Source organism: Anolis carolinensis, chromosome 6 (assembly GCF_035594765.1).
Source record: "Anolis carolinensis isolate JA03-04 chromosome 6, rAnoCar3.1.pri, whole genome shotgun sequence".
Taxonomy (NCBI): domain Eukaryota; kingdom Metazoa; phylum Chordata; class Lepidosauria; order Squamata; family Dactyloidae; genus Anolis; species Anolis carolinensis.
In genome coordinates this window covers 76,377,724-76,666,081 of record NC_085846.1, presented here as the reverse complement: position 1 = coordinate 76,666,081, position 288,358 = coordinate 76,377,724, and the positions used below count along the sequence as shown (strand labels likewise).

The 288,358-nt window shown below is 39.0% G+C and overlaps 1 protein-coding gene and 1 pseudogene across 4 annotated transcripts; both read left to right on the top strand.

Annotated features, from left to right (window-relative positions):
• The first annotated feature begins 60,009 nt into the window (after positions 1-60,009).
• LOC100568135 (ubiquitin-conjugating enzyme E2 E2) lies at positions 60,010-223,182 on the top strand. Of its 4 annotated transcripts, none has more exons than XM_062984401.1 (7): positions 60,010-60,449; positions 71,739-71,922; positions 90,315-90,365; positions 206,642-206,774; positions 214,712-214,859; positions 219,952-219,979; positions 222,425-223,182. In XM_062984401.1, the coding sequence occupies exons 2-6, from the start codon at positions 71,747-71,749 to the stop codon at positions 219,966-219,968; spliced, it is 525 nt and encodes a 174-aa protein (XP_062840471.1). In that variant the 5' UTR covers positions 60,010-60,449; positions 71,739-71,746; the 3' UTR covers positions 219,969-219,979; positions 222,425-223,182. The 4 variants fall into 4 exon arrangements, with proteins under 4 accessions (XP_062840471.1, XP_062840469.1, XP_062840468.1 ...); XM_062984399.1 differs by having other exon boundaries at positions 219,949-219,979; XM_062984397.1 differs by lacking the exon at positions 219,952-219,979 and having other exon boundaries at positions 60,020-60,449.
• A 64,333-nt stretch (positions 223,183-287,515) lies between these two features.
• LOC100551764 (ATP-dependent RNA helicase DDX19B-like) lies at positions 287,516-288,057 on the top strand (annotated as a pseudogene).
• Positions 288,058-288,358: the final 301 nt, after the last annotated feature.

Sequence of the window (288,358 nt, the reverse complement as noted above, 5' to 3'; positions counted from 1 at the left end):
ACACTGTGCCATCAGGGGTCCACCTTATACATATAGCCTAAAGGTAAATTTATACAATATTTTAAAAATAATTGTGTTCATGAAACAAAGTTTATTTTGAACCATTAAAAAGTGAGAGGATTAATATCTCAACATCCTATGTGGATAATTTTGAAGGATTGTGAAATTCTGGATAAGGGATGCTCAACCTTTCTTGCCATGATCTCAAGCAATATATATTTGGGTATCAATGACATTACATCAGGAAGCATCCTCCATTAAACTAACTATGGTTTCAGGCGCTTACAATATTGTTGGGCTGTGAGCACACACATTACTACAATTATTTGCTTGAGGACTTGCCCCCCACCTTCAGATCATGAAAAGGATTCTGTCCTGTATCTCCAGTGACCTCTTTATTAATACCCTGCTGTGCTTGAAAACTGGAAATTAATTGAAGTGGTAAGTGATAAATACAGCTAACCATAATGCTCATAATCTACCATATGTAACAATTTGTTATCGAAGCATACCCTAAAAGCTCTGGGCAAATTATTATTTGGCATCAGAGAACTAAAGATACTGATAGTGTTTGTTTTTATTACTTTCTCCTGTCACAATAATATCACCACCAAAAACATATTTCTAATTTTGGAGATAACGTTCCAAGACAAATTAAACAAACAGGGTACCTCAGGATTTTTTTAAAAGTCAGGATTGTAACAGGAAGAAATTATAACTGGGTTGCATTTGTAGAAATAGAACCTTTTATTCAAACAGATTGCACCTACAAAATTAGCAACATGACTTTTTGGATATAGTTTCAGAGAAACTGGGGTGCTCACGATTTTCCTTGTAGAAAGGATATTTGGAGAATCTAGGGCTGTATTAGGCAAAATCAGATGTTGTGCAAACAAAGAAACACAAAGATTGTATTTTCGAAAAAGGATTAAGGCATTGTATAGGCCTTAGAAAGTCATATATTTATATGTTATGTGCCACACAATTACTTTTTAAATCTAGCAGCAGTATATAAGAATATGGTCACTTCTCAATGCTGCAGTAAAAGCTCAAAAATATCACCTTGTGATATAAAATAATTTCAAATATCTATTGACCTTACTTGTCATTATGTGCCTTGTTGATGGGAAGCTTCCCACCGGTGTGGAAATCATCTACCGGACAGATGGCAAGCTATTTAACCTCAGCAGACTGAGGGCCAAAACCAAGGTACCCCAACATCTGCTATAGAACTCCAATATGCCGATGACAACATAGTCTGTGCACACTCAGAAGAAGACCTACAAGCCACTCTAAACACCTTCGCAAAAGCATACGAGAAGCTCGGCTTGTCATTGAACATTGAGAAAACCAAAGTGTTCTTCCAACAGGCACCAGCTAATCCCTCTGCAATGCCAGGAATACAACTTAATGGTGTCACATTAGAAAACGTTGACCATTTCCGCTACCTTGGCAGCCACCTTTCCACAAAAGTCAACATCGATACTGAAATACAACACCGCTTGAGCTCTGCGAGTGCAGCATTTTTCAGAATGAAGCAGAGAGTTTTTGACAATCGGGACATCCGTAGAGATACCAAGGTGCTTATTGTCCTCCCAACCCTGCTCTACGCCTGCAAAACGTGGATGGTCTACAGACATCACACTCAACTCCTGGAGCATTTCCATCAGCGCTGCTTCAGAAAAATCCTACAAATCTCTTGGGAACACAGGCGCACAAATGTCAGTGTGCTTGAGGAGGCAAAGACCACCAGCATTGAAGCGATGCTCCTACGCCATCAACTCCGCTGGACTGGCCACGTTGTCCGAATGCCCGATCACCATCTCCCAAAGCAGCTACTCTACTCCGAACTCAAGAACAGGAAACGTAATGTTGGTGGGCAGGAAAAGAGATTTAAAGATGGGCTTAAAGCCAACCTTAAAAACTATGGAATAGACACTGAGAACTGGGAAGCCCTGTCCCTTAAGCGCTCTAATTGGAGGTCAACTGTGACCAGCAGTGCTGCGGAGTTCGAAGAGACACGAATGGAGGGCTTAAGGGAGAAACGTGCCAAGAGGAAGGCCCGTCAAGCCAACCCTGACCGGGACCGTCTTCCACCTGGAAACCGATGTCCTCACTGCGGGAGAATATGCGGGTCAAGAATAGATCTCTTCAGCCACCTATGGACACACCCCCAAGACAATAGAGATGGAAGACAATCGTCCTCGATCACCTAAGTAAGTACAATGTCCTGCCTCATGTACGGAGGAGGAGTTGTTTAAAGCTACGGACAATGCGGTCGCTGTTGCCCGCTTTTAGTCTAAAACTATTTAGCTGCTTGTGATTTCCTTTATTTCATCACTTTTAATTTATTTATTATGCAATGCTTTTGACACAAAATAAATAAATAAATAAATAAAGTGTATGAGAACATGGGTCTCCACCTATGTTCTCAGGGCTGCCTCTTAACATGCTGCCAGGATGTAACATGCATGGAGCCAGAACAGAGCCCCACCAGAATTAGCCATGTCTCATTTGATGGGCTTCGTCCTAGTTGCGTCTTGGCAGCATCATAGGACGGAGTTTTTCCCTCATGTGATGAGGTCCTTATGGCAATCATATTACAGGTTCTTAATGGCAGAATGGGAGCCCCCAGTGGCGTAGTGGGTTAAAGCCTTGTGACTTGAAGGTTGGGCTGCCAGGTTCGAATCCAACCCAGGGAGAGCGCAGATGAGCTCCCTCTATCAGCTCCAGCTCCACGCAGGGACATGAGAGAAGCCTCCCACAAGGATGGTAAAAACATCAAAACATCCGGGCGTTTCCTGGGCAACGTCCTTGCAGACAGACAATTCTCTCACACCAGAAGCGACTTGCAGTTTTTCAAGTCACTCCTGACACACACAAAAAATGGCAGAATATGTTCAGAGAGGTTTGCCTCCAACTTCCTCTGAAACAGGGAATGTGACTTATCTAAGATCACTCAATAGATTTCTATGGCCAAGCAGGGATTTGAACTCCTATTTTTCCAGTGTCCTAGTCCAACAAATACCTACTCCACATTGGCTTTATACAGATCACAATAGGAACTGCTAAACAACCTATGACATGAATAGTAGTGCTACAAAATATAATGATATGCAATTCAGCACCACAAAAACAATTCTAAGCAAAATAAAAATAAATTAATTTTTTTTAAAAATCATGTTTGGTCTACAGCTCCGACCACCATCCAGCCAGCATAGTCATAATGGTTGATAGCTTCTGAAAGCTGGCGACCATAAAAACCATTTTTTCATGTTCTAATTAAAAGACACAAGTTTTGCTCCCCATGAAAAGCAGAATTCTTGGCTCCAATGACAAATGAGCTATATCAGCATGCTTGGGGATGTTTGCACATATGAGTATTGTGTTAAGCAAAGAGCTACACTAAGACCTGTCAACATGTATCAAGTCTGATAATGAAGCTCCAGACCACTAAATCATATTCTAGTTCTACATTTTGCTCAAAATAAGCACTTACCTTTTCAACAGAGTTCTGGCTCTTATCAGTTTCGCCTTCCAGATTACAAACTGTAGTAAAGTCACATGCTAATGAGATGCCCCACAGATGGCATTTTCAGTCAGTGTTTAAAAGCAAAGGTTAAAATTCTATGTTTTCAACACTTCTTTTCAGAGGAAATGTCATGTGTAGCCAGGATTTCATTCGTTATGCCATTAACACAAGGTCAAAAAGTCACATTGCAGAGTTTGCAGGTGCCATAATTAACTTAAAAAGTCTCAGCTGCTCCCTGACACTGTCTAGGCTTGTCAGTTGATTTACAACCACCACAAATACAATCTCAAAGCAATGAAGTTACAATAGAGCTTCACAATAATGAGTTACAAGGTATTTTGTCACCTTTAGCTAGGCACCTATTTTTCAAAAACAGGGTAATGAGTCAGAAAGGTGCTTCTTTAATGGCTATTTGATCTTGTTATTTGAAAAGGTTTTTTTAAAAAAACCATTTTAGGTGATATTCAGAAAGCTTGTAATGTTGCCATAATTTTTGGGACCCCGGCATTTAGCTAAGAAGAGCCCATTTGGGGTCAGGACAAACAATTTAAGAAACTGTGATCTAGGTAACATAATTTTACGTTGAACCACTGGTATGTATTAGGATGCATCTGATATACCGTATATACTCGAGTATAAGCCGACTCGAATATAAGCGGAGGCACCTAATTTTACCACAAAAAACTGGGATAACTTATTGACTCGAGTATAAGCCGAGGGTGGGAAATGCAGCAGCTATGGGTAAATTTCAAAATAAAAATAGATACCAATAAAATTTCATTAACTGAAGCATCAGTAGGTTAAATATTTTTGAATATTTACCGTATTTTAAGAAAAACAATAAACTAGCTCTATAAGTGGAAAAGTAGGGGCAACAAAAACGATACGGTATCAACAATAACATAATAATAATAATAATAATAATAATAATAATAATAATAATAATAATAATAAACTTCATTTGGATCCCACCCTATCTTCCCATGGGGACTCAGGCCAGCTTCCAACATAGTAACAGGCAAACATTCAATGCTTATATAAACAATGCAAAGCTAGATATAGATCTATAATTATAGACACTAATTTCACATATGCATTTCCCCCTGAAACGTTTGCAAATCCCCTCTGTGTATGTGTGTGTATTCATATCTATCTAGACATGTCTATATATATTTGCGTATTCATTTCCCCCCTGTAATATTTGCAAGCCCTATATATAGGTAGGTAAGATTATATTCATATATATCCAGACATCTCTCTTTATATAGATATTTGCAGAGACTTGAAAACATATGAGGGTAAATTCATATATAAAAATAATGTGTATGTATGGCTACAGATACACAGGTACATGGATCTATATGTATAAAGGATTTGCAAAGACCTGCAAACATATGAGGTGAAATTCATATATAAAATTAATGTATATAGATACACATATAAAGGTACATAGAGATGGCAAACGCTTACAGGGGTTAATGCCTATATATCTGTAGGAGAGTTTAATAAATATTTCAGGGGAAAATGCTTTCATAAGATTAATGAATATATATTTTTCTTCTTCCTGACTTGCAAGGGTGTCTTTCTCTTATCAAAACATTCCCTTGATTAAGAGGGAGGGAGGCTTTGCAAAAGAAAACACACTGATAAGGTAGAAGAAAGAAATAGATCACATATTGCAAGCAATAGCCTGCAGGCTCTGTTGCTGGCCTTGACCCGAGTATAAGGCTTTTTCAGCTCATAAATAAGGGCTGAAAAACTCGGCTTATCTTTGAGTATATACGGTAGTAGATGAATTTGGTTAAATAGTTACAGAGCAGAATCCAGCATTAAAAAAGAGGTGCAATCCCGCAAGCACCAAACACACTGTTGGAAAGTGCTTTAAAGCATGTCCTCTGTGCTGGAGATGAGTGCAGAAGGAAGGTTGTAGGAAGCTATCATGAGGAGCTCGGGACTTAAGCCAATAACTGATTTCAAAGAGAATTGGAACCTGTGTTTTTAAACAATCCTTCTTTATGTGTAAGCCACTGTTTATATATATTTGTGGGCTCAGGATGGTGGTGATGGTTGCTTTTTGAACACTAGATTAAAAGCATAACCTCCTGCTAGTGATGGCTTTGTTGCTCTATCTGCATCCTTCTCAACATTTAATCAAGTATTTCAAGCAGGGCTCGTGGCTCAGCGCCAAGACTGCAAGGAAGTGCAGATGGGAAATGTTCCAAATGTCTGGCGATTCACTTCAGAAAGGCTTGCAGAAGGGAAACTTTCCTAGATCTAAGTGGAAACACCACCCTGGGTGAAATTAAATGAACTTATATCTGAACCGTGCAGATTACTCAGAATTGTTACTGCTGTATCAGCATAGGTTCTTCCACATTCACTGAATCCATGGCACAATCTACACAGGGCTAAACATACAGCTACGTCCGGATTGAAATGCTCACATGAGATTTCCTTTCTTCCAGAGCAGTGACTTTCATTGCAGGAAGATTATTACTTAGCATAAAATTGGCATAGGTTTAATTTGCCTCAAAAACAGGATACAATTATCAATTTTAATCCAACTTTTAAAAAATAATCCAGGTTTTTATTTATTAATAAATAAATGTTATTGATTAGCCCTTAGGCCATATCACTATACCAAACAAACAACAAAGCTGGATACAACTTAATAAAACTCTATGTAGTAAGTTAAATAAGACACTTAAAATCAGTAAATAAATATGATAAAACTAAATATATACAAGGTCTATCCAGAAAGTAGATTACATTTTGGAATTAAAAATGAACAAAGTATAGGAGAAAACATTTACCATATGCAGTTGAATGCCAGATACAAATACCACTTCTCAACATAGTCCCCACTGAAATCTAGGTACTTCTCATAGCGATAAGAGAGTTTGGAAAGTCCTTCCCCACCAAACCTTGCCGTAACTGCACATGTGCATGCACTCAACTTTCTTGTCCTGGATCGCTCTTCTGTTTTTCAAATGCTTGCAAGGAAGGTTATGGTCAGGCCTGTAGCGAGGGGGGGGGGGGTTAGGGGTTCAACCCCCCCCCAATTTTTCAGGTTATAAAAAAACCCTGGTTTACTCATGAATTTTAACTGGTTAACCAAATCCCCATGCTAAATCTATGAGACGCAAAACATTAAGAGTCCCTCCTGGCACTATCTCAAGCAGATATTGACAGGTTTGTAGCAGGGATGGGGTGTGCTAGGGGTTCAACCCCCCCCCTGAAATTTTCAACCCCCCCCCCCCCAAAATTTCTGGGTACAGCCCTGGTTATGGTGACCATTATTTTGGGACAGGAAAGGTGTGCTTCTTGCAAAACCTTAGAAGAGCTATCCAGTACGAACGTGGGGGAAAGTTGAGTGCATGCACATGCGCAGCTGCAGGAAGGGATGCCCGCCTGCTTGAGGACACAAGCCAAGCGGCAAAGTTTGGTGGGGAAGGACTTTCCAAACACTTTTATCGCTATGAGAAGTGCCTAGATTTCAATGGGGACTATGTTGAGAAGTGGTATTTGGGTCTGGCTTTCAACTGCATATGGTAAATGTTTTCTCTTATACTTTGTTCATTTTTAATTCCAAAACATAATCTACTTTCTGGATAGCCCTCGTACCTCATATTTCCTTGTCCCCTCTACAATTTACCCCAGTCAGCCCATTTTATTTATTACTGGGGGAAGTATGAGATACCACAAAGAAATGGGACTGACTTGTGTAGAAGTTGTGAAAATAGAACCATTTTTCTCTTTCTGCATCATTTGCCCACCTATATTTGCAGTTACCTGTCCATGCATTGAAAGGCTTATTCATGTCTGTTGCATCATTCTGGTTAGAAATATTGGAAAGTAATGCCTTATATTGCTTTTGGCAGGAGAGCAGGGAGTGGGCGTATGCTGGAGGAAGAATGAAATCATGAATTTCCTACCTTCCTGCAGATAATACAACTGCTGCTATAACCAAAATTCGGTAGGTATGAAGAGATTGGTCAGGAAATAATTATGAAGAGGTGCATCGGACTGTGGAGCAATGCTGTGTGAAAGTAAGATCTATGAAAGAACATAGTTCTTACCGTTTGAGAATTTAGGTTTCATTTACAACAGCTATTGACAATTTATAGCACAAGTCTATGGGAGAAATTCAAAGTTCTGCATGTTTTGGATGCAGAAGACTATATGAAATGATGTGCATGGTACTTTAGCACCATGAGAATAGCAATGGCACAAATAATTTGATGGATCATATTTGTTCGCAGATGACAACCAGCCAGGAGATGGATATGCTTCAATTGAATATAGAATTGTGTATATGTAGATTCATTTGTTGAGAGACTCAAATCTGTTTAACTTCAGTAGGCTTGCTACATCATGTGCTTTCAGACAAGCCAGCATAGTAGATCCTACCAGGCTCGTACATTACACATGACAAACCCTGGACTAAAATATCATTGCTTGGTCATTGAGCTGATTGCAAGGTGAGTCACCAACTAGTATAGACTAGCATAGACTTGGTTACCATATTGTGAAAACTGGGCTTAAATTCAAACAAACCAGATTAACCTGTTATTATGAAGCAACTAGGAGCTCCGGTGGCGAAGTGTGTTAAAGCGCTGAGCTGCTGAACTTGCAGACCGAAAGGTCCCATGTTCAAATCCTGGGAGCGGAGTGAGTGCCCGCTGTCAGCTCCAGCTTCTGCCAACCTAGCAGTTCGAAAACATACCAATGTGAGTAGATCAATAGGTACCGCTCTGGCGGGAAGGTAACGGCGCTCCATGCAGTCATGCCGGCCACATGACCTTGGAGGTGTCTGCGGACAACGCCGGCTCTTCGGCTTAGAAATAGAGATGAGCACCAACCCCTAGAGTCAGACACGACTGGACTTAATGTCAGGGGAAACCTTTACTTTTACCTATGAAGCAACTAAAATGTTGCAGGTATAGTATAAAGATTGCGAAAGTATTATACGAGGTATGGCACGAAGATTGCTTTAGGCACAAAGATTACAGAAGTAACTGCCAGTAATGCCTGCAATATCACAATCTAATATCATAAAAGGAATGGCCAGGAAGATGAAGATTCACTACATCATCAATGCAGTCCTCAGAAACTTATACTAAGCAGTTCAGATGGAAAGTTTCCCAGTTATGTGTGCATGAACTGTCAGTTTCTAAATTAAGTCACATAATTGTTATGACTAGCATGAACACTCTAGTATAAATGTGATATTTTAAGATTAATCGTTGGATTACTCTGTGTTTATTAGGGTTATTTATTTTCAGTAAATCATTCCCTATAATTAGTGTTTTATAGTCATTCAACCTATTTCTCTTCCATGCGCATGTGCACCCACACATAGACATACATGTTTGTATACAATTTCTGTATATTTGGTGAGTCTGTTGGAACCTTATGGATAAGTGTGAGGCTACAACTTAAATGATGGGAAAATAAGTAATTTAAAGGTTCTTGTGTTCAATCTTCTTATTGCTTTAATCGTGTGTTTTATTAAAGGAATAAATACTCACTAAGGAGTTTTACAAGCCAAAACTGAAAGACAGGAGAATTAAAGCATTAGAGATAGAATTAGATTGCAGTAAAATTGCAACATAAAAACGGGAAGCACAGATAAAATCAAGCAAGCTATTACTTTACCCTAGAATTGCAGCATGAAACCAACAGTCAGATGGATTCATACTGTTGAACGGGATCAAAGCGCAGCCTAACAGGAACATAGCACTGCTTTAGAAGCACAATTCAGGCTATTCCTAATTTTATTTTGGGTTTGAGCTTGGAAAGTTAAACTTATGTCATTGAAAACTGAATAAATTACAAATGACTACTTATTCAGTGAGGTACAGTCAGCCCTCCACATTGACTGGGGCTAGGGACACAGGACCCCCATGCAAATAAAAAATCCGGGCTGTGGCACAGGCTGGTTAGCAGCCAGCTGCTATAAATCACTCTGACCAAGAGGTCATGAGTTCAAGGCCAGCCTGTGTCAGGGTGAGCACCCAAGAATTAAAAATAAAATATAGTCCCTGCTCGTTGCTGACCTAAGCAACCCAAAAGATAGTTGCATCTATCAAGTAGGAAATTTAGGTACCACTTATATGTGGGGAGGCTAATTTACGACACCATAAAAAAATCACCCAGCCGCCATTGGAATGAGGAAGTGCCATCGCAGTGGATGATGAAGCAGCTACTCACCCTGTGGCCGGAATCAAGCATACCCTCAGGAAGATGGAAGATGGAGACGGTTTAAATTGCCTCTGCATCTGTCTCTGTCTCTGTTCTGTGTTATATGGCATTGAATGTTTGCCTTATATGTGTACAATGTGATCTGTCCTGAGTCCCCTTCGAGGTGAGAAGGGCAGAATATAAATACTGTAAATAAATAAATAATAAAATAAAAAATCCACAAAGAAAGAAATTGCTATTTTTTCTAGAAATTTCTAGATATTCCAGCATGACTCTGTGCTCAACGTCCCCCTAAAGGTGACCATATAATTGCATTGGAAAATCTACAGATTTCTAAAGAGCTGTTTTTTCTAGGAATCTCTAGGTCCTCCAGCATGACTGGAGGAGGTTGACCATAAAGTCACCGTGGAGGACCTAGAGATTCCTAGAGGCAATATATTTTAATCAAATCAATCAGTAATCAAATCCACAAAAGTCAAAACCACAAATGTAGAAGGACAACTGTGGATGTGTTTGGAGGGGATGGGAATTCCCTTTAGTCAATTACTATCTCTGTTTTTTCTCTCTGACTCTCTCCACTGGCAAAGTTTCTCTGCTTTATGTTGTAAGCAAATAAGTTTTCGTTCCTGTAAACCTTTAGAGAATTATATCTCATGTCTAATCAGTAACCACTCATACTGTATTGCCTTTATTTTTGGAATGTGATGGCTCTGTTTTAGTGAGCATGCTTTTAATTGATTTTAATTTTTCTGACAATTTGATGAAATTTATGTTTTTATACAATTAGTATTTCTAACTGTATTTGGTTTAATTTTACAGCTTATATGACCAAGGGCTGGATGGATAACTAACTAACTAACTAAATACATAAATAAATAAAATTGTGGGAATACAGTATACATTGGATGAAAATAAAAACCAAAACACTTTAAAATGCAAGTGAGGAACATGTGGTCATTCAGACATAATTAGATCCAACTTCTGTCATCCCAGCCAGCATGGTTGAGAACAATGAGTGTTGTACTGTAAACTCTGCAGAACTACAGACTCCCCACAAAATTCAGCATGTACAATACAAAAAGCCTGTAAGCCTGCATCCTACCCATTCAGGAATCAAGGAGAAGAGATAGTATTTAATAACAACTTGTAATTTTTGGAAGAATATACTAAGGGTTTGAATAAAAATGGGTTGCATTATCTGTTTATTGCAACAAGACTGTTGTATGCTCAAAAATGGAAAATGTAACTATACAACTAATGGGAGTCTTCAATACCCTAGATGTTGGAAATGGTCTTTGGATAATTATTTTAATTTTTTTGCTATGATGGTCAAAAATATAGAAATGTAATTTTATTAGGTATAATTAAGTGAGTGATACTACATTGGCTTGGAGAATGGGACATTAACTTTTACATTTTTGATGGGGTTTGTTGGGCAGTGTGTAGATAATATTTGATTCGGGGTATTTAATGCTAGGTTTTTCTTTTCTGTTTATTGTATTTTGCTATATGTGTTTTTCTGTAGATTGTAATGTTTACTTTTATATTCTAAATAATACATGTCCTATTTTTAAAAAGAATGACAACTTGTCACTCAAATAGGGCACTTTTTTTCTTTTAATTCTAGACATGTTCAAGCTTAGAATTGCACCTATCTGTTCAACCTCATTAAAAATGTTCATCAATACATTAGCCAAGAGAGCCAGTGTGGTATAGTGTTTTGAGAATTGCATTATCTATATACATAAATGAATGATGGCATCATGGCGACCGACAAAACAACAAAACTACAGGCCCCCCAACCTCGAAATTTGACAACACAACCCATCATCCACGCCTCTAGGTTGATACAACAAAAAGAAAAGAAAAATAAAGTCCTAATTACAGGGAGAGGAATAATAGTTTTTATCCAATTGCTGCCAGTTAGAAGGCTAAGTTCCGTCAGGGGAAAACCTTTACCCTTGACCTTAACTACCATCAATTCCTCAATAATTTATTTCCCCATACCACTAGACTTCGCCACAGCAACGCGTGGCCGGGCACAGCTACAAACTCTGTAAATCCTCACTTGGCCATGGAAACCCACCAGATAACCTCAGGCAAGTCACATTCCCTAATCCTCAGAGAAAATCAATTGCAAAGCCCATCTGAACACATCTTACCAGGAAATAGACACGATGGAGTCCTCTAAGGGTTCCCATAAGCCATAAACAATTTGAAGACACACAATATTAACCAAATAATCTTTTCCAGTGGGTACATTCTGCCCACATTCCTGTAAATACAAGTCATCTAAACCACACACAATTGCTTGATCAGCATACCTACAAGTTAGTGACTGTATTGAGTAGGTTGTGGGAATCACCCCGAGGTCTTGCATGTCTAACTTTGCTTTGCATAAGACCACACAGAATCTCTCTCTTTCTCTCCCTCTTATGATTGATGGGTTCCACCCAATCTCTTAAAACATGAGCTAACTCTTTGTCAATATAAAAATAAATTCACAAAGCACATCCATGGGCATTAACAGTGCACAAAAATGCTCACGTTTTGTAAACTCTTTATAGCTTAGTCCACATGTGTCAAACTCAAGGTCCACAGGCCAAATCCAGCCCACCATGTCATATTATGTGAGTCTCCATGTGCTTGACTCCAACTTCTATATTCCTTATCATTACACACCATGATTAGAGCTGATGGGATATAGTAACATCTGGAAGGCCGCAGCATGTTCTGTTTAGTAATGAGAGTGCGGGTTGAATTTAGATACAAGGCTTGTGGATATGATGTCTGACATTAAAATGTCCTGTAACCTTGCTACAACCTCAGAGCCAGAAGTGCAGTTGGGTTGCAATTCCAATTATCCCCAGTCTGCATGGTAGATAATCAAAAGTGATGGGAGTTGTCGTTCAATAACATCTGGGGATCCAAACTGGGTAAAAACTGAAGAGCACTGACCACTACGTAAAAAAAATTAAACTATCTCTTTCCATGGATTCTTCCATCCATAAATTCAGCAGCCCTTTGAAGGCAACCATAAGACTGATGGGCTTGACATCCTACAGAATAACTAAGTTGGAAAAAAGTTAAGATACTGCTTGCTTACAATGTTAAATTCAACATTAACTTTGCCCATAGCATCATTGCTTTTAAATATTGCACACTTCTAGGTTTGTTGAGTCAAATTACATGTGATGTTAATGGCTTGAATATAAATAATTGTGTGCATGTGAGCAACATGCTGTTGGAATATATTTATTTTACTTATATATCCCCCTTTTTCCCAAATGGGAAACCCAAAGCAACAATTGATAGGATTGGGTAAGAAAATTTGAAAACTGATTTCTGTACTATAGTACTGCACCAGTGTTGCGAACCTTGGAAAGTCAGACTTGACCATGGTAGTCCATGTTCTTGTTACATCTCAAATAGACTACTGCAATGCTCTCTATGTGGGACTGCCTTTGAAGACTGTTTGGAAGCTCCAAGTAGTCCAACAAATGGCAGCCAAGTTGCTCACTGGAGCGGCGTACAAGGATCACACAACCCCCTGTTACGTCAGCTCCACTGGCTGCCAATCTGCTACCAAGCACAATTCAAAGTCCTGGCTTTGGCCTATAAAGTTCTAAATGATTCTGACCCAACTTGCCTATCTGAACTGATCTCTCCCTATAAACCTGTTAGGGAATTAAGTTCTGCAGGGGAGGCCCTGCTCTCGGTCCCACCCCCATCGCAAGCGAGACTGGTGGGGATGAGAGACAGGGCCTTCACTGTGGTGGCCCCTTGGATATGGAATTCCCTCCCCAGCAATATCAAAGTGACCCCCTCCCTTCTGGTGTTCAGAAAAAAATTGAAGACCTCTAAACCAGGCATTTGGGTAATACAATATGAAATCAACACCATGTAGCAAGCAAATGATGTCCTCAGAACTGGATAAGGGTTTTAACAGTTTTATGATATCTCTATGTTTTTAATTGTTTATTATACTGATGTATTTTTATGATGTTAAAAGTGCGGCATTGCATCATTGCCTTCTGTGCGCCACTCTGAGTTCCCTGCAAGGGTGAGAAGAGCGAGATATAAATAAAGCTTAATAATAATAATAATAATAACATCTGATGACCCAAAATGCAGACTGTGCAAGGAAGCTGATGAAACCATTGATCATATCCTCAGTTGTTGTAAGAGAATCGCACAGACAGACTAAAAACAGAGGCACAACTATGTGGCCCAAATGATTCATTGGAACTTATGCCTCAAGTACCACCTCCCAGCAGTAAAGAACTGGTGGGATCACAAACCTGCAAAAGTATTGGAAAATGAACACGCAAAGATACTTGGGACTTCCGAATCCAGACTGACAAAGTTCTGGAACACAACACACCAGACATCACAGTTGTGGAAAAGAAAAGGGGTTGGATCATTGATGTTGACATCCCAGGTGACAGTCGCATTGACGAAAAACAACAGGAAAAACTCAGCCGCTATCAGGACCTCAAGATTGAACTTCAAAGACTCTGGCAGAAACCAATACAGGTGGTCCTGGTGGTGATGGGCACATTGGGTGCCGTGCCAAAAGATCTCAGCTGGCATTTGGAAACAATAGGCATTGACAAAATTATGATCTGCCAACTGCAAAAGGCCACCCTACTGGGATCTGCATGCATCATCCGAAAATACATCACACAGTCCTAGACACTTGGGAAGTGTTCAACTTGTGATTTTGTGATACGAAATCCAGCATATCTATCTTGTTTGCTGTGACAGAATAAAATAACAACAACAACAACAACAACAACAACAACAACTGCTAAAAAGACAAATAAATGTGTCTTAAAGTAAATCATGAACAAACTCTCCCTATAAGCCAAAATGACTAAGCTGAGACTGTTGTATGTTGCAATATGAATAGGTTCCTTAGTTGGTAAGCTAAACATAAATAGCCCACTTACCATATTTTTTGCTTTATAGGACGCACCTGATGATAAGACGCAGATCGCCAGGAAGGGAGAATGGGGCGATCTGTGCCGTTCGCACGTGCGGACGGCACAGATTGCCCCATTCTCCCTTCCTGGACGCAGATTGCGTTTATAAGACGCACTGACTTTTTCCCTCTATTTGGGGGGGGGGGGGGGAGTGCGTCTTATAAAGCGAAAAATACGGTATATACAAAAAAGAAAATGAATAAGTTCAGCAGAGAGGTTAAATGTTAAACTTGTTATACTGTTCAAATTCACAGTAATCACAAACAATATGATATAGGTTTTGTACAGTCTCTCTGAAATGGTAATGATGTTGTGTGTTCTTATGAGCTGAACATGAATCAGCCACCCACAACCAGTTTCAGCCTTTCTTCAAGCCTTCTTCTGGTGGTCTGAAATTGTTACATACATCAATATACAGTGTTCCCTCACTACTTCGCGGTTCACTTTTTGCGGATTCACTGTTTTGCGGTTTTTCAATAAACTCTAAAAGACTATTATAAATCATAAAAAATTACAATTTACAGCTAAAGACTTAAAATAGTGTATAACTACTAAAATAATGTATAAATATTAAAATAAATTTTATCTCCCTACTTTGCAGATTTTCATTTATTGCAGGTGGTCCTGGAACCTAACCCCAGAGATAAGTGAGGGAACACTGTACTCTGCAATTGTATACAATGAACATCATATCAACTCATCATAAGAACACACAACGTTGTTACCATTTCAGAGAGATTGTACAAAACCTATATAATATTGCTTGTGATTACTGTGAATTTGAACAGTATAACAAGTTTAACATTTAACCTATCTGCTGAACTTATTCATTTTCTTTTTTGTATATAAGTAGAATATTTGTGTTTAACTTACTGTTGTATGTTGGCCAAATCATGAGAAGGCACGGCTCACTAAGAAAGACAATAATAATACTTAAAATAGAAGGCAGCAGGAAAAAAGGAATATTGCATTCCAAATAGAAAAAAATCAGTCAAGGAAGTTATGAGTCAGAGTCTGCAAGATCTGAGTAGGATTGTCAACAATAGAAGACCATGGATTCACGAGGTCACCAGAAGTCAAAGTCAAAACCAAAAAAAAAATCACCTCTTTGAAGCTGCTATTTTCATTTCAAAGAAAGTTCCCATTGTTACTAAAGAGCTTTCTCTTGAAATGCAAATTGCACAGTCAGGTGTTGATTTGTTTGTTCATCTCTTCCCACAGGAACAGCCCTATCTTTAGACAGAAGCAGTTGCCTCTGGCAACAGATACTAGGCGAAGTAGAAGAGGCAATAGTAGCAGCTCTCTAAATGGAAGATAGGACCCTCTTTTTTGGATGACAGGACAAGGTATTTGGACAGCTTCTCCTGCAGCCTCACAACTCAGATGCTGTGAAAGATGCTCTCCCCTTTCCCCCCAAACACTGACATAAAATTCAACTGAAGGTCTAGATGGTTCTCAAAGCAGAAAGGGAAAAAAACCATATTTTCTCTTCCTACAGGGCGGAAAATGCCTTGGACCCATCCCTCCCTTTCTAAGCTGTTTATTTACATAACAAAAAACTCATGCATGCCAATTAAAGTCACAAGATTAAACATCATGTTTACTTTCATTTTCAATGAAATTCACAAGCAGAAATGTATTAAGCCGCAGCCCTTAGGCTGAAATCAGGTTAAAAGTGTTATTGTTGTTAATGAAAGAGGAAGCTGTCCTTCTCTCCTTTCAAAGGGTTGTGAAAGAACTGTCAGAAGCATGATGTGAAAAGGGATCAAAAAGAATTGTCTCTCATCCAGGAAGTTTTGAGGCTCAGCACCCGAGTTAGGTGGATAGGGGTATCATTTGCAGTTCTGCCAAAGGCAGCAAAACATCTTAAAGATGGTGCAGCGGATTAAACCCTTGTGCTGGCAGGACTGATGACTTGAAGGTTGCATTGCTGACCTGAAGGTTGCCAGTTCGAAACCAACTTGGGGAGAGCTCAGATGAGCTCCCTCTTTCAGCTCCAGCTCCATGCGGGGACATGAGAGAAGCCTCCCACAAGGATGGTAAAAACATCAAAACATCCGGGCGTCCCCTGGGCAACGTCCTTGCAGACAGCCAATTCTCTCACACCAGAAGCAACTTGCAGTTTCTCAAGTCGCTCCTCACACACACACACACACACACACAAATTCTTAAAGATTTCTGTTGCCTGACCTCCAGTTACAAATTAGTCTGCTCTTAATAGCAGCTTCTCTACCTGATCCTTCAATTCTTCTGCTTAAGGCAGGACTGGGCCCTACATACAGAATCATAGAATCATACCAAATAAATATTCAGAAGAGGACTGTTGGTTCCTTTGCATTCTTCCTCTGCTCACAAACTAGTAACAAACCTTACAACGTTGAAAACAGTTCCAGAAAATATAGTCACATTTTCATTTTTATGTGAGTTACGGAGACCATGAATGAATCTATTGTAAGGTTAGTAAAGGTAAAGGTTTCCCCCTGACATTAAGTCTAGTCGTGTCCAACTCTGGGGGTTGGTGCTCATCTCCATTTCTAGACCAAAGAGCCGGCATTGTCCATAGAAACCTCCAAGGTCATGTGGCCGACATGACTGTATGGAGCGCCATTATTTTCCCATCTGAGCGGTACCTATTGATCTACTCACATTTGCATGTTTTCAAACGTCTAGGTTGGCAGAAGCTGGGGCTCCCCGGATTCGAACCACCAACCTTTCGGCCAGCAAGTTCAGCAGCTCAGCAGTTTAATCCATTGCGCCACTGGGGGCTCCTTAAATGAATCTATACTGTAAATTAATGCAGTTTGGCACCACAAAGTCTTTACAAAGTATTTAGCCTATCTGTCCAATAATGCTAGTGCCTCACCAATGTACAAATCCCTACATTCCATAGCATTGAGCCTTGGAAGCTAAAGGGATGTCAAACTTTATTAATTTTACAATGTAGATGCACACCACGAATTCAGGTAACTTGCCTACATTTCACTGAAAGGAGCAAACTGTGAACATTTCTCCACACCATTTACGACAAATGTTTTCATTCCCATTTAAATCCTTGAATGGCTTTCCCGTAATAGGTACTGGATATATTTGTGACTGGGTTAGACTAAACGACAGAGAAGTTCTGTTTTGCAAGAGTCAAAGGTGTATTTATGACCAGTCTGGAGAAACAGGCAAAGGAGTGCTTTTGTGACTGGCTCCCTCCGCTGTAGTTTAGATTTCCTTTTCATGTGTGCCAGCAGCCACAGGGCGTGCCAGGTGATATTTACAGCAGCCAGAGGTAAACCCTAACTTGGCACTCATACATGAGGTTTTCCTGCAGCCAATTTTATTACACCGGAGTGAGAGAAAGAAAAAGGATGAGTAACTGTAAAGGCGTGATAATAAAGTTTGCCAAAGTTCTAAGGTTAAATAACTCTGGAAGAACAAACACAAATAACAAAACACCTTTCATTACCACATTTTAGATGTAATAGAACAGACACATTATTACATCATATTATACAAATGGAATCAAATTCAGTACACTGAAAACGACAGTCCTTATATATATTCATCACAGCTGAGTCGTCATTGTCAATTAATATACTCATTCTTCAAGGAATTTAACTAGGCAATGTATTTCCATTTGCTATATATTTTATTTTACTTTCTAGATGTCCCCTTACATATTCCAATTCTGCCACATTAGGCAAGGAGAATTTCTTGTAATGTATGATTCACAGTTTTGCATGTATATCATTCTTTTCCTTCTGTGACAAGATTTCTATACACAGGAAACCTAGCTCTGGCAAGAATGACTTGTCAAGAATCCTAATAGCTTTATAGTTAAATTGTTCCCCAGAAAATGATTCACTCAGACAACACATTTGGGAGATCTGGAGCCATGGGAATGTCAGTTTTCATAAGCCCCAATTTCTCAAGCCCTGTCAAATCTTGCCAGAAGCTAAGGCATGCTGCTGTTTTGGACTGCAATTCCAAAAAATTCATAGCTAGCACATCCAGCAACTTGGTGGGAGACTAAGAGTGTAATCCAAAAAAGTAGTATTTCTAAACTAGTCTTTTTCATTCAAATTTGGTTTCTCTGAGAGAAGAAACCCAGCTTCCTAACAACCAGATCAAGGTTGGAGATAAGCATTTAACTCATCTCAAGACCAACCAGGAAGTTCTGTTAGGAAGAATCACTATAGATTCTTAAAATAATTTGTAAACAAATACAAGAAACATTAATCATGTAGCTTTACCGCTGCTTTTTCTATCATCACAGCATGCAGAAGTAGTTCAGGACTCTAGCTCAATAAAGCTTAAAGGCAAATATTTCCCTTGACAAAGCTCTATATGTATCTTCACGAAACATACAGCCTTTACTAATATTAGTATCTTCAGCTGGGTTGACTTTTAACCCCCATGAGCCAGCATTACCAGTGGATAATGATATTAAGTGCAATAATATCTTCTGAAGGAACCAGGTTTGCTAATTCAAGATTGTTCAAGGCTCTGATATTTTTGGGCCAAAACTTGCACCTGGTGATGTATTAACAGTTTGCCTGAAGTGCGAACCACAGTTGCTCACAGCTTGTCAGATCAAACATATACAAACATGGAAGACATTTCCCCAAATGATGGAATGAAATAATTGTTTCTTTTACCTTACTGAGAGAATTGAGATGATTGACATTTAATCTCGTCTGTTTGTTTCTAGCCAGGTAGATGTAAGACACAGTAGAGAATGAGCCCTGATAATGATTAGCAGGGAACAAAGAAGCTAGCCACATAAATGTTTTGAAGAGTCTTTGGGCCCTTCCACACAGCTATATAACCCAGAATATCAAGGCAGATAAACCGCAATATCTGCTTGGAACTGCGTTATCTGAGTCCGCACAGACATCTAATCCAGTTCAATGTGGATTTTATACAGCTGTGTGGAAAGGGCCTTTGTAATTTTCAGAACAATTCAGTTAAGTCTTTCAGTTTTTAGCAAGCTGGTTCAAGATTGGGAAAGAAGTATGGCAGGGAATTCACCCTCCCTATTCAACTTGTACGCAGAACACATCATGCGACATGTGGGGCTTGACGAATCCAAGGCTGGAGTTAAAATTGCTGGAAGAAACATTAATAACCTTATGTGTGCAGATGATACCACTCTGATGGCTGAAAGTGATGAGGAGCTGAGGAGCCTTATCACCAAGGTGAAAGAAGAAAGTGCAAAAGCCGGGCTGCAGTTAAACATCAAGAAAACCAAGCTCATGGCAACAAGACTGATTGATAATTGGAAAATAGAGGGAGAAAATGTGGAGGCAGTGACAGACTTTATATTTCTAAGCATGAAGATCAGACTACAGCTAGGAAATCAGAAGACACTTACTTCTTGGGAGGAGAGCAATGGCCAACCTTGATAAAATAGTGAAAAGCAGAGACATCACACTGGCAACGAAGGTCTGCATAGTTAAAGCAATGATATTCTCCATAGTAATCTATGGTTGCGAGAGCTGGCCCATAAGGAAGGTTGAGCGAAGGAAGATAGATGCTTTTGAACTTTGGTGCTGGAGTAAAATCCTGAGAGTGCCTTGGACCGCAAGAAGATCCAACCAGTCCATCCTCCAGGAAATAATGCCCAGCTGCTCACTGGAGGGAATAATATTAGAGGCAAAGATGAAGTATTTTGGCCACATCATGAGAAGACAGGAAAGCTTGGAAAAGATCGTGATGCTGGGAAAAATGGAGGAAAAAAGAAAGAGAGGCCAACCAAGAATGATATGGATGGATGGTATCCTTGAAGTGACTGCCTTGACCTTGAGGGAATTGGGGGCGGTGACAGCCGACAGGGAGCTCTGGCGTGGACTGGTCCATGAGGTCACGAAGAGTCGGAGAAGAAAAAGAAGAAGTCCTACCCAGAGACAATGCCAGATTTGCAACAAATGAGGCTCTGTACTAGTAAAATTATAAGTCCCCTTACTTGAGCCTTGAAGAAGGTAGGCCTGGCAAACCTACGCTGCTTGCTTTGTGGCACACTCCCATAGACTACCAACTCTATGGGTATGTCTGGAATCGCTCTGAAACAGAACGCCTTCAAATTTAGAATGAACCATATAAGCAAAATCCATTATAAAAAAATTTGACAGGAAGATGGCTTCCATTGGCACAGAGGCAGAAACAGACTCACACATCCTCCCATGAGACTATAGATCCTAGTCAGCACTCTCTAGGACCAGTGGGAAACCAGTGTGGAAATTTACAATTGTTCTGTACTGCTTCTTCCTTCTGTCAAATGTACTATAAATAAACCTATGTGTTCACATTTTGGTATGTCAGTGCTTTCTCTGCTGACATTCGCTTTGGCCATTGAGAATAAACCTCTGGTTTTGTCTTCTACCCGTCTGTGTCTGATTTGGCCTTCTGGAATAGCTAAACAACTCAGCCCTCAAACCCACGATTTAGCAGAGCTGAAATCACTCAACACTTCCACCAGATGTTACCACAAAGTTATACTGGCAAATTCCATGTGAGGATATGAGGATACTACCAGCATGATTCCATGATATCTTCCACAGGGTTCCCTATTGTCCACCGTTTCAGGAACATATCCCTTGTAGATATGGGGCTTAAACTGTATGTCAAAATGCATTCTTTTCAAGACCTCTCTTCATTTATAAATGTGAGTTTATTAGCCTATTGGTGGCTCAGTTATCTCTAAGGATAACTCAATAAAGGTGAGGGGAAGACCCAGAACAACTCAGTAAGTCTTGGATAGAACTTCAACACAAGCACTCCATATTACAGTGTCTGGTGCAGGTTTTACTAGTTTCTTCAGCTACCTCCCGTGTTACATAAGCATTGAAATATGTTCTCTCAGATTTTAATGAGATGTGCCTCTTCAGATAAAGACACTCGGACAGAATACCTTCCCAGTTCTAATAATATAACCTGAAAATGTTACAGTTCAATATATTATTCAGTATGCTAAAATGCTATTGATTCATGTGAAATTTACAGCACAATCCCACACGTTTACTGAGAAGTAGGTCCCACTGAGTCCAATAGTGCTTACTCCCTTTATATGTTACTAGCTGTGCCCGGCCACGCGTTGCTGTGGCGAAGTCTGGTGGTATGGGAAATAAAGTATTGAGGAATTGGTGGTAGTTAAGGTCAAGGGTCCCCTGGGCTGAGTGGGTTGCTAGGAGACCAAGTGGGCGGAGCTTAGCCTTCTAACTGGCAGCAACTGGATAAAAACAATTATTCCTCTCCCTCTAATTAGGACTTTATTTTTCTTTTCTTTTTGTTGTATCAACCTAGAGGCATGGATGAGGGGTTGTGCTGTCAATTTTCGAGGTTGTGGGGTGTTTACTTTTGTTGTTTTGTCCGCTGCCGTAATGCCATCACTCTTTTATATATATAGACTAGCTGTGCCCAGCCACGCGTTGCTGTGGCGAAGTATGGTGGTATGGGAAATAAAGTATTGAGGAATTGGTGGAAGTTAAGGTAAAGGGTAAAGATTTTACCTTACATTAAGTCCATTATAAATGGGTTATATAGCTGTGTGGAAAGGCCTTGAGTCTACACTGCCATATAATCCAGTTAAAATCAGATAATCTGTATTTTATAGGCAGTGTGGAAGAGGCCTAAGTGAGGCCTAACTCTGCCTGTCCCCTGGGCTGAGTGGGTTGCTAGGAGACCAAGTGGGTGGAGCTTAGCCTTCTAACTGGCAGCAATTGGATAAAAACAATTCTTCCTCTCCCTCTAATTAAGACTTTATTTTTCTTTTCTTTTTGTTGTATGAACATAGAGGCATGGATGAGGGGTTGTGCTGCCAAGTTTAGTGTTTCTGGGATGTGTTGTTTTGTCCTAGGCCGAAATTTCATTACCCTTTTATATATATAGATGTGCACATGTATTTGTTACCATCAATTATACATTAGCTTGTTACACAGAAGAAAGATCTCTCATAGCTCTAAAAAAAACCCAGCCTCCCTGCTCCCATCTCATTAGAATTGCCTGCAAGCAAAGAATTTGGCCGGCATGTCAAGTTTTATCCCCAGAGGAAATTGGTTTGTGTGCTACATGCCTTTTCTAATACAAAAAATGAAGGATGTTTGAAACACCTGCAGTCCAACTTTTCAAGGCACCTGTAGTAACTCGAAACTATAACAGCTAACCAAACTAATTCCATGCACCTTCTTTCATAACACCAAGATAGAGGCTTTGGGAAAGCATATAAGCCTTGCTGGGCACTTCCATGGGCCAGATGAAAATATCTTATTAGGATAAATTTTTCCCACACACTGGGATTCCCCATCTCTTATGAATACAATTGCATCTTAAAGCACTTCAGAATTATAAGTTCAGTTAAGTTCTGTTTACAAGATGCATTCAGTTGTTCTGACCTGTACCAGGAACAAGGAATCAGTGGGAGCAAGACACACTGCACAACAGAGCATCTGGGACAATTCCAAAGCAAGATCTGAAGTCCACCTGAGGCCACCACCCCCAAATTGGTATAGATTAGCCTTTCCATATCCACCCCTTCACAAAGTGGTAAGCTTGAAAGGGGCAGAGCTTTGGCTTGAAGCCTAATCTTCACATTCCAAGAGCTCTTGCCATTCCACACTGTTGGTACTGACTCTAGGGACTCTGGAATTCTTACAGGATAATGTATTTATCCCAGAACTGGAGCTAAACTCAGGACCTATCTAACCAAACAAAGGCCAGGATTCTACACATTTTTGACTTAACATTAAAATATTCACCAGCGTAGTTATGGTAGATCCCACAGGTGGGCAACTGACTGTACAGTTAGTACAACCATTTAGTAACTCTCTACCCAGTAGACCAGTAAAGTAAGAAATTGCTCTAGGAACAATTAGTTGCACTATGGACCACACTCACTCAACCTCTGAAAAAGTATAAACACTTATATTTACACTAATATAGTGCCTCAACAGGATTCCGGATATAAAACTGATCTGAACTCACTCGTCTCATATCCTTAAATTTTAGGGCCTTTGGTCTTTAAGAGTCACATGTCCTTGAATTACTCATGATTTCTGATGTTTGGCCTAAGTCTCTTCTGCTAGAATTTCAGCTTTGAAACCATTTTTAGACTACTGGATGGTGATGTGGAGGTCTCTCATTCATGGCTTCACCATAACTTGAAGTTGACTTGACAAGTTAATAACAACAGCAATCAAACTAGCTTGTTTATTTTATGCTTGAGTGGAATTCTCTTTGATTTACATTATAATAACCCTGGGAAGTGCAATAAATTTAATAGGTTGAATGCGCAGGTAAATAACAGAAACCTGTGCTGGAATTATGCATTATAGAATCATGGCCCAAACTAATATAAAATATAATAAACATCATTACCTTTTAATTGATTTAAGCAACCCAGGGACTTTAAGGGGAAAATATCTTTTAAATGATAAATAGTTCACTAATTATGTCTGGCTTTAGATTATACAAATCTCATAAAGAGACTGCAATATTTCCCCAGTCTGTAGGAAATCAAAGTGGCCTATGCAACATTTTGCAAAGAAATGATATATTTAAGGTAGAACTAGCAGCCCTACCCAAAGGGATCTGTTAATAATTATGTAAATTCTCTCACATCAGTATGAACATATTTGTGTAAAATATGCCATGCTGCTATGCATATGATAACATTTAATGCAGAACAGTTTAAGCAACATAATAAAATGCTAAAAGCTTAATGAATCTGAACAGTATAATTCAATGACCAAATATAACTGCTTGTATCAATGCAATAATACATTTTCACAACCTGTAAAGAGAGATGTCAGCTTAATTTGTTTATTCTAAGCAGTTGATCACTTGCTTACAATCCTAGCTAACGAGATTTCAAATGGATAGCTACCTGCAGCAATTATTATGATAAGTGGTCAATAATGCAAACACAACACGTCATGAAGCAATGGAAACAGTTAAGGCTGCTTGTTGCTTTCTTGTTCCGACTATCCTTAATTCCTCATTTGGTTCTACAAGATGTGCTCTTTTGCATTTGTTCGGCCTTGTTTGAGACAGACTCGCGTGAGAGCTCCAATCTTGGAGAATGAAACTGTGTTTTAAACAAAGTCATTTTACTAATAGCATATCTTTCCCCAGTTGCACATAGTTGTTATACATGAGAAGCTGCTTGTTTTCAAGTCAGACCACAACTCTACCTAGATCAGTATTGCCTATAGCACAGATTTATAGATTGATAACTGACAAACAGAGGGAGAAAACGTGGAAGCAGTGACAGAATTTGTATTTCTAGGTGCAAAGATTACTGCAGATGCAGACTGCAGCCAGGAAATCAGAAGACACTTACTTCTTGGGAGGAGAGCAATGACCAACCTCGATAAAATAGTGAGGAGTAGAGATATCACACTGGCAACGAAGGTCTGCATAGTTAAAGCAATGGTATTCCCCATAGTAACCTATGGATGCAAGAGCTGGACCATAAAGAAGGCCGAGCGAAGGAAGACAGATGCTTTTGAACTTTGGTGCTGGAGAAAAATTCTGAGAGTGCCTTGGACCGTGAGAAGATAAAACCTGTCCATACTCCAGGAAATAATGCCCGGCTGCTCACTGGAGGGAAGGATATTAGAGGCAAAGCTGAAGTACTTTGGCCACATCATGAGAAGACAAGAAAGCTTAGAGAAGATCATGATGCTGGGGGAAATGGAAGGAAAAGGGAAGAGGGGCCGACCAAGGGCAAGATGGGTGGACGGTATCCTTGAAGTGACTGGCTTGACCTTGAAGGAGCTAGGGGTGGTGACAGCTGACAGGGAGCTCTGGCGTGGGCTAGTCCATGAGGTCACGAAGAGTTGGAAGCGACTGAAAGAATAAACAACAACAACAATAGTACAGGTAGACAACTTTTCAATATGACCAAACTTCTGTTGGCCATATATCCCATTCAACAAGTCTCCCTTTATTTATTGTTTTAATCTTTTAAACAGATGGGATGTGGTGGGAGAAGAAATTTCACCGTGTTTTTCTTAACCATGGATGTTTCAAGTCCAAGAACCTTTTCCCAAACAAATCAGAAGTCACTTCTGATTGTGAAAAACTTCTGATTTACTCTAAACATAATGTGCCAGGGGATGAGAGAAGACTCTAAAGTATTGCATGGGAATTATGACATTTTGAGTAATTTAAAGAAAAAATTAGAGAGTTGCTTTAGGTAAAAGGTAAAGGTTTTCTCCTGACATTAAATCTAGTCTTGTCTGACTCTGGGGGTTGATGCTCATCTCTATTTCTAAGCCGAAGAGCCATCGTTGTCCGTAGACAGACACCTCCAAGGTCATGTGCTGGCATGACTGCATGGAGCGCCACTGGGGGCTCCAGGAGTTGCTTTAAGGGCAGCAAAATACAATTCTTCTATTATTTTCATTCTGCATTATGGAGGCAATTTGGTTTGTTTTTGCCAATGACTACTTCACTGGCTGTTCCTGCTATTGCACAAGATGAAGGCATCCTTGTCTGGCACAGAGTTCACTGCTGAAATTCCATCCCTGTATAACTTAAGAAAGTTTCTTCCTGAAGCTGATACCTGTTGCAGGAGAAAAAAATTCCTATCAGAATCAAATATCAACTTTTGAGAACAATTTTCCCAAGTATCATAATAAGAGAATCAAAGAAGAATGAATTTTCACCTGAGAAAGCTAAATGCCATGCCTAATCAATCTTTCCTATTTGATCCAAAAACAACATTTAAAATCCATGATGTGGTAATATTGGGTCAACCAAAAAATTCAAAGTAGATCATGCTATCGTTCCAAAGTCCACAGACTTCTTCATCACTATGACACAGTTACATTTCCATTATAGAGGTTTCCTATCTATTAGATAGATGTAAATACAGTTCTCAGAAAGGAAGGTCTTTTTAACTTCAAATGAAAAGTCAGATTGCCTCTATCTATTGCTTTTGCTCCCACTCAGCTTACTACTACTTTTCATCTACATACACTTCCTGTAACAGCCAATATGTAGGTGCTTAGGAAGCTTCAAAAGTTTGCATAATGTATTTTGCACTTTTTGGTTGGTCAAAAAAAGATATTGCCACAGGTAGGATTTTTTTATGGCCAACATAGCTATTTCAGAATAATTCCCGCCTTAAATCAGAAACTTTGACCCTTAGGTGGTTTCACCAACAAAGAACCTTTGGATATAGTCACACAATCAAATTGGTACTGTGAAAATTGAACATTAATGCCTTGGATTTTTTTTTAAATGCACAACGGATTCACCACAAACACAAGCCACATTCAACAAACTCAGAAAGTGCCATGGGGTGCCAAAGTATTTGAAAGTGAGTCAACAAAATGAGATGGCAAATATGTCTTGAACTGGAAGGTCTGTGGCATGAAGTAAGAATGGCAGCAACCGTAGTTCACCAAATATGTTCAACCCACATTTCTATTGCATCACCTCAAATTGTGAATTATTCTTCACTAACCAGCTTAGCTGAGGCAAGCAGAACCATTACTTGGCAGGAGTCAACTGTTCAGCTTTCAGCTTCAAAGCAAAAATGCAGCTACTAAGCATTCATTGTGGTTTTATACAGCATTATATGGAGCAGTTTGAAGTTTGCCCTGCATGCAGCTTTTGGACATAATATCTGAGATCAAAAGCAACTCAGCTGAGAATACAACAAACCTCAAATCCACAACAGTGACACCGCTATCAGCAATCCAAACTGCAGAAAATACACCATGCAAGCTTCTGAAGCTTCACTGGTTCCATCAGGCAAAGATATATTAAACCATACATCAGGCATGCTATATTTTCAGCATTCTGGTTGGCTGTGGATTTTGGATTCAGCCAAGACTATATCTGTGAGTATGTGCACCCCAATGAGATTCAGGTTGTTGTTGTAATTCCTGTAGGACTTCCTTTCAGTAAATTATTCAGCACCATTTGAAACTGCTAAATAACCAGCTTGTACAATTCCCAGTGTTTCATTTTGTTCGAAAACAAATGCTAGCTGACAAGCTTGGCTGAAGAAAGTGCTAATGAACTTGCATCTGTTTGGGAGAGGCATAGCAGCAGGAGCAGAGGGCAAAGAAGATAAGGAAGCCCTTAACAAGGGAGGCATCAAGTCATAAAAACATTTATAAAGGACTTCTTTGTTAGCCAGAGTATTGGAGCCTGTTTCTCAAGCTGAGTAAGCTGCTGTTAGGAAGGTTATAATCTGGACATTACAAATGGTTTTAACATAATTCTTCATACAACTAAAGCAACTTTAAAGAACTGGGTTGACATAAGATCTTTTATCTATGTTTTACAAACACCTTATGGGATTGAGTAGTAAATGACTCTGCATCTGCTCATTTAAGAATTGGGGGGGGGGGGGGAATTAAGGATATAGGGCCAGCCCAAAACATGTTGATGCCTCTCCATTAACAGATCTGGTGACTGTACAGTATCCCCATTGCACCTGAGGGCAGTAGGTTTAGAGATCCAAGATAAGCTGTTCAGAACACACTGAACATACTGACATGTTCAGTATTTATTGCCTTAAGCGACTGCTTCATGATAGGGCAAATCCTATCTGGATACCGTCACAGCTTGCATCCTGACCTGTGATGTTTTCACATTGCTGTAAACTAGGGATGAACAACTTTTGTGTTTTTCAATCATCTCTCAGTTCTTCTGATGGTATATTGAAGGTCAAGAGCACCCACCCCAACAGAGCATCTCTCCATGTAAGGAATATACAAAACAATTACAGTACTACACTGTACAGCCTTCTCCATCCTGATGCCCACCAGGAGTTGGTCTGAATACATGCAACAAAACAGAGCCAACTTGAGGTCCTCTATTGTTGTTAGACTACAATTCCCATTATCCCTCATCATTTACTATGCTAGTAAGGACTGGTATGAATTGCAGACCAACAATATCTGGAGGGCCTTGTCTCTGTTTTAAAAATGTAATATTAATCTCTTTCTACATAAGTTTTTTTTAATCAGACTGAAATAGACCGAATAGATTGTTTAAAATACCACATTTAATTAAAATTCAGTGGAGCCATGGGGCCCAATAAAACAATTCCATGGACCTATTATCTTGGGTGGTCTGTTTCATACTACAGAGAGAACTATTAAAATGTTATCGTTCCTTCTGGTGGAAAGTACAAATCCTTTTGGTTCATTTGTTCTGAATTATGTTTTGCTCTGACCTAAAACCCATGAATACTGAGAGTTCTGATAAAGATATTTCAATTCCCGTCACACAGTTTGCTCTTAAAAACAAAACATCTTTATGTAGCCACGGCTTCTCTCTCCTGATGGCATTTAGAGTAATGACCCTGATTTAGCCCATGATATAACTTAAACAACAGGTTGATGTTGTCATTAATTACAAATATCCTGCTTTGTTTCTGGATTTCCTATAATCAAAATATAGTGGAAGTAAGCAGGGTCAATGGGGTAGTTGGAAGAAAGACTATATTCAGAGGAAGGCAAAGGCAGAACACCACAGAGCTTTCCCATAGTGTGAAAACCATGTGAAAGTCACAGGGTTGCCACAAGTCAACAAATGACTTAAAGATAAATACTTTATATCTTTATTGTAGAAATGAAGCAATGTAGTTGGGAAGAGCTCTGCTCTCTAAAACAGTATATTATGCAGCATTGTAGAAACTCCATGAATATTTATTGAAAGAGTATTTTTATTTTCTTAAAAGAAAATTTTTGGAATATTATGATTCTTCTGCAGACTGCAACTTGTAGCATCAGATTGCAACTCCTTGCATTCCCTCCCACTGGCTATACTGGCTAGCATTACTGGGACTTGATGCTTAATGACATCTTGGGTGATATGAAATTCCTATTCCCTATCCTAGAGTTTAAAACCTGCATGGCTTTTTGAGTTAGCCTATGGAAAATATTAAGAACAAAGCACACTGTTAATGCAATAATCAGTCAGGGAACATGAAGCTAAAAATGTGTTGTTATGCTTGTGTATCTTCAAGTCATTTCCAACCTATAGTATTCCTAAAGTGACCCTATCAAAAGATTTACTTGACAAGAGGTGTTCCAAAGAGGCTTGCTATTGCCTTCCTTGAGGTTGAGAGTGTTTAGCTATCACAAGGTTACAAGTAGGTTTCAAGTTACAAGTGGAGGGTGTTTGTTTAAATATTGATTTACTGAAGGGATAGCCTGATTCCCTTGAGTCCCCATAGAGAGGATTCAATTCGTATCCAGGTCTAGTTGAAGGATATTAGCGGAAAAGATCCCTGAAAAAGTGGTTTCTGAAGCCTGGTGCCTTAACCCAGATCTAGCTGAAGAAGATTAAAGGAAAAACGCCAGAAAAAGTGGTTTCCTAAGACTGATGCCCTAAAAATGACAGAAAAAGGAGCCTCGTAGGTTCCCCATTGCTGCCCATGGATCTTTCCGAATCTTTCAGCTGCCGAACAGAAAAACTGATTTTTTCCTGGCCAAATTAGGGGGGCTCCCAAAAAAAATGCATCTGGGGGGGCATCAAATTTGGGACACCGAAAACGGAACGATGTTTAATTGAATTGCACACTCCTAGTGAGAGGAGCATAATGTGATGCGGGCTAATAAAGAAGATTCTACCTTGTACAGGAAACAACTGGAGTAGAGTTCCTTGTAAAACTTTTCTTATGCTTAAGGTCAAGGCTGCTACTAAAATAAAAGCTTGAAAGCTTAACCAGGAGGTCACAGGGGAAAGGGGATGCTAGGTTTGGTTCATTTGCAGCCTTTTTTTTCTTTTCCTGCCATCATTTTCCGACTCAGAGATCAGTATGTCTTTTAGGTTGAGCTCTTGCATTTTGCCAGTCTACTCAGAAGATCGTGATTCCTTTTTTAAAAACAGTTTGTTGTAGTATTCACATAGACTCAGGTGTTTTGGGTTGCTTGTTGGACTAAAATTTCTAGACTTATACATGGGTATATAGGGTATATAGGCCCAGGCTCTGGTGCAGGCTGGAGAGCAAGCCAGCTGCAACCAGCTGCAATGAATCACTCTGACCAGGAGGTCATGAGTTCGAGGCCCGCTCAGAGCCTATGTTTGTCTTGACTTTGTTCCATGTTAAAAGGCATTTTTTTTGGTGAAATATAAATATATATATATATATATATATATATATATATATATATATATATATATACACATACATACATACAAATAGAGACATACAATCTTGATATTCCACATTTACATTACCTGTAGTTCTCCCCGATCCCGCCACCTCCCCATTCTCGCCCATAAACTTATTCTTACATAATGTAAGGGTACAGAAATACTATATATATTTATATCCCCTCTCTCCCTCCCCCCCTCCCCCCTGAGAACAGTTTACTACTCTTTACCGTACTAATTATAGTTGTTCAATCATAAGGATAATCTTATTTAATTCCTTGTATTTGTCTTTCCCCTTTATCCTGGAGATAAGGCCCTTTCATTTTGCCTCCCAGGTCATCTTGGTTTGGCCCAACTTATAGTAGCTTTTCCTTTCGCTAATATAATCTTGAAGTAGATAATCGGCTAAATATTTATACCACGTTTTTATATCCCATTTTTTTTGGTCCTTCCATCCTAGGGCAACTGAGGCTTTGATTGCATCTAACATATGTTTTATTATTTCCTCCCATTCTTTAAGTTCCCCATTGCCTTCTAATTTTTGAACAAAAAATTGTGTTTTATTCCATTCTATTTTCGTCCCCAATAGCTCTTTCATTTCCTTCTTAATTATATTATAGAATCTTTGATTTTTTTTCGCATTCCCACCACATATGGGTATAGGTTCCAATTTTCCCGCAATTATGCCAGCATTGTTTTGGGTGGGTTTCGGTTATATAAGCCAATTGTATAGGAGTTCTGTACCATTTTGTAAGTATCTTCAGTTGCATTTCCTTAATCTTTAAATATTTTATTTTATTAATTGATTTTATCCATTTTTCTATTTCTCTCTCGTTGCAATTCAAATCCTCCTTCCAGATTTCTATCAGGGTGTATTTTGTGTTATATTGTTTTTCCATGATTATTTTATATATGTATCCCATGATTCCTTTCTCCTTCTCTACTTTCCATTTTATTATTTTATCCAAGTCTGATTCTGGAGTCTCCTTATTCTTCCAATCTGTTATCTTTTTAGACAACCCTCCCCATTGTAGCCAATTGCCCTGTCCACATTTGTCTTTTATCTCCTCCCATTGTATAACTGTTCCGTCGGATTTAAGTAGGTCCTCGATCTTTGTTATTCCATGTTGTTCTAAGTTCTTTATCATATTGCGGTATAGCTGGGGTTTTCTATTTTCTAGGGCTCCTATTGGGAGTTTGTCTATTTTATTTATTGGAAGTTTGTTTTGCCATTTTCTCCAACATTCCATTGTTGAGGTCAGTGGGCCTCCTTTTATATTTTTTAGGTCTTTATTGCCGATTTTCCCGATCAAACATGATCCGTATTCCCATCCATTCATTAGTTTCTCTAATCTGACCCATCTTTTGGGCTCGCCAATGTCCAATTCAAGTAACCTGGCCAATTGGCAGGCTTCAAAGTAGTTTTGTAGGCAGGGAGCTCCCCAGCCTCCATTTACTTGTTGCGTAAAGAATACTGTGTTAGCAATTCTATTCTTACTGGCGCCTATTATCCATGTTTTAATCGAATTGTCCCATTTTTTAATTATTTTTGGTGGAATGCTGAAAGGGAGGGTCTGAAATAAGTATAAAAATTTAGGTAATATCATCATTTTGTAAGCCTTCAACCTTGTTGTAATGTTCCAATTCCATTTTTTCCAATCAATAATTTGTTTACTTATTTTTTTCCATAGTGGATTATAATTTATCTGGATTATATTATTTAAATTTTTAGATATGTGAATGCCTAGGTATTTTAACTTCTTTCCCCCCAGTTTCACCCCTAAAGTAGATTGGGCTTCTTTTAATTCCTTCCAGGTCAGATTTTTATGCAAGATTTCTGATTTTTCAATATTAATAACTAGGCCTGAGATCGATTCAAATTTTTTAATTACTTTTTTTACTGCCTTTACTGAGTCATCCATTGTGCCTATCAGGACCATCGCATCGTCTGCATATAAATTAATTTTTATTTCTTCTCTATCTATCCTATACCCTTTAATGCTTTTATCTGATCTAATTAAGTTAGCTAGAGGTTCTATTGCTAGGGCAAAAAGTAGAGGAGAGTGAGGGCAACCTTGTTTGGTTCCACTTTTTATTTCGATAGTTCTGGAATTTGATCCATTTACTATTATTTCAGCTTGATTTTCTTTGTATAATTCTCTAATTACCCCACAGATATTTTTCCCTAAATTACACTCCTCACACAAATTGGCCAAGTAATTGTGATTTATTGTATCAAATGCTTTGTAGACATCTAGTTTTATTAAAAGTAATTTTCTTCTCTCTCTGTTAAAAGGCATTGAATGTTTGCCTATATGTGTAATGTGATCCTCCCTGAGTCCCCTTCGGGGTGAGAAGGGCGGAATATAAATGCTGTAAATAAATAAATAAATAAAGTCACATCCTGTGACAGAGACTGCATATGATATCATGCAGATTTCAATGTGAACATGTCCCTGACTTTTTAATTGAACTGGATTGTCTTTTACATTACAAAGCAGAACAGATCATTTGTTAACAAAACACATGAAAAAAAATATTTGGTGGAGAAAGTACAGTTCAAGTTACCTACAATCGCATTTATTTTTTGTGAGAAGGAGAACAAGCCATGAGTCATGGATTGTCTTTGGCTCATGTTCCTCTCACATAGAGTTTGCTCCCAGCCATGTGATCCAGAATCCTGTCTATTTCACCTCACTGCTTTTCTCAGTGAGTACAGTACAGTCAGCCTTTCAATTCCATGGCTTTTGCATCCTCAGATTCAATCATCCATAGCTTGAAAATATATATATATAAAAACCACCACCACCAAATGCCAAAAGCAAACCTTAATGTTGCCATATGATATAAGGGACACCATTTTGCTACACCATTATACATACAAGGGACTTGAACACCCACACATTTTGATATTTCGGGGGGGGGGGGGGTCCTGGAATAAAACCCAATTGTATCAGCTCCCTGTCACTGGAAAGGTACAGTTCCTTGAGTCCCCTCTGTCTATTTGCTGGAGTCATTTAGTTTCTTAATCAGATTTCCCATACCATCTGAGTCTGGAAAGCAAATCATCTGTGTTCGTTTACTTTCTAGCGCTGGCCTTATCATTAGAGAGAGTGATGTGACTGCATCAAGCAGTAGATTTTCCAGGCCAGAAAAGGACAGCAAATCATCAGTTTTTCAATTTGTCCATATAGTACAGTCGGCTTTCCACATCCACAGATTCAATTACCAAGGCTTCCAAATATTTTTTAAAAATCCAAAAAGCAAACCTTAATGTTGCAATATTATATAAGAAGCACCATTTTACTATGCCATGTATATAATGGGACTTGAGCATGCACAGATTCAGGTATCCATGGAGAGTCCCAGAACCAAACCACAGTAGTTACCTAGAGGCCATTTATATTTCTCTCAGCCTCAGATATGGCGAACGATCTTGGTAAGATTTGTTCAGATGGGCAAACTCCATTTGAACAATTTTGCCAAGAAAACAGTCCCATGATAGGTTTGAATAGGTTTGACACATGTTGGGAAAAACTTGAAAGCACATAACAACAACGGTTATATAGTATTAATAAAAATGGACTATACTGTATCTGAGAACCAGATAAAATAATTTATATATAGAAGCTCAACACTAGAAGGTGACTACCAGATAATGAATGGGCATAGCAAATATGGCTGCAAATCTGTATCAAATCTTTATGGTACTAATAGTTAAGGATAGAAACAAGAAGTTTGAAGTTGATGCAAAGTGAGACATGGATCGAATGCAACATTAACTTGATATTGTGTTATAGCCTATGCATAACTTGATGGATGAACATTGGAAATCACAGTCCAACAATCAAAATTTCCACTCCAATGCTACAGGAACATACATCATTCTTTATCTTGATTCTCTATCCATTTTATACGAGGAGTAGTGGCTTGAGTGTTGAACCAGAATCTGGAGACAATTAGTTAAATGACCTAAAGTTGTTACTAGTAACTTTTGTAGGTTTTCATTTCCATACAGCAGGGTGAAAAGTGGTCAGTGAGATGTATATTTTGAGTAGAGTCTACACTGGACGGGATCAAAGAAACCAGGACTTTCTTCTTTACCCTAAAGTGCTGCTTCCCCTTGAGATATGTGCTTCACAATGGTTGCCTATATAAGAAAGCCAAGTCAGCACGTGTCTAATTTATTTTGTAGTTTATTACAAAAGGCAAGTGGGAAATGTGCACAAACATTTGTATTTTATTAACATCTATTATAAGCTATAACTAAAGATGCAAAAAAGAAGTAAAACAAAGGCTGGTGACTTGTGCTGACTCCTTGTTCTCAAGAGACTGATTTGCTGACAACATTAACACCATCGCTGGCAAGGCAGAACGCTAGTCATTTAGTGCAGTTTTAATGTTCAGCTCAGCTATCTGCTGTTACATGGGGAAAAAGGCTGGCTGAAGAGATGAAGGACTGAGATTTAGCCAACTAAACAAAGATTAGATTTGGTGCATTGCTCAAAAGAAGCCAACCTTTATAGTTCCACATCTGAAGACAATTGAGATTGACAGTGGCATTTGATTAAGGAAACAACTGAAAACGATCAGAGGTGTGAGCTGCACTTTTGTACAACTTTCTGGGCCCTTTCACACTGCACTTTTATACCACTATGATTCCAGTTTTACTTAATATCTTATACAAATATGGATTTAGTACTCTGGTGAGGGGGTGGCTTCTCTGGCTTATATCTCTTCCTAAGCAGCAAATTCTAGGATGTCATGCAGCCATGACAGTTAAAGTGGAATCATAATACTATAACTGTGTCGTGTGAAAGCCCTGATCATCAGCTAGATCTATATATGTAAATATGAAAGTTCAGTTGCAACACATCACTATTACAATGTTTTTAAAAAGTTACTTTTTACATGTCTTCCAACATTTCACAGATGAAAGCTAGAGAGCATATACACTGTAAAATTAATGTAGTTTGGCAGGACTAACTACTCAGTTCAATGCTATGGATTCATGGGAGTCGTATTTATGTTTTCAAAATAGAGAAAAAGCTATTAATGAGGTAGGACACTCAAACTAGGAGATATTGTGGTAGTTTGTTTTTACTTCAATCTACTGGAAAGGCCAAGAGTCAGACCTCTGGTCGTATTTATTTATTTATTTATTTATTTATTTATTTATTTATTAGTGACATTTTACAATTCAGTTTTTCAATTGAAAGTATGGGTTTTTGTGAGTCTTCCAGGCTGTATGTTTCACCCCACATCTATGGCAGGCATACTCAGAGGTTGAGAGCTAAGATACCTCTCAACCTCTGAGGATGCCTGCCATAGATGTGGGCGAACCGTCAGGAGAAAATGCTTCTAGAACATGGCCATACAGACCAGAAGACTCACAACAATGCAGTGATTTCAGCCATGAAAACCTTCAACAATACAATTGAATTTATGTTGAACTTGCTAGCCTGGATTTATTTTCCTTTCCAAATATTAGACTGACCCAAACCCCTGCATAATGAAGTTTTCATGCCATAACAATAACAAACATTCTGTTAGAGCTGTTGCTATTTGTTTCTTCAACAACAAGTCTGTAAATGTTGAAACAGTTTAACCACATCTACAAACAGTACTAGAACAGACAACAAAAATATTCATCAGAAGTACTTATAACAGAAATTAATGTCAAATTTATAGACAGCATCAGACATACATATAAGCATATCCATGGTTAAGACTTTATCATGCAGTTTATAGCAATCAAAATGTTGATACAGGTAATACTGAAGGTCTATACGTGTTTTGAGAAATAACAAGAATACAAGCATCACAATGTTATGAAAATGCTGACGTATATGTTTGTTCCTTAGTATTTGTTTCTATAAATATTTGAACACTAACCTATTTTTGCTAAAGCTACATCTACTTCTGTATTGGGGGGAGGTTAAACCTGGCAAAGAGGCTTTTGGAAAGTGCTACATAAGTGTTCAGTTTCTTGGCTCCTGCTGATGTACGGAAGAAATGCATGCTTTCATTCTTTCTCATTACTATGAAAAAAAGTTCTAAAGCAGCACGTTAAGCAGAAACATTTTACAGGAAAACTTCATGTGTGCTTTTTAAAAATAGAATCTCCTTTGTAGAGATTCCTTTGTTTTCAAACGTTACTATTTCTATATTATGTGATTGATAAAAGGATTTTTGGCAACGAAATCTCAGGGAATGGGAAGCTGCTGAAAAGACAAATGTAGGACAGAAAGCATTAAGGAGCATCATATGTTAGTAGCTTGTCTTGTATTCCCTCTTCTAAATACAGAAGAAGTGTTGTCGGAAGTGTTTCACTCTAGAATATTTGCTTGTTCATAGCTTTTGTTCATTTGCTTATGGAATTGTAAAACACACAATGTACCCTAAATGGTTACATTGAAATAAAAACTGTAATGCCTTGTGGACCATCTCATATTCACGGTTGCGTGGAATAATCCTTTGAGGATGTTTTAAGTATAACATCTCATACTTATATATTAATTACTGATCTAGAAAGGCTGCATGATTTGCTTGGTTTCTATCACTTTCTTGCTGTTAGTACTTTCTAACAAATGGAGTTAGAGGAAGTGAAGGAAAATCAACAAGCAAAACATACAAAATCCTGTCCAAACAAGTTCATATTACAAGCTATTCACATTGAAATCATACTGAAAACAATGGAATAGGATTTGTCACAACACCCTTCAGTTCCATTTAATTCATTGGGATGCAGTCAACACATTTTCTGTATTATTTTTATTTATTTATTTACAATATTTATATTCCACCCTTCTCACCCCGAAGGGGACTCAGGGCGGATCACATTATATACATATAGGGCAAACATTCAATGCCCATATACACATAGAACCGAGACAGAGACAGACACAGAGGCAATTTAACCTTCTCCTAGGGGGATGTTCAATTCTGGCCACAGGGGAGAGCAGCTGCTTCATCATCCACTGTTATGGCACTTCCTCTTTCCAACGTCGTAAATTAGTTAAATTTGCCTCCCCAGTTTATAAGTGGTACCTTATTTCCTACTTGATAGGAATCAAGTAGGCAGCTATCTTTCAGGTTGCTAGGTCAGCAATGAGCAGGGCCTATTTTTTATTTTTTAATTGACGGGTGCTCACCCCACCACGGGCTGGCCTCGAACTCATGACCTCATGGTCAGAGTGATTTATTGCAGCAGGCTGCTCACCAGCCTGCGCCACAGCCCGGCCCAGTGAAGAGGAAAAACAGTTCAAGACCCAGGACAGAGAAAGGTTCCCAGAATTCAATTACAAGATGGAACCCCAGATGTTCCTCTACAATAACATTTTTCTTTCTAATACACATCTCCTATCAAATTCCTGGCCTGAGAGACCCCTATGAAATTCATGGTGTCATCTAAGATGACATGCCACTTGAACGTGAACCGACAGTACCTTTGGAAAATGGGGTAATATGTGCGAAATGTTCAAATGTACGACCTATAAATCTTGTAACTTTATTGTCGGATTTGACAGTAATTTTCTATGGTGGTCTGTGCTTCTACGTTTTCAATAAAGCTTTTCTACCTCAAAAGGGTTCAAAAGGCCTGAAGCTGTCAAGTGGGGTGGCTGCAATTGACCAGCATCCGGTTTTATGTCTTTGACGGTTATAGAATGTGCCTTTGAGCTGACTGCTGGCTAGGTTCTAAACTGTTTTAGAACCCTTCAGTCCAGTCGCCGGAGCAACCCATTCAAACCATCGCCAGCTTCTTCATCTCTCAGATCAGGAGCAAAGTGGAAGGATCTCTGAAAGTCTTCCTGTCTTATCTGGTCTGAGATCAGTCATTGAAAAAGCCTTTCCTTCTCCCTGAAGGGATCACTGAAAGTAGGTTTTATCTTACTAAGTAGTCTTTACTTTCTGCAGGGTCTTTGGGCTGGTTTTTTCCCCTCTTCTTCATTAGAATTGGGAGATACTGCTGTTTAATTTTTGTCGCTTACTTGTGATTTATGCATCTAAACATTGAGGATTCACATTTGGAAAGCTGTAGGGTTGAACATAACAATTTCCATTTGCTCTCCTGCTAAAATGTTATGTACCTGGAAAGAGTAACTAGTTCCTTTCCCACCTGCTGTTATCTAAAAGTCATATCCTTCTTGACTTCCTACTAATGAACCATTGAAACAAAGCAGCCCTCCTGTTTCTCACCAGATTCTGTCTTGAGGGATCTACTAGAACAGTGGTTCTCAACCTGGGGTCCCTAGATGTTTTTGGTATACAACTCCCAGAAATTCCAGCTAGTTTACAAGCCATTAGGATTTCTGGGAATTGAAGGCCAAAAACATCTGGGGACCCCAGGTTGAGAACCACTTTACTAGAAAAAGTTTCCTTTTTCTATTCAAGCTCAGGATCTAATTCCTTATTCTCACTTTAGGGGATATTGCCATAGAACAGGATTTGCATATGCATGATCCTTCCATCCATCTTATTTTCTTGTCTTTTCAGCTAACCTGCATCATAGACAAATAATCAGCAAAGAGTTCCTGGTCGAGGGAAAGAGAGATCCTTTTATCCAAGTGACTGGGCAGAGTCTCCCATTATCAGCCACTGGGACTCTTCCTTGCCCTTGTCGGGTTGTGCTTATGCATTTTGGCCCGAGAAAACCAACAATGGCAAGTCTGGCAGGAAGAAAACATCCCACCTATAAGGTAACGATAACTATCGGATTACGGAAAGTTTATTTCCTTCACCATACTCTTGAAGGCCAATATGTCAACACACACTGTGAAAAATCAAGTAAACCTGACACCCCAACTGGAATTTTAGTGGCTCAGTTCCTGATGGCCTCCTCAGCCATCTTACAGACAGAGACTGTGAGTTAAATATCGTATTGTTTATGGATTTCTCTATCAAAGAAGCAGCAGACCAGAGTCCTCTTTTTTCTTTCCAACATTGGCATCTTTGTCAATCTTGTCTCTGCTTTCAAAACCTTTGTTACCATTTCCTGTATTATTTTGTCCATCTTAGGGAAGGAGGGGAATCAGTTCTCAAAGAGCTTGTGCTGGCCTCCTTGCCTCAAGGACGAATATGTAGGCAGTGTGATGTACATGGGGCTCATCTCAGTGGCATTGCAGCTGATCAGCAAAGTGATCATTGCATGTAACAAAGACCAGAGATTCAACAAGATCCACCCCTTGGCTTCTGTAATGTTGACACAGCTTCTCCCAGAAGGGATTGCCAAAGTGCTCCTCTCTTGTGGTCCTTCCTCAGCACCAGCAACTTCAGTGTGGCTTCTGTGTGGCTTCTGCGGATGGAAGGGATTCCTCAGCAACATCCTTGGAATATGACTCAGCCTCCTGTCTCCACAGTCTCCTGTAACATCACCAATTCCTAATCACTGTCTGTATTCACCAGCCTTCGGCTCACCTTCCAATCCTTTCCTACCTTTCTCCCCCAGTGTCTCCCCGCTCAGCCTCCCCATTCTCAGTTCTCAGTTACTCCCAGTTTAATGCCAGGTTGCTGTCTTTTCTATCTTGTCCACCACAGACTTTTGTCTCTGAAGCAGCTCTCCTTTCCCAGATTCACCGATAAGTCTAGCCCCCATGGATCACTGAAGTGGCCTGTTTGTTGTCTTATCTTTTTTTTGTCGTTTGGTTCTTTTAGAGTTAGGAAAAGAAAATCATTGCTTTGTTTACTACTCTAGAGTAGAAACAGGTAAGAAACCTCCTTAAAACATGCACCTGCCTGCAGCCAAGCGCCTCTCCTCTAGAGTAGAAACAGATAAGAAACCTCCTTAAAGAATGCACCTGCCTGCAGCCAAGCACCTCTCCTCTAGAGTAGAAACAGGTAAGAAACCTCCTTAAAGCATGCACCTGCCTACAGCCGAGCATCTCTCCTCTAGAGTAGAAACAGGTAAGAAGCCTCATTAAAGCATGCACCTGCCTACAGCCAAGCGCCTCTCCTCTAGAGTAGAAACAGGTAAGAAACCTCCTTAAAGCATGCACCTGCCTACAGCCGAGCATCTCTCCTCTAGAGTAGAAACAGGTAAGAAACCTCCTTAAAGCATGCACCTGCCTGCAGCCGAGCATCTCTCCTCTAGAGTAGAAACAGGTAAGAAGCCTCCTTAAATCATGCACCTGCCTACAGCCGAGCATCTCTCCTCTAGAGTAGAAACAGGTAAGAAACCTCCTTAAAGCATGCACCTGCCTGCAGCCGAGCATCTCTCCTCTAGAGTAGAAACAGGTAAGAAGCCTCCTTAAATCATGCACCTGCCTACAGCCGAACATCTCTCCTCTAGAGTAGAAACAGGTAAGAAGCCTCCTTAAAGCATGCACCTGCCTACAGCCGAGCATCTCTCCTTTGGAGTAGAAACAGGTAAGAAGCCTCCTTAAAGCATGCACCTGCCTACAGCCGAGCATCTCTCCTTTGGAGTAGAAACAGGTAAGAAACCTCCTTAAAGCATGCACCTGCCTGCAGCTGAGCATCTCTCCTCTAGAGTAGAAACAGGTAAGAAGCCTCCTTAAAGCATGCACCTGCCTACAGCCAAGCGCCTCTCCTCTAGAGTAGAAACAGGTAAGAAACCTCCTTAAAGCATGCACCTGCCTACAGCCGAACATCTCTCCTCTAGAGTAGAAACAGGTAAGAAGCCTCCTTAAAGCATGCACCTGCCTACAGCCGAGCATCTCTCCTTTGGAGTAGAAACAGGTAAGAAGCCTCCTTAAAGCATGCACCTGCCTACAGCCGAGCATCTCTCCTTTGGAGTAGAAACAGGTAAGAAACCTCCTTAAAGCATGCACCTGCCTGCAGCCGAGCATCCCTCCTCTAGAGTAAAAACAGGTAAGAAGCCTCCTTAAAGCATCTGTGCCTGCCAGCAGCTAAGCACCTCTCTAGAGTAGAAACAAACAGCTTAATGCCTAAAATAACGAGAAGGGGAGCCTGGGAAGCCCCCCCCCCTTAATGGGCCAATAGAAAATGGATATTTTGGCGCACCCAGAGGTGAGAGAAAGCACATGTCCCTGCCTCTCCTGCAGCTGAGCGCCTCTCCTCTAGAGTACAAAAAACAGCTTTAAGGACAAGAAGCTTCCTTAAAGCATTTTCCTGCTTACAGCCAAGCACCTCTCCTCTAGTGTAGAAAAAGGTAAGCAAACAGCTTAAATGCCTAAAATGATGGGAAGGGTAGCCTCGGAAGCCTCCCCCCCCCCCAATAATGGGCCGATAGAAAATGGATCTTTTGGCACTCCCAAAGGTGAGAAAAAGCATGTGCGCCTGCCTCTCCTGCAGCCAAGTGCCTTTCATCTAGAGTATAAAAACAGCTTTAAGAACAAGAAACCTCCTTAAAGCTTGTGCCTGCCTGCAGCCGAGTGCCGCTCCTCTAGAGTAGAAGCTGGTAAGACGTCTCCTTAAAGTACGTACCTGCCTGCAACCAAGCGCCTCTCCTCTAGAGTAGAAACAGATAAAAGGACTCCTTAAAGCGTGTACCTGCCTGCAGCTGAGCATCTCTAGAGTAGAAACAGGTAAGAAACCTCCTTAAAGCATGCACCTGCCTGTAGCCGAGCATCTAGAGTAGAAACAGGTAAGAAGCCTCCTTAAAGCATGCGTGCCTGCCTGCAGCAAAGCGCCTCTCCTCTAGAGTAGAAACAAACAGCTTAATGCCTAAAATGACAAGAAGGGGAGCCTAGGAACCCCCCCCCCCCATAATGGGCCAATAGAAAATGGATCTTTTGGCACCCCCAAAAGTGAGAGAAAGCACATGGCCCTGCCTCTCCTGCAGCTGAGCGCCTCTCCTCTAGTAGTATAAAAACAGCTTTAATAACAAGAAACCTTCTTAAAGTGTGTGCCTGCCTGCAGCTGAGCACCTCTCTGGAGTAGAAACAGGTAAGAAGCCTCCTTAAAGCACGCACCTGCCTGCAACTGAGCGCCTCTCCTTTAGAGCAGAAACAAGTAAGAAGCCTCTTTAAAGCATGTGCACCTGTCTGCAGCTAAGCGCCTCTCCTCTAGAGTAGAAACAGCTTAAATACCTACAATTACAATAAGGGGAGTCTGGGATACCCCCCCCCCATAATGGGCCAACAGAAAATGGATCTTTTGGCACCCCAAAGGTGAGAGGAAACACGTGCATATGCCTCTCCTACAACCGAGCACCTCTCCTCTAGAGTATAAAAACAGCTTTAAGAACAAGAAACCTCCTTAAAGCGTGCGCCTGCCTGCAGCCAAGCGCCTCTCTTCTAGAGTAGAAACAGGTAAGAAGCCTCCTTAAAACACATATCTGCCTGCAACCAAGCACCTCACATCTAGAGTAGAAACAGGTAAAAAGCCTCCTTAAACCAGGCACGCCTGCCTGCAGCCGAGTGCCTCTCTTCTAGAGTATTAAAAACTGCTTTAAGAACAGGAAGCCTCCTTAAAGCGTGCGCCTGCCTGCAGCCGAATGCCTCTCCTCTAGACTAGAAACTGGTAAGAAGCCTCCTTACAGGTGCGCACTTGCCTGCAATCAAGCGCCTCTCCTCTAGAGTGGAAACAAGTAAGAAGCGTCCTTAAAGCACACACCTGCCTGAGCTAAAGTGGAAACTGCCTGAACTAGAGTGGAAACTGCCTGCAGCTAAGCGCTTCTTCTCTAGAGTAGAAACAAGCAAGAAGCCTCCTTGAAGCGCGCACCTGCCTGCAGCCGAGCGTCTCTCCTTTAGAGTAGAAACAGGTAAGAAGCCTCCTTAAAGCACACACCTGCCTGCAGCTGAGCGCCTCTCCTCTAGAGTAGAAACAAACAGCTTAAATGCCTAAAATGACAAGAAGGAGAACCTTGGAAGCCCCCCCCCCCTCAATAATGGGCCGATAGAAAATGGATCTTTTGGCACCCCCAGAGTGAAAACAAATATCTGCCCTCCTGTATTCGAGAGGCTCCCAAAAACGGATCGGGGCCCCCACTGAAAGCCAGGCATATAAACGGCTCACAGTTTGGGACCTGCCTATCTTCGTGACCGCGTCGTCCCCTATGAACCCACCCGATCGCTGAGATCTTCCGGGGAGGCCCTTCTCTCACTTCCACCCTTCTCACAACTGCATTTGGTGGGGACGAGAGAGAGGGCCTTCTCAGCCGTGGCTCCCTGACTCTGGAACTCCTTCCCCAGGGAGTTTAGGTTGGCTCCCTCTCTACCTTCCTTCAGGAAACAACTGAAGACTTGGATGTTTCGGCAGGCCTTTGGAGATACAGTCATTAATTAATCAGCCCCAGAGGGTTTTTAATAATCTATCCTGTATTTATTACGATTTTGCCTTTTATGTGTTTTAAATGCAATTTTTTATCCTGTATTTTTGTTTGAATTGATATATTGTATTACTGTTTTATCTTTTTATAGTGTGATTTGTATTTTGTTGCCTATATTTTATCCTATGTTGTTTGGGTCTCTGCCCCATGTAAGCCGCCCCGAGTCCCTGCGGGGAGATGGTGGCGGGGTATAAATAAAGTTTTATTATTATTATTATTCACCCAGATTGCACAACTCTAGTCATTAGCTTAGTCATGTGACTCTACTAATCTACAAGGTTCCTGAGGCCTAGACACAAGTGACTCTGCATTTGGAACATGTGGCCAGGCCTAAAGGCCTCAGTACTTTAGCATAACTATGCTAACTATGCTAACTAATAACTATGATGGTTATTTCAAAGCTACAACACTCCTTTCATAGATAACAATTGTTACTCTCAAACACATTTTTACAAATACAGCACAGTAGTTCATACATTTTATAAATGTTCAGTTATACATTTAATGAAAACATTTACACTTGTACCTTTCACCAAAATTAACATAACACCGCTGATGTCACAGCCAGCAGGAGGAGATTCCTCTTGCAGGAAAAACGATGGCTGGTGGTTGGACAGTTTAAAAAGACAATCTGTTACAGGGATGTTATTTGGGGAGGCGCAATCCGGGAGGAACATTCTGATGTGGATATGTTGATGAATCTCTGATTAACTCACGTGTCCAGTTCTGTGTGAAATAAAGACGCCAGGTGGTAATTCCGGACAAGGGCTTGGTTGCCCATATATAGAATTAATGAATTCGTGTTTGCCGAGCCTCCTCTTCCATGGGAGCGACAAGCTCTCAGCCTCAAGCTGAATGAACAAACATCCTGAGCCTATCCTGGTGACGAAGAGAAACATCTGTCTGCATGCACACACAAAGGTTTTGAATAAATCCATGTCAGTAAAAGGTGAGCAGATAGCATGATAGGCAAATGCTATGGATGATGGATAATGGGTGTTCTTCTTTATCAAATAAATAAAGGAGCCACAGCATTCTCTCATATCTGTAATTCTTTTAGCTCTGACCCAACAATGCCTACAACTGCTTTGCCCAGCATTTATTTTCTCAAAACTGAGCTGATCAAATGACAGTTGATCATAGACATGCCAGTACCCATAATCCTCCAAATCTACAATCGCTTCCCATGAATCCACCTGTATGTCTTCTGAGGACGTTGCTTGCTGACAGGAAGATCTAGGAAGGCACTCTGTCCACAAACCCCACAGACCTGATTGTAATAATGAACACGATTAGTGTACTAGCATTAATATTCATAGCTACTTGAATTCAAAGAAAACAATAATGTTAAATAATAGTAAGCTACATCTCATAAAGCTGGATATGTTACAATCTTCTGTGTGTGTCTATACTGTATGTTGTTTGTCTGATGGCATTGAATGTTTACCATATATATGTTCATTGTAATCCACCCTGCGTCCCCTTCAGGGTGAGAAGGGCAGAATATAAATACTGTAAATAAATAAATGAATTATTTTAAAGCTTGAGCTGATGCAGTGACTAGTTCAAAGCACTTCTACAGGTGTCCCAAAAGTTGCCATACACAGGGGAAATGGAAAATTATAGCTAGGTATACATTTGTTTACAAAATATTCATTACAAAATTTTACAAAACCCTTCCAGTAACACACACACACACACACACACATATATATGAGCATGTGATATAAAATATACCGTAATATGAGTTTGCTAATTGTTCCTATTTATGGAAACTTTGGGAGATTTTAATTGGAGGCATGTGTTCACACGAATTTAGAAACTGAAGCAACTCACCACATAATTCGAGTTCTTAAAACTAGCAAAAAACATTTGGACTTTTATGTGAGATGGAATACATCAAACATTATCTTATATTATGAGCACAAAATTAAATTGTTTGTTGCTGTGGGAGTAAGAAGCATAAAATCTAAGAGATTTGTTTTGTGTTTGGGGACAATCTTATCAACTAATTACATGTAGCATATACAAAACAATTTACAATGGCAATTAGGATGTAAATCAAACCTTAGTGATTGGAATAGGTGAGAATCTCTCCCTCCAATTGGATTAGATCAATGTGAAGATAGACCACATTCCTTTAGTTTCCCATACAGATGGAAGAGAAAATATGGATCCAGTTTTGGTGTTTCCCTCAATGCACTGACCAATTCTATTTCAATAGCTAGCCATATTTTTGATACATTACTTTCCATTTCCAGCCCAGTTAAGCAGACATAGCTACAATATTCATAGCACTGTGGCATTTTACTTCATCAGAGATGTCACATAGCAAGCCATTTATCTCAGTGCCAATGGGCAAGTAAAACAAAATAATCAAAGCAGGAAAATCATATTGTCAAGTGATCTTTAAAAACAAATTGTATTCAATGCTTCCTCAAAGGAATAATAAACTTCCTGAAGAAAGGAGGAATGCATGTGTCAGTCAAAGATGTATTGTTTAGCCAATTAGATTGTAATAAGCAGCAGCTTGTGATTTAAAAAATTAGAGATAGTACAGAGTTCATACATGGATAAAGTTACTCCTGATAATAGCTTCCCTCAGTGATATTTATCCAAAGCTCTTTCAGTTTGCTCCACTAACAAACATACTTCACAAATCAGTCAAAATTTCTACACAGAATTTCCAGGTTCAGATTCTCAATTCTAGTCGTAAACCAACCATTTCTGTAATAATAAAATAAATGTCTAACTTGTTTTACGCAATGTGGTGAAATGACAATACTACTTCTGAGGTTCGACACTAAATGTATTAAGGCTTTGTTTGTTCACAGGAAGAGGATGTGAAGGCTTGAAGAGTAATAGCTATTTACCGTCTGAGATGCCCAATAGCATAAATATTACATTATAATTTGTAGGTTTATGGAACATTTTAAATTATTTGGCAGTAAAAATTCACAATGCACACCCAAAGCCTCCAAACTGTAAACGTAGTAGGACTATTATTAAATTCAGTTTGTACATTTACCAGGAAAGCCAAATAGATATATTAAGGTTTATTTTACCAAGCAAACAATGTTCCAATTACTTCATTTCTTTCTTTGAAGCCCTAGAAGATTAAGATGAACATAATTGTGAACAATTGCCTTTACGGTGATATTCAATGTGATGAGGAGACTATCTTCAATGACCCATTGTCACTTGGTAATTTGTGCAGGAAATCATTAACTTGATCTTTTGTAATCCTAATCAGCAAGAAGCTTGCAAATCACAGCCTCCCATTTGACACAGTCAGCCATTCATTCATGTATTGTGGTATGTATGTATGTATGTATGTAGGGACCACGTTTCAGCAGCAGACAGGGCTACAAGGCATGCAATAGAGGCAAAGACACAGTATGTGGGTCTAACCAAAGTGGGTGTGGCCATTTGTGATTATTTTCATATCAAGAATATAAAGAACTTACAAGCCATAGTGCCACATCTTTCCTGTTAGCAACCCACAGCTAGATTCCATGCTGTAGCTCTTTTGTCTGTAAAGCACAAGTCAGTTCTGGTAAGATACTTTAAATTATATTTAAATGAATTCAATATTTAAATGTGTTAAATCTCATATTGAATATAACATCAGAAGAAGTTTAAAGGGTGGATAGAGACATACCAACACCATACTGCCAAAAACTGTGGACAAGAAGCTCCCCATCTTTTTTTACCTTAATGTTTTATTTTTAAATTTACACATTCATCAAAAAGACAATGCAGATCTAGAAACATGTATGTATGTGTATATATATATATATACACACACACACACACACACATTAACCAATGCAATATTTCCTAATATCTATACAATAATTATACTTAATTATTCAATTCCCTCCCCCCACCCCTCCCATTATAATAATATATGAATTCCCATCCTTTGGGTTAGAGACAGTCATGTACAGTTCTGTTCATCCTTCCTATTACAGTATTTTTCCATTCTTCCTTCTGACATAACTATTATTTATATATTCCATACAAAAATTATGATAGATTAAATTATGAAGCCTTCTATAAAAACTTTTTTTACAATATTTAGAATTAGTTTCCAGTCCTTGATAAAGTTTTGTATTATTTCTTTGTTCATCATTGCCAATTTATCTATTTCCATTATTTTAGAAACTTTTATAATCCAGTATTTTATTGTCAGGAGGTCTGGCTTCTCCCAATGTTGTACAAATAGGATCCATGCTGCAATTATCATGTAGTGCAGTACTTTGTGATTTAATAACAATAATAAATTTTATTTATTGCCCGTCTCTCCTGATGGCTCGAGGTGGGATCCAAAAAAGTAAAAAAATGTAAACATAAAATATATACAATAACTTACATAGATTAAAAACACAAAAATATTAAAAACTTGCACCAAATACTGACACAGAATTGATATATAGTAGCTATAGAATGTAAAATCAAAACCTATGATTGAAAATTGACTGGGCAGGCCTGCTGGAAAATTACGTTTTAAATTCCGACACCTCATTTAGCTGTCAGATTTCTTCCAACAGGTCATTCAACAGTTGTGGGACAGTCAATGAAAAGGTTCTCTGGATTAAGATCACCAGGCGGGTTCTGGCTGGTTGGAGTAAAGTGTGTCCTAAAGTTCAGATTGTGCAGGAGATGATTCTGTAGGTTAGTGGTTCTCAACCTGTGGGTCCCCAGGTGTTTTGGCTTACAACTCCCAGAAATCCCAGCCAGTTTACCAGCTGTTAGGATTTCTGGGAGTTGAAGGCCAAAACATCTGGGGACCCACAGGTTGAGAACCACTGCTGTAGGTAACTTGGACCCAAACCATGTAGAGCTTTAAAGAACAAAACTAATTGGCAACCAGTGGAGTAATTTTAATATGGGTGTAATATGGTCACTCCTAGATGTTCCTGTAATCAATCTGGCTGACATGTTTTTAACTAATGGAGTTTTCAAATTTGGTACTGAGGTAACCCAATGTATAGCACATGGCAGAAGTTCAACCTTGAGGCTACCAGCATATGCATTACCATCTTTAAATCCTCAAATTCTAGGAAGGGGCTCAGCTGACATATTAGCCAAAGACGGCACTTCTGACTATCACATCTATCTGGCACAACATTTGTAGAGACAGATTCAGGAGCACTCCCATACTGCAAACAGCCTTTCAGGAGGGAGTGTAACCCCGTCCAGAACTGGTTGACACACTCCATTCCAAGGTCAGGACTCTTGATGGCAAGCACCTTTGTCTTCTCTGGATTCAGTTTCAATTTATTTTTTCTCACCCAGCCCATGACCTCTTCCAGGCATTTAGTGATTTTGTTTGTTTATTTGACATTCCCAATGAAAATAATTCAGGCTCTAATTATATTCGATTCTAACATTTTCTATAGTGTGTTTGTACCTTGCCCCAGAATTCCCTTGCTTTTTAACAAGGCCACCACATGGGATCACGCAATAAGTCAAGAGTTCATTTGGAGACAAATAACCAGATGTTGAACTGCAACTCCAAGCAACCTTAATCATTATAGTCAATGGCGAGGAATGCTGGGAATTACAGTTTCAACAATATCTGTAGAGCTCCAGGATTCTGATCTGCAATGCAGACTGTTTTAACCTGTAGCTAGTTTAGATCAGGGTGATAATAGTTTGCAAAATACTGCCGAGATACCATACATAATCCGATTTATTTCTTATTAAACTACTTCCTTTTCTCTGAAGCACATTGTTATCATAGGTTAATATGCCACTAGAACAAACTTTACAGAAAGACAAGACACATATAAGCAATGTGTTTTAACCAGGAGCTTTGATTGTATTGCTTAAGTCAAAAGAAAAGAAATACAAATGAGAACATGTGTTTGTCTAAGGATTTTATGCTCTCCTTGAGCTCAGGGGGTGGAAAATTTTGAAGTGCCATATTGAATTAGGAATTTAGTAGTTGTTAATCTGAAGACAAATTATCCTGGAATCACCTTCCGCAATTATTTTACTTGGCTATAATCTCTTTAAACTAGCACATAAAGACAAGCTTTCATTCCTGACACTAAGCAATGATTTATTTTCTGAGAGCTTTGTGGAAGCCAGAGACAAGTTATTCATTTTCCCATCCGTAATATATTTTGTATTACTTAGGATGTGGCATATTTCTTCAACACTTAAGACGGTTGGTTTCACATTGTTATTTAAAGGTAACACCCCCTCCACATTTGTGATTACATTCAAATGGTACTTAGGTGAAAATGCTTCCTACAAAAGAGAGGAGATGCAACCAAGGATGCTTCAAAAGAAAACTGATAAAGATAAATACAAAGACATTGTATGTTCTCCTGACTTCTGTTTTTTCTGATATTGAACACGTTTGATTAGTGTTGTCAAGAAGTATAATCAAATGGTTCAGTACTTTTAAACAAATAATGAAGTCAAATGCACAAGTTCTTTCTATCCTGGTAAATTATTTAAATCCATTAAAATTTGCTTGGGTATTTTCCCAGTGTAAATGAGACACCAATTACAACAGAAAAAAATTATATAAGGCATCAGTTGTATTTTACACATATAGCCAAAGCTCTTCTCTCACACCTTTACTGGAAGCAATGCCAATTTACATGTAAACTGAATAGAAACCTGCAGTTATTTTGAATTCAGAACAATGAGAGACTTTGGCTCAGTGGTTTAACATATCAGTATTTCATGTCAGTTTTCAGGACTAAAATTAAATCAAGAGAAAGCGAAAACCATTTGAAACAGATGTATTTTAGGGAAGTTAAAAACATATTTCAAGGGTAGGTGAAGGTATTCACTTCAAACATCTTACATGAATTGTGATTCACTATTTTCACATCAAGGATTACCAATAAAGCAACAGTCACACCCCCACTGTCAACTGAAGGTTCTGGCTTCTACATGCTTTATTTACTCTAAAACAGCCACCTGTCCAACAATGTTTTTAAGACCAGGAACACTATTTAGTTAAAGACATACTAAAAATGGTTGTTGTCTTACTATATTATTAACAGTTTTAAATGAATCTCATTGCCTGCAGCATTTGAAATGCCAGATTCTGTATTATAGCATTTTCTTGTGAATGTAGGTTTATTGAGAAGTATGTGCACGAGAGACATTATTTTTTCCATCCTAGATTTACTACTTTTGAGTGCCTTGAGGAGGAATTGATTTTAAGACATGTTAAGTGGGTAGCTCTGAAATGCAGAAGTGGGAACAATGACATAACAATTTAGCATTTATGCAATATTGTTTGACAATTGCAATTCTATAACAAGTCTGTATCACCATACAGGTTGAGAACTCTTATCCAGAATTCCAAAATCTAAAACTGGCCATATTGATGGGCCCCTTTTAGTGAGGGGGTAATTCTCTAGTTCAGCAATTCTCAAACTGTGCTTTGTGGAGCCCTTAGGGCCCTCCACTCCCCTCTGCCTAGGAATCATGTGGCCTATGGACCTCTGCTGCCACCGGTGTAGCCTATGGGGCCTTTCCGCAGCTAGTGTGGTCTATGGGGCCTTCATGCAGCTGGGGAAGCTTGTTGTTGTTGTTTATTCATTCAGTCGCTTCCGACTATTTGTGACCTCAAGGACCAGCCCACACCAGAGCTCCCTGTCAGCCATTGCCACCCCCCACTCCTTCAAGGTCAAGTCAGTCACTTCAGGAATAGCATCCATGCATGGGGCAGCCTAGGAGTTATTATTATTTCAAAGGCGGGATGGTCATTTGTTGAGGATGCTTTGACTGTTCTTTTCCTGCATGGCAGACGGGGGTTGGACTGAAGGCCCCTGGGGTGTTCCACTGAAATATTGTTAAGTTTATGTTGGTTAAAATTGTTCTTAATTTAAATATTGTGTTGTTCTTTCTTTCTGACTAAAAACAAGACATGTGCAATGTGCATAGGAATTACCTTTTTTTTCAATTAGTTCACACAAACATTCTCCATCTATCTGCCACTGGCCCAGCCCATCTGTCAAATTTTAAAATGCAATGCGGCCCGTTTCTTGGGGCTCCACAATAAACTTTTCCTTCAAAAAGGGTTCAGAGAGGGAGGTACAGGGCATATTGCTGCTTAGCAGTGTGCCTCGCGCTTCCCTAGAGGCCCAGGCGCTGGGCAAGGGGAGAGGTTTTCTCCCTTTACCCGGCACTTGGACCCGGGGAGGCGCAAGGCATGTTGCTGCTTAGCGGCATGCCTCGCGCTTCCCTAGGGGCCAGGATGCTGGGCGAAGGGGGGGGCTTCTCCCTTCGCCCGGTGCTTGGACCCGGGGGGGGGGAGGCGCGAGGCATGCCGCTGCTTAGCGATGTGCCTTGCAATTCCCTAAAGGCCCAGGTGCCGGGCGAGGGGAGAGGTTTTCTCCTTTCACCTGGCGTTTGGACCCAGGGAAGCAGGCCACGATCGCGGGCCACTTCCTCCTGCCTCCCCCTCTCCTCTCGTGAGAAGGAGCTTCACACGGGAGAAGAGGGAAGCACCTCGCCTCTTCCTCCTCCTGCGCCAAGGAGCTCCTTCTCACAAGGGAAAAGGGGGGCCGGAGGAGGCGGCCCACAATCGCTGCTGCAGCAGTGCTTGTGGCCTGCTTCCCTGGGTCGAGCCCTCACCCCTTGGGAGGCAGCCCATGAGCGCTGCTAGGCAGCGGCGCTTGTGGGATCCTTCCAAGGGGTGGAGGCTCCTTTGGGAGGGGGAGGAGAGGGGGAGGGGGGCTGCCGGCCCCTTAGATAATCCAGCGGATCGGTTTACCGGAACTCGGTTTACCGAGGTTTTTACTGTATATACATTCTTTTTTTTCTCTTTTGCTCTTCTATTTTCTCCTCTTTCTATTTCATTCATCTTTTCTATCACGATATTGTGCCCACACTTTCACTGTATTCTATTGTCAATATTTTAATTAAAATGATATTTAAAAAGGGCTCAGCTGCTTTAAACGTTTGAGAACTCCTGCTCTATTTGAAAGCCTATCCAGAACCTAAAGATATGGAAAGATAAGCATTTAGAGCAGGAGTCTTGGCTTTATCGCAGCGCTCTCTGGACCATCCTCCAAAAAATCGGGTGCCCTGACAAATTTGTGAACATCCTGCGGCTCCTCCATGATGACATGATGGCAACAGTCTAGGACAGCAACGGCTCCCAAAGTGACCCATTTAAGGTGGAATCAGGTGACAAGCAGGGATGTGTTATTGCCCCTACCTTATTTTCCATCTTCATCGCTATGATACTTCACCTTGTTGATGGGAAGCTTCCCACCGGAGTGGAAATCATCTATCGGACAGATGGCGAGCTATTTAACCTCAGCAGACTGAGAGCCAAAACCAAGGTCACCACAACATCTGATATAGAACTCCAATATGCTGATGACAACGTAGTCTGTGCGCATTCAGAAGAAGACCTACAAGCCACTCTAAACACCTTCGCAGAAGCATATGAGAAGCTCGGCCTCTCACTGAACATCGAGAAAACCAAAGTGCTCTTCCAACAGGCACCAGCTAATCCCTCTGCAAAGCCAGGAATACAGCTTAACGGTGTAACATTAGAAAATGTTGACCATTTCCGCTACCTTGGCAGCCATCTCTCCACAAAAGCCAACATCGACACTGAAATACAACACCGCCTGAGCTCTGCGAGTGCAGCATTTTTCCGTATGAAGCAGAGAGTGTTTGATGACCGGGACGTCCGTAGAGATACCAAGGTGCTTGTTTATAAAGCCATTGTCCTCCCAACCCTGCTCTACGCCTGCGAAACGTGGACTGTCTACAGACGTCACACCAAACTCCTGGAGCGTTCCCAGCAGCGTTGCCTCAGGAAAATCCTGCAAATCTCTTGGGAAGACAGGCGGACAAATGTCAGCGTGCTTGAGGAAGCAAAGACCACCAGCATTGAAGCGATGCTCCTACGCCATCAACTCCGCTGGACTGGCCACGTTGTTCGAATGCCCGATCACCGTCTCCCAAAGCAGCTCCTCTACTCCGAACTCAAGAATGGGAAACGGAATGTTGGTGGGCAGGAAAAGAGATTTAAAGATGGGCTCAAAGCCAACCTTAAAAACTGTGGCATAGACACTGAGAACTGGGAAGCCCTGGCCCTTGAGCGCTCCAATTGGAGGTCAGCTGTAACCAGCAGTGCTGCGGAGTTCGAAGAGGCACGAACGGAGGGCTTAAGGGAGAAACGTGCCAAGAGGAAGGAGCGTCAAGCTAACCCCGACTGGGACCGCCTTCTACCTGGAAACCGATGTCCTCACTGCGGGAGAATATGCGGGTCAAGAATAGGTCTCTTCAGCCACCTAAGAACCCACCCCCAAGATACCAAGGATGGAAGACTATCATCCTCGAACTACGAGGGATCGCCTAAGTAAGTAAGTAAGTACTTGGCTTTACTGACCTATAGTTAAAATGGATAGCACAAAGAGCAGGTGCAAAGGCTACTATCATATACGTCTATTTAAATAAGTCACTATTTCTAAACTTGGATCTAGACATATAAACAAGCATGAATACATTTTATTCAGTTCCTTTTGTCCCTGTTGATGCATTTTCTCTTATTTTGCAAAGTAAGTGTTGTGAACTTATCATATCCATCATTTCAGTATTAAATACACTAAATAAATACAAGTTGTCTATCTTAATGGAAAGATTACTACCTAAAATGTAGGTAGTAATCTTTCCATTACAATAGACTGTTTGCATTTATTTAGTTGAGATTTGACTTGATGTATAATGTGCATTGGCAGAGGGCATGCATGTGAACACAAAGTTCACGTAATGATCACTGATATCAAAGGATGCTCTAATTTTCAGTAAAGTCTGATAAATATATTTTGATTTTACAATAATGTATGACATGACTGATTGTTGGACATTCTGAATGAAAACACACAATTATATGTATTGATTTGGAGTTTCTTTTTCAGGCTTTCCTAAACTCAGTACATGTTAAGAGCAGAAGTGTTTTAGATTTTGGAAAGTGTGCATTTGCACATTGACACAAAATAAAATATCTTAGAGATTGGACTGAAATGTAAACAAAAAATCATTTATATTGCATATACACCTATACACATAGTCTAAAGGGAATAGTATACACATTATGTAATATTATGCATGACACCAACTTTGAACTATTAGAAACTAAAGGTGCTGCTAAACGGCACACACGTGGACAATTTTGGAATTGGTATTTTGGAATTCCAGGTAAGGGATGGTTCTCTGCTTTAAGTAGTAGTTTTTGTGTTCTTGCTCCCCATTAGTGTTACTTTATGACAACATATCCACAACCTTTTGATAACATTCAGATACTGTTTGTTCACATGTGAAACAGTTTTCACATGGGAAAATCTGGAAGGTATGTTATAATGAGAGTAAGCATGTTACAGTGCTTTGAGTATTGGACACTGGAAGACTAGGGTTTGAATCCCCATTTGTCCAGGGAAACCAGTGTCTTTGAGTAGGGCACACTCTTTCAACCACAGAGAAAGGCAAGGGTAAACCCCCTCTGAACAAATTCTGCCAATAAAACCTTTTTATAAGTTTGCCTTCGTGTCACTGTAAGTCTGAAATGATCTGAAGGCATTGCAATACTACTGACAATATTATATTGATAAATTCTGCTGCACATTCTACCTGATCTAGAAATCCATGCAACTTAGGAAAGAGAGTTATGATTCAAGCATTTAAATATGTCTTTGCTGAGAATTTGATTATAGGTTTGTTTCTTCTCAACATAACATAAAATGGAAAGCTTCCTGTTCGCAATTTAGAGTAAATCTTTTTTATCCTCAATAAATGATACATACTTAAAAAAAAAATACTGATATACTGTGTATGCCTATGTATAAGTCTAGAAATTTTAGGAAAAAAATAATCCCAAAAATAGGATTTGACTTATTCACTGGCCAATGTGAGTACTGTATCTTAATTCTTATACAAATGAACTATACCCTTTTCTGAGTAAAGTGGCAAAAAGTGAGAGCCAAGTCTTTCTAGGAGAACTTAAAGGAAGAACCTAAATATATCATCTGTTCTTACTGTGAACTTTAAGACACTGTGACTTTTCATAAGGTCATAGAGAAGTTTAAAGAATATGCGACTCTTTAAACATAGATTTAATTCTCACAGGTTTTATTCAATAGATATTTATCTCAACCCTAGATTCTGACAGATGCTTATGTTTTTTCTTTACTTCTAAAACACATGCTTGTTGCAGTTTGGAAGTAAAAACCCAGATGTTTCAGACATGATGCTTTATTTTCAGATAATTCCTAGGCAAAACATACTACAGTAGAGTCTCACTTATCCAAGCTAAACGGGCCAGCAGAAGCTTGGATAAGCGAATATCTTGGATAATAAGGACGGATTAAGGCAAAGCCTATTAAATATCAAATTAGGCTATGATTTTACAAATTAAGCACCAAAACATCATGTTTTACAACAAATTGGACAGAAAAAGCAGCTCAATGTGCAGTAATGTTATGTTGTAATTACTGTATTTACGAATTTAGCACCAAAATATCATAATATATTGAAAACATTGACTACAAAAATGGCTTGGATAATCCAGAAACTTGGATAAGCGAGGCTTGGATAAGTGAGACTCTACTGTATTTGATTTTGATTGTCACATTTGCGTACAATTTTTGGAATAGCTGCAAAGTCTCACTTCCAATTCTACTTGTTCACAGTAGAAAATTCTTCATATGCATTCTAAACCATGATGAACTTTTCTTCCCTTTTCACTCCACTCCCATCATATTATCAGTTTAATCAGAATGGAGACTACTGAGAACATCTTCACATGACAGGAGATAAAACATCCACACCGATTGATAGGATGGAGCAAATTAGAAGTATATATGAAGATACTGTCTCTGTTCTGCCCAATTAATCTTTTATTCCATACTGCTTCTTCTCTCCCCCCCCCCCCCCCCCGTTTCCCAAGATCAGCTCTTGTACCAATGAATATCCAAGCAGAAGGTACATACATACTAGTTTCCTGATAAAGAATGGGATTTTGCTAGATGACTAGGGTATGCATTGTGACACAAAGAAATATAACTTTCTGCGCTTCAAACAGCAAACTACAGAAAACAGTTGCTGTTCCAATCAGGACAAAAATAGGTCAGTGAATCAAATTTGCAAGAAATAGCTGCCACTTCCTCCAATTGTTAATCTGCCACTCCATTATGAGACATTCAAAGATAAGGAGTGGCTCTATGATACTTGTACCAAACTGTGTAGGTGATGAAGTAGAGCAAGCACACTCACTTTACCTCTCTCTCTTCCAGTATAAGGAGGTTTGGGGCTAGCTTGCTTGCTTAGAGCCAAGACAGAGCCTACACAATGTAGCTGGATACAATCCCTACTTCTCAGACAGGACTCAAAAAGAAAGTGGAAATCTATTATTGTCTAAAAGTCTAAAACATTGTTCTGATTTGAATCAATATGAAACAATCAGGGCCAGCTAACACCTCCCAACAAAGGATTATCCCAGGCAGGAAGCAGATAGGCTTTGAAGCTACAAGGCCATTCAATGCTAACCAAGGTGGCCCATTGCAACATTCACGCTTGCCTCAAACAGATAAGAGTTCTATGTGTTTTCAAAGGCTTCCATGGCCGGAATCACTGGGCTGCTGTGAGTTTTTCAGGCTGTATGGCCATGTTCCAGAAGCATTCTTTCCTGACGTTTCACCCACATCTATGGCAGGCATCTTCAGAGGTTGTGAGGTCTGTTAGAAACTAGGCAAGGGAAGTTTATATATCTGTGGAAGGTCCAGGTTGGGAGAAAGAACTCTTGTCTGTTCGAGGCAAGTGTGAATGTTGCAATTGGCCACCTTGATTAGCATTAAAAAGCCTTGCTGCTTCAAGGCCTGGCTGATTTCTGTCTGAGGGAATCCTTTGTCAGGACATGTTAGCTGGCCCTGATTGTTTCAAGAGTTCTTTCTCCCACCCTGGACTTTCCACAGATATATAAACCCCACTTACCTAGTTCCCAACAGACCTCACAACATCTGAGAGTTGGGCAAAACATCAGGAGAGAATGGTTCTGGAACATGGCCATACAGCCCGGAAAACTCACAGTAACCCACAGTCCACTCAGGTCCCTTCCACACAGTGGAATAAAATCCCATATTTTCTGCTTTGAACTGGGCACCCTTCCACACAGTCATATAACCCAGAATATCAAGGCAGAAAATCCCACAATATCTGCTTTGAACTGGGTTATCTGAGTCCACACTGCTATATATTCCAGTTCAAAGCATAAAATGTGGGATTTCCTTCAGGCGTGTGGAAGGGGCCTAAAATATACGGCAGTGTGGACTCAGAGCCCTTCCACGCAGCCATGTAATCCTGAATATCGAGGCAGGAAATTCCACAATCTCTGCTTTGAACCGGAATATATGGCAGTGTCCTCTTTAATTCCCTCTCAGGGTCCTTCCACACAACCATATAACCCAGAACATCAAGACAAAAAAAATCTCACAATATCTGTTTTGAACTGGGTTATCTGAGGGCCCTTCCAGACAGCCATATAACCCAGAATATCAAGGCAGGAAATCCCACAGTATCTGCTTTGAACTGGGTTATCTGAGTCAACACTGCCATATATTCCAGTTCAAATATATGAGGGATGTTCTGCCTTGATATTCTGGGTATGTGGAAGGGCCCTGAGTTCACATTGCAATGTATTCCAGTTCAAAGTACAGTAGAGTCTCAGTTATCCAACATAAACGGGCCGGCAGAACATTGGATAAGTGAATATGTTGGATAATAAGGAGGGATTAGGGAAAAGCCTATTACACATCAAATTAGGTTATTTTACAAATTAAGCACCAAAACATCATGTTATACCACAAATTTGACAGAAAAAGTAGTTCAATACACAGCAATGTTATGTAGTACTTACTGTATTTACGAATTTAGCATCAAAATATCATGATGTATGGAAAACATTGACTACAAAAATGCGTTGGATAATCCAGAACGCTGGATATGTGAGCGTTGGATAAGCAAGACTCTACTGTAGATATTGTGGGATTTTCTGCCTTGATATTCTGGGTTATATGACTGTGTAGAAGGATCCTAAAACTGCATGGTCATATATATATACAGTAGAGTTTCGCTTATCCAACGTAAACGGGCCGGTAGAATGTTGGATGAGCGAATATGTTGGATAATAAGGAGGGATTAAGGAAAACCTATTCAACATCAAATTGGGTTATGATTTTACAAATTAAGCACCAAAACATCATGTTATACCAAATTTGACAGAAAAGGTAGTTCAATACACAGTAATGCTATGTAGAAATTACTGTATTTACAAACTTGGCACCAAAATATCATGATGTATTGAAAACATTTACTACAAAAATGCGTTGGATAATCCAGAACGTTGGATAAGGGAGACTCTACTGTATTCCAGTTCAAAGCAGATACAGTAGAGTCTCACTTATCCAACATAAACGGGCTGGCAGAATGTTGGATAAGCGAATATGTTGGATAATAAGGAGGGATTAAGGAAAAGCCTTATTAAACATCAAATTAGGTTATGATTTTACAAATTAAGCACCAAAACATCATGTTATACCACAAATTTGACAGAAAAAGTAGTTCAATACACAGCAATGCTATGTAGTACTTACTGTATTTACAAATTTAGCACCAACATATCACGATGTATTGAAAACATTGACTACAAAAATGCGTTGGATAATCCAGAACGTTGGATAAGTGAGACTCTACTGTATTCCAGTTCAAGGCAGATAATTTGGGATTTTATTCAGCTGTGTGAAAGGGCCTCAGTCCCGCCTCCCTAATCGAACGTGACTCCGCCCACAAACGCTAGCCCCGCCTCTTTCCCCTCACACACAAACCTCAGCCTGCTTCTAACTCTCGAGCGTGGCTCCACCCCCTTTCCCCCCTCCTCACACACACCTCAGCCTCCCTCCTTTTAACTCCCTCCCTGGCGGCGGCACGCGGCCTGGCTTCCCTGCGGGCCACGCGCAGGCGCGCTCTCGCGGTCTCCGCGCCCCCGCCTCTTCCTCCTCCTCCTCAGCTCGAGCCTCTCGGAACTCTTTGGCTTAATTGGCCCAGTCGGGAGCGCGCTGCCTCTCCGCGCGGCGGGTTTACTTTTTCTTCAGGCGGCGGCGGTGGAAGAGAAGAAGGGGGAGGAAGGAAGGCAGGAGAAGAAGCAGCTGGAGAAGAAGTCGCCGTCGAGGGAGGGAGGAAGAGGGGGTGGGCGCACATGCCTCAGTGACCGGCCTTCGGAGAGGAGCTGCTCCCTCCCCCGCCTTCGCCGCCCGAAGGACTGACACGAAGCTGGAGAGCGCCCGCCCGCCTCCCTCCCTCCCTCCCTCTCTCTCTCCCACAGGTAACAGCGCCCTCGCTTCCCATCCCTCGCAACCAACCCCCTCATGAAAGTGTCCCCCTATTTTTAAAACCTAACCGTCCTCCCAATCCCCCCTCCCCCCGCCTGCTTTATTGCCCACGAGGTAAAATCCCCTCATCACGCCCCCCCCCCCCCCCAAATCTCATTCACTTGGTGGGCGTCCTTTAAAGAAAACCCAACCCTAAAGCCCCTCAGTCTCTAGTTAATCCTCTCTACTATTCATCTATTTAGCCTGAATTTCAGTACTGGTCGAATAGTTCCCTGAAGCCCCCCTTCTTCTTCCCCACCCCCCTCCTTTTTGTCTTAACCATTCGATTTCTCCCACAGACGACATCAATTCCTAGACTACATTTGCCTCTAATCGCCAATTGCCCTCCGCAAGGCCCCCATTCTATACAGTCCTAGGCCTTCTGTACACACTGAAGTGTGTATTTTTTATTTTAAAAATCCAGATTAGTGTTTGCTTTGAACATAGAAATGCGCCTATGTCTGGGAAAGACAATCTCATATTATGTATTAAATGTAATATCCATATTTATTTACACCCGCCTTTCAAGGCGGCATTACATGTAGGTAACTATTCAATTTTTTATTTATTTATCGTGTCAGAGCGATCAAGGATATAGTTGTAATGTATTTAAAAACACAAAACAAAGTTTTAAAAAACTTGGCATTATACTAAATGTCCTTTGACCAGTAGTTGGCCACTTGGAGTGCCTCTGGTGTTGCTGTAAGAAGGCAACACCATTGTGCATGTGGCAGGGCTCAGACTGCATTGTAATAGGTGGGCAGTGGTTTGCTCTTCACAATCGCATGGTTGTACTTTATTTAAAAACACAAAGTTTAAAAAACTTGGCATTATACTAAATGTCCTTTGACCAGTAGCTGACCACTTGGAGTTCCTCTGGTATTGCTATAAGAAGGCCCTCCATTGTGCATGTGCAGAGCCCAGACTGCATTGTAATAGGAGGTCTGTGGTTTGCTCTTCTCCACACTCGCATGTCGTGGACTCCACTTTGTGGCCCCATTTCTTAAGGTTGACTCTGCATCTCGTGGTGCCAGAGCGCAGTCTGTTCAGCACCTTCCAAGTTGCCCAGTCTTCTGAGTGCCAGGAGGGAGTCTTTCATTTGGTATCAGCCATGGCTCGAGGTTCCAGGTTTTAGCCTGCCGCTTTTGGACCCTCGTTTATTGAGATGTTCCTGCAAGTATCTCTCTAGATCTTAGAAAACTACTTTTTGATTTAAGGCATTAGCGTGCTGGCTGCTATCTGAACAGAGGATGTCACTGCCTTGGTCCTTTCATTGTTGGCTGCTACTTTCCGGTGGATGTCAGGTGGTGCAATATTGACTAAACAATATAATTTCTCCAGTGGTGTGAGGTGTAGACATCCTGTGATAATGTGGCATGTCTCATTAAGAGCCACATCCACTGTTTTAATGTGGTGAGATGTGTTCTGTACTGGGCATGCGTATTCGGCAGCAGAGTAGCAAAGCACAAGATCGGATGTCTTCACTGTCTTGTTGTGATCCCAAGGTTGTGCCAGTCAGCTTTCGTATGATATCATTTATAACGCCCACTTTTTGCTTGATAGTCAATATATAATGCAACTTGCAGCATTATATAATAATAATAACTTTATTTTTATACCCTGCCACCATCTCCCCGAAGGGACTCGGCGTGGCTTACATATGGGATAGAAATTCCAACATACATAAAAGCAACTATCCATTAAAACAAAACCACCAGTAAAATAAAATAAGATTACACTGATTCCAACTGCTGTCATGAACCCCATTTTGCCCCCTTTTTATACTCACCAGTTAGGGACATTCCCAGGCCTTCTGTACATGCAAAAGTGTGTGTGTACACTTTTTACCCACATTAGTATTTGCTTTGAACACAGGGCAAAGACATAGAAATGCAATGGCTCCACTGTCTGGAAAATGCGACCCTTTACAGGCAGTCCCCAAGATTGGTTCTGTAGGTTCTTAAGTTGAATTTGTTTGTAAGTGGGAACAGGTACTTTTATAAGTGTAGCTCCAGCAAATATATATACAGTATGTGCTTTGGATACCATAGAGAAGGGTTAACAGCCCTGTGGTGTTTTTTTCTGTCTATGGCCCCCGTTAGATTCTGTTCTGTCCCTATAATCATTGGATTTTGAAAAAAAAAATGCTTGTTGTGGAAACAAGGATTGGTGATGAAGCTTCAGTGGATAATTCTTCCAGGAGTGGATTTCCCTTCCTAGATTTCTCTCACTTCTTGTTGTCTCTTCCCCGTTCTTAACTATGAGTCATTTTAAGTTGAACATTTGTAACTTGGGGACTAGCTGTATTAAGTATTCCAATCCCAGCTTTCCCTCATTGAAGTAGGATTTCCTTCCCCCTGTGTTTGGACAATGCTGCGGAGAGCTGTTAAAATTTCCTATGCCTTTTAAAAATAGTTTTTGCGACAGGATCATAGCTCTTTCTTTCTCCAAAGGATAGGATTGCAGCCAATTTTGCGATAGTCCCATTTATTCAGATAGGACTCTTTCCATTCTGGGTCGTCAATGTCACAGATGCAAGGCAATAGGACCACTTCTGAACTCACTATTCATTCCCGAAGTTCTTAATTCTTTAAACCTGTGCTGCTCAAAGCTGTGCCCATGGACTGCTGCCAGTTCACGAGCCATCAGCTGCTGGTCCCTGGAGAGTTTCCAGGAAAGGGAAAAAAAGCAGTTGTTGACAATGGGCACAAATATGGTACTGGGCTTAGCACACTGGGGTTTAAAATTGCTGGTCCCCACATCAGACAGATTAAGAAGCACGGCTCTAAACCAAATTTTTGTCCACATAGTTGCCTTTAGTCCATTAACTTCCCAGCCACCAAAATGACCTGAAATAATTTATTCTTATACACAGTTGTTCTCCTCACTGAATATATTACCTAAAGTGATATCTTCTGAAATAGATGCATTTCTGAACAGAAAGCACTTCTTCCCTGAATCTGAAGTAGTTTGGTACACTGCAGTTTGATGCCACTTTAGTTGCCTTGACTCAATGCTGTGGGAACTTCATATTTACAGTTTGATGAGACACCAGCACTCTTTGGCAGTAAAGTCCTTGTAAAACTACAACTCCCATGGTTCCATAGTACTAAACCATGTCAATTAAAACAGTGTCCAACTGCATCTGTTGTACAATGTAGATCAGAGTTGTCAAACTCATTTTCACAGAGGGCCAGATCAGCCTTATGGATGCCTTCAAAGGGCAGTTTGTAATTGTAAAACCGTATAAATGTAACTATGTTGCCTTGGCATTGAATGCCTCATGAGCTACATAGAATGAGGTGGTGGACTAGATTTGGCCCGCAGGCATGTTTGAGGCCTGTGGTGTAGATGAACCATGAGTCTCATGTTGATTCTTTTCAGTATAGCAAATGTGGGGTTGGGAAAGTGTGGCTCTCCATATGTAGTTGGTCTCCGTCTCTTGGAATTCTTTACTATTAGCTATACTGGCTAAGTTGCTTTGAGTTGTGCTAGAGCAACATCTGGAGGCTGTGGTTTTCCCACCCTTTCAAAATTTCCATCATTCAGTGGAGGAAAAGAGCCTTTATTAGACTAACAGCACATTCCTCTAAATAGCTGCTCAACGGAAAGTTGCAGATACATGGCAAAATTATCCAGTATTTTGTAGCCTTGGGACTACTTTTCAAGTGACCAGTTTTTCTGTCCGAATATAATTTCCTCAGAATTACATGACAAGTTCACTTAAGTGAGACAATATGTGCAAACACGTGACAGAAACAGTTCTCCCATACAGGATTTTCATGCCATCCCATGTGGGAAAATTGGCCACTCATTTATTGTGGTTGACAAATGTATATTAGACTCACATAACTGTTTACATAGAAGTGATATTAATGGAAGAAATTCATCTTGTGGAAATTCATCAGTGTTTGATTCTCACTTCCTTAGGGAATCCCAGATGATAAACCACCAGTAGCCAAAACCACTAAGATCCGCATTATGTCTGAGTTATTCATACAGTTTCATTGCAAGTTACTCTCCTTATATATCTTTTCATAATAACAAGCAGATTTCCTGTAACTTCTTCATTGTAACATACCACCATTCCCTTGAGCTGTTGTATTATTCCCATTTTTCCTGTTTCTGTTGTTTGTCCTACTGGTTTTATTGTTAAAACATATTTCTTTTAGAATAATGCCTACATCTGACGACAGTAGCACACACAGCAGGGAACCACTCAATCTATTTATGAAGACTGTTGCTCTGAATATACCAAAGGTTTTGGTGCTGTCACTGCCTTGCTTGCATTTATCTTCTTTGTCCTTTTACATGCCAGTAATCCCTTCAATGTGTCCATGTGCACACAGTAAATCCACTTTTACCTCCCTAGTCAGTGAGAGAAGTTCTTTATTGAGAAATAATACCAGTTCCTCTCTTTTATGATTGCTCAGAGTTCTGAAATAGGAGAAGATGACAACTTCCCATTTTTCTCCTATTGAAAACTCATATAAATTGGATATGTGGGAGAGCAGGCCATAGGCTTTTGAGCAATAGTATCTCATGTTGGGGAATTTGTGACTTGACATTTCCCTCAATCCCAGTTCCCTTCTGGACTGCTCTTAATATGCATCCCATATCAGCTTGAAGCCTTCCTTTCAATTTTACTTTCTTCCTGTCTTTCACTGTCTACTTCTCCCTAGTTTCATTTTCTCTCCTGCTAGTTTCATCCCTTTCAATACCTCGTTTCTTTTGCTCTTGCCTTTCCAAGGGAAGTGCCTAAGAAGACATTACGTTTTTTTAAAGTGACCATTTTAACCTCCTGCCATTTTCTGTTCTGCATAATTATGTCTGTGACATGTGGCTTCCCACCCCTCTGGGGAAATAGAAAAATAAGCGACTTGTATATACGCTGTGTCTGCATCAGTCCAGAACAGCTGCTTCTCTCCTCCACCCCCATCACAAGCTCTGGCCTAGTTGGTTATAAACAACCCCCCCCCCCCCCCCCAATGGCTTGATCCTTTCACCATGATTGGTTTCTAATGAAGGTGATGATGATAATAATAAAAAAATTACCTGTCTCTCGAGGCATGAAGTGGCGTACAACATCGTTAAAATATGTAGATAAACACATAAAATCATTAAAACACATATATTATAAGGAATAGACCTAAGATTAAAACACTTTAAAATTATTCATACCAACAATATATATATATATTTAAACCCATAGCTTAAAACTGACAAGATGGGCCTGCTGGAAGAGATGGGTCTTTTATTCTGTTTTAAATTCTGACAGTGGGGAAGTGCTTGCTGCTACTCTTTGTAGATCAGAAAAATGTTCAATGTATATTTGTTTATATGAAATTAACATTTGCTTTTAAAACACATCATTTATGTCTATTCCAGTTGCTTGTTACTGGAGTTCTGCTTATTCTTTCGGAAGTAGTGGAAGAGCAAAGAAGGAAAAAATTGAGTTTGTGCTGTGGTTCTATGTATTTGTATTTAAAATTTGTAGAGAGCCCAGATACTTTTGTGGCCACATTCTGCTTCATTATCTTGTGTTCTTGGAAAGACTTTAACCTCTTTGACCCTTCTGTGGTCCCATCTTTTTCTTTTAGCAGACACATAAAAGCCTTTTTCAGATGTGGAATAATTTAATAGAAAACGGATTTAGACAGTGTCCCTTAAAACACACATTTATTGCACCGTGACATAACCTTGAGGCAACTTGATTGTGTGTGGTATTAATAACTGCAATAAAACATTTTGCTACAGTCTTTCACTCCTCTGTTGATTTAAGTTTGTTTGTTGTTTTATTTATTCTCTCTTGGCATAGAAAAGGTTGAACTTCACAGGGTAAAGATGTTTTTATCCCAGTTATAGTTTGCTGTAAACTTCTTCAAATAAAAAGTGACTTGAATGTTAGTTTACTGCTTATTGAGTGTAGAACAGAATCCTCTGTGTTTGTGTGTGTGTCTGGGGACAGGTAGGAAGAAATAGACATCAAATGGCAGATTTAAACATATATTTATTGTCATGATCTGACAAAATAATAGTATCTTTTGCAGGTCTGTTCTTACCTATTTATCTGATTAAATTAACCTGAGCTTCTGAAACAAAATACAGATGTTTATGAAAGTAGTGATGTTTATAGTTGCAACAATGAAGTGTAAGTATGCTTGAGATTTTCTTAGTGTTACTTTGAAGTGCCTTATTAGAAGAAAAATATGTGCATACTTTAGTCTCATTTTTCGGCCACCTTGTATGCCATTATTATTATTATTATTATTATTATTATTATTATTATTATTATTATTATTATTATTATTGCAAAGAGGTAGAATATAAATTAAGCTATATTTCAAATTATGTTATTTATCAATAGTTTAAAAAAAGGAATAGCTAAAGTGGGAACAGAAAACTGTAACATGATTTAGGTGTCTCCCTGCCTTTGGCTTGTCACCTGATTGAAGAATGCTAGTTGGTCAAATCTGTATATATGTTATATGAGGAAACAAAAATTCAGAATGAAAAAAATCTATACTTTGACTCACATAGTACCTTAAAAGCATTCTTTTTTATTCTTATGCAGATTGGAATAATTTAATGTTTTCTTCCATAAATGGTACAATGACATATGTTGGAAAATAATATTTAATTAAAAATCTTTTGCAGTGGATCTAGTTCTTTACCTGTCAACTAAACATTTCCTTGTCTCTTTATTTTGAGAAAAAAAACCCTATTACTCAAATTTACCCTTTGTAAGCCCTTAAAGATTTTGAGTTTAAAAAGTTAGTACTGTTTATTGTTCTTCAGCAAATGGTTAAAAGTTTTGTTTGACCTCTGTCCCCAACTTTTAATCATTTTTATCCTATTGTCCTAAATTCTAAATCTATTTAGGCTATTCAGCACAAAAGCTAGAGTAACTTGAACATATCTCATGTCATTTCAGGGAAGAACAACTAGCTAGGCCTTAATTGAACAATTTGATCCTTGCAAGGCAGCAATCTGATAAAACAACCCAGTTGTAGTCACCCACTTCATGATCTGGAAATCCCATTGGTGCCTTGAACTATGCTTACCCTGAGAATAGTGCTGACGGCTATGCTGTTGATGGGTTATAGTTAAAGAAATTGCATCAAAGGAAACCAGCCCATAGGAGCAGGATTATAGTATTTTACATTGTCTGTTTGATTGTTTGATTTCCTACCCTTCTCTTTATTCATCCGAATTCCCAGTATAGTTAACAGCTAAACACACATAAATACCACAACAATTCATATACAGTGGACCCTCTACTTAAGAGCATCCCAACTTAAGAGCAGTTTGAGTTAAGAGTCAGAAGGAGCATTAGCGCCAATGGTACAGGGCTTTAGGGCTCTTGTCCGCTTTGGGAGATTTGAGGAACCTTGGGTTAGTTGATTTTGTCTGGTTTTTATTCCTGGTACGTTTGGCTTCCTGAAAGGAGAGAGAGCAAGAGAAGGAGGGAGGCTGGAATGAGTACAATATGAAGAAAATGATGCTTCTGCTTCTTCCCTTTGTGTTTTATGCTTCCTTACCACAACTTTGTGCTTCTACCATTTTAAAATTGATCTTTCCTTTATTATTGTTCCACATGAATGTGCATTTTTACATTATTTCTTATTTATAAAGTGCTAGCTTTGCCCGGCCACGCATTGCTGTGGCTTATGGGCATGCTTTGTTGGGCAGGTGGAATAGCAGTTAATAGCCTTGCAGCCTCTAAGCCTGGCCGTTCTTCTTATGGGAATCCTTGTATTGACCCTGTTTTTTCCCTGTCTGGAATGTGCCTATTTTCAGAGTGTTGTTCTGTATTCAGTGTCCTGGTTTTAGAGTGTTGTAATAGTGGGAACGAGGTTTTGTTGATTTTCAATGGATTTCGATAGGTAGGAACCAGACAGGGAAGTATGGGTTGTATACCTGTGGAATACAGTTTGTCCAGTGTGGGATGAAGAACTCTTATCTGTTGGAGGGAAGATTTTATGTTGGAATGAGTCACCAAGATTAGCATGTAAAGGCCTTGTAGCTTCAAAGTGTGGCCGTTTCCTGCCTGGGGGAATTCTGTTTTGGAAAGTGTTAGCTGGCCCTGAATGTTTCCTCTCTTGAATGTCCATTTTCAGAATGTTGTAAGTAGCCCCCTTGATTAGTATGTAATGTCCTTGTTGTGAAAGAGTAGGGGTTTGAGCCTTTGTGCTGGACCCTCCAGGTGTTTTGGACTTCAACTCCCATAATCCTAAGTAGCTGGTTTGCAATTGTGGGAGTTGGTCCAAAGCTCCAGGAGACCCGAAGTTGGACCATCCCTGCTATATATGTAATCCTAATCCCATTAGTAATATTATGGAAGGATCAGGATGTCCTGGTTTGAGAGCCCCGTCTTTGGAAGTAGTGTGAACTACAACTCCCAGTACTGGGCACGCCGCTTACCAGTTCCTGGCTGAGCAGCAGGGGCTCCTTCTCCTCCTCTGTCTCCACCTCCTGATTTGGCTGCCGTTACAGTTGGCCAATGGGGCCCGCGCTTTTCTGACATCCAAAGCGCCACTGGGTGGGAAGCCCTCTGCCCGTAGTCCTTGTTGGGATGGCGACACACTGAGGATGAGCGCCGTAGCCTTCCTTCAGCAGGGAGAAGGCCTGCAGCCGATGGGAAGAACGGTTCTGAGGTGCTGCCTGTCGGAGCATGCCTGACAAGGAAGTGAGGTCAAGCAAAACCGGCAGTTGTTCTTCCTTCCAGGCTCTTCCGTTTTCCCTCCCTCTGCCTGCCAGCCCGCCCTCTCTTGTCTGTTCCCCCCATCTCTTGATGGACTTGCTTCTCTGTGTTTCCTCCTGTCCGGAGCCATGGAGGCGAGGACATTAACGGTTTTAATGGTTCCCTTGGGGTTCAGGCAGTGTTGCGTCAGCCTTGGTGTGACGTCTTTGTTTCTTGGGGGCGGGGGGGGGGGGGGCTGGTTGGCACATGCGCACATTGAATTTTCCTGTCTTTTGGGATTTTGAGGGACTTGCAGTTTGTTTTTGTTTGTTTTTCGTTTTGCTATCTAAACACAGCGGGGAGGATGATGTCTTTTGTTGCCAAGTTTCATGGTTTTGGGTTGTCTAGTTTCGCTGTTTTAATTAAAGTAGAAATGGTCAGAAGCTTTTTATAGATATAGATATTTTCTTATTTAAAAACACATAACAAAAATTGGGGGAGATGTCGGGGGGCTGGAATGGATTAATTCCATTTCAATGGTAAATTCACTTTGATAAGAGCATTTTAAGAGCATACTCACGGAACAAATTAAACTCTTCACTCAAGGTATTGCTGTGATAACATTGAAACAATAAAACACCTTAAAGTATTTGTAATAGATAGTATTGACTTGCTATGAAGGAATAAATGGTAGCTCCATTCCAAAAGATGATTTTTTAAAATTGTATTTAGGGTATTTCTATCCTTTTCCCTAGGCAAGTTCTGGCACTTGCAATGTAAAAATTGGCGTTTTCCAAAAGGCTCAATAAAATACTTTTTCCAACCACTTTTCTCTCCTCCCCTTCCTGAGAGACTAAAGGATTACTGAATTATTGTATTCGTGGATTGTTTTGCTTTTATTTGTTTATCACCTCAGGGACCATTGTGGGGTGACGGGTGATACAAAATTCTAGATAGTTATTAAAAGCCAGTCCTGGCTACACTTAGATGTTCAACTAAATTTATTTATTATTTTTATTTACAGTATTTATATTCCGCCTTTCTCACAATGTACATGTACATGGCAAACATTCAGTGCCATATGAACATAGAGACAGAGACACAGAGGCAATTTACCCTTTTCCAGCTTCCTGAGGGTATGCTCGATTCCAGGCACAGGGGGAGCAGCTTCTTCATCATCCACTGTGACACCGAGTCCTTGGATACTTCCTCATTCCAAACGCTGCTGGGTGATTTTTTATGGTGTCGTAAATTAGTTAAATTCGCCTCCCCACAAAAGTGGTACCTGAATTTCCTACTTGATAGATGCAACTATCTTTCGGGTTGCTTAGGTCAACAACGAGCAGAGCTATTTTTTATTTTAATGATCAGGTTCTCACTCCACCACGGGCTAGCCTCAAACTCATGACCTCTTGGTCATAGTGATTTATTGCAGCTGGCTACTAACTAGCCTGCGCCACAGCCCAGCCCAGGTTAGAAGAGAACTACCACTTTAGATCCTGTTCATACAACTTTTCACAAGGAACATGAGAAGTATGTTAGTTTTCATAATTATACATCTTCAGTTGCTTCAGAAATTCTTGCATAATTGGTACTTTAATTGTTTGTGCTTGTTGTACAATGCCTTGAAACTTTTTTTAAAAAAAGAAAAATTCTGTCCCAAGCACTCTCAAGACAGATTTCTAATAAAAGCACCTTTATGAATTTATAGAATATCTACTTTCTTCAAGAAACTATACACAGCCCAAAATCTAATGATTTTGTTCCCATCCCAAGCTATTCTCTTTAGCCTCCCAGCTGAGAGGCTAAGGAGAAAGGGACTCAAAGGCTGGGAAAGCTACACCCTTCCTCTGGTTTGTGCTGGTAAGGATGATTGTGATCTGTAGGGGATAAAGTCTGAAAGATCTCTGTTGGCATAGGGTTTAGATTTGCTAGGACTTCTAATCTCTGCAGGGATGGAGGACCCATTAAAATAGTATGCCCTGATACTAAGTGAGATCGATACATGTTTGCCATGGAAACAATGAAATTCTGGGATCCCTTATACCTGGAGTGATTTCTAATGTCAAATTAATATGATAAAATTAATATTTGAGAATCTTGAATTAATTTTGTTTTATTTGTCATTATTGGAGTCTTTTGTCCACTACTTCGATACACATTTTATATTTGAAGGTATTGAAATCCAAAGAAAAGTGACTACTAATATCTGACTACTAATATTAGTTCTGCTTCTCAAGGAATTAAGACTGGAGACAATGAATAACAATTAGTGGGTTGCTCAGATGTATACTAATAAATACCTTAATACTTGAGGATATGTTTGTGGCTTAGCAATATACTGAGACTTCAGAAAATAGTTGGATACCTAAAAGAGTATTAAGGAAACGTGTCCCCTAGGAATTCATACTACAAAGTATGTTTATAGCATTATCTTGATAACATTTTGATAACGTGTTGTTATAATTCAGCATGTTATAATTCAATAGTTAAGAGGTATAAACTCTCAATACCAAACCAACATTGCAATCAATTTTTATGTTTGTTCATTTCTATTTAGAACTTAAGATGTCCACTGAAGGGCAAAGAGTTGATGATAGTCCAAGCACTAGTGGAGGCAGCTCTGATGGAGATCAGCGAGAAGGTGTTCAACAAGATCAAGAAAGAGAACAGGTTCAGCCTAAGAAGAAGGAAGGCAAAATCTCTAGCAAAACAGCTGCTAAACTTTCAACTAGTGCAAAAAGGTACTTCTTTTGCATTCATTTTTAGTCTTTTTCTGTTTAATAACTACGATAATTAGTAATCAGTTTGGCTTCTTTAATGTATCCGTATTCAAGTTTGGCATGTTTCATTAGCACAATCATAGTAGCAATAGTATGGTTGACTGGCTGGTACCAACTTTTATATGGCTGTAGTAGTACCTTGTGTAATAAATAGTTGACATTCTTTATTGCTTTTAAAATTGAGGTAGTTTTGTAGCCTGTGCGTGTGCATGCGCATAAGAGAGAAAGAGAGAGAGACTGATGTTCAGACTTGTCAGTGTAACTTACAGTTAATTAGCCATAAACATTTCAGAGACTTCAGTAATTCAGCATGATAGAAGACTACAGTAATGCCTATTGCTGTAAAATATGGTGTTTTCTTTTCCCCAGCTGGTTAGGTAAAATGTCAGAGTGACTGAAAATGCATTTTTGTTTCATAGTGTTAAACAGCAGACTTCTTTAGTACTTTTGGCTTTCTCACCCCCAAGAGAAAAGGTAGATTTGGAGAACAGCTACTTAAAAGATCTTAGGCTGTTGCATTAGTCACTTCAAGATAATGATTGGTGCGCGTATAGTCTGCACAGATGGAGCATGCATTGATAGTTTTCCCCTAAGCACATGGCAGCCTACATCTGAATATAAACATTGAAATTCTATTTCTAGGAAAATCAAACCAATCATGGATTTTTTAAAAAAACATTTTAGAACATAGTCCTATATATATTTCTTATACAAATTTCAGACCAACTACCACGAAATCACCACTATTATAATGAATTACTAAGTGTACTAACTATATAGACACATGTGTCTGTACAGTTAGAACACTTAGTAATTCATTATAATTCCTTGTATAATTACTCCACCATGTTCTTGAATTATTTTCCCTCTTTATGGCAATACCAGCATGAACAAACTTCATCGAGTTTAGACTGCTCTGATACATTATTTTGGCTGAAAGGTGCAGTATAAGTGCTCTAAATAAATGAATAAATAATACCTGTGAGTGTAATCCAGCAATTTTATAGTTCTAATTGCTGATTGTATCATTTTGGCTAGGTCTTGAAATCTCCAAAGGAAGAAACAAGGTGTATCGGACAGATACACGTGAAATAAATCTGATCTAGTCTTAATAAATCTTGGTCAGATAAGATAGGACAGATTGAGTCAATTCACAGCAGGGAAAGTCAGGGCGGGTTTGGATATTGTAGCAAAGAATTTTAGTTAATGTATCTAGGGGCTTCAGAAAGTTGGTGGGGTTGGTCATTCAGTGCAACCATATCTGCTGTATGTTGAGGGATTTTTTAAAGGACCTTTTGCTGTTTCTCATGTTCCTGTATGGTTGAAATCCTATTAAAGACTGAAATTTTTAAAGTCTGAGGTTAATGGGCTGTATATTAAGACAGAAGGTATAGAAAAAAGTGATGATTATAGTGATTTCTGAAATTGAACCAAGAAGTTGCTTGGTCTCAGAAGACAGTGATATCTGTACAGTTTTACTAGGAGTTGTATACATTAGCTTCTATATATTAGCCAATTTACAGTGTGAAATTGCCAGTGAACTTAAAATATATCAGTGCGTATCCTTTTTTGTAAGACATTTCATTTAAGACTAATCCTATGTGTGCATATGTGGAGTTTTGTTGGAAGTGGGACATGGAAGTGGGAATTCTGCGAAACCATGCATAGATTTCTAACTGCCTTCAGTTGCAATAACTTAATCAAATGTATTTTTTGTTTTGCATAGCTTCCTTGTGGATTTTGTGGTGGTTGGTTACTGTTAATGTTGTAAAGTTGTTAGTCTGTCAAAGACTTAGAATCCGTACGGCAGACCTATTGTTCACTATAGGTTACATACACTTCCACCCATGCACCTGATCTTATTATATTTTTCTTGTGAAACAGGTTTTGCAGGTTGTTTAACAGGTCTTACAGACACATGTAAGACCTGTTTAACTAGGCGACCGGTGTAAGCTGTGTGTGTGTGTGGGGGGGGGGGGGGTATTTTTGTGAATCATAAATAGCAGCAGCTTTTTCCATCTACCTCTTCTAGAAAAATTGTATGCAGTCTAATTTCAGTGGGTGGTGTGTTTTTCTTTTGTCTTTAAATACTGCATACTGAAAAATGTTTTTGTCTTTAGTGGTCTTTAGTAATGCTAATGCCTTTATGAATGTGCTAGAATTTATATGCTAACTAGAACATACATTTCATTCAGAATATGTCTTTCATAATGAAGTAGTATAGGTATATTGATGCAGTAGAGAAAACCAAACAGCTGGTGGTTATATTAGCTTTGTTCAAGATGCATTAGTTTGTGCCCTAAGCAGACAGGATTTGAAAGCAAAAGCAATTCTAAAGCTAATTCTTATTCCTGAGGTTCAGGCACAGTTATAGACTATTTTAAACTGAAATTGGAAGGCATTCCTAAAAATGCATTCAAGCATGTTAAGGTGATATATAGATTTTTAGTTGCAAAATTGTACATTCAGATTAAGTGTAAAGTTATAGAAAATGATTTTTCTTCTTGATTCAGTTAGTTTTGCTTCCATGCTATATTGCTTCGCCTGTTAATTTTAGTATGGCATGATGTCTCTTGGATAACTTCTTTAAGTCTGGACAAAACTCCAAAATAGGTTCAACATTCCACTGGCATGGAAGGATTCATCATTATTGCTGCCTATTGATCAATTTCGTTTGATGTTAAGAGTTTTCTCATTCATCTTTACTTTATAAGAATTCATTAGATTCAGTGTGACCCAGAACATGTCATCCCTTATGCTTCATAGAACAGAACAGAATTGCTTTGTCATTGTGCTTTTTCACAACAAAATCACATGCCTTCCCCCCGCATACACCATAAAACAACACACCCATCCCTCCACACCCCAACCACCACCACACAGCCCCCAATGCCACATCAGTGTGAAACCACGGAGTTCAACATAGCCACAGCTCTAATATAAAAGCTTTCCTTCAGTCTGTTTGTCCTTGTCACCTTGTACCGTCTGACAGATGGCAATACAGTGTTCCCTCACTTATTCCAGGACCACCCACAATAAGTGAAAATCCGCAAAGTAGGGACACTATATTTATTTTAATTATACATTATTTTAGTAGTTACTAGCTGTGCCCGGCCACGCGTTGCTGTGGCGAAGTATGGTGGTATGGGAAATAAAGTATTGAGAAATTGGTGGTAGTTAAGGTAAAGGGTAAAGGTTTTCCCCTGATATGAAGTCCAGTCGTGTCTGACTCTGGGGGTGGTGGTCATGTCCATTTCTAAGCCGAAGAGCCAGTGTTGTCCGTAGACTCCTCCAAGGTCATGTGGGATGACTGCATAGAGCGGCGTTACCTTCCAGCCGGAGCAGTACCTATTCATCTACTCACATTTGCATGTTTTCGAACTTCTGTGTTGGCAGAAGCTGAGGCTAACAGTAAGGGCTCACTCCACTCCCCCAATTCAAACCTGCGACCTTTCGGTCCACAAGTTCAGTAGCTCAGTGCTTTAACACGCTGCGCCATCAGGGGATATTATTTCCTAAAGCTTGTGAATATACAATATTTCTGTTTGTTCTTTTTTTTTTGGCTGTTTGAGGCAGACAATTGAATGCTGCAATTAGGCAAAATGATTAGTATGTAATGGCCTTGCAGCTTTAAAGCCTGGCTGCTTCCTCCCTGAGGGAATTTTTTGTTGGGAGGTGTTAGCTGGCCCTGATTGTTTCCTGTCTGGAATTCCCTTTTTTTCTTAGAGTGGTGTTCTTTGCAATATTTTATGTGCTTCTACTGTCTGTGTAGATGAAGAAATACCCATATGCAGTGGTTGAGCACAAACAGTTAAAAAAAAGGCTGTGGCCCTCAGAAAACAGAGGATTTGCCAAACTTTGGTGATGGGAATACTTTGTTGGGAGGTGTTAGCTGGCCCTGATTGTTTCCTGTGTGGAATTCCCCTGTTTTCAGAGTGTTGTTCTTTATTTAGTGTTCTGATTTTAGAGATTGTATTGTTCTGTTTTATTACACCACAGTAATTTTTATATATTCTGATTTTAGTGTTTTTCAATACTTGGAGCCAGATTGTGTTCATTTTCATGGTTCACAGCAACACAATAATAATAGTAATGATAGTAATGATAGTAATAATAATGATTTTGGTAATACACACTGCTTCACTCCCTTCTCAGCTTCCTTTCTGGAAGAATCCTTTCTTGGGAGGTGTTAGCTGGCCCTAATTGTTTCCTTTGTGGAATTCCCAATTTCCCTGTTTCAGAGTGTTGCTCTTTATTTACTGTCCTGGTTTTAGAGATTATATTGTTCTGTATTATTGTACCACAGTAATTATTTCATATTACAGTAGAATCTCACATATCCAACATTCGCTTATCCAATGTTCTGGATTATCCAACGCAGCGGGTCTTTTAGTAGTCAGTATTTTTGTAGTCAATGTTTTAAATTCATTGTGATATTTTGGTGCTAAATTTGTAAATGCAGTAGTTACTACATAACATTACTGCGCATTGAACTACTTTTTCTGTCAAATTTGTTGTATAACATGATGTTTTGGTGCTTAATTTGTATAATGATTACCTAATTTGATGTCTAATCGGCTTTTCCTGAATCCAACATATTCACTTATCCAACGTTTTGCCGGCCTGTTTATATTGGATAAGTGAGACTACTGTATATTTATAATCTTATATTATCTGCTTAGAACTGGATTATATGAGGCCCCTTCTACACAGCTGTATAAAATGCACACTGAAGTGGATTATATGGCAGTGTGGATTCAAGATAATCCAGTTCAAAACAGATACTGTGGTTTATCTGCCTTGGCATTCTGGGTTATATAGCTGTGTGGAAGGGCCTTGAGTCTACACTGCCATATAATCCAGTTCAAATCAGATAATCTGTATTTTATAGGCAGTGTGGAAGAGGCCTGATTGAAGAGGGCCTGGGGCTGAGTGGGTTGCTAGGAGACCTAGTGGGCGGAGCTTAGCCTTCTAACTGGCAGCAGACCCAGTGGAAGGAGCTTAGCCTTCTAACTGGCAGCAATTGGATAAAAACAATTATTCCTCTCCCTCTAATTAAGACTTTATTTTTATTTTTGTTGTCGGAACCTAGGGGCAACGATGGTGGGTTGTGTTACCAAGTTTCGAGGTTCTGGGATGTGTGGTTTTGTTGCTTACTTCACAGACTCCAGTTTTTTACTCTTTTATATATATGGATACACTATTTTAAGTCTTTACCAACCGATCGTGTTTTCCTCCTGTTGCCACTTGGGCTCCTTTTCTCTCCCTTTGGCTTCTCCTTCCTCCCTTCCTTAGGCTGTAAATTGTAATTTTTTATGATTTATAATAGTCTTTTAGAGTTTATTGAAAAACTACGAAACTGCGAATCCGCAAAAAGTGAACAGCAAAGTAGTGAGGGAACACTGTAATTCAAAAAAATAATATGCCGGGTGAGATGGATCCCCAAGAATGCTCTGAGCTTTCTTGAGTTAGCGGAAATTGTAGTTTTTCCAAAGAGGAGAGAGAGCAACCAATGATTCTCTGTGCAGAAGTGGTTACTCTTTGAAGCGCCTTCCTATCTGCCACTGTGCAGCTACCAAACCATGTGCAGATGCAGTAAGTTAAGACACTCTCTATAGCACAGTGGTAGAAAGTCACCAGTATTTTTTTTTCTGTTGGTGGTTCCTTAGGAGTCTCAGGTAGTGCAGTCTCTGCTGGGCCCTCTTCCAACACTGCCATATGGGTGCCCCAGGTCAGATCCTCCTTCACAGTGACACCCAGGGACTTAAAACAGGCCACCCTCTTCACTTGTAGGCATTTATGACCAGTGGCTGGATTTCTGGTCTGTTCTTCCTATAATTGATTGTTTCTTGGGTTCAGATAGCTAATCATTCATATTTCTTTCCATTTTATGCTCTCCATGGTACATGGCAAATGTACGGTATATTTTATCCACATTCCATTTAGATACCATAATGCCAAGGTAACATTAGTCCTGACATCTGAAAAATGTGCTGCATGAGGAAAAGTATTGAATTGTGCGTCTAATGTGCATAAAGACTCACTTTAGTTACAAATAAGTGTGTTTTGTTTTAGCAACCAGCAAGCAAGCATAGTTATTCATTAAATACCTTATGGGGCCCCATATCCAAGAGGGATATGTTCCAAGACACACAATTCCATGTGTACTTGAAACTATGGGTAATAGTGAACCCAAGGGCCCTTCAAGACAGGCCCTGTATCCCAGAATCTAATTCCAGGTTATCTGCATTAAACTGGATTATATGAATCCGTACTGACAGATAAACAAAAAACCTGGGATCAGATCCTGGGATATAGGGCCTCTGAACACTTTGACTATACTTGAGCTGGCGGCATGGGATAGAATTATCTAAATATTTCTGTTGTTCTGACTACCATTGAAACCTTTCCACACTGAATGTTTTCTCTGTATTAGAAAAAATGGGAGGAAAGGAATGGAAGATCATTTATGTATACACAGTGCAGTGAGGATCTCCACCCTCCTGTCTTCTAGGTGAGAATAAGATTTCCCATAACAAAGTTTTGGAACAAACAACTTGTTGCAAGGATTTGTCATAATGCTGAACTTTGCTTGCTTCTAATGCATGGCACTATGCAGAACACTCCTTTTCACATTTCATTATGCTGAGAAGGACCACACAAGCTAGGAAGATAACTATTGTGTTTACATCTGTCTGGAAGGCTTCCCATAAGCATTGGATTGAAACCTTTGTGAACACAATTCTAGATCAAGTGGCCCTGTGGTCTGGTTCTAAGTCAGTTTGTGAAAGCCTTACTTTTACTAGAAGAAAAATCAGTTTTCACTTTTTGTTTATTATACTTTTAAACCAGCCAGTCACCAGAATGCTTCAACTGTTGTACGGTTTCATTGATACAAAACAATGAGATGTCTTGTGAAATATACCGTGATTTGTACTTTTATGAAATTACTTTGATTTATATGTCTCTTTTCTTCCTAAGCGAGACCAAAATATTTTAGTATGTTATAGTAAGACCCCCTTATCCATGTGGGAAACATTTCAATACAAACACATACACCATGCATGCTTGAAACCATAGAGGGTGAGGGAACCAAGCTATTCCCAACTTTCCTCTCATCACTTCCTTAATATACATGCAGTCTGACAAAACTGAGAGGTTAACTTGTGGTCCAAACATATGATAGAATTGCACTGGAGGGCCAAGAGATGCCCAGAGATACTTCCAATAGTTGTACGTGCGGGTAACTGAAACTATGGAAAACCTGTGGATAAGAGCTCTTACTGTATATGGATCTTACTGTATATTGCTCACAAGCTGCACCTTATCCTGTCTGATCTTGGAAGCTAAGCAAGGTCAGTACTGGTTTGTAATTGGATGAGAGATTTATGATTGCTAGGCACTGTAGGCTATTTTTCAAATGAAGGAGCTGGCAAAACCACTCCTGAGTATTCCTTGCCTAAAAAGCCCAATGAAATTAATGAAGTCACTATAAGTCAACAGGTGATTTGAAGGCACACTCAAACACTCTGTATATGGCAGTGTAATTTTAATACTTTCAGGCAATAGAATATTACTAGCTGTGCCCTGCCACGCGTTGCTGTGGCTTATGGGAATGCTTTGTTGGACAGGTGGAATAGCAGTTAATAGCCTTGCAGCCTCAAAGCCTGACTGTTTTCTTCTTATGGAAATCCTTGTTTGGTGAGCTGGAATACAAAGGAACAGGCTTGCTGCTTGGAAGGCTGGGTACTTGCATGTAGGGGAATGGTTTTTTGGGCTGCTAGAATTGCAATGAATAGCGTCACTACTTCAATGCCTGGTTGCTTGCTACCTAGAGAATCTTTGGTTGATCAGCTTCGATAGTACAGAGTAGTATTGCTGCTTCAAAGTGTGGCCGCCTTCTACCAAGGTTAATCTTTTGTTGATCTGGTTGAATTGCACTAAATAGCCTTGCAGCTTCAATGCCTGGCTTTTATACCTAGGGGAATCCTAGTTTGACGAGCTGGAATAGCACCCTCAATCAAATAGCTGCTTTGAAGCCTGACTACTTCCTTTGTAGAGGAATCCTTGTTTGGCCATCTTGAATTGCACTGAATAGTCTTGCAGCTTAAAAGCCTGGCCGCTTTCTACATAGGGCATCCTTGCTAGGCCAGGTTGAATGGGACGGAGTAACCTCGTGGCTTCAAAGCCAGGAGGTTTTCTACCTAGGGGAAATCTTGGTTGGCCAGGTTGAATAGCACTGAATAGCCTTGCTGCTTGCAAGCCTGGCCACTTTCTACCTTGTGGAATCCTTGGTTGGCCAGGTTGAATAGCAGTGAGTAGTCTCGGTGCAGCAAGTATGAATGCTGCAATTAGTCACCTTGATTAGCATTTAATGGCCTTGCAGCTTCAAAGTTTGGCTGCTTCCTTCCTGTGGGAATCCTTTGTTGGGAGGTGTTAGCTTTCCTTTCTGGAAATTTCAATTTCCTTGTTTTCAGAGTGTTGCTTTATATTTACTGTCCCAATTTCAGAGATTATATTGTTCTGTATTATTATACCACAGTAATTATTATATATTATATTTATAATATAATATCATCTGCTTAGAAGTGGATTATATGAGCCCCTTTCTACACAGCTGTATAAAATCTACACTGAACTGGATTATATGACAATGTGGGCTCAAGATAATTCAGTTCAAAGCAGATAATGTGGATTATGTGCCTTGGCATTCTGGGTTATATAGCTGTGTGGAAGGACCTTGCGTCTACACTGCCATACAATCCAGTTCAAATCAGATAATCTGTATTTTATAGGCAGTGGAGATGAGGCCTAAGTGAACTTTGCCTGTCCCCTGGGTGAGGGGGTTGCTAGGAAACAAAGGGGGTGGGGCCTCAAGGCAGCGGGGCCTACCTTTCTGACTGGCAGTCAGGGGTAAAATGGCTCTTCTTTATCCTCTTTAATTTGGACTATTTTTCTAGGTGTTTTAATTGAAAGACATAGATTGGATGACTATGTCTTTTGTGGCCAAATTTGGTGTGATTTGGTTCAGTGTTGTTTTTTTTGTTTAGTCCATGAGAAAAACACACATTACATTTTTATATACAGTGTTCCCTCACTACTTCGCGGTTCACTTTTCGCGGATTCACTGTTTCATGGTTTTTCAATAAACTCTAAAAGACTATTATAAATCATAAAAAAATTACAATTTACAACCTGAGGAAGGAGAAGCCAAAGGGAGAGAAAAGGAGCCCAAGTGGCAACAGGAGGAGAAGGAGGCGATTTATCAACACACACTTGATTGATAAAAACTTAAAATAGTGTATGACTACTAAAGTAATGTATAAATATTAAAATAAATACAGTGTCCTTACTTAGTGGATTTTCACTTATTGTGGGTGGTCCTGGAACCTAACTCCCGAGATAAGCAAGGGAACACTGTATATAGATTTAGAAGTCAATTGCTATAAGAATTGGTATATGGAAGGGGGTGATTAAAAGAGCTAGAACCGGAGCCTTTCAACTGTAAGGAGGCCTGGAGTTTCAGTATATGTTGCATTTCAGCCCTCTGCAGAATTCCTGACAATAGTGTCACCCATCAACTAAAGCTCTGTCGTCATTCCAGCAGTATCCAAACTGCAATGCTTAACTTGTCATCATTGGGAATAATGGGAATTACGTTGTGGCACTGTAGTGTATTAACTGCACAGTTTCTGGTGATTGCTATTGAGGCAAAGGACAGATTCAGCCCATTTTGAATTTAGGTGGCATGGTTTACTTTATGTCAAGCCTACTGGATCTTTTTAGATTGTAAGTCCCATTAGACCTTGTGACCATAGCCAGTTGGTGGAAATGGTGGGATGCAGTCTGAAAATCTGGTGGTTCATAAATTGCTTATAAGCTGCACCATATTGAGGCAAACTTGGATTTGTTGCTGTGTTTGTTTTCAGTAGGGAGTTTTCAGCAACATACTTGACACATTTTAACTGTACACTTGAGCATCTCAGGACTATGCCTGAAGGTATTATCTTCTAAAATGTTATTTATGGGTGTTATGGAGAGTTTTAATCAGCATTGTAACCCAATCTTGGGATCTGTTTCTTGCTCACATCACTTTGTGCTAGAAAATGTAGATGTTGCTCTTGTACAAATGAATATGTATACAGGTAATTTGTCACAATTCATTTACTAATGATAAATATTCCCACATACTTATCTTTATGCCCTGGGGTTCTTCCCCCTCCAATATATTTTGTGCTGTTGCATTGTGAGATTGGGAGCTAGTTGACACAGCTTTTTGGAGGTTAATATTTTGGTATGCATTGTTCAAGTTATACACATAACAGTTAACAAGAAATCTTACTGCATTCCTGCTTCATTGCATTTATCTTTATATGGGCAGTAGACTCTCAGTTAACCAGAATTCAAGCAACTGGAACTCTCAAGCAACTGGCAAAAATAAAAAAGATTATGGTTTTTTATTATAAAAAAACTGTTTTTATGATACAGTAAATGGTATCAAAAAAGGAGCCCCGGTGGTGAAGTGTGTTAAAGCATTGAGCTGCTGAACTTGCAGACCGAAAGGTCCCAGGTTCAAACCCGGGAAGCGGAGTGAACGCCTGCTGTTAGCTCCAGTTTCTGCCAACCTAGCAGTTTGAAAAGATGCAAATGTGAGTATATCAATAGGTACCGCCACATGACCTTGGAGGTGTCTACGGACAACGCCGGCTCATGACTGGACTTAACATCAGGGGAAACCTTTACCTTTACCTTAAAATGGTACAACTGTGTTACATTATGTTTGTCTTTATTTGCTTTTAAATATTGTATTTCATTATTAATATCAAGTCACTACAGGGTTTATGGTTTGGCATAGTATGGGGAATAGCATCAGTTAGGTCTATTTTTAGTAGTAATTCTTGAGCAACCTAAAACAACATTCACCCAGCCTCTCCCAATCCCCAAGAATGCTGGTTAACTGAGAATCTACTTTACCTGGGTTAGTATAAATCACTTTATCTACATACAGATACATGTTTTACATTGTTTGTTAAGTCATGTAACAAGACTTGTTCATAAGGACCTTTTCACATTAACACAGGCAAAATATATAATTCCTTCAAGGTGTCGGACATGAGGGACGGGACTGGCAGTGGGGGTGCCTTCCATGTTCTCATGGGGGCCATTGTGACCTCCCATTCCTTTGCATTGTCCACTTCTGTTCTAGAATTAAAAACTGAACGATGCACTGTTTTTGTTTATTTATACATTTATTTTATTAACTTTAAATACATGTTTCATGGTGGTTTATCTAAATTTTCTGCAACCGAATTTAATCATTATAAAACAGGTGTGCACCTGCATATCTATATATATAAAATGATAAAGTTGTTTGCGCAGTGACTATAACAACAAAACTAAACATCCCAGAAATACGAAATTTGGCAACACAATGCAAAAGGCTTGCCTCCAGGTTACAACAACACAACCACACCACAAAACCACAATCCAGACCCACAAAACTCACAACAACGCATCATGCGATAACAACACAACTAAACGCCCCAGAAATACAAAACTTGGCAACACAATGCAAAAGCCTTGCCTCCCAGTTGTAACAACACAACCACACCACAAAACCACACAGGACCCACAAAACTCACAACAACGCATCGTGACTATAACAACACAACTAAATACCCCAGAAATACGAAACTTGGCAACACAACGCAAAACCCTTCCCTCCAGGTTGTAACAACACAACCACACCATAAAACCACAATCCAGACCCATAAAACTCACAACAATGCATTGTGACTATAACAACACAACTAAACGCCCCAGATATACGAAACTTGGCACACAACTAAATGCCCCAGAAATATAAAACTTGACAACACAACGCAAAAGCCTTGCCTTCCGGTTGTAACAACACAACCACACCACAAAACCACAATCCAGACCCACAAAACTCACAACAATGCATCGTGACTATAACAACACAACTAAACTCCCCAGAAATACGAAACTTGGCACACAACTAAATGCCCCAGAAATACAAAACTTGACAACACAACACAAAAGCCTTTTCTCCCAGTTGTAACAACACAACTACACCACAAAACCACAATCCGGACCCACAAAACTCACAACAACGCATCGTGAATATAACACAACTAAACACCCCAGAAATACAAAATTTGACAACACAATGCAAAAGCCTTGCCTCCCAGTTGTAAGAAAACAACCACAACACAAAACCACAATCCAGACCCACAAAACTCACAACAACGCATCATGACTATAACAACACAACTAAACACCCCAGAAATACAAAACTAGCCAAAACAATGCAACAGCCTTGCCTCCCAGTTGTAACAACACAACCACACCACAAAACCACACAGGACCCACAAAACTCACAACAACGCATCATGACTATAACAACACAACTAAACGCCCCAGAAATACGAAACTTGCCAACACAACACAAAAGCATTCCCTCCCGATTGTAACAACACAACCACACCACAAAACCACAATCCGGACCCACAAAACTCACAACAGTGCATCATGACTATAACAACACAACTAAACGCCCCAGAAATACAAAACTTGGCACACAACTAAACGCCCCAGAAATACAAAACTTGGCAACACAACACAAAAGCCTTGCCTCTCAGTTGTAACGACACAACCACACCACAAAACCACAATCCGGACCCACAAAACTCACAACAACGCATTGTGACTATAACAAATACAAAATTTGACAACACAACTCATCCACCTCCCCAATACCTACATTCATACTTGGCCTCCAAAAAAACAATTACAATAATAACAATGACAACAACAACAACAACAAGAATCAACACCATCACAGGCAAGAAACAGCCAGGCACTGAGGCTGAGAGGCCAGTCAGTGCTACACTGGGCCTCCAAAAAACAATACAGTAACATCTAACTTATCCAACCTTCATGACCACTACAACAACAACAATAATAAACACCTACACAGGCAAAACAAAAAAAGACTATTGTACCACAATAAAAATATAAACCGCACTCAGCAGAATCAGACATTACAACTAACAACAAACCAAAGACAACAGGGATCTCAAGCAATTATCAATCAACACAAAAATTGAAGAAGGTAACAGACTTCAAATACTGTACTGCTACTAATGTGAATATAAAGAAGGTGGAGGTCACAGCATAAATACAACCGAATGTAGACTGACCAACACCACCAGACTAAACCACAGCAACGCGTGGCCGGGCACAGCTAGTTTACATACTATAAAACTACAGACCATAGTTAAAGCAAACCAAAATCAGAACTGAAAGATTTTTATATGCTTTTGAGAATGTAACCAGCTCTTCTTAGTGCCCAGCAAACCTGAAGTGGTACCTAAAGTATCTGTAATGTAGGCCACATATTACTTGTTATGCATGAAAAAATATGCAGAAGCTAGAGAGAAAACATAAGCAGTAATTGTTAAAATTATCGTTTTGGGACCCCAGAAGAACTGTAAAGGCTGACATTTTGTCGAGAATGCACATTCAAAAATGTGAACTGAATGCAACTACTTCCAAGGGGATATTTGTGTTTGTACCATCATGAGCAAAATCACGTTGATTATACAAATATACTGGGCCAGATAACCTGGAAATGATAAATACCAAATAGAAAATTGTTAATGTGCAGCATAAGAACTTTTCTTGTTTCTGGTATAAATTAGAAAATATCTTTTGTACAGTTTCCATTTTTTAGTTTCTTTTTAATTTATATTTTTCTATTTAAAACTAGTGTAAATTAGGTTCTTGCTAAGTGTTTAGGGGCCCCTGGTGGCACAGTGTGTTAAAGCATTGAGCTGCTGAACTTACGGACCAAAAGGTCCCAGGTTCAAATCCCGGGAGCGGAATGAGCACCCGCTGTTAGCTCCAGTTTCTGCCAACCTAGCAGTTGGAAAACATGCAAATGTGAGTAGATCAATAGGTACCGTTCCGGCAGGAAAGTAACAGCGTTCCATGCAGTCATGCCGGCCACATGACCTTGGAAGTGTCTATGGACAATGCTGGCTCTTCGGCTTAGAAATGGAGATGAGCACCAACCCCCAGAGTCGAACACGACTGGACTTAACGTCAGGGGAAACCTTTACCTTTTAAGTGTTTAGTCAAACTTAAGTTCACCTTGGAGCCCTCTGGTGGCGCAGCGGGTTAAACTGCTGATCTGCTGAACTTGCTGATCAAAAGGTCAGCGGTGAGCTCCAAGGAGTGGGGTGAGCTCTCACTGTTAGCCGCAGCTTCTGCCAACCTAGCAGTTTGAAAACATGCAAATGTGAGTAGGTACCTGGGGTTTTGTTTTTGTCTTTTTGTTAGTTCAGGAAGATGTGCATTCAACATATATGGATGTTTCCTGATTTAAGAAGACTGTCATGGGCCCGGTATCTGTATCATTCGATTAATTTGTATTACCGTCCATTCGGATGTCACGAAATGGTACACCCCTTTCTGGCATGGGAAAAAAACGTGAAAAGAAAAGGAAAGTAGGAACAAAACATTTGGTCACCTGCTTTTCGGACCACTGGGTCCTGCCTGTCGAAGAGTGCCATCTGCCTCGCCTGCTGCCTGCCTTGCCTTACCTTGCCCACCACTGCTCTGCAGACTGAGGGGAAAGCACCTCATGGGGAACGTATCTTAAGCCCTATCTCTAACCTCACTTCTCTTCTGCAGATGGAGAGGTCAGATTCTCAGAATTAGTGGAATCTTAAGTAACTCTGATGCTTTTAATCCAAGTCGTAATGAAGGATATATGTACAAACCATGCCATGTTTTAAAGAAGATTTTATCCTTAACATCTGTGGCAATTTCCATCCCCCTGGCCCTAAAACTGAGGAGGAAAGAAGCCTGGGAAGGATGCCCATGTTGGCCAGTGGTCCGAAAATTTTTATTCTTCATACACAGAACAAAAAAGCTCATTTGGAAAGGCACCTGTTTTTGGGAGAGGTCCTTGAAAATAAAAATGGGGCCTTATGAATGAAACAAACCAAAACGGATAGCAATTCTATACCAATGCTCAAGACTACTGTCTATGCTCAAAAAGGGTGGTCTGTTGACCTTTTTAAAAATATTAAAGCAAATGCTATGAAATTAACTATAATGTGTTAATGCAATTTTATATTTACATCAGGAAATAATTTTTGTGCCCCGGGCTGTTTTTAGGCATTTTGTACTTTACAATTTTATGTAAATATATATTCTTCTTTGCTAAAGAGTAGGCTTGAACAACAACAACAAAAAGCCTTGCATGGTAGTGTCTTCCCACGCTTTCTTCCATAGCAGAAAGATGAGTAAAAGAGACAAGTTGAAAAAACACCTGAAATATATGCTGAGGCAGTTCTTATCTCTATTTTTTCTAATATTGTTCTTCTTCTTTTTTGTCTGCTTGTGATTTGTCTATCACAGGAATGGTACCATGCGTCAGATTTTATTTGTAGGAAAACGGCACAGTGACATTTTAATACTCTAGAGGGATTTCTATACACACAGCTGAAGACATTAAGCGTTCTGGTTTCAAATGGAAAAGCAAAATGCACATTGTCTTAAACGTTTAAAAATAAAAAGTAGCATTTAAAAATCTTTGTGATGAAAGAAACAGTCAATAAAATTACCATCAATATGATTAAACAATGTAAAGTCAATCTTGCATTTTCTTATTTTGATTATTTTCACGTTACAGTGGTGGCCGTTGTGTCAAGGTCTGTCTTAGTATGAATCTCTTTCTATCAGTCCTGTCAGATATTATTTTTTAATTATGGTTTTTATTTATTATATGATTTTAATATGTATTGGTATTATGATGTTATGAGTTGCGCTATTTGTTGTTGTTGTTGTTGTTTTTGCCTTGATCCTTAGGGAGAGGCAGGTTAGAAATACAATAGTAACTTATTATTATTATTATTATTATTATTATTATTATTATTATTATTATTATATCAAGAAATGCCAACCCATTGTCCAGTTGAGCATAATTTCTGTTTTAGCAAGTAACCATTTGACTTTGCTGCCATTAAATGGAAAGAATTATTCTATCCCCTTTTACTCATAGTGGTTGATGTCTGTATTATTACTTCATTTGCTTGGTTATTTATGTCTTGTTATATGCAATGTTTTAAATCTTTTTATTTGACTGTTGTATCTTTGTTCTTAATTTTTGCCATGTGTTTTAACTGTTTATACTTTGTCTCTGTTTTGGGCTGTGCCCCCATGTTAGCCGCCCTGAGTCCCTCCGGGGAGATGGTGGCGGGATAGAAAAATAAAATATTATTATTATTATTATTATTATTATTATTATTGCTATCGTGACTGTAGGCATAGGACACAAGCATCATAGACCTTGAAGCCTAAGGAGAATGCTTACGACTTCTTCACACGTGCCACCAGAATTGCCATGGAACTTGCCGATTCCAGAGGTGCACGTGCAGGGGCATGGGGAACTCATCGCCCCGTGCCCCAAATTGCCCAACTCACCTGTGTTCTCTTCTTATGGTGGGGGGGGGACATCTGCCACCTGGCTTCCCCTGTTGATCCACAGCAACATGGGAAGCTTCCTGTGTTGTTGTGGCAGCGGCATGCTCCAATTTGCCTTCTTTAAGACAGTCCCCCACTGGAAGTTGCAGTACATTGTATAATGGGAGCTTGCAGACTCTGTCTTAAAGGAGAAGGCAAACTGGCATGTGCTGTTGATTTTGCCCCCATGTGATGATGCCATTGATGATGTTACATAGTGGGCTTTAGTAACTTCATTCTAATTTTATTATTTACATTTACATCAAGTCTTTCCTCAAATTTGTTCAAGGCAGTGCACATGGATTTCTTCTCTGCTAATTTATTCTCACAGCTGTTTTGCAAGATATTCCAGGATGTGAGATAAATTGCCCATTGTTCACCCAGTGAGCTTTATAGCTCAATGAGGACCTGAATCTGGATTCCTAATTTATAATACAATAAAATAATTGCTCCAAAAACATTCATCCTATACTTTCATGCAAAACCTGCCCATGTTCATTTTGTTAGCTTCATAAAAGAGAGATAGATACAGCCTGTCTGATTCTCTACCCACACCCTCCTTTAAAAAAAATCTTTTTTAGACTATATATGCTGCAGCCTCGAAGTCAGTCTACTGCAAAGCCAGATGGAAGCCAGGCTGCTACAAATTAGGTTCCTGCAAATCCAGACTCTCTGGAGGGAGTTCTGTTCTCTTCCCATCCTTTTTGTTAAAGTGCTTAGCAAGGGTTCTGGGGGTCACACTTGGTCTATCTCCTCTTCATTATCTTCCCATGCCCTCTACTCCTGCCCTTCTTCCCTTCTAAAGCAGAGTAAAAGCTGCAGAAATCTCATCTTCCCAAGCTTCTACTTACAGTTGCAGCACTCTCACAATAGCCTTTTCCAACATCCAGCTTCAGTTACTTGACTGAAGATCAAGAAGTGGTACCCCTGGCGAACACTTCAGGAGGGGCCCAGCAACCTTGGGACTTTTTCTCTCAATGAGCCATGGTTACGGTTTTGTTAGTTTGTTTCTTTGGTTCATTTTTTCAGGGTAACAAGCCAGAGCTTCAGATGCTTCTAAGGATTCAATATGATGAGAAACAAACAGTGGAGGATAGTTGTGTGGTTTGGTTAACTGCTTTTGGTATAAGTGAAAGCAAGACGGTGATGTGAACTGCACATTATTTATCCATGCGGAGCCAGATTCCTAAAGATCCTTCGTTTATTGTGTGACATGAATTGGATCGTCCTGTTTGATGCACTTTAATTGGTTGATGTCTTGGTTTTATCATTGTGCTTTAAAATGTTTAAATTACAGTTTAAAGTTAAATGTGCTCATTGATATGTCAGAAAATAGGTATCAGATTGAAAACTTCCTTTTGGTTCCAGTTCCATTTAATTCAGGTAGATCTGCTCCTACATATTCAATACACCACCATATTTTTTTCCCTGTAACTTTATCTCATGTTTCCAAAAGTAGCTGACTTCTTAAAGATGATGGGGACCAAAGCTAAATAGGGTGTTTGCACTGTTGACATTTATGATTTAATATACTATCATGCAATATGGATAGATGGCTTTTTGAACTTAGCAGAGGTTTAAATTTTGTTTTGATTCTGTGTTAGTGTTTTCTAAAATGAGAATTGCAACGGGATCATAGCCATTACTCACGGAGTAATACTAACTTTTTAACTCATAATATTTCTTTTACAGATGTAAAATTACTTGTTATTTCTTGGAATTAACTGTCTCTTTTATAAAATGGGAAGGAAACCTTTTAATAAGTTTGTTGTTTTAACTTCTGTTTCTTTTCTCTCAAGAATTCAGAAAGAACTTGCAGAAATTACATTAGACCCTCCTCCAAACTGTAGGTGAGTTTTTATTGGATTTTATTTATTTGAGTTTCATGAGGTAAATCTCTTCTTTGGTATCATTTGTTAGCGCATTGGCTTAAATAGCTGTTGGAACTATTTATTCATAGCTTTTCAGGTGGGTAATGTTTCTGATTATTAATTTGGGGGAAAATTACAATAAATTTAAAATACCACTATGAAATTGGCCCAGATCAATACTTTTTCGTTTATAATGTTTTGCTGAGACTCTGTGCTGATATGTTTTGCTGGTAAGTGTTATGCAAATAGCTGTTTTCAGCGAAATATAACATCACATATGTTTAGGTTGGCTTTTTTTTTTGTTCTTTTGAAAGCATAATAGATTCATTGTCTAAAATGTTCAGTTTTTTAAAAGATGATGTTTTGTCATTTACTTTTATTTTTTGATGAAATAATGTGAGCCTTTGAAGTCTGTTGAGTTGAATTTTGGCTAGTCTTATGTCATACCGGAATGATTATCTGTCCCAAACCTTTTGTCCACATGTCATAATTTCAGTCTTGGAGTTTGACCACAGTTGTACATCACTGTTTCCTGAAATTAACTTTATCTCTAACCTTAGAAGAAAAAGTTATGTTAAAACTCAAAAATGTTGTCAAATTTAGATCACCAGATACTTTTCACTTGATTGTGATTAAGCTGATGAATATTTTTGAATTTTGCCTTTGTTAGAGATTGCTTATTTTTTATTTGAACTAATACAATTAGATACAATATTACATTTCTGCTTTTTCGAAGTAGTTGTAATTGAGATTGTTTCAAGATAAAATATATTCATGTCAGTACCTTTTTGTTATATTTCGTAAATTAAGCCTTTGCAAATACATATCAAAGGAGTTTATATAGCAGATCTTCACTGAGGTGTTGCTGATAAATGCCTGTTAGTTGATTGTTTTACTGAACTTCTACAGAAACTGTAATTTTAAAATATTTTTAATTGGGATGGGGTTTGAAAAGAAGCTGGAGCTTCTGAATTAAAGATTTTGTTTTATGTTTTTGAGGGACTGTGTACCTTGCAAAAAGCCTATGCTTTCTTATTAGAATTGTGATTGAATACACTTATTGGAGTGGCATGACAGTGTTAGCCCCACTAATTTGTTTCGTATGTATCTGCTGAATCTGCTGTTTTGCTTTACCACTCACTTTAAATCTTGAGATTTTTTAAAACCTGTTTGTTTCTAAAACTACAAGTCATTTTTGTAAAACAACATGGACTCCCTTCATATAGCCAGGGTAGAAATATTTTATCTAGTCAAATTCCTAGTTTTGGATATGCTAGTTATCCTTATTAGTTTATTAACTAATAGGTTGGTTCCCTATTTGAAAATTGGAAAGTGTTTCCTTTTACAGTATGTATGTGTGTGTGTGTGTACACACAAACATATATTTGGGGATGTGGGTCCTTCATAAAGACAGAGACTTGGGCATCCTGTATTTTATGACTATGGACAGTGTTACTTTTACAGCAAATGCATGGCTAAGTTAATTGATATTTATCTTGTATACCAGGCATGGGCAAACGTCGGCCCTCCAGGTGTTTTGGGCTTCAACCCCCACAATGCCTAACAGCCTATCCATGTAGGAGTCTAGAAATGTTAGGCAAAAAAACAACCCAAAAATCTGGGTTGACTTATTCATGGGACAATATAAATACTGTATCTTAACTCTTAACAAAATAGAGTGACAGAAGATGAACGCTTAGTATATCCTAGGAGAACCTAAAAGAAATAGTAATCCCCTCTATTCTCTCCACCATAGAACCTCTTCTGACCTGTTGGAATACTTGGGCAGGGAAATGGCAGTGGCAGTCAGGGATGGACGGCCACTTGAGATGACATTGGTGCTTTTCCCTCTCCATGGAGAGGGCCGCTTCCACGCTGCCCCTATATCCCAGAATCTGATCCCAGATTTGAACTGGATTATATGAGTCTACACTGCCAGATAATCTGGGATAAAATAGATAATCTGATATCAGATTCTGGGATATCGGGGCAGTGTGGAAGCGGCCCGAGTCATATCAAAATCTATAATTTTGCCCCCTGCCCTCAAGACTGACATATATGAATATGTATGGGTGGCAAAACACAAACTTCTCAATTGCTTCTATCAGCCCTGTATGCCATGAATTTTAGCTGTCCCTTATTGCTATTTTGGAAACATGGCAAAACTAGTTGTATAAAAGTACTTATATCTATCAGCTCAATGCAGTTCTCAAATATTCACTGAATTCCATGAGCTATTACTTAAAGGAAATACCAGAGAAAATAGATATTTAATAAACTAAAAGCAATAAAAAACTAATAATAGCACATAAAATACTGATATTTCCATCCAATCTTACACTTGTAAATCTCTCTTAGACCCTTACAGGAGCAATAGAATTCTAGAAGATGTTTTCAAACATTGGCCTCAATTCATCCAGTCAGAAATCTCTACAGAAATTGCTGGCTAAAATGTGGCTTTGAAAAGTATTATGATGGAGAGGGCTAGCTTGTCCAATTTCTTTGGTCACATTGTTTCTTTACCAGCCATGTTTATTGGGTGAACTACATTCAATTCTCTCACACCAAGTCTCTCCTGACCAAAAAAAAAAATCCTCTTGGTGTGAGAAAATGAGCCTGCACTCTGATTTTTTAAAAATTGAGGTGAAAGAAATAACTTGCACCTTTGGCTCCACTTCTTCCTTTCCACTCGTAGAACTGGACAATACAGAAGCTCTGTGTGTGGCTATTTTTTCCTTCGTAATTCTTGGATATTTGATGCAAAATAAATACAGTAGAGTCTCGCTCATCCAACATTTTGTATTCAACACAGTCTGCTTCCCACCTGGATCCACAGCTGTTTCTCTAGGCAGCAGCGTGCAGCAGGCCAACATGCCCAATAACAACACAAGTGCAGCCATGCTCCCAAACAAGTAGCAGACTTGTAAAACATCATGTTTTGGTACTTAATTTGTAAAATCATAACATAATAGGCTTTTCCTTAATCCCTCCTTATTATCCAACATTCTGATGGCCTGTTTATGTTGGATAAGCGAGACTTTACTGTAGAGGCAATAAACTTGTACCTGTAGGTATTTGGTTCAGAAACTAGATTAGACTGCTAGAGTAAGCATAATATTCATGAAGGCTGTTGGTATAATATTTTCATTTATGTATCTAAGCCCACCTCCAACATTGGCGAACCCTCAATAAAGAACAAAAACTGGTCAGATCATAGCTTCTCTGCTCCAAAGATGCCCTTTCACTTTCTGTAGCTGTCTCCTTGTGTGTGTGTGTGTGTGTTGTTGTTGTTGTTGTTGTTGTTGTTTATCAAATTGTGCATCCATGAACACCTGGGCCATTGTCATCAGAGCTTGATTGCTTCTGTTTTTCTTATTTAGCATATTTAATTTGTGGAAGAGATGATCAGATACTGTAATTCTATGACCCTATAGTTATCTCTCTCTCTCTTCATTATACATTCCTAAAAACAAATCATGGCAACAGAATATCCTTTTTTCATCTTCCATTTATATATTTTCAATGCTAGGATTTATTGACTGTAAAGATTAGATTAATGAAATTCCCCCCCACCATTTTAAAAAAATAATCGCTTAAATTTTTTTAGAGTTATGTATGCGTGAAATAATTACTGAGAGAAAAAATTCACAGAAAACATATTTGGCTTATTGGCCTAAACCTTTTGCAGAATCATTTGTAAGAATTCAGATCATTAGTTGTGTGCACTATTGTTAATAACAGGAGCTTTAGAAATAGTAATGTAGTCATAGGTGTACAAGGGAATGCCATTCAGATATAGAAAACCTATATAGAGCATGTGGAAGTAGTGGGAAAATGCACATAAAAACTGTTTACATTTCATTTTGGTCAGTTCGCTGGTTATGTTTGATTTGGACATTATAGTAACAGGCATTTTATTTTCAAAAGGGATATGCTACAAGTGCTACATGTTCTTTAACTACAGGAGTTTAATATGCTGCAGAAATTAGTGTCTTATCACAACATAATATGTGTGACTTTACTTATTTCAGAAGAATGTTGAATATCTTCAAAGCCTGCTAACCCAATGCTATGCCAATTATAAAATTCTATGTTAGTGTTAATGAAGTATTCTAAAAAAAATCATGTGTTTCTGTTAATTTCCATACTGTCTGTTTCTCTCATTTTGACATATGATATTTTTTTATTTGAAAATTCAAAATTAGTATGCTTGGCTGTTGAGGAAGAGACACACGTTTGCATGACTTGTGGATCATGAGCATCATATTTAAGATAATACGACTTTCCTTGTGTATGGAAAAAGAATTTCATATGCAAATAGACTAATTACATTTGCATCTTTTTGTCAAAATAGCCAGTGGCTACCACATTTGGCATTTCTCTTTATTTTATGTTGTCATTTTACTTATTTTCCTGCAGTGAATTCATATGTTTTTAAATAGTTTCCAAATGTTGTTCCTTATTTTTTCCCAAAGAACATGGCATACATTATGATGGTTTTAGTTATATTTTAACTTACAATGTTTTGTCAAAGCCTAAGAATGATAATAGCTGAAGAGTGGATTGTTTTCATTTCCACTTAGTTGTAAAGCTGCTTTGATATGAAGTGGCATCAAAAGTCTTTTATAATTCTTCCATTATTAAAAACAAGACATAAATAATCCTCTGAGCAGACACTGTGCTAATCTAAATTCAGTATATAAACAATAGAAATTCCTCACCATAATTTTAAAAGTAAAATAATTGTTCTGTAGATGAAAATGTTTAGAAACCACTATCTAAAGACAAATAATTAAGAAATATTGTAATTAATTAACTTTAAAGTATCTCTGCCATTATTTTTATGATGTGGCTCCTTCTAAGTTTCTCAGAAACCTTTTAGGGTAAACACCCAAATATCATTTCGTTCTCATGACATGCAGCGCTGGTATTATATACCACTGAAATAGTGGGCTTGTTTTCTTATATAAGTCTAGTGGATTCTGTTCTTCCTTCTTTAAAAAAAAGTACTTGGTTATATCTTTATATGAATAGTGTAAGCTAATATATCTCTGTTAAATTTTTACCTTTGAAAGCATATTTTTTCAAAACGTTTTGTTTGCTATACAGGTTTACTTTACTTTGGGATTAGCTTTAAGCTTTCTTTTCTTAATATAAAGATTTGTGAATTTAGGTGAGTAAGTTTGAATTTAACTATTGATCTAAAAGCCTGTATTTCTAATTTGGCACCTTTTACTCATTAAAGTGGCCATCATGTCTGTTGATTGTCAGGCTAAGAAATGTGTAGTCAGAAATGTGTAGAAATGTGCATTTCATAATACAGCTAAATTGAGTTCAGATCCCTATCACTTGTGTTTTCATGGGAATAATATACACTCATGACATTTAGCTTGGCAACTGTGGGATATTCAAGATAGGACAGGACTTTTGAATAGGATCCTGAATTTGGAAAGGGGAAAAGATTTTTAAACCTGAGAACTGCAAATAACTTTACCCTTCAGTTAACTGAAACCCTTTCTAGTATTCTAAAAAGAAAAATATACAGTCCAAAATGCACGTTGTAATGATGACTTTATTTAACCAATAAAATGCAAAATACACCTTCCTAGCGTTTACATCAGGGAAAGATGGTAAATCGGGGAAATCGCGTGACTGTGTTAAGGTCACAGGTTGAGATGTTTCCTTAAGCTAGTTCAAGGTGGCTTTGAGGAAAGACTTTACCCTTCTTGGAAACCAAAGGCAGTAGCAGAAATGCAGAAAATCTGCTTTTCCATTGGTAGTAATAACTTTTGGACGAGTCTTCATCCTTGGTGAACCACAATCTATTTTATACATAGTATAGATTGAGTGGTCATCTGGAGATAAATTTAGGTGATGTAATAGATAAGGCATGGGAATAAGAGGTAAATTCAAATGGCTTTATTTTATATTCGGAGGTTAAAATCTTAGAACAAGCTGGAACCATTTTCTTCCTTCTAGGAAAAGACTAACATATTCAGCTGTTTGGAAGGGTGAAAAAGGAAAGCTAGTCTTATAAATGCCTAATTTTAAATACTTTTTTGTAACTCAGCTCTTTTTTTATTAAAAAGCTTCATTATATACTGTCTACAGGGATTTAAAGGATATCCTTTTAAGAGAACTATATCTTTGCTTAATTTCTAGATCTACTGTTGTGTTGCTAAATGTTTAAATTGAGTTGTTCTTGTTTCATTATAGCAGTTCACTGTGTAATGTCTGAGTTTTAAAGTCCATATGTAGATTGTTACAACTTCAACATGCCTAAAGCGTTATTGTATCCCAGATTATAATACTTTTATTAATAACGCTTTCTAATTATGAATAGTTTATCCAGATTACTAGGGGATTTTAAAGAGTGCTAACAGTATGAAAGAAATTAGAGACAAGTCTTTTTCCTTGTGTGTCCATCTATGTGAAATACTTCATATTTATTTTAATTAAACATTTGTGGTTTTGCAACTTTATTTAGGCATCTAATTAACTGCAGCTTTGAATTATATCAAAGCATATGCCAAAGATTTCTTAATTAAGCTATCTATATGAAACTATCTTTGTTTTCAACTTATTTGACAGTTAGTTTACCACTTTTTTGTTCATACCTTCTTTTTACATATTTCTGTAGAGTGTTTGAGTTCATTTTTGTTTTAGAAATATGGAATTGGATTGAGTAGGCATTAAAATATTTGCTCATTGTTTGACAAAAAGTCACTCTGTATTAATTTAATGAAAGCTGTGTGGCACTGTGTATTTTTATACCATCAAAAAAGTTGTTATAAGATGTCCAAAAAAATGTCCAAAGTTTCTTGATATGGCCTTCGTAAAAATATAATAGGGATAAGTGGAGAAACAGGTGTCACGAAGTGTTCGGTCAAATGTTTACTTGGGACAAAAGTGCTATTGAATGGCCTGTGGTACCTGTAATGGGTACTATGATTGTAGATCTTGCAGATGAATAATTAATATGTTGTCTTATTTCTTAATCTCTTAATATTTACCTCTTGAAAAAAAATCAACTTTATCTTTCAAATGAAAATGGATGGATGCAGCTCCTTGGGCTCTTGCCTCGGGCCCCAGCCCTCCCAGTCATACGTGGCTGCTCAGAGCTCTCCCAAAAGTCCAGTGTAGCCACATATGAAACCCCCCCTTCTGCACGCCTGGTTTAGTGCAATTAATTTTTAATCTTAATCTTTAAGATGTACCCTTCTGTATGCCAGATTGGAATTTTTCTATGAAGTAGAATAAAATTTTCTAAGGCTACAAAAAGCACTACAGTGTTCCTTCTCTACTTAGCGGTTCCCTTTTCGCTCCCTCGCTGTTTTGCGGTTTTTTAATAAACACTAAAATAATAGTATAAATCATAAATAAAATCTATCTATATATATAAAAGAGTGATGGCATCAGGGCAGTGGACAAAACAACAAAAGTACAGGCCCCGCAACCTCGAAATTTGACAACACAACCCATCATCCATGCCTCCAGGTTGATACAACAAAAAGAAAAGAAAAATAAAGTCCTAATTAGAGGGAGAGCAATAATTTTTTTTATCCAATTGCTGCCAGTTTAGAGGGCTAATCTCTGCCCACTTGGTTGCCTAGCAACCAGCCAAGGGACAGCCAGGCTTCAGTTCGGGGACAGGCTGATTTAGGCCTCACTTAGGCTTCTTCCACAGATTATCTGATTTTAACTGGATTATATGGCAGTGTAGACTCAAGGCCCTTCTACACAGCTCTATAACCCATTTATAATCTTACATTATCTGCTTTGCACTGGATTATCTTGACTCCACACTGCCATATAATCCACTTCAGTGTGCATTTTATCCAGCTGTGAAGAAGGGGCCTCAGATAATCCAGTTCTAAGCAGATAGTAGAAGATTATCAATATACAGTAGAGTCTCACTTATCCAACATAAACAGGCCGGCAGGATAAGTGAATATGTTGGATAATAAGAAGGGATTCAGGAAAAGCCGATTAAACATCAAATTAGGTAATCGTTTTACAAATTAAGCACCAAAACATCATGTTATACAACAAATTTGACAGAAAAAGTAGTTCCATGCGCAGTAATGCTATGTAGTAATTACAGTAGAGTCTCACTTATCCAACACTCGCTTATCCAATGTTCTGGATTATCCAATGCATTTTTGTAGTCAATGTTTTCAATATATTGTGATATTTTGGTGCTAAATTCATAAATACAGTAATTACTACATAGCATTACTGTGTATTGAACTACTTTTTCTGCCAAATTTGTTGTCTAAGATGATATTTTGGTGCTTCATTTGTAAAATCATAACCTAATTTGATGTTTAATAGGCTTATCCTTAATGCCTCCTTATTATCCAACATATTCGCTTATCCAATATTCTGCCAGCCTGTTTATGTTGGATAAGTGAGACTCTACTGTACTGTATTTACAAATTTACCACTACAATATCACAATGACTTTAAAACACTGACTACAAAAACATTGATTGTGAAAAGGCAGACTGCGTTGATAATCCAGAACATTATATAAGTGAATGTTGGATAAGTGAGATTCTACTTTAATATGAAATAATTACTGGGATAGAATAATGCAGAACAATATAATCTCTAAAACCAGGACAGTAAATAAACAGGGGAATTCCACACAGGAAACAATCAGGGCCAGCTAACACCTCCCAACAAAGTATTCCCATCATCAAAGTCTGGCAAATCCTCTGTTTTCTCAGGGCCACAGACAGTAGACGCACATAAAATATCGCAAACAACACCACTCTGAAAACAAGGGAATTCCAGACAGGAAAGAATCAGGGCCAGCTAACACCTCCGAACAAAAAATTCACTCAGGGAGGAAGCAGCCAGGCTTTAAAGCTGCAAGGCCATTACATCCTAATCATTTTTCCTAATTGCAGCATTCATACTTGCCTCCAACAAACAAAAAAAACCAATCAGAAATATTGTATATTCACAACCTTTAGGAAATAATATCCCCTGATGGCACAGCGTGTTAAAGCGCTGAGCTGCTGAACTTCTGGACCGAAAGGCTGCAGGTTTGAATTGGGGGAGCGGAGAGAGCCCCCACTGTTAGCCCCAGCTTCTGCCAACCCAGAAGTTCAAAAACATGCAAATGTGAGTGCATCAATAGGTACTGCTCTGGCGGGAAGGTAACGCCGCTCTATGCAGTCATCCCACATGACCTTGGAGGAGTCTACGGACAACGCCGGCTCTTCGGCTTAGAAATGGAGATGAGCACCAACACTCTGAGTCAGACATGACTGGACTTAATGTCAGGGGAAAACGTTTACCCTTGACCTTAACTACCACCAGTTCCTCAATACTTTATTTCCCATACCACCATATTTTGCCACAGCAACGCGTGGCTGGGCACAGCTAGTATATATATATAAATGTAATATGGCAATTTATTATGGATTAAACAGCAAATCTACTGAACCCAATCACACCAAATTTGGCCACAAAAGTCATAGTCATCCAAGGTATGTTTTTCAATCAAAAAAGTCTAGAAAAATGAAGTCCAAATTAGAGGACAAGGAAGAGCCATTGTCATGCCACCAGAAGTCTCTCACCTGCTGCCCTGTCCCTTTAAGGTTCTAAGGGGGCGGAGCTTAGCTTCAGCTCCTGCCAGCTTCAAAATGGCAGTAATTTTTGTCAGTTAGGATTTGCCAGTTAGTGTAGCCCTGGAAGGAAGCATAGGAAGCTAGAAGGAGCACAGAAATTCAAGTCATGTCGGATCTGTTATTAACTGAAATCATGTCTGAATTGTATTATTTCAAGTTGCATCAGAATTTTATTCAAATTAGATTAAAAAGCCATATAAGACAGTGATACATACAGTCATGTCAACATTGTATTAAAGTTAGTGCAAAGATATGTAGAATCCAGTCATGTCAGGACTTTATACTGTTTGGCAATAACCATCCAGAACTGAATAGACTTCAAAGATTTCCTTTCCTCACAGAGACTTTTTATTTCCCAAATACAGTCTCCAATCTGTCCTTTGTGCTATGGTGCCTTCCAGTTCATTTAGTTAAGCCCCCACACTGCCTATAAAATACAGATTTTCTGATTTGAACTGGATTATATGGCAGTGTAGACTCAAGGCTTTTCCAAACAGCTATATAACCCCGAATACCAAGGCACATAATCCACAGTATCGCCTTTGAACTGTATTATCTTGAGTCCACACTGCCATATAATCCAGTTCAGTGTGGATTTTATATAGTTGTGTAGAAGGGGGCTCATATAATGTAGTTCTAAGCAGATAATACAAGATTATAAATGTAATATATAAAATTACTGTGGTGTAATAAAACAGAACATTTAAAAACTCTAAAATATGTGCGGTCAAGATCCAAAAATAACATAAAAAACGGCTCTGTACTTGAGTAAGACAATACGATTGAGATCCACATATGTGGGGCTGATAGGGGTAAACTGTAGGGGTGACAATGACATATGATGTACACACCCCGTTTTATTATATTTATTTATTGTATGGTTACAAGTATTTTATTTAATATTTTGTATAGAATGTAACCAGGTCTTTTCGAGCCTGGTTGTTTGGCTTGGTACTTTGATATGGCCTAAGGGCTAATCAATAAAATGTTCTTCTAAAATCAGGACAGTAAATAAAGAACAACACTCAGAAGACAGGGGAATTACAGCCAGGAAACAATCAGTACCAGCTAACATCTCTCAACAATGGATTCCCCCAGGCAGGAAGCATGCAGGCTTTGAAGCTGCAAGGCCATTAAATGCTAATCAAGGTGGCTAATTGCAGCATTCATACTTGCCACACCGAGACTATTAATTGCCATTCAACCTGGGCAACCAAGGATTCCACAAGGTAGAAATCGGCCAGGCTGCAAGATTATTCAGTGCAATTCAAGCTGGCCAAACAATGATTCCCCTACAAAGCAAGTAGCCAGGCTTCAAAGCAGCTCTTTGATTGAGGGTGCTATTCCAGCTTGCCAAACAAGAATTCCCCTAGCTATAACACAGCCAAGCATTGAAGCTGCAAGGCTATTCAGTGCAATTCAACCAGACCAACAAAGGATTAACCTTGGTAGAAGACGGCCAGGCTTTGAAGCAGCGATACTACTCTGTACTATTGAATCTGACCAACCAAATATTCCCCTAGGTAGCAAGCAACCAGGCTTTGAAGTAGTGAGGCTATTCATTGCAATTCTAGCCGCCCTAAAAACCATTCCCCTAGAACACAAGTACCCAGCCTTCCAAGCAACAAGCCTATTCTGTTGCATTCCAGCTCAACAAACAAGGATTCCCAAAAGAAGAAAACTGCCAGGCTTTGAGGCTGCAAGGCTATTAACTGCTATTCCACCTGGCCAAAAAATGATTCCCATAAGCTGCAGCAACATGTGGCTGTGCACAGCTAGTACAGTAGAATCTCATCCAATCCTAAGGAAGGAAGAAGGAGAAACCAAAGGGACAGAAAAGGAGGCTGAAGCAGCTTTGTTTTCGCCTCACAAGGCATGTGCGTGCTTGAGAGGCGAGGAGGGGACAGAGATGCTATTTGCCAATGACATTGTAAACTACACAAATATAGCATCCCTACTTTGTGGATTTTCACTTTTCGCGGGTGGTCCTGGAATGTAACCCCCGCGATAAGTGAGGGAACACTGTACTCTGTTCTTCTGTATGGGAATAAAGTCTACATGGAAAGGGAGAAGGCAAAAAATGTATAACGTATACAGTCATATATAGTCTAAAAATTTAGTCAAAAATCAACCAAAAAAAAACTGGTCATCCTATTTGTGGGTACCACATATTTACTTTTTTTTAAAAAAAAAAGATGCCATCCCTTTCTGTGAATAGAGTGATGAAAGGCAAGAGTTTCATCTGTCCCAGGAGAACCTAAAAGAAATACTGAACCATTTTGTTCTCTCCACCATGACATACCTTTGGCCTTTTGAATGCCTGACCAGGACAATGATAGTAGTCAAGGGTGACTGGCTCCTTCCCATCTCTGCAGAATTACCCTCAACATATGCATGGGTTCTATCAAAATCCATGATTTTGGCTCCAAAATGGTCCCCTGACTTATTCAGATATTGACTTACCATGTACATGGTATGTAATGTAGTTTACAGTTAATTGAAAATTGCATTCATAATTACTTATATTTTGAGTGATAATTACTTATATTCAGAATTTCAGTTGTAAAAGTTCAAATTGCCCAAAGCTGATGGAAAATTCAGCCTCAGTTGCATGATGCAATTAAGATGCATGCAGGTGGGAGCCACAAATGTATGCATCGAAGCCACGTAGCTGAGGGGGGAAAGTAATAGCAGCTGAGGGGGGGAAAGAAGGGGCCCGAGGCTGTTAGGAATTGTGGGAGTTGAAGTCCAAAATACCTGCAGGCCCAAAGTTTGCCCAAGCCTGGTCTAAGTTGTACATTTATTGAAAAACGTGTATGTCATTGAGGACCGATGTATTTTTTTCTAAAATGAGGCTTGCCTTACAGTTGGATACTGGGATAAATTCTTGCTAAGTTTCTATACAAACAGCCAAGACAGATATATTTGAATTATATACCTTTGGCAGGGCTTTCTTAATTATTGTTTTATTTTTGTACAATGTTATATACATTGATCGTGCTATAGCTATAACCAAAAAAAGGTGAGGAGGAGGGAGAGAGTGTCATGTTTGTATATTTTGCACATCCTGTCAATTTAAGTCCAGGTTGTTACTTTGGAACACTAAGTCTGGGGTGTTTAAATGGAAATTGGAGAGTATAAATGCATCACAAGTAACTTGTTTATACAGCTCAGTACTACCACGGTACTAGAATAGAAAGTAGGTAACCATAGGTGCTACATACCCTCTACAGACTAATCCAGACTAATATGGCTATGTCTTTGAATTCTAGGTAGGCCTATAGTATTTTTATGAATTTTTTATGGTTTAATTCATAATCCCTTACAAATGGATATTAAATGTATAATTCTATCTTCAGTATTTTAAGAACAATAACAATGTAGAATTTATAATAGTGGGCTATTACAACAGATCTGTGGCGGAAAATTTCCACAAATTACCAATTTTGAATTTCTGGCTTGTTTCTGGGTGTTTTTTTTTTGTTTGTTTTCATTAAAAATATGAAACACTACGTTTGTTCAATAATAGCTACAGTCTAGCAAAAAATAATTTGAAAATAAAAGAATGTGTGTACAGCATTTCTTTCTTCATTCCTTTGAGCAGTTTCCTCACCATTGCTACATCAAGTTGTCTAGATTGAATCTGCTGAACCGCCCCCACTCCACCCCTTTGTATCTCTCCTTGACTTTTTAAGTAATTATAGCCATAAATCAGATGCCCTAAGGATTATTCATGATTATGTGGCAAGGTGATAATTCCAGGGGGCGGAAAAGAAAACAGCCTGTGTTGTCTTCCAGGTGTATCTGTTTACGGTGAAAGGGAATGGAGCTGTCATATAATGGTCTCAATCCTGACTCTCCCTCCATGTGACATGGCAAGCTATCTATGACCAATGTGTGCTCTTTATAACTGAGTTGATCTGTTGTATAGCATGTGTATAGAAAACTTTTCAAATGATTATATTTGTATTTTACCATTTTTCTGGTTTATTCTGTGCTGTTTGTTCAAGGAATTGTGGTTTATTAGGATGGTTATCTATATTTGAAGGAGAAAAGCATCTTGATTCAAGAATGGTCAACAGAATCTTGATTAGGCTTACTCAGTTTATATAGTCCTTTCTATGTTGGCAGTTCCTGGTGTGTGTGATGAATGTGTGTGTGTGTGTGTTTTTTTAAAGCATAGCTTTCCTTAATTAACTTATTAATTGAATAGCACACCATATGACCTTAACAGCATTCTGTGCTAGAGGGGTCTAGCTGCAACAGGAGTCCCAAGAGGATGTTTGTTTGATTCATTACCATGCAGCATCATTTCTGTCTAAAAGAAGAAAGCAGCATATGCTGTACCGTGTGAAAGGGCATTTCAGTTGGCTGCTGTTAACAAGGGAGGAAAGTATCTGCTTTTGTGATGATCAAACGGGGCTATAGACATGTACATGACTCATAAGCACGTTTATATGTAGAAATGCACACATTATTTATGAATATAGCAGTAAGGAAATGTGTATATTGCCAAGCACTGGTTAGTATTTGACTAATGTGTCTGAATTATAATTATCCTTTGTATGAATAGAATGTTGAATTGGCAGACAACAGTTTCAATTTTCAATGAAAATTTTCTTTCATACCAGTTCGCATGGTCTTTTCTTCTCCCAGACGAAGACTGTCATCAAACTTAACATAGTATTACTATTATTAGTTCAGTTACTTTGAACCTTTAAGCTGCTTCGTATCTGATTAATTCCCACATGTATTTAGTCCCATTGTCATCAGAAGCTGTATGCATATAATGCAGTTCACATCTTGTTTTGTACAGAAAAAATTGGATCTTGAATGGGGTTTGTTGACAAAAGACAAGTTGACTCTCACACACACATCCCCACACAAAATTTAACATAGCAAATGCAACATCCAAGTGCAGGTTACTGCAATAACCAAATGCATAAAATGAAAGCATGTCCAGCAATCAAAAGTGTGACATTTTTCATGACAGCAAAACTCTATACCCACTGGTCACTTTTCAGGGTAAAGCAGTAAGTTAAGAAATGCTTCTAATTGTCTCAGCTGCTCTATTAAAAAGTGATTTATGTAGCATAGTATTATAATCCAGAAATTAATCCTATGATATCCTGGACTTCCCTCAACACCAATGCTTTCTGGATGTTGAGCCACAGCCACTGTAATGGCCATGCTAGCTGGTGGGGACACAGCTCTTGAATTTTGCTAGCACATATATTCAGAAGAATCGAGGTTTATAAGTAAACCTCATTCAGGAAAGATAAATCATTATTGTTTAACCCAAGGGTGGGAATCATAGAATAATAGAATTGGAAGAGACCACATGTGCCATCTAGTCCAGTCTCCTGCCATGTAGGAAAAGCACAAATAAAGTACACCTGACCAATGGCTATCCAGCCTCTGAATCATTGAACTGCTCTTCCCAGCATTCCAAATCAATTGCTTATCCTTTTCCGATATATGACACATTTTAGAACTAAATCTAATTTTCTAGTTAGAAATGTAGATTCATTCTAGTTTACTTGAATCTTATGTTACTATTTTAAATAAAACCATATCTTATGATAGTGTTCTATTTTCAGTTCATTTCCTAATAACTACTGGCATTTCAGGCACAATTTTTGACTGTGATTCAGATTAAAAAGAAAAACTCGCATCTACCTGTGTGTGATTTAACTAATTCAGTTCTCCTGTATGTGAATGTTAACATGTAGTCTAGTTGATGTGTGTTTACAAGCTAACAATGGTCATTAGTGGCTGAGCACCCAAGCTAAATAAACCATGACAGTTTAATAAATAATTGCCTTGATAAGCTCATCATTAATTATCCAACAACACATTTAAATTGAGCTTTTGCTAATATTTACTTGAATTACCCAAATGATTTCAATAGCTGTCCTGGATAGTTAATCCCATCAATATACATGAAAATATCCCCCCCCCCACCCCCGGCTCATCACATGTGTTCCTGGTGATTTTAAAGTCATTTCAGGGTACAGGATTTTGACTTGTGATGGATGGTATTACATTCACTTAAACATGGATGCTGTTATAACTCACCGTCTGGAGTCAGACAATTGAGATGGGGAAGAATCCGATGTCCAGGAATGCACATCTGCTGGTAATAATTATCTTTGGGGATAACGAATCTGGGGAGATAGAGGCTGAGACAATGGGGGACCCTACTCTTCAACAGGAGGTAACAAACATAGAGGATGATGAAAACATGTCACCACTCACCACCCTTTTCTGAATAACAATGAGATAAAGATTATGTTAATCACAGATTATGTTAAAAAAGAGACAATCTGGTATTTTGAAGACACCTATCTATAAATCTCTTAACATCTCTGCAAGTGTTGTGTTTTCTTCAACTTGAACTGGCTACACTTTGATGCCTCTGTTTACTCCTTACTGGTTTCTTGTATCTGGAATGCTGACTTATTATAACAGCTTCTGTACCAGCAGATGTCTAGTCTTTTGTTTCACCTTACATATTGTTGGATAACCCGTGAGTGACCTGGACTGAATTAACGCTCTTGCATTCTAGCCATCTGATTCCTAGGATACTTGCTGACTGGAAATGAACAGATTTTGTTTATGGCCATGACCGCAACTGCACAATTAATTGTGCCAGCTGTGTTCATTCCTGGAGATGTCTGATCTGAATGTGGCAACACATGCTTTAGGTACATTTTTATTTTTTCAATTGAACTTTCTGTGAGGCTTCTGAACCCCAGAGTATTTGTTACAACAGCATCATAGACTAGCTCTCTGTTACTGGGTACAACAGACCCTGTGATTTCACAATTTAAATTGCTTGGATTTCAGGATATCCAAGTGAGATGTTTCTCTCCCTTCCATCACCATCATAGGACATAAGGGCGGGGTTACTCTTTGATTATTCTGACATCATGGAATTCTTTTTGAAGGGACACAATGCTAGCACTCCTGTTGGATTTTATTTTTATGGGATTTTTTATTTTATCAGGCTTTTGGCAACTGACTGCCTGCTAGAGAAGTACATACTATACTTTTATTTTTAGATGTATTTTAAACTAGTTTTTTATTTGATTGTTTATAAAAGATAAGTTGAAATATTGTTTTAATATTACAGTGAAAAGCATAGTTAAGTTTTATCATTTTTAAAAGTAATGTTGTGGACTAACTGAGTTACAGCTCTAGGGCATGGCGGGGATCTGAAATGAGAAAATACTAGATGACTTTCTTAACTTTATATCAAGTGCATCATTTTGCTTAGATACTATTCAGAATTGATGGTGCCTTGGTTACCTTCTAGTCTCAGTGCACAGTGTCATGTTATATAAAGCTATTCAGTTATGTTTTGTGGTATTTGAATTTAGTGAAATTGTGGAGGAGCCTGAATCATTTGCTGGGCCGAGTAATGAGACAGAACAGTAGATGGTCTGGGAATCTGATGCTCAATACTGAGAGGGTTATACACCTGAAGAAGTAACCTTAACCTTTCTTCGATCAGCATCGCTTGAAATCATCAGTGATGTAACATCTAGGTTTAATTACTGCCATTGAAAAAATCTTCAGAAGCTTCAAATTGTTCAGAATTCAACTGCCAGGATTTAGACTGAATCAGGATTGGAGAAAGTGAAGTTTATAGGCTACTTGCACCCTAAAGTCCCCCTTTCTTTTTGTACCCTCCCAAATGCAGAAACTTCCCACCTCTGAAAGGTTAACTGGAAATAAACCAGACCACCACAAAACCCCAGGCAAAGGCAATAATTTGTTGTAATCTATATCTCACAGCCTCTTAACACCCTAACCTCTGAAATCCTGAAGAAATTGGCTAAAGAATGTTTTACTTCAGTTCACTTCTGGATCATACGAAAGAAATACATAGGATGGCATCAGGATTAAATTTATATCCTGCAGGAATTACCTGCTTCTGGCTTTAAAATAACCATGTCCGATAGGCAAATTCTGAATCAATTTATTTTTCTAATATCTATTTAAATTCTGAATCTATTTATTTTTCTAATTGTATTTGTGTTGCCTTCGACAACACAAATACAAAGTGTTGATTATTATATCTATAATTTGCAGCCCAAATATCTGCAGAAATTTCCTATGCATTCAAGTTTTCAGATAAAGCCTTTCTCTGTATATCTTCCTGGAGAGGAATGTACTACAGATGTGGAAAAAGAGGTATTTTTTCTATGGATTAATCCCTAATTTGGAATTGCCTCTGAAGGGAGATGGGATGGCTACTCAGTGTTATAATATTGGAGCCCCACTATTTGGCCAGACATTTTACAAATAATTTTTAGGAAAATTAAGTAGAAATAAATGCATGATTGAGAACCAGCATATGTAGTGATTTGAGTATTGAACTGTAACTGGAGACCCCGCTTAATCATTTAAATTCACTTGATAATCATCAGCAAATCACAATCTCTTATCCTTGGAGGTTGGCAAAAGCAGATACTCTGTGAAAAATCTTACAATGCAAACCCCATGATAGGTTTACCTTAAGGTCACCATAAATCAGAAATGATTTGAAAGTACACAATAAATTTACCATCTATTGATCTCAGGTTCATTGTTTTTATGCTTACGTTATTTTTTTTTAAAAAAATATGTCCTGCCTGGAACTGCCTTTAACAGTGAAAGAATGGATTTAGAAAATCCATTTATTTTGGAAAACTGTTCAGTACAAAGATTCTGACTTACAGACACTTAACTTTCTCTGATAGTAAAATGAACATGTCTAGAATTAATGGGATTACTCTAGTTAGCTGCTTTTCATATTTTAGAATTGTAAGGCCTGTTAATTTTTGAAGTACTCTATGGACACTTTATTTGTCTGTGGTGTCAGGAAAGTAATAGTGCTTTGCACTTAATGAATGCCTCAGAGCTATGATTTCGACAATGAAACATATTGTTTCTTCTTTCCAAAATATTTCAATGTAATCAGACATAGTGGCATTCTTGCACCTGCTAATGCCTCAGAGGGTTTCCCCTGTCGTTCCAAAAATATAATGCTGCGGGATTCTTTCTTAGCTTTGAGAATTGTTAATTTATTTTAATGCATTAGTCACTACACTTAGCATGCTGCTGATCTTGTTTTGTGTGCCAACTAAAACTTTTTACTTATTCTCATGATGGTGTCTTATGTATCTGTCTTACTCTTATCTCATTTTGCCCACTAAATGGGTTCTTTCATTTACAATACCTCTGACATAAAACAAATGAATTATGTAGCTTATTTCAAGGTTGAATACAGTTAATTTAATTTTGGATAATTGAATAAATGTGGAGGTGGTAAATATTATGTGACATTTGCAAGATTTAAATGAATACAGCTAACCCATAAAATAACATAATACTAATAAATGATTAATTTATTATGTGGAATTGGCTGTCCCTGTCACATGATGAATAAAAGTGCTAGTATATTTATTTTCAGAGATACTTGTGACATGCATCATTTCACGACACAGTTATTCATTTTTACTAGCAAACCAGAGGTAAACCAGCCCCTTATAAGAGATACGAACATATATAAATTGTAATGACAAAATGTATGGTGACACAACATATCTAATAAAAACTTTTCATTTATATCTTTAACATATGATTTATTGCTTATTTCACATAAATTTAGATGTTTCCCGTTACATTTGCAGAACACACCTGCACACTGCAGCCAACACACTAATGTATTATGACACACAGTTTGGAAAGTTCTTCTCTAAGGTGCCAAAAACGTGCTGTACAGTGTCTCTGGAGTTTGGTAAAAACACAGTTTTGGGTCGTGGCCAATATTTGCAAATAAAAATTGGTATTGCGGCTAAAGATAAGTGATACAATTTTACTTGTCTGCTGACTGTTAAATTCTCTTGTATGCATTTGGAAGGTGAATTTTGTCCCAATAATCCTGGAAAAGGGCCAAATTGTTATTACTAAACTTACTCTATCACAATTGATAATGCATTTGCCCTAATAATAATGACTTGGCCCCTGTCCATTTTATATTCATTTGTTATATCTCAGAAATAGGCTAGATTTTCAAATAGAGCACACAGAGAGCATAAATGTATACATACATTTCTCTTGTCCTAATGAGCACCACTAATGTTTAATTTTAGGAGACATTTGAACTTAAATGCTGTAAAGGAAACAGTGCTTTTATGTATAAAAATAAATATGAATGATTGTATTATACAGGCATAATGAACAAAATCTGGTGTTTCCTTACAAGGTGCTTTGTGCAAATAACCAGGACTGTAAAGAACAAATAATAACTGCTTTGAAAGCTTGCTTTGACAATTTGTTGTGTAAGATATCCATTTTAGTTATGCATATTTAATTATGATCCACATCCCAACAATTATAGTCTGCTGACTTTGGAATTTCATGACATGTTTTTTGTATACAAGGTAATATTTTAGTGCCATTAAATCTATGTCTGTATGTTTCTTTGAAGTGTTCCTAGTGAGAACAAGTTGAAAGTATAAGGAAAGCTAAATCTGAGGAGTTAGATAGCTGTGATAGCCAAGGAGTGTTAAATATGCAGCAATAGAACTAAATCTGTTGTTAATGTTAGACTGAAAGGAGTAAGATTTCCAGATGTCGCATTTTCCTTCTCTTCTAAATGCTGAATTTGGAGAAAATATTCAAAGCAGATGTTCTTTGTATGTTGTGTCCATACGAAAAAATGAATTATGTCCCATTTCTGTGAACTGTTATACTTGAAAATGCGTCATTTATACTAATGTATAAATGTAGAAATTTTAGTTTAAAAATCCATCCCAAAAAACCTGAGTTGGCTTATCCATGGGTTAATGCCAGTATTATATCTCAGTACTTTTGGGTGGAGGTGGGGGTGGAAGCATTGTCTTCTCTGAGTAGAATAGCAAAAGACAAGAGCATAATATGTCCTGGAAGAACCTTAAATAAGCACCAATCAACCCTATTATCTATGGCATTACTTTTGGTCTTTTAAATGCCAGGAAAATGGTGATGGTATTGGAGGGCAGATTTTCCCGGTATGATGGCATTGCTGCTTTCAGTTCTCTATGGAATAATCCTCAACGGAGCATATGAAATATAATTTTGGCTCTAAAACTTGCCCTCAATTTTGCATACTCCTGTGCCTTTTTGGTTAGTCCTAATAAATATATTTATTATGAGATTACATGTGTTTTCTCTTTGACCAAGTTGGGAATTGTGTAGCCCTGCAGCTGCCATTGAACTTCAGCTCCCAGCAGCACTTTCAAAAGACAGTCGGTCATGTTGGAATTCAATACCTGAGAGGGACATTTGATTTCTTGCTCTGTTGTCATAACACAACTACTTTGTTTTTATACTTCTTTCCCCAGGAAATGCCATTTGAACCTCAGATAGATATAGGTAAAGCCTTTTAAGCTTCCAGAATTTTAAAGATAACACTGCAGCACTATTATTGATATTTTCAGTTGTAATGTTATCTCAGTAGCTATTAATCTTAAATGCTATATTATCTTCTTCATGAAAAGTAGATATAATGATCAGCTCTTCATAAGCAATCTAGACCTTGTGAAACAACTTTTTATAGTCCAGCAAAAAGCTGGACATCTTATAGTATATTCATTTCAATATAAGCTTTGCTCCCACATAGTTTATAAGCTGGTCAAAAATTATCAGGGTTCCCATTATTAATCTTTAAATAGCTGCTTCAGTGACTCTTTATTTGGTGGTGTAATTGATGTTAGATGTTGTAATAAATCTGTAGTTCTTTGGGTCTCCAAGAATGTGTAGCAGGACTGGTATGGTAGATTAAATTGCTTTAAGAAATGATTAGGAAAAATGGATAATCTACTGTTAAATGTCTTGTCAGCCTATTAGGTCCACCATGATGCTTTAAAAAAATCTTAATTACTTCTTCAATGTGCAGAAGAAAAACCTCTCACAAATATAAAAGTATCAGTTTTAGAGTGAAATATATTTAAGAGATTCTGCTTATAATACAAGATAAAAATTAAGTTCTGTATTTAAAAACTTTAAGTAGCTTGTAACTAACTTTAATGGTTATTTAAAAAATTTTTAAAATCGTTTTTATGAGAGGAAAACATTACACGAATAATAATGAAAAGGGCAAAGGAGACTAATCTATACTTCGGATATCAGTATCGGTCTAAGTACATGGAAATACCTTGAAAGCAGGAAATCTCATTTGATTTTTTACACTAGGCGGGGCAACCCTAGTTACCTATATGGATGTGGAGCTTTCAAAGAATACCAGGAGCTATAGATTGCATTCCCGAGGAAAGCAACAACAAACCACTTCCAAGTATTTCTTGGCTGAGAAAATCCTGTAAAATTCATGGGGTTGCCATGAGTGAACAAGTAACTTGAAGATATGTGCGTTACACAGATATTACCAGTGTATTGTGTGTTTTCTCCAAAACCTGTCCTTTCCTGCATGTTATGTGCACTTCTTTGACTACTTGTAGGAACCCGGAGGGCCAAAGAAGTGACAAAGATGTATTTTAAAAGCACTTTATGGTGAGGAAAAAATGTACTTTTCTTGTGCTGGTCTGTTGGTGGGTTTTCTTGGCTGTCAGCAGAGGATGTGGATATCTCCTGGGATGAATTTTTAGTTTCTTTGTATGCCAAATCATTGTAATGCTGAGATGTTGCAAAAAATAAAAAGGACAGGTTATAAGCACTGCTTATTGGCACCTCTTCTGCTGACACTTTGCATTTGCCTCTGGTGATCCTGTCTTCTGCTCCCTCCGAGCCTCATTGAAGTAGCTCTCATGAAATGCCCTTTCTTAAATAGTTTGTTGCACAATGTCCTTTTAATGCATATTTCTTTATAATTTTCAAACAAAGCTTTAATTTAAAGGTTCTAACGTCACTGAAGTTGTCTTGCAGCTCATTCCCCTTATATGCATCAAAATGAATATATTATTAAAGGTTTCCTGGAGCACGTCTTTGGCCACTTTAATGGGATCTGTCTTGTGTTAAGGAATGCCAGATACATTCTCAGTTGCTAAGATCATTCTGGAGTTTCCAGCCTGATAACTCTTAGACAGGTGCAGTCAGGATAAGGCGCTCAGATGTATACTGCTTCAGAACCTGGAGGTTCCATTTAGCTACAGCTGGATGATACTCAGTGATGGACCTCTCTTCTGTGGATGTGTTTAATCTGATTTATAATACCATCTGAAGTTTGCTCACATTGTGGCAGAGTTCCAAGGCAACAGAAATGGACTGAGTTTCTTCAGACAGCTTGTAGAGAATGAAGAATGCTTTCCTTCGTTGAAGCTGCTTTGCAATCAGAGTAGAAATAAGGTAGTTGGCTTCTTACAGGTAATAGAAGCACTAACCTTTTCCCAATCAGCCTTGCTTTCAGTGGAGATATTGCGGTTAAAGGATGGTTTTAATCTAGCTACATTGCAATGCTTTCTTCTCCTCTTTGCCTTTCTTCTCCTATTATAATGTTACAGCATTCTGGGCTAGGTGCCAGCAGGGATGCTACAGGAGCCCAAGACAGAATTTAGCCTACATTTGCCTGCAGTAGAGCTGCTGAGATGGATAAAGCAAGGCCTGAGTAGGAAACGAGAGACACTGCTTTCCCAATGTCTCCATATGTGAAGCATGCAGTGTGCTCAAGACATACGATGTATCACTGTATGTCTTACCCACCAGCATAATTGCCAGCCTTGCTGCTGACCAATTTTGTTTACATTGAAAGCTGAACTTTTCTGGGAATCACAGTACAACAAATCCTGTTTCAGTGCTGCATTAGAATTGCTGATTTTTAAAACTTCTCAAAGAACCTATGAGGCTTTTACAACACTTCTCCTTTTCTAGTCAGAGACCTTAGTTTCTTCAGGCTCTGCACTGCTTTGCAATCTGTCCCTAATAGCTGCAGATATGTTTCCTTCTGTTCTTCCTGTCCCACACAGGAAATAGAAAGCATGGATGCAGTCTTGTTTTATCTACTACTCCCCCCCCCCCAAAAAAAAATGAATGGATGGATGGATGGATGAAGTATAATGTCTTACCATAGGCACTGGACGGCCATCGTATGCAATGTGTACATATAAGCAATCATAGGGGTACTACAAGTATTACAACATGGTTCCTAAAGTAATTCTCTCCATTCTTTGAGAGAAACATACCATGTGAAAATAGAACTGAGTGAAAAACACAGACCCTATTCTCAGAGTGGTATGCGTTTTTATCTTTTTAAACTTGCTTTTACTAGATTTGCCTATGGAACATGTGTACACTCGTTGGGACTAACAATTTGATTGTGATCACCTGTTGAACATTAAGGTGACGCTTCATCTAAATTTCACGGATCTAGTGGGCATACTGCAGTTGGAGCTACAAACTGACTTGGGTATGGCTTTCTCCCACTAGAACAGAGTTTCTGAAACTATGTTCCTCCAGATGTTTTTGGACTTCAGCTCCCACATTTCCTAACAGCTGGCTGGGATTTCTGGGAGCTGGAGTCCAAAACACCTGGAGGAGCACAGTTTGAGAAACTGCACCAGAAACCCACAAATTGAGCACTGCAGACTACACTGGATTGCTATTGTTTTTGAAAAGGGACTGCCAGGAAATTTTCTGTATTAACCTCCTTTTAAAAAACCAAACCTCTAATTCCCTCTGGCATTTCACTGGCGGTCTCTAGATCACACTTACTTCCTAAAATACCTGAAGGAAGCTGCCATAATCCTATCTCATGCCAGTGTCATTCCAAAAAGCATGGGGATCTTCAGAGTGCTGGTGACGTGATTCTGTAAAACAGGAGGTGAGAGATTTTTTTAAAAGATCACATGACTTGCTCGTCTTTTAATTTTGTTTTAAAGATGTGCCCAAAATAACTAAATGTTACACTACTTCAATTTGGCGTATTTCTTCTACTATCTACTCCTCCCCCAGTATATTTGATAGAAACTGATACATGACTATGATTTTTAGAGAACCAGTATCTGTACTACAACTGTGTATCAGACACAATGTCTCTTCACTATTATGAAAATCAAATGTTTGTTACACATATTACAAGAAATTTGATTTTTTTTTGCTTTTCCTGCATAATGCTAATGAAAAAAAAAGAATATAACGATCTACTACACAAAATGTATACTTTAAAAAAACACTTTATTTCATTTCTTGTGAACTATTTGCCCTGCCCTTCAAAAATATTTTTCCCAGAGTGGCTTACAAATAATAACGGTGATGGCATTAATGTTGTTTTTATAAAGAGTGCCTATTTCATGCATGTAGGAATGAAAATGCCTTCATTCCCTATCTAATGACATTCCTTTTAAAATTTTGTCTGAAATGTTTTCTGCAGGTTTATTTCTGTTAGTTACACCTGCTTTTCTAGATTTACTTAATACATTAGTATTCTTCCTTTCAAAATCTACCTTACTAGATTCTAACTGTCTAGCCACCCTGTAAGACCAGTTAGGGTGAAAAATGGGGACATGTGATATTTGTGGCATTTTAATTAACACTTATTGTTTGATAATTCAAAACATAGGACCAATTCAGCCTGTGTCCACCATGTATGTTTTTTAGTTTTTTATAACATAGCTTGAGGGATGGGGAAAAGGCAAGATATTGTAATAAAAAAAACAGATGTCTCCTGTGTATTTTAAAGCTAAGCAAGAATTTTCAACTAGGACTCCCACATCAAAAATCAACACTGATACTGCAGTGATTTTGTTTTTCAAGGCAATATATGGTGCCTAGTAAAACATTTTCTCTTAATACTAATCAAAGCTTCTAGGTAGTACTGTTGCCATCCCCAAATTGTGGTGAATTGAGCTCAGTTATGTTACAGATTCAAGGGTTCAATAAGTCAGCATTTAAATAAGTAAAGGTAAAGGTTTCCCCTGAGTCCAGTCGTGTCCGATTCTGGGGGTTGGTGCTCATCTCCATTTCTAAGCCGAAGAGCCGGCGTTGTCCATAGACACCTTCAAGGTCATGTGGCCAGCATGACTGCATGGAGCGCTGTTACCTTTCCACCGGAGCAGTAGCTATGGATCTTCTCACATTTGCATGTTTTCGAACTGCTAGGTTGGCAGAAGCTGGAGCTAACAGCAGGCGCTCACTCCACTCCCCGGATTCAAATCTGCGACCTTTCGGTCTGCAAATTCAGCAGCTCAGCACTTTAACACACTGCGCCACCGGGGCTCCATTTAAATAAGTATGCAATACCAAAAGTCTATGCGTTGCCAGATTTGTGCTTCAGATCAAATTACTATTTTTAAGAACTTTACATTGAACAAAACCCATTCAACATATAAATAATAATGGATTTATCAGAAAAGTGTACTGAAAATGGTTTTAACATACATGTCTGACTTTCTTTTTATATGTAATGACATTTCTAGGGAGAAAGTCACTAATATCATATTGGCTCATTCTTTTTCGGTAAAACATAGGTTGTTTACACAAGAAAGATGCTTCCTCAATTGTCCATTGTTTTGGCTGACATTCCTGGGACACCCAACTCATAATGTGAAAAGAAAATAGCATTGAAAAAGAATACTGTAAACATAACATAATTCTGCTTGGTTTAAATATCAGAGATATTTGGAGACTTTAAGTCTATTCGGTATTACTTGTAGCAAGTTCAGGAGTGTTCTCTAACTCATTATAGAAAGGATTTTCTCTGTTAATTACGCTACTTTTAATAATTATTATTGTTATGTATATTCAACAATTTTAGATTTAACATGTTAGTCAAAGGTCATGACAAATTATTTGTATAATATAAGGGTAATAGTGGGAAGTATCAAGGTCCAGCCCTTGGAATTATTTTGGCAAATGTGTTTTCAAAACTACTTTTACTGAGAATAATATAAATGGTGGAAGAAAATTATTTTAAACAATAAATGGGCAAAGTGGAGGAGGAGAATTCCCACCCACACTTTTCCAATGGAGTACCACATATGTTTACTGGGAAACTAAGTCTGGCTGGATTCCATGGCACTTGCTTATGAGTAAGTATGCAGCAAAAGAGTGTTTTCCCAGAAAGTGTTCTAGCAAGGATTTAAAGAAAAACTTAAGTGTTTATACTCAAAGTAGCTTAAATAATAATAATAAAAAAGACAGCACTTGTCTTAAAATCTGTGCAAACTATCTTACAGTATTTTTTGTCTTGCTCAAAGAAACGACTCAGTAAGGAACTTAGCTAGAGAACAAGACTTAGTGCCAAAATTCTTCCCTGATGTTGCCAGACAGATGTGTTTGTGTACAAATATATTGATTTGAGAACTGTATACATAGAAAAGGATAGCAGAAAATAGTATTCAGTGAATCATTGTTATTCTTTGAAAGATTATGTATTGCATTTTTTTCATATTCAAGTATCATACACTGAATTGTGATTTTAGTGGAGTGAATTTGCCATGTTTTCTTACAAACAAAAAGCACAGTGAAAGGGATCCTACAATTCCTGTAGCTATCAGGCAAGTTCACTAGTTTATAACATGCTAATAATTGATAAATTGAATGTATATTTATATGTATAATTATGTAGGTTTTTAATGCAGGCTCATAATCTAATGTATTTTTAATGTAAATGGATTTTTAAACATGATGTAGATTGTGTTGATGTATGTGCTTTATACTGTAAGCCGCCCTGAGTCCCCTGATGGGTGAGAAGGGCGGGGTAGAAATGATGTTATAAATAAATAAATAAATAATTTTATATTCAAATTTTGATTTTAGTTGAGGAGAAACTAAAACTGATCTTGGTTTGCAATTTTTAACTTATGTAAGAAAATTACCCATTACAGTTGAACTGAAAACATTGGCTACAGATACATTTAAGTTGCAAACATACACTGAAGTGGACAAAACCTATGGAGCTGCCAGCAGGTGCTCAGGATAGATTTTGTCCTAATTTCACCACAGTGAAGTAGAAATTTCTTCTTATTGCTATAGAACTCAAGGATGCATAATGATGAAATCTGTCAAATTGAAAAATGTACAGCCAACAAACCCAGTATAGTCCCAAGACCTTTCATACACACCATATAGTTAATTGTTGGGATTTAGCCTTGCTGGGCTATTTTAGGTCCTTGCAATCCTTCCACCCCCCCCCCCCCAATCCAACACTTCATTTCCTGCTGGGGGAAAAACACTTCTAAAATTGCCCAGAGGGGCAAAATAAAGTGAAATACTCCCCATAAATCACTAAGGGGCTGTTGTGGGCTTTTTGGAGTGGGGAGGGTTGGAGGCCAGAGAAATGTGCCTGGAGAGAGTTTACTTGCATTCATATAAACCATGGTACACAAAAGAAGCTTATTACTGTAGTTAGCGTTATAGTAGAAGCTAGAGATCCTAAAGAACTTTGTGTCCTTAACATTTTAAGTGAACTACTGTAATTTGCACTTCCTGAAGTAACTTTAGTTTGAAACTATTATTATCTTATGGGTGGCAGGATTTTTCAGTTCTTGACTAAAAATTGCATGCAAAATAGATGTCAGGGAAAGTTGCATACAAATACTTTTATTTAATGGAAATCTGGATACAAAAACATATGTAAAGGAAAGACGCATAAAAATTGTAGATGCTAAATAAAATTGCTTGTGAGATGGCACAAGATAATTTGGCTGTAGGATGCAATTGTCTTGTTAATAGTGTACATGTGAAATGGACACAGATAAGATATAAATTCATTTTTGTGTTTTTGTTGAAAACAATAAAAATATATCTCTGTTCCAGTGCTGTCCTTTACTCTTTACAGAAATTATTCCTTTATTCTTTTAACAATTTTAATTGTTTTAAAACACCTCTAAATCATCTTTTGGCGCTGTATGAGCCATCTGAATTTCATGCCAAAAGAAACTGATTTGGTTTGTTAAGTCTCTGCTCAGCTCCTAGAAATTTGATCTCCCTGGAAGGAAAGGGAACCGATTACAATAACCCTACATGGAGACTAATATTACATTGGATCAAACCTCTCATAACGACAGTGGACAAAAAGTTGGTCTTTCTGAGGCATTGTTAGTGAGAAAATGGCAGGATTCTTCTTTCTAAGGCAGAAGAGTAGGGCATGGACAACAACTCTCCCCAGTTCTAGCCAGCATATAGTTGACAAAGATTTATAAGAATTGTAGTCCAATAATATTGGAAGGGCCACAGGGTGACCACAACTGATTTCATGTTTAATAAATTGGACTCCTAGTGTGGAATCTGTATCAAATCAGGGGAAAAAACTGGTTCCCTCACTGTACCTAGTGTCTGCTTTTATGAATTTGCTGGAGTGTACTTAAGAAAAATGCAAACACAGCTCAATTTGTTCAAATGAGTATGCTGCTAAATATAGAAAGCATAAACTGACAAGATTTAAGGTACCTTTACTTGAATTACATGGCTTATTAGACAGCTACAGTCTTAGATCATGGTAGATAACTGTACCGCATTCAGGTATGTAGCACTAAGGCTTTATTATAAAACAGTTTCATATCTGGAAATGTCAAGTAAAGTATATACTTCTCTGAAAGGTAAAAACTCTTTTTTTAAATTCATAACTTTTAGTTTCTTTTACAATTTTTCTTTTACAATTTTTCTAGGCAAATAATCTAAGATGAAATGTCCATCTATTTCAACAACAATTAAGAAAGATATTCTAGTAAATGTCATATACTGCATGATATCGTTCAGAAAATAATGTTTCCATTCTATTGACTGACTGAATTATTTTATCAGTGTTTCCTGATTTTATTGTGCTATGTATTCTTGTTTTGCCCTTTTTGTTTCTTTTACATTTTAAGTTCTTGTTATATATTTTTAGCCAAAAGTTGTTTAATATGTTTTAACTGTATATTTAAGTGTTTAATTTTTTTGATTGTATATGGCATTGAATGTTTGCCTTTTGTTTTTGGAAGCCACCCTGAGTCCCTTTGGGTAGAGAGGGCAGGTTAAAAATAAATATGATGATGATGATTAATATTATTATTATTTATATCTCAATATATATATATGATCATCTAATCTATCATTGACTCTTAGTCCCCTGGCTTATTATGGAACCAAAATGCATTCTTTGAGTTAAGTGGTACTAGAATTAAGGCATAATGCTTAATGCATTTAATGTTGACATGTAATGTTCTTCAGATAATTGTCTAATCCCATATTTTTTTACTCAGCACTCAAATGTCAGTATAACAGTATAATAGAGAAGATACTGACCTTTTCCTTGTTAGAAGGGGACAAGAAGCTCATGGGCTCGTGGGAATATCTTACACAAACTGTCTCCTAATGGATAGGTGTTCAGATAAAACTAAACTCCCTAAAACAGTGCCACATATTTAGAATATTTGATCCGGAAAGTTGACTTGTTTTCATTTTTTTCTCCTTCCCCTTTGACCTTCTGCTTTATTTTCTTTTAGTTATAATTGGTGAAGGTTTGGTTGACATGGAGTCTAGGGGTTTTATGGGTTTTGTGCTTATGTATAATCTAATCATAACACATTGTAATTAACCAAATAAAGTGTTAGAGACAGAGGACAGAGGCCCCTTCTACACTGCCATATAATACAGATTATCCTATCAGATAATGTGGATAATCTGCTTTAAACTGGATTGTATGAGTCTAGACTGCCATATGATCCAGTTCAAAGCAGATAATCTGAATTTTATATGGCAGTGTAGAAGGCCCTGAGGGTATGAAAAGAGGTGATACACATCTCTACATAACTTCATTATTATCATCTTACATTATGGCTTTATTAAGGTTGTGTATAGGCATTGCTATCACTAGGACCCAGAATATTTGCTAATTCTGAAAACCGAAGTACCATAAAATACTGTAATTATTTTGCTTCATAGATACAGGCCCCTATTGAGGACCATCAGTTTTGGGGTTTTCTATGGGCCTTGCTTGCCTGTATATTGGGAACAATCTAACTAATGTTGAATGAAGTGATAGATCTGCATCAGTGTCTTTGTTGGTAACTGAATTCCATGAATTTCTGGTAATATATTCTTGTAACTGGATGAATTTTGATGTCCTTGGAACATATATAAGGGTAGATTTTTAAAAACTCTCTTTCAAGTTTATAATTATATTCCTTGACCGTTTATATTGGTTGCACTTCTCCTGGCTACTTGAATCGGCTCAGGGCTCCCTTCATCCCAGATTGACCTCAAACGAACTTGTAGCACTTTATCTATGTTTTGAATTCACAACTTATAATGTGCACTTTGCTGATCTACTATTACAGCCTCACTGTTTTTAGTTCTATGTTTTTAAATAAGTGTTTTTAATTTTTGGTTAATGTGTAAATGCTACTACTGGTGCATGTTATTATTTCTTGATGTATTGTACACTGTTACTGTTTTGTATTTGATATTTCTGTGAGATGCCCCGAGTCCCCTTCGGGGGAGATGGAGGCTGGATACAAATAAACAACTACTACTACTACTACTTCTTCTTCTTCTTCTTCTTCTTCTTCTTCTTATTATTATTATTATTATTATTATTACTGTATTATTATTAATGTCTTCCCCTTTTGCTTCTAGAAGGGTTCTTCATTATCATGCCTTTAATTTCCTGCCGTATTTTATATATCCATCCCCTTTCATTTTTGTAAAGTTGTGATTTTGGGAGGAGCAAAGGAGATAGTATAAAAGTGCATGACCCAGACAAGACAAAGTCTACTTATGAAAAATGTGTGCTGTTCGTTTTCCATTGAGCGTAATGTAATTTGTTCCCATGTCACATTCAAGGGCTGAAATCCCAGGAAATAATTTACACAAACCACAAACTAGTTTGCTGCTGGCAGTGCTACAGTGAAAGAATCTTTATGAGAAGCACTTAAACAGCTACTCTGAAGTATAACCATGATGTTGGCCATGCGTAAAGATGATTACATTTATTTTTGTCTTCTATGGTAGGGACTGAAACAGTAAATATTTATTACTAGCTTATAACCTTCTGTTTAAAATACTCATGAAGAGAACTAAGAAATTATTTTACTGTGAACTGGTGTACTTGCCTGAACAGTACATTACCAAATAAGATAACGTTTTGTTTGAAAGAACACAGTGAAGTGATTTTGCCTGTTTCTATATTCCTCCCCTATCGCTGAGCCATTGATCACAAGCTTTCTTCAAACCATTTGAAATAAAATTTAATCTAGGATGAAACTATTTTAACAGCATCTAACACTGTCAGGAAAAGGACTGCATTGGCCAATCATAATATTAGGTATTATAATACTGCCTGTTTGACAGTAAGCCTCTTTTTCTCACTCTTCTAAATCTGTTAAACTAGATTTATTCCAGTGTGCTTTAAAGGTAGTCTCTTTCAATTTAGATCTTATGATTGCAGTCTTTGGCTGTGATCCCAAGAAGCGATACATTTGTGCAGGAACGAATGGCATACACAGCTGGAACTTCACTTTCTTCTTCTGTTGCAGCAGTTTTCACTGTCAAAACAGACAAGTTGTTTTTGAGCAGAATAGCACTTTGTTTCTTTTGCGGTGAAAAACAGCTGTGACAGAAACATCAAATGAAAGCCTAACTGCATGTGTGAGTCTTACTTGTGTATACAGAGTCTATTTGGATCACAATCTTTTGTGAGGCCATCTGCAAAGATTCAGAAGTATATTGAAGGAAAAAGTGATTAACTCCTCTGGTGGACCTTATTAACTGTACCAGACAGGTGAAAATGACCTTTCTCTAAGGAGAATAATTTCCTTTCCACTTTCCCTGTTGTTCTGTCAGTGAAAGTAGATTTTATCCTAGCAGTTTCGTCTTTAACTACTTAAGTAGCTATACCAACCTCTAAAGATTTACTTCTTTTGATTCTTCGCATGTTGGAAACATGCTATATATAAATACCAGATAACTAGATGTTATTATGAAACCAGGCCATCTGCATTACTCAATAAAGGTTCAAGCCACCCGACAGACCCAATGTGGAAGTCATCTGAGTCAAGAAGGTCAAAACAAGCACTGAGAATTAATCTTCCCACTAACCCACTGTCTTTAAAAGAAATGCAAAGACTCAATGCTTTTCTGGGGGCTAGAAAAATAGGGAATTGAATCTACCTTTAGGTTACCTGTCTCTGCCCACTCTTGTGCCAGTGATTTGCAGTTTCCTATGTTTTAAATACTGGTATATGTTGTATATCTCCTCCATAAGAATGTAGCCTTAAAACTGGGGCACGCTATAGTAAGTGAATTGAGTAAAGGTTATCATTCTTAACCCTTTAATAGGAGGTGTTTTTATCTTTTTTTTAAATTGAAGTTCTCCAACCCAGCATTATTTTTGGCACATAAGTATAAAACCCTTAATATAATTGTTGCCCAGGAATAGCAGGAATCTAGTATGCCCAATAACTAGACTTGATGAGTGATCTGAGAAGTCATTGTCAGGTTGGGAAAGGCTGTCCTAAAGCACTGAATCCCTTAATTCAACCACTTCAGTTAAATATGTATCTGATCACCATCTCTCTTTACTATCCACTTCACCAGCTCACTCTTTAAATACTTTGTTAAATATTAAATACTAGCTTGGGAACCCGGTGATGCCCGGGTTATTTGATAAAGGCATTATATGTCTTTGATTGTTAGGTATTCTCAGTTTGGAGTGGGTGAACTACAATTCCCAGAATTGTGGGTCAATCCTCCCCAAACCCTGCCAGTATTCAAACTTGGCCATTTTGGATCTGTGTACCAAGTGTGATCCAGATCTGTCATTGGCTGGTCATCGCCTGGCTGCGGTGCTCTCTAGATGGGGGCGAACTTCTACAACTCCCAGATTCCAGGGGCAATTGTCCCAAAACATCTGTCAGTATCCACAGCAGGCTATGTTGAGTCTGTGTGCCAAGTTTGATCCAGATCCGTCGTTGGCTGGGTTCAGTGCTCTTTGGATGCATGTGAACTACAACTCCCAAAATCAAGGCCCATTCCCATAAACCCCTGCAGTATGTTCAGTTGGTCATGAGGCTTCTCTTTGCAAAGTTTGGTCCCGGTCCATTGCCGGTGGGGGTCACTGTTTCTCTGGATGCAGGTGAACTATAACTCCCTTTCCCCCAAACTTGTCCAATATGCTCTTTTTGTTATGGGGGCTCTGTGTTCCAAGTTTGGTCCTGGTCCATCATCGGAGGGGCTCGGAGTGCTCATTCATTGCAGGTGAACTATAAATCACAGTACCTACTACTCCCAAATGTCCAGGCCAATTCCCCTCAAAACCCACCAATATTCAAATCTGGGCATATCAGATATGCATGGCAAGTTTGGCCCAGAGCCATCATTGTTTGGGTTCATAGCATTCTGGGTGTAGGTGAATTACAACTCCTCTACATTCTCCAGTAGAAGTCACAGTGCTCTGACTTGATGCAGGATGAACTACAACTTCCACCATGTGGAGTCAATCCCTCAAACTCCTCCAGGAAGTGTAGTTGTGCTGTGTTTGTTCTGCAGACAGATTTGAAAGGGAAGGGCAGTAGGCGGGGTCATGCAAATTTCACACTAATGGCAAGAAGCTGCATCATGACAAGAGAGTTAGAAATGTTTAGTGTTTCTTTTAGATCTCCCAGGATAGATTAAGCTTCTGCCATTTGCTGCTTTATTCAGAGAAAATGATGGTTCCTTTTTATATGGGTTAAGTAGGCCCCTACCCTCCTCTCCTTCCGGAAGAGCCTAAAAACCTGGCTCTTCCAAAAGGCCTTCGATGATTAATTATTTTAGGTTCGAACTATCTGCCCACTCAACAATAGGATACTTTGCCATTGTTTAGCTGTGAAACTACCTCTCCCATTTTGAAATATTCTGCACTTTGGCCCAGATCCGTGTTTTAGTCTCCTGTTTTTAACATTTTATTCTGTATGTTGATTTTATGACTGTTTTATTTATGCTGTTGTTTTATTTATTTATTTATTTATTTATTTATTTACAGCATTTATATTCCGCCCTTCTCACCCCGAAGGGGACTCAGGGCAGATCACATTACACATATAGGCAAACATTCAATGCCTTTTAACATAGAACAAAGACAAGACAAACATGGCTCCGAGCGGGCCTCGAACTCATGACCTCCTGGTCAGAGTGATCATTGCAGTGATTCATTGCAGCTGCTCTCCAGCCTGCGCCACATCCCGATATTTATTGTTGGATATTTGTTCATTGTTTTATTGCTGTTTGTGTCAGGCAAGGCCCCACGTAAGCCTCTCCGAGTCCCTCCGGGGAGATGGGGCGGGGTATAAAAATAAAGTTGTTGTTGTTGTTATTATTATTATTATTATTATTATTATTATTATTATTATTATTATTATTAAGTATAGTAATCACATTGACCATGAATATGTTTGCCCTGTTTGAGCAAGCTGGGTTTTTTTAACTAAAATTTCTTGACATACATAAGTACATAGAGTATCTGCAGATATTTCGTTGTTTACGTACTAGCTCTCTAGAATCGATACTTCACTTGTAGAAGATAATCCAGACAATGCTGCCAAGTTCTGAGTGTTTTCTATGTTAGTATCTTGCTTTTTCAAGACCTTTTTGTGGTGATCTTTTGACTCATAAGCATTACAGTGATAGCCTGTTCATTGTGCACTGGTAAATACTATTTATGCACTGTGTAGGAAATTGCAGAAGGTGGCATGGTTTACGGGGAAAATTGCTGGCCCTGTTATATCCAGTAATTGTCGTTACTGAGGCCTATTATGAGTTTACTTTAAGAAAGAAAGTTTTTCACTTTGGTTTTGCACTGAAATATGAATGAATATACATTATGAAATAAAAGTATACTAATTTATACTAATTGAACAGTCACATGATCAGATTACGCTGGTGGATAAAATAATGGTAGTAAAGAGAAAAATAAAGGATTGCTTGCAGTTGAGTTGGAACAGGACACGACAAAGGATGGGCAAACTTCAGCCCTCCAGGTGTTTTGGACTTCAACAACCAGAAATCCCAGCCGTCTTACAGGCTGTTAGGAATTGTGGGTGTTGAAATCCAAAACATCTGGATGGCCAAAGTTTGCCCATGCCTGTTCTATACTGTCAAATTAATGCAATTTGACAACACTTTAACTCGGTGCTGTAGAATCATGGAATTTTAATCTTTAATCTTTTCTGCCAAATACATAGTTCTAGGGCTTCATTGAACTGCAAATCCCAGGATTCCATAGCATTGAGCCATGGTACATTATAATTCTTCAATGTAAATGTACGATCGTTTAAACCTAGAGGGTAGATTTCAATAAAGTAGCAGTTGGAACAAGCATTAACCAATCTAAATCATATAAAATAAGAGAGCTTTCTAGTTTGGAGGCTTTCTGGAAACTGCATTCTGCTTACATTTGAATAAAATGACTTGCGGACTTGTGTGTGGGAACAGAATTGGGGATTATGTATAACTCTAGTTAGAATTCTAGCTCTGTTCCACCAATATACAAGGTTGTTAAATTGAAAAGAAAGCACCATGTTTTAAAAGAAAAAAAATTATTCAGCATTCTTTAATGAAACATTATTCAGCTGTTGGAACTCAATATAGCCAGCTGGTTTGGTGACTTTATGACATTAAGTAACTTGTTCCTTCTCTGTTTATGTGGCCCTGCAAAATCTTTAATCAACAGGAGAAATAAATCACTAGATACATCTGAACCTATTGGAAGGTTCCTGCGAAAGCAGATTTTGCCTGATCTGTTTAGTAGCTGTAGCTCTTGGGGAAATGTCATCTGTAACTGGGAGCAGCTGGTTAATTTTAGATCTGCCTTGGAGGAGATTGCCACTGATTCTCTTTTATAATTCATTACGGTAATATCTTAAAGGCACCAGATCCTATCTGATCTTGGGAACTAAGCAGGGTCGCCTGCGGTTAGTACTTGGATTTCATCTCCTCCTATGAGCCAGTGCGGACCTTGAGATCTTCCGGGGAGGCTCTTCTCGCGCTCCCACCACCGTCTCAAGTGCGGCTGGTGGGGACGAGGGAACGAGCCTTCTCGGCAGTGGCCCCCCGGCTCTGGAATGCATTGCCAAAAGAGATCAGGCAATCCCCTACATTATCCAATTTCCGTAAGGAACTGAAGACCTGGTGGTGTCGGCAGGTTTTTGAGTAATTATATTGGACTACCGCCGACTTCTGAGCCTGAATATATTGCATAAGATTTCCCTTTATGGTTCCCGTCCCCTTGATCTGGTCATGTAAGTGTGATTTATTGTTATAATTGTATTATTTTACTTTGTTTAATAATGTGTATTATGTTGTTATGTAATGTTTGTGTTGCTTTTATGACTGTAACCCGCCCTGAGTCCCATCCAGGAGATAGGGCGGTATATAAATAAAGTTTTATTATTATTATTATTATTATTATTATTATTATTATTATTATTATTATTATTATTATTCATGTCTAAGAAAACCCTATGCCAGTGGTTCTCAATCTGGGGTCCCCATATGCTTTTGGCCTACAACTCCCTGGCCTACAACTCCCAGAAATTCCAGCCAGTTTACCAGCTGTTAGGATTTCTGGGAGTTGAAGGCTAAAAACATCTGGGGACCCCAGGATGAGAACCTCTGCCCTATTCAATCGAGTCAACAGGCAACTTGAAAGCACACACAGAGAGTATATAGTACATGGCAACTATAAAATAGACCTTGTTCCCTGTCTGTTAACTTGACAATTAGTATCCTTGTGTCATAGACTATAAAACATTTTTAAAGTTAAAATGTTAATGCTCAGCATCAGCTTTACATGCATGCATTTGCCCAAGCCTGTTTGCTGTTTCCTCATATCTTCCTGTTTTATAGGAGTCATGGGAGGTGAGCTGCAAGTACATGCATATATTTAAGTCCCCAAATCCAAACATATGTACACCAGTGCAAAAATAGATGTTTTAGTAGTGTGTGAATGTTCTTATGTATTCTGCTTTTAAAACATTTTTGTTGCTTGGTCTTAATCTGATAACTCTTATACTGTATATGTCAGTGAGAAGTGAAACAGTATGCATTTAAGAATCTTTTCCCACTTCTAGAAACAAGAGCCAAGGGTTACTGCCTGAAGCAAATTACTCTTGTTCTATGAGGTGGGAGTTCAAAATGCTGGGAGCCAGTATTGGTGTCTTTGTAGCTTCTGAAAACTTCAAAGCTATATCCTTCAGTGTTATTACGTAAATGCCAAGATGTGCATATAGACATTATTTCAAATTAAAAGCAAAGCAAACAGTTGCATACTTGTGCTGTGAAATTCCTGCATGACTTGTTCAATGCAGTATCTTGCTGAAGTCACTTAGCTAAGCAGCATCAGTTATAGTTTTCTGAACTGCCAATAGCCTGTGAACTGTGGCTGTAGTGTATTATATGAATTACTATACATGAGGTATAGAAAAATTTCTATTTCTATACCTCATACTATACATGAGGTATAGAAATTTTCAGTAAAACACAGCTTACAGTTTAAAGTATATATGCATCACCTAAATGTTACTGTTTACTGTAGTAGAATGATAATTCACAGGGTTTAATTGATACTGTAGAATTACTTTCTGGATACCATGTCCTAATGATTGGAGTAGTGTTATAAAAATGGAGACTATTGTTCTTAATGTTTTAAAAATGCGTAGCAACATACTCAAAGTCATTTTTTTACAAACCATCAATTATACCAAGGGTGTATGGAACATAATACTTTGGGATTAATATAACAACAGGTGCCTCTTCCTGTTGTTGGTAGTGTTGTTGCCATTACCTATTATAGGATTTTCTTAGCAAGGTTTATTCAGAGGAGGTTTGCCATTGTCTAAGGTTTAAAAACTGTGACTTGTCCAAGACCAACCAGTGGATTTCTGTTTGGTCCCCTACAATCATGCAAACCACTACACCATACTGGTTCTGTTTCCCTCTTCTACCTCAACAATATATTTTGAGCTGTGTTAGTGGGTTCTCGGTATTCAACAACTTTACAATACAGGCTATCTTCCTCACTTTCTCAATAGTACATGGAGCCTGCCCTGTTTTAACCTCTTGTTGAGCAAATCTTTCCTGATTAGTCATTACCATGGACCCCACCCCCGCTACATCAGTTTGCATTTATTTTCATTGAATATTTTATTACCTCTTTGCTTGTTTATCTAACACTTTATCACCCTGACCTTTTTCAAAAATCTTTTTTGTCCTTTATCATCTCAACAGCCAGCTACTTTGCTATGTCTGATGTGCTTAATGGCTTATTGTCCGTCCAGCAATATGTTCTTATTTCTTTTTTTGTTTTTGCTTGTTTCAGTGTGAGATTACACTTGTTTTGACACATCCTGAAGATCCCTCTTCTTCTTGAGCCATTTTTAAAATAAAATGCTGTCACAGCATGTAGCTTTTAGTCATTCATCTCTTTCCTGTTGTTGATGATGTGGTTTTATGGCATTCTCATTTCTCTTTTAATTGGTTTGTCAATAATGAATAATATACACAAAATTATCACTGAAAGTGATAGCAAATCCAGTAGATCCCTGCTCTGCAACTGATCATGTCCGGCAAATAATCTTAGTCTGAAGAATTCAGTACCCACCTCTTCCTTTAATGTGAAATCATATCTATTCTCTAGATAGGGGGTATCGTATCATCCCAGCTTATTTTCATTTGAGCAGACTAAATCAAGTCTGGAAAGTGCAGGTACAACTTTTCTAGGAAGAAATTTCCTTTAGTACAGTGGTTCTCAATCTGTGAGTCCCTAGATGTTTTGGCCTTCAACTCCCAGAAATCCTAATAGCTGATAAACTGGCTGGGATTTCTGTGCGTTGTAGGCCAAAACACCTGGGGACTCACTTCTTTAGTATAAAGACATATTTTAAATGTCTTTTGAGATTAGTAGCCAAAATATGATGGCACTTCAAACTAGACATTAAGTTACACATTTAAAGGACTTCTCAGCAATAAAATACATTTGTTTGAGCCGAACTTCATAAACCTATGCCTAAAAACATCATTGTTCACATTGGACTTTTCTTTTCATCAGTTAAGAACCAGCTCTGTTAAGAGCACAGGTCATCTACTACTGCTAAGAGGTGGAAGATTCAGGATGGATAAAAAGAATTATTGAATATTCTAAAGACACCAGATCTTGTCTGATCTTGGCAGCTAAGCAGGGTCAGATTGCATTAGTTCATAGAGGGAGACACTAGTGAATACCAGGTGCTGTAAGCTATATTCCAGTGGAAGGAAATTACAAACTATCTATGAGTATTTTTTGCCTAAGAAAACCCTGTGAAATTAATTGGGTTGCTATATATCCATGGGCTACTTGAAAGCACATCCCATAGGCACTTGATTGTCCACTGTGGTAACAGGCTTTTATGTTCCTATGGATGTTCACTCAATTTCAAATCAAATTTATTATAAAACTATAATGTTGCTCTTTCATCTTCAAATACCAGCAGTTGGAACCTTGCCTCTCAGCTCTGAATAACCCCAATTTTATGTCAGGGGACAAAGAATAGATTCTTCTCAAGGGAAGAACATAGTAAAAGTTTCTACATTGTGAACATAGTGAAAGTGTATACATTGCAAGAATGTTATTTTTCACTTGATGTAGTTTGGAAAGATGCTTTTGCAGGAAGAGGAAACAGACGTGGGAATTATACAGATGAACGGTGCCCTTTTTCAGTATTTTCACTTGTGATTTTAATGATCCTCACGTAACAAATATTGTTAGTAAAAGGAAGATTTTATCATTTCCTTTAATCACACCTAAGAAGCAACGAGAAACAAAAGCAACAACAGGTTTTCTTCCTCTAAGTGGGATGGCATCCTAACTTTCTTTAGAAATGTAGGTGCATCTTCCACCTTTTATCATCATGGTCTGTACTTAATTATTGAGATAATTGACAATACCTTTTTTAATTTAGTTAAGTTCTAATAGTTGGAGCATTTGGGGAGCTGCCTGTTAAACCTAAATATATTTAAGACGCTGGATCCTGTTTGATCTTGAAAACTAAACTTTGATTGGAGACCACCAATGCTGTGGGCTATATTTCAGAACTGGCAAAAATCACCTTTGAGTATTCCTGCCCTAACAAAATCCTATGAAATATATGGGGTCACACACACACTAAACTTACTTATAGGGGAGGCCTGGACAACCTGTGACCCTCCAGGTGTTTGGGACTCCCAACTCCCAGAAGCCCTAATTCGTGTAAGGTATTGGGGCATTTTTATCTAAACATTTTTAAGGACAAGAACACAACTACATGGAACACAAAGAGATGGCCTATGATTGCCACTCTGAAACCTTACAAAAACCTAAAAGCAAAAGCCTTATAATGCATAAAGCTAAGACAGAAAACATTAAATATATGAAAGGTCTATAATAAATATGCAAGTGTGCCTGCAAGGAATTGTAAGTTTATGTTTGCAAGGGGGGGAAAAGTCTTTCTTCAGGAGAAATAGAAAGGCCTTCAGGATTCAATGTACATCCCTGGCTGCTTTTAACATTAAAAAATTATACATACACGAGAGATCCAGTCACAGACTTTTTTTTTTTTTACTTTGGTCCAGAGATGATTAGCCAACATACTGAACCAATCATACTAAAGCCATTGGCAAGGATTTGTATTTACTTGACAGTCTGTTCTGCTTCTCAGCTGTGGTGGACAAAACTCAGTTTCTAAATATTCTCTCGAGTTTGACATAATAAATTACTATAAAATAACCCAAACATTCCCACTAGGAATTTGTCTCATGAAAATGTGTTAATACTTGATGTTACATGTTTTTGTAATGTATTTCATACATTAAATTCTTCCTTTGTACCAACATGATCAATGCCACTATCAAAATTAGCATTATACAAAACAACTGACAACAGTGTAATATAAGATGACAGTTAATATAAGAAACATTTGTTTGAAACTTACTTCTTGTTTGAAATTTGGGGCTGGGTTTTGACTCCTGCATTCTAGCTGTTAATTAATATTTTTCAGTGTCTTTGATGGAAAGTGGATATGATTTGTGATTCCCTTTACTTCTGGCAGTATATAGTAGCAGGATTAATAGAAAATGGAGGGTCTCTTGAATGAGTGATAGCGTTCATATTTGATACATTGGGATTATATAACTGTTGCAGTTACATAGCTGCATCATTCTCCCTTTTCCCCTCCCATGTTCTCTATTCCAGGTAAAGTGTAAAGCAAGATCATATTGTGAAAAAAATGTAACCACACTGTAAAGCAGGGGTCTCCAGATTATGGCCTGCCAGCGTCATTTCCCTGACCCCTGTTGGTTTGCCCCTTCCTGCCTGCTCCCCCAAGCCTTTTGCCCAGAGCCTTCCCCCCCCCCCCCCCAACTTGCTGCTCAGAGACTTTTCCTTCTCACCTCTCAGGGAGTACTTTGATTGTGCTTTCCTGCCTGGCAGAAGGGGGTTGTACTGGATTTCCCCTGGGGGGCAGGAGGTTACTGGTATTATTGTTGTTGTTGTTGTTGCTGTTGCGGCTGGATGACCATCTGTTCAGGGTGCTTTAATTGTGCTTTTCCTGCATGAATTAGGGGGTTAGACTGGATGGCCCCTGAGGTCATCCACTGAAATACTGTTAAGTTTATGTTAGTTAAAATTGTTCTTCATTTTAAATATTATACCATCCTTGCATTTATTTTATTTTTTTGCACTACAAATAAGATACGTGCAGTGTGCTTACGAATTTGTTCTTCTTTTTTTTTTCAAACTAGTCCGCCGTCTACCCCCCAAATAGTCTGAGGGACTGCAAACTGTATCTTGCCTTAAAACATTTGGGGGGTTTGCTGTAAAGATGCTTTTAGAGAACATCTAGATGTCCTTCAAATGTTCTTAGCCTGTTTTAGTGGTTTATTGTTTTTTACATGTAGCTTTAAAGCAGCAGTATATAATAATAAACAAATATATGAATACACTAGGATGCAATGATTAGGTATGGCTTTATCTCCAAATATATTGGGTTATAAAAGAAACTTATAAAACTTTATACTGATTTGGGCTAATGTCCAATTTCAGGTCTCCAGAGTCTCATCCAGAGTTATATTCCAGACTTGCTAATTAGTATCTGTTAACTAGAGATGTCAGTGGATTACATTTATATGATTTATTCTACCCACTGCGCTACAGTTTTAAAAGTTACAATTAAAGTTCTCTCATAACAGTATTTTGCAATTCAATATTATTCCTGTAATGAGTTGCTTTTGGCAAAGAAGGAGTACATAATTTTGTGTGTGTGTGTGTGTGAAAACCTCTTGACATTGTTCTTTCTTGTGTCCTTCTAAAATTATGTTGGGAGACATTTGAGACAATTTGACCGTTTAAAAACTAAAAAAGTGCAACACCAACACAAAGGAATAGCTAAAAGGTACATTGTTAATAATGTGAAGTTAGTATCTTGCTCTATAAATAACAAGGCACAAATAATAGCAGCTACTCACATTTTTAAAACGTTAGTGACAAATATCTGATTTAAAACATTTTATGGATGGATTTAATATTCAGAATATTTAACAGCTGTGCAGCCTGGTGGAAAGACACCGCTTCCACCCATTTACTGTGCATATCTCATTCCGTTGTGGGGGTGGCCGGGGCTGCAGCAGGAGTGTGCCATTTATCAATGTTTTTTCTTGCAGGCCCTTGAAAATCGGGCTTAATGACTACAGGTCTACTTTTGGGGAAAGTATGAAATTCTCGTTCTCCTTTATCCAGAATAGTCCATTGTTTTAACTTCTCCTTTGGTTGTTCAAAGTTCTCTTTAAATTGCCACAAAATGAGTGTATTCTTCTCTCTTACTTCATAATCATGTTGCAAAATTCAGTATCCTCAGTGTAGTTGTCTTGTTTGTCTTTCTGTCTGACAAAAACAGCAAGAGCATGCCATACTCAAGAATAATCAGTATGTCAGCAAAGGCATAGACTTATACCACTTCCACACAGCTGTATACAATCCACATTAAACTGGATTATATGGCAATATGGACTCTGATAATCCAGTTCAAAGCAGATATTGTGGATTATCTGCCTTGATATTCTGGGTTATATGGTTGTGTGGAAGGGCCCTTTGTCTGTTAGAAAAAAGTAGGTGTCACCAGAGAAATGTTTGCTTAAATTTTGTAGATTATACGGATCTGGCAACTAAAATCAGACAGGATATGGGGGCTGGACAAGTCAGTCCCTAATGTTTATATAATTGGACCAATCACTATTATTGAAAATTGCAGAAGAAAGCATATGACAAGTTACGCTATGGAGTTGTTGATGTGACTGTTACTCTTACAGTGTTCTCAGGGACCTGGAATATAGAATGGAGCACTGTACTTTTACATCTCAATCCTAGCTATGCATATTTGCATGGATAGTGGCAGTCAATACAAATATTATGGCTTGAAATGTTGTCTTCTGGAAATTCTTTTTCTTTAGTAGATCTGAATATTTAAAAGTTTGTTATGGTAACCTTGCATCCAATGTAATCCACACTAATTGAAAGGTTTAATTCTAGTCGTTTAATTTTATATAGCCCTTTATATGTGTGTTATGTTAAAGAGAGAAACTATTAAAATATGAATATATAAATGAAATCATGCATGCAATTTTCTCTTATTCCTCAAAAAGCTTAAATGGCCACATTGCATTCTTGCTTTCACTAATCCAGCAAAGTATTTTGTGATGAAATGAGTGTAGAATGCTTAAGTGACAAAACAGAATTTACTTTATGGTTTAGCACTAAACAGCTCTTGCTAATGTACTATAAAATACTACATAAATAGATACTAATGATATGATTAAAACAGATTACCTCCGGTTGCCTTATTTGCCTTATTCAAAGATAATAGACACACAAAACCATTGTTTAATTATCATATAATATTTGTTCTAAAACAATTTCAGCACTGTTGGGCTGACTGTACAATGATAAAGCAATTACAATAATTATCTGGTCACTCAAATAAGAACCTTACTTGATTAAACTCAGTATTTTGTGATTCTACTGGGTGCTTAATGCCTAAGGAAATGAACTAAACAAAATAAAAGTTTGAATAAGTCAATACAAATTATACTATGTTTTGATATTCAGAGAAGTAATGAATCATTTCAAATTATTAATTTATGTCTTTGCAGTAAATTCTTCAGAAAAATCCTGATTTGTCTTGAAAGTTAGGGTTAAGTGAAGACAAGGTTCTAGAAGTGAAATGTAACTATAGACAATGATTTATATGCTAATCCCAAAACGTATAAATTCCTCATTCCATTTAGTTGTTTACATTAGATGAATGTCTATTCTCTGATCCCACTCCTTAGTAAAGGGCCATCTTATCTGATTGCTACAGTATGGTGATGGACGGCATTGGGCTTAGTAAGCATTTAGAATATAATTTTGTATCTCTCCAGTCTCATCTCTTTCTTCTCTGTAGGTCGAAATTAATGTTTGTAATGTTACCAGTGCCAAAAGTATAAAATAAGTCATGTATCTTATAATCTTTGTTTAGGGTGCTTTAGTAGAGTTAAAACAGAAGGTGTGATTTTTTTTCTCCATCTGTTTTTATACTGTGATGGAAATTCTTTGCTAATTTGGCAAATTTTTTCTACTCTGAATAGGGAAACCCTTCTTTACTAAAGTTGTATTTGTCAAGATAAAGATTAAACTAATTTAGGTTACTAAAGGAGAATAGTGGCCACCCAGCTCTTTTTTTAGATGAAATTGATTATCTGTATCCATTTCCATTCCTGTTTGGTCCTATTATGGACACTAAGTTAGCCTTGTTTGCCCTGATAGATCCCAGAACAGGGTCAAAGTGAGTGTGGCCCTATGCTTTTGTTATACAGTAGAGTCTCACTTATCCAAGACTCGCTTATCCAAGTTTCTGGATTATCCAGGCCATTTTTGTAGTCAATGTTTTCAATATATCATGATATTTTGGTGGTAAATTCATAAATACAGTAATTACAACATAACATTACTGCGTATTGGACTACTTTTTCTGTCAAATTTGTTGTAAAACATGATGTTTTGGTGCTTAGTTTGTAAAATCATAACCTAATTTGATGTTTAATAGGCTTTTCCTTAATCTATCCTTATTATCCAAAATATTCACTTATCCAAGGTTCTGCTGGCCCGTTTAGCTTGGATAAGTGAGATTCTACTGTATTTGCTACCTTTGGAATCATCTAGCTTGGCTGTGTAGACTGGATATGGTGTATCAATGTTGTACCCATAATAACCTCAGGACTGTATTACTGCACTGCATTATACATTGGGAAATCCTCGGGACTCAGTTGAAAGCTCCAGTTCATGCACCGTTCTGCTGTAATAATTTTAACAGAACTGTAAAGTGTTCTTGCATTATTTTCATTTTAAAAATCTGTGTTGGTTTCCTGTGTGCTCTTAAGAACAGTTCATAGAGCGGGTATTTCAGGTTTCAACTTTTCTTTTATGTCTTGATATTCAAATACTAACGAGAACATGTTAGCCAACCATATCTCAACAGCCCATTCTAAATTGATTTTATTTTTTGAAATAGTTACAAAAAGAAGGTTTTTAAAGATTACTCCTTTAAAAAAAAACAAAAGAATTAAGGTAAAGTAGTCACATTGACCATTTCTAGACTTAGGTGTATAGGATATGCATTTATTGACTCATCTGAAATATAACAATAGCTGGACAAGAACAAAATTTGGTCTCTGAATTTTAAGGTGAAAAATCAGAAGTGCCTATGAACATATGAAGAATGCTTTATTGTTCAACTGAATCAGTGAATATTTTCTACAGGTTATTCCTACCCACCACATCCCATTCTAGGACTTACTTCCACCCACATATCCCTTGGCTGGATGGTTGTTCTGATATTTTTATCTGGCCTCCTTAAAGTTTTCCTTTCTATTATTTTCTTTTCTTATTCGTTTCTTTCTCTCACCCACTCCCATTGCCTAGGAACAGAGGCATGTGATGAATTTCTTCCAGTGCTGATACATCATCTCCTAAAGCAGCAGGATTTCCTATTTTCCTGTTTTACTTAATCTAAGAGAGAGAGGCAAATAAATTAGCCAAGCCTAACAACCTAATCAATTAAAGTATTTGGTGTTAATTGGGGAATAGAGTTAGGTGAATTCACTACGAAGATAAAAGATACTGGCTCAGCAAGTTAAGTAGTTATTTCCAAACTCTGCAATTGGACAGATGCTTATCCGTCCATACCATATTGAAGTCAATTATGTAAATCATAGTTTTTACATGACAAAAATTCTACAAGTCCACAAACTATAAGCTCTTCTAAAGGGAACAAAGTATTTCAGGTGAACTGGTAATATGTATATGTCAATACAAACATCTCATGAAAATCATGCCAAATCATTTTTATGGGATGTAGTTTGGTCATTGCCTATGCTTTTTTCCTGGTTTGAGTGGGGTCTTAATTATTCATTTTTCAGACACCCCAAATAGAAAAATATGATCAGGTTTCTTATCACTGAAAGCAAATTTTTGTTTGCAGAATTCATTCTGCAAGTGTTCCTCTCCCAGGAAACACTATGAAATTCATGGGGGTGGCCACACATTGATGGGTGACTTGAAAGCACATGCAAACACATAATAACATTTCAACATAGATATGACAGTAACATCCTTATTTACTCAATCTAATGAATGCTTCAGAGACCATATGCTTGAACCAACTGCACTTGTTTTCAATTTATTTCTGAGCTCAATTTAATGTTTAACTTTCTGCCAGGATATTTGTAAGGCTGCCTACATATGAACGAAGCTGCCCAGGAATAAGACCTTCTATAGTGGCCTCATGATTTCCTACCTCCACCCCCACCCCCTAAGCCAGCCAAGTGGCACATGAGACAGGTCTCTTTCCGTACAGGTATTTTGAGTTTACTTCTTCCAAAGTAAAATCAGGGTGGCTCCATTCATACTGAACTTCCAATAACTAGTCAGAACTATATACATTATTAATTTAGGGCCTCAGTTTTTAAAATGGGCTTACGTCTGTTTATATGGGATGTTTTGATTTTATTTGATAGATTCATTGTGATGTTATTACAACATTGTTTGTTAACTATGACAGCAGATTTACAAATACAGTAGAGTCCCAGTTAACAGAGTCCTGTATTATCCGAGGCACCGCCGGGGGCACCCCTCCCTCTCCTTCTCTCGAGCGAAGGGAGCTCAAGAGAAGGAGAGGGAGAGAGAAAGAGAGAGAGGACAAAGTGCCCCGGAAGCGCCCCACGATCGCTGCTTCCTTCAGCGAGCCCTCGCCCCTTGGGAAGCACCCTGCAAGCGTTGCTAGGCAGCAGCGCTCACAGGCGCTTCCCTAAACCGGATTGCCGGTTTATCCAAGCAGTTCAGTTATCCAAGACTGGGCCCGCCCTTTTATCTCGGATAACCGGGACTCTGCTGCACCTTAAATAAGCAATAAACACTAGGGACTGTTCGCTTACACTTGAAAATTACCTAGGGCCAGCCCTGAGTGTATAGGATCCAAACCAAAGCCCTATTCAGGTGTTCAGTATGTTTCCTCATTCCATCATTATCATTGCAGTGTATGTTGAATAAACTTAACTAATCCCAAAAAAAGGAATTTACTTTAGTCCCATTGAAATCAGTAGGACAAGTTAGTCATTACACTGAAAACGATGTAGCTTAAATATGACCAATCTGTTCAATACTTAAAACAGTATTTTAATGTTAACATGAGGGGACACTTTTGTACAACATGTTGTACCCTTGAAGTTTAATACCGACCAATGTGAGTATACAATTGGAGTAATTCAAATTCTAATAAAACTGTCATACTGTGTTTCCTTCATGCCTGGAACAGTTTTAGTCCATTTTCATCTCTGAAAAGGAGAGAGTTAGGAAAAGGAAAAGAGAGAATTGTCTGCATCTAGTACTGTACACACTTTTGGAAAATATGTTTATACAGTACTTTGACTCAGAGCTTTTCTTTGATCTATGTCCCAATTTAAAGTGTTTCTGTTAATGACTCAAATGTAGGCCCTTAAAGGTTTATTTGTAACCCTCAAGCACACTAAACTCCTGAGGGTCTAAGGTTTTTTGTTTTGGGGGGGGGGGGGGTTGGGAGGGGTTTTTTTCCCTGTTTCCATCTTCTCTCTTGGAAATTTCTGAAGATAAATAGCTTAAATGTGTTCAGTTTTAAGTGGGTTCCAGTGATACCACTGCAATTGGGATCAAAATGCACCTACCTGACATTATATCAAGCTGCTTCTTCAAGCTGCAGTCTTTAGACTTTTTTTTAGGTTTCATGGTTTAGGATCTGACAGGAATCCTGTTTTGCAGAAAGGAAGTAAATTATTCCCAAGAAAATGAATTAATACCAGAAGACAAGAGAGTAACTCCCAGGTGGCCTTAACTATATCTGACAACAAATAACTGGTGCATCAGTCTACATAATGGAAGCAGATTTTAAACTGTCTTCTTTGTAAATTATAAAAGCCCATGAGCTTTTGGTGAGCTTCTTTCCCATTTTTTATTCTAAAATATTATCCAGTGATGCATTTACACTATAGAATTACTGCAGTTTGACATCACTTTGACTGCCATGTCTCAGTGCTGTGGAATCCTGGGAGTTGCAGTTTAGTGAGTTGTCAGTACTATTCTGCAAAAAAAAGGCTAACGGCCTAATAAACTATAACTCTTCACAATAGCATAGCATTGAGGCATAGCAGTTAAACTGGTGTCAAACTGTATTTATTTCACAATGTACATGCACCCAAAAATATCTTATAATATGGTAAATAAATTCATCTTCAGTGATGTTTTATTTTGAGGATTTCCTTAGCTGATTAAATCAAAACTTTAAAATAATACAAAATCTCTGTGCAGAGCCATTTGTTTGTACATATGCATGTATATCTACCTCTCTTTCTTTCTCTCTCTCAACCCCCCCCCCAACAAACACACCTTATAAAAGAATACACCGAGAAATCCATTTGAGGTTAGAAGGGGCTCTGTTTTTTTAGACTCAGGTGCGATAAAACAGAAGCGGTATTGTTTGCATAGTTAAGAAACCTAAATGGCCAGTTTGTGCATAATAAATCAAGCATTTATTACTGAGCTGCAAATCTATTCAACCATGATTATTATCTACTACAGTGGTTCCCAAACTTTTTTGGCCTACCGCCCCCTTTCCAGAAAAAAATTACTCAGCGCCCCCTGGAAAGGGGGACGTGGCTTAGAGGGGTGGGTGTGGTTCCTGATCAAGAGGGCAGGGCTGAGCCTCTCCCCAGTCCAAGATGCAGGGCTGGGAGGGGGAGGTGGGTGGGGCCACAAATGGGAGGCCAGGACTGGGATGGGCGGAGTTAGGAGCTCTGAGGCAGGGCTGAGCTTCTATCCCTGTCCTGCGGCGCCTGCCAGGACATGGGGTGGGGCTGGGGGAGGGGGGCGTGACCTCTTCCCAAGTGCCTGACGGGGCTGGACCTCTATATCCCGCCCCCGTGTTCTAACAAGTGCCTCAGGGGAAGTATGCAGAAGCTCTTGGGAAGAGGCCCCGCCCCTGCCCCTAGCCCTGCCCTTTAGTCCTAAAAGGCCTCTCAGGAGAGGCACAGAGGCTCAGCCCTGTCTCACGCTCTTGGGAAGAGGCCCTGCCCCAGCCCCTCCCTTTAGTCCTAAAAGGCCTCTCAGGAGAGGTACAGAGGCTCAGCCCTGTCTCGGGTTCTTGGAAGGAGGCCCCGCCCCCTTCCCTAGCTCCGCCCTCTGTGTCCCAACAAGCACCTCAGGAGAGGTATAGATTCTCAGCCCTGTCTTGGGCTCTTGGGAAGAAGCCACGCCCACTCCTCTAGCTCTGCCCCCTGTGTGTCCTAACAGGCACCTCAGGTGCTTAACCCTGTCTCCAGCACTTGGGAAGAGGCCCCGCCCCTCCTCTGGCCCTGCCCCCATGTCCTAATAGGTGCCATCACCGCCTCTCTGGATCGCTCCAGTGCCCATTGGGGGGCGGTAGTGCCCACTTTGGGAATCACTGATCTACTAGGACACATACTTTTTTTTTTTTACTTTTCTTGAGGGATAGTTTTTAAGCATTCCTATGTTGTATTGGATTCTAATCCAATACAACAATTTCATTCTAATATGAAAAAGAATACAATGTATTTCAGCCAACAGAGCATCTCCAAGCCACCTTCCTTTTAAATAACAAAAATATATAAAATGCAATAAAATATTCTTGTGGTATTATTTATTCATAATGCATCCTCACTGTTCACAACAATTTACAGAATAACTTGAATCCTGAGCTGAGTGAAAGATGAGATAAAATAAATGGGATTAAATAAATTAAAAAGCAGGAAAGAGGTATTTGCCTCAAAAAGCTTATAGTCTTAAGATTCAGCTGTGGTAGTAATACTTGAGGTCTCAATAAGTTGGTTAAGACTACATTCTTAAATACATTCATATGTATTTTAATGTAATTTCAGTACCAAACCAAGGAGCTATCCCAAAGGTTTCATGAGTGAAGTGGATTTCAGACAGTTTAATATACTTAATATAACTGAAGTAAACATTAATAGCAAACTAACATTTTTAGTAATGTGGTCAGAACTATGCCTGGATAGACTTTTGTGTTTTCTCCATGAAGATTTATCTACAAAATGTTTGACAAGGTTTTTTGTTAACTCTGTAATAGTCATTTCCATCATCCAGCTGCAGAAAAATGTAATAACTTTGCATACACAATTGTATATAAGTAACTTAATAAATTAACCTCTTAGGTGTGGTTCAGTTTGAAGGGATTTATTGATTTTTTTACAGTATTGCTAAAGCCTGAAGGAGCCATTAAAGATCTTCCTAGTTAATATAATTTTTGTGGCAGATGTGTCTGCTTTATAGCTTCCTCTTCTGCTCTGTTATTTAAAATAATCAACACCACTTGTAGTAAATCCATTACCCACCTGCATTTTGTCATATACCAACTCAGATCTTCATATACTCCTTTTAATCTATTCTAGTCCATCCTACCCTCCACAACAGTTCTTAAATACTATAATCTTTTAAGAGATGCAATTTTCTCTTCATATTTCTGACTCTGAGAAGTGTGGGAGGTTAATTGTCTTTGCTGGATATGCACTTTAAAAATCTAGTGGAAAGATTATGACACAGCGCTTTCAAAAGAGGGCACAGTCAAACATTCACCAATGTTACCTACATGTCTTTCTAGCAAGTCCCTATTTACTTGATTGTGTTGTGGGCTTTTAAGTAATTTCGTTCAGCATGTATTCTAGCAGAGAATAATCATATAAAATGTTTAAGACAGAAAATATAGCGCAGTAGTAGGAAAAAAGATCTGGATTCCATTTTCCTGTCTGTAATTGTATGACTCTGTTAACTTGAACAAATTAAATAACTTTTGATTTCACTAATACAAAACAGCACAAAATGTTTTGATAATATTTAATCCATTGTACTACAGTTACATAAAATATTTTCATGAAAAGAACCTTCTGAGTGGGAAAATAGCTACAAGCAGTGTCTACAAATGCTTGTTTAAGAGTGCATGAGAGTTCTGTTGTAGTTGTCATATTTATGGGAGGTTAGTCTGCTGTCTTTCTCAAGCAGAACATAAGTGGATTTAGTTTTGCTTTTCATCTTTAGCACTCTAGCATATTATCCCACCTCAAAAAAAAAACTCAGTGAGCAATAAATGCCTTTCATATTTGGAGAGGCATGTTTGAGTCATACTTCAAATTTAGGTTATTTTGTAGAATGCTATTCATAGGTGTAATTTGGTTGCAATCTTTACAAGAGCCCAATAAAGTCAGCAGATTGAATGGGAATGTTGACAGATTACACCTTACCCAAAGTGTCTATGAGTTCATGGCAAAGGTCTTAAACCAAAGATACTTATCCAGTCATTTATCCACCGTACAACAACAACTCTTTAGATGCTAGAGTATTAATAATATAAGACTTAATATGCTTCCAGTTTTGGTCCTTGCTATTCAGTCTATTTATTCTCACTCCAACATACGTTCTGGTACAATTTGTATTGTATAAAGCTCTGTACCATTCCGTCAAACCCAAGTCATTTTTCATTAATCAGAGTAGGTTTCTTTAATGTAAATGACCATTTATACTTCACTTTGTAGTAGATACTGCAGTGAATTGAAACATACTGGAATTGCATTGAATAATTGCTTTACTTATTAAAGGGTAAAAGAATTGTGTTTTTCCCCATGTACCTGAACCAACAAACTATGTGGGCATTCTGGCATATATTGATGTAGATTTTATAACATGCTTTTGCTGAACATGTACACTATTTTTTTGCACATATGCCTGTGCTTTCAGCAATACAACCATCAGTCTTTGAATAGGCTTTCCATCTTCTAATAACAAGTCTATCCACATTGAATTGGTGAGAGCACAGTTCAAACAAAAATACCAAGAAGAGAAGCACTCTACAGAAAAAACAGACAAATAAATTGAGCTATTATTTATAAATATTTTATGTGCATACATTAAAAATGAACAGAATAATAAAAATACAACCACAAAAATCAATAATTTATGAAAAGTACATATTTCTTATTACATATCATTTGTTGTAACTATAGAAGAATTAAACACAATCCTGTGTACGTGAAGGTCAGAGCAGCATAATTAATTGACGATTGATAACAAATAATGTAGACAAACATATCCTCTGAAAAAGGTCAGATACGTTTTGACTCCAGTCAGTGATTAAATTATGTATTTCATACCTTCTTCCCATTCTTTACACAACTCAGCCTGAAATAATAGTTAAGAAAACCACATAATTACACTGACAGAAATGCAGCAAATATAGCAGAATTTATCTAAACATCCATATATATATATTCATATAATAACTGTCCCATATTTTCAACAGCTACAGCACGACACTAAAACAAAATCTTTTGTTTATATACTTGCCATATATACTTGTATCGAAGTCGACCTCACGTATAAGTCAAGGGCCGGTTTGGAGACCAAAATTATGCATTTTGATATAACCCGTGGATAAGTTGGTCTTTGTGCAGAGAGGGAAAAGCACCAATGTCACCTAAGGAGACAAACCGTCCTTGGCACCAATTTCCCACCCAGGCATTCAAAAAAGTGAAAAGTGGAATGGGAGGGACAATGCTTCTTTTAACTTCTTCTAAGACAAATCAAGCACTAGTCTTTTGCCATTCTACTCAGAGAAGGAGGTGGTTTCTTTTTGGAAAAGAGTTTAGGTACAGTACTTACACTGACCCATGTACAAATTAACTCAGGTTTTTGAGATTCATTTCTGGACTACAATTTCTAGACTTATGAATGAATATATAGGTTAGCTTGCTGCCATTGTTGTTGATGCTGTGTGCCTTCAAGTAATTTCTGACCTAAAGGTAAACCCATCATAGGATTTTCTTGGCAGCATGTGTTCAGACATGGGTTTGCCTTCCTTTGAAGCTTGCAGATTGTGACTTGCCAAAATGGGTTTCCATGTCTCAGTGGGGATTCAAGCCCTAATGTCCAGAGTCCTAGTCCTAGTCCAATATTCAAACCACTATACCACACAGGCTGCCATAGATAAAGGTAAAGGTTTCCCCCTGACATTAAGTCTAGTTGTGTCCAACTCTGCAGGTTGGTGCTCATCTCCATTTCTAAGCCAAAGAGGCAGCATTATCCAAGATCATGTGGCCGGCATGACTGCATGGAGCGTCATTGCCTTCCCGCTGAAGCGGTACCTATTGATCTACTCACATTTGCGTGTTTTCAAACTACTAGATTGGCAGAAGCTGGGGCTAACAGCGGGAACTCACCGTGCTCCCTGGATTCGAACCGCCAACCTTTTGTCAGCAAGTTCAGCAGCTCAGTGGTTTAATCTGCTGCACCACCAGGGGCTTCTTACAGGCTGCCATAGCTACAGTAAATCATATATCATCAATTACAATGTACAGTGAGATTTAAGAGATCCCAAATCAAGCATATTTCATGTTAGTTCATTTTATTAAAATAGAATATAACACAGGAGAGCGGGATCATGATCCATCTTTAAACCTCTGTAGTTTGTTCAGTGCAACCGAAGTTCTAAAGTGACTATAGCCAAGGGTAAGGACTACTAGTGTGTTCGTATTTCACAAGATGACTAAGGGCCAACTGAATATATTTAGAACTCAAACCCTTTCTTCCAAGAGATGTTGAAAAGTACTTGGACTATCCTTTTGCTGCTGTTAAACAAACCAGAATAATCCAAGCTTTGCAATTTAGTTTGTTTGTTTTAAACCAGTCTCTGCTTTGAACATAAGGCAAGCCAAGATTGATGTAACAAGAACTAAGCTTGGAAGACATAATTTCACCTAAGATGGAAGAGGGTGGAGAAGAACACAAGGTTAAGGTTTTGCTCCTGCTTGTTCTAGATTTTGTACGTTGTGTTAATTCTTGTTTTAGCTTATGTGCAAATTATGCTGTTGTTGGGTAACATGTTTTACTTGATGCTTAAAAAGTGTTACTTTGAGCCACTTTTGCTACTATTGCTGGTAAAATATTATATTGTACAATCTGAATTCTAAAATGTACTAATATTTTGACACTAATCGTCTGACCCAGTTTCTTAAACTGCTATACATTGCTATCAGCAAAACTATAAATGTATGAAAAGAAGATCAACAGATAAGATTATTTTTTATACTTGGGTTTTATCACTGTAGTCACTCATCACTGAGTTGTTAAATTGGAGACAAACTGGCATTGCAGTAAAAGGGCCTTTTTATTTATTTGTCTGTTTTAATATTTCTGTTTTGCTTCCCAACCCACAAGAGCTCTTGAGTAATGAGCAAATAAGAAACATTTAAAACAATAATAAGATAAAAACAATTCTAAACACATGGAAACATTATTTTAAAACTCCTAAAGGCAGTCTAAAAACAATCCTGATATCCCGTTTGGAAACGGAAATAACTAAGGCATGAACCACTGTGGCCAGATCTGTCTTCCTCATGACCCCAAGCTATACACCCAGAACAGTCTGTAATCCTAATTCCAGGTTGGTTTTCCTACTGGCCTGAAACACTTTTGTCTGGATCACCTACTTTCAATCCTTTATTGTATCTAGACAATAATTGAGTGCTACCACAGGCTCTTTGGCATCAGTTGTAAAGGAGAGATGGAGCTGATGACCTCCAACCAAAGAACCCTGAATGACCTCTCCAAGAGGCTTCATGTAGGCATTGAAGAGTATGGAGGAGAGTATGGATCTGTCTGGGGAACCTCACATGCTAATGGCCAAAGGCTAAATAACAGCCGCCTGGGAGCATTCAGCCAAGAGAGACCAAAAGCACCACAGAGCCATGCCCTCAAGTCTTGTATCAATCAAATGGCCCAGAAGTGTACGATGGTCAATGGTACCAAATGCCACTGAATGATCCAGGAAGACCAATAAGGAATCACTTCCCTTGTCCAATTCCTTGTGTAGGTCATTCACCAAAGCTGTAATGATATATATTTTTATGTGTTAACTCATTGTAATTGAAATGTATTTTATGCTGATGCATTTTATTGCTGTATCACTGGGCTTGGTCCCCATGTAAGCCACCCCAAGTCCCCTTGGGGAGAAGGGTCGGGATGTAAGAATAAAGTTATTATTATATTATAACCTGTAACCATGTTTCTTCGAATGATCATCTCTGAAATTCGCACATCCCTGCCCATCCTCCCCACTTTCTGTCATGCCTTAGTTCTTTTGCTGCTGCTCTACAGCGCAGGAACTGAGGCTATAGCCCTTCCCACTGGTTATATGCCTCTTGGGAAGGTGGGCAGGTGGGGATGCACCCAGAAAACTTTCAGTTGTTTAGAGGATTCTGAAGCTCTGTGCACAGGTGCAGAAAGTACCATATTTGCGAATTTCACAGATGACCAGTCAAAAACACGGTTATAGGTAAGCAACCATTCCCTCTACTGATACATTGAATATTTCTTTCATATAACAGGTTGTTTACAGTTATGAGACTCCTCAATCTGCTGAGGCAGAAAATAAAATATGTGTTTTCCAGTGGAATAAATGGAGGTTGATATAGGCAGCTCTGTACTCTTCTTTAATCCAAATGTGTGTAAATATTCACTTCAATATATTTTGCTGCTCAAATGTAATGGCTTTTTCATTCAAACCAGCTAATTTGTAGTACCAGTTTACAAAATCCTATCTGAATATATCGGAATGTATGCAGCCGTCATATATCCACTTTGTTGCCACTTTACGCCTCTTTACCAGCTTGAAGGGGAAAACAAGCTCGGAAATGGCTGGTGATGGTAGTGTCCCATTATATTTGAACCAAGTTCCTAATGGCTTCCAAACCAACCAGATTCAGTCGTAATGGAGAATAGTGACTAAAAGCAGTTTATTGGTTTATTTACTTATCTGGATGATTCAGACAAAGTTTGGTATATGCTTGTGAATTGATTATTTGTTTATTGAAAAAAGTAGCTGTTCTGTCTCTTCTGGCATAAAACCGAGGAAGCGATGGGGAGGAAAAAAAAGACATGTGGCAGCACCTTTAAAGGTATTTATTTTTTTTAAAATCACATGAGCTTTCATAAATGCACTTTTTGGGATGCAGTATCAAGTGGTAATGAGACAATGTATAAATCATATTTATACAGTTGTGTGAGTGAGACTGAATTGTAATAGGATCCATAGAACTGCAAATAATGACCCTTCCTCTAAATTTTGAGGATGATACAGATATTTCAGATGTTTACAATGGTCAGTTAGTACTGACATGTGAAAGCAATACTGAAGTCAGTTTTTCTGAGTTCAGCATTCTCTTTAAGACCTTTTTTTGGTTTTATGTGCCATAGTGAGGAGTTTTGTATTAATATATTTAGAGCGCCATGAAACGATTGTTACATGCACTTTACATGTATTTAAAAAATCACAAATTTACAGTGCAATTCTGATGTGTATTGTTCAGAAACAAGCATCATAATCCTTATTGTGCTCAAGGAATTTATTTCCAGGTAAGTATGTATAGTTTAGTAATCTTTATTGATGTTTGTATAGTCACACACTGTACTAACATCTAAATAAAAGTTTGTAAACTGTACTGTAAAGCACTCAAACAGAGGACACATTCACAGTCCCTCAGACTGTGGGGGGGGGGGGCAGACTATAGTTTGAAAAAAACATGAACTAATTCATATACACACTGTACATATCTTATTTGCATTGCAAAAAAAATAAAAGAACAATACAATATTTAAAATGAATAACAATTTTAGCCAAGATAAACTTACCAGTATTTCAGTGGGAAACATAGGCTTGCTTTTAGCTGATGAGATCATCAAGTTAATTAGGATTGTTGTTGTGTGCCTTCAAGTCATTTCAGATTTAGGGCAACTCTAAGTCTAAAGCTTAGGGCGGGGTCGGGTACATGACCTTGGAGGGCTGGGTGTAGGCCTTAGTCTGGGGACTCCTGGCCCAAAGACACCAAATCCTGCCTAATCTGAGAAGCTAAACAGGGTCATGGTTGGCACTTGGATGGGAGACTGTGAAAGAATATTAAGTGCTGGAACTGACAAAATAATCTTCAAGTATTCCTTGCCTTTGAAAACTCTAGGTGCACATACACTGTAGAATTAATCTAGTTTGACATCACTTTAACTGCCATGGTTCAATGCTATAAAATCTTGGGAACTGTTAGTTTGCTAAGGCATCAGTACTCTTTGACAGAAAAGTCTAAAAACCTTGAAAAACTGCATCTCCCATTATTCCATAGCATTGAGTCATGGGAATTAAAGTGGTGCCAAATTACCTTAATCCTACAGAGTGGATGAAGATTCTGTGAAATGCATGGGGTTGCCATAGATCCACAGGTGACCTGGAGGCACACATACACACATAATCATACAGCTGTAAAAATGTGTGTGTGGCTACAGGGGGCGGAGTGTTCTGGAGAGAAGATCAGCTCAGAGGCCAAATACAGGAGCTCAATTTTTATTAAAATACTTTTCAGGATTTCCATGTATGCTTTATAAACCAACTGGTAGATTTCCCCAAATAATTATTCTATGGTTGCCAGAGTTTTACTTGTCCTGGTTTATTTGCTTGCTCAGATTGACCAATGAAAAATGGAGGCCTGATAATTCAATAAAGACCATCCTGTGTTTGTTTTAATGCAACATCCTTTTGTTTGGTTGAATTGGTTCCAATGACTACTTTTAGTAAATGTCTGAAATTATAACCTGAGCCAGCCACATTTCAGATTTCCCTAAGGAAGCAATCTGAAATAACAGGGTGGATCATTTTGAAGCCTGGGCTACTAGTAGTAGCATTTTCTTTTTTTCTGAAGAAAATGTATAAAAATAGTAAGGAGAGTTTAAACTGCTTTAATCAGAAATTAAAGACAACATGACATGTCTTCTTAATTTGATAAACATCTCTGAATAATTTTAGCAATAAGCATGAACTTATAACAGAAAGAACTAAAATGTCAAAATTGTCAAAACTTTCAATGTATTTTTAAATATGTATAAATACTTTAAAATATTGTGTTTGCAGATACTGCAATCATTGTTTAAAGACACTCATTTCATAAAACATTCATCTATTAGGGTCATTATTATTTCTGTACAAGTGATTTATAAGTTGCTTCTGTTTTGTTTAACGGCTTAATTACATTTTTGAAGCAGAGCTTTGTAGCTTATTTTAATACACAGAATATTAGTACTCCCTTAGTTTATGATAAATGCATCCTTACTAGCTGTTGAATGGAGAATCAGATTCTTTATTACTGTGCAGAGAAATAATTTTAATTGCTCTCTTGAACATTAGTAGACTTCCAAGCATAAAGAATAGCATAAAATCCATGCTAACAAATTAAAGTTATTTCAGCCATTCTTCTCAAACAGCAATGAAATTTAAAAAGTTAGTACCATATAGAATTATCTCTTATATTCCCCCCCCATTACTAACCTACTGATATAATATTGGGGGGGGGGGGGGTGACTAAAAGTTTCTGTACAGATACACATTCTGTTAATATGAAGAGAGAGAGAGCATATATAGAGATATATGAACTTTTTCATTCTGTGATATGCATAATAACATTATTAGGATATTCAAATATAATACAGCTTCTTTTACTCAGATATCCCTACTGAAGTTAGATATTTTAGAACCCACCCTCCATAGTGTCTTGTAGTATGGATAGTTTCATGAACAAAGCAACAATATACATATGTGTTATTTTCACATTTTTGTTCACTTCAAGACACCATTATCAGTAGCTCTGTCAAAATAGAGTTGTTACTGTAAAATCTCTGCTGGGATGATTATGGCATAATGCATCTATTAATTTTAGAGTACTATTTTACTTTTCAGGATTATGGCAGTAAGAAAGCCTGAGGAATTAAATATATACTTTTCTATTTCTCTTCATCAAAGTCAATTAAAATGAAATTTAATCAAAAGATTATTTGAATACAATGTAATTACTTCACAAATACAGAGTTTTCATTATCCTTTTGCTCACAATGAACAGTGTAAAACAAGGGCATTATATAATCAGTTATCTTCAGTTTATTCTATCAAATAAGACATGTACATATATCTCTGCTCTCTTTTTTCCTCTTTTTGGGTACATAACATACAATCTGCTTTTACTACCCTTTCCCAGCTTTTTTGGAGAACAAAAAGAGATCTAAACTGTTTCTTCTACCTTATGGCCTTACCTTAGGGTTGACATAAGTTGGAAGTGATTTGAAGGCACACAACAAGCAAAAGAATTGAGAATACAATTGAGTAACCATGCCCTGAGTGTTACCCAAGATATAAATTCTGGTATTGGGAGCATTTAGTTTCATTAGTTATTGTTTGCCTATCAAAATAAATACAGATCCAGTATGCCATAGTGGTTTGAGCTTTGAACTTGGATTCCAGAGACCAGGGGTTTGAATGACCTTGGACAACTCACACATTCTCAGATGCAGAGGAAGGCAATGGAAGACCCCCTCCAAACAAATTTTACCAAGATAGCTCCGTGATGGGTTCTTTTTTATTGTTATGTCGTGTCAGATCACATCCAGTTGCCCTAAAAAAACTTATCACACAATTTTCTTGGCAAGATTTGTTCCGAATAGGTTTGCCATTGTCCTTCTATGAGACTGACAGTATGACTTGTGCAAGGTCAGCAGGTTTGATAGTCGATTTTAACCCTGTTCTACAGAGTCATAGTCCAGTGCTTAGGTTGACTACAACATGTTAGCTTTCAGGTTCATCTAAGGGTTGCCATAAGTTAGAAACAACTGGAAGGTATACAACAGGAGGGGGAGTCGGAGTCAGTGATCTCCATTCAGCCATGGGAATGGCTTTTTAAAATCTCAGGCGGCAGTGATACCAATACTTATTGCATTACTTTTAAAATCTATAAATGGTTTCTTCAGAGGCAGATGCAAAGCCCATTACTAGAAGCAGTCATAACATTCATTTTAAAGTTTCCTGCGTATACGGCAATTTGCCTACAGAAATAAAAAGAACATTGTGATCAATCTAATATAATTTCTAATGGTCTTATTAGGTATCAGAAAACTTATTCTGTGAATGCAAAGTCCTATAGAAGTAATTATTTTTTGAGTTAACTAGACACATTGATATGTGGGTGACTGTAAAGAACAGATCAGCATTTTTTCATCAAAATAGGAGAATTTAAGAATGGAGGCCATGATACTCAAGAAATTATTCAGTCTCTGTAAAGATGTTACTTAGTTCTTTTTCAGATTTATTTTTCTACAATCATTTTTCCAAGTATTACTGCCAAGGAGCGAGAAGGTTGAAAGCATTCATTCATGAACTATGAATATTCTACTGTAATCACACTTTTAAAAGTAGCATGCTCATTGAATTCAGGCTTTGTTTTAAAAATAGGGAAATACCCCATTTTATAATGTTTTTAGTCAGTGATAAATTAATTTAGAAGTTCCATTGCCATATGAGCATGCCAAAATGTTGTGAGTGTGATTGGAAGTCCTTTGTGTATTTCGACACCTTCTTAGATTAGTTTGGAATAAACAACAAATAGGGCTTCTTTGTAGCAGCACTCTGATTGTGGAAGTCCCTACCAGTGGAAGTTGGGGTGGATACATGTTTTAAGCTTCCAGCAAACATCCTTTGATGTTTGGAACGGTTCTGTTTTAATCATTTGTTTTGAAATCATATTTAAATGATTGTTTTTAGATTGTTTTTGAAAAGTATTTTAATGTTTTTTTTACTTCTTTTAATCTCATTACTGTTTGAAATCTTTTGATTTATTCTGCATTTTCTCGGGAGACCCAGTGTGCTGGAAAGCAATATCTATATCTATATATACTTTAAATAAATAAATACAATGCCTCACATTCAATTAAATGAAAACTATAAGCAGAGTGGAATGATTTTAAATCAAAGCATCTGGAATAGCACAAAGGAGGGTGGTCTAATTTGGTTTCTCATGTATATATTTTTCTGAATAAATACTCATACTAATTGATTGATAAAAATAAAGTACAACTAAACATTTTATTTATTTAGCCCAATTTTCACTCATATGGCACACAAAATGGCTTAAATATAATGTTAAAAGAAAACAGCTTTTAAAAATCTGAGTACAAAGTATAAGAAATATTAACCACTTTAATTCAGAACAATTAAAAATACATTGAGACATAGTAAAATAATCTCTATTCCAACAAGTTAAGAGCTGAAAGTGCCTGCCAGCAAAAAGAGATCAAGGAAAGAGCCAACTTGGCCTCTCTTGGCAGAGACTTCCATAACCTGGAGCAACCACTGAGAAAGTGCTCTCATGGGTCTCACCAACCTTACTTGTGATGGTGGTGGAACCAAGAGAAAGCCCTCCACTGGAATAGATCTATGCTATCTGAAAAACCATGTATCATAGGGAGATATAGCAGTTAGGCACTATGTAGGTTAGGTCTATGCTATCTGAAATACCATATTTCATAGGAGGATAGGATTTTATATGTCATAATCAGCACTGAATTCTGCCAAGAAACAGACTGGTAGCCAGTGGGACTATTTCAACAAGGAACTTACCTACTTCTTATCAGGCCTGGTCAACAGTCTAGCTGTAGCATTATGGACCTGCTGAAGTTTCTAAATAATTTCTAAAGGCAGCCACATGTAAATATAGTGCTTAGGCTATTTAGGATTATAATGTGAAATCTTTAGTCATGTAGATGTGATATTTTTTGCAGTACAGGATATTGTATTACATGCCCACCATTGTATTTCGTCCTTTTTGATAAATATAAGTTTTGTGGCCAAAATCTTTGAAATCCACTGCTTGTTAGAATACTATAGGCTGCTTTAAGTGTCAAAATCATTTGTTTGGGTCTCTCTCTTTTTAGTCCCTTACTCTTTTATACATTAATTCATTACTGTTTAACAAGGATCTGAAAACTCAGCTCTACAAACCCCAGTTACCATGGTCCAAAGACAAAGGTGAACGAGTCCACAAGAGTAGTTATTATTTGCTGTGTTTCTCTTCAAAGCAGAAATTTTCATCAAATAATTCATAGTATTCTAGAGTTGTTGTATGGATCTCTTACATTTAAAAGATAGAAAAATATTTTTTACTGTCTTTGACATTATTGTAATATATATAGTTCCGGTATTTTGAAACACTTTGTTTCCTTTTTTATTTAGTAACTTCCATTTATCATAAAAAACAATAGATTCTTTTTGCAACAGAGTAGTAATTATATTTGACATACTACTTGTAATAACATATTTTAGGGTGATTCTTATAACAGGTCATTGGAATTTGTGGTTTACTTTTTATTCTCTTCATTAATCTCCACTGATTTTCCATACATATATGGATTAAAATCTCAAGTCAGGTAGCCATATAGAAAGAAGACACAGAGATTGTCTCAATGAGTGCCCACCACTACAGTCTTCCTGTTGTCTTTTGCCTAAAGGCCAAGTGGGAAGAGACCATATTATTGAGTGCAACCCAATACTGGTAGATCTTCAACATTCTTGTGCTAACATCCTCAGTTTTGGTTAAGAGTTTGATCACTATCAGTCTTAAATGAAATTCAAACTAAAGTTTGATGGTAGTTTCAAATCTTGTTTAAAGACAATTTTATTAGTACTAATGCTAACATTAATTTCATTGTGTTACGTCTATAAAGTTAGAAGAGGAAAAAGTGAGAGCTATCCATGATTCCATAATGTCTTGCTCTGCTGCTGAAATGAGAGTCTTGTCAGCCAAACCACTTGTTGTGCTTACATATTTTTCTCTCCTTTGGAAAGCTAATTACACTACAGTCTAAGCATCTGATATGTTTATATAGATGTGAGAAATTTATAATATTCACTTCAGATTGACTCGGAAATTATCTAAGATGCTTTGGTTAAAATCAGAAGATCTTGAACAACTAATGACTCCTATATAAAATTACCACTCCCATCTCTCCACCTACCCTGCTGTCTCTATACAAACTACCATGGAAGCAATTCCTTGGTTCTGTGGAAATGGGGGGACTACAAGCAGATTTAGAAAGTAGGACTTATTTTGAACTTTGCCCCAATTCCCTGTTACACTTTCCCTCTGTGCTTTTCCTCTCACTTATATCAAACTCTGAGCTAAAAGAAAATTTGTTAAAGTTCATTTCAGTCTTAAAATCTGTTAGTTAGACTATGTGCATTCATTAACATAGCTTAGATGGATTTTCCAACACCCCTAGCTACATGTAGTAGTAATGCAGTTTCCGTTAACACTTTTTCTAGCTGCAAGTACAGTAGCATCTCACTTATCCAAGATAAACGGGCTGGCAGAGCATTGGATAAGTGAAAATCTTGGATAATGAGGAGGATTTTTAAAAAAGCCTATTAAACATAAAATCACATTATGATTTTACAAATTAAGCACCAAAACATCATGTTTTACAAGAAATTGACAGAAAAAGCAGTTCAATACACAGTAATGTTATGTAGTAATTACTGTATTTATGAATTTAGCACCAAAACATTGCAACATTTACTACAAAATCAATGACTACTAACAGGCAGACTGCCTTGGATAATACAGAACCTTGGATAAGTGAAGCTTGGATAAGTGAAACTCTACTGTACTCACATAAATAAAAGATTTTAGGGAGAGCTGAGTAGCTCTAGATTCCTGTCTTCAGGGACATTAAATTCAGAATAGACGCTTTCACATCTTACACACACTAGAGCAGTGGTTCTCAACCTGGGGTCACCAGATGTTTTTGGCCTACAACTCCCAGAAATCCCAGCCAGTTTACCAGCTGTTAGGTTTTCTGGGAGTTGAAGGGCAGAAACATCTGGGGACAAAGCCATGTACAAATACATGAAGGGATGTCATAGGGAGGAGGGAGCAAGCTTGTTTTCTGCTGCCCTGGAGACTAGGACGTGGAACAATGGCTTCAAACTACAGGAAAGGAGATTCCACTTGAACATCAGGAAGAACTTCCTCACTGTGAGAGCTGTTTGGCAGTGGAACTCTCTCCCCCGGGGTGTGGTGGAGGCTACTTCTTTGGAGGCTTTTTAGCAGAGGCTGGATGGCCACCTGTCGAGGGTGCTTTGAATGCGATTTCCTGCTTCTTGGCAGGGGGTTGGACTGGATGGCCCATGAGGTCTCTTCCAACTCTACTATTCTATGATCTAGTCCAATCCGCTTCTGCTTTTGTACAGCAAAAACACAATTGAAGCACTCCTGGCAGGTGGCCACCCAGCCTCAATAATACTAATACTAATACTTGCAAGGGACCCCTTGGGCCATCTAGTCCAACCCCCTTCTCCCTTGGGTGAGGGAGGAGGGGGAGAGGTGTGCCCCTTTCCCTCCTCCCTTTCACTGCACACACCTACCTAGGCCGCAGCGACAACGAAGGGAGCCGCAACAGTGAGGTTTGTCCCCACTGCGTGAACGGGGCAAGCGAAGAGCAGGGACAGGCAAGCACCTTTTTCTCCTTCCTCATCCCGCAAGCACCAATCCCTTGCCTTCCGCACGCATGGGGTGAGGAAACCATGCACGAGGCGAGGGAAGAGCAGGGACAGGTGTGCAAGTAGCGTGCAAACGGGATGAGAGAAGAGTAGGGGCAGGCGCACATGGAGCACGCAAACGAGACGAGGGAAGAGCAGGGACAGGCATGCACGGAGTGCGTGAACGAGGCGAGGGAAGAGGAGGAACAGGCGCGCACAGAGCGCGCGAACGGGGCAAGGGAAGAGCAGGGATAGGCAGGCGCCTTTCTCTCCTTCCTCGCTTCGTGCATGCATTCCTCAGCAGCAGTGGGGAAAGGGTGCATGCAGGATGAGGAAGGAGGAAAAGGTGCTCGCCTTTCTCTCCTCCCTTGCTCTGCACGTGCTTTCCTTTCCTGGATGGAGAAGGGAGCTACGGCGGCAGGGTTTTTCCCCGCCACTGTGGCTTCCTCTTCCACAAATGAGGAAAGTGTGCACGAGATGAAAGAAGAGGCAAGACAGGTACACGTGGGGAGAGAGAGAAGGGAAAAGTGTGTGGTGGCAGGATTTGTCAGCGGTGGTGGCAGGATTTGTCAGCGGCCTGTTCCTCTCTGGGCTCGGAGTTGGGAAAGGTGCATGGGGTGCAAGGGAGGAGAGGCGAAGGTCCTGAAGGGAAGGTGTGGGGAAAGGGCTCTTTTTTCAGTCCCACGCCTTCCCGCCAGGACCCTCACCCAAGTATAAGCCGAGGGGAGTTTTTTCAGCCTGAAAACAGGGCTAAAAAAACTCGGCTTATACTCGAGTATATACTGTACTAAGGAATTCGATTTGCAGCAAGGGGGGGGAGATGAAAAATTATTTTAACAGTGAAACAATTTCTGTTCCTGTTAATGATGGGGAAAAGCTTCTAGCTGCTTCAATTCCAATCTAATGCTTTCATGGGGCAGATAATAATTGCCATTAGTACCACATTCAGAAGATTTACAAAAAGACAATACAGAACTGATACTTTTCATGTTTTGATTCCAAGATCCTGATTTGACACCTAAAAGCATAACAAATGTCTTTTAAAAAGCCTCCACATCTCATGTGAAAAATTGACACAAGTGTAAATTAAGGAGGAATGATCAAGGCTGTGATACTGAAAATATAAATTATATGGGGCATGTTTATAATATTTTCAGATTATATGCATGTCTGTTTAAAATATAGTATGGCTATTCTGACTCTATTTGTATTAGTGGCATTTTTTATAATGATAGCTAGTTAACTTCCTTATATTTGTGACTGTTCGTCTTATGTATATTATTTATTTTCTCATTAAATTACAACTTAAGAGAATTAATAAAACACACAAGTAAAATAGTAGGCAAGCTTTGCAGGACTCATCTAATATCAGACTAGATATTACAAAAATACCAAAGTAAGGAAAATGGCACATGACAAAAATGTTCAGCATGGAACATGATGCAAATTGAAAAGTGTAGAGAATAAAAAACAAGAAACCCATTTGATTCACAAAATTATACATATGGTTCTTATACATGGGATAGGATTTGAGGAGGTGTACATGAGGAAGCTCCTTAAATTTCTTCTCGGCCTTGCTTGTGTCTTGTCCAGGAGCAAAGTAGGAGATGACTCATATGTCTTCCAACAGCCACACTATTTAAAACATTTAAGCAAACTGTGCAGTGGCAAAGAACTCATTAGATTTGAATCTTTGAACAATTATAGTTTCTTATATAATTAAACATAATTGTACTTTTTGAACAAAAATTACAATTATGTTTAACTCTATATGAAGAACTTTTATTCACCTTTGTGCTGTTAGTATCCATAAACCACATCTTTGAGTATTTTAAGAACTTCACAGTGTTTGCATACATTTCCTGCCAATTATTTGCAGAGATTAGGAAGAGCAGTCTTCTGTGACCTTGATTATTTAACCAATGTTTTATCAATTGAATTTGAATCTTGTCAGTACTTAAGCTTCTTTTCTCCAAGATGTATTTGACTCAATCCTTCTGGTTTTCTGCATGTGCTGTTTCTACAAATACTTCAAATTTCTCATCTGGGTCATCTCAATTTCATTTTTATTGTTGTTACTTTCAACTATCTCTCATCCTTTGTCTCTGGGACTCAAAACACTGTTTTGTCATGTCAAACCTGTCTAACCCTTTCTCGCTCAAGAAAGTTCACATCTGAGTTGAGTTCTCCCCTGTTCTATATTCTTAAATACCAAACTATTCAGGCTCCTTCGTGTTGCTTCCTGTTTTAACTGAAATAGCATACTAGCCTTAACAATTATGACAAGCTATAGACATATGTTTAAAGTATGATCTATTTCCTAGACGGTTCTTATCAGTGCATGCCTATTTTTTCAGGTATTTCATTTCTGCATTCATTTTCACCTTGTAATGTACCTAAATTGTAACATCATATTTTGATAATATCAAAGGATTCAGTGTTATTACATCTATGCCTAATTTTTTTAAAATAATTTACAACCCCATACTTTCTTCACTGTAGTAATTATTGAAGATATAGAAGTGTGACAAATGCACAACAGGCACCATCAGAATACCAATTTTTAAAGCATGTTAGTTTTGTTGCTTTGACAGCTTATTTATCTCTCCATAGACTGGAACATTGCACTCATAAGTTATGTCTGGCATACAAAATCACTGTTTTATGTATTGATTTTTTCCCCTCAGTTTACAAGAATGTGCTTAGTACTGTCTCAAAATCTTGTTAACATTAAGATATTTTCTATTCATAGACTTTTTTTAATTCTCAAAAGCAGTACTTGTCTCCCTCTCCCCTCCAAAAGAGCTCTATCTTAAGAGATGAAATATGTAACATAATTCTGATACCCTATCTCCAGAATAGGAATAGTCAGTCTTCTGGAAACTGGCCCAATTTCTCAAACAGAAATGTCCTAACAAATGTACAAGCTGGATCTGAAGTAACAGAGATTGCTGGAGGTGACAAACTGAGAACAAGAGAGAGAGGTGTAGCAAAAACAGGAGGAGAAAAGATTGCTTCCTCTATCTTTGGCTTCAGGGTGAACAATTCTAGAACTGTTTTCATTCTGAGGTGCTTCTGATGGAGCTCCCCATTTGAACTGTGAAAGTGTTTACATCAGATGGACATGTCATGGAGAAGGAGAGCGGTACTTAGTTTAATGCTATGTCTTGTGCATACAGTGCATAGTTTCCAGCTCTTGGCAAAATGTGTTTATGGGGGGGGGGGGGGGGGGGCAGGGTTGCCATTGTAATTACCATTCACTAAAGCTCAGAGTCTGTGACTTGCTCAAGGTCACCCAGTGGGTTTCCACATCCAAATGGGGATTTGAAACCTGGTTTCCAGGATCATAGTTCAACATTCAAACCACTACACGACTGGCTTTCTTAGTGTGGAGAAAAGTAGCATTTGATTTCATTTTCACTTCTGGTTTCCTGTTTTTTCTTCTAAGAGATTCAGGTCTTATAATATTTGTTGGAAATTACACCTTCTTTGAGCCTCCTCTAGTAATTTGTTTACCCATAATCCTGTTGCTTACTTATTGTATGTATGTTCTGGTATGCAGCTTTCTTTCCTTGCTGTATGTTTTTTCTAAGAAGTTGTGGGAGGGGCTGCAGACCACATGATCCGATCAGAGATGTGCACAGAGCACAGACTTCTTTAGACTTTGGGACTGTTCAGATCGCAGACTTGCAAACACTTGCCTGCTGTTTATTCTAAGAGAGATACTGTGACTGAATGGCATAGAAACTATCTCAAACATACCTGTAACTGACTCAACACATGTAGATCATGAGTAAACCAAATACAGTAGAGTCTTGCTTATCCAACGTAAACGGGCTGGCAGAATGTTGGATAAGCGAATATGTTGGATAATAAGGAGAGATTAAGAAAAAACTATTAAACATCAAAATAGGTTATGATTTTACAAATTAAGCACCAAAACATCATGTTATACAACAAATTTTAAAGAAAAAGTAGTTCAATACACAGTAATGCTATGTTGTAATTACTGTATTTACGAATTTAGCACCAAAATATCATGATATATTGAAAACATTGACTACAAAAATGCGTTGGATAATCCAGAACGTTGGATAAGTGAGTGTTGGATAAGTGAGACTCTACTGTACCGCTTTAGGAGATACTACTCATACAGGTTTTTGGCTTTGCTCTAAAAGGTTATAAATGCCATTTTCTGAAAGGTTATGATCTCTAATTGGTCATGCTTTTCTAAAAATATTTAATTTTAGAGAATGTTGTTTGAAATCTTTTGATGAACCATCTTTCTATGACAGTCTTCCAGACACAGACAAATTTGCAGTAATCATTCTTTCTTGCCACCATTGTTGTTTTCATTGACTTAAAAATGAAATAATACTGGCTGACAGATCTTTAACAGCAGTGTTCTAAAAGGTAATTTAACACGAATCTCATTTGTGATGATAATTTTACAAATTCAGTTGTATCTCTCAGACATTACAAAAATAGTTATGTCTCTTCCAACTTCAATTTATTTGCTGTATAAGCTGAAAACCTGTTTGATCAGCATCCTGTGCAGCAAATAGAGAATTACCTGTACTATATTTACTTATTCCTCATACAAAATTTTAGATCAATTATTTCAGTGCTCCCTGTTTTGAATATTCCTCTCATGGTAATATCACGAAAACTCATGTGGAGTATTCCTGGATAGTTTGAATTAGCAATCATCATCATCATCATCTTTATTTATATCCCGCTCCCTCTCCCAAAGGAACCAAGTAAGAATAAATACATAATACATAATGACAAAATAAAAAAACAGTGCAGACTAAATTAACAATATCATAATAACATACACAGATTAAATTTGGCAGGATTTAAAAACATATTGTGCACCTGGGCAAGACCAGTTCAAGCCAGTTGGTGTTTGTACAACTATAAAAGCTACCAATATTAACTGCAAACATGTGATAATATTTCAGTCAAGCTGTTATTTTGCTAGTGGTGCTATAATAAAGTGATACTAGCAGTAAAGATTTTGGATTAAAGGTCTAGCACCTATTCTTATCTTCTGATTTTTTAATGATACTGCTATTGTTTTCCTAATTAGCTCTTGAGAACATTAATGCATAATGTGTTTGCCTGCAAGAAAGACTATCTTGAGTATTATGAATGATTAACTTTTCAATTAGCAGTTTACTAGGTGCTTATACAAACTTAAGTTGTCATAATTTTGTAATAAGAAATTTCAGTCAGTCTTTTTCTATGGAGAGAATATTACATTATTGGGGGCTTTTATCAAAAGATGTGAGAAAAATAAACTCATTTGAACTAACAAAAGTGTATGGCTAGAGGAAAATATTACGTGGACAGGGAGAAAATGCATAGGTTTGTGTAAAGCACAGAAATGGTTATTCTTACTATAAGCTACATTGATTCCCTTTTTTTCCAAAACTCTTAGCTGGTAGAAATGGCGTTGCTTTCTATAAGTTATTCTTGCTACAGATGTGTGAGGTGGATTGGCCTAAGAGTGTGTGATAGCCCAAGATGATTTAATAACTTTAAGATCAGGATTTGAATTTAGATCTCCTAAATCTCAAGCTAGCATTCTAATGAAAAGCTTACAGACCTCCAGATGTGGATTGCAGCTCCCTATATTCCTTACCACTGGCTATGGTAACTACCGCTGATGGGACTTGCTGCCTGGCAATTTCTGAGGGTCCATATGGTTTCTACAGCTGCTCCATCCACCATACCAAACTGTCATTGACCTTTTGAGCTCAAGTAGTATGTTAATTCTATTTGCATATGTTCAAAAATGTGTCTGTAGTTAAATGACTGATCCACCATTCTGCTTTGGTGCCCAGTGATTCTGCTTCAATGCATATTACAGTCATACTTTGAAGATCACCTGTGGAAATTCCAGCATTATGTGGAATTGCAACAGCCACGTGGCATTTGTATTGGCACTATGTCGGTGGGAAGAATATTTTCCATACTCTCCAAACCAAATAGCATAACTATAGAGACTGGTTTTCTAACAAGCTATTAGTTGGTCTGCCAAGCTGCAAAATTTGCAGTAGGGGTACTTCACACTCTAACTCTTGGAAAATGCTAAAATTAAATTGTCTGTGCTTCTACTAGAGGGTATTGCAGTATGCGAGGCAGGTTGTGGATTCTTCCAATATCTATACTTGATCTGAAAAGATAACTGTGCGTATGCCTTTAAATAACCTATCACATAAGGACCCCATGAATTTCATGGGGGTTTCTTAAACAATGAATACTCAGAGGTAGTTTTGCTAGTTTCCTCCTCTGAAATATAGCCCACAGAATCTGGTATTTATTTGTGGTCTCTCATACAAGTATTAATCCTGACTAACCCTGCCTAACTTCTAGGTTCGGATGAGCTCTGGTGCTTCTGTGATTTTGCTATTTTAATTTCTGAATAGTTAAGAGAACCTTCCAATTCTGCACAATACTAGAATGTCATGTGCTGCTCACCTGTCTCTTTTGTTACATAAAGTTACTGACTCTTTTCAGTTGCTGGTTAAATATAACCAGCTGTTGTAATTGTGAGAGCCAAAGTCCAAAACATCTGGAGGAGCACAGTTTGAAAAACTCTGCCATAAGGGTATATATTTCATACAAAATCATTCTGTATCATCCAGCTGTCTTACTTTAAGCTAAATTAGTCTCTAGGATATCTATACAGTGTTCCCTCGCTTCTTCCCAGTTCACTTTTTGCACCCTCGCTGTTTCACGGGTTTTTAGTAAACACTAAAATAATAGTATAAATCATAAAATAATATTTTCAATCCCTTATAAATCCCTCTTTCTACTTCCTTCCTAAGGAGAAGCCTAAGGGAGAGAAAAGGAGGCTGAAGCAGCTTTGTTTTCGCCTCACAAGGCGGCGGCGGCGGGAGTGAACATGCGCATGTTTGAGAGGCGAGGAGGGAATAGAGACTATTTGCAAACAACACAAATATAGCATCCCTACTTCACAGATTTTCATTTTTCATGGGTGGTCCTGGAACATAACCCCCGCAATAAGTGAGGAAACACTGTACATCGTTATTTTTCCAAATTGAAATTCCTGGAGCTTTAATGTTTCATCAAAATAACTGCAATTGTAATATTTTAGTGTTTAGCCAATCTGACATGCCTTAGGATAATGCCTTTCAAAAGTCTTCCAACCCTGAAAATTGTATGCAAATTTTTGTGTGTATATTACACTGTTCAAAGGCTAGGATTTCTCAATTAAAACTAATGTTGAATTTAAATAGAGGTGGCTGATGATACAGTCTTTGAGTTTATTGACATTCAGGCCATGATTTACAGAACAAATTTCTTGGGTCATGTTTCTGTCTGCCTCTTAATGTTTGTGTATCCACATTTTTGTTCAGTTGTTAGGCACATTAAAAGCCAAAACTCAGCTGATGTTTATGAGAAGCAAACAGGGAAAAACAAGAGTGTCAGAAATAAGTTTATTTTCAAAAAATTCAAATGAAGTAGGAAAAATCAATCTTAGCTGACTTCACAGAGATGGTGTGTGAGGCAAAATGTTGACATGAGTACTTTACAGGAACAGTAGGCTACAAATGTTAATAAATTAGCAGGGGACATTTAAAAAGAGGCAAGCCAGATACTGATCCAGGTTCAGGATCTTGGAATTGCCTGTATCTCTTGAAATATCTTCATTTCATTTGCATATGCAGATCTTCACATGAGAGAGATAAGATGTCTGAACACATAAAATAGGAAGTATAATAGCAACAATAGTTTAAAAAGTGTTGAATTATCTTGGGACGCATTTACACTGATCGTTTAGGTCATTGTTAAACAGCAGAGACGAAGGCAGCTTCAATGTGCAGATGATTACATGGGAGGTCCTGGAACCAGATTGAGACCTTGATAGTGTTTATACACACCACTGAGGTTGGTATCTGGTCTGTAGAAGAAGGTTTACATGTGCAATGGTATACAGACATCCACATGATCAGCATTCAGAGTCAGAACTGTAGCATCTCATTACATCACATCATGTAATGCAATGATTCCCAAAGTGGGCGCTACCGCCCCCTGGTGGGCGCTGCAGCAATCCAGGGTTGCAGTGATGGTCACAGGTACATATATCTTTCTGTTTAATTGCTATTTAAAAAATTTAAAAATAATTTCCAGGGCGCAGAGTAATATTTTTTCTGGAAAGGGGCCGGTAGGTCAAATAAGTTTGGGAACCACTGATGTAATGCATGAAGGGGACTAACACTGAACACATATTTGAAAGAGCCAGTACAACTGGTTCAATGATAGATTTGTTGAGGTCCGCCATATTTATGGTCATGAAAAGCATTTTAGAGGAGCAGAAAGATTAAATTCCTATCTGGAAAGATTGATAAATGGGTTGTAATACAGGCTAGAATAACCAAACAATACTTGCCAAGTCTGTGTCTACCTTTTTTTCTATTCTTTTTAAAGAAATTTGTTGGAATACATTTGATTTTCAGTAAATCAGTCAATCACATTGTTACAATTTTATTTTACCTGTGTGTGGAGCTTTTCACTATGAAAGTATAAATCCTGCATATGCTCAGTTTTCAGTTTTATTAAAACAATTTTGGGTATGCTGCACATGGACATAAAGATCTCAGATAGTCCCCAGTTGCTTTTTCCTGTCTAAGTGTAATAGGTGGGACAAAATAGCATTACTATTTGAGTGGGAGTTAATGCTTTTGAAAGGAGCTAATACACTTAACTACAGAGTATTAACAGTGGGCGTTCTGCTTATTTTTATTGCAAGCTTTAGCACTGTGCAATTTCCTTGCAACATGTTAACAATAATCCACTTCATGCTGGCACTTAAATATTTGTTGAACATTACAGTAGAAAAGTTATGGAGAAAGATAGATAAAGAAAACAAATTACTTCCCAGTGTGGCATCCATTCTCTTGTAAGAAGCACTGAAGAAGATTGGGGTTTTGTTTTAAATGTAGCAATGTAAAACACATTTTCAGCATCAATTGCATTTGTTCTCATGAGAAATGAGAGCTTTGCTCTAAAAAGGTTACAAATAAATTGCACATGTATTTTTTGCCACATTTATTATACAAAAGGGATTTGATAGCAAAGAAAAGGTTTACAAATTCACAGCTCCAGGTTGTTATTTTGCGCTACTTTGGCTAATTTCTTATTTTAAGAAGTCATTAATTTTCCATTGGTAATTAAGAATGCTTTTCTTTGGCTTATTATTATTATTTTCTAATTGTTAAGAATATTCACACTTTTTGGTCAGTAGCATTCTAGTCCATTTGCTAGAGGGCTATAGCATCTCTTCATGTTCAATAGCTTTTGACAAGTTGTATTTCTAAAGAAAATACGCCTGTCTCTTCACCTCAAAGAAAGAAATCTGCTTTTGAGAGTAATATCCATAGTTCCACTCTACCGAAATAAATTCTGTGATCATGGATTTAATGTTTTGAAAAAGACTATCCAGACAACAGGCTCAATTGATTAATAACAAGTTAGTAATTACTTACTTTTTGTTAGTATGTATGTGGAGGGCAGTTACGTTATTTGTAGAGTCTTGAAACTAAACAAAGTGATGAACTAAAAAAAACTCTAGGGGGTTTTGATGTTGTTATTTCCTGCCAAGTTGACAACCCTATGAAGGAGAGACCTCCAAATGCTAGAGTCATCAACTGTCCTGTTCAGGTCTTGTAATTTTAAAGTCATGGCTTCCCTAATGTATTCAATATACCTGTAATGTGTTAGATTGCTCTTTTTCTATTGCTTTACACTTTATCAAGCATTGTCATCATTTCCAGTGAGTCAGATCATTTCATGTTATGTCAGAAGTGCAATAGTCTTAGTTGAGTCATCTTCACTTCTAGTGAAAGTACAGGCTTGATTTGCTCTGCCCCCTATTCTTTTTAGCACTCTGTGGTGACTATAGAATTCTAATCCTGTATCAAATTTCAAATGTGTTTATTTGCTTTCCATTAGCTTTCTTCACTGTATAGCTATTATAGCCAAACATAGAAATTGCAAATACTATGGCACAGACAATTATGACATTAGTATAATACTGTAAAGGCATTCACAGTTTCATTTATTCGCATTCAACAAAACATGCTCTCTATAGGTATTTTCTAGGTTCTACAGTGAAGCTCTATGGTATTCTTGGACCAGAAATTCTGGATTTCAACAGGGTTCACTATTACTCAGAGTTTCGCATATCCACACAACGTCTGGAAATGTGTGAATGAAGCCTGTCAGACTGTATCTTACCTGCAATTTCATAGTGCAAATAGGCTGTCTGAAGGCAAAATAGTAATACTATCAGGTGTAAAACTATTCTCCTTGGCCAACTTGTTTTGTTTATTTTTGGCCTTTGTGACTTTATTCAATTTTTGCCTACTGTTCAAGAGACAGCTAATCCCAGGGAGGTTACCCTTTGTCTGTAAGGTCAACAGGCTGTTCTACTAAAACAGTTCCATTCAATCTAAACTGCCTAAAGGTCACAAAAAGTGTATTTACTGTTGGTGCACACAAAGGTTGGTGTTCTTTAAAAAAGGAAGAGAGTCCAAACTGAACTGAATGTTTTGTTGTTGATGTTGTTGTTGTGGGGCTTTTAGACTGAAGAAGCCTTTGAAAGTGTTTGACAAACTTTCCAGTCACTGAAGCCATTTGACCCGGCTTTCTGTCAGTGGGAGACCTCCAGCATCAAATGAAAGTTAATATCTATTCGATAGTTGCCAGACAGATGACACGGTTGTCACAGAATTATAATCACTGAAATACTATCTATTTAGAGGTCACAGACATTACAAAGCAAGTGTGATGTATAGAGGATTTGCTGTTTGTCTGCACTGGCCTCTGCAACATGCCTGGCATTTCTAAGTAGCTGGACAAATTGCTATGCAAGCCCACAGAAGAGAGCACATGGTGTGAAAGGAGCCCTTTAATCTGCTTCTAATTAACACTTGGCCTGCAAACACTGGCAAAAGGGTTGATATTTTATTTTCTTAGGCTACCCATTTATTAAATTGCTTGAAACAATAATGTGAGAAATATTACAAAGATGAACAATACCTGATGCTAGCTGTAGAGTTTCCCATAATGTCAGGTTTCTTTCAATGTTAATTTTTCAAAACCTCACGATGGATTCTGCCTAAAAATACTCATCTTCTATGTATATTGACCTTTGCGTCATCAGCAGTGGAGGAGCAGGCACATTTTTAACCAGAAAGAAGCTATTTCTATTATTTTTGTATAATTAGAAAATGACAGTTGTTGTTTCTCCTATTGCTAATATTGTTACTAAAGCAGATCAGTCTATAATGAAGACATAGGTGAAATAAAATACTGAAGAAACATATTTTATGTTTTTAAAATGTGTTATACTTTACAATTTACTGATAGTGACAAGGATCTGGACTTTTTCTAATCTGGTTCCTTTTGCAGTCTTTTATGCCTTGTGATGTATTTAAGGAATCTCTAGAGAAATCTGTAACATAGGAGACTACTATCAAGAAATGCTTTTGTACCCATGACTGTTTGTCTTCCTTAAAAAAATTGAAACCTAAACATATTTACTAGAATATTAGGTCTTCATATATACTTACAGTTTTAACTATCTTTGCTCATTTAGGATTTTTACCATCTTTGCTTGTCTATAGTTATGCATCTAGTAGACCAGGAACAGTTAGAGCTGGACTCACTGAAGGAGTCCACTTACTGTATAGCAGTGAGTCTTGCAAAATCTAATTTTCTGTTCTGTGTCTGGACAATTTCCACTTGGCCTGAGGAGATATGACTCATGCTGACTGCAGCTACAAAATCTCTTCCTGCCTATAGAGTGCTACTCCGCTGTGTGCAAGTTAAGGAAAGATCTACCGTAGTAGTAGTGATATTTTTTGACTTACAGTTCCTCGATAAGACATGTAACCCTCTGAGAGCCTAAGAGGCAAGGTGAGAATAGGTCTTCCTCAGCGGTTGTATTGTGTTTTGTATAAGTGAACTTTCCAATTTTCTTGGATAGAGAACTGAGAATGTAAGTATGTTTTCTGCTGCTTTTTTTTTTGACTTCTACATCTGTTCAGAACTACATCAGTGTAGCTATGTTTTCACTGCTATATTACAGTTCTGTTGCTTTGGTTGCAAATGAATTTGACTTGTTTAAATTGTAATATTATCACAGTGAATTTCTTTTTTAGCTACTCACGTTTTAGTTGTTTGGTCTAATTAATAAAATGTTCATTTGTTGAATTTGGATTTTTGATGGTTATTTTGTATCCATAAAAAGAAAGTGAGCACTGGGAAATGTTCGTTGTAATGTTTTTGGTATCTGACTAATGTGGATTTGAATATTATTACCAAAATGTGATTGAGCTCTTTATGTCTGTTTGTACTTAGATTGTCAAGGACAGAACGCCACAAGATTCAAAGTAACAGAGTTTATTAGATTACAGAACTCAAAAAATGCCCGTAAAACACAAGGGCCAGGCAATTTTTGCCTTTAGGAGCAAAAAAGGGACAAAAGTAAATGTTCAAAAGATAAACCGGATTAAACCGGAGTTTAATCCGGGTAAAAACAAACTGCTTTCTTCAGCCTGGGTATAAACAAAACGAAAGGCAAGGAACAAAAGATACAAAGAATGCAACTAATTGGCAGCAGATTCCTCTCTGCTGCCAACACTGAGTTTAGAGTAACTTGCGTCGCTCCCACACACACAGCAGACAGGATTCCAACACGAACAAATCAGCCAGGGATTTTAGCAGTAGAGTAGACCAGTTCCGTTCCGTAGATCAAAGCCAGAAGCAGACGTTTGTAGTTTTTCCAAGTCCAAGAAGGGGAGAAGACAAGCCGTGGTCAGTTCAGTCCGAGTTCTCAAAGCAGGAGATGGCGTCCGTCAAGAAGACGACGGAAGGTCAAGCTAATAAGAGTAAGCACAGGTTTGCACAAACAAATGCCCACACAATCCCTCCCGCCGTCTGACCCTGGATTCCAATCAACTTACGTCTCAGCACAGGAAAGTACACAAGTCTTCAGGGAAGCGTCCCACACACACACACGAATCCCAAGCGTTTGCCCAGATTACCTTGCCCGACGCAATTTGCAATTGCTCCCAAGCCCCATTTTATGCCAGTTACAAATCTTCATCACTGTCAGCTGCCCTCCTTAACCCGGGCGTTTCCTCATCACTTTCCTCGTCAGAGCTGGAACACCTCTGACTACGCCCAACAGCATCTCCAGCTGTGGATCCCGTCCCATCCCTCCAGCTACGCCATGGGTCTAATCCTGAAGGTCCCCATTCATCTTCTGCCCCATCATGGCCAGTGGCCCCCAATTCCTCCCTTACCCGAGTCCAATCCATCTCATCCTCCTCTGAGCTAACCAGCCCTTCCTCCATTCTCTCCGTGAACCCTTCGAAAGACTCTTCGTCAGAGGGTGCTGCAAATATGTCTCGCAGTCTTTTTCTCTCTCGCTCCTCGAGAGTATCCGACTCTCGAGGAGTCTTACGCCCACGCCTGTCAGAAACAGAGCCACGAGGCTCAATCATAACACTATCCCCTCTCACAAAGGCCTCCTCCCCCGATGGCGGAGAAGTGGCAGTGATACCCTCCGCTATAGCACCACGACGACTAGAGGTATCAAGTTTCAACAGCGAACGATGAAAGACTGGATGGACCTTTAAACTAGACGGTAAACGCAAACGAAACGCAACAGAAGAAATCTTTTTAACGATAGGAAAGGGACCCAAATACCGAGGCGCAAACTTTCCCCCAGCCTGTTTAATATGTTTGGAAGATAACCACACCAAATCCCCTTCTTCCAACTCCTCCCCTGCCTGCCTGTGGCGGTCAGCCTGAGTCTTCTGCGTTGCCTTAGCTTCCAACAGTAAGCGACGGGCAACATCATGCAATGCAGCCATTTCCGTAGAGCGGTACACAGGGTCCGAAGAGACCACATTGGTCGACGGCGCCACACCTCCCCGTGGGTGAAAGCCATAAGTAAGCTCAAACGGCGTATGCTGACTAGACGTGTGCACCGCATTGTTGTAAGCAAATTCCGCCACCGGTAACCACTTCACCCAAGCCGTGGGTTGATCTAAACAAAAACAACGCAAATACTGCTCTAAGAGCCCATTAACCCGTTCCGACTGTCCATCCGTTTGCGGATGGAAGGCGGACGACACGTTTAACTTAGTCCCCAAGCACTCATGGAAGTGTTTCCAAAAGCGTGACACAAATTGCGGAGCCCTATCGGAAATAATCACCTCGGGTGCTCCGTGCAAGCGATAGATGTGCTTTGTAAATAGTAAGGCCAACGTAGGGGCCGCCGGAATGGTTGAACAAGGAATAAAATGAGCCAGTTTACTAAATAAATCCACCACCACCCAAATACAAGTATAACCCCCAGACTTAGGCAAATCTGAAATGAAATCCATGGAAATGATTTGCCATGGCCTCTCCGGAACAGGTAAAGACGACAACAACCCTCTAGGGCGCCCAACAGGCGTCTTACTTTGCTGGCAAACGGCGCAGCTGTCACAAAAGCGCAGAATGTCTTGCCGCATCTTTGGCCACCAGTAGCTCCTGGTGATAAGCTGTACGGTCTTGAACCTGCCAAAGTGCCCAGCCATGGGTTCGTCATGGTGGGCTCTAATCACCTCCAACCTGAGGGCCCCCACTGGTACGTAAACCTGCCCCCTACGCACCAATACCCCGTCTTGATCTTGGAGATGCGGCAGTATGGTACGGTTACCTGCTGAGAGCAACATCAGTTGCTCCTGAGTCCACACATCATCTTTCTGAGCCTCAAGGATCTGGTCATGTAACCCGAGCTCATTATCTACAACACACAGCGAGGCAGTAGGCAAGATGGTCTGACATACTACCTGCTCGTTGGTCTTAAATTCTGGCTTGCGGGATAAAGCATCGGCCCGCAAGTTTGCCTTCCCCTCCACGAACTGCACCTTGAAGTTAAACCTGGAGAAAAACAAAGCCCAGCGAATTTGACGCTGGTTTAACTTCTTTGCTGTTTGCAAGTGCTCTAAGTTCTTATGATCAGACCTGACCACGATCTGGTGCCGTGCCCCTTCAAGCCAGTGCCGCCACACCTCAAACGCCACCTTAATCGCCAACAACTCCTTCTCCCATATGGTATAGTTCTGCTCGAAGGGTGTTAGTTGCCGCGAGTAAAATCCACAGGGACGCAAGGTCCCTGAGGAATCCTTCTGAGACAATACAGCCCCCAACGCGTAGCTAGAAGCGTCCGCTTCTACCACGAACGGTTTGTCAACATCAGGATGGGTTAGTATGTTGTCCGATTGAAAACTAGACTTAAGTTGTAGAAATGCCTCGTGAGCTTCCCGCCCCCACACAAATGGCTGTTTCTTGCGCAGAAGCTGCGTCAAAGGTACCGTGAGCTTTGCAAAATTCGGAATAAACTCCCGGTAGTAATTAGCGAAACCTAAGAACCTTTGTACATCCTTCTTAGTCTTCAGCTCCTGCCATGAGTTGACGGCGTCAACCTTATGTGGGTCCATTTTAAGTTCCCTACCTGACACTACATGACCTAGGAACTCCACTTCAGGCACATGAAAGACGCACTTGGAAGCCTTGGCGAAAAGCCCATTAGCCCGCAGTCGGTGCAGAACCTGCTTGACATGTTGACGATGTTCTTTCTCGTCCTTAGAAAAAATCAAGATATCATCCAAATAAATCACTAAAAATTGGTCAATTAGGTCCCTGAACACATCGTTCATGAACCTCTGGAAGACCGCAGGAGCATTACAAAGCCCAAAAGGCATGACTCGGAACTCGTGGCATCCGAAACACGTGTTAAATGCCGTCTTCCATTCATCCCCTTCCCGTATACGGATTAAGTTATAGGCCCCCCGCAGGTCAAGCTTGGTAAAGACCTTAGCCCCTTGCACCCTTGATAACAGTTCCGAGATTAAAGGGAGCGGGTACCTATCCCGAATGGTGTATTTGTTTAGGATCCGATAGTCGCAGACCAGCCTAAGTTCCCCAGTCTTTTTGGCTACAAAGAATACTGGTGCCGCAGTTGGAGAACTAGATGGGCGAATAAACCCCTTGGCTAAATTTTCATCTAGAAACTCCCGCAAAGCTTGCCTTTCCGGTACAGTCAAGGCATACAGCCTCCCTGCTGGCAGTTTCGCACCTTCTGCCAACTTGATGGCGCAATCATATGGCCTGTGCGGTGGTAATTTGTCCGCTTCTTTTTTACAAAATACATCAGAGAACTCCCCATACTCAGCAGGCACTCCCTCCATATCAGAATGAGTAACATTTAAAGTGCAACAGTCCTGCCTCTTTAAAATCACTTTACGTGTTGCCCAATCTACTTGTGGATTTACTACAGCTAGCCAATCCATTCCCAGGATCACATCATATCTAGGCAAGCTCGTAATATCCCACACAAACGTTCCCGTTACTCCCTGCACCTCCCACGTTACTGCCGAGGTTTCCTGGTTAACCACCCCAGTCTCCAGCAGTCTCCCATCTGCTCCTTCCACCCACACGTCGCATGCCTTGCGCACCTTAGGAATGCCATGCTTCTTAGCAAACTCAATATCTACGTAAGAGACCGTGGCTCCTGAGTCCAGCAGTGCCAAAGTAGAAACAAGTTCCCTTCCCCCAACAGATAATGTAATGGGTACGAAAACATGCTTCCTCCCCTCAGTTGACTGCTTGAGGAGCCCTAGTGCGTTGGACTCACGTCGCACTAGGGCTGGCCTTTTCCCGAAAGCTGGGAAGGTTTCACATTACAACTTTTGGCAAAATGCCCAGCATTCCCACAGTACAAACACAAGCCCAGCTGCCTCCTACGGCTCTTTTCCTCTGTAGACAGCTTTTTAAAGACCCCAAGCTCCATGGGCTCTTCCCCCATCACCACAGGTGCCCTGGTTACATGCATGGGTGGCGCACACATTGCTTTTGAATGTTTACGAGCCTCGAACCTTGCGTCTAAACGCAGCACCTTAGCTACTAAGGCGTCCCAGCTTTCAGCCGGCTCCAAGCGTGCTAATTCATCCTGGAGCATATCACTTAACCCGGCAGTAAATAAAAGCATGAATGCATTTTCCCCCCAATCCAGCTGGTGGCGATACAGGTTAAACTTATTTAAGTAATCCAAAACAGTCCCCTTTCCCTGTTTCAACCGATACAGAGCCCACCCAGCGTTCTCCGTGCGGAGAGGATCCCCAAAAGTATCAGTTAACAACTTTTTGAAATTATTCAAATTGTCCTTGACTGGGTCATTTCCCAAAATTAAATTAGTGGCCCATTGTCCTGCGGGACCGGTCAACAAACTCAAAATAAAAGCCACTTTGCTAGTGTCTGTAGGAAAAGCATGAGCACTGAGCTGAGAAAAATAAAGCTCCACTTGTGCCAAAAAGGTTGGCAACTTGCACCTGGTTCCGTCAAAGCGTTCAGGAGTCAAAACATGTCCTTTCACGGCATGAGCGGTTTGGCTAACGGTAAAAGCCGTTTGCAATTGGTCTAATTTGACCCTTAACTCATCCATCGTCTTCCTGACGGGTTTATTGCTGCAATAAACCTTTTATGGGCGTCGGGCAATCTGTCAAGGACAGAACGCCACAAGATTCAAAGTAACAGAGTTTATTAGATTACAGAACTCAAAAAATGCCCGTAAAACACAAGGGCCAGGCAATTTTTGCCTTTAGGAGCAAAAAAGGGACAAAAGTAAATGTTCAAAAGATAAACCGGATTAAACCGGAGTTTAATCCGGGTAAAAACAAACTGCTTTCTTCAGCCTGGGTATAAACAAAACGAAAGGCAAGGAACAAAAGATACAAAGAATGCAACTAATTGGCAGCAGATTCCTCTCTGCTGCCAACACTGAGTTTAGAGTAACTTGCGTCGCTCCCACACACACAGCAGACAGGATTCCAACACGAACAAATCAGCCAGGGATTTTAGCAGTAGAGTAGACCAGTTCCGTTCCGTAGATCAAAGCCAGAAGCAGACGTTTGTAGTTTTTCCAAGTCCAAGAAGGGGAGAAGACAAGCCGTGGTCAGTTCAGTCCGAGTTCTCAAAGCAGGAGATGGCGTCCGTCAAGAAGACGACGGAAGGTCAAGCTAATAAGAGTAAGCACAGGTTTGCACAAACAAATGCCCACACAATCCCTCCCGCCGTCTGACCCTGGATTCCAATCAACTTACGTCTCAGCACAGGAAAGTACACAAGTCTTCAGGGAAGCGTCCCACACACACACACGAATCCCAAGCGTTTGCCCAGATTACCTTGCCCGACGCAATTTGCAATTGCTCCCAAGCCCCATTTTATGCCAGTTACAAATCTTCATCACTGTCAGCTGCCCTCCTTAACCCGGGCGTTTCCTCATCACTTTCCTCGTCAGAGCTGGAACACCTCTGACTACGCCCAACAGCATCTCCAGCTGTGGATCCCGTCCCATCCCTCCAGCTACGCCATGGGTCTAATCCTGAAGGTCCCCATTCATCTTCTGCCCCATCATGGCCAGTGGCCCCCAATTCCTCCCTTACCCGAGTCCAATCCATCTCATCCTCCTCTGAGCTAACCAGCCCTTCCTCCATTCTCTCCGTGAACCCTTCGAAAGACTCTTCGTCAGAGGGTGCTGCAAATATGTCTCGCAGTCTTTTTCTCTCTCGCTCCTCGAGAGTATCCGACTCTCGAGGAGTCTTACGCCCACGCCTGTCAGAAACAGAGCCACGAGGCTCAATCATAACATAGATATTCATTATTTGGTTATCCTTATGAGCCACCAATTGAGCATACTTTATAAAAGTAGTATGTAGATAAAACATGTTGGTAATACATTTTATTTAACATTTCCAGATTTGTGTGATATGTAACATTTATTTTCAATCTGTATTATCATTAATAGTGTTTTTGTTCATTAGCAATTGCTTTTGTATATTTTAAATATCACACATGATTTGACATTATTATCCTTTATGTTTGACATGCTTTTTAAAAAAGAATGCATAAATATTTGTGCGTAAATCAAAATTTCTGATATTCCACAATTCATGAATAAATCACACAATGTTGTGATTCCTGTTTTCAGTGCAACATTACTTTTAATACTGACATGAAAACACTGGTTCAGTTATCACATTGTTTGAATGAACACTGCATAGAGCAACTTTTATAAATACAATGTAGTTCAAAAATGAATAGAAAATAGATACAAAATAACACTTGAAATTACCGCCTATCTAAAGATTTCTTGTCCTGTACAATTAACTTTATTGGTACCACTATTGTTTCTAATGTATTATAGTTGTAGCTACAATGTGACTACAATTCATATAATCAACATTCCAGAAAATTTACTGTCATATGGGGTGTTATTCTAGCAGTAATAGTACATGCTTTGCATAACTATAGGCCCTGGAAAAAATCATTCAACAAAATTGTTTGACTATCCATAAAATGTTTATGTATTAAAATGTATCTGAATACCTCATATATTCGCAGGTAGTTGCCTCATGTTGTGCTTTAGATTTTAGCAAAGGAGGAATTTATTTTCATAATTTTTCTACTTAGTATCCCCATTCAGTTTTATTTCCCTGGGTTTTTTTTTTTTTTTGCCTTTGTTGCCTTGAAACACGTAATACTTGAAACACTTTTTTAAAGTGTTGTCTCTACGTCACGTGGCCAAATTGTCTCTTTTGTTTTACAGCCGGATTTAACTTTAAACAGTTACATTATTTGCCAAACATTTACTAGTGGCATATAAGATATTCTTCTCAAATTCATGACTTGATTTAGATAGTGACGTTGACAGTTTAAAGATTTTTTAAAAAATCAGTGGCCAATGTGGAAGAAGGATTCAACTATCAGTTGATTTCTGTACATGAAATGTATGGCGGCAACATCTTGCTCTGTACTTATTTATTTTATTTTATTTACAGTATTTATATTCCGCGCTTCTCACCCCGAAGGGGACTCAGAGCGGATCACAATGTACATATACATGGCAAACATTAAATGCCATTATACATACGACACACACAGACAGAGAGATTGGGTGAGCCTTATCGGCAGAATTTGTGAATTGCTTCAGAGAAACCTGTAGAGTCCAAATTGCTGAAGGCATTCCATCCGAATGATTGCTGCAATATTTTTGTCACTCTCCCATACTCTTTCTTCATCCCTGCCGCCATTGTTTTCACTGAGTGAAAACAATTTTCTAATCCTCATAATTAAAAGTTTGACTCTTATTGTGTATCCATATTGCTCACCACTCTGAGGAGATGGCTTTGGATAAAGGTAAACAAAGAATGGCAGAAGTTCTTAAATAGCTTTCTAAAATGAAAATCAGCTGTGTTAAAGTATCTCTATCTTTATCTAACACAACATTTTGTGGGAACTGTTACTCTGTTGAAAAATTAAAATGATTAGCATTAGGGTAGGTAGGGAAATGTTATATTTCACCAATTTTCAGGTGCAACTTCCCCTCCAAAATCAAGGCTCAAAAAGGGATGCATCTTGGAATCAATGCCATCCTAGGCCCCTTCTACACAGCTGTATATAATCCAGATTATCTGCTTTGAACTGGATTATATAGCAGTGTTGACTCAGATAATCCAGTTCAAAGCAGATAATGTGGATTATCTGACTTGATATTCTAGATTATTTGGCAGTGTAGAAGTGCTCCTAGATTCACAAGTTTAAAAAAATGATGATTGGGAGTGGCGGCTGACAGAGCAGAAGGGAAGCCAACCCCCCAGAAAGCCTCCTCAACCCCACATCCAATGATGTTGCCCTGCAGCCTTTCATCCTACTTCCTCCTTTCACTGCTGACTCGGTGAGGGTGATACATGTAATTTCTCATCTCTAGGCTGCTGCTACTGCACTGCATCTCCTTATTTCTTGCCAAGCATTCTTGTCTTGTAGATTAGTCTTCTCGTATTTCTTTTAAAAAGCCAGTTTAAATAGCAACCCAGACATGCCGCTCACTGGGTTACCTTGTCCCAGTTTCAACCTTACCGTACAGAGTTGTTATGAGAATAAAATGGAATGAGGAACCACGTAGAGCGCCTTGAGGTCACAGGAAGATAGATGTGGTGTAAATCGATTAACTTCTAAGGAAATCCGTTATGTGAATCCTATTTTGGGTGAATCTAGAGAAAAGTGGATTGACTTAATTACAGTAGGTGTAATGAATGTTCACATAGAGATATAAAACTGCTTAAGATTGCCACAGGAATAGAAACAGTAGCTGATGTTTTTTGGGCGTTGTATGTGCTCGTGCTCTGCTGTCCTAAAAAGCTCACTTTTGAATTTTATTTTGTACTGTCTTCTCAATGAGTGAATGTTTGGGGACTGTTTTGTGTTTTGTTTTGTTTTTGGTCCTAGTTCTGATAACAACCATGCAGATAGGTTCTAGGCACTCTTTGAATTTAGTACAGTATTCCTGGTATAACCTTATTCCAAAAAATGGGATCTCAGAATAGTCGATCAACTCAAATGTATGGCACTAATCAGAATGCAATTATTCTTAGTTGCTGATCACTGTTCATAGTATCTACATTGAAATTTTCTGGGACAACAAACACCCTTGTACCAACCAGTCTTCAAAAAGTGGAGATAAAATCACCTAATCTTCAAAAGGCGTTTGCATTCTCTTACACGTATTGTTTCCTGGTATATAGGAAAATGCTTTAGCTAGTATTTTTGATTGTGCTTTGTCCAGGGCTATGTCAGGACCTAGTATTGTATCTCCTGATCAGTCAGCACCTTTGTTGCTATTAGCTTCCTTATAAGCCTAGAGCCATCCGAAAGCAAATAGCCAATATGTTCTACATTCAGCAGAAGCTATGTCAATGGAAGGCAAGATAAAGGCAAAGGCAAAAGGTTTTTTCCATTAAATCTAGTCATATCTGACTCTGGGGGAAGGTGCTCATCTCCATTTCTAAACCGAAGAGTTGGCATTGTCCGTAGACACCTCCAAGGTCATGTGGTCGACATGACTGAATGGAGCGCAGTTACCTTCTTGCCAGAGCGGTACCTATTGATCTACTCACATTTGCATGTTTTCAAACTGCTACCCTGTTTCCCCGAAAATAAGACATCCCCAAAAAATAAGACCTAGTAGAGGTTTTGCTGAATTGCTAAATATAAGGCCTCCCACAAAAGTAAGACCTAGCAAAGTTTTTGTTTGGAAGCATGCCTGGCGCCCGCCAAACAAAACACTATATCATGCAGGGTTGGTAAATGTACATAATAATAATAATAATAATAATAATAATAATAATAATAATAATAATAATTTTATTTTTATACCCCGCTTCCATCTTCCCCAGAGGGACTTGGGGCGGCTTACATACCAGTTATATATGGAAATAATGGTAGTAACAAGAAATGCTTGACAGGAATCACAGTTTGTCTGGTTTAGTTATGTTGGTTTGTGATGACAACTACTGTACAGTATAGAATAAATGTTCATTTTTTTTGTTCAACAATGAATATGAATTCTTCTTCATAGAAAAATAAGACATCCCCTGAAAATAAGACCTAGCGCATCTTTGGAAGTAAAAAATAATATAAGACACTGTCTTATTTTCGGGGAAACATGGTAGATAGGCAGAAGCTGGGGCTAATAGCAGGAGCTCACCCCACTCCCCAGAAGGCAAGAACAACCCTAATAATGCACGTGATATGTATGTTAACTATGCTCTAAAGAAGAGATTTGAAGCATCTATTATCTCCTACATTTCAGTCACCAAAGCTGTATTCACACAGATGGCCTAACTTTGAGTGAATGATCTGATAGGACTCTGAAGATATTTTTAAAGAGATTTCTTTCTTGACAATGAGTAAACAGGTTTGTTCCTGGAAGGCATACAGGTTCCAGAACTATTGTGCAATACTGTATTGATAGTGGTTGCATGAGAGGGCAAACTGGGAATCCACAGGAGCCATCGTCTGCTGTGGATGAACAGTTGTTAATATGTACCAATATATGCTTCCCATTGACCTTTACCATTTATTTTTATTTATTTATTTATAGTATTTATATTTGTTTCTTTCTCAGCAAATAGAGGGTGAAGTCCATGGTTTGTTTGGAGGTTTCATCTCCAGTTTCTTGGGAGAGAACCCAATGAGTGTCGCAGCTATACGTGGGTTCATATAGTGCTCCATGGTTTGGGAGTGAACTGGTTAGCTGGGTTCCTACAGTTCCCTTTCTAATTATGTTGTGTGTTCATGCAGAACCAGACTATTGTCTGTAAAACCTGAAGTCAGTTGTGGCTGTTCCATTTACATATATCCCTAGGGTCAACTGGCTTATTATTATGGACTCCTTAGCACAGTGGAAATACAATCTACTCGATGATGGAAAGTTAAATGAATAAAGGTTGAAAGTTAAATTTTGCAGAAACCATATCTAATTTATGTCTTGTTAAATCAACAGCTTCAAAGCCTCTTGTTCTCTAAATTCTGATAGGAATTAGTAAAGAGAGAACATTTTACAATAATTCACAATTAAATAGTGTAATGTGAATTGTCAATATAACATGTATAACTAAATGTTAATACAAGGATATTCATTACTATTCTACATTGAGATGCAATAGTAACATACTATAAAGCAGAGAGATAAAGAAAATCGTGAATTGTTTTGAATTAGATGGCAAGCTCCTAGGCATGTAATTATAAGACCAATTTGCCATGTCATTCTATTATTGGTATAATAAATCAATAGTGTCATTTCAAGACTAATCCAAACTAAAGTTAGTATTTGTTCATTTCATATCTATTTATACAGCTATAGATAGAAATGCTTACTTGAAATACACTCAAGGAGTTCCCCTTTTTAACTAAAAGGGGAGATTCCATATATGAAATACTCTGATCAGGCCCGTAGCCAGGATTTTGATTCGGGAGGGGCTGGGATTTTGGTTCGGGGGGGGGGGGGGAGCTGAGTCTGGATGAGAGCGTGTCTACCCTAGCAAACCTTTTGTATCGTTATCCCAGTACCCCCATGCGTATGGGATATATTGAGCATGGTGATCAGATCATGATAGGAATAAACTTATCAGTTTAGATAATAAATGTAAGGTTTTTTTGCAGACCACCCTGAGAATTTGGGGCTACATACCTGACTGTGATGCAAAGATAAATGTGTATGGTTATAAATAGAATAGCCACTTTCCCACAATACTTTATTACATGAATATTTCCTGAGCAAGATGGATTGGTCCTTTACTTTTGAAGAGATGATAGTTCTCAGGCTTTAGGATTATTTCATTCTGTGTACATTTACTTGCCTACTTCTTTGATATGATTAAGAAATATGAAGGGCGAAAACTGTATAAAAACATGTTTTCTTTATATTTAATGCAATAATGGTGTATTTACACACTGTTTGGGTTTTGGGAAACAAGCAAAGTTAAGAGCTAAAATGGTTCTTAAAGTTTTATTATTGGCCCCAGCTTTTATATGGAACTAGCTATGCCCGGCCACACGTTGCTGTGGCGAAGTATGGTAGTATGGGAAATAAAGTATTGAGGAATTGGTGGTAGTTAAGGTAAAGGGTAAACATTTTCCCCTGACATTAAGTCCAGTCATGTCTGACTGTGGGAGTTGGTGCTCATCTCCATTTCTAAGCCGAAGAGCCGGCGTTGTCCGTAGACTCCTCCAAGGTCATGTGGGATGACTGCAAGGAGTGGTGTTACCTTCCCACCGGAGCAGTACCTATTGATGCACTCACATTTGCATGTTTTCGAACTTCTGGGTTGGCAGAAGCTGGGGCTAACAGTGAGAGCTCACTCTGGTCCCCCAATTCAAACCTGCGGCCTTTCGGTCCAGAAGTTCAGCAGCTCAGCGCTTTAACACGCTGCGCCATCAGGGGATATTATTTCCTAAAGGTTGTGAATATACAATATTTCTGATTGTTTTTTTTGTCTGTTGGAGGCAAGTATGAATGCTGCAATTAGGGGAAATGATTAGCATGTAATGGCCTTGCAGCTTTAAAGCCTGGCTGTTTCCTCCCTGAGTGAATTTTTTGTTGGGAGGTGTTAGCTGGCCCTGATTGTTTCCTGTCTGGAATTCCCTTGTGTTCAGAGTGTTGTTCTTTATTTAGTGTTCTGATTTTAGAGATTGTATTGTTCTGTTTTATTATACCACATTAATTTTTATATATTCTGATTTTAGTGTTTTTGAATACTTGGAGCCAGATTGTATTCATTTTCACGGTTGACCGCAACACAACAACAATAATAATAATGATGATAGTAATAATAATGACTTTGGTAATACACAGTGCTTCACTCCCTTCTCAGCTTCCTTTCTGGAACAATCCTTTTTTGGGAGGTGTTAGCTGGCCCTGATTGTTTCCTTTGTGGAATTTCCAATTTCCCTGCTTTCAGAGTGTTGCTCTTTATTTACTGTCCTGGTTTTAGAGATTATATTGTTCTGCATTATTCTATCCCAGTAATTATTTCATATTAAAGTAGAATCTCACTTATCCAACATTCGCTTATACAATGTTCTGGATTATCCAACGCAGTCTGCCTTTTCGTAATCAATGTTTTTGTGGTCAGTGTTTTAAATTCATTGTGATACTTTAGTGGTAAATTTGTAAATACAGTACAGTAGAGTCTCACTTATCCAACATAAACGGGCCGGCAGAATGTTGGATAAGCTAATATGTTGGATAATAAGGAGGCATTAAGGAAAAGCCTATTAAACATCAAATTAGGTTATGGTTTTACAAATGAAGCACCAAAACATCATGTTAGACAACAAATTTGGCAGAAAAAGTAGCTCAATATGCAGTAATGCTATGTAGTAATTACTGTATTCATGAATTTAGCACCAAAATATCACGATATATTGAAAACATTGACTACAAAAATGTGTTGGATAATCCAGAACGTTGGATAAGCGAGTGTTGGATAAGTGAGACTCTACTGTAATTACTACATAGCATTGCTGTGCGTGGAACTACTTTTTCTGTCAAATTTGTTGTATAATATGATGTTTTGGTGATTAATTTGTATAACGATTACCTAATTTGATGTTTAATCGGCGTTTCCTGAATCCCTTCTTATTATCCAACATATTCACTTATCTTGCCAGCCTGTTTATGTTAGATGAGTGAGACTCTACTGTATATTGATAATCTTATATTATCTGCTTAGAACTGGATTATATGAGGCCCCTTCTTCACAGCTGTATAAAATGCACACTGAAGTGGATTATATGGTAGTGTGGAGTCAAGATAATCCAGTGCAAAGCAGATAATATAAGATTATAAATGGGTTATATAGCTGTGTGGAAGGGCCTTGAGTCTACATTGCTATATAATCCAGTGCAAATTAGATAATCTGTGGAAGTAGCCTAAGAGAGGCCTAAGTCTGCCTGTCCCCTGGGCTGAGTTGGTTGCTAGGAGACCAAGTGGGTAGAGCTTAGTCCTCTAACTGGCAGCAATTGGATAAAAACCATTATTCCTTTCCCTCTAATTAGGACTTTATTTTTCTTTTCTTTTTGTTGTATCAACCTAGAGGCGTGGATGATGGGTTGTGTTGTCAAATTTTGAGGTTGGGGGGCCTGTAGTTTTGTTGTTTTGTTGGTCGCCGTGATGCCATCACTCATTTATATATATATATATATATAGATTTGCTACATAGTCTATCAAAAAGTCGCCAGATATCTAGCCGAATATTAGAGTTGAGTGTGATTTAAGCCAAATATCTGAACAGAGACATCAAAACAGACAGAAATACCAACCATGTATTAAAACAAACACCTAGATTCGTCTACCCTGAATACTCATCTTTAAGTCTAAATATTTTAGTCAAAAATCAACCCCAGCAAACCATGTTGACTTATCCACAGTCCAGTGTGAACCACCCCCCTTCACTAAGTAGTGAAAGGCAAGCTTAGTCCATCCTAGGGGAACCTAAAAGAAGCAATGGCCAATACTACTCACTCCACCATGGCACCAGTTCTGGACTTTTTGAATGCGTGGGGAAATTGCAGCAGTGTCCAGGGATGGCTGACCCTCTTAGTCGGCATTGGTGCTTTTTCCTCTACATGGAATGATTCTCAAGTTATCACTGGGTCATATCAAAATCCATAATTTTGGACCCAAAACCTGCCCTTGACTTACATGAGGTTGACTTATATATGAGTATATACAGTATTTATAAAAGCTGAAAAAAGCCATTAAATTTTCAATTAGAAACTGTATCCCAGAAGGATATTGTAAAATGGCACTGGATTTATATAGTGTTTGACAATGGAGAGTTAGATATATAAAAAGCATCAGAGATCTTGGATTCCACCTTCCTCTGCAATGTTTGTTGGTATGGGAGTGATAAGCAGCATCCCATAACAATATAGATTTCCTAAGTTCTAATTGTGGAATTCAGAAGATGTTGTTGAATGCAAGAGTTGCCTTGTCCTCTAAATTCAGCCATATCCAATGTTAGGTTGAATCTTTAATTCCAGAATTTTCCCCCTTAAACATGGTTAGATCATGAGGTTCCTCTCCCATATAGCTATGCCCCTACAGAACTAAAATGCTTTACAGCAGTTGCCCCAGCTTTTAAGATTTCTTGACAAGATTTGCCTTCTGGTTCAGGGCTGAACCCATGAGTTCCCCAGAAATTGCAAACATGCGTTTTCAGGGAGAGTGTAAGACAGGCAGAAACCCTCTTTCCAGATCCTCTGTTTTGTCTAGATAAACCTTCAATTTCGTTGTCCTCACCCTATCCATTACAACTACTTTAACACAGAAATAGTTTATTTGGAATTAGGCGGAAAGAGCTAGTGACACCTGGTTCCAAAACTCCAGACATGCTCTCCCAGCAGTTGGCATAGGGTGTTCTGCCCAGCTGGAAAGGTCACCCTTTTCATTCATCATACCGCCCTATTTTTGAAGGAACTCTTGTGAAGAAGGTGTCCACCAATAGGCAAGATAATTCCCCTCTCTAAGTTCCATAATATATGTGTTATTTTGTGTTCCTATTCTTAGGGCACAGACATTAATCGAGAGTTAATCAGGTGTCTGACAAGTCTACACCTGGAGGAGGGGGGGGGAGCTAAGTTGTAAGTATTGCGAAGTGAGGAGCTGGACAATCCTGATTGGTGCCAGCCAATCACAGCTCAGGGAGTTCTGTAAAGGAGGACCCATGCAGGAGAAAGGATACAAAATTGAGGCTTGACTATGACAAAAGGTGGGTGGGGAAAGTTGTAATAGACAGAGCAGTTAGTCAAGGAAAAAGAACAAAACAGAATTTTGGGGAGCTGCAAATGATTCGATAGTTCAAGGAATAATGGCCAATGTAGTTATGCATTAATAAACTTTTGTATGTTTATTTTTTTATAACTGTCTGGCTCTTTCTGTTAAGGTTTGAGAGTCCATCCCTGCTTGCCTCAGTGAACCCGAGTTCACACATCCACTGGTCCATCTAGGGATCAACTTGAAGGCCAAGTACCTGATCCAGGGAGTGATTTAGAGGGGGAAAAGGGGAAAGGTGAGTGACAGAAGCCCAAGAACATGAAACTGCATAGGCAGGCTAGAGAGGGTGTTTGTCATATATATAGATCTCTTTTATGAGCAGCAACCTGATAACCTTGATCTAATAGTTTGTGAGTAGTGATGGTTCCTTTGTTCTTTTTATTCAGTGTAACTGAAACATTAAGCACTTTCAAGTTCTGCCCGTGGCATGACTAGTCTTTCAGTTGTATCTGTCTCTTCAGAATGCAGAGCACACATGAAAGGAAAGCTGCATTTTGGCTCTATTATCTAACAAATTATTTTGCAATGAAAAATAGATTACCATTAATAAACCATCCTTTTTTCTAACAGCAAAAATATAAACATAGTTGCAAGAAAGCAGCTGCTCTTTCTACCAGTATGAAGGGCAAGTACATTAATTTAAAAGAAGATAATTTCTGAAATAATCAAAAATATTATAACACTCCAGAAACTGACTTGAATACATAAATGTAATTTTTTGTTATATTCACTGTAATATGAATGTAGACTTATTTTTATTTTATAAAACATAGAAAATGCACAGTAGTTCAGTTTTTGCTATTCTCTAAATTGTCTTGTTCTTCTCAAGCAACCTCTGATTCCATACCCTTTATAATGTTAATCATAGTTGGCAGTAGTGTGACAACTATCTTTGACACTTACTTTTCAAACCAGAATAAGTAACCCATTTAAAACAGTAGTTCCCCACTCTGTGAGATTTTTTTATTTTGTTTGGTTAGGCAAGTGTAAATCATACTGTATTACTTCCATTATCCTGCTAAATCAGGGGTGAAAATGGTGCAATTCTCCAGATGTTATTGGATTGTAACTCCCAGTATTCCTCAGCATTGGCTAGCATGCCTTGAAACTCCATTGTAATTAACAATTGAATTCTAATTTGTACTCAGCAAGGCTCTTACCAATACAGGAGAAAAGACATAGAGGAACATTATTTTCCAATTTCATCTTTTCACAAGCCCCTAAAGTGGTGGGGAAATGAGGCCATAGTGCCAGTTGTGGGGAAGGTGCAGCTGTAGGACCAGACATGGACTTTTAAGGGTATTTTTTGCAGCTCTCAAGTTCTCAGACTTTTTGGACTACCCTTTTCCTGGAAGACAAATTGTTTTTGTCAGTGTATTTGGGACCACCAATTAGTCTTTTGAATAGATTACAGCAGCACCCAGCATTGTTTAACATACACAGAAAAGATACCATGTTTTCAGAAGAATACATTGGCTTTTAGCATTTTCACGAGATGTTTCTTGGTAGTCCATATAGCTCCAGAGATCCTATGAACAGAAAATTGGTCAATAGGCCAACCCAGTTGCCCTACCTCATCTTAGAACCACATCCTATGCTGTTCAGCATGGGACATGGCTCTCAGGCTAAGTTGGGCAATTGGACAGCATGGGAGTTGGAACTGGAACTGCAGATGGAATGAGAATGATAAAATATCACTGCTTTTCCTGCTTCCTTTAATGGATTACATTTTTTCCTACAAAACAAGGACTTCTCCTTTCATGGAGGAACAGGTCTAGATCTAACAGATTACGCATTTGTTCTGTCAAATCACTAGAGGATTGCCTAAGGGTCACATCAACAATTAATACTGCTTGTTATCTTCCATGCATGCTCCTAGGTGATACAGTTGAAACCATAGCTAAATTTCCAGACTGCCTGCCCGGAATTGCTACTAGTTAAGAACAAGAAGCTGACATCTTCATATTAAATGTTAAACCCATCAGTAATACATCCTGAATGCTTCCCTCCCTAATGAACAGGAGATGGTATCTTAATGGCATATTAGGCAGGGAGGAAAATATTTACTAAAGCCTTATATGAGATTTATCTGTGTGATGAAGTTTAGCTATAAGAATAGACACAATGATTGTGAAAGGCTAAAAGCGATAAGCAAGATTACAAAAACTTTCCATGCGACTGATTGCCATTTCAGTTTCTCTTTATTAAATAGGATGATATCATGTCATGCTGAGATTAAATTTCCAACACTACTGACTATAGCTAGATTAAGAGACCAGAACAATGTGGGATGAAAAATGAACAAATGTAAACTTGGAAAAGCAGATGACATAGACTCTGTTACACCATTACTTGGGTACATGTTCCATCAGAATGTGGTCCACAAATATTGTAGATAAGATTTATGTTGTACCAGCTTTTCAACACTGAATATATCAAGATAGTTCTTCTCGCAGTTCACAGTATAATCTGTGTGAAAATAAAGTGAAAAAATGTTGACTAATTCAAATGTAAATATTATTCAAAGATGTATGGGTCACACCAATGAACCAGGGTTTTTTTAAGCATCAGTTTTCATGCATATCACCCGCCCATAGGGATGATCAATCAATCATTTAGACTGCAATTCAGACACTCTGCTTCAGGCTTCCCTACCTCTTGTTTGTGTGTACATTGATAATGTCCGCTTCTGTCTTTTCTCCGCCATACATGTATCCTTATTCTCTCACCCAGGGTCAAAATTTTTGAAGCGTTATCTACAAACATAAACATGGAGACTGTAAAAGAGAATGAATAAACCCCAGTTAGAATAGGCCCATTGAATCGATTACTGAATGGAGTATATGAACACCTATGTATGTCCAGTTGATTCACTGAGTCTGATCTTAAGAATTTTGCCCAAAAATTGGAGCACCCATAGCCTTTGCATGTCCACTTTCAGCTATTTTCAAGTGCCATTCAACTGGCAGTTATAGCAGCATTAAATCTCTATAGATATAATTACACAGTGGAGTTATGTACAAATACGAGGGCTATCCACAAAGTAGGTTATGTTTTGGATTTTAAAAAGGACAAAGTATAGAAGAAATCATTTACCATATGCAGCTGAAAGACACATCTCAATAATACAATCTCAGGTAATCCCTATTGAAATCTAGGCACATTTCATATAGATAAATGAGTTTGAAAAGGTCTGCCCCAGTAAATTTGCCTCCTCTCTCCTCCATTTCCAACAATGGGGGCATGGCTGGCAGCGTCGCGTTTTGGCTAAGCTGCAGGAAGGGAGAAGGGGGAAGGGCTGAGGACACAAGCGGGGAATTTACTGGAGCAGTACTTTTCAAACTCATTTATCTATATGAGACGTGCCTACATTTCAATGGGGATTACCTGGGATTGTATTATTGAGATGTGTCTTTCAGCTACATATGGTAAATGATTTCTCCTATACTTTGTCCTTTTAAAAATCCAAAACGTAACCTACTTTGTGGATAGCCCTTGTATAATGTTCAAAACAGGTCTTGCAAATGCTGCAGTCTTGTATTGCCATCCAAACTGGTAGTTAACAGTACATTTTTCTGTCTGCATGGAATGGGAGCATATGTAGCTTATTTCTAGGCAACTGGTAATTAACACTGATATTTTTAACAAAAACTGGGAAGAAAGATAGAAAAAAACAGTAGTTGTACTTGTCATGCAGGTGATCATAATGCAAGTCCCCACTCCCATTAAGTGATAGCAAGAAAGAAACAAAATGTAAAAAGGAAATAGGAGTACACAGTACATTTAACATGGTTTCTTCTTTTCTGGAAAGTGTCCAAGTTCATTGTCTTAGATCAACACAAAATAAACTTGTCCTCTCCTGTGTAAAATATTCTTATCACCTCTGAGGCTTTAAATTGGCTGCATCATGAGACACTAAAGCAGAATACTCAGCTGTTTCAACAAGGCAGAGTGAACAAGCTGTAATATAGGTTAAAAAATAAATAGTAATGGTTGGATTGGAGTTAATAGATTGTTTCTAGATTCAAAGTGCTGTGATTTTTAGCAAGACATTCAACCCTGTGTTTAACAGCATAGGAGACCCCTATAATTTAAATCCTCTGGGTCTTTTCTATCCTTAAAAGAAAATGGGATACATCCATCACTCTCTTCTTTCCCCTAAAACTAAGTGAGGAGTTCACTTTTATATAATAGTGGTACAGTATGCTCCAGGGTATAATCTTTTACATTATCCATTATTCTACTGGTAATAGCAAAAAAATGTTATCTCTGTTCCCCCTCTCTCCCCCACGCTGTGGGTCATTTTGGAAAGTATGTAAAGAATTTCTGCACAATTTGTGTAAAATGCAATGGCTTTTCATTCACTCATAAAATTAAAGTTCAGCTCATTCCAGCTTTCATATCTTAAGTTGTGAACATTAATTGGTATAGAATCAATTTAAAAACTGCCATACCAGTGATTCTCCTCTGGTGAGTTGTAGAACACTTTAGGCATGTTGTTATGTTCTCAAAATAGGATTGCTTTTATTGTGTTGATTTTCTCTCATTCATGCCATTTTGGCATTTAACATTACAGTGACAAGCAACTATGTCATATTGCATAAAGAGGAAGCTATCTTAATGCAATATTAGAACAGAGTATTTTCCCAGAGGTTTCAGAAATGCTGTTGTAGATTTTGTTGCTATATATTATTCATGCTATGCTATATAAGCTACCTTACATTGCTAGTTACTGTGGGCATTTATGTATAAATCTCCAATTTGTACCATTTCATATTCATCTTGATATGACTACATATTAAGAGATACTGTAAGAACTAATAGATTTTTACTTGATGAATATGTAGTAAAACAAACATCACAGTACACACAGAGGGGATCTACACATTCATTGTTTGAAAACGATACCTGCATAGGAGCTGGCATGTCTGAGCAGCTAAGATAGTGAGTTATGATTCAAGAGGTTCTGATTCAAAGGTCTTTTCATCCATTAACTCACTAATTAGGTCTAGGTAAGTGTCAGTCCCCATTCTGCGGAGTGGAGATCATAATACAAACCTAGCTTACAGGACAGTTGGAAGGATTATGGGATAAAATAGATTATGAGATAAAATGCACAGAATACTGAAAGCTGCATGTTTATTATAAATAATAATAAATATTGTTATTTAGAAGCAGCCTTTCATCACCCCATAAAGAGGCAATTTTTTAAAAAGATGGTATTCATTGAATTATTCTCTTTCATTTTCTAGAATATTGCTAATGAAGAACAAGGCACTGGCATTTATATATAATTAATCAAGTCAACCAGCACTAAATACAAACACTTTTTTTCTTATACAAACTACAAGCTGTACAAACCTTTATAAAAACTAAACATTACAGAAGTTTAGCTATATGAGAATAGAAAATAATGTTGATCGTAAAAGACACAAGACAGTCAAAAATGTGGATTAATTAGATGGTAGATTGGAGTAAAAATGATTCAGCTCTTCATATGTTGGACTGCAACTCTCAGCAGCCCTATGATGTAATATAAAGAATGCTGGCTGGGAACTGCAGTCCAGCACCACCTGAAAGATTACATTATTCCCACTTCTGTGTTAGTCATTTTATGCTCATTTCCATCACATGTCTTTTGGATAGTTAAATTATCTGAGTTAGATTTAGAATTATGCTTCTGGTTTATGCTTCTGGTTAGAATACATAGTGCTGGTGATAACATTCAAAGCAATGAATGGTTTGCAATGTGTCTCCTATATAGACCTGCTGAAGAATGAAGGTCTGCTGGAGGGATCTTCTTCTGTTACCCACCAGTGGGAGCAATACACATACACTATCAGAGGATATGAGAGAAAGCCTTCTTTACTGTGGGGCTTCGATTGTTGAATACCTTCCCCTTGGAGACTATTGGATACTGGCTTCATTTCAGTGCCAAATCAAAACATGACTTTTTAAATTAAAGCCTTTGGGGTCCAATCAGTTTCCTGTCTGTACATGGTTTTAAACGGTTTGAACCTCTTTAACCTGTTTCAACTTGTTGTATTGTTCCAATTGCTTTTGGTCTGCTTAATTACCTTTCTTGGTTAAAATTCTAAACAGTTGTAAAGTGTTCAAATTAGTGCTGTTCATATGTGTCTCTGAAATTCCATGGTATAAGGTAGAATATAAATACTTTAATTAGACTCACCCTTAAAGTGAACTCATTGTAATCAATGGGACTTTAATTAGTCGTGCCAAACATTGATTCCAGTGGCCTTATTCTAAATGTGACTAATTCTGCATCCAAACCAATAATTCTTTAAAACAGCAAGTGAGACATGATGCACTGAACACAAGCTGCCTTAATTAGTTTAAAAGGAGCTTCCCAGTGGAGTTGTCATAATTCCCAGCAATTTCCTGCCCATTCTTTTGTTTAGCATCCACCCTGAGGAAGAATTCTGTGAAATTTAATGCTAGCTGTTACATGTCCTGTTTGTCCATTTTGTATGGTTTCCTTTTCTTGTCTATCCTTAAACTAGGACAGCTGGCAAATCTAATTGCTATAGCATGATTTCAAGTTGTAAAATGGGGATATGGACCAATATGTACTCCTTTAGCAAGTCTTGATGAAATTTGGCATTGGAAAATATACTTGTGGTGTCATAGACTTGTCTTGAGAAATATGGTTTAATTTATTGGTTGTGTAATGTAATATAAGGAAGGATCTGTTGGGAATGGGAAGAGAATAGAAAGTTGGAGTTGATGGAATATGTGAGGAAATTTGCATAAGGCTGATGACTGACAGTTGGGGAATTTAGTTTTGTTAGATATTTGGGATTAGTAAGGTGTATGGATGCCTGTAAAACATAATGCAGAAGATAAAGTCCCATCTACAGTGACCATTTAATATAGTCCAGAGTTAGCAGCTTGAAACTGCATTAAATTGTCAGTATTGATGGGGCCTATGAGTAATGCTTGGTCAGGTTTAGGAAGGTTGCCAGTTCAAATCCAACCCGGGGAGAGCGCGGGTGAGCTCCTTCTATCAGCCTCAGAGAAGCCTCCCACATGGATGGCAAAACATCAAACATTCAACTGTCCCCTGGGCAACGTCCTTGCAGACAGCCAAATCTCTCACACCAGAAGCAACTTGCAATTTCTCAAGTCGCTACTGACACACACAAAAAAGGTTTAGTAATAAATTGATGGTTTTTAATGGTCTGAATTAGCTAGAGCAGACTGCGGAAGAGGATGTGTAATGTTTAAAATGTATTTCTTATTCTGCCTTGTTTAACCTCTAAATAATTGTTTTTGTTTTTATACATTTTTGGCTTCTTGGAATGCTATCTAAGTGAAAAGTTGGATTCAGACAAGGGGTGACACACTGTAGAATTAATGCAGGCTGACTACTTTAATTGCATGGCTCAATGCTATGGAATCATGGGAGATGTATTTTGATGAGGCACTGGTACTATTTGGCAGAGAAAGCTAAAGATGTTGTAAAAATACAACTCCCATGATTCCCTAGCATTGAGCCATGGCAGTTAAGGTGATGTCAAACTGCATATGTGTAGATGCTCCCCTAGATAGTATTTTAGAATAAAGAAAACTGGAAAGAAGCTCACTAAATGCAACTGTGGCTCATGGCTCCTGAAGAAACAAAAGACATATATAGACAGAAAAGAATGAAAATTACATTGAAACCTGGCAAAACAAAGCATTATGTACATGGTCATTAGCAAAGAAGGAAAACCTGAAACAAAGAGCCTCTAGAAATGGTTACAGAATAGACTGAAAAAAGAAACTGAAGGATTTACTTTTGAAGTTCAAGGACAGGCACTTTAAATAAATAAAAAGCATATATTGAAAAAATAACTACAGATAGTAAAGGTTAATTGACAAAAAAATTAATGGTTGACCATGCAGCAGCATGGCACAGACAGAATGTTTTCAAAAAACACTATGATGACATAACTACAAAAATACTGTCCAGAATGTTTGGTATATGATGATGGCAGTAAAAGGAAGTCGATACATTTTAGTGTACACATCACTTTTGTGCCATTACAGTACTCAGTGTCTCTTCCCCAAACCTGCATGCTAAAAGATAGGCCACTTTAATGGAAATATTATTTGTAATATTACTAATTTAATTAGTTTACTCCATGCATTGCTAAGTCTGGTTCCAACCCATTGTTAACTTCTAAAATCATATGGGTTTTTTTTTTGCAATAGATATATTTTCAGTTACAGTATTTTGATTTTCCTCAACATTAATATGATGAAAGAAATAACAGAGGACAGCAGCATTTATTAAATGAAATGCTTAAGCATACAGTTGTAGATAATACGTCTATTAGAGTAAACCCACTAAATTCAGTAGAACCAACTCTCATAAACCACACTTTCAGGCATAATCCTAATACATTTATTGAGTTCATTTAGGTTTCTTTCCAGGAGACTGGGCATACAACTACAGACAAATTTGTTTAAAAGAGAGTGGCAGCATAATTTCAAGCAAGCCCTTATATAGGATTAATGCAGGATGACTACTTTAATGTTTAATGTTTCAAAAGGATTATTGGTTGCATTGAACTTTTTTAAAAAAAACCCACAGCTGTTAGTCAAAAGTTAGCTGAATCTTATCACACTGATACAGTAACAAGTGACTAGCTATATCTTGTTCCCCATCCAAGGAATAATGTGAATAAAGCTTGCTTTTGAATTGTGTAACTTCACTAATGTCTAGCGAATACCATGGATTGATTCCAGATCAAGTCATACATTGAATAGAGCCATTGTTTTGAGGTGTCCATGTATTTTATTCAGATACTGCAAGTCACTCCTGACACGAAAAAAATTGTTCATATTAATCTCAATCTCATCCACCATGTGTTAAGTATTGATCTACTTTCCTAATAACATAAAATATTTGCCTTGCGAACATGGATCATTGGTGTGTTTTCACTTTACTACTTTATAAAAAGAGAAGCTAGTAGGTTGACTGATTCAACAGAAATATTCATACAATGATTCTTCTCATTTTATCCCTAACACTGTTTTTGAGCTTATGTATGAATGTATCTTTTGAAGTAAAAAGTTGAGAATGTGTGTGGATGTTTAAAGGCAGCATTTAAAAGACTATATTCTGCTTTTTAAAACTAGCCTCTCAGCTTTGGAGTCAGAATTCTGAAGACTATGCTTGCTTTGTGTATAGTCTTTTTCAAGTGCATGCATGCAGTTATGTGACTATTACACTGCGGCCTTTATTGTTAATCTAGTATTTATGTGTGGGATTCTGGCTTGTATATCACAATTTGCTATGTTTGACATAGCATTCCCATTGGATCTGGCACAAAGTATAACACAGTATATCATCATTTTTATTTGACATACATTACATAGCCTTTTAAAACAAATCATAGTGACATAAAGATTTAGGTGTTCTTAGTATAGCCTCTCATTTCCTGTTATAGCTGTGTAAGGAATATTCTAAATGTTGGAAGAATACTTCTGTCTCTTTAGTAAATAAATAAATTTTATTGATTAGCCCTTAGGCCATATCACCATACCAAACCTAACAACAAAGCTTGATACAACTTAATAAAACTAGACACTTACAATAATACAGTAAATATGATAAAACTGAATATATACATCATATTTCCCTATCCCCCCTACTATTGAATATAATTAGTACTTATATGAATTATCTTTCCTTTATCGTTCAGACATTTTTATCTGGATCCATGACAGGCAGCATTATATTGCTGTTGAAACTAATTTAACTAAGATTGACAGTACTTGCACACATAAGAGCCTGGGACAGTTTGGTGTTAGAACGTAAGCCTGCCCTTTCTGAGAATTGATGTCCCCGTCTGAATCATTGTTGAAATGTAATGCTGATATGATTTGTTTACTTTCACAGAGGTCTGTGGCTTATTTGCCAACACAATTGGTAAGAATGGCAATATAAATCACGTGAAATATAGAATGCTTGGGCTTCAGCAAATTCGGCAGATGTCCATGCAGAGAAGAGAGCAATTAAATCCTCCTGCATTATAAACCAGATAGAATTATTATCTCGCAACGGGCTTGCACATATGGGAATATTCTCTGGAGAAACCTGCTGTCTTGTCATTCCGTTGGGGATTGTGATTGTATAAATTGCTTAGTAATTATGAAAAATCATGAAAGAAAAAAATGAAGCATCATTAATCTGCAATGGGAAAACCTAAATTTAGTGATTCCTATGTGATTTTTGATAGGTTGACTTTGCATTAATCATACTTAGATTAAATCCATTCAAATCTGGGAATGTTATGCTCGGAATCTGAGGTATTCTGCATCAAAAACATGAGTCTAAATCTAACCTCACACAAGGTGACTCTCTTCTCATCTAGCTCTAATTTTGTTTCAAATGGTTTCCCAGTTTCTGGAGGACATTTTGTGATGCACAGAGAGGGCTGTAGGGGATGATGGAATTCAGTCTGCCAGTGGTGCCATTTTGCTACCCTGTTTCCCCAAAAATAAGACATCCCCTGAAAATAAGACCTAGTAGAGGTTTTGTTATATTGCTAAATATAACCCTCCCCCCATAGTAAGACCTAGCAAAGTTTTTGTTTGGAAGCATGCCTGCCAAACAGAACACCAGAGCATGCAGGATTGATAAATGTACGTACCATAGATTGTTGTACATGGAAATAATAGTAGTAATAAGAAATTCTTGAAAAGATTCAGTTTGGTTATGCTGGCTTGTGATGACAACTACTGTACAATATATAATGTTCTTTTTTTTGTTCAACAACAGATGTGAATTCTCTGTAGAAAAATAAGACATCCCCTGAAAATAAGATCTAGCGCATCGTTGGGAGCAAAAAATAATATAAGACACTCTTATTTTCAGGGAAACAGGGTAGTGTTAGCGCATTTGTGGATACAACTCATGTTCTCTACTACAAAGTTGCCTCAAGGATGGCATAGAGTATTGTGGAGTATCCCATTAGATGTAAAAAATAAATACACATTGGTTTATTGCAAAATAAATGTATAGAGTTTCAATCTGTAGCAATCGTAATCCTATCATATTCAGTTTTGTGCCTGACAAATATGGTCCTCAAAAGTGGTCCTTAATTTTAAATATACTCAGGATGTTCAGCATTTAAAGTTTTGCCATTTAATTTTGAATTAGGGGCAGAAGCGTACTAGTAACAGTAGGTAATGTTATCCAGAAGAGACAGCATGGTATATTGGTTTAAGCATTGAACTACAGATCTGGAGACCAGTCTTGAAACTTTCTGTTTGAATTGTATCTCTGCCCCTCCAAATCCTAGTTAGAAGAGGATGGTCCAATATGATACTGTCAAGATATTAGACCAAGCACATTTAGACTTCATCCTGTCTGTTGCCCCTCAATCCCTCATCTTCTTCTAGCCTCAGTTCTGTATATTTGGTCCATGCTCTTTTTGACTTTTAGCATCTGCCAGCCAAAAGCAAAAAGCTGTTGAGTTCTGAAAGTGTATGAGCTGGGTAAAAGAGACAGAACTGGCACATACTAAAAGTTTTACAATTGTGTTTCACCCTAAAGCTTTTGAGAGAAAAGTTCAAAGGCAAGGGAATTGAATATATGTATTGTCCGCCTTGTGACATCAGACACATACCATGCAGATACTAAAGAGTGAAAGAAGGAAAGAGAGAAATCAAGCCAGTATCTTACAATCAAATGGGTTTCATCCAGGTCATATTTGCAACTCTTCATTTTGAGTTTCTGAGTAGGTAATTTCTCCAATATATTTGGAAAATTACATGAAAAAATGTTTTTTCAAACCAACAAATGTTGAAGTAGTGTGTCATTTACAGATCCTTGCTTCATTAGCACTTAGAATGTGTATAGAAGTTGCTAAGTGTATTGCTTAAACCTCAAAGAGATGTAATGGGGGCATCATTGCTTTGGGACGATTGAAGAGTACAGTTAGTCACCTTTGTCCTTGGTACAAGAGCAATTAAAATCTCACAGGCAAATGGAAATTTATTATTATTTTATTTATTTATTTATTTATTATGTGTATGGGTATAGTATTCCCACAGGCAGTGCAGTTTTTTTAATGATTTATTCTTTGATTTATTTCTTACAACCATCTCAGCTGTACTTTATTATGCAAAGGTTAATGCAAACTGGGAATTGGATAAATTAAATTCACTTTACTGCTAGTGACCTGATAAAGACATTGTAAGATGCAGATGAGTAGCAACAACCTTGCTGCTTCAGTCATCTTTCCTATAAAATAAAAATCATGCTTTCTAATCCTTTCTTAAAAGGTTTTGTAACATAATAAGCTCAGTATTCTGCCTAATAACGAAAGTATGTCAATTTGAGTTGTATGAAACATTATCAACTATTACAGAAATTTAATGCAGATACTATGACTAATGAATTGCTTTAAACAGTAGTTATAATACAGTTATATTGAAGTAATCAATGCACTCTTTGATTTTGTTGAAGAGAGCCTAAGGAATAACAGGTAAAAGAGGATTTTTATTAACTCTCAGTGAACAAAATGAATAGTTAAGCACTGAACACGACATGATGCAGTGTGATAATTGCATGCCTTGGATTTGTTACAAGGCATGGAGCATAACCAAAAGCTATAATCTGTTCTAGATAGTTATTTTTCACACCCTGTTTAAGTCCCTTGCTGCAATTGTATTCTTGCAATCGGAGGGAAACTATTTTATAAGAAATACCTTAGAAATGTATTGTCACAGTCTTTTTTAACCACTATTACTTCTTTATTTTGAAAATTAATGGCCACTGATTCATGCCTATGACCCCTAACCATCATATATGCATATATGCCAGTGATATGTACTACAACTTAGGTGTGTGTTCTATTCAGGGATAAAGCTTAAAAATGATCTGGCCATAAATATTTTATTTATCATCCTTAAATAAATGAAGAAAATTAACTGAAATGGACAACATAAAATAAATACTACTGTGGTATTATTGCAGCAAAAAGCCCTGTTACTGATTATATACACCTAATAAATTTAGGTAAATTATAGCAGCTTACTTTACTTAGAGAAAGTCAGTCTGTAATAATTTTCAGAACTACTGCTTTAAGAATAAAGATATCCTTAGAAATATTTCAAAGGATTATATAGCAATAGCTTAGCTTTATATAGTGAAAGCTATATTTGTTTCTACAGTACTTTTGGACAGTTTTATTAGTAGTGAGGGCATCATCAGAAAAATAGAATTGATTAATTTCTACATAGACAGTATGCAATGTCTTTTATGAGTAGTCCCTTATCCAAACCGTGAGTTTTTAGGTGGATTTTGAAATATCTGTGAAGTGGCAGGAATCCGATTATACTTACTTAACTTAGGCGATCCCTCGTAGTTCGAGGATGATGGTCTTCCAGGCATGGGGTCCTGTGGGTGGGTTCTTAGGTGGCTGAAGAGACCTGTTCTTGATCTGCATGTTCTACTGCAGTGAGGACATCGGTTTCCAGGTGGAAGGCGGTCCCGGTCAGGGTTGGCTTGACGAGTGTTTCTCTCGGCACGTTTCTCCCTTAAGCCCTCCATTTGTGCCTCTTCGAACTCCGCAGCACTGCTGGTCACAGCTGACCTCCAATTAGAGCGCTCAAGGGCCAGGGCTTCCCAGTTGTCAGTGTCTATGCCACAGTTTTTAAGGTTGGCTTTAAGCCCATCTTTAAATCTCTTTTCCTGCCCACCAACATTACATTTCCTGTTCTTGAGTTCAGAGTAGAGTAGCTGCTTTGGGACACGGTGACTGGGCATTCGGACAACGTGGCCAGTCCAGCGGAGTTGATGGCGTAGGAGCATTGCTTCGATGCTGGTGGTCTTTGCTTCCTCAAGCAAGCTGATATTTGTCCGCCTGTCTTCCCAAGAGATTTGCAGGATTTTTCTGAGGCAACGCTGATGGAAACGCTCTAGGAGTTGAGTGTGACGTCTGTAGACCGTCCACATTTCGCAGGCGTAGAGCAGGGTTGGGAGGACATCATCACCCTTTTCAAGAAAGGGGACAGAACAGACTGCGAGAACTATTGCGGTATCTCCCTTCTAACCTCCGCTGGGAAAATTCTTGCATCTCAGGCCGTCCACGTTTCGCAGGCGTATAGCAGGGTTGGGAGGACAATGGCTTTATAAACGAGCACCTTAGTATCTCTACGGATGTCTCGATCATCGAACACTCTCTGTTTCATTTGGAAAAATGCTGCACTCGCAGAGCTCAGGCGGTGTTGTATTTCAGTGTCGATGTTGACTTTTGTGGAGAGGTAGCTGCCAAGGTAGTGGAAATGGTCAACATTTTCTAATGTGACACCATTAAGCTGTATTCCTGTGATGACTCATGGGCCATGTAGTCCCGTTCCTAACGCTGTTGTGACAGATGAAGAGGAAAACTTGGGTTTTCCACCATTTCAGCCAGAATTGGAACTTTCCCAGCCTGAATTGGAGCCCTTGCACCTGCAAGAGGTTTGCCTTCCAGAAATCTGCCAAACAAGCCCTGAGTCAGAATCTCCCCCATTTTCTCGCCGTAGTTATTATCAACAACAAAAAGGAGTTCAGCAGGCTAATCGCAGAAGCCTGAGAATCGCAGCCAGGCATTCAGCTGATTAAGACTGCTTCCATGAGAAATTCTAGGGAGTCATGCATCTGGACACAGAGATTGACTTTCGGTTCTGATTCCCCAGAGAAGTGTTCTTTGGTGGGAAAACGAGACCCTATTTAGGTTCCTTGCCCCGAAGGAATCTTGCGGAGTCAATTCGTCAGCTACTGGAGTAGGCTGTGTGTGGACAGCGCTATTCCCGTTTCCAAGCCTCGTTCCTGTTTCCAAGCCTTCGTTCACGTTTCCAGCCTTGTTTCTGCTTCACGGACCTTGCCTTGTTTCCTAGGACTCAGCCTTGCCTTCCAGGACCTTGCCTTGCTTCCCGGACCTTGCCAAGTAATTACCACGGATCTTGTCCCTGTTCCTCGTTCCTTGTTGCCTTGAATCAATCTATTTCCTTGCCTTGCCTAAGTTTCATGGACTAAAGGACCTTGTCATCTCCCCTCACTTTGCTTGGCAAAGTGAGTGTTTCGGTTACTGGATTACAACTTTGGACCTTACTATTTCATATTGGACATTGTTTTCCTGGACTATATTTGACCTTTCCTGAAAGGACATCTTCTGAACTATATTCTACACTTATTTTTATTGCCTTTACTTATTTCCTTAATAAAGATATTAGATAGATTCTGGCCTCTGTGTATGGTTATTGGTGCTCTGCAGCCTGGGTCGTGACAGTTTGACTCCGCCACCCTAAGCACCAATTAACCTAGGCCAGAATGTCTACCGGAGCCGGGCCGGGGGCCCAGCCACTCAGCTACACCATCGACAAGGATGAAGTGGACCGCATCCGAGATAAGCTCAATGCGCAGGATGGAGAAATAAGGGGATTGAAGGAACGCGGGGTCCGTCTCCCGGCCATGGCATTGCCAACCAAGTTTTCTGGAGAAGCTTCTAAGGTTCATGTTTTCCGTCGCCAATGCCAGGCTTATCTAGAGGCCCGTAATGCCGAATTTCCCCAAGAAGACATCAAGGTGGCGTGGATTTACAGTCTCCTAGACGGGCCAGCGGCCAACTGGGCGACGGCACTGTTCGACCAAGTCTCCCCACGTCTGAGATCAGCGCAACACTTCCTGGATCACCTTAAGGCGACTTGGGGAATCGAAGACAATTTGGAGGCGGCCGGCCACAAACTCCGGCGCCTCTCCCAAGGGGACAGACCTTTGTCCCAGTACATAGCCGAGTTCCGAGTGCTGGCCCATAACACCGGCTGGAACGACGTAGCCCTCAGAGGACAATTTCGGGAGGGTCTCAACATCGAGATGCTGGAGGAAATCTCCAAGGTGGATCCTCCACACTCTCTTGAAGGACTCATTGATCAATGTTTACGAGCTGAAGTCATGCTGGCCAACAGGAAGCAATGGATCCGAGGCCAGAGCGGTAGGGCTGGAGCGAAACCTCCCGCTCCCGCCGGCATCCAGCCGCGTCCAATGTGGAGACCCCCGCCACCAGCCCCATACCCCAGAGGAAGCGAGGAGGTGCCGATGCAGCTGGGCAATGTGCGTCCCAGGTTGGATACTGCCGAGAAGGCCCGCCGCCAACGCCTGAATCTCTGTTGGTACTGCGGAAACGGGGGCCACTTTGCCAGAGAGTGCCCAGCCAAAGGAAAGCCCGCCGCCCGTCTGGCGGCGGCGTCCTCCACGGAAACGAAGACGTCTGAGGCGGCTGGCGCGAAGCCGGCGGGGGAAGCCAGCGACCGGGCGTAGAGAGGCTCGCCAACCCGGTCAAAAACCCCGCTCAAGAGCCGCCAACCAGGGTCCTATTTCTCCTAGTGGTCACCTTGTGGTCAGCGAAAAAAGGACCCGTCATGATCCATGCCATGATAGACTCAGGAGCCACAAACAATTTCATTGATAGAGAGTATGCCGACTCTCTGGGATTACAATATCACGACTTCAAGAACGCCCGTGTGGTGCAGGCCATAGATGGCCGCCCCCTCAAGACAGGTCCAGTAAGCCAATGGTCAGAACCCACCAGAATGTGGATAAGGGAACACATGGAAGAGATTTCCTTCTTTGTAACCGAGGTTCCCCATTTCCCTGTGATTTTGGGAATTCCATGGCTGACCCTCCACGACCCAAACATCTCCTGGTCCAACAGAGAACTGCAGTTTGCTTCAAAATATTGCCAAAACCATTGTCTTGTAGCCAAGGTCTGCCATACCACAGACACTGAATCCATCATCACCTTGCCCAAGAAATACTCAGACTTTTGGGATGTATTCAGTGAAAAAGAAGCCGAGAGACTACCCCCGCATAGACCTTATGACTGTGCCATTGACTTGGTGGAGGGGGCCCCGATCCCGCGAGGACACCTCTACTCCCTGACTGAACCAGAGCAAGAAGCTCTCAGGGAGTTCTTAGAGACAAACCTTCGCAAGGGGTTCATCAGACCCTCTCAATCCCCAGCCGCTTCCCCAGTGATGTTTGTGAAAAAGAAGTCAGGGGACCTACGCTTGGTGGTGGACTATAGGGCATTGAACAATATCACCAAGCGAAACCGATATCCCCTGCCTTTGATCTCGGATCTCTTAGACCGGCTTCGAGGGGCCAAGGTTTATACCAAACTGGATCTTCGAGGAGCTTACAATCTAGTTCGCATCAGGGAAGGAGACGAGTGGAAGACCGCCTTCCAGACTAAATTCGGTTTATTCGAGTCCCGGGTCATGAATTTCGGTTTATGTGGAGCTCCCGCAACGTTCCAGCATTTTGTCAATGACATCTTTCAGGATTATCTAGACCGGTTCTTGATTATCTACTTGGACGATTTTTTGGTGTTTTCTAGATCACAATCAGAACATGAGAACCACGTCAGAATGGTGTTACAACGATTGCGGGATCACGGACTTTATGCCAAGCTGGAAAAATGCGCTTTTGATCTACAAGAGGTAGACTTCCTGGGATACCGTGTCTCGCCACTAGGGCTCACCATGGACCCGGCAAAGGTTTCAGCAGTATTGGAATGGCGGGCGCCAACCAACAAGAAAGAGGTGCAACGATTCTTGGGGTTCGCGAACTACTACCGCAAGTTCATTCCAGACTTCGCCCGCTGGTCTGATCCAATCACCAGCTGCATCCGTGGGAAACAGCCTTTCTGCTGGACAGAGCAAGCAGAGAAAGGATTCCAGCAACTAAAGAAATTATTCACGTCCCAGCCAATCCTTCAGCACCCAGATCCTGAAACCCCTTTTGTCGTGCAGGCGGACGCCTCCGATGTGGCGATTGGGGCTGTACTCCTACAACCAGTGGGAGATCACCTTCACCCTTGTGCCTTCTACTCCCGTCAACTGACCGCACCAGAGAGAAATTACACTATTTGGGAAAAGGAACTTTTGGCCATAAAGGCAGCCTTTGAAACTTGGAGACATTGGTTAGAAGGGGCCAAATTTTCCATTGAGGTCCATACTGATCATCGGAATCTAGAGCATCTAAGAACTGCCCGCAAGCTAAATCAGAGGCAACAACGCTGGGCTTTATTCTTTGAACGTTTTAACTTCCAAATCCAATATGTAACCCCAGCCCAGACCAAGCAAGCAGATGCTCTGTCACGAAAACCGGAATATGCTGCAGGGCGCAAAGAGACCTTTGAGTCTCAACTGCTGCAGCCCGAGAACTTTGCCACGCTCACAGTGGGAAACACCAAATCCACTCCAATTGAATCAACTCCCTCTACTCCAGGGCCCCTTTGTGCCCAGGAAATCAGGGCCAGTCAACAAGCAGATGCCTGGGCTCAGGACCAACTTCGCCAAGGACTACATTTCCCCTTTTCGCTTAAGGATGGGTTACTTTGCTATAGAAATCATGTCTACATCCCTCCAGGACCGGGCAGGGAAAAAGCACTTCGTCTGTGTCATGACTGCAAGCCAGCAGGGCATTTCGGACTATTTAAAACCATGCATTTGATCCTAAGAGATTTCTGGTGGCCCAAGATCCGCAAGGATGTGGAAAAATATGTCAATACCTGCCCAGTATGCCAGCGCTCCAAGACAAGAAGGGAAAAGCCCTCAGGGCTTCTGCATCCCCTTCCTACCCCATCTCGCCCGTGGGAAATAATCTCTGCAGATTTTATCACTGATCTACCACCTTCCTGTGGATTCACCACGATCCTAGTGGTGGTGGACCTTTTTACCAAGTTAGCCCATTTCATTCCCTGCAATGGCCTCCCCACGGCCAAAGAGACTGCAGATTATTTCCTTCAACATGTTTTCAGATTGCATGGGTTGCCCAAGAGTTTGGTCACAGACCGTGGGTCCCAATTCACCTCTCGTTTCTGGAAAGCACTACAAAAACTATTGGGCATAGACTCCCGCTTATCTTCGGCTCACCATCCCCAAACGGATGGGCAAACTGAGCGCACCAATGCCACTTTGGAACAATACCTTCGCTGTTATGTGAACTACCAGCAGGACAATTGGGCTTCCCTGTTACCGCTGTCAGAGTTTGCCTATAACAATGGTGTCCAGGCTTCAACTAAAGAAACCCCGTTCTTTGCAAACTACGGCTTCCATCCACGTTTCTTTCCTTCTGTCATTGAATCCTCAGAAGTTCCCGCAGCAGAGGACTGGCTGCAGGAACTCACAGCGGTGCAACAACTTTTGCTCCAGCAACTAGACCAAGCCAAGTAGGACTATAAACGCCACGCTGACAATCATCGCCAGCCGGGCCCCGAAATCAAGGTAGGAGACCGGGTTCTTCTGTCCACTCGTTTTTTGCCCTCCCATCGCCCTTGCCGGAAGTTAGATGCCCGTTTCATTGGCCCCTATCCAGTGGTGGCGCAACTTAACCCCGTGACTTTCAAACTTCAACTCCCGCGCTCTATGCGCATTCATCCAGTGTTTCATTGCTCTCTGCTCCTTCCGGCGGATGGTGTGCGCCCTGATGTAGACCGGCCGGCCCCCGCCCCTGTTTTGGTGGACGGAGAGGAGGAGTTCGAGGTTCAGGACATTTTGGATTCTCGCTTTCACCGCCGCCGCCTACAATATCTCATTGACTGGGTGGGTTTTGGTCCCGAGGAACGCTCTTGGGAAGACGCTTCCACAGTCCATGCCCCCGATTTAACCCGCCGCTTCCATCAGACCTATCCCACCAAGCCGCGGCCTCGCACCTCGGGGAGAGAGTCCCATTTTGGGAGGGGGCTTGAGGAGGGGGATAGTGTGATGACTCATGGGCCATGTAGTCCCGTTCCTAACGCTGTTGTGACAAATGAAGAGGAAAACTTGGGTTTTCCACCATTTCAGCCAGAATTGGAACTTTCCCAGCCTGAATTGGAGCCCTTGCACCTGCAAGAGGTTTGCCTTCCAGAAATCTGCCAAACAAGCCCTGAGTCAGAATCTCCCCCATTTTCTCGCCGTAGTTATTATCAACAACAAAAAGGAGTTCAGCAGGCTAATCGCAGAAGCCTGAGAATCGCAGCCAGGCATTCAGCTGATTAAGACTGCTTCCATGAGAAATTCTAGGGAGTCATGCATCTGGACACAGAGATTGACTTTCGGTTCTGATTCCCCAGAGAAGTGTTCTTTGGTGGGAAAACGAGACCCTATTTAGGTTCCTTGCCCCGAAGGAATCTTGCGGAGTCAATTCGTCAGCTACTGGAGTAGGCTGTGTGTGGACAGCGCTATTCCCGTTTCCAAGCCTCGTTCCTGTTTCCAAGCCTTCGTTCATGTTTCCAGCCTTGTTTCTGCTTCACGGACCTTGCCTTGTTTCCTAGGACTCAGCCTTGCCTTCCAGGACCTTGCCTTGCTTCCCGGACCTTGCCAAGTAATTACCACGGATCTTGTCCCTGTTCCTCGTTCCTTGTTGCCTTGAATCAAGCTATTTCCTTGCCTTGCCTAAGTTTCATGGACTAAAGGACCTTGTCATCTCCCCTCACTTTGCTTGGCAAAGTGAGTGTTTCGGTTACTGGATTACAACTTTGGACCTTACTATTTCATATTGGACATTGTTTTCCTGGACTATATTTGACCTTTCCTGAAAGGACATCTTCTGAACTATATTCTACACTTATTTTTATTGCCTTTACTTATTTCCTTAATAAAGATATTAGATAGATTCTGGCCTCTGTGTATGGTTATTGGTGCTCTGCAGCCTGGGTCGTGACAATTCCTGGCATTGCAGAGGGATTAGCTAGTGCCTGTTGGAAGAGCACTTTGGTTTTCTCGATGTTCAATGAGAGGCTGAGCTTCTCGTATGCTTCTGCAAAGGTGTTTAGAGTGGCTTGTAGGTCTTCTTCTGAGTGCACACAGACTACGTTGTCATTGGCATATTGGAGTTCTATAATAGATGTTGTGGTGACCTTGGTTTTGACTTTCACTCTGCTGAGGTTAAATAGGTTGCCATCTGTCCGATAGATGATTTCCTCTCCGGTGGGAAGCTTCCCATCAACAAGGTGAAGTATCATAGCGATGAAGATGGAAAATAAGGTAGGGGCTTTAACACATCCCTGCTTGACACCTGATTCCACCTTAAATGGGTCACTTTGGTAGCCGTTGCTGCCCAAGACTGTTGCCATCATGTCACCATGGAGGAGCCAAAGGATGTTCACAAATTTGTCCGGGCACTCGATTTTTTGGAGGATGGCCCAGAGAGCGCTGCGATTCACTGTGTCGAATGCCTTTGCAAGGTCAATGAATGCCATGTACAGAGGTTGATTTTTTTCCCTGCATTTTGGAGCTGTCATGCAGTGAAGATCATGTCCACTGTTCCTCTGGAGGGGTGGAAGCCATTCTGGGAGGGTGTCTTCTGAGACAGGAAGAAGACGGTTTGCAAGGATTCTTGTGAGGATTTTCCCAGTGGAAGTTAGAAGGGATATACCGCAATAGTTCCCGCAGTCTGTTCTATCCCCTTTCTTGAAAAGGGTGATGATCCGATTATAATGTTCAAAGTGAATCCACATCTGCCATTTTATGGATACTCACATATTTCCACAGCCTCTCATCTCATTTGTTCACTACATATGTTGTGCATGAGATGCAAAGCTGGAGAGAGACTACGGATCTGAGATACCAAGGATATAGGAGAACTTATATTCAGGGGAAAATACAGTCCTGTATAGGAGATCTCCGGAGAACTCATCAGTTACCCACTTGCACCTTACGAGCAAACAAGCAGGAGTGCTGTCAGTATATCAGATGGAAGCGGTCAGTTGGCAGCAAGAAGTTTTGGATTTGGGACCACTTTGGATTAGGGATACTCCATCTGTATGATGAACACAATATTATTATTTCTGTTTATAAAATATGAATAAAATGTTTTCAAGCATGTTCTCAGGCCTGTGAATTTAAATTTCAAAAACGAGCCTGAAAGATGTATGTGGTCCATAAAATTAGGCTACCTCTCTGCTTAGATGCTTTATCATGTAAACATCGTTTACAGTATAATTGCTGGTGATGCTATGTGTACGTGCTACTTTTTCTCTTGTCACTCCTCATGTTTCAGTATACAGTTTTAATCATTGTGTGCTAGTATTCTCCCACCAGAGTGATGTGAATGTTCAGAGAGAAGATGGTTTGTCATTGTGCATGACAAACAGTAGAATAGTCTACAAAATAATATTATTACAGTGACAGCTAGGGATGAAGTGAATGGCATGGTAGATTAATACAGAATATATAAGAACTGTACTTTCAAACACTGGTTGTGGTTTCAGAGCATCAAATGGCCTTAGACATATGGGAAATTAGAAACCGATTCAGGGTTTTTTTCCCATCAGCAACTGAGTTTGAAAATGAAGGTGCTAGAATTATGATTGAAGTATTATGCAGTTCCTGTCATAGTTTTAAAGTATATTCTGTTTTGTATTGCAGTGCTGGACCCAAGGGAGACAACATTTATGAATGGCGGTCAACTATCCTTGGGCCTCCAGGTTCTGTATATGAGGGAGGAGTTTTTTTCCTTGATATTACCTTTTCGCCAGACTATCCCTTTAAGCCACCTAAGGTAAGGGGGTGCATTAACCTTGTACTAGAATTGGATTATGGTTTTAAAGGAGTAGGTCATAATACCATCCTAATTTGTAACTTGCATGTTTTCCAACCATTTCTTTATTTTTCCTTACCAAAAACAATTGATTAAGGAATGAGAAAAATAGCTACATGATTACTTTTAATTGTTAGCACCAGGAGCAATCCCTGTGGAAGCATTGTGATATTGTGCAATTGAAAAAAAATGGATTTAAATTAATCTAGATTTATTTTTAAGTGTCAGTGTGAATCAATGTGGCTAACCTAGATCCAGCCCATTATCTGAACTAAATTGTTTCGTTAGTAGTTTTAATATGGATTTTATTGCACAGAAAAATAAATGTGCAAACTACTTACAAGGCCATGTGGCTGCTTCTGGCATTAGTAAAAAAAACCATACTTAATATGAGCATTTGATCTGACATCTAATGGTCCAGGTCAAGGGCCCAGAGAGCAATTTTATCAGCCAGAATCAACCAATTATACACTTAGAGGAGTCTTGAAGAATGCACAGTTATACTTTATGAAAAGCTGTTGAGATAGTGTGTTATTATAGCACTCCAAGGCAGAAATAATTTTAGATCATGAGCCAGCAGCTAAAAATGTTACATAAGCCCATTTTAGGCATCAGGCATCTAGCTAATGGGAGATTTGAGTGTAGAGTATGGAAAGAAATTAGCTTATAATATTGGAACCCATTTGTGATAGTCTACCCTCGGTTTCACCAATCTGATCAGGCCAAAGTCAATTGAATTCAACAAACTGAATGTCAACATTAATCATGCAAACTGCAACACAGCGTCATTAATAGGAATAATATGGCAGCTCCTTTGAATGTTCTTCAGATTGTGTCACAGTCCAGATGTTTGCAAATATAGCTAGTTCTCCATATCCAAATATTCTGTTTCCATAAATTCAACCATTCAGAGCTTGAAAATATTCCTTCCCCCCCCCCCCCTCAAAAAAGTCCCCAAAGCAGACATTGATTTTGCCATTTTATATAAGTGACACTATTATATACAATGAGACTTGAGCATCTAAGGATTTGGTATCAACAGGGAGTCCTGGATCCAAACCCCAATGGACACCAAAGAGCTGCTGTATCTAAAATTGGGACTGCTTGTTGTGTTTAAATCTGACTGCAGTTATTTTTAGTTGAACTTCTAATGTAAATGTTATCTATTGTAAGCTGTCCTAAAATTAAGAAGGCTAAAAATACATGAAATAAATCTGATACTTTTTAAAAAATCAAAACATGTCAGAGTAGGCATTATTAAGAATTCACATCCATGAATATACATTTCATTCTAGCCATACAAGCAGTGCCTTAGATTTTATATGTGTCTCAACAGGCAAGGCCAATCTTTTTTCACAGATCAAAGTACTTTTGAGGGAAGAAAGTGACCATCAACCAGTGTGTGTGAAATTTTTGGGCCCCTCAGATTTAAGACCAAATAATAGGAATGATAACTGGATTATGGCCAACACTGAGGTGATACAAAACAAAAGACTTGCCTGGACCAAAGTAGACATGACAGCAATAGCCAATAGCCTCAAAACAGAGGATATTACAAACTGGAACTCAATAATTCAGTCACACTCAGCAGATTGACAGACAGTCTCTAATGCATTTACAAATATCTGTGGTAGTCTAAAGGAACATCTTGTCACAAAATCCACTCCTAAAGGTCCTTACTTGAGCCAACTTCAGAGAACAAAGCTGAGATTGGCAATGAGACGTGCTCAGGGACAACATCTTGTAAATCCTCAATTAGAAATGTTAACCCTGAGACGAGAATATAAGAAACTTATAAAAACAAAAAAGAAAAATCATACAGTCTCGATCTGGTCAGGGCTTGAGTGCTCAGCTAAGAGTCACAACTCAGCTATCTTTTGGCACACAGTAGCTGGAATTTTGAAGGAAAGGAAATTTACATTTGACATACCTATTCCTGCAGAGGACTGGAAAAATTACTACTCCCACCTGTTTGCCTCCACAGAACCTACAGAGACACAGTCACGAGGTAAAGATCTATCAATAAAAACCCTGCCCCTTTGGCCACCAGTAACAGAAGATGAGATCAGATGTATTATAAATAATTTGAAGACCAATAAAGCCCCAGGGGAAGATTATTTACCCGCTGAGCTATTTAAAACACATCTGGATTGGTGGGGCCCCCTGTTAGCAGGCTTATTTACACACATAAATAACATCTGCCAGATTCCAGTTGGATGGAAGATGGCTATAGTTGTCCCGGTTTACAAAAAAGGGAACAAAAAAGACCCTGGTTCCTACAGGCCAATTAGCCTAATTGATATTGTGGCCAAGATATATGCCAGATATCTCCTGAACAGAGCTGAATGCTGGGAAAAAGAAAAACATATCCTCGTTGAAGAACAGGCTGGCTTCAGGCAGAATAGATCAACTATTGACAATTGCTTTGTTTTAAATCATACAATTGCAAAATATGTCAGCAGAGGGAAACAACTGTATGCTGCTTTTATAGATCTAGTGCAGCATTTGATACTGTAAATAGAGAGACGTTATGGAAAAAATTAACTGATCTCAATATGGAACCCAGACTGCTGGCACTAATCAAAGCACTTTACACAAACACCTTCCTGAAAGTGCGATTCGGGACGCAAGGAGCCATGACAAACAGTGTAGAAACATACAAAGGGGTTAGACAAGGGTGTATATTAGTACCACTGTTATTTAGCTTATACGTAAATGATCTCCCCGAACAGCTGAAGGACCCAGAGGTACATATGCCTAAGTTGTGTAAAACACACTTTAACATCCTACTATATGCCGATGATATGATTTTATTATCATACTCGCAAGTCGGGCTACGTAGGCTGCTGAGAAGATTTAACACTTATTGTCATAACAACGCTCTAACTATTAATAAATCAAAGTCAAAAATAATGGTATTTGGCAAACGACATAACAGACATAGATGGTTCCTGGATGGTGAATCAATAGAGCAAGTTTGCACTTTCACGTACCTGGGAATTGTTTTTTCTGAGACCGGCTCTTGGCTACCACATCATCAAAGCAGCTCAGTCAGGGCAAGAGTGCGTGTAAACCAACTGCTTAAATTAACAACTCACAGCCAACCAGGATCTTTAGACCCACTTCTTAAAGTGTATAAAGCGAAGGTTACCCCCATGCTTTTATATGGAGCTGAAGTTTGGGGTCTAAACCAGGTACCATTATTAGAGCAATCACAATCACAGCACCTGCGAAGTTTTCTAGGAGTAGACAGGACGACCCCAGCTGCTGCAGTAAGAGCGGAACTGGGAGTATACACAGTTGATGGCTTATCTAAAATCAGGGCCTACAACTACTGGATAAAATTGATTGCCATGGCAAATGATAGACTGCCAAAACTGTGCCTGTTAGAGCAGATAGAAAATCAACATCAGTCCTCTTGGCTAGTTCATCTGACAAAATACATTAGTAGTTGTGGACTTCCGATTCGGTATCCAAAACTCTTAGAAGAACTAGACCCAAAAATAGTGGCTCAACGAGTACTGGATATAGAAGGCCAAAAAGACATTGCTACCCTGAGTAAAGCTGGCTCATTGAAATGGTTAAGCCGTTTTAAACATACTTTCCAAACAGCCAGGTATCTAAAGACAGAAATGCCTAAACACCTCAGGAGGGTATTTACCAGAGCCCGTTTTGAGCAGCTGGATACGATGGTCAAACACGGAAGGTTTAATCAAGTTCCATACAACGAACGATTTTGTATTTGTGGAGCATCAGAGGTGGAGGATATCGCACATGTTTTGTTCAGCTGTGAATTGTATAAGAAAGAGAGACACCAATGCCTCGGGCCATACATTATTCACAAAACACACTGGGACCCACATATTAAAATTTCATTTTTGTTGGCCGGCCAGAATCCTAAAATAACACACAAAACAGCCCTTTTCCTATTCAAAGCCACACAACTGAGAATTGCATATCTGGAATCAATTGGGGTAAACTGTGCAGGTGATGCAGATATTTGACCTGAACGGTGTCTTGTTAACAGCTTGTTTAACTTCTTTTTTTACCGCGGGTTGTATGTTGTATGTTGTATGTATGTCTATGTGTTAAATGTTTTGATACGGCCGATGGGCTAATCAATAAAACGTGATTTGAACATCCATGAATATAAATCCAAAGGATAATAATTGTTTTATAAAGCTACATGAAATAGGTATGAGAGATCAGAGAATGGAGAATTTTAGTAAGTTTTATTATCAAAGGATATTTATGTTTTGTAAAGCAAGTAACAGATTACAAGAGAAATGTAAAGCATTTCTGTGTCTGTTTCCTTTGTTCATGTTTTCACAAACCATTGTAAATTATTTGTATCTATATTATGTTGTAGGATATCAGGTGGTCACACCTGATATATTATTAAAAAGCTAGGAAATAAAATAGGAGACATCAATATCAATAATGGAACAAGGAGGAAAATTTTTTTAAAGTAGCTAAAATCAGAATAAACCTTGTATATTTGTTGCAGTTTCTCAGTAATCTGTCAGTTTTGTTCTACACTCCCCCCTTTTTAAATCCTGTGTCATAAATCTAAGGGGTTTTAAAAAAAAAATCTATATTTCATACTCATATATGCTCAACAACTGGCTCATTGAAAGCTCTCAGGTAAGTAATCTGGATAAGAATCTGTAGAAGAAGGTGGTCACGGTTAATTTTATACTTAGAAACTTTTGAATTTGTTAGCTTTCAGTCTTTATATTAATTCATACATTAATAATAATAATTTTATTTCTTACCCGCCTCTCCTCATTGCTCAAAATGGGTTACAAAATAATTAAAATACATAAGCACAGCAAAAACACTACAAATACATACACTAAAACGTACCTCTATAAAAGTTTCACACCAAAGCCTATATCTACAAAATAAATACTAAAACACACAAAACAGAGATCAAACAAAGGACACTTAAAATTCATTTTTAAGGACTGTGTAGGTAGGCACGCTGGAAGAGATGGGTCTTTACATGGTTTTAAAATTCTGACAGCTCATTTAGCTGTCGGGGTTCTTCCGGCAGGTTATTCCACACTTGTGAGGCGACCGATGAAAAGGTCCTCTGGGTGGTAGTTGCCAGTCAGCTTCTGGCTGATTGGAGCAGACGCCCTTAGAAAACAGGTGTGTGGAATGGATTGTATGGGAGAAATTGATCTTTTAGGTAACCTGGACCCAAACCATGTAGGTCTTTAAAAGTCAAAACCAACACCTTGTACTTTGTCCAGAAACTAATTGGCAGCCAGTGGAGTGACTTTAAGATAGGTGTGATATGCTCACTCCTGTAACCAATCTAGCTGCTGTATTTTGAACCAGTTGGAGTTTCTGAACTTGGTACAAAGCTAGCTCAATGTAAAGCACATTGCAGAAGCCCAGTCTTGAGATTAGCAGTGCATGCACTACTATCTTCAGGTCCTCCAAATCTGGGAAGGAGCGCAACTGACGTATCAGCCAAAGTTGATAGTAAGTACTCCTGACCGTCACATCTATCTGGACTGACATTTGAAAAGACAGATCCAGGAGTACTCCCAAGCTGCGAGCACAGTCTTTCAGGGGGAATGTAACCCCATCCAGAACTTGTTGTCACACTTCTATTCCCAAATCAGGACCCTTGATGGCAAGCACCTCTGTTTGTCTGGATTCAGTTTCCATTTGTTTTTTCTTCATCCAGCCCATTACCTGCTCCAGGCATTCATTCACAGGAGACACACTGTCCTTAGCTGAAGCTGTTTTTGAAGGCATGGAGAAATATATTTGGGTGTCATCAACATACTGATAACACCATGATCCATGCTTATGGATGATCTCTCCCGATGGCTTCATGTAAACATTGGGGATAGAATGGCACCTTGTGAGACACCACATAACAGCTCCTTTTTGGAGGAGCAGCTATGCCCAAGCACCACCATTTGGAATCTACCTGAAAGGTACGACTGGAACCATTAGCAATGGAAAAGTTAATAAAGCATTTTGTGCTTGGCTTCTATTGTGGGAGCCAGTGTTTTAATATATTTTATGCCCATATTTACTTGGGTGCGCCATCAATTCATCTCAATTTTCAGAACCCTGAAACAAAAAAAATATTTACTGGCTAATGTAATGCGCAACGGCAAAAAGTGCACTCTTTGTAATTTGTTCCAAAAGGGTGTGCATTACAGTTGCTGTGTGCTTAAAATTCCTTCTTTAAAAATAAAAAGTGTTAGATCACCAAATCTTCCAGCAATGGAAATTAACACCAGAAAATCAGGTAACCCTTGATGGGAAGATAGGAATGAAAGGAAGATAGGGAAAAATTGGAAGGAGGGAATATAGAAAGAAAATGGTAAAAAAAATTCTGAGCATGTAGAATATAGGCGTTTTTTAAAATATAAAATGGGATGTTGTTTTTTCAAAAAAAAAATCCATAGTAATTTATTCCATTTGGTTACACTAAAGTTAGCAAATAAAACAGAGTGGTCGGCAAAATAGAATGGGACAGAAATAATGATGAATTGCTATATATAGGACATTTATTTATAGGGCAACCTAAGTCAGACTCATTAAATTTTATGGAACAGTCTTAATGTGTCAACAAAACAGTTTCACAAACATGGAAAGGTATCCTATGATTTCTTTATCACCAAATTTCGAATGTTTTCCCATGGCTAACAAAGACCTTGCGTAAAACAAAAAAATGTGACATGCACAGAGAAGTAATTTACAGACACGAGTAAGACCACTACATCATGCACTGAAAACAAGATATAAGTTTTCAGACAACAGCAGCTTTATCTTTATGGCTGGAAACTAAAGGATGGACTTTTATAGAATCTTTGACAAGGATGACCAGTCAGCACATCCACAGGGCCATTAGTGCTAGTCACCCAGGAAGAATGAAATAAGAGAACAGATTTCCCTCTTTAAAAATCACCTGTATTTGACTAGATAAAATTAAACTATTCAATTGTATTTTTAGCTAGCCTGCCACTTCTGCATTTTTATTTCTGGGAGCAGTTAAACCATTCATTAAGTCTCTTAGTCCTATTTCTGTCATTTGAGTAATAATAGAGCTGTAAAAAAAAGCGGTAAATCACCTGTAATTCAAAATTAAATAGTAGACATATGTTTTTCATGCTAAAAATTTCCCAGCTTTTAAATTGATATGTTTTCATTTAAAGTAAACTTTGCATGTGTCTAGTGAATTCATATGTAAAAAACAGAATTGTTTTTAAATAAAACATTTCAGTGTGAGAACAAATTGGTATGCCCTGAAACTGGAAAACGTAAGGACATTTTTCCAGCATTGAGAAAAGACAAGGTGGCTTTGGGTAATTGTTTAATAACTTACTATATCAAATCTCATTTTGAAACCTTTTTATTTTATAAAGCTAGAGATCTGAGATCACAATGGTGTATCTATTAACACATGGAACTTGAAGTAAATGCTGCCATGTTAGAAGCTCTTATTCAGGATCGAACCACACTATTCCAATCCCTTTTCATCCTGGATTGTCATGATCTTCCTCATCAATAGTCCGCCGGCATGCTATTCACATTTAGCATGTGGGCCCTGGTGCTTTTGAGTCCCTACAAATCCAATACTGTCCCACAAAAGTGGGACAGTATTAATGATATGTTCATTTGTTTATTTATTATTTCTGCTTATATCCATCCACTTACGCAACTGGATGATATTGTTAATTCCAAACACAAAGGTACTTCTTGTTGTTGGTATATTAAGTAGAACCTTGAAGAAAACATGATAGTTGCCTGCCTCTTCTCTCTTTCTGTGGCTACATAAGTAAAAGCATTTGCATCCTGAGCAGAAAGAGGAAATGATAAATAAATATATGCATTAAAATACATGTTTTATACCTACTTTTTCTTAGGTTACATTTCGAACAAGAATTTATCACTGTAATATTAACAGCCAAGGAGTGATTTGTTTGGATATTTTAAAAGACAACTGGAGTCCAGCATTAACCATATCTAAAGTTCTTCTTTCTATTTGTTCACTTCTTACAGACTGCAACCCTGGTAAGTTAAATATGATATGTTGCATTTTTTATTCATGTTTAGGCTTATTAGTAATCAATGATTTTTTATTTCTAAAAATAAATACACTATTTTACTAAAAAAAATAACACTTTATGGTAAGCTCTGTGGACTACAGTTTTTGTATTTTTCATACTGAAGATTTTAATTAATTCCTTAAAGACTCTTGTTTGTTGTTTAATTGCATTATATTAAAATAGATTTGAAGATCTAGTTGTTTTGGTTAAGCTGTGTATATTGACAAAAATTCTATGTTATATCAAAAATATCTGTTAAAAATCATTGGATGAAGTTGAAGATGCATGTATTGATAAATTTATTTATTTACAGCTCTTTTATCCCGCCTTTCTCAACCCCGGAAGGGACTCAAGGCAGCTCCACAATATAGACAGTGCCTTTAAAAAACATAGTACAGTAAAAATAAAATGCACAATTAAAACAATTAAAGCATTTGACTCCAAACAAGAAGTTAAAATCACGTAATCCATAGGCATAGTCCCGGGCTGTTCTATAGGTCAATTACACATCTTTCGTATCTAATTATTATACTAGATTTTCAAAGGCTTGGTCAAAGAGCCAAAATTAAATCAAATAAGATTTCCACATTATATCATGCTAAGAAAAAAAAAACACACACCTATTTAGTTTCCCTTACATTCCTCTGTAGTAGCAAGAAATGGAAGAATTTTAAGCAAACTACAGACCAAATTTTCTTTGGGGCCATTTCATCACATTTGTGAAGTGTTATCCTGAGTTACAAGTAAATACAAAAACAGAGGATTGGAGGGAAACGAAATTCAGAACATACAAGGCAATTATAATTACAGTAGCCATTAACAAAATAGTCACACATGTGTTAAAATTTTAAAAAAAGATCTTGCTCCTGTTCAAACCACAGAATTTGAACCATGAAAGCATTATACTTCAGATCTCTGTTCTAGAATGGTGATAGGCTGTCATAATTATCACTGATCTTACCTCTTCATTTAATTTCCTCTGATTTCTGATTATTATCTTCCCCCAACAGTGTGCATACTGTGGTTCAAGATAAGTCTTCATTTATGTGATGAATTGAATTCTAATCCACAGAAGCTTATACAGTTTTTTTAAAAACATAAGTCTCTACTGTGCTTGATAGTTAAGTTTCTGGTTTCTTTTAAAGAATAGGAACAGAATCAACTTTAATCCTTCAACTTCAGTATTGGTGCTCATAAATAGTAATGTATGAAGCAATCAGTGCTAGAATGTGTTTATTTTACCAATTATCTATGCACGAAAAGAGTTGACAGAACAGACTTTCATTGCAGTAATACATACAGGCAGTCTCCAAGTTACAAACAAAATAGGTTCTGTAGATTTGTTCTTAAGTTGAATTTGTATGTAAGTCAGAACAGGTGCATTTTTAAGTGGAACTCCAGACAAAATATGTATATATCTTTTAGCTTTGAATGGCATAGGAAAGGGTTAACACCCCTGTGTTGTTTGTTTTGCTGTCTGTGCCCCTGTTTAGAAGATTTCACCTCACTTTCTGTCCCTGTGATAATTGAATTTTGAAAAATTTGGCTTATTGTGGAAACAAAGATTGCTGATAAAGCTTCAGCTGAAACACATTTTGCCCATGATAATTCTTTCCAGAGTGAATTTTCCTTCCAAAGATAGATTTCTCCCACTTCCCATTGTCTCACCCCCGTTCTTAACTGTGAGATGTTTATAAGTCGGATATTTGTAACTTGGGGACTGTATTTCACTTGTTGTTTGTGAAGATGTAATCAAGTGATTTTTTTTCTGTCTGACAAACCAAAGGAACTCTACATTCTTTGTGTTAGTGTAATACTGTGGAAGTTCAGACATAATGCCAAACCTTAGTTTGGCAAATCATGATCAAGTTGAGCATCCAATAATTCTTCTCTTTTGTTTTCTTTCCCTTGCACATTCTCCTTAATTGGTTTTTCAGCAAACTATAATTTATGTATTTAAATTAGAAAATTACAGTTTTCATCTATCCTGCAAATTAAGATGAACAGCCTTTACTCACAGGGCGGACACAAAGCCAACTGAAATGCAACATCAAACTGTAGTTTGATTCAGATTGTGAAAAAGTTAGTTAAGATGAGTTTTCATAGCAAAGATGGAATGGTCTAGACCAAAGCTCAGTTCTGTGATTATGTATTCTCATTTTATTTTATCCCATTGTTTTGTTCGGTCATTGGGGCAGGGTGTAATAAGTATTTATATATTGCATAATCTTGAGTTTGTGTAACACCAGTGTCATCATTTTCTCAGATTAATTTTGTTTCAGCATTTTAGCTAATCTTTCTTAAATTACACATTTATTAACATTTAACATATTTTGAGTGTTTATAAAACTCAAAAGAGATTCATGTTGATGCTATTCTGAAAAAAGCAAGCATGAAGGAGATTTTTTAAAAATTTCTTTTTCAACCAGTGTTATATCCTGGTTTTTTAGGACAATTTCTTTCAGATCCAGTACAATTCTGGTGCAATTTTAATAAATTGTTTGATGACTGCACTATATAATCTGATTTTGAACAATTTGAGGGATATTTTTGTTTCCGTGAGGGAATTGCATTTGACAATACTTCAGGAGGATTACACATCAGTGAAATATTTGTAGGATACATGCTAATGGAGTTGTCTGGTTTAGAATGCAATTTTCAGTATTCTTCATTTTTCTTCATCCTGGCCTGTTCTATTTAAAAAGGAAAACCTAGAAGTATCCTTAAATTGATAAGCGACTTTGTACTATTTGCTCGTTGTTCATATAATGTGAAGAAATTGATCAGGTCAAATAGAAAGGCAACAATGAATTCTTACACAAAAATACAAATACAGTATAAAATGTGTATTTTTCCCCTCATGAAGGGAAAAATCAAGCATTAGTGACACGGTAGGCTTAGATTTATGCAAATCGTCATTAGAACAACAAACAGTCATAAGAATGGCAGCTAATTAACCCCCAGCCTTACACAGTGATTAAACTGAGTTTGATTCACAGCTGCAGCTTCATTGGCAAGCAGCACCATTCTTCTCAAGCAAGCCGAGGAAATAAAAAGAAGTATTTGCTCCTGTAGCTTCTGACATTCACACAGTAATCTACAAAAGATGTTGAGAAGAAGCTCTTTCCTCTCTGGTTTTACATCACTGCTCTTTTGTTTCTGATCACTCAAGGCAGGCACTCGTTTGTCCCTTTTAAACAAATGCTCTGAGATCTGGCTTGTAAACTGTCCTGGGCTCTTCCATTCTGTACCTACTTCGTATTGTGTGACACCATCAGGCAATAAGTTATATTAAGAGCTATCTGGTTTTTGTCAACTCAGTGAATATATTGCTGTGATCAGGAAGGGAGAAATGTACAAATAATTTTGATACCTTGGGGAAAGAAAGAAATGAAACGTGCAAGATAGGAACTGAGAAGTAAAGAATAATAAAAAGATTGAATTAGCACTATTTTTGTGACAAATTGACCAAGAGAGTATTTTTCAAAACTGAAATCCACTTAAAAGAAAACATTGGTACAATGAAATGTTAAGCCTTAATTGATGCAACATCAGTGGGTTTTTTCTTCACAGGCAGTGTGCTGTAGATCTTCCGGGGAGGCCCTCCTCTCGCTTCTGCCTTCCTCACAGTTACGTTTGGTGGGGACGAGAGAGAGGGCCTTCTCGGCTGTGGCCCCCAGGCTCTGGAACTCCCTCCCTAGGGAGATTAGGTTGGCGCCCTCCCTACCATCCTTTAAGAAACAATTGAAAACCTGGATGTTTGGGCTGGCCTTTGGAGAGACAGCCATTGGATGACCAGCCTCACTATAATTCTATTCTGAATGCTATTAGGTTCCTCTCATCGGGGTATTTTAATCTAATGATTTTATCTTATATTACTGCTATAGTCCCCCCCCCCCCCCACACCTTTGAAGTTGACTGAATGGCATTGGCGGTTGTTTGATATTATTACTGCTGTATAAACCTTTGTTTTAACTTCTGTTTATTATCTTCTTGTGTTTTAAACTGTGTATATTGCTGGTGTATTTGTGCTGTTACTTTTGTAACATTGTGAGCCGCCCCGTGTCCCCACGGGGAGATGGTGGCGGGGTATAAATAAATTATTATTATTATTATTATTATTATTATTATTATTATTATTATTATTATAGTTTGTGCAACCCAATTACCCCAAGTTGACTCATCAGCAAAAGTGGCAAAACTGAGAGATATGTCCAAAGTACAATAGTTTTAGTTATGTCAGTTTGGCCTTTAGTGAGAGTTCAGGCTTGATTTGTTCTCAAACTGATGCTCCTATTTCTTATCTATGAGCATAAAAGAAGAAATAACAAATTGTTGTCAAAAGAGATTACCACTGGAATTTGAATACAGTAGAGTCTCACTTATCCAACATAAACGGGCTGGCAGAATGTTGGATAAGCGAATATGTTGGATAATAAGGAGAGATTAAGGAGAAGCCTATTAAACATCAAATTAAGTTATGATATTACAAATTAAACACCAAAACATCATGTTATACAACAAATCTGGCAGAAAAAGTAGTTCAATACGCAGTAATGCTATGTAGTAATTACTGTATTTACGAATTTAGCACCAAAATATCATGATATATTTAAAACATTGACTACAAAAATGCGTTGGATAATCCAGAACGTTGGATAAGCGAGTGTTGGATAAGCGAGACTCTACTGTACTTACTTATTTACGTAGCAGATGATTTATTTTCTTTTGCATTTTTATTAGATGATACAAGGAATAAGCAATTTAATAGGTGATATGCTTTTGCTTTGTAAAGTAAATTGTCATTGGCATGTTGACTTCGCTTTTGAGGACACAACAGAATACTCATTAAGGGTATATATTATCAATCATGAAGCAAAATCAAATTTTGCTACTTTCTTTCTGTGCCCCTCAGGTAGGAAATGCTCTTTGTAAACAACACCATCTCCTATTTGGTTGTAGCTGTTTTTGTTTAATAATTTTATTCCTTTTTCTTTACTGAAAGAGTGATCATTTTTTGTCACTGTGTGCAGTGGTTCTTGTTTTCTTTTCAGCAGATTGTTCCATTTTTTAGCACTCAAGAAGGTAAGATGATGCTTTTCCCTCAAGCATTTTTTTCTTCATTAATAGCATAGCAATCAGAAATCTAACAAATAGAAGAACTCTATATTTTATGATGTTTTTATTTCCTTTGTTTTAATTGTTTTTAATTATTTTGCCTTTGTTATATATGTTCATTTTGTACCTGAATTCTGTGTTTATTCTGGGCTTGGTCCCGATGTTAGCTACCCTGAGTCCCCTCAGGGAGATGAAGGCGTGTTGTAAGAATAAAGTAGTAGTAGTTGTTGTTGTTGTTGTTGTTGTTGTTGTCATCGTCGTCATCATCGTCATCATCATTAGAAATCTCTGTTTGTGACTGTATAAACAAAGACATTCTTGGAAGATCATTTCCAAATTATCCTAAAACTCCCATGCAGTTGTCTAGGCCAGTATGACCAGAGGAATTCAGATTGTGTCTGCTGGGAATCTTGATGTTCATCTCCTCTCCTACTTCTGATTATTTTAGTGTGATTAAACTATTTCTATCATTCTCATATGTTTATTTTTCACAGACTTTACAGTATACCTCCATCTTTGCAACATGAGAATGACTATATTCCTCCTTGTTAGGGGTGTTGGAATGGCTTACAACAAAGTTTGGTTCATCGCTCTGAGATTTTGAACTTTTGCTTCCAGCAATCCCCATCATTGGCTGTACTGGATTAGCCTAGTAGGAGTTGCAATCCAAAACCACCTGTCACTTGTTTCTCACTTCAGTTTACAGTTAAATAGATTTTTTACATTCCTGTACCTCCCAGCTAATACCTATCCATTCCCAGGTGCCTGTTTTCTTTTTCTTGCAAGCTTTTGGCTCTGCCCCAAGTTCTTTTCTTCCTTTTTGTTCATCAATAGTGATTGTGCCTACTGATTATCCTCAGTGACAGCTTTATTTCAACTTGGTGGGTAGGTTTTATATCAGAACTCAAGGCTTAAACATGAGTCTGTCTTCACATTTTTCTTTCAAAAAATAAACCCTCAGAGTAGCTATAATTTTGGTAATAAACCTCTCAAACTACCACAAATCACTAGACATCTGTAACGTTAAACATGCTCAGTTATTCCTTGACTCTGTCCTACTCAGTTTATTTTTGTCTGCTTGGACGTTATTTTAATGGATGATGGCATATTTGCTTCTGTTTCCAAGTTTTCTGATGTTCATGGAACAGTAGTCAAAACAGAACCAGCCATTCTCATGAAAAGCCACATGGTAACCCTGAGGTTAGCAGATAGCTCGAAAATATTTTGGGGAAAATCCTGTGGGTAAGAAGGAGTCCCTGCAAAAGCCTTGTGAGGCACTGATCATATGTAATCCTTGCCATGAAATAAACATATTGGGAGTGCCACCCATCAACCCCATCATTAACTCCCACATGTTCTGCATCATTTTTAGGGTATGTAGTGATGCTCTCTTCTTTAGCTCATTAATCCTATACAAGGAGGCTCTATAGAGACTTGTGGCTTAGTGCATTCCCTCCCTATGTGTTTACCTTCATAGACTTTGAATGGGACTTGAATGTATACTGTGTGGAAGAAACTGACAATAACTGGAAAGCGAAGAAGAAGAAAGGGACAGGAAGATCTAAAAATTGATTGAATCATCAGATAATTATTTCTCTGGTTTACATTGAGGGAAGGAGTTTCCCATAGACATCAAAAGAGAAACCCAAAATACTAGTATACTGGGATTCAGGGCCGTAGCCAGAAAAAAAATTCGGGAGGGGTTTTGAAAATTTCGGGGGGGGGGGTTGAACCCCTAGCACATACCCCTCCCCGCTACAAACCTTTCAATATCTGCTTGAGATAGTGCCTGGAGGGACTCTTAATGTTTTGCATCTCATAGACTTAGCATGGGGATTTGGTTAACCAGTTAAAATTCATGAGTAAATGAGATTTTTTTTTATAACTTGAAAAATTTCGGGGGGGGGGGGTTGAACCCCTAAACCACCCCCCCCCCTCGCTACAGGCCTGCTGGGATTGGGCATATTGTATCCCATTCAGCAACTTGCTCAAAAAGGGCTGAGCTCAACCAGTACAATTCAAATTCTGAGAGACGCAGAGGAAAAATATGGCTGGTGGAAAAATAGTATAGCTGAAACTCTAGACAAAAGCACCAATGTTGTGTTGCAGGGCCCTGCTTAGACTTAACTGCTCTGCATATGGCTGAATAGGCTCATTTTTGATCAAACAATTCATATCTTAGCCACCATGTATGTTTGTAAGGCTAAGATGCACCAACACAATATGAAAAAAATTTGTCAAGTGTTACAAGTACAGTACTTGCAAAATCAGCATGTCAAGAGTTATTTAATTCTGATACATTTGTTGGCACTATGTAAGCAAAAAAAATGTTGTATGCTTGTTACGGCCAGAGTAACCAATTTACTTTGAACTTAGCAATTGTTTGACTACTTTATTGTTGTTATTTTGCAGCTGACCCCCTGGTTGGAAGTATTGCTACCCAGTATATGACAAACAGAGCAGAGCATGACAGAATGGCCAGACAGTGGACCAAGAGATACGCTACATAGGAATCTGCCGTAGAACATGCTGGACCTGTGCAAGCACATTCACTAAGTGCATCAATAGCTCTCCCCTTTTTATTTTTATTTTTTAAGTTTTGAAGCATTTTGTGACAAAGTTGACTCCCCTCCCCACTTTCACCCTTTTTATTTTATTCTTTTATTTTATTATTTCTCTGTTCAACTTGAAAATTGTATCTTTAAAATATAGATTGGGAGTTTTGGGTTACAGTGCAAGGAATGTTGAACCTGTAATAGTATAGAGCTTTGTCACAAAGCTTTGTATTAATGTATTTTTTCTTTCTTTCATGTGTCTTTGGGAAAAACAAGCAAATTCAGAACTATATCTTGTTTCTACTTAAATGTAGTGATTAGGGTTATTTTTTTGTACGGAAGTCTCTAATGGTGGGTGCATGTTATTGGGAACAGGTTTTGTACAAAAAAGCATAAAATTAAGAATCACTGTGCATTACTAAGACTGTGTTTTAACACTGGCCTTCTGTTTCCAGAACACAAGGCTACTGGGTTGAACCAGACAATATGTATTTTGATTTACTTAAAAGAAAAGTGCTTGTAAATTTCTTAGGGGCCTGCCACTTTTGACTGTGGATCAGTTGATGTACACTTGTATTATTAAAGCACTCAATAAAAACACTGTGGCTGATAACATGCACTTCTTGTAAAGCAGTGCTTTTGCCCCCTTGGGGTAAACCCAAGTCAGCTCAGCATGTTTCTAAACCTACACTATACCAGAGAGTCTGCCATTGTTTTGACTCAGGCCTGTTCCTTTTTCTAAGAACCAGTTTGCTGTTTTTAGATTAATTGATGTAGGAAATGGTAGTACAAGGAGAATGCAACATATCTATTTTTATTTCTCTCCTGATCACCTTGTTCCATTTCTAAAACATGGTAGCTGCCAGGATGTAATAAGTTTGTCCACAATGTTATGCTGGTTCTTTGCATCTTAATGTGAAAAAAAACCCTACCGTACAAAGTCGTTTACCCTTACTGCATATGACTGTTTATAATGGACAAAAATATAATTCAATCATTGTGTAGGCAAGAATATATAACACTACATAGAGTATGCCAGTCACTTCTGATAGCAGGGAAACATATTCATGTTAATGCAGTTGATGTAAGAAAAATGCACTGTGATAGCTATGTCATTTTGCTGCTATCTTAAACCAGCTCTCATAAAATACATCTCTTTAACCTTGTCAATACTGTTTTGTCATATATTAGTAATGAACTCAGGCTTATGCGATGCATATCTATCCTGCATCCTTAGCAATGAAATTGTATAGTTAGGATGGTATTTCATATATTCATAAATTACGTTAGTTTTTTTTTTGTTAGATTCTCATGCCCTATCAAGCCAAGCTTACATGCAGAATAGTGGCTTAGTAGAGCATAATATACCTAGAATCATGGAGTGGGGTGCTTTTTACTCTGGACTTTCAACCAATGATCACTTTCTGGTTTTCCCTCAGACTTTGAAACCGTCCACATTGCAGAATTATAGCAGTGATACCACTTTAACTGCCATGATATGATCCTATGGAATCCTGGGATTTGCAGTTTGTAGTGGCACCACAGCACTTTAGCAGAATAGAGTAAATATCTCCTAAAACTACAAATCCCAGAATTCCATAGCAATGAGCTATGGCAGTTAATGTGCTGTCAAACTGCTGTAATTTTGCAATGTGGATATAGCCTTTGAAATGCAAATGTTTAGGAAAGACATTTCATTTTAAATAATTGGGAATTTGAAACTTTCTGCAAATTGCCCAAAGAACTTCCTTTAGATTCCATGCTGTGTTCTGCTGAAGTAATCATATTGGTACTTCTTTGAAGCCCCAGGAAGGTTGCCATTTTTGAATTTCTGTTGGTCTGAATGCATCCAAGTTTGTTCTCTTCAGTCTGCCTTTCTGCAGAAGATATTTCAAAGAATGGGAATCCTTTGAATCAAAGAAGATCACAGAAGAAGATCAACTTTAATCAGTAGGATGAATGATGTTATGAAAAGCAGTAGCAAAAAAAGTCTGACCAAGCTTATATAAACCGATGCATCACAAAGTTACAAAACGTTGGAAGGATGAAATGGGTACTCTACCCACCATTTGCAGGAGCAGCTTGATGATAACACAGCACTCCTGCTGACAAAGGATCCAGGCCGTATATCAGAACGAACAAGATGATAAAATATAATATGTTATAGACCAAGTCCATGCTTTTTTACAATGTTACACAAGCTACATCTATCATGTATCTTTCATGTAGTTTTCAGCATGTCTGAAATGAGAGACATCATTCAAATGGAGTTCAGGGTTGGCCATGTTGGGGAGAGCACATCCCTTCCATTTTTTCCCCCAATGTTAATATATGTTAATGATATAAGACTAGTTACTAATGGGAGCCTGCTAATGCCCACTTATCCACCTTATAACAATATACTCACTAGTCTTCATGTGGTAAACCCGATGCACTTTCTACACATTTAGATTTGTCTACTTCTGTAACTAAGTACTGAGTGTGAGCTATATGCTTAAGCTTTCCCTAGGTCGTGTTTTAAAGTTTTGATAATACAATTGGTTCTTTCCTAATAATAATTGTTTATCTAAGTTGTATTCTTCAGCCAAAGAAAAGAGCTTTCTTCGCCCAGCATTTCCAGCAAGGGTATTTCTGCTCAGGATATTGACCTTCAGGCTAATTTTAGACATGTCGATAGAGGAAAAAAAGTTTTGCTCAGCTAAGGAAGTGTGTGGGTGTTGCGAACTGGAAAGAATATGCTCCAGTGGTGATATTTAAATCATCTTTGTTTTACAAATTCAGCCTTGTAGATCACTGTTTCTTTTTATTTTGCCACAGCTATAAAATCTTATATCTGCCTATCTGAAATAACCACCACTGGATTCAGATAGAACCAGAGCCCCAATCTTACTAGACTTAATTTCAGTGGGCCTTACTTTTATCGGTGGAATCTGCTGATAGTATATTATAGCATAATTACAAGAATAAGTCCACTGTTCTCTGAATATTTACAAGGAATTAAATACACAGGACTCAATGGGTTTAACTTCTTTGTCTCTGCCCCTTTCCATAGTTATAGTGAACACGGGCAACAAACTGGAATCTTACATTAGCCCTACATAGCTGTTTGGTATTTCTGGCAAAAGTATATATCCAGTAATGATTATGCCAGCATATAAATTAGTGTTAAAGCTGTATGTTCAGGCAAGTACTAAGACATAGAGTGCTAAGAGGAACAATTATGAATACAATATGTTGCACCATAGCTGCCTGTTTTGCCTTTGCAATACCTTTATCCACATGTCCTGCAACCTCATTATTAGACTTTTCCAAATATAGTCAATCTATTGCTCCCTATAAAGATTTGCCTATATGTTCTGGCTGAAGTCACTTGATTAAACTTTGAACTGCCCAATGAACACTTACCTCCCACCCCTATTCATAGTGTACGGAGTATTGGGACTTTTTTGTTTAGTGTAAGCCTTTTCAGAGTATTATGTCATCATTCCATTAACTTATTGTCTCGAAAGAACTTAAGCAGTGCTTTAACATGATACTCCCCCAACTAAAGGTTAAGCTTCCCTTCAGATTTCTCATTAGATGCTGGGAAATGCCTTTTCCCAATAGCAACCAGCTGTCTTGAGACTCTTAACTGTTATGTGTTAGAAGTAGCCATCTGAGGCTTTGAGCACTTGTGCTAATTTTTGCAGATTATATCTAGATGCAAGCATCTAGGTTTATAACGTAACCAGGGAGGCAATGTATGAATGCTATTATATGGAAGCAAAGTTTTTGTAAAGTAGTTCATTAATTTAGTGAATATCCATGTGTCTTGTATTTATTCACATAATTGCAATGTTTAGAACAAGTATACTATTCATCTGGAGGAATTCACACAAATTGCTTTCACCCAAGCACCGCAGGAATTTCATGAGATCCTCAGGCAATGTAAATGACTTTGGGTTTTCTAGAATTTTTGTATGTGTTTTGGTCTTTGCAGCATTTAATAATTAGTGACAACATTTAAGTCTCATTTGGGAGGGGGGGAATGGTGGGATATAAATTAATATCATCTTCACCATCACAACATGGGATCAGATCCCCATGGTTGAACTGACCTTAGATAAAGCTTTTAGTTGATCCAATATGACAATTATTACATGTTCATGTAAATTCCCTTTGCACCTGGCAAATCCTAGCAAAGCTGTACTACTGTACAATGCAGGAAACATTTTGAAATGATAGATCAGTGGATATGATACTGGGGGTGGGGGTGAACCTCTCAGGAATTAGTGAATGCTTCTAAAATATGCACTTGTATCTGCATTTCAATCAACTGTACAGAGCAGAACACTTATTTATGTATTAACCATATATAATTTGGGAATAATTATATACAAGCAGAATAATTAAATTATCTGTGTTGGCTAAGGTAAATGAGACCTACTTTAGAGATAATTTGTAAAGCATTTATGACACTACATACTAAATTCTCCTGAAGAGGTCTAGTAATCTTAGTTACAAGAGAACTAAAGGACATCCTGTAACAAACTCTTCATGTCAAATTCCTATTCTTTGATGTTGCTGCCAACCACTTGAAATTTCTTTGAAGGTAACAGGGAGAAAAGATAGACTGTAAGCATGTGTGTCTCTTCTGTGGTTTCTTTTGTTGTTTCCAAATTGCTTCTATGGTTAAAGAAGAGTTCCACATCATCAAAAAACATTGACTGTGGTTTTTTTGTTTGTCTCCTGTTTTAATTGCCCTCCCGGGTTCCGTTGCAACTTGAAGAGGGTAATATGAACAAATTGGAACAAACCTTGCAATATAAGAGAATATGTTCTTCCTAATTAATTAACATGACCTCTGATGTGTGGTATAGGTGGCCTGCTGTGCTGTGGCAATATAATTTAGTAAAGATTGTGACTTCAGACTTGCTTTTCAATTTGATAGATTTGGTGGCCTTTTCACGCAGGAGACAAAAAGTACCTTTGAGCCTAAGATAATGTGAACATTGTTCATATATGTTGTCGAAGGCTTTCATGGTTGGGATCAAAGGGTCGTTGTATGTTCTCCGGGCTGTATGGCCATGTTCCAGAAATATTCTCTCCTGACGTTTCAGCCACATCTATGCTATATGTCAGGAGAGAATACTTCTGGAACATGGCCATACAGCCCGGAAAACATACAACAACATTGTTCATATAGGATTTTAAAAAAAAAACAGCTGTTTAAAGACAATTGTACATTACAGCTACGAATTTAAGATGTATAGAATACCAGCAGCTTTGATAAATAAGTGAGACATAAATGAGTGAGCAGATAAAGAATGAGTATCTAAAGTACCAGGCATATTGACGGATGTTCATAAGTAGGGTCACACTACAGGCTACATTTTCCTACCATCATACATACAGACAGAACATGTATTTCACCTGTCAAATTTTTTTATTTTATTTATTTATTTCCATCATTTCTATTCCGCCCTTCTCACCCAAAGGGACTCAGGGCGGCTTACAAAACTGGCAGAATTCGATGCCAATATACAACAATACAAAAGAATAAAACATAAGCAATTAAAAACAGATTTAAAATAATCAAAATACTTGAGCTATTCATCCACAAAACCTTGTACATAAACCTTAGTCCAGACCGAGTCGAAGCCAACAAAACTTTGAACGCTTGCTTTCTAAAACTCAAAAGGGATGGAGTCTGCCAGATGTCACTAGGGAGGGAGTTCCACAGCCAAGGAGCCACCACTGAGAAAGCCCTATCTCTCGTCCCCACCAGCTGCACCTGTGAGGCTGGTGGGACCGATAGCAGGGCCTCCCCTGAAGATCTTAAATTACGTGGTAGGTCATAGTGGGAGACACGTTCGGATAAGTAAGCTGGGCCGGAACCATTTTGTTGCCAAATTCACACAAAACTGGACCTAAAAGGTAAGCATTTTATGAATTGTCACCTAAAAAGCTGTGAACAATATCCATATACTGAAGGTGATGCTTTCTTTAAAACAGAAAAAAATATTAGAGCAAAATGCTCATTACATCTATTGAGTTCATATTGGATATATCTTTTTTGCAAATGAAGGCTAACTGTTATTCAGAACAAATATCCCCTGCACAGCATGGATCCAGACTATCAGATGGATAATTTCTTCCAATATAAGACTGCCTGCGTTTTCGGATAATCACAGGAAGCTTTTTTTTCTCACTCCCAACACTTCACAGACATGTCTGGTGGAAACACAGAAGACCTTCTTAGTGTTTGCTTCCAGGATCCAGAATATCTCTCCTAGGAGCTTAGACAGACAGTCTCATTGTCCTTCTGTTGAGTAAATGAAGGTTTTTCTACTCCAAAAGGTACAGTTGACCCTCCACATTTACAGCCCTACCTTTTGCGAATTTGATTATTTACAGATTTTGTTGAGCATTATGGATAAAAAAATCGGAGAGCAAATGTGGATTACTTCTTTGATGGGTGGCAGTAACAGCAAGAATATTGTTTGATGAAGCTTGGAAATTTACTGAAGCATTGACCACAGAAGATTGTTAAGGTTGTTGAGATATCGTAACTGGCCAGATTAATGTTTTAAAGGATACGTCAGTTGAAGACTTAGTGAAAGATTGGAAACTCTTTATGGGATTTTGGGGGAAGAAGAAATCTAATGGTGTAATAATCTGTGATTATTATTAACCCCCATCCATCCCCCAGAAAGGGAGGTAAGTGTGACTATTATGTGGTGTAATACGGTACACCCACACACACATATTCTCATACAAACATATGTGAATTAATAATCTTGGGTGATAGCTGTTCTTCAGTGAAGCCAATTCTAATTCTTTGGACAATCGAAATTCTAACAAGCCCTTGGATGTTAGAAGCAGCAACAAAATATCCCCATTAGCCTCCCAGCCATCAATTGGCTTCTGATCTAGACCTGAATTTGTGAGCCAAAGAGTGGAACTGGCTAATTCCAGCTGGGTTGATAATGAGGGATCATTAAAAGAAGTATATGAAGCCATAAAACATGTCAGCCTGCAGACAAACGGAACACTGCTTCACTGCATATTCTGTCAAATCATTTAAATGTTGTTGTAAGAAATCCTTGATTATTGTTTTTGTTAATTGATCATGTAAATGGTTATTCGTTTTTCAAAAATGGGCATGCTTTCAACAACAGTCTGGTTTAATCAGTCTTTCTAAACTGCAATATACACTGATAGCATTGCCTAAACACCAGTTATTGTCGCAAGGTACAGAGATTTTTTTAGACACTTTTTTCTTTAGATGGTACTTACGCACCTTGAGTATACAGGCTTATACATCTTGAATAACTATGCAGTTGAATTTTGAACTATTTCAATATAAGAATGGGATTATTCTCTAAAATGCAATAAATGTGACAATACATTAAAAACAAGTTAAAATGCTTCTCCAACAGTAAATGTATTTTAAAGCAATTCCACAATTCTATAAATACAGTGAATTTTGTTTATTTCACCACTTATTGCTTTAAACAGGTTGTTCCATAGAGAGCTGTGTTGATATAAATGTAACTCAGAATATTTCTTATCTCCCAAGGTTGAGCATCTGTCTTAATGCATATGCCTTAATGTATATGTCTATGAGAGCCGTCCAGAGGTTTGGATATTTTCATCAGTATCTACACTAAACTTATTGCATTACAGTGTACATATGTTCCTAATAATCATCTTCACATTATGGTAATTTTATCTCACTTATTGTTTGTCTCCTACAACCAAACTCTTTCTGCATGAATAATTTTAAATCCTGTGGCCTGAACCAATAAGTGCTATATATTATATGTTAAGATTTTCTTGGATTGTTGTAATTCCCTCGATGTGGGGCTGCTTTTGCAAATGGTTTCAAAATTTCAGTAGGTTCAAAATGGTTTGGGTACATTGTGCGCCAAATACCTGCTACAGTGGATTTCCATCCCATCCAGAGCAGGTTCTTGGCACCACAATTAAAGAAGGATATTGACAAACTAGAACTAGTAACGAATGTCCGCATAGCTAAAGCAATGGTATTCCCCATAGTAATCTATGAATGCGAGAGCTGGACCATAAAGAAGGCTGAGTGAAGGAAGATAGATGCATTTGAACTGTGGTGATTGAGGAAAATTCTGAGAGTGCCTTGGACTGCAAGAAGGTCAAACCAGTCCATACTCCAGGAAATAATGCCCGACTGCTCACTGGAAGGAAGGATCTTAGAGGCAAAGATTAAGTACTATGGTCACATAATAAGACAGGAAAGCTTGGAGAAGATACTGATGTTGGGGAAAATGGAAGGGAAAAGGAAGAGGAGCCGACCAAGGGTAAGATGGATGGATGGATGGATGGATGGATGGAATCCCTGAAGTGACTTGCTTGGCCTTAAAGGAGCTGGGGGTGGTGACGGCTGACAGGGAGCTTTGGCATGGGCTGGTCCATGAGGTCACGAAGAGTCAGAAGCGACTGGATGAATAAACTACAACAGAACGTGTCCAGAGAAGAACAACCAAAAAGACCAAAGGTCTTGAAACCAAGCTCTGTGAGAAGCAGCTTAGAGAGCTGGGTGTGTTTAGCTTGGAGAAAAGAAGGCCAAGAGAGGACATTGTAGCCATGTTTACATATTTGAAAGGATGTCACATTTAGGAGGGGGCAGGCTTGTTTTCTGCTGCTTTGAAGACTAAGACAGAGCAATTATTCAAATTGCAGGGAAAACATTCATGTAACAGTAGGAAGAACGTCTTAGTGAATGATCTCTTCCAACTATGAATCTGTAATTCTAGGTTGAGGGGAAGCACCAATTACAGGAGGGAGGGGTCTGCCAAATTTGAAACAAAGGGATCCAATTTAAGTGTCACATTAGATCTTTAACCGTTTTAAACAAAACAATGGGTGCATCACTGTAGAATTAATGCAGTGTGACACCATTTTAACTGCCATGGCTCGGAATAATGGGAGTTGTAGTTTTACAAGGTCTTTAGCCTTCTCTGCCAAAACGTGGTGGTGCCTCAACCAGCTATAATTCCCAGGCTTCCATTGAGCCATTTCTAATCAGCCACCATCCACCTTACTTTAAATTGCAAATGGAATTGCTCCAGAATGCAAATATTGTGGTTGGTATGCCTCAACATATTTTGGTTTTCTGGAGGGAAGAATGATACTTTAGGAGGTATATAAAGGCTTGTTCCTTTGGCTTTCAATGCACAGATGTAGAGGCCAAAGAGCCAGTAATTTTAGAGTCCTCATTTTTGCTTTTGAGTTTTCCTCGCTTCGGGCTCATACAGCCCAAGTTTTGATTTATACTCCAGTGTGACAGAAGTTTCATTTTTTTTATTTCTCCTACACACTAAGCACAAGTAGATTTCTACAAGATTTATGTGCTACTTTATTCCCTGCCTTCCTCCTATTTTCATTTACTTTAGGATTTAAGACCTTTTATACCAGAAGTAACCATTGTGGGTGGAGTCTTACCTTAAGGACATTCTTCACCCCAAACTCTCATGTCACTCTGTTTAACTGTTTATACTGTATTTCATAACAACTGAATGAAAGAGTCTTTTCTCTCTTGCCTCAATGATATGAATAAACGGTCTTCTCTAACATGACTCCCTCAAACAGAACATATTCAATCTAAATTTTTTTGTGTAGCTTAACACATTCATTGATGGTCTTAAAATGATATCTCCATACTTTTAAATATACCTATCAGGAAAAAAAATTAACACCAAGCCCATGTTTAATTCTAACCAAAATAATCCCATTGAAATTGATAAGATTTACGTTAGAGTTGACCCACAAGTCCCATTCATTTGAATGAGCCTACTTTGAATAGTCTAAATGCACCTGAAATTAGGTTTCGCACAACATAAAATAGGGAAAGCCAAGAAAAGTATACCTATGGGAAAATTACATATGAAGAAGATTAGTATACCTTCTATTTTAGAAAGGTGGAGATTCGGAGTGGATTGCCATTTCATCGATCATAGTATTTAGGGGGCAGACAGTGATGGTTATCATCATCATCATCACCATTGTTTATTGCTGTAGCACCATCAAATGTACAATGAAATTAACAAGTTGACAGATATATTCCTGTAAAGTATGTGATATATTCCACATCTTAGAAATGTATCTATATCTCCTCTTTGCGGAGTTTGAACATACAGACAAAGGAATTCTGGGTGTTTTGGTCCAAAAAATGTAGAACTTTGAAACTTTGTGCTTTGGCAAGGGAAATGAGTGATACAGTGCTAACCCTTGCAAATTACACTTTCTACACATTTGATGTGCAGCCTAAGGAAGGGAGGAAGGAGAAGCCAAAGGGAGAGAAAAGGAGCCCAAGCAGCAATGGGAGGAGAAGGAGGCGATTTATCAACACACGATTGGTTGATAAAGACTTAAAATAGTGTATAACTACTAAAATAATGTATAAATATTAAAATAAATATAGTGTCCCTACTTCACGGATTTACACTTATTGGGGGTGGTCCTGGAACCTAAACCAAGTGAGGGAACACTAATTGCATTTCTAAAAGGAGTTAGCCATTAGAGTCTCCCAAAAGGATTCCTAAACCTACCCAAAAGTAAATTTCACTACACTTAGTGAGACTTGATTCTTGAAAGTATGTTTAAAATCATAATAAAGACATTAAGTCTAGTCGTATTCGACTCTGGGGGATGGTGCTCATCTCCATTTTTAAGCTGAAGAGCAGGCGTTGTCTGTAGACACCTCCAAGATCATGTGGCCGGCGTGACTGCATGGAGTGCCGTTTCCTTCCCGCCGAAGCGGTAACTATTGATATACTCACATTTGCATGTTTTCAAACTGCTAAGTTGTCAGAAGCTGGGGTTAACAGCGGGAACTCACCCTACTCTCAGGATTCAAACTGTTGACCTGTCGGTCAGCAAGTTCGGCAGCTCAGTGGTTTAACCTGCTGCGTCACTGGAGGCTCCATAGTTTTAAAGCCATAGTTTTAGTGAATATCCCTAAAGCTTAAGAATATCAGTAGCATTTGGCTAACAGTGGTAATGTATATACCTTTCAACTATTGGATTTGCAAAAAGCCAAATAACCAAAAAACTGACTATATAGAAATTCCTAATTAATAACTCCATAAGGGCTATTGTTTCATTCTAGCAGTAGTCCTGTGAATTTTCTCTCAACATTATATTTTTCAAGACCTTGTTATTGTGTGTGTGCAACCTTAAGTCACTTATCCATTTAGGGTAACCCCATGAATTGCTGTGGATTAAAACCCAAGATACCTCGCATTGCTAAACTACAAAGGAAACCTTGTGAAGTTACTTTTTAAAACATAGCAATGTCTCATGCTGTCAAATAGTAGTTACTAATCTAATTATTTCTAAAACTACTATTCTTTTTTAATATTAAAAAGGAAAACTTTCTAGTGACTTATTTTAAATTAATAGGATGCTACAAGTGTCTGCTCTGTAGTAAAAACATAGGTAGTAAAACCATTTACAGTTACATTACAAAAGAGTAATTTCTTGTTATGTTATAGTCCTAATGTGACTTAGTTTTGTCTTAGTTATTGCTTTCATTGTCCTCACATGCCATTCCTATATTTCACCCTTTTTTGCACTTGTATTAATAGGATTATGCCAGCAGATTGACAGTGCCAGCTCTCTGTTTTCCTGCCCTGACAATCTTACCTCACCTCCTGGCTGCTATGGTGGCATTTTCCTGGCATCAAGAAGATTTATATCTGGCTCAGGCAGTATAAACTTCCTAATAGCATTTCAACCATTTCATCCCTTTCAAAGGAAAAACACACACACACACACACACACATAGAAAAAGACCCGAGCAAAACTAGAAATGAGAAACATCGCTAAAGTGTAACACTGTGTATGTAAATTCAGCTTGACTCTCCGTATCGCTGTGCATTTAACAGCAGGCTGGAAAGCAAAAGAGGACAGCATTATTTATGCATCTGTCGCTAGCGATTTGCCAATATAATAATGACGAGGCCCTTTGGACAGCTCACGTTAACTTCCATTTCCAGTCACATCGCCTTGTTGCATGAACAGAAAGGAGACAAACACAGGGGAACTTTGGAGCATTCAATTTCGCAGCAACTTCCACCGACGAAGACAAAAGCTATAGCCAGGAAGCCATAACAGCATGTGGCACCAATGAGGTTTTCAAACTCTGTATTAGATTTGTAACCAACCAGCAGGGTCAAGGGGGTATTATTGGTAGGTCATGGGAAGCTCCTCGCTATTGACTCTTCCTATCAGAAGGGATTTGGTCTCGTTACCGAAGTTCTGACAGTTCAGTGATGTTCGCCCCCATATTGTGCCCACTGTGAAAGGTCAGTCACAGCCATCCCTGGCTTCAGACAAAATATTTCCAGCAGGAGATCTCCTGACAATAAACTAGAGCTTTTTTTTTTTTGTCTTGCCAGAGGTGAGCTTGGCTTGGTGAAGCATGCTCTTCTATTGGAAATCTTTAATCTCTCATTCTAAGAAAGCAGAGCCTCTCCTTTTCCATTTAATCTTTCGACAGACTAAAACATCAGAGCTGATAATTTCATCCATGGCCTCCTGCTCTGAAAGAGGAGAAGAAGAGAGAGGTTATTACTAAATTCAGAGCATGTTTATTATCCACTCCTCGGGTATTAAAATCTGATTATCCAAATTAACAACGGCTGCAATTCCACACACTGTGTTTAAAATGCCATTGTCTTTAATGGGATTTAGGCAGTCAAATAGCACTCTGAATTGCAGGCCGTGTTTCTCCTACTTGGCCTTGGGTGACCCTATGTAAATGTCATTTATATTTTCTGAACTTCTGTCAGAATATTTCTGCTCCTTCCCCGGAGCATTTGTATAATGAGGCAGTACTGTAATTTAAACTTAACACCCTGAGACTGGTGTAATAGAATGATACTGTGTTTTGTGTCCTTTTTTGTGGGGGTTTTTACACTCTTGGCCCTAGTCTTTGTTTTGATGTGTACAATTTCTCTTACAGCAACCTTAGTTATTTTCTATCTTTATAAAGAAATTGCTGCTTTTAATCTTCCCTGTTGGGTAAAGAAATGCCTTTTTTCCTGTCCCCTGTTGGGTAAAAGACGTTGATCAGGGCTTTGAAAATATACTTGTTGGGGACTTCATCTCAAACAGCATGCAAGCTGGAGGACTCTGGGTGTTGCCATCTAAAAAAAATGAGCTTCTTTGGGCTTTGGTGTCTCTTAATGCCATATAACTACCAGGACATTAAGGGCACTTGGAGAAATGGCTGTTATAGCTGTGTAGTGTTTGGCATCTCTATTATAAGCTGCCTTTAAAGTTTCAAGTTCTGTCCTGATTGTAGCACTAGAGTTTCTTCTAACAAATAATTCTAAATATCTTAGTAAATTACAAACCCATAGGATATAAGTCATGACAGCTGAAGTAGAATCAAAGTGCCATATCTGTGCAGTGGGGATACAATCTACATTTCTCAAGCAAGAGATGATACTTTGCATTCTTGGAAACACCTGCACCAGGAATGTGAAAAGTGGAGCCTGCAAGATATATGTGCCCCCAAAGACTGGTTTTGAAAACTCCAAAAAAAATTGGTAAAAAATTACCAAAATGGTTTCATACACCTTCTATAACTGCACAGGGGGAAGGGATAACTTTTTTGCGCCCAAGGTGTGCTACATCACTTCTGGCAATTTATTTTGGCTTGTTGGTCTCTTCATCTTTTTAATTATTTTTCAGGAGTTTATAGGCTTTGGTTTATAACCCAAACTGCCACATTTCTGAGTGGTTTGGAGCCATTCGGACTGCTTTCCAGATGGAAATTTGCCCAGAAAACCACGGGTTTCTTTTTTTAAAAAACAAGAATTTAGGATATGCGAGATCAAAGGGTAACTTTGGGGAACACAGAATGAGAGGTCAGCTTTATGCAGCCTATGAGCTGCACTTTTCCCAGGGATGGAAGGTAATTTTGCCACATTGTCCTAGGCCAGTGGATCTTTGGATCCCCAGATGTTTTGGCCTTCAACTCCCAGAAATCCTAACAGCTGGTAAACTGGCTGGTATTTCTGGGAGGTGTAGGTCAAAACACTTGGGGACCCACAGGTTGAGAAACACTGTCCTAGGCATTCCTGCTACTAGAAGTTTATTCCAAATTGTTTATTTTCCCAGAAGGACCATGTTATTCAAATAATATTCCTGGAAATCCGAATGGACATGTGCACACCAGCTGAAGGTAAGTAGGAGATATCCCAAAGCTTCTGCAAATCTAAACAGCTTGAGTTGCAGATCTAAATAATAACCTAATTAACTAAGTGGGGAGGTAGAATCACCTGGGAGACTATGTCTTTCTCAGCTTGTTTGCAAATAAAGAATGGGCTCAGAAGGGCTTTGAAGCTGGCACATTGGGATAACTGTCTTTTCAGGCTGATCGAATGCTGATAGTGAGACCTCAACTCTTCTGGCAAATGCCATTTATAGTTCAGAAGGTGTCACATTTCTTATAGTTGTATCACTATAAGAAATGTAAAGTCAGCTTCAGTGTACCCCTTTGGCAGTTTCTGTAAGAGTAAGATAGCACTTCTGCTTTTGGATTTGTTCTAGAGCATTGGTTCCCAACCTTTGGCCCTCCAGGTGTTTTGGACTGAACCTCAGAGCAGATTCACTGCCACTGAATGTATTATCTCTATGGTTCTCAACCTCTGGGTCCCCAGATGTTTTGGCCTTCAGCTCCCAGAAATCCTAACAGCTGGTTAACTTGCTGGGATTTCTGGGAGTTATAGGCCAAAACACCTGGGGACCCACTGGTTGAGAACCACTGCCCTAGCCGATGTTCAATTGCTGTTTAATGTGTACCTGGATGATAAATCATAGTTAAGAGTGTTATAGATCTAGATGCTGTCCTATTTAGAGTAGAACTATTGGAGCAATGGAGTTGAATTAATAGTGGCCTCAGAAAAGTCAATATGGATTAGGACCACATTGCATAGCACAGCATGCTTCATACCTTTCTGTTGGTGTCTTTTTACCATTGCTTGCTGAAACATCTAAGACTAAATGAAAACATCAACAATGCTCTAACTATAGGTTGTTGTTGTTATTTTAATACAATGTAGAAAGGAAAGATAAAGATCCCTTCCCTGACTTCCAAAGCAAAATTATCCCCTCCTCCAAAAGAGACTGCATGTTTTTATTATTTTAAAACCACAGTTGATCCTAATCACAGATTTCCTGTGTTACATCTGCTTCTGCCCTTATGGAATGATCCTCTGTGTAAAGTTCATGCTGGATTTCAAATGCGTTATGATATAATCTTTTTACCTGTATATCCTGTTTGTGGTCTCTCTGAGTAATTTCTTATGGCATGGAAATTTTTCCTTCATGCAATAATTACCACAAGGACTAGTGCAAGGAAAAGAATGGCTCCACATAGGAAATTGCACTCAGCGACCTTCAAGTTCTTCCCAGGTGTATGCCTGGATCCACTTTGTACGTTATTGTACAGATTTGGTGAGCGATTTAAACTTCTCTCTCCCACATTCTTTTAGTAATAGAAAGCAAAAGAAAGGAGATTACAACGCTAACAGTCCCATATGTAATATACACTATAAAACAATTTATAGGACTTTCTCCAATACATTCATCTTTTTTTAAAAAATGATATGAATGTGTACCTTCTTTTTGATATCTTGCTGTCTTAAATTGCTTCATCCAAACAGAGAACTCCAGTTTGGGCACACCCACCATTACATTTATTTGCAGAGTGAGAAAAAGTTATTTTCTCGGCCAATGACTCCCAGACTCCATGATATGTTTAGTTACACTAATGTTTTACTAAGCGTCAAATGTAAAATGCCACTTTTTTCAGGGCCCAGATATTCAAAAATATTTACGTCATTCCCAAACATCCAATAGAATGGGTGGGGAACACATCTAATTCAATCTACTACCCATTAGGACCTGAAGATACTTCAAAACTAGTGCTTTTGAAGCCTAGACATCCATAACCATGCATTCCCAGGTAACTCACTGGAAGTTCTCTTGACTCCACTCAAAATGTTTGAATGTTTATTGTACCCATACAACATCATTGCACCCAAAAACCAGGAATGGCGTGAGAGATGATGAATGGATGCACTTGGGCCTGTCATGCCAACTGAACCATAGCAGAGAATATATTACTAGGAATATGATGCATAAGCTTTCCTGTTCTTCAAACACAGCAGCAACAGCCTGTGACCTCAGGTGAAAAATCTTGGGGAATAAGTGATGAGTTTTCCAGAAATCTCAGCAGCGGTTTCGGATGTGGGAAAATATTCCATGTGTCATGTGGACTCTGGCAGTAAAACCTAAGTGAGACTTACTATAATAATAAATCTTAATTTCCAGCTTTTCACCCTAAACGGGACCCAAAGTGGCTGTCCTGTTTTCTCTTGCTTGGTCAGCCTTTTATCAAAATTCTGGACTCCATTCCTATTCCACACTTGATCTCGAAAAAAGCCTCAGTGGCTTTCCTCCAAATAGACCCAAATGCTATGGCTAGTGAGGGCAGAGCCAAAAGGGGAACGAAAAGGTACTGATGGGGTCTCATCAGGGACCACAGAAGTGGAAATTGCCTCCCCAGCCCTGCCTCCCCAGCACAACTGCTCAATAATTGCCCAAGATATTATATAACATCACATTTTTCCACTGCAAGTTTCAGCCCTGACATTTCAGGCAATGCAATGGTGCTGGACTAACAACCTTAATAATTTTGCTTATTGCCTTCAAGTCATTTTGATGGATTTCCTTGGCAACATTTGTTCAAAAAAGGTTTGCCTTTGCCTCCACCTGAGGCTGAGATTCAATGGAGATCCAAACTTAGGCCTCCTGAGTCCTAGTCCAATACTCAAGCCACAACACAATTCTGGCTCTCTATTTATCCTGCAAGCTGTTCAATAATTGAACATGAAACTGAACAATTCCAATACCAGACCCTGTATCATGGGTAACACTCAGGATGTGCCTCCTCGATTGTATTCCCATTTCTTTTCATTCTTGCATGCCTTCAAGTCTTTTCCAACTCAGGGCAACCCTATAATGCAGTTTTCTTGATAAGATTAGTTCAGTTGTTTAATGAACCTTAATAATCCTTCCACTCCTTTTCCACCATGGGAGGGGAGAAAAACGACTAACATATATTTGGGTCAATACATTCTCTCTCTCTGTCCTCCTCCTCCTCCTCCCCCCTTTTTTTAAAGAATTGAAGCTGTAATCTACCTTAAATTGATCAGGATAGCTGCAGGCACAGCTGACTCCTACAATTCAGCTTTATCCATGTCACCTGCAACTGCTAAGATACGCTTCACTCGGTAGGCATCCTGGGCTGAATTTGGCTCTCGGTCATGCTGTTTCAGATCTGGAATAATTCCATTGGTTGCAGCCACATTACTCTGGATTTGCACTAGGGAAACGGCAAGCTGAATCCAGCTCTTTCTTTAGGTTTTTTTTTTCCCTCTCTCCAATTGCTCTAGCAGCTGAAGGGCTGCATACTGTATAACATTTTCTCAGCCTAGGTAGTGCTGAAATAGCCAAGGGGATTTCTAAGTCACCGAAATCTAATGTTGTTTGTGTTTGCACTGAACTCTCGTAAGTCTACCAGATATTTCTGCTGCAAGATTTGATTTTTGTTCACATTAGGAAAAGATTGTTGAAAGATTAAAATAACAATAGCTAACTTCTGCAACTAGATACATTAAGCCCTGACCTTTGTGAAAATATTTCAGTATCTTGGTAGTGTTCATTTAAATAGGAAATCAAGAGCCACCAGATAATGAGTTAAGAACTAAGATCTTAAATGAGACAACATATTCATTTTAAGGGTTTTGAAAATAATTTGCTGCACATTTTTTCTTACTCTAGAGCAGATAATATTAAAACCAACAGAAGGAACTAAAAGTCAAAATATATAATTCCATTGTATTTACAATTCAAGTTTCAGTGAAAAGTCTGTACTAGAACATCTACCAGAAGAAAGCTGGAGAATATTATCAATTTCTTTACTCAACCCTCCCCCACATTGCTGTCTTGAGTTTAGGAAAAAAAACATTCATATTCTAATCACGAACAAAAATAGACAAAGATATCTATAAACATCTGCATATGTTAAATGTTAAAGAACCAGCTGAGAACAGTAAAATCTAACAACTATTTAGCATAGTCTTTCATGTATTTAATTATTAATTGGATTAATAATTTAATTCTGGAATTAATTTAATTACACTGATTAGATGTTATAATTGAGTTAATTAAGTTTTAAAAGGTAGTTCAATTAGGTTACCCCCTTTTTCTAGAAAAGACTAATGTTTAGATCCAGTGTGACCCCGGTAGCCAATGGGGATATGTTAATTTGTGGGACATTCAGATCATTGTGAACCATATTGAAATGAAAGACTTCCGGTCTGGGGGAAAAAACAGATGGAGTCATACTGGAAGAGCTAGGAAATGCTCAGGAAATGTTGGATATGGGAAAATGAAATCATGGATACTGGTTACACAAGCACAAGAGTTGTGCTGTAATTTATTTTAGTTAGTTTGTATCACTTGGCTTTGGTAGATCACTGGATTAGTTCAACATAAACGTATTTAGATTTTTTTATGTGTGTCAGGAGCGACTTAGGAATTTTTTGAAACATGAACAAAGTAACCTGAAGTAACAAGTGCTTCTTGAAATCCTCGGTCCACCTGTATGTCCTTGTGGCAGGTCAAAAACAAACGTACATGTTTGAAGGCTAGCAGAAAACAAACGATTCTTATAAAGGCCCCGCCAGACATTCTTATGTGCCAACGGAGGCCCCTTCCACACAGCTGAATAAAATCTTACATTATCTGCTTTGAACTGGAATATATGGCAGTGTGGACTCAGATAACTCAGTTCAAAGCAGATATTGTGGGATGCTCTGCCTTGATATTTTGGGTTATATGACTGTGTGGTACTATTAGTTGATACTAATTGTTGGGCCTTCGTGGACCTCTTCTCCAGGTAAAAGACAGGCAATGAGAATTGAACTCTAAGCATCAGTTTATGTCCATGTGGGGCGATGCACTAGTTGTTTTTCAGACATATCCATGCAGTCATTTTTCTGGAGAAATAGGAAATGACAACGTTACTGTTGTTACTGTTGTTACGTTACAACGTTGTTACTGAACAAGCTCAGTAACTTGGATCAAAACAAGGAAGTTGCTTTTAGTCCACAACTCTCAAAAATCCTTAGGCAGAATTGTGGTCATATATGTCACTTAAGTGAAAGAACTGGCGTTACGTATTTAACAGCAGCAAGTGAATACCTTAAAATAATATCTGTACTCAGTGCTTATAAGAAATTTAGCATCAAAGGTTCATATAATTTTTTTCCCTTGTTATCCTCAGAATAACCCTGTGAGATAGGTTAAATGCAAAGTTATATCTGCACTGTATAATTAGTTCAGTTTATCACCACTTTAACTGCCATGGCTTAATGCTGTGGAATCATGGGAGTTGTAGCTTTACAAGGTATTGTTGTTTATGTGATTTTAATACGTTGTAAGCCGCTTTGGGTCCCATGAGGGAGAAAAGCAGGATATAAATAAAGGTTTGTTGTTGTTGTTGTTGTTGTTGTTGTTGTTATTTAGCTCTCTTTTCCTTCCCATATAATGCTAGCAATTCACCAAACTACAACTCCTAGGATTCCATAGCAATTTTTTTTCATGGCAGAAGCGACTTGAGAAACTGAAAGTTGCTTCTGGTGTGAGCCATAGAAGTTAAAGTGGTATCAAACTGCATTAATTCTACAATGTAGATATATTCTCAGATCACTCATTGAATTTTGTAACTAAACAGAGATTGTACCTAGTTCTTTTTAATCCTGGTCCAATGAAATCTCATTGGCTCTCTTCTCGAGATATAATGAGTGACCTGGAAAAGATAAATAGACTGGACGTATCTTTATGTAATAATAGATATAGTCTATTAATGTGTCTAGTCCATACCATTTTTCTATCCTGATCTCTCTTCTTTTTCTGCTACTGAATTACATTGTTTTATAGCCTTCTGGCAAACAGCTGTGCTGTTTTTATTAGGAGGGGGGTCTCATTCAGCAACAATTCAGCAGGAAGCTGATACACTTGACAACACAATTTTTCAAGCAACACTCACTTCTCATGAATACTTCTTTGCTAGCAATTTAATGAGAAAAGGAACGCTCTACCTCTCCTGCTGCCAGTCGCAGTGTTTCCGTATTACATTGGATGAGAGAATTCCAAGTCATGCAACCACGATTGTGACCTCTTGTGGCCATTTTCTTTATAATCTGAGCAAAGCATTGTTCCATCACATCAAATCCCATTCACCTGGATTAGAATTTGCTGATAATGTTTGCAGTCAAAATCAGTAGTATTACTAGGCCTATGGGATCACTAAAAACATGTTTCAATAATCTTTGAAATTGTTTCTAATGTGTTTCCAAAATTGGATGGGGTCTGTATTGTAACTATAATGAGTTACCTACTTTTTTGTTACTTTTCATTAAGTAATTAATTGTGCCATTGGGGAAACTTCAGGGGTGCCTTTCTTTCTCATTGTTAGAGCTATTGGCATGAAACTTGCTACAATTATAGAACACCTTTATCACTTTATCACCTTTAACACTATTAGCCCATCAAGTTTCAGAACGTTCCACTCATCCATGGATTTTGGGGGAATTTTCAAACACCATTTAAAAAAACCTCCAAGAGCTATCTCCTTGAATTTTCTATACAATGACACAAGATAACAGGGGATCATCCCCCGCCCCCAAGGTTCAGAAATGTTCATACAAATACTGATTTTTTGGAATATTTTAAAGTTTTGACAAAAACACTTCTCTAAAATAAAAAGGCCACAACAGCTATCTCCATTGTGCATGTGGCAGGGCTCAGACTGCATTGTAATAAGTGGTCTGTGGTTTGCTGTTCTCCACACTCGCATGTCGTGAACTGCACTTTGTAGCCCCATTTCTTAAGGTTGGCTTTGCATCTCGTGGTGCCAATCTGTTCATGGCCTTCCAAGTTGCCCAGTCTTCTGTGTGCCCAAGAGGGAGTCTCTCATCCTGTGCCAGCCACTGATTGAGGTTCTGGGTTTTAGCCTTCCACTTTTGGACTCTTGCTTGCTGGGGTGTTCCTGCGAGTATCTCTGTAGATCTTAGAAAACTAATTTTTTTTTTATTTAAGGTGTTGGCGTGCTGGCTGATACTCAAATGGGATGGGCCAGAGATCTCAATGCCTTGGTCCTTTCATTGCTGGCTGCTATTTCCTGTGGATGTCAGGTGGTGCAATGCCAGCTAAACAGTATAATTTCTCCACTAGTGTGTAGTGTAGACATTCTATGATAATGTGACATGTCTCATTAAGGGCCACATCCACTGTTTTAACGTGGTGAAATGTATTCCACATTGAGCATGCATACTCAGCAGCAGAGTAGCAAAGCGCAAGGGCAGATATCTTCACTGTGTCTGGTTGTGATCTGCAGGTTGTGCCAGTCAGCTTTTGTACAATGTTATTTCTAGCGCCCACTTTTTGCTTGATAGTCAAGCAGTGCTTCTTGTAAGTCAGAGCACGGTCCAGGGTAACTCTCAAGTGCTGCAATGCTCCAGTGAGATTCCTTTCCAGGTAATCCTCAGAGCTTGAGATGTTTGTCTGTTCTTAAGGTGAAAAGCACGTCTGCATTTTAGATGGATTAGGGATCAGCTGGTTTTCCCTGTAATAGGCAGTAAGAGTACCTAAAGCTTCAGAAAGCTTCTGTTCAACCATTTCAAAGCTCTCTGCTTGGGCGGTGATGGCACAATCGTCAGCATAGATGAAACTCTCTGTCCCTTCTGGCAATGACTGGTCATTTGTGTAAATATTAAACATTGATGGAGCAAGCATGCACCCCTGAGGCAGGCTATTCTTCTGTTTTCACCATCTCATTCTCTGGTCCTGGAATTCAACAAAAAAGCTCCTGTTCTGTAGCAGATTTCCTATGAAGCGGGTGAGCCCAGCACTGATTTACTTACTTGTATTGAACTATCAGCCAGTCTTCCTCTTTGCAAATTCAACAATATATTGAAACTTTGGCTGCTGTTAGGAGGGAAATATCTCCCCCCTATCCTGATTGGGCTTTCTGATGCTGAGCAGAATTCTGGGAAATGTAGTTTAAGGCAGGGCTTTTTGAATTCTCCGCCACAGGGCTACTCATATTCCCAAAATACCTTTCCCAGAATTCTGAGTTTTCTGTTTCTTTTCCAGCTCACTCAGCTTTGTCCCACCCTGCTGCTTTCCTCTCCTTATGGTGAGAGGTCATTAATTTAAAAAGGAATGGCGGCCTTTTTGGCTTTGCCTCAGTTGCGCTGAAAATGAAACTCACTTTGATAGACTTCTGAGCATTACAGAATTCAAACAAAAAAGTATTGGGTGAGTTTTGATTCTTAAGTTTTTGTGTGGCTCCCCCCCCCCCCCCCATTTCTTAATATCTATTCATATATACAAAACTTACAAATTAGATACGACTTACTAATACAAAATGAAATTTTGCATTCCCCTAATAATTATGTATACAGTTAGCCTACACGGGATTGCTTCTTTGAAGCTGTAGCAAAGCCATGGACAAAATACAGAAATGTGCACACTGCAACTGGAAATGAATATTATTTCATCAATAATTCCTTTTTACTCCAAAGGTCCTTCTACAATTTGATCTTAAACTCTCTGATTTTAAAAACACAAAAAGCAATAATCTGGATTAGTAATAGAGAATATATTTTATTTTTAGTGTTATTTGTGTAATATATTTTGCTGTCTTTAGTGATTGTTTTACATCATTATCACTGGATTTCAGGCTTTGAATAGACCTTACACTGTGGAGAATTCAGATTAGTTGATTGTTTTAAAGTCAAATCAATAAATAACCTTTATAACAACACGGACATTATTTAGCTGTTAGGTTCATGCATAGCAGGGAGAATGTAAATTCGCTTCCTCTATCTGCATATGGAAGTCACAAGACCGTTGCAAAGTGATTAACTGTTGGTAATTCACCTGTGCAATTCCTGATTAATGGGGAGGCTATCCATTTTGTAATTTTGAAGTGCAACTGCTTATAATGTCAGTTCCTAAGGGATAGCCACATTACCAAAGAAGAATAAAAAAAGGTGGTCCTCTTTATCCACATCAGCAAATCAATTATAGCATTTTTCATCTCCATTAGGACCAGTTTTGTCTGAAACGAATAGGCCTTAACTGCACTCCCAAATAATTTGCTTTACAAGAAGGATCACACACAGTAAGATATTAATACAAAATTCATATCAATAAACCAGCTGTAGAAGTTTTCATGTCCATCTGTAGAAGGTCTTTTCTAAAGCTAACATTTGAATTGTTCTTGTAAAACCCCTGGACTCCAAAAAACCTGTTATACATTTCATTCAGTTAGCTTCAGAGGTGCCATGGCATTCCTTTATATATATATTATGATGACAAAGACTAACATAGCTATGTCTTTGAATACAGTTTGAACCCCTTAATGTTGAGGATGGTTCTTAGGGTTTTTCACCTATGTACATCCAACAAAATATGTCCTCTCCAGAATTTTTTCTAAGTTGGCCAAGCAATTCTATAGTACATTTCCACTGAAAGTTATGATAGAGTCGTATTGGAGAATATAGCAAATTCCTCTGGGAGTATTTTAGTATAACATCTGGCAGAAGTCATTCATTTCAGTTGGGTTCATTATTATCCAGGATTTCCTGTTTCTACAGGAATTTCAGGAATTACTCCCTGGGAATATGGGAAGTTGTACTGTATTATCCAGGAGCACCCAGTAGCACATCGAGTTAAACCACTGAGCTACTGAACTTCCTGACTGAAAGGTTGGAGGTTCGAATCCGGGGAGCGCGGGGAGCTCCTGCTGTAAGCCCCAGCATCTTCCAACATAGCAGTTCAAAAATATGCAAATGTTAGTAGATCAATAGGTACCACTCCGGTGGAAAGGAAACTGTGTTCCATGTAGTCATGCCAGCCACATGATCTTGGAGGTGTCTTCGGACAACGCCAGCTTTTTGGCTTAGAAATGGAGATGAACACCAACCCACAGAGTCGGACATGACTAGAATTAATGTCAGGGGAAAACCTTTACCTACCTACTGTAATATCCAAATATTTTGCATTATAAGAGGATACCTTTCAAAATATTGTTGCTGGGAGCATCCAATTCATTCACTCTTCATACCCATTTACTGTATGGATTGCAGCTGTGGTGGGACATACAGGAAAACATTGCATATAGCTGATAGGAAGCGTGCGTTAGCCCTACTAGACTCCACAATTCATTATCTACCAGATACAGGAGTTATGCTCATTCTCATATCAAGATGAGGCTTTTTTTTCCCCATGTCAGGAGCAACCGGAGTTGCTTCTGGAGTGAGAGAATTAGCAGTCTGCAAGGACGTTGCCCAGGGGACGCCCAGATGTTTTGATGTTTTACCATCCTTGTGGGAGGCTTCTTTCATGTCCCTACATGGAGCTGGAGCTGAAGCTGAAAGAGGGAGCTCATCTGCGCTCTCCCCGGGTGGGATTCGAACCTGGCAGCTTTCAGGTCAGCAACCCAACCTTCAAGTCACGAGGCTTTTATCCCCTAGGCCACCGGAAACCTGGGCGTGGCTTTACATCCTATAGCCAAGGCAACCACTCAGTCCATACAATTTATTAATAAAGAATCAAGCATTATAATACAAATTATCACTGCTCATAAAATTCATCATGATTAAGATTAAAAATGAGAATGGATCCAGTTCGATTAACGACAGATTTTGAGCGCGCACACAGAGAGACACACAAGCTGCTTCTGAACCATTACAGCCAGATATGCAAGTGATACAAAACTACTTATCAATTAAAGTCTGCCCACAAGAGACTGCATTGATGGCAGTTCATTGGACAAGCTTCCCATTCGTAGATGGTCAAAATTATTAAAAGTGTAAGTTGCACTCTGAAGCATAATGAACTGGTCAACTGTTGCATGAAAGAGAATTCAGCATAAATACTTTTGCTTATTTTCTTAATGGCAGGGCACCTTTCCAATGGCTCAGCATCATGGCATATACAAGCGGAGAATGAAAAGCTTTAAATGACAGCTTTTAATCTCCCCAGTTTCCATTCCTAACTCAGAAGCTGTCACCTTGATAAACATCCCCACTGGATCCCTGACAAAGCCGACCAGTTAAGTATGTCTAATCTTCCGCTTCATTTGATTGAGGACGGACACCTTCCCATGCCGTTCACACTGTATGACAGGCAAATGACGACATCACTCTTCCAAATGATTGCTTATGTATGGTCTACGATGCCCCGAGATAGAAATTCTAGGTGCCCATGAGCTGTAGGCTCCCAGGCTGCAAATGTGTGATATCTCCTCTCTCTCCTCACTCACCTAGGATATTGCTTGCTGAGGAAGCCTGTTTCAGCTTTCTGATGGTTTATAAAAGCACATGGGTGTAATTACAGCACACTCATAAAATCAATGGCATCTGTATAAATGGTGACATCACCTAACAGTTTTCAAAAAAAGTAACCCTGTTAGTGTCATGCACCACAAAAAGGAGGAAGGGAGGAGAGGAATGAGGTGCTAGGTTCCTTTTCCGTCTCTTCATTTTCTTCCCTTCTCCCTTTTTATGCCACTCACATATTGTTTCACTGAATCTACCTTGCGCTAGTCTACAAACAGCTTGCAGACCATAATGACGGAATTCTTGGAAAGTGGAGGAAATTGTACATGGAGTAAACACATTCTTTCTTTCAGGGATAAGCAACTTGTCTCCATCCAGATGCTATGAGAATTCCCCTCGGCCCCAGACAGCATGGCCAATGGCCAGGGACTGAAGAAGCAGCCAATAGTGAAAAAGTCAGCTCTGATCCAGGTATTGCTACTTTGAGAAGTACTACTGTGGTGTACTTAGAAAAAGAGAATAATAGAAGCACAGAATGGGAAGAGACCACAAGGGCCATTCAGTCCATTGCTGGAGTCTGCCTTGCAGGATCTTGAACATTACCTTACTGTCATGAGAAATAAGTGCCACTGTACAAAAGTTTGAGCATTTTTTTAGCATTTCCCTTTTTTGATTTGGGGATATAAATTGATTTTTTCCAAACTGATGGCCATTCTTGTGTTTTCCATATTTGCTAGCCTATGGCATGCATCACCTTGACAGCATCATCTCTCAAGATTTTAAACAGTTCAGCTGGGATCTCCTGCTGTCTTGTTATTAGCAATGCTTCTTAAGGCCCATTCAACCTCACTCCTCAGGATGTCTGGTTCTAATTCACTCACCACACCATCAAAACTATTCTCAATATTATTATCCTTCCTATACAGATCTTCTGTATAGTATAGTCTCGTCACCTTCTCTTGATCTCTTCAGCTTCTGTTAAGTCCTTGCCATCTTTGTTTTTGATCATGCCCATTTTTGCCTGAAATTTACCTCTGATGTTTCTAATTTTCTGGAAGAGGTCTCTTGCCCTTTCTATTGTATTGTCTTCTTTCACTTCCATGCATTGCCTGTTTAAAAATAGTTCCTTATCTCTTCTGGCTAACCTCTGGAATCAACTTCTACCTGGCTATCTGAATTTCCTTGGAGACACATCTGAATATCATGGCCAATTCTGGAAAACTTTGTATGTCAGTGCAATCCATTGATGGGTTTAATAGGAACATGATAGGAATCCCGTAGTGACGTTTTACCTTTTCAGAATGTTCTTCCACTGTTCTGGAGAATCCGCCCAGCCTGTGTACTCACTACAAAGTAAACACTCATCTGCACATTTGGATAGCATCTTAGTGTGATCAGCAAATAACCATAACATGTGAAGTGATCCTGAAACAAGCAGTGGACAGACAGAGGGAAAGTTTTTCTCATTGGACTTGTTATCAAATTGTACACATATGCTTCCTTCTATTGTTAATCTCTTTTGCTGGGCTGATGCTGAGGGGATTTTGTACAGTGGTGCAAAATGTAATCCCCTGCTGGAAAGAGAAGTGCCATAATCCCAGAGGGACTCTAATGTTCAAAACAAAATGTAACAATGGAGTTAATTAGCACTGCACAATTCACACAATCCTCTAGAGGGGATTCTTCAGAACTTGAAATCATCAGTTCTGTCAGACATGAAAATGATCCTAGTGCACAGAGCCCTTTTACAAATATCTGATACATATTAAACATTTTCCATCCACTTGGTTTCAGAAAGGTACCAGCATGATCCAAAGAGCCACTGGCATGTCATGCCTTTGGAAAGACTTTCTATCTCTCTTCCAAAATAAATTAATTTCTAGGTAGATTTGCTATCGCTACCTATTTGCCACTGATATTGTAAGACAATTACCTTCAAAGGGTCCTGGCTCAGGAGGGAAATCAGGCAGAAAAACTCAGTCTCGTGGGAGATGCAAAAAGCAAAGTTTATTTTCACCAGAGCTGTAAGAAGGTGGGACAGCCATACACCCCAAAAGGTTTGTACTTGCAAATGGCTGCCGCAACATGTGCATAGCAAACAAAGAATATATACCCTTGGCTTATCTAAAATTGACCAATGGCTGAGGGTCTTCCTCACCTTCCACATCCACTTGGCATAAGTGATACCTGTGACCTCACTTGTTGATTTCAGGCTAACATTTGGTCTTGGAACTTTCTGGAGAAAGGCACCAGCTCACACGAAGGGAGGGGCATATGCAGAGGCAAAGCTACATAGGCAATTGTTTACTATTTTCTGTCTTCTAATACAATGGTTCTCAAAGTGTGCTCTGCAGAGCCCTTAGGGATCCATGAAGCACAGTCAGGGGCTCCATGCTTCCCCCTCCTCCCCCCTCCTTCCGATCTGCAGAACTCACTGCTGCAGGTCAGATTAAACTAAACGCAGATGGCCGCCCGGGTTCGACCACAGTACTACTACAAAGGCTGGATGATCATCTGTTTGGGTGCTTTGATTTGTTCTTTTACTGCATGGCAGAAAGGGGTTAGACTGGATGGCCCCTAAAGTCTTTGACTGAAATACTGTTAAGTTTATATTAGTTAAAATGGTGAATATTTTAATTTTAAATATTGAATGGTTCTTTCTTTTTTGCACTACTAACAAAACATGTGCAGTGTACATGAGAATGTGTTCATTTTTTTTTCAGTTAGTTTACACAAACGTTGTCCATCTATCTACCACTGGCCCGGCCCATCTGTCAAATTAAAATGCAATGCATCCCCTGTGTCCAAAAGTTTGCCCATGCCTGATATATCTATCTATCTATCTATCTATCTATCTATCTATCTATCTATCTATCTATCTATCTATCAATCTATCTATCTCGGAGCCCCGGTGGCGAAGTGTGTTAAAGCACTGAGATGCTGAACTTGCAGACTGAAAGAGCCCAGGTTCAAATCCCGGGAGCGGAGTGAGTGCTCGCTATTAGCTCCAGCTTCTGCCAACCTAGCAGTTCGAAAACATGCCAATGTGAGTAGATCAACAGGTACCACTCCGGCGGAAAGGTAACTGCGCTCCATGCAGTCATGCCGGCCACATGACCTTGGAGGTGTCTACAGACAACGCCGGCTCTTCGGCTTAGAAATGGAGATGAGCACCAACCCCCAGAGTCAGACATGACTGGACTTAACGTCAGGGGAAACCTTTACCTTTCTATATATATATATATATATTATATATATATATACACACACACACACACACACACACACACACACACACACTATATATATAATATATATATAATATAATATATAAGCATTTCTTGGGACTCCACGAGAAACCTTTCCTTCAAAAAGGGCTCTGCAGCTGAAAAAGTTTGAGAACCTCTGTCCTAACATTACCTCAACAATAGTCAGTCACGAAAAATATGTCGTGGTTGTCTAATAGTTTTAAATACCAGGTTTAAATGACTCTATTCCAAAGATACTGTTTCTGACATAAGGGTTTGGTGCTAAACTACGCTAGTATTTCTGATCTTACCCCTTCTCCCATCCCATTCCTGGAATGTAGTTCCTGCAAAGGTGAGTCCTCAGGCTGAAGAAGATTTCACATCTGTAATATTTGTGATAACTCTTCATGGTAACTGAAGATATTTTCTTAAAAGGAGGCACAGCAGAGCTTATAAATGTAACTTTGTGTGTAGGTGATAGATAGATAAGATAGATAAGAAAGTGATTTTTCCCTCCTATACGAAACAGATTTATTTTTTAAAATACCCTCAAGTGTAGGAATAAAATGTTGCTGTTGGTGTTGCGAATCACCAGAAACATAATCCAGGTGAACAGAAATTTCATTTGGATCTTTCAAAAAATAAATCCAGGGATTACAACCCCTGGTGGCACAGTGGGTTAAACCCTTGTACTGGCAGGACTGCTGACCTGAAGGTTGGGTTGCTGTCCTGAAGGTTGCCGGTTCAAATCCAACCCAGGGAGAGCACGGATGAGCTCCCTTTATCAGCTCCAGCTCCATCAGGGACATGAGAGAAACCTCCCACAAGGATGGTAAAAACATAAAACATCCAGGCGTTCCTTGGGCAACGTCCTTGCAGATGGCCAGTTCTCTCACACCAGAAATGACTTGCAGTTTCTTAAGTCGCTCCTAACATGGAAAAAAAAAGCCACACATCTCCTTGCCCCATCTTGCAGAGCCGTTAGACTGCTGCAATAAAAATAAGAGCATCTAATGGCTTCTTGTAGAGTAATATTTTTTTTATGGCATCAGCTTTCATCAGCCAGGATGTATGAATCAAATGGATTTCATCATGGCAACACAAGTAGCTTGGAAGTTGAGTAGATGGAAGCAGGACAAAATCTCTCTCCCTTTATTGTAGGCCAAAATGAAGACAATAGTGTTTCATGAGTGAGATTTAAATAACACAGAGATCATCCATTGAGGACAGCTAATTGAGATTAGGATCACAGCTGGCATTGGAAGAGGGATTTAACCCTTCCCTTCCTCGCTCTGTTTAGAATTGTCCTTGAGAGGAAGATCTCGTGTTGGTGCCAAAGTGGGATTTATCTCCAAAGCAAAAAAGAAAAAAGAGGTGCCTCCTGAGCACCAACAAGGAAGGAAAGTGTTAATTTCCCTATCAATGCCTCCTATAATCCTGATCATTGAAAATACCTTTCCCTAGCTGAAGCTATTAGCATTTTTTAAAAAGTTAAATGCACAGAAAAATACATTTAACATCAGTTCTGATTTCTCTCTCAAAAAAGGTGAAAGAGGAGAGGGAAGGGAAAGAGTAGATTTGCCCGTAAAGATTTAACAGTGAATGTTATTTCTGTTCAGAACAGTCTGATTTGAAGAGGTAAAAAAAAGCTTATATACAAACTGGGGGGTTTCCTTTTTTACCCTCTTCTCTTTTTAGGAAAAGAAACAATTCCCTGTTCTTTAAAAGATTTTTCAATAACAACCGATTCCGTTTTGTACTTAGTTAGAATCCCAAAGTGTCAAAAATTGAGCAGAGCTAGCAGAACTCAGTAAATCAACTTGCTTTTTAGGGGCAGCTAGAATAAAGGTTGGATAATAATAACAACAACAATAACAACAACTACTACTTTATATCCCACCACCATCTCCCAACAGTGACTCGGGACAGCTTACAGAACAGCACATAATAGTGCCATAAAAACACATAAAATACATCAACATTTAAATCAATAACAATATCAATTAACACAAGATAACACTTACAAGAAACAAGAAAAAAACCCAACTCAATTAAATAAAATACTCAATAAAAACATAGCAATAGCTACTAATTAAAATGGGCAATACAATCATGTTTAACATCCCAGTCACATAGCAAGTTATTTTTAACATTAAAGTACCAGAGTCAATATCAATTTGTTTGGTCATCTAGTTTAGCTGTTGTCATTAGCCATTGTCAAAGGCCTGCTTGAAAAGCCATGTTTTCAACTTCCTCCAGAAACATTATTTAAATATTATATAAAATTACTTTTAGTCCATGAGTATATCATGAATTCTGTCTTTATGCTTGGGCCCCATCTCCAAGATTTCTCATTAGTTATATAGAAATATTCCAAAATTTGAAATCCAAAACACTTCTGGTCTCAAGCAGTTCTGATAAAGAACACTTAGCATATATATAAAAGATCCCCCAGTTGACCTATACCAAAAAGGTACAAACAAAATGAGGTGAAAAATGTTCATGTTGTAAACTAGCAGCCAGGTTTCATTTCTCATTCTATGTGTATTGGATTAATGCCAGCATTTATTCAAGTATAGTTTCCTCTTCTGTAAAACACCTTTAAACATATCAGATCAATCTGCAGAGAGAAAGGAAAAAATACTCCGTAATTCAGACACAGACATAAAAGCAATAGCAGTATTATAGTATTTTGTCATTGTACAATACTGCATAATGATATATATGCTGTCATTTGTATATGTGTGTGTGTGTGTGTGTGTGTATATATCCATCCCATGTGGCGCAGCCGGTTAAACATCTGAGCTGCTGAACTTGCTGACTGAAAGGTTGGTGGTTCAAATCCGGGGAGTGGAGTGAGCTCCCGCTGTTAGCCCCAGCTCCTGCCAACCTAGCAGTTTGAAAACATGCAAATGTGAGTAGATCAATAGGTACTGCTCAGGCAGGAAGGTAACAGCACTCCATGCAGTCATGCTGGCCACATGACCTTGGAGGTGTCTACAAACAAAGCCGGCTCTTCGGCTTAGAAATGGAATTGAGCACCACCCCCAAGGTTGGACACGACTGGACTTAATGTCAGGGGAAAACCTTTATATGTGTGTGTGTGTGTGTGTGTGTGTGTGTATAATAGCATGAATAGATGTACTCAAACAAATCCTTCTTACAATACTATGTATTGTTATTACTAGTTTTTTCATTATTAAGCCAGGTGAGCGCTTAACTTTCCTTACTGTTTACGAGACCTTAGGGTCACTATATTTTGGAAATGACTTGAAGGCACACAACAACAACAACAAATGGGAAATATTTTGTCAAGTCAATTAAGGGAATTTGCCCTTTTCCTATCCTCCAAAGGGAAGTGGCAGCAGAACCCTTGCCCATCCAAACAGAGCTTTGCAGTCAGTTGCCAATTTCTGCTCCTTCTCTTTGCTCCCAACCCGGCAACATATTTTTTCCTCTTTGCTTTCGAGTAACCTTTGGCTTGCATTATCATCTGCCTTAATATACTGTCAGGCACGGTTAACCTTGGACTGCTGCAGCTCTGGGGCATTTGTAATCTAGGAATTTCACAGCTAAATCACTGGGAATCCTGGCACGGCCCCAAGGCCTACTGTTCAGCACTGCTTTTGCTTCAGTAGCAACCAGAGATGGATATACAGTGGGATTCTGTTGATTGAGGAAGGAGTTTCTAGAGCAGGGAAAGGGCAGGGAAAAAATAAGCAGGTCGCAAGGTAGGATTTTCATCTCTTTGGCAGGCCAGTGATTTACTGTTCTTGCAGCTGCTGCCGATACATGGCTGGCTGGTTTCCAACGGACTGTGTGCGCTCATTGTTCAGCGTATGTTTGTCTTAGCAGCCGGCTCAACCGGCCCCACCTTGCAATTAATAAATATGTGTCAACACTCTCCGCGCAAGCCTAATCATTATCATTACCCCCAAATTAGAGGGTTGGTCCAGGCACTACCACTGAGCTGCCAAAGGACCAGATTCAGCTCGGGGAAGAAAAAGAAGCTCTCCGTATCTTCTACAATTGGGACACATTGAAAATCTTGTATTGTGAAGGAATTAAGGTAGAGAACTAAAGTTGAGGTGAGGGATTGAAAATAAAAACTTCAGCTTTTTGCTAAATGGAAACTACCATACATGAGCTCTAGGCTGAATTTCCAAAGCTGTGGATTCCACAAAGCTGTAAATAGGTTGATTGGGGGATAAGATGTGGGCATTAGCTACTGCCAGAACAAAACAAAACAAAACCCATTCAGTCCAGCTTGGATAAGGATTGCATGAAGTTTTTGTCCTGGGGTCCATTGCTTCAGATATTAGTAATGTGACTGGAGGGAAATCATTAATCAATATTTGGGGACTGATGACACGTCCCTCTTCCCTTGACTGAATATCTGCACCCCATATACTAAAGCAGTGGTTCTCAACCTTCCAAATGCCACAAACCGCTTAATACAGTTCCTCATCTTATGGTGACCCCCAAGCATAACATTATTTTTGTTGCTAGTTCATAACTGTAATTTTGCTACTGTTATGAATCATAATGTGAATATCTGATATAAAGGATGTATTTTCATTCACTGGACCAAATTTGGCACAAATACCCGATACTGATGGAGTTGGGGGGGAATTGATTTTGTCATTTAGGATTTGTAGTTCACCTACAATCAAAGAGCATTCTGAACTCCACCAACGATAGCATTGAACCAAACTTGGCACACAGAACTCCCATGACCAACAGGAAATACTGGAAGGGTTTGGTGGGCATTGACCTTGAGTTTTGGAGTTGTAGTTCACCTACATCCAGAGAGCACTTAACAATGATGGATCTGGAACAATCTTGGCACAAATACTGAATATGCCCAAATGTGAACGCTGGTGGAGTTTGCAGAAAATAGACCTTGACATTTGGGAGTTGTAGTTGCTATGATTTATAGTTCACCTACAATCAAAGTGCCCCTTGAACCTCACCAGCGATAGAATTGGGCAAATTGGGCTTTTGGTGAGAGAATTCACCATCTGTTTCCAATAGAGAAGAGAAGGACAGGCAAAGAGATATTCAACCTTCTCTGCCAAAGGGGTTCCAAAGACCATCAGAAATACGTGTTTTCTGATGGTCATTGGCAACTCCTCTGATACCCCCTCGTGACCCCCCAAGGGGTCCGGACCCCCAGGTTGAGAAATGCCGTACTAAAGCTTTCTAAATCTCTTCTGTTGCTCTCTCTACAAATAATATTGAGGAAGCTGAGCTAAAGTCTACAAAACTCTGAAAGCAGTGTCTTGCTGCAATGTCTGTCTACAAATCCATAGTTTTTCATGCACAAGTCTGGGCATAGAACTTAGAAAGCTTTTACATGCCTCAACTCCTTCTTAAGACAACTGTGTAATGCTCTGAGAAGCAGCCTTTTAGTGGCTTGGCACATTTCCCTATCCAATTGAGAAAGAAGCTAAGAGAAAATGTCCCAAAGAGTATTTGTCTTTCTTGAATTTTCCTTTTTCATTTACCCCCCCCCCCCAATATCCGTTATCTAGTCCCACATCTTCTTGCTACTGTCAATTTGGCTTTGACATTTGGTAACCTTATAAATGAGAAAACTCCAAGAGGTCCTGCTATAGCATCCCTTCTCAGGTCTTATGAACTCAGGGCTGTGGCTTCCTTGGTTTAGTCTATTTTATTGTAAAGGGGGGGGGGGGGGGGCAGGTGAGGTTCCAGACCAAGCACAATCCAAAAACATCAACGGCGGATCATACAGAAGATAACATGGTAAAGGTTACAACGGCTGTGAAGGCGGAAGAAGGCTGCAACAGACTGAGAAGCCACCGTCCTTGTGTTAACCACACCACTGGTTGGGACCCTCACTCTGTGAAGACTGTGTGATGATCAGCTGTGCACTGACCTCCACACATTAAAAAAAACCCTCATGTACAAGCATCTTTCAAGAACTTGGAAGGTCATCATACTCGGACAAGTTCAAGTAATCAAGACTGATAAGAATTGGTTGCTTATTGTTTGTTGTTTATTCATTCAGTCGCTTCTGACTCTTTGTGACGACATGGACCAGCCCACACCAGAGCTCCCTGTCGGCCGTCACCACGCCCAGCTCCTTCAAGGTCAAGACAGTCACTTCAAGGATAACATCCATCCATCTTACCCTTGGTCAGCCCCCTTCCTTTTTCTTTCCATTTTCCACAGCATCATTCTCGTCTCCATGCTTTCCTGTCTTCTCATTATGTGGCCAAAGTACTTCATCTTTGCCTCTAATATCCTTTCCTCCAGTGAGCAGTCGGGCTTTATTTCCTGAAGTATGGACTGGTTGGATCTTCTTGTGGTCCTAGGCACTCTCAGAATTTTCCTCCAACACCACAGTTCAAAAGCTTCTATTTTCCTTCGCTCAGCCTTCCTTATGGTGCAGCTCTCACAACCATAGGTTACTACGAGGAATATCATTGCTTTAACTATGCGGACTTTCATTGCCAGTGTGATGTCTCTACTCTTCACTATTTTATCAAGATTGGTCATTGCTCTCCTCCCAAGAAGTAAACGTCTTCTGATTTCCTGGCTGCAGTCTGCGTCTGCAGTAATCTTCGCGCCTAGAAATATAAAGGCTGTCACTGTCACCACTTTTTCTCCCTCTGTTTGCCAGTTATCAATCAGTCTGGTTGCCATAATCTTAGTTTTCTTGATGTTTAACTGCAACCCAGCTTTTGCACTTTCTTCTTTCACTTTGGTTACAAGGCTCTTCAGTTCCTCCTCGCTTTCAACCATCAAAGTAGTATCATCTCCATATCTAAGGTTGCTAACCCGACTTATTGTTTACACGACTGATATACAGTGTTCCCTCACTTATTGCGGGGATTACGTTCCTGGAAAATAAGTGAAAATCCACGAAGTAGGGATGCTATATTTATTTTTTAAAATATAGCGTCCCTCCCTCCCTCCCTCTGTCTCTCTTTTAATGTACTGTACTGTTTGCTGAGGCGATGTGGCGTAGGTGGGGCCTTACTGGCACTGCCTGCGGGTGGCTGAGGAGGCCAGGCCGGGCCATGCCGTGTGCCTCAGCCTGGGCTCTTTTGTACCCTCAAGGGAGGGTGGGCCATATGAAAAAATTCGCAAAACAGTGAATCTGCAATAAGCGAACCACAAAGTAGTGAGGGAACACTGTATCCAATTAGGCTGACAATTTGGGCAATATACAGTGGCAGCTATTTGCTCCCATGATATAGTACTTGTAATGATGGGAGCAGAGTGTGGTAATGAATCTGTTCCTAATATTAGTCCAAACTCTAGAGCAGGGGTCTCCAAACTAAGGCCCATGGGCCGGATGCGGCCCTCCAAGCTTATTTATCTGGCCCCTGTCCTAAGCCTTAGACTTAGGGTTGACCTAGGTCTGAAATTACTTGAAGGCACACAACAACAATCCTAATTTTGGACTATTTCATCATAGACCGGGCCCCCAACAGTCCGAGGGACCATGAACTGGCCCTCTACTTTAAAAGTTTGAGGACCCATGCTTTTGGGGGTCTTCCCAATCTTCTCATTAGGTTCAGCACCTTGGATGGTTCATTTAAAATTCTAACTACAGTTGTCCCTCCACGTTTGCAGTTTTGACTCTTGGGAATTTGATTATCCACTAAGGTAAAGGTAAAGGTTTTCCCCTGACATTAAATCTGGACGTGACCGACTCTGGGGGTTGTTGCTCATCTCCATTTCTAAGCCGAAGAGCTGGTGTTGTCCATAGACACCTCCAAGGTCATGTGGCTGGCATGACTGCATGGAGCGCTGTTACGTTCCTGCCGGAGTGGTACCTATTGATCTACTCACATTTGCATGTTTTCGAACTGCTAGGTTAGCAGGAGCTGGGGCTAACAGCGGGCGCTCATTCCGCTCCGGGGATTTGAACCTGGGACCTTTCGGTCTGCAAGTTCAGCAGCTCAGTGCTTTAACACACTTCGCCACTGGGGCTCCGCTATCCTGTCTGGAATCTCAAGGTCTTCCAGTGTGATTTTATGATCAACCTTCCCCAGTCATTCTGGAAGACCTAGAGATTTCTAGGGAGAATCTCTAAGCCTTCCAATGCAATTCTGTGGTCAGCTTGCAATAGAGGTCGATACAGGGAATGCTGTGGATGTAGCGTACCTAGATTTCAGTAAAGCCTTCGACAAAGTCCCCCATGACCTTCTGGCAAACAAACTAGTAAAATGTGGGCTAGACAAAACTACGGTTAGATGGATCTGTAATTGGCTAAGCGAACGAACCCAAAGGGTGCTCACCAATGCGTCGTCTTCATCATGGAAAGAAGTGACAAGTGGAGTGCCGCAGGGCTCCGTCCTGGGCCCGGTTCTGTTCAACATCTTTATTAACGACTTAGACGAAGGGTTAGAAGGCACGATCATCAAGTTTGCAGACGACACCAAACTGGGAGGGATAGCTAACACTCCAGAAGACAGGAGCAGAATTCAAAACGATCTCGAACTAACAAAATGAAGTTCAATAGGGACAAATGCAAGATACTTCACTTCGGCAGAAAAAATGGAATGCAAAGATACAGAATGGGGGACGCCTGGCTTGACAGCAGTGTGTGCGAAAAAGACCTTGGAGTCCTCGTGGACAACAAGTTAAACATGAGCCAACAATGTGATGCGGCAGCTTAAAAAGCCAATGGGATTCTGGCCTGCATAAATAGGGATATAGCGTCTAGATCCAGGGAAGTCATGCTTCCCCTCTATTCTGCCTTGGTCAGACCACACCTGGAATACTGTGTCCAATTTTGGGCACCGCAATTGAAGGGAGATGTTGACAAGCTGGAAAGCGTCCAGAGGAGGGCGACTAAAATGATTAAGGGTCTGGAGAACAAGCCCTATGAGGAGCGGCTTAAAGAACTGGGCATGTTTAGCCTGCAGAAGAGAAGGCTGAGAGGAGACATGATAGCCATGTACAAATACGTGAGGGGAAGTCATAGGGAGGAGGGAGCAAGCTTGTTTTCTGCTGCCCTGCAGACTAGGACACGGAACAATGGCTTCAAACTACAGGAAAGGAGATTCCACCTGAACATCAGGAAGAACTTCCTCACTGTGAGAGCTGTTTGGCAGTGGAACTCTCTCCCCCGGGCTGTGGTGGAGGCTCCTTCTTTGGAGACTTTTAAGCAAAGGCTGGATGGCCATCTGTCGGGGGTGCTTTGAATGCGATTTCCTGCTTCTTAGCGGGGGGTTGGACTGGATGGCCCATGAGGTCTCTTCCAACTCTACTATTCTATGAGGTTGGCCAGAATGTCATGCAGGAAGATTAAGAAATTCCTAGAGATGTGTTCTCTCAGGTAAAAAGAAATAGTAACTTCTTTAATTGTGGTTTTTCATTTCCACAGGGGTTCTGTGCCCCTAACCTCAGTAAATGTGGAGGGGTGACTGTAAACCTCCGAGTGAATCATTGCCCTTTGACATTGGAGCCATCATTGGTGTTGTGCAAAGACAGACTTCAAGCTTTAGATTTTAGGAACGGCTTCATCAAATGGACAAAGCAATCAGAGAATGGGGTGAGTATGTGAAGCGTTTATAGTTAACTCACCAGACAAAGCAATGTATCAAAAGTACCAACATTAAAACTCGAGGGCATGAACTGCTGCAAGTCACTCAAGGGAAGCCGAGAGGTTTTCGATTCCAGATGATTTGCAGGCAGTATGAGATTCTCTCCCAAGCAATGGTAATGTGAGGCACTGTGCCAATAAATATAAATAGGCTGCTTAGATACCACACTGGAAAAATAAATGCACCCTTGCTCAGTTGAAGCCAGCAGTGGAGAGGCAGGGAGACACCTGTTGCCATAATCACACGGTGCTATTTGGAGCGGGAGCTATGCCACAAAGTAAGGCAACAACAACCCTTGCATCTACCACATCCATTCCATTTATGCTAAGCAAAACTCCTGCTATTGCCTTTATTACCTCCCAACTATAATTCTTTTGCATTTCAAGCCCTATTTAATCTATTATCCCCCTGCGTCTCGTGTGTCTCAATTTGTTGATAATCACTGAAGAACGTCTACATTAAGCAAATAAAATGGTTGCAATGCATAAACTGGATATATGATTTTTTGAAAAAACCAATTTTGCAACAGAATGCATTTAAGAATAATTCCAGCACACTTATAGGATACCCTTGACATGCAAATCTGTTGTCTTGCATCCTTGAGATGTGAATGCTGACACATCGGCATCCCTGATGCTAAAGACTGAATTGCCTTCCTCGACTGCTGAAACCATGCATTTTATAGTTAATACGTGTTGAGGCATCAAGGGGGGGAAAAGCCCTCTAATCTCATATAATCTTACTATTTCAGAGAAACTGAGTTTGAGTTCAACTGTCTCCCTTCAGACTTCTCAGAAGGAGAATGGAAATGGATTAGGTCAGAAGGAAACTGTTTAGTTTTCAGAGCCAAGAAGAGCTATTTCACTGCGTGGTCCAGTAGTCTGTGTAAAATCAGCCATGTGAACAGTTCTCTTGTTCTCTATAGGGAAGAAGATCGACTTCACTTTTGCTCATGGAAACCTGACTTCCACTGTTCTGGAACAAACCAATATCAAATACGTACAGATTTCTTGTACTATTTTGGCAACTGGATTATTATTATTATTATTATTATTATTAAATCTGTGCTCATTTAGGTATCTGCACACTGTGAAATAATGACAAACTTCAAGCATGTGTTTCCTTAAAATAAGTATTTCTCTATTTAACACTACACTTACTTGCCTTGAATTCTAACAGAGTTAAATTACTTCTGGATCTGAGTCCCTTGTTACTGCCTAGTAAAAAAAAGAACAGTAGAAGGTGAGTTCAAATTCTAGTTTCTAGTCTACTAAACAGGGTTGCAGTGAAGGAAGTGGAGATACTGTGTTACTTGGAGGCCTGATTTTCAAGCCATAAAAATAGCATGGTTTTCAGGCAAATTTTGCTCTAAATTTATTTATTTATTTATTTATTTATTTCATTTATATACCCCTTTTCTCACCCCTATGGGGACTCAAAGCGATTTAACAACATAGTAAATGGCAAAGATTCAGTGCCTCACAACCATATAAAAGAAAAAAAAATAGAAGTCTAAAATCAATACACATAACAATAAATAAGCCAATTAGCACTATATACTGTATGTACTCGAGTATAAGCCTAGTTTTTCAGCCCTCGGCTTATACTCAGGTGAGGGTCCTGGTTGGCTTATATTTGGGTCAGCTTATACTCGAGAATATATAGTACATTTATTATTTTTCTCTATTATTATTGGTATTATTACATTTATTATTTTTCTCTATTATTGTTGCTACTATTACATTTATTTTACTCTATTTTTATTATTATTAATAATACATTTATTATTTCACTCTATTATTATTAAAAGGATACATAAGCACATTTATATTGAAGAAGATGAGAATAATGATTTGATCAGAGTTGGACAGTCTTATCTTAAATTTGAGCTTGATGTAAATATTCAAAAACATTTAACCTACTGATGCCTCCATTAATGTAATTTTATTGATATCTATTTTTATTTCTGGAATTTACCACCCTTGGCTTATACTGGAGTCAATATTTTCCCAGTTTTTTGTGGTAAAATTAGGTGCCTCGGCTTATATTCGGGTCGGCTTATACTCGAGTATATACAGTATTTCATTTATATACCACTTTTCTCATCCTTATGGGGACTCAAAGTGATTTAACAACATAGTAAATGGCAAAGATTCAATGCTTCACAACCATATAAAAGAAAACATTAAAAGTCTAAAATTAATACATATAACAATAAATAAGCCAATTAGCACTATATAAATCATCAGACATACCATACTATGCAGAAAGTCCCCAAACACATGAAAATGCCTCCGCCTAACTCTCACAAGCACGGTATTTTTTTTGTGTCAGGAGCGACTTGAGAAACTGCAAATCACTTCTGGTGTGAGAGAATTGGCCATCTGCAAGGACATTGCCCAAGGGACGCCTGGATGTTTTATGTTTTTCCCATCCTTGTGGGAAGCTTCTCTCATGTCCCCGCATGGAGCTGGAGCTGATAGAGGGAGCTCATCCACGCTCTCCCTAGGTTGGATTTGAACCGGCAATTTTCAGGTCAGCAATCCAACCTTCAAGTCATCAGTCCTGCCGGCACAAGAGTTTAACCTACTGCGCCACCAGCGGCTCCTACAAGCATGGTATAACACTCACTAAAAACTCGGTTTCTTCTGCAGTAATAGCGATAGGATAACATTATCTGTCACCATTTTGAGAAGCACTGCAGAGGAAATCAGAGGCATTTCGGCTTCCTATGTACTGGAATTGGCCCTTGACTCCAACACATTTGCATTCCTTTGCTCTATGCCCTTTGAGGGAAGGTGGAATTTAAATGTCATAAATAAAAAGATGCTTTAAGCTTTGATCTGGCAGAGCAGTTAGAGTATAGATGAATAGCTGGACCACATTGATTTTTTTCCCCCAACTCAAAGATAACCACACTTGTCTCCTCTAGTCCACAGTACAGATAAGGGAAATCCCGAAGCCAGTGTAGGATTTATGGCAAACATGCCATCCCTTCAAGCATCACTTGTTTGAATACTGTTTAAGGGTAGTAAAACAAAAAAAAGCCCACAGTTCCTGTAGACTCCTTTGATTTATATTCAGGATTATCAGTAGTGTTTAAAAACCGGTCTTGTCTTTATTTGGCTTCCTTTTCCTTTCTAAGTAATAAATAAGCCAACTCCCAGCCAGTAGTGACAGTTTGTTGAATCACTGATGACTCACCACAGATTTGGTTGTAAATTTGTGTGAACAGGGAGAAAAGGCCAAGTGTTTGGATACAGCAGTTCCACCTTCCACAATAGAACTCATTGAGATGGATTGGCTTCCCTTGCAATACGTGGGAGGCATAGTCCAAAACATCTGGCTGGTAACAAGTTGGGTATGGTTTCTGTAGTTGCCTCATAAGTGCCGCACATAGATTCTTCAGGAGTTCAACAGTAAACAGCAGGGGTGGGAATTATACAGCCTGAGCCTTCCAGATATTGGGCTGCAAATCCTAGCAGCCCTATTTAGTACAATGTTGAGGAATGATGTGACATAATAATAATAATAATAATAATAATAATAATAATAATAATAATAATAATATCAGAAACTCCTCAAAGCACAGCAGACAAAAAACCAGTACAAGAAAACCGCACTACAACCTAGACCTGACAGCTGGCACAACAAAACATTGCATGGAAAGTTCCTTGACAAAATTGAAGGAAAAGCTGATAAGGAGAAGACCTGGCTATGGCTCACAAATAGGACCCTGAAGAAGGAGACAGAAGGCCTGATCCTTGCAGCCCAGGAGCAAGACATCAGGACAAAGGCAATCAAGGCCAAGATCGAAAAATCAGCTGATGACCCAAAATGCAGACTGTGCAAGGAAACCGACGAAACCATTGATCATATCCTCAGCTGCTGTAAGAAAATTGCACAGACAGACTACAAACAGAGGCACAACTATGTAGCCCAAATGATTCATTGGAACTTATGCCTCAAGTACCACCTCCCTGCAGTAAAGAACTGGTGGGATCACAAACCTGCAAAGGTTGTGGAAAATGAACACGCAAAGATACTGTGGGACTTCCGAATCCAGACTGACAAGGTTCTGGAACACAACACACCAGACATCACAATTGTGGAAAAGAAAAAGGTTTGGATCATTGATGTTGCCATCCCAGGTGACAGTTGCATTGACGAAAAACAACAGGAAAAACTCAGCCGCTATCAGGACCTCAAGATTGAACTTCAAAGACTCTGGCAGAAACCAGTGCAGGTGGTCCCGGTGGTGATGGGCACATTGGGTGCCATGCCAAAAGATCTCAGCCAGCATTTGGAAACAATAGACATTGACAAAATCACGATCTGCCAACTGCAAAAGGCCACCCTACTGGGATCTGCACACATCATCCGAAAATACATCACACAATCCTAGACACTTGGGAAGTGTTCGACTTGTGATTTTGTGATATGAAATCCAGCATGTCTATCTTGTTTGCTGTGTCATACAATAAAATAATAATAATAATAATAATAATAATAATAATAATAATAATAATAATAATAATAATTTATTTGTAACCCATTTCCATCTCTCCGAGGGGACTCAGAGCAGTTCACATGGCAACCAAGCCCAAATCAACAGATAAAACAATATGACAGCATATATAATTAAAACAATAACAATAAAATAACATTCATAAAATACATCAGCAAGCATCAGAACTAAATGGTGGGGCTATTAAGAAATTATAGAAGGCAGGTATCTGCAAAAACGCAAGGCAATGGACTTCAAAATGCAAGGCAATGAGATTCAGGAATAGGGTAATGCTGGGGGCTAAGACAGTAAATAGTTAAGGCTAGATGGTGATAAAAACAGATGTACTGTTCGAAACATCCAAGTCTTGCTATTCAAAACATCTGGAGAGGATTCAAGAATATCACTCCTGATATAAATTTTATATTCTTAATGTTAGGATTGATTTAATGTATTTTGGATGAGAGAAGGAGTCAAATCTTATAGGAAGATAGCCAATGGGCCTGGCTGTGGAGCAGCTGGTTAGTAGTCAGCTGCAATAAATCACTACTGAGAGGTCATGAGTTTAAAGCCAGCCCAGGTCAGATTGAGCGCCCGACCATTAAAATAGCCTAGCTCGTTGTTGACCTAAGCAACCTGAAAGATAGTTGCATCTAGTTGAGAACCACTGCCCTAGACAATCAGATGGCCTGTTGCTGCTTAACAGGGATATTCTATTCCTTAAAGATCAAATTATTCAGCCAATACTGGGGTCCTTTCTTATAATTTACTTGCTGTAAATTTAAAAACATTTCAGTTGTCTTCCTCTGCAGTGAGTGACTGCAAGTTTCCTTAGCGTATCTCTTCAGCCATGCTGACACAGTGATGCAAATGGGACTGGATTCAGTGATGTGCCATTTAACATTCCATTGTTACGGAATCAATGACAGTAAAAGATTATGGTTTTTAAACAAACAATTCGTTTTCTAAATCAACACCTCATCAGTCTGAGTTTAGCTGGTGATGGAGTGGAGCTGGTAGTAATATGCTTGCTTATGTGATCAGTGTGTGACTCCTTTTCATCACCTTTATGATTAGCCGCCTTGCTTTTAAGCACCTGAGGTTTGTAAGCAAGGCAATCTATATCGTGTAAGATACACAGGCCTCACTTTTTCACGGAGTGAATGAATGATTGCTTTGGTCACTCATGAGGCCTGTTGCCATTGCGAAGCTTGGTGTTCAGTAATTATAATAACTGATGTGCTTGTAATAGGTCTCCCCACCCAAAAGTAAGGCACAACATCATTATGTTACAATTGTAATTTAGAGTTCATCTACAGTGCTGTTTTAACTGCCCATGGCTCAATGCTATGGAATCATGCCTCCATTTACCGCTGTCGAAATTGGCATTGCCATTATGGAGGGTGGTAACTCTTAGAACCCACGATTGTAAAAGTGGATATGTTGGGGACTTGCCCGGAGGGGAAGTAAAGGAGAGAATTCCAAAAGAGCAATAAAGCCTTTTATTGTTATCACAGCTAATGATAAGGCAAACAGCCGTACATACCCCAAAGGAAATGGAAATGGCCGCCACAAAAGCATGTCGTAGCAAACAAAGAATATATACCTTTGGCTTATCTAAAATTGACCAATGGCTGAGGGTTTTCCTCACCTTCCACACCCACTTGGCATAAGTGATACCTTTGACTTCACTTGTTGATTTCAAGCAAACTTTTGGTCTTGGAACTTCCTGGAGAAAGGCACCAGTTCACAGGAAGGCAGGGGCATATGCAAAGGCAAAGCCACATAGGCAAAAGTTTACTATTTTCTGGCTTATGGTCCCTTCATATAGAGGATAAAATAAGTTTTGGGAAGCTAGACCATGACTCTTCTGAGCTCTGGACAGAACATCAGCAGGAAGCAGCATAAAAAAGTGGACCCATGAACTGCTTGCAATATGTCAAGTCCTTGAAGTGTGCCATCCTAACCAGATGATAGCTTTGCCTTCTATGGTAGAGATGGCTTTGGAGAGGCATGTCCTGACAGGAGGATTCATATCTTCACAGTCTGAAGGCACTGTGCAGCCATTCCATCATTATTCTCTTTAGCAGATTTTCCAAGATAAGGTAAAAAAGCAAGGAAGGTCCATTGACAGGGAATAGCATCAATGGAACGCTCCAATCTATGAGGGATGTTAATAGCCTGATAGAGGTTTTGTCTGGATCTAGGGTAATGCTAGAAAAAGGGGTATGGCTAGCTCAGATTCAGTCTGGCACTCTTCTTCTGGTGTGTTGTTGTTACTGTGGGTGCTGCTACCTTAGCAGTGCAGTATTGTAATTTTAAGTGTAAGCCTCCACCAAAACAGTATCTGTAATGACACCCTTGGAGCCCCTAGTGGTGCAGTGGATTAAACCACTGAACTGCTGAACTTGCTGACTGAAAGGTTGGCGGTTCAAATGTGCGGAGCAGGGTGAGCTCCTGCTGTTAGCCTCAGCTTTGGCCAACCTAACAGTTCAAAAACATGCAAATGTGAGTAGATCAATAGATACTGCTCTGGCGGGAAGGTAACGGCGCTCCATGCAATCATTCCGGCCACATGGCCTTGGAAGTGTCTACGGACAACACTGGCTCTTCAGCTTAGAAATGGGGATGAGCACCAATCCCCAGTTGGACATGGCTAGACTTAATGTCAGGGGAAAACCTTTACCTTTACCTTAATGACCCCCTTATGGAGAGTCTATGTCTTGATCTAAAACAATGCTTAGCCATTTTGATCTCTACTAGGAACAAGTTATTTCTAAAGCCACTCAAAACATTTCTGAAGAAATTATTCCCGAATGCCCATTTTCTCATTTAGATGGTTCAAGAGTGAAAGCTTTGTATCCATGGGGGATCCTAGGAAAATAAAAGCCTGGATACCAAGGGCCTATTGTACTGTGTATGCTACTGGTCATTCCTAATAAATCCACTGTTAGCTGGTGAGTCAACAGACAGAAAAAACACATTTAATCAATAGGTCTACTTTAGTCAGAATCAACAATAGGATTCAGGCCGGCGAATGTAACAGAGTAGGCTGTGCAAATATAATGTCATGACCCACAGCATTGTTCTCCCTCTTCACTTTCTACAGTGTTTCAATACAAAATCGTACACTGTCATCTGTATCAACAGCAAATTGCCTCCCTTTTATTAGATGGCTTTGGCCGAGACGCTCTTTGCTCTCACACTTTGCTGCTAAAATATTTGCACAACTATCCTGTGGGAGAATATTGAAGGTCCATAAGAAAATGAGCCCTGGCTAATCTGTTCATTGGCATTTCAGCATTAGAATGTCAAGCACTTTAGATCCCGTTGACATGACGCCCCAGGCATTCCTTACATCTTTTCTCCTCCCTCTCCCTCCTCCTCTTCACTGTCACATTGGCAATATTCAAAATGATAGCCCAGAACAGCATGCAGAGTGAGATAGTGCTAGTGGGTTTCTTGACTACCAGCTTCAACCACCTCTGGCCAGTATGTTTAGTGGGATAGTCCTTTCTGATGATGTTATTGACCAGGGGTGTAGCTAAAGATGAGGTAAAATGAAGGAATTGCCCTCTAATAAGAAGTAAACCCCCCAGTAATAGTTTCCTTCAGCCCCCAGATTTCTAGCGGTGCAGGAGCTTAAAACATCAGTTGAGCATTTAGAAATACACTTCATGTGTTCAAGATATCAGGCAAAGTTAAAAAGGAAATGAGAACACAGCAAATACAAAAATAATTGTGGGCTCAAGGAAGATTTCATAGAAAGCAGAATTCTCATCTGGAGTGGCAATGCTCTCATTTTGCCCCCTTCCCATATAGCTGACAATGTATATTTCTCATTTCCCCCTCTTGCTGAGAATGTGCTTTGCCACATATCAGCTTTAAGGAGGAGGAGAAGTGACAGTGAATGGTATTTTTAGCCATCAGATGTACAAAAACACACAGTCATTGAGATCCTGTATGGCACAGCATAGAGTCCAGAAGAACAACATTCAACACCCCACACATTTTCTATTGAGGTACAGCAGTCACTTATGAGGATTTTCCATAGTTGATAAGGAGATAAGGATAAGGAGAGGGATCAGGGAAACATCTGGCTATGTCCCTGTAGACCAGTGGTTCTCAACCTGTGGATCCCCAGGTGTTTTGGCCTCCAACTTCCAGAAATCCCGGCCAGTTTACCAGCTGTTAGGATTCTGGGAGTTGAAGGCCAACACATCTGGGGACCCACAGGTTGAGAACCACTGCTGTAGACAAATGCAGAATGATAACATCATGTATTGGATCCATCAGGATCCTCCAGAAGTCTCAAGAAGATAACATTTTTTTGCATCTGGCTATGAGGGCATATGCTTCCCCCATAACCACTTCCCATTCTTCAGAAACCATGAAATGGTTGAGGGGGAGAGCTTCAATGGCTCAGCAATAAGTAGGAAGGGCTTGGTTGATGCAGAATCATAAAGGAGTTGGAAGAGACCACATGGGCCAGCAAATCCAACCCCATGCCATGTAAGGAAGAAAAAAATGACAATAGCTGCAGTGCACCCCAAAATACATTACTCCTGAACATGGATTGACAATGTGCAAACCTGGGTCCCCACACAAATTCCCAAGGCTATTTGTGTAAATCTCAAACCCTTCAAATTACACAGACCATCCATTTCCTGGCCAAAAAAAATGGAGAAAGAGAGTAAGTTGTTTCCCTTCCCAACTCCAGGATTTACCAGCACCACCATTCTTTAACACATGCAAAAATACTATTTTTTACAAACATCTAGTCATTTTCAAGGTTGTATATTTTGCAGGGCCATGTAATCCCTTTTTTTCGTGTCAGGAGCGACTTGAGAAACTGCAAGTCGCTTCTGGTGTGAGAGAATTGGCCGTCTGCGAGGACGTTGCCCAGGGGACACCCGGATGTTTTGATGTTTTTACCATCCTTGTGGGAGGCTTCTCTCATGTCCCCGCATGGAGCTGGAGCTGATAGAGGGAGCTCATCCGCGCTCTCCCCGGGTGGGATTTGAACCTGGCAGCTTTCAGGTCAGCAACCCAACCTTCAAGTTAAAAAAAAAGGTAAGGTAAAGGTTTTCCCCTGATGTAAAGTCCACTTGTGACTGACTCTGGGGGTTGGTGCTCATCTCCATTTCTAAGCCCAAGAGCCGGCGTTGTCCGTAGACACCTCCAAGGTCATGTGGCCGGCATGACTGCATGGAGCGCTGTTACCTTCCCACCGGAGCGGTACCTATTGATCTACTCACATTGGCATGTTTTCGAACTGCTAGGTTGGCAGGAGCTGGGGCTAACAGCGGGCGCTCATTCCTCTCCCGGGATTTGAACCTGGGACCTTTCGGTCTGCATGTTCAGCAGCTCAGCGTTTTAACACACTGCGCCACCACCAACCTTCAAATTACAAGGCTTTAATCCACTACACCACCAAGGGCTCCACATGTAATCCCTGAAAGATCCTGGAGCAGAAAATCCAGAATAGTTGGTTGCAGTAATGCTTTCATTTGTATCTTTTCTCTGTACATGCGTGTGTTTGTGTAGCTATGGAAATAGCACTTCTCTCTCCCTTTGTCTCTTTCTGCCTCTCATCCCGCCTCCTTCCCCTTGTGCTTTGAGAGATTTGGCCATGGTTGTTCCTATATTAATGAAGAAGCATTGATTTGTGTTCCCCTTCAAACAACAGCTGTAGGAGGAGAGGTAGTTCATCTCTCTCTTTCTCTCACACTTTCACGCTGGGAAATAGAATTATGACTCTACAGGCCAGACAATTTGCAGAGGTTAAAACTCAATTGAAGAGGCAACCTCTACACCGTAGGCATTTTCTCTGAATTTTCCTTGCTCAGGATTTGAAAACATCCTGACCTGATTCACCATAAATGTAGTATCACTGCAACAGTTGCTTCTCTTATGGGAATGCCTTTCATATTGAAATTTATGTATATATTTCATTTATTGATTTAGCATAATTTCTAGACGGCTTATCGTAAAGCAATGTTTATCATGCAGTAGAAGAGCAGCAGACCCAAAACAACAAAACAGAGCATAACATCTAAAAAGTATACAATCTAGAAACAAGGTCTAGTGAAAAGCTTCCACAAACAAATGGATGTTCAGCAGGTGTCTAAAATCCTCAACAGATTTCTGTTTCTCATGTAAGAATAGGGCAAGTTGGGTGTTTTTAAGTATACAGATGTTATCTTCAGCAAACCTTGGTTCTGAATCAATGCCCAATGATGTTCAACAAGCTGTGATCCCTAAAGAAAGATCTTCGCATGACACCAGTGCCTTTTGTGGGTTAAAAAAAAAAAGGAAAGCTATCATTAGATAGCAGAGGTGGTTTCTCTGGAGTAGGGCAATGGAAGACCAAGATTTGAATTCTCACTTTGTAAAGGATTGTAGATGATGTTAAATAGAAGCTCTTACATCCACCTGTGAACCAAAGTCACCCTGCAGGATAATGATGTACCACTCAGCTTTGTAGAACAATTAACAGGAACTTTACTGACTTCAAAATGATAAAACAGAGCAACAATATTTACAATAATCTCTCTGATTGTTTACAGAGATCAGTGGGAATAAATAGTCCTTTTAAAATCCATAAAATTGCTTCAGTGCCTTAGAAATAACAGGGCCACTGAGAGCCAGCAGCCATCTTCTCTCCTGGCTGTTTCCAACTCTCTCTAAGGTAAAAACCTGCTCAAACTGGTTCCCCATTAGCATGGCAGAGAAACTAACCAATCAGATTCCTAGCTGTTCGCAGGCTCAGCCAATCAGCTTCTTACACATACTTTTCAAGTTAACCTATCCATAACGGTGTCTTTACAAACCACAACACACTTGACCATGAAAACTCACTGGGTGATCTTGGGCAAATCACTACCTCTCAGCCTCATAATAAGGCAATGACAAACTCCTTCTGAACAAACCTTGCCAAGAAAAATCCATGATAATGTCACAATAAGTCAGAAATGACTTGAAGGCACACAACAACAACAACAACAACAAACACTTGGTAGTCTGTTCCATGCTATGTTGACAATAAGTATATATTGAGAATGGTACAATAGCTAACAAGTAGCTAGCAGAATGAATGTAGAACCAAATGAGGCTCCCAATGAAACACCTCTGGGCCACCTTTGTTTGAGAAACCTGCCTTTATCCTCATACAGCTGGCAAAAAGTCATGACAAGACAAAACTACACTGCGGAGCTCCAGGGCACTCCACCCACAAACTGCTTTGGTGAGTTTGGTCTGAACTAATTCTCTCTTTTGTTTCTTTTAAAACAAAGCTGGCTCTTGGGTGAATTTGGAAACTGAAGCTGAACTTATTTTTTTGGCTCACCTGCAGGCGAGTTTATCCCACACCTTGGGCTTATCAGCAAACACAATCACCTGCATCGAAGGCCAGGCTGAGAATTGTTCAGCATGTATTTCTGAACTAATTTCCCAGCTGTCCTAGTCAGCATGGCCAGCAGTGAGGAATGCTGGGAGTTGCAGTTGAATCATATCTGGAGAACTCCATTACCTACCCAGTCACCACCCTGGTCTGAGGTGTTTAAAGGAAGTTCTGGGAAAGGATCCTATCTTTTCCATCTATACCAATAATAGGCCTAGATTCTTGTGTATCCTGGATAAGAACAATTCTTAATCACACAAGTGATGACAATCTGTCTCTGAAAGATATATTATATTGAGTAGGTTGCAACCTTGGAAAAGCCAACTCCCATTTGTCTCAAACTCTACCCGACATCACAGGGCAAAGGCTAAAATTGAGATGTGTTTAGTTGTTGCTTTTATATTTGAATTTTACTACAAGGAGTTCAAAACTCTCATCTTCCTCTAATCCCCACAACAACCCTGTGAGTGTCCCAAATGAGTTTATGCAAGATCATGAAGACAAATCTGGATTTCCCAAGTTCCGGTCTAACACTTGTAACTATACTGTCACACTGATTCTCAATTGGATGACAAATATATGCCACCTGAGGGCCTATTCAGACAGTACCTTTATCCCAGGAGCTTCCGCAGCAAACAGGAGGGTGATCAGACGCCGTTCCCTGTAAACATGGAAGTAAGACAAAAAATGCTAGATTTCTGGTTTGGGAATATCCCGGTTTTGAGCAGAATATGTGGATTTTCGCATGTCTGTTTGTTCCTGCAACTGGAAAGCACTGGATTTTCTATCTGGGTTTGTTCCCGGGTTTTAGATGTTTGTTCCTGATTGGTCGGTTCCTAAAAAGAAGATGACACTTGGGTAGAAGGCAAAAACTTTGTCCTGGGAAGAGGAACTTTGTTCTTCACAATGAAACAGGAACAGACACTTTCAAACCAGGAACAGAATGTCATCTTTACTATAATTACTCAGACCTTGTGGTATTGCCATCTGTACAGACAAGTTTCGTGGTGTACTTGTGCCAGGGAACAAAAGGATGATGTTGCCGGGTTATACATGTCAGTTCCACATGGGTACAGTTTAGTAAATGGCAAAAACTTACTACTGGCTGTTGGGATATAGACATGCAGGAGAGGAATGTAATACTGAGAGCCAAGGTCATGCAGGTGGTTAATAGAAATAGACACGTATAACCCAGAAACATCACCCTGTTGTTCCATTCCACAAGTAAACCCATCTGGACAGATGGCCAGGGAGCCTCTAAAAATGGCAACAATGACTAAGTTCTGTTCCTGGCTTGAAAGTGTGTGTTCTTGTTTCATTGTGCAGTGCTGTCTTTGGTTAGTTTGTGTGGTAGATACTTCATGAAACATCTGGAGGGTACAGTTTCTCTGGCCAGGACAAAGAACTGAACTTTTGCAGTGAGTGGCTTATCCGCATCTTGGGTTTTAAAAAAAAAACTGCTGAAGTTTCTGGAGAAAATTCTGCAATTGACATCTTGGGAGCCTCTAAATCTTACAACAAAGCAGCAAGTGTGGAAGGCGGAGGCAGAAATCCCAGGACCAATAGGTCTGTATGTGGACCTCTTCTGAGGTCCTGGGATTTTTTGCCCCTCACTAAAACCCGCGATTTGGTGCTGTCTGGAAGTGCCCTAAGTTTCTCTGAAAACAGCAAAAGAGTTGCTATTAATCAAATAATACATTTCTCTATCACAAAGTTTTCCAAACTATGTGTTGCAAGACTTCAGTGTGTTGTATTGCACAAATGTAATTAGAAACCTCTGAGTCTATCTAGAATAAGCAATGAATAATATATTTTGAAAAATATAAATGAAAGATTTTCATGAGATGCTGAATGTTGTGTCCCCATATTTTTCATTGTTACAATGTATGTGTCTGTCTGTATCTCTTATAAGGGGTTAGTTTAACCTCCAGTATTCTAGTAAAACTGAATTACTATGTCATGAAATGATGCATGTCTAAAAACTGTGTCATCAGCATGAAATGGTTAGAAAACCCTGCTAGATCAGATAAGAGCATCAGAGCTCCAGTTATGCAATGCATTAAACCCTTGTGCCAGCAGACTGCTGACTTGAAGGTTGGGTTGCTGAAAGTTGCTGGTTTGAATCCAACCCAGGGAGAGCGTGGATGAGCTCCCTCTGTCAGCTCCAACTGCATGAGGAGACATGAGAGAAGCATCTCTCGAGGATGGTAAAACATCAAACATCCAGGCATCCTCTGGGCAACATCCTTGCAGACAGTCAATTCTCTCACACCAGAAGCAACTTGCAGTTTCTCAAGTCACTCTTGACATGAGAAAAAAAAATCAAAGAGATATAGATAGATAGATAGATAGATAGATAGATAGATAGATAGATAGATAGATAGATACTAGATAGATAGATGAAAGTTTTCCCCTGACGTTAAGTCCAGTCGTGTCCGACTCTGGGGGTTGGTGCTCATCTCCATTTCTAAGCTGAAGAGCCGGCATTGTCCATAGACACCTCCAAGGTCATGTGGCTGGCATGATTACAAGGAGCGCTGTTACCTTCCCACCAAAGCGGTACCTGTTGGTCTACTCACATTTGCATGTTGCACTTTCAAACTGCACATTTGCACTTTCAAACTGGTAAGTTGGCAGAAGCTGGGGCTAATAGCAGGAGCTCACCTCGGTGACCTTTGGTCAGCAAGTTCAACAGCTCAGCCGTGTAACCCGCTGTGCCACCGGGGGCTCATATATATATATATATATATATATATATATATATATATATATATTCCATGTCATTTGAACCCCTGGAACAATATTTTAGCTACAGCCCACAACTGTATAATGAACATACAAATATGTTTGGACCTGCTGATATTGAACTAACAAAAATCATTTAATTGTTATTTTTGCTATTGTTTATACGTATTTTCAGTTTCCCCATAGCCATGCTCAATTTGTTTCTTTCTAAGAGTTGAAATAAATAATACTACTAATAATAGTAGTACAGTAGAGTCTCACTTATCCAAACCTCACTTATCCAAGCCTCTGGATTATCCAAGCCATTTTTGTAGTCAAAGTTTTCAATATATTGTGATATTTTGGTGCTAAATTCATAAATACAGTAATTACAACATAACAAAACTGAGTATTGAACTACTTTTTCAGTCAAATTTGTTGTATAACATGATGTTTTGATGCTTAATTTGTAAAATCATAACCTAATTTGATGTTGAATAGGCTTTTCCTTAATCCCTCCTTATTATCCAAGTTATTTGCTTATCCAAGCTTCTGCCGGCCCGTTTAGCTTGGATAAGTGAGACTCTACTGTAATAATAAACAATACATTTCTCATAGAGTTTGCAGAGGTGCTTTTCCAAGCGATGAAAGATCTGTTTGTCATAGTATGTGGATTTCCTCACCCACGTATCTTGCATTTAGCATGCCTTGATTTGTGATTGGTCCTTTGGAGATTAACATAGGCTTGATTTGCAAGTCCGATTCCTGATGTATCCCTCTCTGAGGAAATTCTACTCTGAGAATGGAAATGGTTCCTTCCAAGGAATTTGCCTTCCTCCTTAGTGCCAGGTTTGACACATAAAGAATTGATGCAAGCCTGTTGTTTTGCTATGTGTGGATGACAGCATGCTCTCTTATGTCTACAACTTGATGATAGTTCCAACAGGAAGCTGAGAGCACTTTCAATTCAGTGAAAAGGACATATACGTTTTCAAATCTAAATGTGGCAAGTGACTTGTATCCAGAGTAATTCGGTGGTGCTAATGCCATGTAAGGAATAAAGACAGTCTAGGGCAATTAAACACGCTGGAAGCTTTCAGGGTTTTGAGAACCTGTTCTGCTTTCTAAAGAGGTATTGCTGGAATGATTTGGATTACTCTTTCCCCCCCCCCCCCCCTTCTGTTCATTCTTTTAAAGCTATTTCAAGATTACTCCGCCGAGTATTGCTAGCAGCTAGGCAATCTTTTGTGCGTGGCATTAAGTAGAGAAAGAATAAAGAAAGGACTGAAATGAAACAAGGGGTCTCGCTTTTATACACCTTTCTCCATACTCCCTGTTGTTTGCAATATTCTACAAAAGAGCTTGAAAATATTTTATTCTCTTCTAAGCTGGCTTTTTAAAAAAAAAAAAAGATCTGAAATGTAGAAATATGTTTTATCTTCCCGTGACATAGGAAATGTTCTGAGCCCTTCTTTCAAAAACATGTTTACAGTTGATGCAAATTTGCCGTGGCTCCAGAGAATCAGTATTTGTTCTTCGGTCGGCCCAGTTAAACTAGTGACCAAGCAGATATTTCTGATTAACAGTACAGTACTTGTGGCAGAGATATTTTCTGCGACTTTCTGATTTCTGTTGATTCGTTCTTAAGCCACCTTTAGGCATGAAATGGTTGGTAAAACTAAGGAGAATGTTCCCATCCAATCCTTTCTCTATTATAATAAATTGGTATAATTTGTTGATAAGGGTGAATGTTTCCAAGCTTCCCATCTGCCTTCACTGGTTCTGATCCCCAGTTTTAGGAGAGTTTTTGGAAGCAACTGATTATAAACAACTAGTTAAAGGTAAAGGTTTCCCCTTTAGTCAAGTCCGACTCTAAGAGATGGTGCTCATCTCCATTTCTAAGCCAAAGAGCCAGCGTTGTCCGTAGACACCTCTAAGGTCATGTGGCCGGCATTACTGCATGGATTGCCATTATCTTTCCGCCAAAGCGGTACCTATTGATCTACTCACATTTGCATATTTTCAAACTGCTAGTTTGGCAGAAGCTGGGGCTAGCAATGGGACCTCACCTCATCCGCAGATTCAAAAGTAACAACTAGTTACCTTCAATGAATTCAATTCCCCATTAATTGAAGGGAAACTATATTATATTACGGAGTTTAGAAAAAAGGGATAGTTTTGCTCATTTTGCAGTTTATCAATAGAAAAGGATTTAAGAAGATAAGGTTATTAGGTTTAAAATAATCATATTTCTCTCTTCGATATGAAACAGTGGTTCTCAACCTGTGGGTCTTCAGCTGTTTTGGCCTACAACTCCCATAAATCCCAGCCAGTTTACCAGCTGTTAGGATTTCTGGAAGTTGAAGGTCAAAACATCTGGGGATCCACATGCTAAGAACCACTGATAAAGAGGATATATCGAACTTTTCAAAACTTTAGTCTTTCAAGTAATGGGTGTTAGGGTAATGGAGACTAAGAATTAGATGTAACACAATGAAATGTTATATATTATAATACTTTTCCCCTTGCCCTCTATACCATTTTCCTCCCCCTTGACAATTTTCTAGATATTTGTCATGACTTAACTTACGAACACTAATACGAGTACCTTACACTTTCCCCACCATACCCTTTGGAAAAAAATATTTGGAAATGACTAATAAAAATAAGATTAAAAATGGAAGTGAAACTATATTACATGACTGGTGTAGAAATAGGTTAGTTTTGCTCATTTTGCAGTTTATCAATAGCATCTTATTTGTTTTTATACTTTTTCAGAGATGTGCTTCTTCTGTGGTGAGAATGTGATAACAGCAGTTACTATGAGGAAATGGCCCGCAATGTTTTCCCATATTTTCTTCTGCCATGAAATAGGAATCCCCTCTATTCACAGTTTCTAATTACATAACAACTAATATCATTTTATGGGCAAACATCCATTACTTGTTGAGTAATCTGAACATAATACATTTTAAGAATTTGAATGTGGCTTAATGGTAGAATAAATTGGATACTAAAGACTTGGCTTTCATAACCATGGCTAGATTAATCATACTTGGTGTTTTCTTCTGAAAGTTCAGACATTTTTATGAGAGCTGGCCAAGAGATAGTAGCATGCCTAAGACCACCAATGTCTTCCCAGCTGAGTGCATGGTTACCTTTGGTATAAAAGAGCCACACAAAAGTCAATCATCTTTATTACTAGGCCACAGAGCCCAGCTGTTTATGAAACTGTCCCATTGTGGAAAAATCGAACACAGTTCAAAGTTAACTTCAAGCTGCAGAAGACAGACAACAAACTCCCATAAAAGTGTGCAGGAAAAAGTCCTTAATGAACATCACAGCTCTGTAGTTTGTGTAAGCACCATCCCAATTTCAATGACCAAGTTCTTATATAGAAGCAATTCAAAGAGGTTTTAGGATTTCCTATGTAACCATAAGCATAGTGAAACCACTTTCTTCAGTACCAGTTTGAAAGTGACTTAAGCGGTCAGTGTAGATGTGCTCTCTGTTTTCCTTAATAGGTTGGCTTTTGTGCGGGTTGCAAATTAATAATGGTATCTTGACAAACATCCTGAGATCCCAAAGTTTCTGCTAAACATTCAGGAATTTCTAAAGCTAAGTTGAGCAACTTTAGTTGGTTTCAGGTCCAACTAAATGTACAGATGTTACACTGCTATTGCTACGCTGCAAGGGTTCAACAGCTTTCTAGGCACAGCCATTAATACAAGCAGGAAATATTTGTTTTAATTGGGTTCTCACAATTTGCCTCCAAATTTCATGGTGAACCACAATGCTTCCATCAAAGCAAGCCCTCTGCCTCTTCTTGCTCTGGCTTCCTTGAATAGCTTGTGGTGACTTTGGAGTGAAAAATTTGTCACTGAATTTAGCAGTATGGGATTATTGTGGGGGGGGGGGGGGGTGTGCATGTGTCTGTATAAGCCGTTACTTCATGCAGTTCCAATATCGCTATATGGTCCATACCTCAGGAGGATAAATGTGTGGAGCAACAGAAAACTGTGTTATCCATGATAAGGCATGATGGCCAAGGAACAGTGGATGCCAAAGGAGTCCTGGGTTTATTTAGCTTCTTTTAGCCATCTTTGTTTGTAAGTATAGTAAGAATGGGATCTCCAAAATCCCAGTCCAGGACTGCACTTCGACTGCTATACCACACTGTTACTACAGTCAAGTATGACCTAATACTAAGCAAGATCTTGGCTAAGATCTATGCTGCTGAGAGCTCTTTGTGGACTTGAGCTAGAGTCTCTCTCTCTCTCTCTGCCTTACTACATGAAGATTTGGACCAGGGCCTTTTCATACCTGCAAAATGCACGCTCCGCTGAGTTACAGCCTCTTCATTTGCAGGCGAGACGGCAGGAAATCATGGACAGATGCAAAAACAAAGATGACAAACTGCCAACAAAATAGTTTCCAGCACCAATTCTTGGCACTCCTTGGGCTCTGTTAAACTGTAACTGCTGCTTTTATTTCCCTACTATCTCCCTGCAGTCCTGGCAGTCGCTTTGTACAGCCCTGGCTCAGGCAGCCATGGATAGGGTTTATTAGAGGAGCAGAGCAACTCCTGGTGATAGGCTAAGTAATATTTGAGCTGTTGTGAATTGTTATTTTGGAGTCATAGCTGTTATATTAAAAGACCTAAGAACCCACCCCCAATTCACCAAGGATGGAAGACAATCGTCCTCGAGCTACGAGGGATCGCCTAAGTAAGTAAGTAAGTATTAAAAGACCAAACATCTGAATAGTGTGGTTAAGGATCCAGAACTTAGTCCAGACAGCAGTTGAAACATGGTTGGTGACGTTTTGGACCAAGGAGAAGCAGAGGCAGAGGACAGAAATTAGTTAGGAGGAATCTATTACCAGTTTTCTCCATTGCTTGAAAACACTACCTTGCTTACTGTTAATTGTTTTGGGACCCAAGCAGGCAGTTCTTGCTCCTGACAGATTATTGTTTGGTGATTAATAGCATCAGTACTATTACTTTTTTTGTAAGACAGAATGAGAGAGATCTCATAAACTGACTGAGAAAGAAAAGAAAATGAATTGATCAGTGAGGTTAATGGGAGCAATGTATTCAAAGTAGAGTTTGATTAACTTTCCATCGGTTGGTTGGGGAAATGCATTGTTTGAACTACGTACATCCTTTCAAAAGCAATCTTTCATAAGCTGCTCCTTAAAATGTGTTTGAGAGACATGAAAAGGTTTGTTTGTCTGTTTTAAGGCATAACTGTCTGTCTTGTAATGCAAAGCATTTTGGGATGGTTTGGATTGGATATGCAGTCAAAACTTACTTGGTTTACAAAAACCCTGTTCCTGGTAGAAATGAAAACATATGGATCAACACAGCTCTTTTCCCGCTTGGTGCTTGGCTATGGGAGATGGCCACAATGAGGGCTTGCAAAATATACCACTACAGCACTGAGAATGATAGTTTAGTGAAACAACGTGACCATCAAGTCTTACCAAATACAGACGGGGAGGCCAGAAGTTGGCATTTGTTAAATGGACATTGCAAGTATAACATTCTTGCTGAGCCACTCCATGCCACAGAAAGTTTCACTTATTCTGACTTTTGCATCTTATTTTGCGAAAACGTATTCAGTAATCTAATACTGAGAATGCCATCCCATAGGAAAGGAAAGCAGCTTTAGATAGTACACTCAAGCTTTCATGGTTTGAGATGATAAAGATGACTGGCACTGCTTTACAACTGAATTTGCCAAGATGTAGCTGACTTCGGAGGAACTGTGTTTTGGAGAAAGAACCAGTGCCAAAATGGCAATGTCATAGCAAAATTATTCTTTAATTAAGCACTTTACTTTCAATCTGTTAAGCTCACTCTTTCTTATAATGTAGTATGCTTATTCAGAAGTAAGTTCTACAGCTGGAATTTACTTCTTCCTAAAACTATAAGACAAAGCTCAGTTCCTATGACAGCTTTCCACAGGCCATTTCTCCAAATGTGTTAAGACTACAATCCCATCATCCCTACATAATATACTGCCCATGGATCATAAGTATCATTGTCCAACACATGTGGATGGCAATAAATTGTGGAACACTGTACTGCCTTGAAAAGGCCCTGTACTCACAATTGGCAGCAGGTTGGACCATAGGTCAAGACAGAGGAAAGACTGGTCTTTCGCTACTATAGCTTACCATGTTTTTATTTGTATTTGGCTCACCATTTTGGGACTAAGTCCAAGACAGAAATCAAAGAAATAAGGTGTTTCCACTCTTATTTGATATGGAAGCCCCCAACCACCACTGTTTCTGAGAAGGCCTTTGTTTAAATTCTATTCAGTGTGTATCACCACCCGGCATAACAATTGTGCTCTCTGCTCTCAGCTCATCCAGGCTGCATTGGCAGCTTCTGTGCATGGTGAACAGCTAAGGACACATTCATATGGCCTCGGGGGAACTGCCATGCTAAGACTTTTATGAGCAAAATCAGAATAGACACTTGCAGCACCAAAAAGGCTTAACCAGAATACCACCCAAGACAGCATGAGCCCGAGTTCTGGAGCTAGGTGTTTTTAGCCTCACCGACCTCCCGTCTACATTTTGGGATTGGATTCAACACATTTCCTTTTCTCAAACAGTTTGAATACTTACTTTTTAAAAGGAACTCTGCAGCATCTCTTCTGTGGAGGTTTTTTCCTACTCTTTTCCTTTTGTCACTCTGCTCTTGGGCAAAGATGAGGCTTTCCTGGTAAACATTCAGTCTATAACATTGGTTGCTTTTCTTCCACTCATTTTTATAGCTTTCAAAAACAATAGTGGCTGTGGTTGTTTATTACTGAATGTTATTGTGCTTTCATTGTTTTTGTGTGTGCTTCCATTGTCATAAGATGACCCCACCATCTAATTTGCAAAGAAAGGTGTCTGTGCTTATAATAAATACTAAATTAATAGTAAACATGAACTACCCTCAAAACATTGGAGATGGTGGTCACTTTGTTGTCGACCGCACTTTGGGGGATCGGGCCCTTAAAGAGAGACCCGACCCGGTCCTGAGGGAACGGACCTTGGCGAAGCCAAAAGGAGAATATAAGCCGCAATACAACCTGAAGCCTGAAATGAAGAAGGTCCGCCAAGTTGAAGGAAAATCCGCCAAGGAGTTTTTATTGAGCAATTCAGCTGAAAAGGACGCTAATAGCGATCATTCAATCTACTAGCGTAACATATGTTTCAAATAAAGTCATATTTATACAATGTTTTGGTCTGACAGCCCCTTGAATTTCCCGCCCCGCTTCCCTGCCCATCTGATCGCGGATAGGCTGAGAGGTTGAACGAGGCGGGCTTTCGTTTCCCGCCTTGCTCTGCTGGCCCAATGGGGAGCCGTTTTTTGTCCCCCCTCGGGCCAATCAGAGAGGAGGAGGCGGGAGCTGTTGAAACAATGAGGTGACCGGACAGGAAATATCAGATTAATTCTGGCCCAGCCGATTTCTAAAGGAATTAATGGCACCCATCAAGGGTGTCCGGGGTCCTGTCACGTTCACAGATTTTAGATATGCCTTGGGGTGTCAGACGGGAAGTGGTGATGGGTGGTGATGAGCCGTCATTGACGGGCCCCACAGGGTGCCTTCCAGCGGCGTCCTGGCCTGGGATATGACAATGTTTGCCTTGGGGGCGAGTCACCTTTAGGAATTTGGTGACTCTAAACCCTATATTGTCCATGCGATCGGAATGAGATTGGATTAAACGGTGGCAGATTATCCTTTTGTTTTTTTGGGAAGGGAGGTCTGGGTCATGGGGCCGAGGTTCACGTTGGGGTCATAATATTTCCCATTTGATTTGATGATTTGACAAATATATGGGATAAAGTGAAAATTAAAATAAAGTTGGAACATAAACCCAGCTGGGAAAAACACATATTTTCCGGGGATCCCAAAGAGTATAAATACATATAGGCAGATAGGTAGATTTCGAGGAAATAAGGGAGAATCCATAAAGGTGGGTTACATTGCATAAAGGGGAATCATGAATGATATAAACAATTGAAAATATCTGATAAGAACGAAGTTCATAACATCTGGGGAACCCAATATGGAAATTCATAGAAGTGGAGTTTTTGCAGCATGATTTTACAATTCATGAAGTTGTTATCTCTTGCCTCAGAATGCAGGGATAATCCACAGTAAACTCCAGTAAAAAGTCTCAATCACCTTCTACTATAAATATATGGAATATAGAACATAAAGTCTTGATTTTTGAACTATCTTTTACAAAATCCTGGAGGGGAGGTCACCTCGATCACAACTTGTAGAGAACCTGATTGCACACATGGTTCCTCCTAGGAATACACACACAGGAGTCAATTCTTACACCCAATTTGGTTTTAGATGGATTAGGACCGTGGTTCTCAACCTGTGGGTCCCCAGGTGTTTTGGCCTACAACTTCCAGAAATCCCAGCCAGTTTACCAGCTGTTAGGATCTCTGGGAGTTGAAGGCCAAAACATCTGGGGGCCCACAAGTTGAGAAACACTGGATCAGGGAATTATTTTGGATTTGGGCTCATGAATTTGGCCCCATAAAATAATTCTCTTTGTCTTTATGCTTCAATCTGTTTTCTTTGTAGTAACAGGTTCTCAGTGGGCAAAGCTGATACAGAGAAATTGGACACCAAATTATGAATTATATAAAATATAAAATGTGAGTCACAGTTCCATTGAGACCTATAGAGAGTTCATGCGCCTTTGCACTTCAGTTTCCATAATCCCCTCACAATGAACTGGGAGACGTGAGTGGAGCACACAATAAATTTGCGTCAGAATTCCTGGTTTCATTTCCTGCTTTTACTGGTACAATCAGGGTGACTATCTGTGGGAACAGTCCTTCTCCCATTCTCCAAGCCAGCCTAGCCTTGTGAAACATATTGAGATGGTCATCACCTTCAAGCACCTATTGTGCACCTTAGACTAACTCTACTGTTTCTATCGGAGCCAAACCATTAAGCTTATGATGAGCCCATTGCCCAATGCCACACAGTATTTCTTTCTGATCATGTCCTTCTTAAGGGCAGTTCAATAAACCGACTGACACTTCAAATGTTCTAATGACAGTTTATTAAATTTTTCGCCACCATGAAAAGCCAACCAGAGATGATATCGAATGGAGTCCTAAGCCTCTCACGATACGGAGCCCAGTTGAATAGTTTCAAAACTAATCAAGAGCTTGGTGGTAATCCTAAATAGCTGTCAAATGAAATAAAAATATTCTGTATTTGCAATTGCAGCATGTTAATACTTTGGAAAGCTTTCTCCACTGACATTCTCTCTGGCCACTAGAATAAACCTCTGATTTTGCCTTCCACCATTCAGTGTCTGATATGGTCTCCTGGAAAGTTTGATATGCCAGGCCCCAGAACCTGCAGTTTTTGTGGATGCTGAAATCACATAACAAAGCAATTCTGATAAGAAATGTCTTGAAGGACCATCTCCACATGTTGAGCCTTTTACCCATTAGATCAAGGGAGTCTATATAGAATCCTAAATATATCACCAGACTACAAACCACAGTACTCCATAATTAAAGTGCAATCATTGTACGGTGTGAATATAGTTTCTGTTCCTTGCTCATCCCTTCCCAACTGAAAGCTCTATTCAGTGGGCGACATCTGCGCAAATATGCAACCATCCCATAATGATGAAGCTAAGACAGTCTGTATAATTGCCCAAAGTAGTATTCTTTTGGACAAATATGTATTGGGTCAAAAGAAATGTGAACCAAAAAAAAAAAAATGAAAGGAGACTCTTTAGCTGGCAAGGTAATTTTTCCTGATGTATGCTTACTTAATTGACTTGATTTAGTATCAAGAGATTGCACGGAGATGGGATTTTTAATTATTGTGGCAGCATTGGCAGAGAAGAGAGAAGGCCAATGGGTTAAAATGGAAAATGTATTTTCTATTTGCAAGAAGGCTTTGAAGAGATATCTGGAAAGTTTGCCAAGTTTTCTTCTAACCAGGAAGCTGTTATATGCTGGTTGAGATGTCTATACAATTTCTTTTCATGCAATTATATTCTGTTCTAAAGACAAATATATAACAACATACAAAAAGAAGGGCAAAGTTTCTAATAAAATTCAATGTGTTGAAATCAACTCGTAATTATAATATCTCTTCTTCATTTTTCCCAATTAGTTTTAAGAATTAAGAAGACAATGTTGTTTTCTTTTTTCACATGAAAGATAAAACCATTAGAGTAAAACACTTATGTTATTCCATAATTGTATGACATTTTTATTCACGTCTCTTCTTGTTTACATGTTAGATATTTATCGTCTTAATTATTCTAGTGTTTTAATTATATTTGTGCACCACCCTGACATCCAGGGTTGTTTATAAGTACTATATTGTAAAAAATTCAGTATAAGGTCATTATAATAAAGTTTTATTATGAATGAGCTATGCATAAATTAGAATTGCCATAAAAATCACAGTCTTGTCAAAGTTGAGCACGTTTTAGTTATATTGACTTGAAATAGGTAATGAATAAGTATCTAATTCTCCTATAGAGATGAATTGTACTTTATGTCAGCAGGACATGGATACATAACTATTGACTGTAGACTTAAACCATGGAATTGTGGTATGGATTTCAGACCTTTCATAAGTGTAATGTCTATTGTTATCAATGCCATGTGCATTAATAATCGAATCATAATGGAAATGAAATAGAAAAAATAAAGTAGCAAATTGGTGGACCTAGAGTATGAAGAAATATATGACAGGACTAAAGTCCTTCTGCTGGGAAAACCCTTAAATCTTTGTCACGTCATATGCTGTCATGTGTTTCGAAAATGTGCCATCTCTACATGCGTCAGCAGGTGGCACTGTCTCTGGCCTTTCCCAATGTTGGAGAAAAGGAAATTTAGCCTGAGGTCAGCACATAATACAGCAATCGTTATTAGTATTTATGTAGCACTCATCAAATCTTATGAGGTTTCCTATGCATTCCCATAGTAAACTTCACGACAACTTTGTACGCTATTGATTAAAACATTTGTATACCACTGCTCAATTTAACATTCTTAGAGTGGTTTGCAGTCATTCACATGCATAACAGTTATTAGCACTTTTTAAAAGGTAGCATTGAAAGTTGTCTATAGGAAAAACCCAATCTGCAGCGAAAATAGAGAAAGCATCAGAGTTTGATATCCTCAGAAGAATTGCCACCAGCTAAAAGACATAAATGAAGGTTCTAGCTAAGCCCTCTCAAGAAGAGAATTACAAGGAGGTCACAATTCAAATAGCTGTTTTCCATTTCTACCATCTCACTTCAGATGGAGCCCTGAATTAAACCCTTTAAAGAAGAGGTAGGCAGTAGGGCTAGGGGAAGATCTTCCTTTCATTATCCCAAGTCATTGTTTGCTCCCATTTAGTAATCTTAAATGTTGTGTTTCAGATTCACTGCTGTTTCCAGATAGCCCTCTATAGAAGACATTGATATATATTTGTCACCTCCATATCTGCAGATTCTGTACCCACAAATTCAACCATTTGTGGCTTGAAAATATTATTCAAAAAGCTTTGCTTTGCTGGATATCATTTTACTGTACCATTGTATAAAACAGGACTTCAGCATCCATGAATTTGAGTATAAACAAAGGGACCTGGAACCAAACCCCAATGGATTACAAGGGCCAATTGTAGTCTCAGTATAGATAGGTCTAGTGAGAGTCTATCCATCTGGGAAGGTAGGGAAATTTCTCCAGACTTTTAAATCAAAGTGAGCCTCAGGGCGCTTCCAGACAGCAATTTATTGCAGCCGAAAACGTGTTAAAGTAACCCATTTTCGCCCATGTTGCTGTCCACAGGCACCCAAAAGAAGAGGGCTTTCCCATTGCTTGTCCCCATTGCAACACAGTAACTATAGGTCTAATAGAGTATGGGCCCTGTGGGGACAGGCTCTTATCTATAGACTTCCGGGTAGTCTGTCTCCACAGGATCCATACTCTAACTATGGAAACTAAGCTTTCCCATTGCTTGTCCCCATTGCAGCTGGCTCCCAGAGCAGCAGCATGACAACCGACTCCTGGGCGCTGGCTGGGAATGAGCAGGAAGTGGCCGCCGAGTCATTGAGCAAACTGCACCTGAAGGAAGAGCAGCCAAAGCCAGATGCCAATGCAGCTGTTGTCAAGACAGAAGACCATACGGAGAAGCCTGAAGGGGAAGAGGAAGTGGACCAGGCAGCCCAGTCCTTGCTGAACAAGCTCATGAGCAGCAATCCGTGGACAACATGAACCAGGTGGAGGTGCTCCAGCGTAAGCCCACCTCGCCCCTCTACTCCGTCAAGTCCTTAGAGGAGCTGCAGCTGAAGCCACAGCTGTTGTAGGGTGTCTATGCCATGGGTTTCAATCGGCCTTTGAAAATCCAAGATAACGCCTTTCCCATGATGCTGGCCGAGCTGTACGTCTTTTGTTTTTTGACATGAGATGTAGTTCCAACGTGTTGCTGGCCACGTTTCTGAAGCATAGGCTTCACTGACAGAGCAACAACGTGGTCCTGGCACGAATTAGTCTCTTTTGTAAAATGGGAAAGTAATATATAAAAAACCGTACCATGCTGCAATGGGGACAACCCCAATCCCCCCCTAAAACCTTTAAAATAAAAGAAAAACTTACCAGGCTACCATTATGCCTCTCTGCATAATGCCCCACTGCCTCCTAGTGCAACATTGGTATGTGCCAGGAAGCCTGCAGAGATGCATGATGGTGGCCCCGTAAGTTTTTCTTTTATTTTAAAGGTTTTAGGGGGAGATTTGGGGAGGATGTGGGCTCCCTTTTCACTCCTCCAGATCCATGGGGACCAAAGAGGCAAACTGGGCTGTGGGGAGAGACTACTGGGTAC

Coding starts and splice junctions, on each gene's coding strand:
- LOC100568135 (XM_062984397.1), top strand. CDS start 71,747: ATGTCCACTGAAGGGCAAAGAGTTGATGATAGTCCAAGCACTAGTGGA. Junction 206,775..214,711: donor ATCCCTTTAAGCCACCTAAG/GTAAGGGGGTGC, acceptor ACTTTTTCTTAG/GTTACATTTCGAACAAGAAT. Junction 214,860..222,424: donor TCTTACAGACTGCAACCCTG/GTAAGTTAAATA, acceptor GTTATTTTGCAG/CTGACCCCCTGGTTGGAAGT.